We start from the raw sequence: 252,617 nt of genomic DNA, 5'->3' as shown, positions 1-252,617 counted from the left end.
TTAAAGTGTGGTGCCCAGAATTGGACACAATACTGCAGCTGGGGCTTATCCAGTGTTTTATAAAGGTTTAGTATAACTTCCTTGCTTTTGTACCCTATGCCTCTATTTATAAAGCCAAGGATCCCGTATGCTTTTTTAACAGCCTTCTCAACTTGTCCTGCCACCTTCAAAGATTTGTGGATATACACCCCCAGGTCTCTCTGTTCCTGTACCCACTTTAAAATCGTGCCATTTAGTTTATATTGCTTCTCCTCATTCTTCCCACCATAATGTATCACTTCACACTTCTCTGTGTTAAATTTCATCACGTGTCTGCCCATTTCACCAATCTATGTCATCCTGAAGTCCATTTCTATCCTCCTCATTGTTTACTACATTTCTGAGTTTTGTATCATCTGCAAGCTTTCATGTGTCATGTACAACTTGAGACAAGGATGCAGGAAACATTTTTAAGAGTTTTATTTGAATATTTCAATAATCCAAGTTATTGCGATGAGATGTTAAATCAATCACAGTACACAGGTGTTGTTGTACAACAGAATGCAGTACCACGAATACCTATAGGTTTCCTCTGCAGCCCCTCTCTGATGCTCTGTTGACGTGTGGGAAAAAGGTTTACTGCTGAATGCGGCGGAGTGACTGGATCTGGAAGGTCTGGGCATGGGATCCCCACTCTCTCCAGTGCTTGTATTCTCCAGCATGACGATCACATTCCATGATGTACTGGAAGCCACGGTATCCTGGGTACTGGTAGCACACCCATCTAGGGCAGGAAAAGAGCATACTTTGAATCCATGTTAAGTTTCACAAGTATGATTTAAATATTAATGCAGTTCAATGTATTAAATAAAAACACAATATAAATTAGTGCCTGAGTTTTATATGATTGCAAAGGACTGATTAAGTAAGGCTGAAAGGGCGGGTATAAGAACTGGGTCGATGCATTCTCTGTCTGCTAGAGGTGTCATCAGACGTCACTTTAAAGTAAGAGTGTCCAAGCTTTGTGGTTTGCATAGGTGCATACCATGGAGGCACAGGGGCCGTGTATGAAGTTTAAATCCATGCTCCCATAATTTGCATATATCCCAAATTGCTAATAGCAACAGATTGTGGTGTTCTGATTCAGCATTTATCCACCAATGAAGCAACAGTACTAAAAACAACCCTTAAACTTCCAGACTCTCAAAATTCAAACAGGACAAACCAGGGCATATTAAATATTACTGCAAATAGGACCAAGTGCCAGAACTTCCAGGGCTGGATTGGCAGGGCCCAGGGGCCGCACAGGGCCCACAGGCACAGTTTGAACACCCCTGCTTTGGTTACTTTTAAACTAGCTAGAATTGATCAAATAAGATATTTTCTTCAGGCCTAAGATAAACTGTTATTTTAGAAGCAGAAACAACAATCCTGATGTGATTAACATGCCACTAGATGGACAAGTCTTTACTAGATCCAGCTAAGTTTTCTTCCTTAAACTGCAATAACCCGACTTTACTGTTTTTTAAACATGAAAGCACAACTTACGCGCCAGCCTGAATCTTCATGGACCCAACTTCGTTGTTGCACCAGCCCATGGCTTGCAAAGAGGGATAGTCATCACACATCTCCCACTGTCTACCAATGAAGTTTTCCTTCTCAAAAATGATAATTTTGGACTCTTTATGGTGCTAAAGGAAAATGATACATATACATTCTGAGTACATTTGTAGTTGCTGCAATATATTTGCAAGTGGACAAAACAAAATCAACTTTGACGTAGTAATCACGATATATTTTATCTCTTCCATTTAATATCTTGCATATGTCATAAATGTTACCAATCCCTTAACTCCATTTTTAGAATGTAAAACTTAAGCTTCTCTAACCTTTCCTCATAACACACTGCTTTACACTTGAGACCAATCTTGTTGCACCTGTTCTCCTTTTAATGCAATTACATTTTTGAGGCATAATGACTGCATCAAAATACAATATCCCAAGTGCAGTCTGCCAAGTGCACTGTAAAGCTTTAACATAACTGCTGCAGACTTCTGTTCTAGATGTATATTTGAACACTGTTAATTTTCTTAATTGCTTTGCTACTCCAGATATTGATAATGACATTACTCTTCCATTACTACCAGATCCCTTTCTAAGTCTCTTTGTGCTAATACAGTTTCTAAAAACTGGCATAGAAACGAGGTCCCAAAAAGATTAGCTGTGTAAACTTCTGATTAATTCAGTAACATTACCTTATTTTGTAATATATGTTGCACTGTCAATTATGTGCAGTATATGCAGTGTCAGTTTCAGATATTGAATAGTGAACCAACTTACAGCAGAGCAAATGGGGCGGAAGGACATGAGTCTCTCGGTGTGGTAAGCATTGCTGCCACTCCAGGCATCCCAGCGGGGGTACTCTCCTTTTTCCAGGATAAATTGTTGCCCAAAGAAGCTGGAGTGTTCATAACCAGCCCACCTACAAGAAGAAAATTGCTTTCATGTCAATTTCTCAAAAATAAATATATTTAAGCTCTCTCCCTATTTTAAATTTGAGAAACTCAAGTAAGTCTCACATATTATCTATTAGCAATCATTTGCTGATTCACTCATCAGAACAGTCACTGTACCTACACAATAAAGCATATAAGCACTGACCTGAGGGAGCTGTGAAGCAACTGCTGAGGTGCAGTACATCTTGTATTGAGTAATCTTTGCAGCAATAGTTAAAATGAGGTTCCATCTCTTAAACTATCTAGAACCAATTGACTCCCCTTGATAAGCAAGATCTGAAATTGCAGACCTGTTCTCACAATAATTCCTCTGAAAGACTGGAGTATGCAATCTGAGTATGCAATCTGAGTCTTTTAGTCTATTGGCTAGTGCTTCCTGCCATCCAGAATATATGTCACATGCTCCTGCCTCAGTCTGAAACCATTACCCAACTGAGCCCTAAAACTGTAGCTACCGAGTGAGTCTGCCCACTGCTTTGGCAATAAATTATTACTGCACATAGGCTTTCAATTTCCTCCGCATTTGCACTCAGATACACCCATAATCTGTGCGCAAATTACATACCTTTAAAGAATGCAGAATTTTGGGCGTAAGTGAGTCACACTACACTCAAATTTCCTTGATCTTTTACGTCCGTCCATCAAACCCTCCATCCGAACAAATCTCCACCCAACAAAGTAATTTTACTGGCCTTTCAATTGTAATTTTTTGAGCTTTTTTTGAAGAACTTTATCCTCACTGAGATCTGTATTTTCTATTTCTTTTAATGCACTTTTATTACATAAATATAAATCACATTAAAAATTAAAAAGCTTCCCTGATTTGAAGGTTCCTAAACATGCTGAGCCTGATGTGCATGAATGATGGTTAAATGAGTTGAAACTTAAATTTTAAGACTCAAAGAAGAAATATACTGGTGTGGATTCGGCGTTTCCTTGGGTCCCGATTGTTTACGCTGTTTTATGCCCATTTACGGCTATTTTAAGTTTGGGCGTATTCTAATGAGATTGGGAGGATACTTGGGTGTAACTTGACATCAGCAAATTCTGCGCAACATTGGGCGCATTTTCAGGTCTATCTTCCGGGTTACACTCAAGGAGGAAACTCCAAACTGTACTATCCTGAGATTAGGGCATGTGTGCATGCAGTGGGTTCACAGACCAGAGTTATCCTGTCACTTAGCTCTTTTATATTTTTTTGGAATGGGAAAGCCAGTTTCAGGCCCCACGACAAGCACATACCATGAAGGTTGATGTGACCCACACACATTCATGTATGGGATGTGCATGTTGTGCAAACTAGTTTTGAAATCTGATTTACTTCGTAGAGAAGGCACAGAATGCTGGTTTGAATCAAAACATTTGAGGGGAAACAAACCATAAATTGTTTTTATGGGATTCCTGATGTGAGGAAGGAGGAAGTCTCCGAAAGCTTGTGAATTTAAAATAAAATTGCTGGACTATAACTTGGTGTTGTAAAATTGTTTACAATTGTCAACCCCAGTCCATCACCGGCATCTCCACATCATCAAAGCAAAGGTAGCACTGTAACTGCACCCTAAAATGCATTTGTACTAATTTTAGGTAATTAACATATTTGATGCTGATCTAATTCTCTCCTTTGATGTCAGTATCTAAATTAACCAAGAGAGCAAATGAACATCAACAATACTGATTTGTATTAAAGTGTGTAAGGGTGAAAACATTTTTAAAAATGCATTTCTCCGAATTGTTTACTTTGATTTGCAAATGACCGTGGAATTTAAAAAAAATCCACGATTGCATTTCGATTAAGTTTGATAAGGTTTGCTTTGGAATATGTTTGACAGTAACTGTCAGGGCTGGGTTTTTTGTTGCAAAAATATGTAAAGGGTGTTTACTCACGCTCCACAATCGACTTTGAAAGATCGAATATTGTCAAAACCACAATCCATAATATTCTTGCAAGATGCAGTAAATTCCATCCTCTTGCCCTGGAAGTTTTCTTGATCATAAACAGTAATCTGCAATAAAACAATATTTGCTTTTTTTGTGGTATTCAGTAAAAAAAGGACAGTAAACAAAACCAAAAGTTTCAATTCTGATTAAATATTCTAGAAAAATAAACAGTACCTTAAAAAGTCCCGCGGGGTTTGTCTGCGCCATGTTTGTAGTTCGGAGATTTTTATCCTAAAGAAAAAAATCACATGTCTCTCTTCAGAAGGGTGACAGTTTTCAGAAGTTTGTCAAAATTTGATGCATTAAAAATCCGCCAGCGCACCATACAATGTTCCAATTTATGTGACTAAATTGTTACTATGGAGTAATTTACGAAGCAGGAATAAACGTCAAACAGATCGAGGCAAATTAGAGGAGTTTGAAGTTAAAATTGGATAAAATAAAAATGAGGAACACACAACTTACCAGAGCCGAGCTGTACAGGGTAGGTTCCAAAAACGATTCTGTGTTGAGCTTCATCTGTACTATTTATAGTCAACCATTGAATAGAAAGTGAGTGGTGAGCGAGTCTGATTTGTGGTCCAGCGAGCAGCAGATACCGAACGCCAACATCTCATTGTTTGTGGCTGATCCCATGGATTTCTGTTTCAACTCTGTGGTATGAGCAGAAAGATTAAAATCTGCATGTCCAGGATACGCGTGAATAACCCTTGGCTAAAAAAAAGTGAAATAAAACCATGTTTAATACAGTTTATTAACAGAAAATAACTCCGAATACATACAGTTTATTTGAAAACACTGTGACCCTGAAATTATATCGTGGGATGCTAACGAAGGATCGCTAATACATTTGTTTGAAATTCCTCTCTCCGCTATTTCAGTTAACCCATTTAGAATAATTGAGTTATTACTGCTGGTAAAATAGCAGAGAGAGAGAGAAATCTCAGACAAACTTGGTTAGCTTTCGACTGCTATTATCCCACGGCCCATATACTTGAAAGGATTACCGTATAATATTAGATGTTTGGAATTTCACTGACCAGCAAAGGCTGTGTTTATATACAATTTTATATACTTAGAATATTAACATGCACAGAGTCCTGCTCCTGGACAGTATGTTTTCAGAGCACAGGTGAGACGATCCACATTTCTCTTGAGTAAATTGATAAAGTGCCCAGGTAGTTTAAAATACCCCATAGCAATATTTAACCCAGGTTTGCCACTACACTCGAGTTACACTAAAGGTGTAGGTTTAGGATCTGGAACTCTTCAAACACTGAGTTATCAGGGTTATAAAAATGTAAATACTGCAACTTTTATATGCAATCCATTTGTTGTCAGAATGAAGTTAGTAATTTCAGTTCTTCAAACAAAAATAATTTTGTTTTTATAAAAATAGACAATGTTGCATATACAAAGTGAAAATGCAAACTTATTCAAGAACTCGAATAGGTACATATTAGCAGAAACAGTCCAGTTTTAAATCTGTGAATTAAGATGAAGAAATACATTATGCTGTTGTTTCTGGCATCACAGATGGCAAATTTATTTTGCTCTACTCATGTGGATGCCGATAGTGCAGATTATGCCACATGATTCCATTTTAGTTGTTCAAGTTTACTCTCAGGATATGAAGTTGTAATAATTTATTCTGCACCGGAGCTTGGATCCTTCCACCCATGGAACAATGGAAATTGAAAATGAGTTTTGCCTTTGTTCAGTTTCAATGATTTTCAGTGGAAGACTAATTTGGAGAAATGTTCCATTGGGGTGTCAGTCTGGCATGTTACACAGAGCATTTCTTCCCTGCTGTCCCATATTGGCAGCAGCCTCATGTGCACAAGACAATTAGGACCTAAATATCACAGAAGTATAATTTCACACATTTCCCATAACACAAGCTCTAAATTTAAAACATTGACCACTACAATTGGCCGGAGTGCACAAGGCATGGAGTCAGGCATAGAAAAATCTGCCAGCTCCCTCTCTTGATCGCTAACTTGTGACTCCTGCTGGAAAATGAGTATGTGTGGACATAGGAGAGGATTGCACTCACTGGTAATGTCTTCCTTCCATGATTAAATAGCCTGCCAACACACTATCTAGGCTCACACATAAAGAATGGCCATTTAAGTGAAATACCAGAGGATAGCAAGCACTTCTTGAATCATACCCCCAGAATGTCAGTGCCACCAGGAAAGAGGGTTAAAAATTGGAGGGGGCTAATTAACAGCAAACACATCTTGGGGTTGACTGCATGCAATATTTATGTAGCAAGGGGGCCCAATAGCATAACAAACCAGTGACTATTATTTGACCAGTTATTCCCACTAGATAAATGTGTTCAATGGGATCCTGATATATATCCTGCACATATCACACACACGTCATATAATTTATTAATGGCACTTGAAAGCACGTAACTCCATGTTGAAAATCTTTTTTTCGAAGATTCCTTTGTATGGTAGAACTATGAGAGTTTAGATGACTGACTGTACCATATGAGAAAGTCAAGAAAAGACATCCTCAGGCCCTCTAGGCCCCTGCCCAGGGGCCCCAGCCAAATATGGGGCTACTGGTACAACTTACCATAACGCAGAAAAACTGCATACAACCACTGCATCAAAATATTCTATCATTTAAAACTACTGTCAGAAGGGGGGCCGGGGTCGAGGCAGAGTTGGCTGATTTAGTTACAATATAAATACTGACACTTGCTGTTGCAGTTCATGTATGTGTTTTAATAGTTTGGGGGCAGGCGGTTATTGGAGGGTCCCCAAATGTTCTTGTGCCCAGAGAATTCCCAGGAATTTTTAATCCAGCTCTGACCAGGGAGGAGGGTTGATATTCCATTTTCACATTTAAAATACTGGACTGCAGATTAAAATAATTACGGCACTGAAAGAGATGAAGTCTATAAGGTGAAACTTGTTAGTTAGAACAATACATAGTCTCCAAAGCATTGGCTTGTATTTTTGCTAAGCTGAAAACTTTTCATGACACTTGCAGCACAAATTAAACAAAAGCTGTACAAAGCTGTCTACCAGGTCAGCTCTTTGTTCTGGGTTGCACTTGTGTCTGCTGTAGACTTTTGATTTTGCTGATCTGTGGGATGTTGCAAAGTGAAACAAAGCAAAGAGCTAGCATCAGCTTCTGCTGCTTCAGTGCAATGCAGTTTTGTTTTGTTTATCCTTTTATGATCTAACCTGGTTCAAAAGAAGAAAAAAAAGCAATAAGCAAATCCACTGGGTACATAAATAGGATGAGCTGAGGTTTAAACATCACTTTCCATATTTTCTCTTGTCTGGCAAAAGATTGAGCTGTTTTTAGGTGAGCCTTTGGAATACTTGCAAAGGGTTAAATTTATCATCTGATGTAAAAACTTCATAAAATATGCAATTCAGGAAAAAAACAAGTTAATCAAATATGTATGAAATGTATTTAGCATCCAGGCCAAATAAATTTGTCATGTCTTGATTATTATTTTAGCAGTTGCCACAATGTCTCTCAGTGGAACTCAGGGTAGCATTGGAAGCCATTCTGCTTCAAGTCTTCGCAGTAACAGGGTAGGTGTATTGATGTGTATTGATGTGTTTCGGATTTAAATGTTATTAATAACCTATTATTAATATTGATGTTGGTGCAGAGTGCAGATTAGTGCAAATGAGCATTTACCATTAAACAATGGTTCCTAAAGAAAAAATTATAGAAATATCTTAATGTGAGCTAACTTGTGGGTGGTGAATAGAAGGTTTGTTACGATATTTGACACAATGCCAGTCCACATATTGACTGAGTCTACATGACATGCACAATGGGGTCTTGAAATTATTAAAACATTATTAGTGAAGTACTCTATATTGTACTACACCTTATTATTTTGTTTTGCTCAAGAAACATTGTAGTATTCATTTGTCTGAGACAATGTTAGCAGACTTACATTTTCCTGAAAATAATACTAAGTCTGAAAAGGTTATGGGGTAAAATATAATGTTCTGGATATTGTTTTTTGTTCCTCCTTATTTCTTGAGTTTTGGTTGCTCGGGAAAGAGCAACTCGATAGTGTATTGCTCAAATGATCAACCTTCATTGGTGAGCTTAGGCAGTGAGTGTCAGAAGGCTATTTTGCCATGAAGTGCTTTGCAGACAAGACCAATCCTCAATGATGTCCACACATGTGCACTTTCCAGCAGTAGTCATTGGATAGCAACCGGGAGTGGGAACACTGGCTGATTTCTTTCTACTGTCTTGCCCAAGGACTGAGTTCAGCCAACTCAGCACACACTGGCGGTTGAATGTGAGACCTTGCTGGTCTGTATGGCTCAGTGCCATACTAAACAAAGCATTTGCCGAGTGAACCATTATGGTTGCTGTGTATGGTATGCTTTTTTTGACTAATGATACTAAGTTAGGTTTTAAGTCTGTGAATTGCACGTCACCTTCAATGCTTCAATTGTATAATGGTGATTGAGGTTCTTTTTTGCCTCTTTGTTCTTAGATTATCATATATGAGTATGAAAACTTCCAAGGTCGCAGGGTAGACTTAAACACAGAGTGCAGAAACATCTGCGATCGGGGATTCGATAGAGTGGGGTCCATCCGTGTTGAATGTGGACCGTAAGTGCTTTTTATAACAGTCTAATCATGTGTACTGGAGTGCAGCTGTGTGTTAACGATTCTGATGGATGAGAGTTTCCCCTAACTTTTACAGAGTGGAAATAGGCTAAACCAGTCTTTTAAATTGATAGTGGTTCTGACGACTTGTGATTGAGCCCATACATAGTCAGTCAATAGTAAACCATTCCCTTCAGTGTACATTCATGATGCTACAGGTATGGGGATCTACAGCTTCTGCACCTTATGAAGCTCCATCCAATGGTAGAAGTGTACAGCTGCAGGTGTAACTGTGTATCACAGAATGGTGATCCTCAAATAAGGAGTGCACAACATACATAATTATTAAAACATATTATAATTTTGAAGATAAGATCCTCAAATATTTCATTGCATGTACAGGGAGAGAGTTACACATAAATAAACAGGAGTAATACTGAGCATTGAACATTTTTTCTCGTACTACTGCTTTCCTGATTTATACTTTGGTATGGTTGCATAGGGAGCAGTAGTCCTCTGGTATCTTGCCTTAGTGGTTATTTCAGCCTAACCATTGGGTGTCAGCAAGATATTTGTGCCATAGTAATAAAATTATTTAGCTCTGCTTTAAATTTATGGAACAAATCATAACTGCTTTATAATAGCACAGAGATTTTGTGACATTACAGAAGTGATTATGGCCTCATTAAAAAGTGATATCATGTACTCATTAGTTGTAATGTAAAACAAAAATCATCCCATGAAATGATGAAGACATTCAAAGTTGAAGATATAAATGTAGGTCCTTTTGTAACTCCTTGCTTGCTTCATCAGACTCTATTATGCGTATGTGTCATCATTATAGTCTCTCATTCCTGGTATCATCCTAGTAAATCTACACTGAACCTTTTTCATAAATATGATATTCTTTCTATAATGGGATGCCCAAACTGCACACAATAGCATGTACAGGTTCATTATCGCTTCCTTCTATTCAATGCTTGAAACCCAGAATTCTATTTGCCTCGTTTATGGCTTTTTCCATGAGCGTCCTTTTTTCAAAGATTTATGTATCTACATCCCTAAATCTTCCCGTTTTTCTACTCCATTGAAAATGATACCATTTAAGATATATTTCTATTCTTTGTTTCTTTTTCCATAATGTACTACTTCAGAATAACAATTTTTGAACTGTTTCATAGATGTAATCTTCACACATTTTGAAATTGTTTTAAAATGTCATTGTCCAAACTGCAGTGCACTCAATGACCAATGACAAGTTGGATACTTCCAATTTTGCCATATGGAACTTTTAACTTGGAAAACATTATTAAAAAGTGGTATCCTTTTAAAAGCATTCAATCAGTTTTATTTTATTGATTGCAGAGGGCAAATCTGATGTTGTTGCAATTATTTGTTGTGCAGGTGGGTGGGTTATGAACAGCAGAACTTCTGTGGTGAGATGTTCATGTTGGAGAAGGGAGAATATCCTCGTTGGGACTCCTGGTCCAATAGCTATCGCACTGACTGTGTGATGTCTTTCAGACCTGTCAGAATGGTAAGAAGGGATTCACTGCAAGACCTTATATTGTACTTCTGTAATGAATTTTAGACTGTGAGATATAAATGAATTTGAAATGTGTTTACTTATTGCATAAACAATGAGTACAATTTTCTTTATAAATGACATTTTTCAATGTGTAATGGAACATTTATCAAATCTTTACCACATAATTCCTGAGGGAATGAATAGAAATTATAATATAGTATAATAGATAACTTCTATATTCTAGAATTAAAAAGCAGGACCTCGAGGGTGGTAATTGACATGAGGAAAACAGAGCAGGAACGGGACATTGGCACCAGTACCGAGACACGAATGAGGGTACTGCTTGGATGGACTGCATCTGAACCAGACTGAGATCAGGGTCCTCGCAGAGAGGAAAAATAGAAATTAGAAAGGATTTTAAACTAGTAAAGAGAGGGAGGGTTCGTGTGGATATATTAGTAATCTAAAGATGAGAAAAAGGGATGAGAGCAAAGGTCAGAGTACAAAAGGAGATGACATAAATACTCAAGAAACAGAAAAGGTTAAAGAAGTAATAATAAAGTACCTGTTAAAAATCAAGCAGGAGTAATGAAAAATAAGTGCATATTAAATTGCTTGTATAGCCATGTACAGAGCATCAGCAACAAAACCGGGGAATTGGAGACAATAATTAGAAGTGAAGAAATAAATGTAATAGGAATAATGGAAATGGCTGGACAGGATTGGCAGTTAAATATTGCAGGCTATAATGTATTTAGAAATGATAGGGAAAGAAGAAGGGGTGGTAGCTGTGACAGTAGCAAGAAAGGACATAACTAACAAAGAGATAGAAACAGAATCCAAATGGATTGAGATGAAGGATATGAAGGGATTTGTTGCGCTATTAGAGGTATACTACAGATTACCAAATTGTGAAAAGGAAGCGGAGGGAGAAATATGTAGGAAAATATATGAAATGAGTAAAAAAACACAATCATAATCATGGGGGATTTCAACTACCCCAAAATAAACTGGAAGGTAGAGGGAGTAAAAGGGGAGACAGGTAGAGTTTTTACAGGATATACAAGATTTCCGTCTGACCCAATATTTAAGAAGCCCGACAAGGAAGGAAGCACTGCTAGTCCTAGTAATGGGTGATGAACCAGAACAGATAAGCAGTGTTAGCATGGGAGAACATCTAGGGAGTAGTGATCACAATATAATAAGCTTTAAGATATATTTTAAATGAAGCCAGAAAAAAATGCTATCTTTTTTGTAAATACTGCATTGTCCAAATAAAATTGTCAAATCATTATAGGATGGTCAGGACCATAAAATTTGTCTTCATGAATGTGCCAATTTTGATGGAAGAAAAATGGAGATCTGTGATGAGGACATTCCCAGCTTATGGGCCTATGGTTTCCAGGACAGAGTTGCCAGTATTAAAGTCATTGGTGGAACGTAAGTAACAGCCCTCTCCTCATAGAACGGATTTTAAAAATTTGATCTTCTATTTGGCAAATTCGAACAAAAACCAATGTATCTTTAGTGTCTGAAGGAAATCACATTTCAGTATTAATTTTATGCAACAACAACTTGTATTTATATGGCAACCTCATATAGAAAAATAGCTCAGAACACTTTCCAAGGGGGAAGAGGAGGATTCAAAACAGGAGATGGAAAGGATATGAGAAGGAAACAAAGACATGGTCAAAGAGATTTTTGAAGGAAGGGAGAGAAGTTGCAAGCGAAATTGTTGGGAAAGTCTTCAAAAGGGCAGCCACACATAGTGGCTGAAAGATCTGCCTCTGATGGTGGTGAAGGGACTAGTAGATTAATAGCACCCCAGAGTGGAGGTTGTGGGCTGGGACATGTGACTATAGAAGATCACTAGGATAAGGTAGCGTAAGACCTGGAGGGATTTGAAAATGAACACGAAGACCTTTAAGGACAGAGGTGAGGGGGTATAGGACTTTGTGTGAGAGATGACTAAGGCCACTGCGTTCTGGAACAACTGAGGTTTATGGACGGTGGAGGATGGATGCTTGGAAATAATGCTAATATTAATGCAGTAAAACACTTCACTTCCAAATTTGTTTTTTGAAATTACAATACTTGATAAGAAAGCAGGGTTTGATGATGACCATTTTCTAAAAGGTCATGAAATTTTAATTTAAGCAAGAGAAATTATTTGGAATAGTCTCTACAAGTTATCTGCTAGATCATAAGTACAAAATTCATAACATTGTAAAAGTTTATATTTTTTCTTTAGTCTAGATAAAAAAAGTAATTTTTCAAAAAGATTTTTACTTGTTTTATTATTTGAATAAACAGGGATTTTTTTTATATGTCCTGTTACCTTCCCACCTTCACAAAGTTCTCCTCCAGCTGGGAGAATTGGATGGCCTGGGGCATAGTCTTCTCCATGGCCACTGTGCCATTCTTTACCAATCAATAGTTATTGTACATCAATACATCCCATGTAAATCTTAATACCAGCTTGTGTGTTACATTTATATTATATGAAAGCTGTACACCATTTCACAGAAAACATACACTGTTTGTACAGAAAATAGATGCAGTTTATGCAGTTGTTACAATTTGAGAGCTGGCCACATCAATACTGGCTTCTCTATCACCGACAATTTTTCCTAGTACAAAAATCAGTTCCTTTTCGACGCTCAGCTTAGTTTACAGAATACATGTACATATACACAATTGATAAAGTAGCAGACTTGAGTGGTTATATTTTATCCGATGTATACAAGAAGCAGTGGTATTCACTCTATTTACTCGGTACTATAATTGAAGACTTGCCCTTTAATACATTTTTTTTTGTCCTTTTGTACTTTATAGATGGGTTGGCTACGAATATCCAGGCTACAGGGGATATCAGTATGTGCTTGAGTGTGGATCATACAAGCACTGGAACGAATGGGGTGCTCAGCAACCTCTGATTCAGTCCATGCGCCGTGTGAAGGACCAGCAATGGTACAAAAGGGGCTGCTTCGAGCTTGTAAACTAAAATAAAGCATACTTCGAGACAGCCATGGGAATAATTTTATTGTTTTCATATCAGGCATACAGAAATTAAAAATCATCTTTCCAGTAAAATTCATACATCTGAAGTATTGTTATATATCATCACTTCCCGTTGTTAAATTACAATGTAATTTTAATGTCCTTGACATTATTTTCTTTTGAAGACAACAAATTTCAATTATCCAATAGCCATTAAAAAACAATGACATCTAGTTTTAGTCCAGCTTATGTTTCTCAGCTCTCTGTCTTTGGAGTGCATTATGAATACTTATTAATTTGTGGCCCTGAATATGATTTTAGGAAAATGGAGAATGGATGACCCCCTGCAGTGTGGATGACTCTTTATTGTGTCTTACTCAGGGATGCAGACATCTTTAGCAAACCTCGCAGGCATACCACAACATTCAGTTTTTGTCTTTTTTTCATTTCCATTGCTTACAATATTTGTAACTCATGTCATTCCTTTTACCAATAAAAGTAATCTCTGCTGTCTTACAGAGATAATAAAATTATAGCTTCAACTAGCTGGCCACAGTTTGTTAATTTATCACACAACATGGTTGTTGTCATTCAGGAGTCTTGATGAAACTAACAGTTAATAGCACTTATCTGTAAGTTGTCAATCTACAGGAACTTCCATTTCAACACTTATTTTAAAGAAATTAAAATTTAGTGACTTGTAAATTCTGTGACTGACCACATAATCTACCAATTTGGAGAAACATGGAGGTAGTATTTGGGCTTTACTACCTAGGTGTTAAGCATCACCTGGGCGGAGTCCAGCAAGGAAAGTCTGGCAGCGGATTGCACACAGGTAACAGAACCTGCCTCATTTTCCTTCCATTCATTTCAAATGGAAGCAAAGTCAGGACAGTTCTGATGCCTGCATGAGATCCAACCCACCAGTACAATTTTGACGAACACAATTCATAGCAGTTCCAACTAGACTCTTTAAATTAACTTTCTGAAGAATGTAATGTGGGCATTCAACTCCATGGACCCTGTCTCATTGCAACCTTGTGGAAACAGGTATGGAAGCAGGGAAATGGAGCTGCAAGGAAAGCAATCAGAACTTATACGATTCCAAAAAGCATGTTTTGACACACCCGATCAAAAAGAATCTTTCCTAATAGCAGGCAATCATGTTATTAATCAATTTTACCATTCAAATAGATAGGATGTGAACAGTAGATTTCTGGTCATTCGGTGGGTTTCATGTGTTCTTGATACCTGACTTACATATGAAACAATTACCTGCTCTCAAATAAACAGCTTGGCTCTGTGAATAAACTCTGAGACAGGAGTCCACAAGTTTTTATAAATTTAAGACTTCAAAAGCATGAGGTGATTTCTACTGCAATTGGTTTATGAATACAGATATGTAATTCCACTGGTGATATCTCTGATTTTGTATATTGTTCTTTTGTCCCAGAGGGACAAAGGAACCCTATCACAGCCAATTTTGCTTTAACATCATAAGAAAACATACAATAAAGAAACGTTATAGTTTGAAGCATGATGTACTCCACTTCTTTCACAATGGTCTTAGAAAGATTTTGCTGGAAGCTTTTAAAGTAAGAAATAAGACAGAAATTAATTCATAAACACATATTGATTATATTTAATTAATATATTTCAATCAAAAGGGGGGCTGATAAAAATAGGGAAACAAAAGACTCCCATCTGCAGATGCAGCCTTGAATGAAAATCAATCTGAGGGATCCATGCTGAAATTCGCATCTTAAGGAAGAATAAAGAAACGACTTGCATTTCTATAGCACCTTTCACATCCTCAGGATTGCACTTCACAGATAATGAATTATCTTTGAAGTGCAGTCACGGTTGTAATGTAGGGAAATGCAGAAGCCAAGTAGTGCTGAGCAAGGAAACAAAAAGCAATTAGATTAATGAGCAGATAATCTGTTTTAGTGATGCTGATTGAGGGATAAATATTGGTCAGGATACCAGGAGAAATCTGATTTTTTTTTTGAATGGTGCCATGGGTTCTCTTATGTGCACCTGAGAGGGAAGATAGGTTTAATCAATAGTGCAGCACTCCCTCTACTACACTAAAGCATCAGCCTAGATTATATGCTCAAGTCTCTGGTGTTGGGCTTTGGGTGAGATACTGGCATGTCCCCAGTACCCAAGAAACTGTATGCTAATCAATGCCTTCAAGACAGGAAGGGAAGGCCCATAGAATAAGCAAATAAAAGTGACTTTTATCTGATTAGTCTGGGCTACATTGGAGCCTAGATCACAGAGATGAACCTTTCACAACCTTTGTTGCGAAGATTAGTCCATGTACTAAAGGTAAAGTGGCAAAATTGATAGAAAGTGGAGAGTAGTAAATGGATGTTTGGTTGGCAGGAGTAGCTAGTGGTGTGTTCCAGGGATCGGTGTTCGGATTTCTCTTGCTCTTTGTCTACATACAAGATATGTGTATCGAGAAACTATCAAAATTTGCTGATGATATCAAGCTACGAGGCATGGAAAACTATGAGGAAGAATGCAGGAGACTGCAGGAGGGCACAGACAGATTCGGTGAGTGGGCAGATTTGTAACAAATACATAAATATGAAGTGGTACATTTTGCAAGAAAGATAATGAAAGAGATATGAGGAAGCCTGGATTTATACTGCATTCTTTGCAAATACAAACTGTGTCAAACAGCCCCTTGGAGGGATTTCATATTTCATGCCTTTAGTGAGCTTGGTAGTTTCCTGAATTCTATCACCACTTTGCATAGGCACCCTAAGATGTTAACCTTGACATAGTGGTAGCACTCTCAAAGGTACTCTCCACTTTCTATCAATTCTGCCACTTTACCTTTAGTACATGGACTAATCTTCGCAACAAAGGTTGTGAAAGGTTCATCTCTGTGATCTAGGCTCCAATGTAGCCCAGACTAATCAGATAAAAGTCACTTTTATTTGCTTATTCTATGGGCCTTCCCTTCCTGTCTTGAAGGCATTGACTAGCATACAGTTTCTTGGGTACTGGGGACATGCCAGTATCTCACCCAAATAGCCATTATTAATGTTTGACCCTTGACATTGATTGTCGGTAGGTTATTTGACTGTGGGAGGGTACACTGTCAAACCTGATTCCGTCCTTCCCCGACTTCCATATACTCACGTAGCAAAATTCACTAGATAGCAATCGAGCATGAATCACGGCCAGTTTTCCGCTCTCTAACCCAGGGCACTAAGGCCAATTGTAATGTCTCAACTGCTGCCCTGACTGTGATGGACTAATTCAACACAGACTGGGAATCAAACTAGGGCTTTATAGCTCAGCTACTCACTGGTTAAACTCACTGAGCCAATTAAATATTTTACAATTAAACTTAGAAAGTGATATAGTTACATGTAAATCTAAAAATAAAAACAAAAATACCTTTATTGTTAACCATGTGCTTAAATGAGAAATTTCATGAAATTTTGTTTCAAACTTTCCTGGTGATTATTCACTTCCTCAAGAAATTAAATAAGTTGGAGAGGGTCAAAGTAATGAAAATAATATACTGACTGTTTAAAGGATCTATCATATGCTTTAACTGAGGCAATCTAACAGTGCAGTTATACTAAAACTTTTCTGCAGCAACACAAAAGCTGGAGATGGTTCAAGGAAGTATTAAGCTACCAGTGGCAATTCCAGAGAAGGGAACAGAAATAGCAAAAGAGAGAACTTACTAGATGCTTTAATTGGCCTTACTCACCGTGGAGGTATAGGGATGATTTTAACCCACCCCGCCCGGGTGAGTACTTATCGTTCCGCTTCCATTGCTTTCTCACCAATTAACCAAGGTCTCATGAAAGCATGCAACTGGAGTCCTATGACGTCATTAGGACCCCAATGTGATTTTAATGTGAAATCGCAAAAGTCCCGTCAAGTGCCTAACCTTCTGGTAAAAGCTAGTGGGATTGGTAACTCAGGGCCTCTGAAAGTGCTATTTAAAGCGGCACTCAGCTGCAAGTAATTGGATCATAGGGATTTGAGTCCTATTGTGCTGTTTGGAATGCCAGGTGATTTTCCAGCTTCCAGGTTGCTTCTTTCTGAGATGATTTGCCTTACTTACCCTCATCAAGTTCTCACAGGTTATCGTAGGTGTAATTATAGCCACATTGATATGGATGGAGGAAGAGGTGGAACAAGAGGAGCAACAGCAGCAGCCTTAACAACCAGCATGAGCAGGAGGTTTATCTATTAGAAGACAGCAGATAAGGTTGGCTGCTCTTAAGAGGCATTATCCAGCCCACAGTCTCTATAAGCCGAGTCACTTTTCTGGATCTATCTGAGGAGCAGTGTATTAGGAGGCTGTGCTTCTTCAGGCAGACTGTTGCAGACCTCTGCAGCCTTCTGCAACAAGACCTGTTGCCTGCTGGACCAGGAGGCCATGTTTTTGCATAGTGACTGTCAAATTCATCACAGCCTTTAACCTCTTTACCACTGGCTCTTTCCAGGCTGCTACCGGGGACATCACCCGCATATCCGAGTCTAAAGTGCGCAGTTGCATTAAGCGGGTCACCAATGCCCTGTTCACCACGACTAACCAGTACATTGCTTTCTTCATTGACATCAACAGTCAGCAGGAGAGAGCTCAGGGATTTACAGAGTTGCTGATTCCTTCACGTCCAGGGCATGATAGACTGTGCACATGTTGCCATAAGGGCACCAGAAGACCAGCCAGCAATAGCCTTCATAAATAGGAAGGGCTATCACTCAATGTGCAGCTCATCTCTGATCATAAAAACAGGAAAATGCAAGTTTGTGTGTGGATCACAGGCAGCTATCACAATGCTTTTATCCTGTGACACTCAACTATCCCACCCAATATTTGACTCTTCCAGAAACATGACAAGATGGCTGCTGGGGAGGAATACCGCCTACATACATGGCTTATGACACCTTTCTGTAACTCCACCATGCCTGAACAACACAAGTATAATCAGAGCCATGGAAACACCAGGGTCATAATTGAGCACAGTATAGGGCTCCTCAGATAAAGGTTCATGTACCTCAACAGGTCTGGGAGTTCCCTACAATATGCTGCACAACATAGTGGTGTGCTGCATCCTGCACAGCCTTGCCATCCAGAGAGGCACAGCAACAACAGCAGTCCTCACCAAATGAGGAAGACCAGGGTGAAGGTGAGGAAGGAACAGAAAAAGGAGGGCCACCTCAATGTCTTGCAGCCAGGGATGCCAGGGATGAGTTAATTGCAAAGCGATTTCGGTGACTGGCTCTTTCCCCTTCCCTGAAAACTTGAACAAAGACCCTCTGCATCAAAAGTCCTTGTTACCCCCTTGAGAGGAGTTGCTGGTTTTACAAGCGCTATCATGTAAGAAGAGATTGCTGTTAGTTTCTGGTGAGAAGACAGCAAAGGAAGAGGTGAGTGTGTTTGGAATGAGAGAGGTGGTCTAGTGTGCCCTTGTGATTGGTGGCGAAGGATGTGATGGAGGAGATGGATTTATTGAGAGTGCTGGGGGAGGGGGTGAAGGGAATGTTGTCACGTGAGGAGATCCTGAAAATATCGTGACTGAATCCTAGCTACCTATCTACTCAACTTATGACATTTAATGGGAGATTGTATAGGAAAAAGCAGAGTGACATAGTTTTGTGAATACCATTTTGGGTATAAATTCTGCATTTTGAATCTTTGAACAGTGAGTTATGATAAGGCACCCACTAGGTGATGAAATTTTGAAAATATAATGTTAAATCAGGGTCAGGGTCAATTTTAACAATTTACAACAGAACAACCTTTTTCCTCAGGAAAGCTGATTTCATATTATTAGATAGAAACAGTTTTGAGAATAAAAATATTGCCAAGGGTATATTTAAGGTATCAAATTGATTAAATGAAGAATACAGCTTTAAAGGTTAATTTAATTCTCAGGCATTTTCTGGCATCCCTCATTAAATCAACTGACCAATTGTATGCATGGGTTGACTAACATTCCCATCACTATATGTAATCCCTCCTTTCATCACAGCAATTTTGTCAAACAATTGAAAACTCAGACTGGCAGATTGTATACACACGTTTCTGCAGCAACCTCTGATAATTGTTAAAATAAAATAGTTGAGATTCCGGTACAAAACTAAAAAAAGAAAAATACATTTATGACATTGTTTCTTTACCTATTCTCTATTTTTATTCATTACATCTATCTATTTGTGTTTCCTGTAAAGAAGATAAATCCCTGGGAAAATACAAACATGTAAATGGCTTACATGGCTTTCAGTAGAAGTACACAGTAAATAGGATAATATTCAATAGAAAATATGTTCGATATTTTGGGCAGAATAATACATTAGACAAATGCTTTTTACATTATTATCAATCATTTGACTCTGAATATAGACAGAAAATCCTTTGCAGTGAAGAACAAACCCCTCTGGGTTCTTTATTTTAAACTGCTGTCTCATTTTTTGTTTTGAAATAAAATGTAATGTGCTGGAAATATGTAAATTAGTTTGTACATACTGTTTATACAAATGTTTTCATGATTCAATACATTACTGTGGCAAAAAAATTAAGCAAATGACAAAAAAGCCTTCATGTTAATCATGGATGCAAATGACATCGTGTTTTGCAACACTCCAGAGAGCATGTTTGTTGCTTTTATTCATTTCCAGCACATTCTTTGTTTTCAGCTGTGAATAGTTTACAGAGAAGGTGTTCAGTTATACCATTCATCCTGGATTATCTGTAAACACTTCTTTGTCATTTACACTACAATAACGGTTTTAGGGACAGTTTTAGTTTGACCTATGTAATGTCAGCCCAGTCCAATCATCAAAAGCCCAAACTGTACCATCGGGACAACAGTGTTTCTGGCTCTGATATATTGTCATTCCACTTTGCTCTTTTTAACCTCTTTCCAGAATATTGGAGAAGTTAGAGCAAAAATAATTCTCATCCAGGTGAGTAAATTTTGTTAACCTGTAAGTTAGAAAAATGAAAAACTTGGAAGTAGCTTGTAAGAAAAAGAGTTTGTAGATACAGTTTAAAATACAATCTTTCATACTTGTTAAATCCTACTGTAAAAAATTTATTGATTGACAAATAAATTTGGAATTGGCTGTGTTCAGACGATTCAAGTAAAAACTGCATTACTGTTGTGAGCTAAAGTACACATTACACTAGTTTTCTTTTAGCATGCTCCATGTGATGATAATACTTTGTGACTTGCAAGCTATTGATACTAACTATCCAAGCTTTTGTACATGTCATTTCCAATACATTGTAGTAGAGTAACATTTATTTTTGAAATGCATTTCAGTTGTTTGGGCTTTTTTTTAATTTGAAGTTTATTAGGTTGCAAAAAAATATATTCTTCCGAATATATCAAAATGTATTCTTGATTATTAGCAAAGTTTTTATCTTTAATTACTTCTGTAACCTTTGTTTCATATTTATAATGCTGTTGGCTGTCGTGTTTCCTTACATTACAACAGTGACTACACTTCAAAAGTACTTCATTGGCTGTAAAGCACTTTGGGACATCCTGAGGTTGTGAAAGGCACTATATAAATGCAAGTTCTTTCTTTTTAAAAAGTTTTTGGTATGGTCATATCAATGACACTAGGTCTGTTCTAATATTTTTATAAGGGGCTGCTTAGGTTCTTGAGGTTGTATTATCAGTTTTAATCATTTAAATATTGATTTCCCCACCCCATTTTAATTATTCGTTCGCCCAACCAGCCTATCCCAACTGATTGTGGGTAAGCAGCCTACGGGCATGGATCTGCCAAATTCTGCTCTTGAACGTGCAATTTCAACATGTCTAACAAAGGTCTAGATGACTTACTGCACCTCACCACTATTCTGCACTATCTTCTAGATGGCTTGACCGGGAGTGGGGACTTTCTATTTGCAGAATCCAAATAAATACACCAAATAAAAAGAAAAAAAATAGAAATCTGAAATGAAAACCGGAAATACTGAAAATAGACAGCAGGTATTTCAAAATCTGGAAATAGAAAAGACAGGTTAATGTTTTATACCTGAAATGTCAACCTGTCTTTTTTTCTGATGTTGATGGATTTGCTGTGTATTTCCAGCATTTCCTGTTTTTATTTCCCATTAATATACCTATACATTCTCTGCACTGCCATATAAGAAGAATATTTGTAGAACTAGTGTTCACAATTTTTCAAAGCACAATTGTTTATTTTCCTTGGTACCTCACCATAGGAACCCATTGTAAATTGGAACAAAGTCAGGTAGTATTAATGATTGATACTTTGCAGTTGTAGTCACATATTTATATTTGGAGTTATAAAAATTAAATATAATATAAAAATTTTGAAATGTATAAAAATAAATGTACGGAGATAGTGTTCATGAGAAAGCATCAATTTATATTGGTACACCTTATTGAAAAAAATCCAATTTGGAATACTCCAGCCAGAAAAGTTAATGTCTTATATTTTCTATACAAATCATGCAAAGTAATTGTGCTAACTTTATCTGTTGATTTTTGAATCTGCAATTATATGATGAAAACTGGCTTGGTATCACTGGATTGATACTACATCTCATGGACGTCACTAAACCACCTTAGAAAGCTACCATAGCAGCAGTACAAGTAAGACTGCATCATGGGATTGTGCTTTGTGTCTAGGCATGCAAATACATACATGTAAACCTTGATTAAAAAAAATATTTATGGTGAAGCAAAATGGTTGCTTTATAATGAAAGTGCTGACACTATTTATCATTTTACTTGTGTGAATGGCAATCTCTAAAAGCATCTGAAAGCATTAATCATACAATTTATGGACTCAATTGGAAATAATGCACAACTTCATTCCTCCTGTGTGCTGCAGTCATTTCCACCACAATGGCACCAAACCACTAACAATGGGACATTCTATTTTTTTTACCCCTCAAAACTTTGAATTATTTATATTAGTTGAAACTCAAATATCCATGGCATATTATTCTTGTGTTAACGTAGTTACTAACTTAAAGGAGAACCTTGTCAAAGAAAACAGTTATCTCAAGCCACTTGGGTAATATTAGGTTAAGTTAATATTATACCACATTTGGCTGATGTCAATATAATTTCCTTTCTTTTCTACAGATAAAAAATGGGTGATTGGTCATTACTTGGCCGTCTCCTAACTGAAGTTCAGCACCATTCCACAGTGATTGGGAAGATCTGGTTGACAATGTTGCTGATTTTTCGTATTCTGCTGGTCACATTAGTGGGTGATGCAGTATACAGTGATGAGCAGTCCAAATTCACCTGTAACACCCTCCAGCCAGGGTGTAACAATGTTTGCTACAACACCTTTGCACCTATCTCGCACCTGAGATTCTGGGTTTTCCAAATTGTTCTGGTTTCGACACCATCCATTTTCTACATAGTGTATGTCCTGCACAAAATAGCAAAAGATGAAAAATATGAAATGGAAAAAGCACATGAGCTGGAGTTATCAAACAGTCCTATAACTAGTGGACATCTCCCAGAAGATGGCATCTTGAGCCAAAGAACTGATGAGAGCACCTCACAGGAAATTGAATTTGAGTCAAGAGATGGAGAATATGAAGTAGAGCATATTAAAAGTAATAAAAGCAGTGACCCAATCTATCTATCAAATAAGGTTTTAACTGTATATGTTATACATGTAATGCTCAGAGCAGTTATGGAGATAACATTTTTGCTGGGACAGTACTATATGTATGGATTTAATGTTCCTTGTTTGTTTGTCTGTTGGACCTATCCATGTCCAACCACAACAGACTGCTTCGTATCCAGAGCAACAGAAAAGACCATCTTTTTGAACTTTATGTTTTGTGTCAGTCTAGCATGCTTCTTGCTGAACATTGTTGAGCTTCACTATTTGGGCTGGGTCTACATTGCACGTGTGTTATGTACTACTTGCTCACCCTGTTGCAAGAAGAAGAAACAAAGGGAAGCAGTGCATCAGTATTCACAGAAAAACCCTCTTCTCTTGGCACTAAAAGATTCATTTTATGACAATTTAATATTGAAGTCATCGGCACGATTATTGCAGCAGAGACCAGGCTACCTCCCAAGTCAGGCAACAATTTCATTTGAATCTGAATCAGTAGAAAGCATAAAAAATAATCTTGATGACAAGGAATGTGGCAAGTTGAAACGTGGAAGTCTAAATAAGCCTGGAAATAGCAAGAAGGTTTGGCTTTAAAAAAATAAGAGAGGGTTTGCAACAGATTTAGTTACATTTTGAATATAATGTTTACAGGTTCTTTAAATTACAAAACAGTAACAAAATGTTTGCTAGTAAATATAACAGCTTGTCACTGAAAAGTAGAAAATAGTAGTTAAATTGAATAATAAGCCTGGTCTGATACTGGAATACCCCTTTATTGTGTTGCAAAAGGCAGTTCAGCGAATCAGAAATTAGGAAAATAACTTTATTTGAAACTGTAATGGAGAGAACACACTTCTGGAAAGCTAATTGAAATTTCTCATTCTGTGTTAAATTCTCACTTGTCCCAAGGATATAACAACCAACAATACCCTCAAAACCTAAATAGCCACTTTGCCAGACTTTTCTCACCAGGAAAGTTCTAGCTCAAGACTTTCAACCTACTCAGAAGTTGTACGGTTTACAATTTCCCATTGTAAATATTCAGTATACTGTCTCTAGACAGTACCTGAGTCCAACAATGGTGAAATTCCATCCAATAGTACCCCTAACATTTAAAGATAGTAGATGCTTTGCCTCACCATTAAAATGTTCCAGGACACACTTTCCTTCCCTCACTATAGTGCAATCCCGATTGCCAAGTTTCCTTCTCTATGTTTTTAAATCCTATATCTATCAATTGATTTATCAAACAATTGGCCAATTCATAGCAAGATCTAAATTGTTTTTCAAAGCTTGACTGCATTTAGTACAGCGCCAACTACAAATTTTCCATGAAAATCAATAAACATGTTCCATTCAGAGTTTAAATGGACAGGTTCTTCCATGGCATAGCCAATCTTGCTTTTTGGTGACAAATTATAGCAATTTCTTTGTGCCACAGAAAACCATTAAAAACAACCATTTAAAGTTTTGGCTAGTGCATTGTGTAAGCACACTATCCTTTTGCCCTTAGGGACCTGTGCATCAATCTAGCCATTACTGGTAAGGGTCCATGTGAAATTAGTTTGGGGCAGTCTTAACCCATTTCCATATGGTGTGAATCTACAGTACAAGATTGTCTATAATTTGACACTAAATTAACAGTCTTGCTCAGGCAGGCCACAAAGATAGTAGGTGTGAGAAATTAGAATATCTATAATAATGTAGTGGGGAGTAGTGTTTTGAGTAGAGGGTGAAGAATATATGGTGCTTTACTCTACAATTGGTCCTTGCTATACCTGAACTGGGAGGTTTTTATTCTGACAGTTGGCGCCAGAAGTGAAACATTGTTCCATTCTCCATTCCTGACATCCCTCATTTTGATATATACAAAAGTTTAACCAAAAAAATTAATACAAGAGAATAATGACAATTCAAAACACCAATAAGAAATGTAAATATTTGGAAAATAATCTGAATTCAACTGTAAATTTTTCAAACTGAAAATGAATTGGAAAAACAAATCAATATCATCCAGAAAGAAATTAAAGTTATTCGTATCATCTGATACAGTGCAGCTCATTTCTTAGTATTTTTGTATTAAAAATCATCTATAATTTGCATTCAATACTCGCCGAAGGTCCTCAAAAGTTCTGTATAACAAGATTCCAACAAGAAGAAAGAAAGAACTTGCATTTATAAAGCGTCTTTTATGATCACAGGACGTCCCAAAATACTTTACAGCCAATGAAGTACTTTTGAAGCGTAGTCACTGTTATAATGTAGGAAAAGAAGTAAGCAATTTGCACACAGCAGGGTCCCACAAACAGAAATGAGATAAATGACCAGATCATCTGTTTTTTGGCGATGTTGGCTGAGGGATAAATAATGTCCAGGACACCAGGAAAACTCCCCCTGCTCTTCTTCGAATAGTGTTGTGGGAACTTTTACATCCACCTGAGAGTGCAGACAGGTCCTCGGTTTAACAATTCATCTGAACGATGGCACTTCTGACAGTGTAGCACTCCCTCAGTACTGCACTGAAGATCTGTATCCTAGATTACGTGTTCAAGTCTCTAGAATGGTTCTCGAACGCATGAACTGCTGACTCAGAGGTGAGAGTGCTACCACTGAGCCAAGGCTGACATTTAAGAAAGGGATTGCTTTGTTATTCTTTAGGCTACATCAAAAGAATTACTTTTTGGGAATGATCAGACTTATCCTATAGATTATTCAAACTTTTCCTTTATACTTTCCCTATATTTTCTTGGTACTATTTATTCATGTGTACTTTTGGATGAGAACACAGCAAGGAATAATTGAATTATTAAGAAATATTGATGCAAGGTGGAAAATCCAGGGAAAAACTGTGTTGTATTCAGAAAAGTAAGTTACATATTATTTATTACTTTGCTTTCTTTTTGCGTCTTTGGTTTTTAATTTTCTGTTTTCCATTATTTGCTTTTCTCAGTTTGATTTCTCTCTATCTGCATAGCGGAGTGCCTTTTAATTGTTGCTACATTTTCTTCTGAATCTCTTAATGTTCTCCTCTGATTTTCTTGTTTTTTTGGTAACTGCTTTTACTTTTTACTTTCCCTTTGTGTTATTTTGCTGTTTTCTAGTCTTTTACTGATTTTTAACATTTCCAATGTCTCTATTATTCGATCTGATTAAATGGGGTGGGGCAACGCCAGGATGTCAGTGCTTCCCACTGACGCAGACCCACAGTGTCAAATTATAAAACTTATGGCTGTTGAGGTTCACTAAGATTTCCATAGAACTTCAGCAGCCGTTTTGAAAGACAAAAAAAACACAGTAGGCTGTGTAAATGGGAGCAAGAAGCTACAAAAAGGACGTAGACAAATTAAGTGAGTGGGCAAAACTGTGGCAGATGGAGTTCAATGCTGGGAGGTGTGCGGTCATCCACTTTGGATTCAAGAAAGACAAATCTGAATATATTCTTAATGGAGAGAGACTAGGAGCTGTGGAGGATCAAAGGGATTTGAGTGTCCGGGTAAACAAATCACTAAAAGCTAGTGCACAGATACAAAAAGTAATCAAATAGGCTAATGGAATATTAGTCATTATCTCAAGGGGACTGGAATACAAAGGTGAGGAAGCGATGTTTCGGTTATACAGTGCCTTGGTCAGACCTCATCTGGAGTATTGTGTTCAGTTTTGGGCACTGCACTTCAGGAGGATATGTTGGCCTTGGAAGGGTATAGGGCAATTTTGCCAGAATGATACCGGGGCTTAAAAGGGTTAAATTATGAGGACAGGCTGCATAAACCTGACTTGTATTCCCCTGAGTTTAGAAGATTGAGGGATGATCTAATTGAGGTGTTTAAAATGATAAAGGGATTCGATACGGTAGATAAAGAGAAACTATTTTCTCTGGTGGAGGAATCCAGTACAAGCAGAAACAATCTTAAAATGGCTAGGCCATTCACAAGTGAAATCAGGAAGCAATTTTTCACACAAAGGGTAGTAGAAATCTGGAACTCTCTCCCCCAAAAGGCCATGGATGCAGCGTCAACTGGGGGAGAGAGTTCCAGATTCCAGAATGCATTTGGGGAGGGCAAACAAGGCAAGGGAATACACAATAAATGGAAGGATACTGAGAGGTGTAGAGGAACAGAGGGACTTTGGAGTGCATGTCCACAGATCCCTGAAGGTAGCAGGATAGGTAGATAAGGTGGTTAAAAAGGCATACGGGATACTTTCCTTTATTAACCGAGGCATAGAATATAAAGGTTATGGTAGAACTGTATAAAACACTAATTAGGCTACAGCTTGAGCACTGTGTACAGTTCTGGTCACCACATTACAGGAAAGATGTGATTGCACTAGAGAGGGTACAGAGGAGATTTACGAGAATGTTGCCAGGGCTGGAGAATTTTAGCTATGAGGAAAGATTGGATAGGCTGGGGTTGTTTTCATTGGAACAGAGGTGGCTGAGGGGTGATTTAATTGAGGTGTATAAAATTATGAAGGGCCTAGATAGAGTGGATAGGAAGGACCTATTTCCTTTAGCAGAGGGGTCAGTGGCCAGGGGGCGTAGATATAAAGTAATTGGTAGAAGGATTAGAGGTGAGCTGAGGAGAAATTGCTTCACTCAGAGAGTGGTAAGGGTCTGGAACTCACTGCCTGAAAGGGTGGCAGAGGCAGAAACCCTCAACTCATTCAAAAAGTACTTGGATGTGCACTTGAAATGCTGTAACCTACAGGGCTACGGTACAAGTGCTGGAAAGTGGAATTAAGCTGGATAGCTCTTTTTCAGCCAGCACGGACAAGATGGCCGAATGGCCTCTTTCTGTGCCGTAACTTTCTATAATTCTATGAATTGAAATTTTCAAGTCTGAGATGGATAGATTTGGTAAGGGTATCAAGGGATATGGATTAAAGGTGAGCAAATAGTGTTGCGGTACAGATCAGCCACAATCTAATACAATGGTGGAAACAGCTCGAGGTGCTAGATGACCTACTTCTAAAACAGCTTAAAAAAATTCAGTGCAAACCGCCATAAACGGATGGGTGAGTTTTCATACCAATGCAATACTATAAAGTGTGTTTACACTGTGAATTTGTTTATTGGTTACAATTTTACAACACCAAGTTATAGTCCAGCAATTTTATTTTAAATTCACAAGCTTTCGGAGGCTTCCTCCTTCCTCAGGTGAAACAAACATTCCAACAAACGTTCACCTGAGGAAGGAGGAAGCCTCCGAAAGCTTGTGAATTTAAAATAAAATTGCTGGACTATAACTTGGTGTTGTAAAATTGTTTACAATTGTCAACCCCAGTCCATCACCGGCATCTCCACATCACTTTATTGGTTAGTCTAGGCTTTATTTGCTCCAGTCTGAACGTGTCAGTTTAAATAGATCGTGGATGTAGTTAAAGTAGATGTACCAGTTTGAGACTGATACATGTTGAGAGCAATGTGGAGTCAGCAGGTTCAAATTATAGTGTCAGTTCCACATTACTCTCTGGGCAGGGAATGGAGGTCTGTGCATGTTGCACAGAAGTTTAATGTTGCTGAAAAGCCAACAGGATTAAAAATACATTTCAAAAGTTCCCTGCCAAAGTATTGTGAGAGTAGCTCCTTGGGATTATCTCACTTCGCTTGTCTAAATTTGATTTGGATGACTTCACACCCAAGGTACACTACACAGTTTGTGTCAATGCTAAGTTAAAATTGCTTTTTATCAATGAAAAATGTATTATATAATTGGGCTATATGAGGTAGATTCACTTGTAAGTTTTGATATAATGAATAATCAAAATATCCATAGCTGCTTTTTCCTGATATCAGATAATAATATTACTATAAATCAAATTGTAAGCAGCTTCATAGCAGAGAAATACAATATTGATAACCAATTGGCATTCATTAATTATAGATTAATAAAATAGAATAGGATGTTTTGCTTGAAAGAATAGGCAAAACAGTAGCTTATTTTGAAGGTGAGAAGTTTCAAGTTGCTTACAATTGGATTTACAGTGATATCATCACTAGGCAGGAAGAGGTGAGACAGGGATATCTATGATTGTTAAAATTGGATAGCCATGTGGTGAAGGATAGAATACCAGAGCCTGGTATTTAGTTGCTTCCAACCTCTATTCACAGAGATTGCCCTTACACACACACCACACCCTAGCTAAGCTCGCCTATAAAAAGGATACAAGACAGTCCTCAATTGATACCCACCACCTGAATACAATTATCACTAATTGACATAAATCATACAATCAACAATTATCTTTTATATATATATATATATATATATATATATATAAATATATTTAAAGTATAACTGGGTGAACCATCTACATTCTGTGATGCTAAATGTCATATTGGCCAGAACTTGTTCCTTTGATTATTTTAGGCAATTAGAAATAGTTACTTGCCAAGTTAAAACTTATCTTCTACTATGCAATGTTAATCATCACGTAAAAATTAAAAAATTACATAGTCACACACTGTTTGTGCTTTCTTTATATTTTCCTTGCTGTTGAATAACAATTCACCTTGTATGAGATTTCTTAGAAATTTTAAACCATATTCATGTTTTTTGTTAATAACCAGAATTCAAAAACAATGCAAAGCCCAACATTTTTCTATCATATTAGGTTTTCTTGCCATCCTTAAAATAGTTTATATTTACCAATATTTTAATAAAATGATACATTTTTGTGAAAAATATTATGATCATTATCAAATAAATTTACTTCCCAAAGTACAGAAGCTACTATGCTTTACAACAGTTGATAATTACAAACTGTAGAACATAATTGTTTATAAAGCAGTCAGAAGAAAATACAAAATAAGTTTTGTTTTCCAGATGGAGAAAACAAATTGATTATAGTAAGCTAGTTGATTCTCCCATCTTGTAGTTCATTTTGCTCCCTGCCTTTAGACCTTAATGAAAAGAGCATAAAACCAACCTATGCTAAGCACTGTGGTATTATGCCACTGTGCAACTGGGTGCAGGAGAACAGCCAGTGCTGATAGGCTCTCTGATATTCTAACCCATTGGTCCAGTTGAAATTGTGAACTTGCAATGCAGGAAACTGCGGATGTCAATGATGCTGTATCATTGGACAGCTGTTCAAAGGCATTTATTTTTACATTAAAAGATTAAAGATAGGTTTTCACCATCTGTTCTGGAGCCTTGGAGATAGGTATCAGCATCAAGACTGTCTGTCTCATCAAGATTTCTGGATCATCCATAGACCAAGGTGCTTCATGGTATAAAATAGTGGCTTCATAACCAGAGTGCTGTGGATCTAAATCCAAGAGTTAAGAGACAGGTTTAATCTCATCCATCTTGACTGGGTCATCATGGAAGTGCTTCAAGGGTGCACGATATTCCAAATTACAGCATGTTACAGAATACAACTTTCCTCGTTCTTCTTCCCAAAATGCATCACTTCACACTTCTATATACAATATACTAAATAATTGAAATTTTAATGAAAACAAGTACAATGCAAGACATTAAGTCTCAAACTGCAAGCATCTTCCACCAGGGGGTGCTAAGTTTTTCTAATTTTACAGCAACCAGCATTTCAGATTGCAATCAACATTTTAGTGTAATCTATCCTTCATTACGCAATATATCACCTGTTCTGGAGGATTCTAACCTGTAAGTCTTGTTTCCATGCTAACTATGTAAATGACACCAGTTGAGTGAAGTTCTATTTCCTGCAATAACAGACATGTGAGGGGTGATTTTAACTCTCCTCAATCTGCAGGAAAGAAGTGGGGTGGGGGGGCAGTCAAAATGGTGCTGCTCCATTTCCTGCTCCGCTCCCGTTGATCTGCAATTATAACACTGCTGGTTTTGGCAATGGATGAGTACCGCCGGACTCTAGCAGGAGCCTCATTAATAAATGAAAATCGGGGGTCCCATGATGTAACTGGGCCCCCGAAGGAATTTTAACCCGGTCCTGAGCGGGACGCGCACCAAAGCCACCTCTGACTCCCACTCCCATGCGGGATTGCTGTCTGCTCCCGCCGGTGATCCACCGGGAGTTAAAACCGGCCCTCCTTTCTCCAGTCTAAACATTTCTGTAACCTAGCTGAGTAAATAGTCTTTGTTTGCACTAACAGTTTGAGGTCAGAATGGACACAGTGTTTGCCAGTATGAACTCAGTTGATCTTGTATTCTGAATAAATTAAACCAAATACTTGAGGTTAATTTCATGCTAAGACCAATTTGATGGTAAACATTTGCCAGATTTGTTTTCTGCTGAAGGCACTGACTCATCCTGACGTTAGGATCCATGGGCGGTGCTAGCCCTCTAGTACCTTGCTCATGTGGCCATTCTTTATGTGTAAGTGTGGATAATGAGTGTCAGCATGCTATTTGAATGCAGGAGACAACACCTGATTCACACATGTGCACTTTCCAGCAAGGGTCACTAGATAATAATCAGGATAGAGATAAACCCCACTGATTCTTCCCTACATCTCCTGGAATCATTCAGTTGGATGCTACAACGTGGGGGAAGTTTAGGATCTATCTGGATGAATGAATTAAGATGGACCGAATGGCCTTCCTCATAAGTATTTATCTTGTGATTTCATCCAGGGGCACTATGTAATGCCCCTATCACCACTGTGGCTGAGATTAGCGTAGAACAGTGATGGAATTTGGGTCCTTTATGGTCTGAATGGCTCAGGACCATATCAAACGGTGCATTTACTCACCGAGTCATCAGGGAGCCACACTTTCCAGTTCATTCATTGTGAATCACTCGCTGCATCTGTCCTTTTCTGTGAGTTGGACGTGATCTGTTCTCATATTGCTTCTATTCCACTGTTTCCAGTTTTGATGAAGGTCTATACACCCTATATGTCAATAAACTGCCTTTTCTCTTCACAGATGGGGGTAATTTTAACCCCCAAGAACGGGTGGGTTGGGGACGGGTGGGAGGTTAATATAACAGCTTTTTGGAGCGGGACCACATCCCGGCTCCAATGCGTCCACTTCCGGGTTTGACCCAGGCGCGTTTGGTTGCCTGCATACAACAAACACCAGGAAGTCCCGCCCCCACTTCAAGCCAACAGGCCCCTACTTAAAAGAGCAAAGTACCTCATTGAAATAGTTGAGGTACTTAATTCTTTGTGTTTTGCAAAAGTTAAACCCTTACCGATTCTGGCTGACCCCCTTATCGCGATCCCGATTCTGGCTGACCCCCTTATCCCGATCCCGATTCTGGCTGACCACCTCCCCCCCCCCCCCCGCCCCCGATCCCGATGCTGGCTGGATCTGGCGTGTGGGAAACCCTGAAGCACAAATACTCACCTTCAACTGAGTTGTGATCACAGATTGCGGCACACTCATTTGATTTTCAGGTTCCCCACCCAAATATCTAAGGCGAGCTTAGTTCCAAGATAAAATCATATGTATTTCCAGCAGTTTTCTGTTTTTATTCCAGATTTACAGCATTTGCAGTTTTTTTCTTTTTATTTTACTATTATTTCTGTGATCTGTTCTCCTTGCCATTTCAACAAATACGATAGCAAACAAAAAGCTTTGCTTGGACATGTTGGTAATGAAACAAAATTAAAATTATTACATGCATGCCGCTACCCCATTGAGAGTCAGCAGTGTGAATGGAGATCAACCAATACGCATACTGTGCCTGGGTGAAGGCATTGGCACTTAACACAAACAGGATATTTCTGAGAACCAGACACCTCCTCACTATAATATGACAATCTTTTTGTATGGGTACATATGTCTCTAACAAACAGATTGGTAACAGCTGAAATATTTCACCTTCATGGACAAACATGGTGACCTGTATACAATGTTGCAAAAATTTACTTGATATTGTATATGAGGTCACTGTAACCTCAAGAAATAGGAATGAGCAAGAACATTGGATTTGATACTCTGGTTGATGATGCAGTATTACAGCTTTTTGAATGTTTTTTTTCAAAACTGGCCAAAACAGTTTTTATTAAATCAAGAGCTTCATGGCCAATGAAGTACTTTTGAAATGTAATCACTGTTGTAATGTCGGAAAATGCAGCAGCCAATTATACACACCAAGGTCCCATAAACAGCAATGAGATAAATGACCAGATAATCCGTTTTTAGTGGTGTTGGTTGATGGATAAATTTGGCCAGGATTCCAGGAGACCTACCCTGCTGTTTTTCGAATAGTGCCGTGGGATCTTTTACATCCATTTATGGAGCATAAAGTTGCTGCCTTTTGATGAGTTTAAACAGCTCATCAAAAGGCAGCACCTCCAACAGTGCAGCACTTCCCTCATGCTGCACTGAAGTGTCAGTTTAGATTACATGCTCAAATCTCTAGAATGGGGCTTGAATCAATCACTTTCTGACTCAGATGCAAGAGTATAACACTGAGCCAAGGGATTGACACCTTGAGTAAGAAGTGCATCACAATAAGTCACACTTAGTACATGACACTTGTCATATGGCTGTGTACCATTAGTCTTGGAACAAAAAACTTTTACCTAATGTCTAAATGTTATTAAGTAATGGATAAACTCCCTTTGATTCTGCGAACCTTGGTGTATGTTTGTGATAACAAAGTCAGAATATTATACAACAATATTGAGCTGTAATCAACAAGCTAAATGTTAATAACTAACATTAGTTATGTATTGCCTGTACTAGAAAGATCTGTCTTTTTAAAAAATACACAATTTGATATTTCCCAGTGTGTCACTTTTCAGAATGTTTTCACTTCTGCTGTCTGTTCAATTATAACTTAGAAAAATAAAAAAATAAATTAATTAATGCAAAACTGGTTTGTATATTGGTGCCAAAATAACTCCCTTTAACCAAAATGGACACTAAAAAATGAATTGGAACAGGAGCTGGGCTGATAACTTTCAGGGGGATAATACCAGCAGGAGGTGGGATAATGTTTATTGTTATTGTTAATACTTTTTATTGAAGCATTCGATGTATCCCAGATACCACAGTTTGTCTGAAGATTTCAATGACAAAGGCGTCTCAGACATACTATCGAAAAATTCTTCCTAAAGTTTATCAAATCTCCCTCCCACATTACCTTCACCCTTCTGTCTTTTTAATCTTCCTCCCATCTCTTTTTTCCTTTTCTCTTCCCTTCCCTTCGTTCTCTTCCTTTCCCCCCGCCCCCTTCTTCTTTTCCCCCTGGTTTGCAACCCTCTTCTAAACATTGCTCATCTTTATTACCTTCCTTTATTCTGCTAACCTAGAAATACCTTAGCAGTAAGCATGTTACAAAGCATTTGATCAATTATTAAGCTCTAAATTTATTCAGCAAGCAGACATACATTTTATAATTGTAAACAATTTTACAACACCAAGTTATAGTCCAGCAATTTTATTTTAAATTCACAAGCTTTCGGAGGCTTCCCCCTTCGTCAGGTGAACGATGTGAAATCGTTCACCTGACGAAGGGGGAAGCCTCCGAAAGCTTGTGAATTTAAAATAAAATTGCTGGACTATAACTTGGTGTTGTAAAATTGTTTACAATTGTCAACCCCAGTCCATCACCGGCATCTCCACATCATACATTTTATAACACATTGAACACTAACTGCGTTCCTAAAGCTGAACAATTTCTAACTAATTTAAGGATCATGTGGGTTGTTCTAGTCAAAACAACAAAGGAGAAGATTACATATAAATTCACTAAGCAAGTTATTCAGTGGGTGATACTCTGTTATCCCCAAAATTACTTTATTGAAGATTTGTTCTAACAGGTTGGCAGCAACATCCTGCATTTCAAAAGCAAAATTTCCTCAGATGCTGAAAATCTGAAATAAAAACAGAAAATGCTGGGAATACTCAGCAAGTCAGGCAGCAACTGTACAGAAACAGTTAACCTTTCAGGTCCATAACCTGGAAAAAGTTGAGGATTAAACAGTTTTTAAGCAAGTACAGAGCCAGGGAAAGGGGGTGGAGTAAGGGGAGGGGAGGAAAGAACAAAAGGGAAGACCTCTGATAAGGTGGAGGGCAGGAGTGATTAAATGACAAAAGGGATGATGGTGCAAGGCAAGGAAGGTGGTAATGGGACACGAAACAAAAGATGGGTGTAGAGGAGCTGTAAATAGCAACATCAGAATTATTAGCAGCACTTAGTGTCCGAAAAAAGGGGAGCAGTGGTTATGATCTGAAGTTATTGAAATCAATGTTGAGTCTAGAAGGTTGTAAAATGCCTAATCGAAAGATGAGGCTCTGTTATTCAAGCTTCCATTGAGCTTCATCAGAACAGTGTAAGAGGCCAAGGGCAGAGAGGTCACAGTGGGAGTGGGACGGGGAATTAAAATGGCAAGTGACCGGAAGGTCAGGGTAACGCTTGTGGAAGGAGTGGAGGTGTTCAGCAAAGTGGACTAACATCCTGTATTTGTTTAGTGCCATTAATGTAATAAAATGTGCCAAGGCACTCCATGTGGAAAAATTAGGAAAGTTAACCAAATGCACAGTCAAAAAGAAAGGTTTCCAGGAGGTGTTTACGTATTTAAAAGTGGGGAGAGAAGCAGCAAGGTGAGGAGGTTTAGGCAGGGAATTCCAGAAGGTAGGACCAAGATTGCTGAAATTTCTGCCACTGTGAGGAGCACTGAAGCATGGCCGGGAAACCTGAGTTGGAGAATATGTGATTAGCCTGGGAAGTAGGGCTGAAGGAAGTTGCAGGTAGGGTGGAGCAAAGCCATGAAGGGATTTTAATACAAGGATTTTGAATTTGGAGCATTGGGGGACAGGGAGTTAGTGGAAGTCAGTGAGAACAGGACTGTTGGGTGAATGGGACTTAGTGAGGGACAGGATGTGGGTGGTGGAGTTTTAGATGAGTTGGGGTTAGAACCATAAAAGTTTACAGCACATAAAGAGGCCACTCAACCCATCATGGCTATTCTGGAACTTTTCTAGAACAATCCAAAACTAATTCCACTGCACCTCACTCTCCTCCAGCTATTGTATCTATCCAATTTTCTGCTAAACGATGCAATTGCTTCTGCTTCAACCATTCCCCATGGTAAAGCATTCCATGCTCCAACAACCCAATGCGTAAAGAAATTTCTCCTGACCTCTCAGTGACAATTTTAAATTGATGACCTCTCATTACTGAATCCCCAATCAGAGAAAATAGTCATTCCCTATTCACCCTATCAAAACTTTTTGCTAGGTACGGTACTGCAGTGATTATGTCACTGGACTAGTAATCCTGAGATCTTGCCCTAATAATCCAGAGAATGTGAGTTCAAATCCCACCACAGCAGTTTGAGGATTTAAATTCATTTAAAAAAAAAATTTGGAAATAAAAATGTTGGCATCACTAAAAGTGACTATAAAGCTGTCAGGTAGTCATAAAAAAACATTGGGCACAATGAAGGATTATCATATATCACTTAAGCTAAATAGAATGAAATCTTAATATGAAAATACTAAGTGACAAGTACTGAAAGATATTTTAAAAATTCTGATGGGAACATTGCTTGGTACACAGCAGTAAGGTGTCACTTTGTGATTATGCAACTTGCACATTCTTTGCTGTGTGACTAATAGCCCAATTTCACAACTATTGTGAAGTAAAAATCTATGTCATTCAATGCAATGTACTGTGCTAAGGAGTGGTAAGATGTATGTTCATACCCATGATTCCCTACACACCTAAGGTTCACCCAGGCTGTGTAATTGAAAGAAGGCATTGAATGAGGCACAGTCGTTTCCCTGCAGTGAGGAAGAAAAAAATTCAGAGGCCAAGTTATCCCTGGCCATTGGTGACTGGCTCAAGAACAAAACTTAGAGCAGCTGATCTCCCTGAGGTGGAAAAAAAGATTCTTTTTTATTTTTCTCCACTCACTATTTCCAAACAAAGACATTAGCAATGCACACAATTGTAAACTAATGGCTCCAATTACACTCTCCAATGAAGTGTATTGAACATCAAATGGCCCCTGAGATTGCTGTGTGAATCAAAATCCGAATCTTTGATTCTGCATATTATTCTTTGGATTTCTTTCATCTTGTCCTAATTGCGAAATGTATCTTTCTTCCTGTTTGTGTCTCTCTGATATCCCTTTGCTGTGAGGCCAGCTGACAAGTCCTTCTGCCTTGCCACACACCATCCTGAAATTGGGCATTAGGAAGTGCTGAGAGTAGCCCAGGTTGTCTTGTTTTTTTTTTGGTATTCCCTCTCTTCCTGTGGTGGAGCACCAATTCTGTGCTTGCACCTCTTCCCGATAGGGTTTCTAACCCTCCAAGATTGTTTTGAGGGTTCCAGGAATTAAAGATTAATCTGCTGGACGCTGCTGCGAGCAACCCAGGAGAAGAGCCATAAGAGCATTAAAAGAAATTGTGTTTTTTTGAACACTTTCATTTATTAGTTATAAAAATGTTGGAAATGGTTAAAAAAAAGGCAACCCTGCTTTCTGACAGCATATTTCAGAGCAAGAATTTGCCATGTGGGGAACAGAACATGTGAAACTGAAATAATATGAAATCACCAACCAAGGCAAAATCAACAGTGTCATTTGGTGTCATTGCATTGCATTTGTACCAAACATGTAGTATAACTTAAGCATCATTTGGAACAGGCCAATCTGCTGAAAAACACTAAATTTATCACCAGTGGGAAAATTCAAAAAGAATAAAAAATCTAAATATAGAGGCAATTGACCCAGATTCAGTAATAACTTCACAGCTCATCCCTAAAGCCCTTGTCAAATATTACTCGAGTGGATTACCAAGTTTAATTGGAAGAATGCCAATAATTTTAAGCCTGGTTGTGCCTCACTGATCCTAAAATGCGTATTGAGCTCTGGTTTGCTAGCACATCACCTATGAATTCCTTTAATTTGCATTCCTTAACACGGAGTCACTATTGACACCACGTTCTGCAGAACGTGTCTTTTGACAACTACCTTTGGCACTAAATGCGTCCGTTGACAGTTCATAGACATGTCAAGTAATATGATTATCTTTCTACCGCCGCTTGCCTGTTTCCAATACCTCTCTCTGCCGAATATTTTACTGGCAAAGGAGATGACACTTCAGAAATAAGAACCTGACGAGCCTGTTCGGTTTTCTTTAAAATATCCAGAGCAAGGGGCCGTCTCTAGTTGCTTAAACGCCAGTCGTGGTCTCAGCGGAGCAGCTGGGTGGGCGGCGTGTGGCTGGGAGCTGCGTAGTGACGGACGCTCCCTGGCTGGTGTTTGTCCCGGCTCGCGGCTCGCAGCTCCACGGCTCGCGGCTCTTCACGCGAGCACACGCACGCGGCGCCATTTTAACGGTCTGTGTACGCCGGAGCCGGGCGGTAGTAATAGCAGCAGCAGCAGCAGGAGGAGAGAGAGAGAGAGAGAGAGGGAGGAAGGAAGGAAGGCAGGCAGGCAGGCAGGCAGGCTTGGGCTGTCAACGGCTGGATAACAGCAGCAACACCCACAAATAATGCACGCTCTTGCTTCTCTCGGTGAGTATCTCTTTTATTCAGCTTTTTCCATCCCCGTGATCCTATTTTATTCGTAGTTTTTGTTTGTGAAGAGAAAAAAGATCCCGTGAGTTTTGGCAGAATTAACATTCCTGAGTGATATATTTTATGTTGGGCTTTCTTTGTGGTAGAGGGAGGGAGGGAGGGAGGTTCGAGTTTTTTCAGGAAGCGAATGCCAGGCGTTTCCAGGAGGGAAAAAAAGAGACGGACACTGATGAAGCTGTGATCTGTAAGGGAAATTAAAACCCGGGATGGCTGTTTCAGTGAACGACAGATTTGACAAAAAAGATCCTTTTGTGCTGAGTTTCCCTATTGTTTCTGGAAAGTGCCTATTGTGTTGCTAATTTCGATTGTAGGCCAAGCTCAGTACCTACAGCTATGGCCTACCTTACAGCTGGGAATGTGAATTTCGCAAGGTAAGAGGTACAAGTAGGGCTTACCCTTAAAGATACAGTACACTACAGTAGATGAATATTGCACGCAAGTGCGACCGACTTATGTTCAAGCTACATTACTGCAACATGTCAAGACTAAAAATTATGAGCTGCTGCAAAATTGACATATTGATGATACAAACTTAAAATAAAATTGTTTTCGAGCTGTATCAAGGCCCAACAATAATTGTTTTTTTTAATAAAAATCACAAAGATTACTATTTAACCTCCACAGAGTGCTGTTAAAATTACCCTCTGTTCGAGAATACCATTTGTAGTCGAGAAAACATTGGTAATTATGGATCGCTCCTTCAGTTTTTTTTAAACCATGTATCTAACGAGATTATATTTAATGATTTCTCTCAGTACATTGTAGCTGAATAAGCAGTTATGTCAAGTTTCTCATGTATTTCCTTATTAGAAGTGAAGTGTTATGTTTTACCAAACATTTCAGAATTATGCCACTGATTACAATTCATTGTACTATACATTGCATTTGTAGCATATACCTTCCATTAACTTATAGTGATAATAAAACTGAATAATAACTGTTCTGTTCATGAATAGGTTAAGTTTGTATGTTGCTGTTTAGCACCAAGTCTAATAATGCTAAAAAAACATTGAGGCAAGCTTGATCTTGCTTGCAACGTAAATTGATATTAACAACATAATTTAGGTATTGTTTACCCTCCACTTTAGAATTGGTGTTCTCAACTGTTATAATTATTTACACATATAATAGTTTTGAGATTCCATATGCCTATTTATACAGCTATTGCAAAACTGGTGAGCACTAGTTTTCACTGCAGCAAAACACCCTAATGCAACTTGAGGGTGACATTCCTCTTTTATTGAAAAAGGGGGAGTACTTATTTTTCTTAGTAATTAATACCCGCTAACAAAAAAAGGAAAAGTGCAATTTAATTAGTGGATCGTTTATTATGGGAAAGAATGGGCATGCTCCCATTTTTTTTGTTGTTGTGGACTTTTACCCCTTATGTCGTATAGAAAATTTTAGTTGGGTACTTATTTGATTACAATATAGTGACATTTTACTGGCATCCTCAGTAAAACTGATGTTTAGACATATAAATTGTTTTTCTTGCTGTATTACACCAGGATATTAGCAACACAAAACAACTTTTTATCGAGCTAGAGATGTAAATTGGTGTTCATGTCTGTAAGGTTTAAGACTTTGTAAAAAAAAAAATCTTAATGCTCCCTTTTTGAAGTATTGTTATATTACAGCGTTGTGCAGTGACATAACTTGCTTGTTTAAAAGGGGACTTATGTGTAATGTGATGGCGCACAGCATATTGATGTTCCTATATATTGCATTACAAATTAATGTGAGATTCTTGTGACTTCCTTAAACACCGGTTCCAGGTCTTAGTTGTGGAGAAAGTAGAATTCACTGGTGAGTTACTTTTGACTCTTGCACACCTTTTGAGTAGCTGAATCCGGGTTGGGTTGGCAGAGGTAAATGATCAAGGCAACTTATGTGCTGCATCCAAAAGAAACTGTTGTCTGGGAGCATCAAAGTGGGAGAAACATGTATTTTTAAAGGGCTAAGTGGAAAAAAAAAAGGACTTGGAGAATTTTGTGTAGATCATAGAAGCTTTCAATATACTAAGCCATTTACTATTTGAAAGCTTAACAAACACACTCTTTCAAATCCCCAAATAGACTTTAAGACCATGCTGAGAGTAGTCGTGTACCTTTTTTACTGTGAAGGTAAGTAAGCTGGGTAATATGCTACTTTACGGAAACAGTTTGAATAATTGCTGCATTTTGGCATTTCGTTAGCATTTCGTTGTTCCAAACATTTTAATTTGGTGAAGAAGGTCAATGGCATAATTCCAGAAAACACATCCAGAGTATTTGGAAAATGGTTACATTTTGAATGCATTTAAAACAAAACCCAGCTCTAATCTTAAGGATAACAACTAAAAAAAAATTAAAACTTGGGGTTCTCAATAAGAAAAGCTAAGCTCTGGAATGGAGTCAGGCCCAAGCTGTGGGCACCAATAGGTGCTTTTATTCTTGTACAAGGCTTTTGAAGGTAGTACACAGTGAGGGAGCAAATTAAATGATTTGCTTGTTTAAAAAAAATACATTAACGTCAATATACTTCCTGGGACAATTTTATTCAAGTTTCACATGATTTGATATAAAACTTTCTAAGAAAATAATTTTTCTTGCACAGTTTGGGTTTGAAGAATTAATTAGTATTGAGTAGTTAATAATATCTATGTATAGAAATATATTATCAATTTTTGACTAATTTGTATTGTGGAATTTTAAATGTTGTTGCTGCACAACAATGCTCTCATAATTAAAGTAGTAGTTACTTTCATAAGTGAAATAAACTAGTAATTGTAATGAGGTGGGAATAGAGTAATGGTATACACAAAGAAAGGTGCTTGTGGTTCATAAGTGTGGGAGCGTTTAGACGAAAAAACGTGTCCGTTTGGTTCCGTTGGTAATATCCTCACCTCTGTGTCGGAAAGTGGTGGGTTTATATCCCACTCCAGGGCATAAACACATAATTTAAACTGGGACTTCAATGCAGTAGTGAGGGAGCACTGCATTGTTACGGACTGTCCTTCAGATGAAACCATTAAAACTCAGGCCCTGTTCATCTCCTAGTGTTCATGAAAGATCCCATGCCACTATTTGAAGTAGAGCAACAATTTCTCTCTGTGTCCTGCCATGATTTCTCAACCTGCAATGGATTAACTGGTCATGATGATCTTGCTGTCCACAAGTTGGCTACTGATTTCTTTTATATTGGAGAAGAGTGAACAAGGCAGTCTGTTCTAATGTTAGTAAAGAGCTTTGAGATCCAGTGAACTGTCTATGGAAACAGCTCAGAAATATGCGCTGATTTCTGTTGTGCTGAATCTACCACACATGCTGTGGGATGGATTCAGAAGTAATGGGAAACTGCATTAAGCTTTTCAGACGATGTCAATATGACTTAACGTGTAGTTTGTGTAAAGTCACAGTTATAATTTTGCATTTCTGGCCAAGGACTTGCCCCATTGTTGGGGAGGGAGTGTAGAGGCCATCGTTGCTGGTCTATAGGGTGAGTTGACCATATAGCATGCCCATGGGCCGAACCCAAAATGGTGCACCTAATTGACTTTCTGCCACATGTACTGTTTGTTTGTTGGTGGACATTTGGGTTGAAGATAGTTAAGAAAAACCATGTACCATAAAATTGTAACTGCCTCTGATGCAAGAAAGTTAGCTTGTTTATAATGAGAATGCTACTGACAGAGATAACTCTCTGAAGGGGGGGAAAAGAATTATGCAGTTGGTATAAGACCAAAACTGTGAGCATACCTCCTTGATGCCAGTTTGGCTGTAGCTTTGCTTTGAATCTTGCATCTATGTGAAATTGAAACTTGCAGCAATGCAAAATATGAAATGTCATGAGTCTTTTTAATGACTATTAAGGGTCTTAAATGGAGGAATTTGTGCATTAGCCTTTGCAAAATGGGTGCAAGTGTTTGCTATTTCCCTAATAAAATTAGACTAAGGTTATAGCCAAGATTTGTTTTACTCGCAATTTAATAAGGTAAACTGTTGTCTTTTAGGTACCCCCAGAAGTGGTCTTGAATGAAGAATTTCATTTTGTTTGCCGTCTGTGGTGAAGTTATCAATGTATTCTTCATACATGACATCACAATTTTACTGTGAAATAACTAGAAATAGAAATTCCCCACCCCCAGTGTGTAATACTATCATTTATCTTTAAATATTATAAAACTTCCTGCCGGTTTTGTAACTCTCGGGCTAATGATTTACGGCTATCTGCTCCCAATTGTGTTGTACAAATATGATCTGTAATTAGGGAAGTTTGTATGTGGAGCACGGAAGTGGCACTAATTACAACCTGCTATAGTTACACTTGAGTCTTGATTTAGTTTTAAAAATCTATTGTGATGATTTTCAATTATTGTTCCTGAAAGATGACCAGATAATAGGTGAAGTAAACCAAATAATATATTGACAAAAATTGTACTACCAGTTTGGGTGGAGGTGTGGAGGAACCTCTTAGCATCTGGATTATTGTGCCTCAGAATAGGATAATACCCCTAATGAATGTCACCATGAGGACTTTTTTTTAATTTAAATAAAAAAAGTGAATTATATATAAACTTCTGATTAACATTCTTTTGTGTTTTCCATTTTGCTTCATTTTTTTTGTTGATCATGTAATTAGGGTTACTAACTAAGGAGTTGCTGAGCCTTGGAGTGTGAAGGATCTGACACAGGATACATGGTTGATGCTATATCATGTTTGTATTTATTGATGCATCTCAACTGCTATTTATTCATTAATTCTTTTTATGATGAATATTGCCATCAGCAACCATTGCTGTAAACAAAAAATTAAAGCTGACAAATGAACATATTAAAAAAATGAATAATTATCCTGTAATTAATTTTCAAAAGGACAGTGTTACTTTTTTTTTCTCATTTAGTTTTCTCCTATCCTTTTCTGAAGTTTGCTGACTCAGAAGATCACAAGATAATTATGCCTATTATGGAAGGCCATTATGCCTATTTTAGTTCATCAATCCAGAGAGATCCTAATATCCCCCTCCAATATCCCATATGCAATTGTTTATTAAATAATTCCAAGGTTTTTGCCACCATTGTTCTCTCTGAAAGTTTATTCCACACATTGACCACTCTTCGTATAAAGAAGTGTTTACTGATATCTGTCCTAAATTTGCCTTTTAGTAGATTGAATCTATGTCCCCTAGTTCTACTTCACAGTTTAATTTAAAGTTATATTCCAGGTTAACTTTTTCTTTTTAACAGTCCTATATACCTCCTAAGATCATCTCTCAGACACCACTGTCTAATTCCCAACCACTAGGCTGTTGGGAAATATCACAGTCAAGCCCAATCCATTCCTCACTTGGCATCCACATATACACTTTTGCCATCAGGATTTTCTGAGGATGATGGTTGAGGGAAACTTGGCCGTAGCTTACTTCTTCCTCCCCGTTGCTTAGGAACACTGGCTAATTGTAGCAGTTACACCAGTAACTTGGCTGTGATCAGTTAACTCAGCACAGATCAGGAATTGAACTTGGGACCATTCTGGCTTACATGACTCAGTTCTGTACTGACTAGCAAGTTAACTAAATTAGCTATTTGGGAAGTAGAAATACTTTAAAGATATTATGGTGCATCTGGATGCATTTTAATTTTTATTATTTATACTCATACTATCCAAAATTGAGGTGATGTGGATAACCGTAGATATTTCCTATTTGAAATAGTAACTAGGGGAATATAGTTTTTTTTAGAAAAATGGATATTGGAATTGTGTACTTAAGTTTACTGTTATATTTGTATTTCTGTTGTAACTATCATTTTGATGTCATTTCAGATACAGAACGTTACACCTGGTCATACCTGAATAAGAAGAAAAGTGACTTGCCCCTGATTGCAGCTGGACCAATAAAAGATTCTGTCTTTATTAATTATTTTTTCATTCTTTAATAATTTGCACAAAAGTAAAATTTGAAAATGTTTAACTTAATCAAAAAAGACAAAGATAAAAAGGAGAAGAAAGAAAAGAAGGAAAAGAGGGAGAAAATGTCTGTAGCAGAATTGAAAAGTCTTGAGGAAGTTGGTCTACGTCGAGGGCTCTTTAATTTGAGTCGATCTTCAAAGCGGGAATCAAAGACCAAACTGGAAATTTCAGCCCCTATCCCAATAAAAGTAGCTAGTAGTTCAGATCTCAATCTTACTGATATTGATTCAGACACTATTAGTAACAGAGGAAGCATGATTATTGATTCCGAGCAATTGAGTACTGCCAGTTCCAGTGATGATCTCAAAATAGATGAGTGTACTGTGAAGGGATCAGTGCTTCAGCGAGCAGCTCTGTTTGGCTCTCTTGCTAAACAGAATTCAGTCCAACTAGTAAAGAGGTTCTCTTTTTCACAAAAGAGTCGAGAAGAGTCAACATCAGAAGTGTCAACTCCATCAGAAAATTCTGCAACTCCTTCACCACAAGTAGAAATGAGAAATGACGGTCTACTGCTTGAGTACCTAGAAGAAATGCCGAGACATTTGTCAAATACTGTGTTAATGGCAAGTCCTAATATTCAGATTCCAGAAGTTGTGGATAAAAGTTTTGCTGCTGATCTACGGCTGCCTCCTGTAGTACCACCTCTGCCTACGGAACCTAGAGAGCTTGTATTGCAGAGAAGAAATACAGGAGACTTTGGGTTCTCTTTGCGGAGAACAACCATGCTGGACAGAGGACCTGATGGACAAGCATACCGCAGGATGGTTCATTTTGCAGAGCCTGGGGCTGGTACTAAAGATCTAGCATTGGGTCTGGTGCCAGGCGATAGACTGGTGGAAATTAACAGCAGGAATGTTGAAAATAAATCACGGGATGAGATAGTTGAGATGATCCGTCAATCTGGAGACACTGTGAGATTGAAAGTGCAGCCAATTCTTGAGTTGAATGAGCTCAGCCGATCTTGGTTGAGAAACCATAAAGGGATTCGCAGAGATGCCTTTGGTGTAAGTGCTAATTTAATTTTTTTTTTAACTCTCGTTATGATTCTATCCAGTCTTCAGCTTTAAAATTGTAGTCCTGTTGCAGCTCCAAACCACCGGAGGAATTCTACTGTTTGAAACTTATCAAGTCAGAGGTCCTGCTAAATGATAATTCTGAGATCTTTATCGAGCAAGAATCTGACATCCCACAAATAAGACACTTGTTCACTTATTACTGAACTGTAATCTTTTAAGATTTCTCATTGTGCAGTGGGATTATATATCAGTGCATCATAATGCATTTCTTTTTGGTATGGATATTAGAGAATGTGTTGCAAGTGGATTCTATGATTACAATTCTGCATGTTAAAAATGATGTGGTTCCCAAAGCTGTTATACCCTCAGGAGCTTTGCTGGCAAACCCAATTTGTTTTTATTTGCTCTAGTTGTTACCTCTGTGCTGCTGTCTTTAAAATTTCGCAACCTTTCATGTGCCATGTTTAATAGATCATTTGCTTTAGGTGCAGTGAAACGTGAGGATGTGAAATTGGTCAGTGCGCAAAACGGATGATAGCGAATAGTTTTACATAGTGCCCAATTTTTTGGGCACGGTATAAAACTATTGTATTTCTGAATTATCTATATATGTGTGTGTCAAATATATGCACTGTGGCTTTTGCCTATAGCCATTGCTGCAATCCAGTTAACACTCTTTCTCCACAGATGCTGCCTGTCATGCTGAGTATTTCCTGCATTTTCAGTTTTTATTTCAGATTTCCAGCATCCACATATTTTGCTTTTGAGTGAACACTGAATTTCATTGTCAAAACACATAGGGGTGGAATTTCCTGTATATTTGCGCCCAGAGGCACGAGGCAAATACCCAACGTAAAAGATCGAAAAAACTCTGCAGCAATCGTGTTACGTGCGTAATTACCCTACACTTGAATTTCCTCACTCTTTTGCGCTCATCTATTGATCCCTGCACCTGAACACATCTTGGTTCATTAGAATGGTTCCATCCCCCCATCCAGGCTTAAGAGCCGTACACATGAATTTCCTGCAATTACGCTTGTTCAAAAAGGGTGGAAAATTAATCCCAGAATTTTAGACGCAGAAAGCAATGAAGTCATTCTTCTGGTGTTTCGTTGTGATTTTTTTTTTTGAGCAATAGAAAAAATTATCCTCAGATCTGCACTGTATTTCCTGTTTCTCTGAATGCATTTTTATGGCATCAGTATAAGTCATGTTAAAAATTGAAAAGCTTCCGTGATTGCATAGCCTTGAATTTCCTCCGTATTTCTGCCCAGAGACACACGTAACCTGGCCGCAAACCAAATTGGTGGCTTAAAAGATTGCGGGATTTTGGGCGTAAGTGAGTTACGTGCATAACTAAAGTATGCCCATATCTCCTCAGTCCTTTACTGCCGTCTGTTGATCCATCTGCCCGAACACATCTCCACCCATGAAACTGGCCACGCCCCCAGGTTACAGAACCTCGTATACGAGTTTCCTGTAATTGCGCTTGCTCAGAGGCTTTCTTAAAATTATGACCAGATTTTCTATGAAGTTCTATTGAAATTGAGCGTTTTTTAAATTTATCCTCACTTGAGACCAGCACTCTGTCTTCTATTTCTTTTAATGTAATTTTATGGCATGGGTATAAGTCAGGTTAAAAATTGGAAAGCTTCCCTGATTGAAGGTTCGTAAACAAGCTGTACCTAATGTGCATAAGTTATGGTTAAATGAGTTGAAACTAAGTTCAGGTGCATTCTAATGAGATTGGCAGGAAGTTTGTGTGTAATTTGACATCGGCAGAATGGGCGCAGGAATGGGGGTATTTTCGGGTCTTACTTCCTGGTTGCACCCATGGTGAAAATTCCAGGCCAACATCCTGCACTTATTATGCAATGAAATTATCGTTGGATGGCTTGAAACTTGAATTTTCATACTTAAAGAAGGAATAAATGGTTTGAAGTTAGTGCTTTTCTTGGGCCCCGATTGTTTCTGCTGATTTCTGCTTTGTTTACACCCATTTTTACGTTCCGGCATATGTTAATGAGATTGGCAGGAAACGTAGCTGTAAATAGACATCGGCTAAACGGCACATGAATGGGTGTAACTTCTCAATTACGCCCCCACAGAAAATTCCACCCCTATATAACCAACATGTGTGTCCCTTTTCTTTCTAATAAACAAAATATCAAAATAATAAATATAATTCAAGATAATTACAAGCCGAGTAGCAAACACAAGTTTATTTTCTCTTAGGTTATATGTACAGAATTTTCTTAGTGTAAATAAAACTAGTTGTAGGTAAAAGTATTAGATGTGTAAAGGGATGTTGCTACCATCTGTACAGTTATGAGTAACTAATGTAGCAAAACCTAAATCTTTTGCAAATGCGCACAGGCCTTCACGTAATGCTGATGCCATTCAATTCCTGTGGCCAAAGGGACATATTTTATCATTGTGCATGGACCTTTTTCCAGCAGATGGTTTTATTTAATTTTGAATTTCAAAAGTTGTTTGTTCCTGTAAGTCAAATTACAATCATAATTGCAAACACTGCATCTTGACTACAAAAGCTATGATTTTTGTTAATAAATAACAGACAGTGCTGAGTATTGTTTAGGCATGTTTTGCCTGAAAAATTGTGTACACAGGGTTGTTTACTCAAACTGCAATTGTTTATGAATCCTTGCTGAATGGATTAAAAGAAAGACAGACCTTGGTAACATAATTGTGGCAGATTAAAAAGTAGTTAACAGTGTGAATGCAGGCGTTGAAGTCCCCTTAACTCAGTTCTGTGAAAATACAGCTTTGTTGCAATTTTTTTAAAGAATAACTTTCCTTTCTGGTATTTTTGGAATTCTTATTAAAGACAGGTGGTTTTTCAAATTCTACTTGGAGTAGATCTTTTGTTGTTTGAAATTCAGTTATTATACACATTTTCATGGAATCTTGAACAGAAACAAGGCATTGGGTTAATAAAATATTGTGCTGTCTCTGGGCTGCTAGAAGAGTTTGGAAGCTAATTTAAGTAAAGGCTAAACTGCTGATTGTAGAGATGTACTGCACAGGAAGTCAGGCCCTCTTGCAATAGTATGAGTTATATTTAATAGTTATTTCAAAAGCCCTTGGCAGTTCTGCTGTTTGAGCTCCCTTCAGCTTCCGGGAAAGTTTTTGATTAGCTTTTGTAGGTTTTCTAGCTTAGAAATAATGTTTAAGATCCTGTGCAAAGTATGAAACGTATGACATTTCAGAGATATCGGGCTCAATTTTGAAATGGTGGCGGGTTGGCAGCGTTGGGGGGGGGGGGGGGGGTGCGAAGGTGCGCCTGGCAAACCCGAATTTAAAAATAACTTGGGTTTTCGATGCAATTGCAATGTAATTGATGGTGCTTAAAGTTCTTTCCGGGTTTCGCACCTGGCAGCCAGCCTGATTGATGGGTGGGGGGGGAAGATCGGGAGGAAGAGGGGGAGATCGGGGGGATGGGCGGGGGTGGAAAGAGAGTGACCGAGACGTCATCCGCACTGGAACAGAAGATCGGTGTGGGGGGAGAGGGGAAGATCGGGGAGGCGGGGGGAGATGGGTGGTAGTAGAAGGGGAGATTGGAGAGGGAGACATCGGACATCAGAGCAGGGTGGAAAGGTAGGTTGATTTTGTGTTTTAACTTTGTGAAATGGTTTGTTGTTTAATTTTTTTTGTTTCTTTGGCCTGATCCGGCCCTTCACACCTGGTTTCACCAGGCGTGAATCAGAAGTCCTGGGAAAGCCACCCAGGTAAGTTTAAAAATTGATCTAACTACCTAAAACGTCACAAGTAAAGTGCCTTAAGTACCTCAATGAGGTACACTTCTGGATTCAGGACACCTGCGCGCTCACAGGTGCGTCTGTGGGAAACTCAGGAGTCGGTGGGTTGGAGCCGGCTTTCGAACCCACTGTGCATTTCTGCAATTTTCGCAGCCCCCCCCCGCCCCCAACGCACCTGCAATTTAAGTTTAAAATGAGCCCATCAAGTCTGCTTCAAAGTTCTTTGACAAAGAGCAAGATTATAGGTTCATTGCACATTGTATTTTTGTGTTGTTTATATTCGTCATTATAACCCTTCTCCGTTTTATCTTAATTTTTATATTCAGAATGTTTTGTTAGTTTTCTTGATTCATACTTTAATGTTAATTCTCCTGACCAGTGACATAATAAAAATTAAACAGTTTGTGGCTTTTCAAACACAAAAGTCTAGAAATGAATACAGATGATCTGTAACATGTAAATCAAATTGTTGAACAACTCTTCTATATAAATGCAAGCTTTTTCTTCAAAGTGAAAATTAAGATTTTGAAATAATTATTAAATACAATTGTGAATGGCTTATACTTTTTAAAAATACCAAGAAATACCATTTAAGCTATGTACCAGAGTAACAACCAGGAACTAATTGATGCAGAAACTCAATCAATTTGTCTTCTATTTGTCACTAAAAAAACAAAATCCAATGAAGCAAATAAAAATCAACAAACTATCCCATTAGGTGTTAAAAGTTTGTGGGCAGAAGGTCAATATTGACGACTTATTCTCCACTATAAACTCTGGCAGTCTGTATCCTAAGTTGCATTTGAAGGCTTTTTTGTCCCTTGCAGACTTCTTTGGGATCTGTCCCTTGTTTGCATGAATCATCAGTTACTCATGGGGATAATAGTTTTAAAATTGCATACGCATCAACACACTGTAAATTCACATTTAAAAAAAAACTTTTCATATAAACTAGAGACATTTCCTAAGGTAGTTTGCCTCTAATAGCACTGAACAGCCCAAAGTGAAATCGTGAACAGCAATCTCTGTGACTGACCACAATGCATTGTCTCTCCTTGTCATCCTCTACCTTTCTACAGCATTTGACATGGCTGACCACACCATCCTCCTCCAACGCCTTTTCCCCCATACCAGAGCATCTCTAGCAATGGCTCCACTTCCCTACCTGAATAGTCACCTCAGAAATCCTCAAAAGATCCATATTTGGCCCACTCTTCTTTCTTATCCACATGCTACTCCTTGGTGAAATCTGCAGACATGGGGTCAGCTTCCACATATATTCTGATACTGAGCTCTACCGCTCCACCACCTTCCTCGACCCCTACGCTGTCTTTGTGCTGTTCGATTGCTAGTCCGGTATCCAGTCACGGATGATCCACAATTTCACAAAGAAGGGGAATGGTCAATTGAATAGGCTTGTAACATGATTTCAAGCACAAAGACCTGGCAAGGCCTCTGAGTTTGATGTTGCTAGAGAGAAGCCAAGATTGAGTCAATGTTGAAGTTTTTAAATCAGCACATTAAAACTATTATAAACATTGTTTGCCTGTTAGAAGTTATTTTTGTTCCAGCCTCTCATTGTCCAAGGAGAGAAAGTGGACATGTGAGGAAACTCCAATTCCGTACTGAAATGTGTTGACATCCGTATTTAGTCTAACTGATGAGCCTTGTGTGCTAGTTTCCTGATGTGTGTTGCATTTTTGATTTGTAAGAATAAGAATTGATTGCCACTTGTGAAACATTGAATTAAGTCCTGATTCAGCGAAGATTCCTTCAAATTAAGTAACTACTGCTCGATTATTTATTTACCATTTACAAGATACTGTGGAAAAACTCTGGGCTGGATTATCTGTCGACGATAGAAAATCTAGCTCTCTAATATGGTTAGTTCAAAACAAAGTTTTAAATTTTTCTTGTAATGAGAATAGTATTCTTTGGGAGGAAGTGCTTTCAGTCTAGAGTACTCTCCCATTACCCCACTCCAAAAAGTTGCCTGCAAGATAACCTGTCACACTAGGTTTCTTGGCTAGAAGGGGTCTACTTGGCTGATTTTGTATGGTGGACTAAATATTCAGCATTTATTATGTTGAGAAATTTGAGATTCTTCCCAGTCATGGATGGAATAGAGAAGAAAGGAAAATTAGGTGATTGAACCCTGGCACAATCGATATGATGGTTACCGAGCACTTAGTCAGGGAATGATTGTTTATTTGCAGTGTGGTGCATGAGAAGCATGTGTGTATTAACGGACTCTGCATATATAGCATCATATAATTTCAAACTTTTTAAATGAAAATTAATACAAAAACTCCTCAATTATGCATATATTGTTTGAGAAGCTGAAAATGAAACGGCTATTCTTCCTTTTTCTTTTTTATATGTAATTTGTATGGTGAGGATGTGGGTTTGCCATTGTGGTTTCAGATAATGAAATCTGTGCTCTGTTCAGAGTTGCTTGTCCCTTTAGATTCAGATGTGGTTATTAGTTCTCTTTTTGTGGGCTTTTAAAACTATTATGTTTAATTCCTCATTTGTAGCACAGCAACATATTCCTTACTAAAAAAATATGCAAAAATTTTCTTCAGTAAATTTTCAAGATTAGCAGTAATATATACACTTCATTCTGTTTTGCAATTCCAGCATATTGACAATATTTCTATCCTATTTCCAGTTTTCTGAAAAGAGCTTCAGAAAAGCACAAAGCACTGTACTGTACCAGAATGTGTGAATAGGTGGTTCACGGTGTTCAAAAATTTCAGTTACTAGTCAGTATAGTATGCATTTGTACACAGGCTGTCAACTTTCAGTTCATGACAATTTTGTCGGTGATCCAGACCAGCTTTTATGTGAGCAAATATATTTTAATTCCAAGTAATGAATATTGTTTCAAACTATAGTATTTGACAAAAAATTGATTTAATGTCCAGCAATCAAAAAGACCTGTTGAATCACTAATTTTGACAGTCTTAAAATCTTGAAATATATCTTGCTTCACCAGTATTTTACTAATTCACCAATTTTCCCTGAAAGTTGAAATAATCCAAAGTAAAAAATATTAACAGATATGCAGTACTTGATTATCACACTGTGACTATTATAAATTTAAAAATGGTGGGCAATCTCAGAATTCCAGAGGTACTGCACCAGTAGGTGGTGGTAGCAACACAACCTGATGTGACAAATTGAAAACAATGGGACGCCACCTAATGTTAAATATCAGTCCCAAGCGGTACCTTGAATAAGCATCATGGCCCTGAATTTCTTCAGACTTTTGGCCACTGTGCCAGTGCAATTTCGTCAGAAGTGTGACGTAAACGGGGTGTCTGCTGCGCTTCCGCCGAAGTTATCACAGCACGGTGGCAGAAAGTCCGAGGAATTTCAGGGCCCATGTATTTGTCTTTCAAAGTAAGTAGCAATTGTGGACTCCTAAGAACTGCCTTGAGCAGATAATATTGTGATATCAGTAAAGTAGATGTTATTTGAATGTAATCAAAAGCCCAAAGTTTTTGAAAATAACAAGCAGGGAAACCTGAAAGTGAGGCAGAGCAAGAAACTGAGCAAAGATTGAAATCTATGGAAGAAGAAGTACAAAATTTCCCCAAGCAAAATGAACTTTGAGAATCTGAGGCCTGATAGTGGCAAAGGGAGAGAGTTGTCAAGGAACTTTGGTGGCTAAGTTGTAGTATTAGCGCAACAATCCCCCCACCTCTCCTTGCTAAGCAAGTTTGCAGAAGAAGCAAGAAATGCTTGATTTACATAACTCATAAACGGAAACGTAAGAAATAAATAGCAAAGCAGGAAAAGGAGCAACACGCAGAAACTGCAAAATGTAGTAGTGAAAGTTCTCAGAGCAAAGTAAATTATGGTGGCAGTCGAAAGGCTGTGGGGAAAACCAGCATGAATCAACTCCCTGCCCCGACTCCCCCTGAGCAGAGACCCCCCAACTAAGCAGGTCTTCCAAGCCTCCATACATCTTGAACAGAAAATGGAGCAATGTCCAAAATCTGTGAAAGCCGAGGAATATAGCAAAAGAAACCTCGTAACTCTGAGGCCTTGTAGTGGCATGGTATCTTTTCTTTCTTTCTCAATTTTTTTTTTCTCTCTCTCTCTGCTTTGTTCCCCACCTTCTAACAATGCTGGACCTGAATTCTGCCATTGGTCTTGAATACCTGTGTGCGAAGGCACCGGAAATCATCTAATTATTGAAAAGTAATTGCTTATAAGTCATATGTTATTGTATCCTGCTTGTTTGTTTAAATTACAAACTGTTATAATATGCAATTATTGATTAAAAGGCTTCCTCATCTTTTTGATCAAGCTTTGTCATCTCTCAACACTCCAGCCATGTTTTGGAATCCATTACTTTTTCTTTCCTCTGTAAAACACATTTGAGAAGTTTTTGTACATTAAAGGTGCTATATAAATGCAAGTTGTAGACCACTTTCTTTTTTCCTCCTCCTCTTAAAACCACTATCGCCACAACACTCCTTGATTGCTTAATTCTCCTAAGCGCTCCAAGGATCTTGAATGAGTCATTGCCATGCAACAACTCGCTCATTTCCAACTACTTCCGATTTGAGTCTCTCCAGTCTGACTTCTGACTAATTCGCAGCACTAAGACCACTGAACAGCAGACAAAGAATATCGTCTGCTGTGGACAACATGGTGTTGTAGAGTAATTTTCCATGCAGGTTGTATTTGGTTGTAGGAATTGAGCCTGCCTAATGGCTCCCTAATGGCCGCCTTCGAATTTATGGAGGAAATTAACTTCAAAATCTTTTTCACTTTTTAAATGCTGTTATAAAGTTACATGTGTTTGTACAGCCTTTCATATAAATTAATTAAATCTGAACAGCCCCACCCCAATATTCTCTTTTCTCTATCCAGCTTTTTGTCCCCTGATCTTCTGTAAAGCACCTTGGGATGTATGTTACATTAAAGGCACTACATAAGTGTAAATTGCAGCTATTTCCTTACTTTTTTTGTAAAAAGAGGATTGGTAAATGTGGGAAAAAAATTTGTTTCAGATATAGAACAACTGAAAAGATAGTGTTGTGATGAAATGTTTTATTGGAGCCCTCTGTGATCCATAGATCACATTTGCAGGTGAATGTAGTTTCCGAACAAAACTTCCATCAAACTTGGGTTTAAATCACTTTAAACGACTGTTATGTATTGGAGTCTGACGTTCTTAGGAATTTCATGTCTTTTTGGGAGATGGGATGTTGGTTGGATGGGGGTGTGTTGGGAGGCTTGGGGTGAGTCGTTGGGGGAGGGTTGCGACAGGGAGTTGTGGGCGAAAGTGTACAGGGATGCGCTGAAGCATGGGTGCGGGAAGAATTATTGCTGGAGCCACTTTCTGTATTTTTTTAAACGTGTTGTATGATAGCTTTTTTGGGTATATAGAGATGAGGATATCTGGTTTTGTTGGATATTGTTATATCTAGAACTGTGGCTGGGGGGGGGGAGGAGTTATTTTTCTGGCTGAGATATGTGACTGGGGGCAAATTTGGTAATTGATGGAATGTACTGAGATTTTGCATAATATAATTTGAATAATAAAAATAACCAATTAGAAAGGAGAAAAACTCAGATTATATGTGTAGTCAATGGGGAAGAAGAAAAGTGACTTATGTATGCAAGAAATGTTATTAAGATGCATTTTTAATTTTGCTGATTGGCATGGTTGATTGTCCACCACTATTCCAATTCTACCATGATGTGGAGATGCCGGTGATGGACTGGGGTTGACAATTGTAAACAATTTTACAACACCAAGTTATAGTCCAGCAATTTTATTTTAAATTCACAAGCTTTCGGAGACTTCCTCCTTCCTCAGGTAAATGTTCAGGAGCTCCTCGAAGCCTACGCATTTATACATATAGAACAATACATGGTGTTTACAGACTGCCCCTGCAACTGCCCGTTGCCAAGGCAATCACCGTATTCAGACAGAGAGGTGTCACCTGCAGAACCCCCGAATACACATTCAACAAAAAAACAAACAGGAAAAAAAACAGAGAGAGGCAGAAACATCCGGAAGGCAGAGAAAGCCAGCAAATGACCCATTATATTAAAAACAGATAACATTTGTTCGCTGGTGGGGTAACGTGTAGCGTGACATGAACCCAAGATCCCGGTTGAGGCCGTCCTCATGGGTGCGGAACTTGGCTATCAATTTCTGCTCGACGATTTTGCGTTGTCGTGTGTCTCGAAGGCCGCCTTGGAGTACGCTTACCCGAAGGTCGGTGGATGAATGTCCATGACTGCTGAAGTGTTCCCCGACTGGGAGGGAACCCTCCTGTTTGGCGATTGTTGCGTGGTTCATGTCACGCTACACGTTACCCCACCAGCGAACAAATGTTATCTGTTTTTAATATAATGGGTCATTTGCTGGCTTTCTCTGCCTTCCGGATGTTTCTGCCTCTCTTTTTTTTCCTGTTTGTTTTTTTGTTGAATGTGTATTCGGGGGTTCTGCAGGTGACACCTCTCTGTCTGAACACGGTGATTGCCTTGGCAACGGGCAGTTGCAGGGGCATTCTGTAAACACCAATTCTACCAAACTACTATGTATATAAGATTAAATGAAGGATACATGACTATTTGTACTGCAACAATATGTAATACTGTAACATGATGTAAAAGTAACTTTTTATGTAGAATTAATTGCACCATTAAAGCTTATGACTGCAATGGATCATACTAAACAATTTAAAAAGGGACTGATTTGAAATTCCAAGTTATTTTTAATGTGCAGTGGGGACTATACTTGATATTTTTCATGGTTTACAAATGACCCCTTTGTGTACAGCAGCTTTTAATAGAGAAGAGCTATAACTCCTGGTTATTTTGGAAGTGATCTCATCCACACAGGAAATGTAGAGGCCAGCGTGTGCTAGGGCAAGTGAATGGCTTCCTGACCTCCGCTGCTTCCAGGACTGCAGCAGTTTGCTCCTGCTGAGTGTAAAGTTTGCCAGCACTAGCTGTTCAGCTGTTTGGTTGTATGTTTTTCAATGTGAGACCAACAAGTGGGTTAGGGAAATGGTTGTTGAGTTTATGGGAAAACTGTACTTGCTGTGAGGTCTTATTGATTAAGATTTATGCTGCTGTACTCTGAATTCTCTTGATTTGCTTATCTGATCATAAACCTGCAACATGGCTAATTGTAGCACACTGTGATACAGTATGTAACACCTTTTTTAATGTAATCAATAAGATTTTGTGAACTTCCTTGTCCCCTCCACAGTCCTGTCAAAAGTTTGGCCTTTCCTTTTCAGTTTTATTTGGTTTGTAGTCTAGTTGCTACCATATTTTTTGTCCTAGCTAAAAAGGTGGAATGGATTACCTACACGACTGGAATAGATCATCTCTACGTGACACTTGAATGGAGCATACCAGTCAGCAGCATTTCACTGGTGTCCCATTTAGCCACTTGATTGAAAAGCCTCAAAAAACACTTCACAAGATATTTGAGAGACTTGCAGAACTCTGAGATGTGAACTTGAAAATGACCAGTTAAAAGGTGTTTGCATTGAGCTGCCACAAAGTGATCTTTAAATGAAGAACACCATGAAAACAATGGTGTTCAACCACTCAAAAACAAACTTGAAGCTTGGCTGTGGTGTGCTGATAGCTTTCTAAAACTCTGATATAACTAAGATTCTGCAGAAGTGAATTGATTACGTAGTGAGCTTTGGAATGAGTATTGCTTTTGTTAAGATGCTGGTATCCTACTGATACACCTACTGTGTGTGTGCGCACGTGTGTACGATGACGCTCCTGGGGAGAGTTCTAAGCAATATTGCTGATCCATGACTGTCTATCCAATATTAACAAAATATGCTAACAATAAGATCTTATGGTCTTCAAATAATTTAATTTTATCAGGAAGCTAAAATCATAAAACACAGTAAAGACATTTGTGCACTGTTGTGTCCTTATAATGTTTAGGCTGAATAATAGTCCTGTGGGATAAAGTCTTTAAAGAAGCAGCTATACATTTAGACTTGAATAGCAAATTTTGAAATCTTACTCCACCTCCCAAAATGTGGAAGAAGTAACACGTAAAAAGCACAAAACATGAAATGTTCCCTACCTTCCTCTCTCCAACTGCTGAACAACACATTAAAAAGTCTTACATTTTAGATTAATTGTTTTCATTCACATGGATGCATTGTTCTTAGATATGTATTGGCATATTTTCATTTAATTTTACTACTTCAGTCCTTTGTGTAACCATACTTGTTTACTCCAACACTTTGTTTTAAAACATTTGTTTTGGAAAAGCTCTTTGCCAATAACTTAAGAATGGTGGTTATGATTTTGTGAAGTTAGTGAAATATGCTTGTATTTATTTAACTTTGTAAAATAAATACAGTGCACTGTTGAGATAGTTTGAACAAGCTGAGGCAACATTTAGTTCAAGCTTCTGGCTTGTATAATTTTTTTTTAGGAAGAGAGGGTGGATGAACAAAACATCAGTTTTTTTTCAGAGGATGGAAGATCTTTTTTATGTTGACAAAGATCAAAAGTGATTTGTTACACTTTACTTCTAACCAGAAACTTCCCTGCATTGAAAATAACAGCTGAACAAAGGTGTAGTTCCTCATGATGAAGGGAAGTTGTTTTCTTTATAGCAGATCAGTCCAAAAATAATCAATTTGGAATGTACATCGTCAATTATTTAAGCCTTTTGGACGGTACTATTCAGCATAATTACAACCGTAGGAATTGAATTAGAGGTTGAAGTTGCCATCTGGTAGTTGGTCAAATAAAAGTGTCCTTATGGATCTGAAAAGCCTCAGCTATCTGGTAATTAATTTTTGTTTATTGTTGTGGTTTGAATGAAATGAATTAGATGTGTTTGATGTTCTTGGTCATCGGAAAAAGGGGGAGAAAATTTTGAACGCTGCATTCCGCAGGCTCTGACCAGCGTCTTGTTTGCACTGCCTGGATGGAATTCCAATTCTTCTGCGCAGGGGAGAACTCTGTGCATGCATGATGGTATGTATGTGTAAACCATCTCTCCCAACAGTTTTGAAAAAAATTGAAATGTTTGTTGTGTAGGTGGCAGTGACTGCACCCTGGAAACATTTAAATTAACTAGATAGGGACTCCTTCTGCACTTTTTAAACCCATCTTTTGACATTGCACTGGAGCTAAGATTCCATATGGTACCAAACGAAAGCAGGGGGGTCTTGCATCACTTTTCTCTTGAGTCAAGTCAGGCCCTGATTATGGAGTGAGTGAAACTACTAAGATTATAATATAAATTGGCCTTCCTCAGTACTATACTGGAGTGTCAACTAAAGTTGTAATGAAAATGCAGTTTTAGAGTATCAAATCCAACTGTCGGTGGGACAACTAAGAAACAACATTAATTGCATTCATGAAGATGCCTGTAAGCTGGACTTAGCATCCTTTTCTGATCTGAAGGCTGACTTGAATGTGGACTAAGCAGTGGCGGCTAGTAACCTTTTTGACAGATGAGACACACGCTTTACGTGCCTACCGAAGCCACCATGGCATCGTGTACTTCGCGCATGCGTAGTGCATTTTGTTTTCTTGTTGATAGCAGTCTTTCATTAAGAAGAATGCAAGGTCAAAGAATTGAGTAAGAGGGAATCGATAAACAGATGGGTGGAGAGAAAGCCAATAATCACTTTGGCAAAGCCAGCTCCTTTTCTTGAACTAACTCTTTCCGATATTGCCCTTAAAACAAAAAAAAAACCCTGGCCACTATAAAGGAACTCAAAAGTGGAGCGAGGTGGCTCATCATTAACGTAACGCAACAGCAGATCTTTGGCTGCAAACGCCTACTGGAATTAACCAGGTAAACAAAAAAAAGCTATTCCCACAAGCACACCGTGGTAAAACAGGAAAATCACACAATCTCCACTGCCTGTTTGCGATCATTTTAGTTGAGGCCTCACCTGACGAGCCGCCTCCAGGATTGAGAAGGACAAAAAAATTGAAGAGATTACTTAATGTTTTACATAGAATTTACAGCACAGAAACAGACCATCTGGCCCAACAGGTCTATGCTGGTGTTTATGCTCTACACGAGCCTTGTTCCATATGAGCCACTTCCCACCTTACTTCATCTCACCCTATCACCATATCTTTCTTTTCCTTTCTCCCTCGTGTACTCATCTAGCTTCCCCTTAAATGCATCTTTGCTATTCGCCTCAACCACTCCATGTGGTAGTGAATTCCACATTCTTACCACTCCTGAATTCCTTATTGGATTTATTAGTGACTATCTTATATTTATGGCCCCTAGTTTTGGACTCTCCCACAAATGGGAATATGTTCTCTACGTCTACCCTATCGAACCCTGACATAATTTTAAAGACCTGTATCAGGTCACCTCGCAGACTTCTCTTTTGTGAAATACTTATTAAGTATCTTAGATGATTTCCATTTATCCCCCCCTAACTCGCTATCCTCTTCACTCTGGGGTCCCACCTTGCAATTTAACAATTCTCTGTTTACAGATATAATTGAAGCATACCTTATTGTTCTTTTTAATATTTTTAAAAATTTTCTCCTTGTTTTCCTTATCTCTGTATTGCAAATTGAGAACAAATGTACAATGATGTATTGTCTAAAGCAAAATACTGCAAATGCTGGAAATATGAAATAAAAACAGAAAATGCTGTACTGCAAACACTCAGGTCAGGCAGCATCTATGGATAAACAAAGGCTTAACGTTTCAGGTTGATGATCTTTCATCAGACTTGGTTATTTAATAGCTTATTGTCTGTTCTTTTATGGCAGTAGAGTAAGAGCAGATATTCAGAGTATGTTAGTGTTGCTTCAATAACAATTCTTGAATACTAACTGGTGATCCCATGATACATTACATAGTAATTTGTTAGACACTGAAAGACTTGTATTTATATAGTGCCATATCAAATCTCAAACCTCTCAAAAGGCTTCACCTTCAATGAACTTTGAAGTGACTGTTAATGTAGTTAAACACAGCAGCCTATTTACTCAAAGCAAGTGGCAGTGGGATGAATTACTAGTTGATCTGTTTTTGATGGTAATTGAGAGCTGAATATTGACCAGGATATTGGACCACCTCTCTTTGGTTTCCTTTAATGTTGGAACAAGTCAGCCTAGATTATGTGCTTACGTCTTGAAATGAGGCTTGAACCCATAACCTTCTAATTGTAGTCTTATTGAGAGAGAGTTCCGCCAAGTGAGCACAGTTGATTCATCTGGGCTTGCCCAAAAGATTTGTGGTTATTTTCATTATTGTTGAAAGACTAAAATAAAGGACCAATGCACATAATATAGGACGCCACTAAGGTTGAAAAAAGTAAAACACCAGATAAATCAGGCAGTAGAGATTAGTTGATACTAAGCTTTGGTTTTCAAAGCCTAAAGATTGTGGGAGGAAGGAAAAGTTGAGGGAGGTAGGCTGGTGTTTTGAGCTTCTGCATAAAGAATGAACAAACACGGGAGATTGTGTGTGACGGCTACAGAAAAACTATAAATGAGGAAAGCCATTCACCCATCTGGCTCATCCATATAGATAAATCTATGGTGCCTCCATCACAGCATCCAATGCCTCATTAAATGTCTCCCAAGCTTTGACATCCACTGCCATACAGTCTTGATTTCAATACATTGGGATCGATTTTAATCCCTCCATCCCCCTCCCCCCCCCCCCCCCCCCCCCCCCCCCCCACACACACACACACCCGGAGGGCAACAGTGCGTGGAACGGGTTAAAATCTTCAAAGTGCACTTACTGTCACGCGGCTGGGGTAAGAGGAGTGGGGTTGGGATTGAGTGGCAAGAGGACAATGAGAGTGAGACTGCAGGGATACCTGCAACCCCAGGCCAGTGATTTTGAAGTGGAGTGAGGCAGAAAAGATGGGAAGAGTGGTTGCTATTACTAGAATTTAAAAAAAAAACTGGTGTTCCCATCACTATTGTGGTCCATGGGAATCATGTCAAATCTTATTACTAGAAGAGCAATAGGAGCATGTGGCACATGATTCAAAAAGCCCAATCCAATCACTTGAAAGCAAATTGATTAAAAGGGCGTACAGGTAGCTATAAGAGAATGCAAGCACATTGTTTGTTTTTAATAATATTTTTGGGGTTGGGGGAAAGGTGCAATGAATCATGAAGCACTCTTCAATTTTGAGAATTGTGTATTTTTGATGCTGTATTTTGGCAAGTGGTTTTATTTATTCCTTACTGATTCGGTATTGTGCCTGCGGTGATGATTGTATTTTTATTTAAATTAGCTTACTAATGTAGAAATCAGCATACAGCAGCTAACATAAATTCAATGTTGTAATGATGTAAGATATATGTATTATTCGGAACATGCTGTTCCCAGATTTTGGAATCCTTACATGATAGCAATCCAATTTATGCACATGACTGATTATTGAATGTTTAATGGGTTAGAAATGCATACTGTGAACTTGCATAAATCAAAGTAGTGTGAATTTAGGACATACTAATTCATCATACAAGAATGTCTGCAATCTGTTGTCCAGCAGATTTTTGTTTCCTCTTGTTCTAATGCTTTTGACATGCAAACATGCTCACTTTTGAAATAGCCTACAGGATCCATATGATGTCAAAATCAATAAATTGCAAAGACCTGAGGTTGACAGGTTATTAAGAGTGAAAGCTTATTGATGAAATCTGTAGAAAACCATTGATATTGGTAAGCACTTATGTGAAGTGCATTTACACGTGCTGGAATTAGCATGGTTTATTTTGTATAATAGATTTGTACTTTTCATCTTGTGGATGAGCTTTTCAGCCCTTTGAATTTACTGGTAATAAAACAAATGTTAGTTTTGTCTATATTTTTGAAGTTGTTCCATTAGTTGAGAGGAACATTCATGGTCACAAGTTCTGAATGTCAACTTGGTCAATAAGTACATCAAACAACAATTGCACCATTATAAACTGTGCCCGCAGGAGCATTAGGGATGTTGCGTTATATTTTTAGTAGAATAACCAAAGGCAATAAAATGTTTTCCAAAATTTCTGTCCTAATTGTCAGAAAGCTTGGTTAATAATTAAAACTTTCAGTAACTGATCAGTTGACTCTTATTTACAGAATGATTTTGTACAGATCCATCATTATGGTACACCCTTGCCTTCTTAACATCATATTTATTTCAAGCCAGAAATAGTTTCTGAATAGGATTGAAGTCATTATGGACAGGTTAGAGGCACCAAATTAGCTAGTACCTTCTACTTAGTGTCGTGTTGCAATGTATAGGCTGGTTAATAGCGAGGAATATTGTTGTATTTGGCAAGATGCCCTGATCATGATTGATCGGAATATTATATTTGTGGAATGCACTTTTTAACTAGATAATGTTCTAGTTGTAATCTATTTAGTTCACTGTAGAATTAATTCAGATTGAAACCTAGTTTTATTTTAGATTTGCATGTAATTACAAACTTAACATCCTCCCTGTATTTTCCCTTCTGAAAGCATTGATGCATGTTTGAGTTGAGCTCAGCGTGAGTAGGCTAATTGACGTGCTGAGCCTGATCCTGTTTTTCACTCAAATGATCTCACGTGAATTTTCTTGCAGGTAATGGTCACTAGCTTTTTTTCTTCTTCCTACCTATCCCAGGGAGATCCAATTGTAGCAGTGTAATGCTGCCCCAGCTGAGATCCAATTACACTGTATGAACCTTTTCTGTTTGTACGGCACAGTTCCACGCTGGCTTTACCAACTGAGCCATTGGGGAGCACCACAACATTTATTTTTAAATATAGATGTTGTACTAGCTTTGCGAATGAAAAGCATCAGAAAAATGTTCCATTGCAGTACTGAATTCTAGGCCTCAGTTCAGTACTTTACTTTTTTTTTACATACAGTAGCAGTTACTCAGCTGCGATCCATTCTAGCTATGGACTATTCCCTTTTTTTTTGTTGCCGATGTCAGTGAACACTCCTATGCTAAAATAGGCTGTTGCATATGGAGATGTGTAATGATGCTGTTTCCTTCAAAACCATAGCAGAGTGTGGTCTCAGCGTAAGTTATACTTGGGAGTTGTCTGGTAGGGAATGCAAATCTAGCTGTACTTCCAGAAGCATGCCTCATATCCCACAATTAACAGGCAGCTCTCCAGAATTTCATGCTTGGTCTGACCACCTTAAATAATTGTAAATTTTACTCCATTTAAAAAAAAATTTAAACAGATTTCAAGGTTTAAATTTATAAGATGCACTTTTTTCATAACTGTTAGCCTTATTGACCGGGATATTCATTTTGGCTGGGGTCCATTTATGTGTCTGATCCACTCTTTGCTTTTCCCTGTCCTGGGTACGTTTTTGTTCTTACTGTCCTTTTACACGTTCTGTATTACCTATGTCATTGATAACTATTTGGCCAACACTGTATTCCTCTCGGCCCAGCTTTGTGCTGCCTTTCTCTGCTTTCTATGTTCTTAACCATGCTTTGTTTTATTCCCTCCTTAGCCTCCACAACTTTCATTCCAAACTCACTCGGCCACACCGTGCTTCAAAGATTTATGGGTTTATAAAAAATGAATTTGGTTGCCTGAATGCTGAATTTTTAACAGCAGTTAACATGCACCAAATTACCTTTTTAATAGTAACATTCAGAAATGTTTTTGTCTTTTATCTCCCTAGTTTTGTGAGTGAAGTTACTACAACTATTATACTGCTGAAGCTTGCATTTCAGATAATGTGTTGTGGCAGTTAGCAGATGTTCCCTTGATTCATAAATGTTTTATTGACTGATAAAAGTAACTCAGTCATGAGACCATTTGTCAGCAGTACAATGTCATGCAGTTTATTATAACTTTTAACAGCATGAAAACTAATACAAACAGTACCTTTCACCAAATCTACTTGATTTTAGTGAAACTTCTTAATTCAACATGTTAATAGAACCGATGAACTGTGACTTCAGTTTTACTTTCAGCCTTCATCGGGCTTACTGAAGGCAAGGAAAAATGTTCAGGTAAGGAAGCCAATCATGCTGTAGTTGTGTTGGTGCACAATGTGATGGTATTCTGAGAGTTAAAGCTGCTGTAAACTTGTGGGAAAAAGAAACAAATAAATATGTTACGGTTGGGTCCTTTGCGTGTTGAGCTTTCTTATTCTCACTATCAGCATTGCTCAGTGGGTGGCATTCTTGCCTCTCCACCAGAAGGTTGTGGGTTCAAGTCTCATTCCAGGTCTTGAGCACATAGGTGATACTACAGTGCACTAGTGAAAGAGTGCTACATTGTCAGAGGTGCCATCCTACAGATTACATGTTCAGTTGAGGCTCTTTCTCTTAGTGTCCTGGCCAATATTCTTCCCTTAACCAACCCTGCCAGAAAATAAATTAAGTGGTCATTCACCTCATGGATGTTTGTGTGAAAAATAGTTGCATTGTTTGTGTATGTAAGTCATGGCAAAATATATTTGATTGCACATGAAGCACCAGTTCATTTTCTTCAATGTTGGTAATGTTACTGTTAGTAGATTTTAAATATTTGGATTCCATGTCTTCAATGTGCCACTAGATGTTGCAACTTGTGCCACTTTGGGCACGCCTTGGTTAGCCATCATCGATTTAACTTCTTCTCCACCAACTCTACATTCCTGACTTCTATTGACAAAGGCCTATAAAAACTAAGAAAAATATGATTGCAATTTGAAGTTTCACCTTAACTAGATAAAATAAACTGCAAACTTCAGGTTTCATTCATCCGTCCCCTTAATATATTACAGTAAGAGAAGTATCATTTTCCTAAGCAGATATTACTACATGAAACACATATTTGACATCTATTATTGGATGTACTGAGCTACTTTTTAAACTGAGCACTTTCCTTACTTGACCAGTTTCGCTAGTAAATCAAGTCAGAGTAAGTAGGCTAGATGAAATTAAACTGTCCGTTGAATGAACATAGTGCAGGATACAGAGAGAATTTCCAGAGACTTGGTTTCCTCATGCTTGGCCCCTACTCAAGCTTTTTTGCTTGGAAAATGTCCATTGTGAATGTGTATGAAAAAGTTTGTGATGTATAATATAGTGGCTATGTTAACTTTTTTAAAAAAAAATTGACACTGAATTTTTCACCCTTTTCAATTGAAAGAAGCTTCTGTATCTTATCCCTAAAATATGTTTATGTGGGATTATGTAGAAATGGGCCAATAAAATATTCCAACAAATCAGAAAAGAGCAGTGAACAAATTGTATCTGTAGTATTCAAATGTTTTTCTGTATGGGAAACCTCCTAAAAGTATTTGTAGCCCCTTAAAACATCATAAAAGATATGATTCGATGTGATCTGTGACCTGACTCCCACTGTTGCTGAGATTTTTCTTGCTGTTCATTTAAAGAAGTGTTAAATAAAACTATGGGATTGGGCCGGATCTTGCCAGAAAAATAACAGCGTGTTAACGACACATGCCATTATTAATGCGCAAATTGGCCAGCACGTTCAGGTGATTGAGATATGCCGTGAGTTGCGAACCTCCAGAACTTGCTGATCGATTTATGCCACTTCGCCATTTGCTTCAAAGAAACGGCATTTCGCTCTGAGTCTCCGTTATTTTTAAGAACTTGCTGAAGTTGCACAATAATTGCTGATTAAATTCACTGCAGAAAGTTAGGGCTGGAGCTTAATGTGATAATTGCTAATGCAGTGCCAATCAACCTCTCTGGCCCGGAAAGGGAAGAATTTAAATTGTTCGATCTCATTCTTGCATGTAGTAAATTGTTGTTAGAGATCTGGCCTGTTATTTTATAATCATTAATACTTTCACATTTTATAAAATCAACACATTAATTTTGTGTTTCTCTCATAATGTAAATTCAACAAAATTATTCCTATGGTGCTAAAGAAAGCATAATGCCACAGATAAAATTGCCAAAAGTGAATATTTCTGTGCAACTTTTATATTTCTAAGAAAAAAGCATCAAAGTTCACTTCCCACTAATCAAAGACTTAAAGTAGTAAATTAAACTTTCTCTTTATAGATACACAAGTTTGAAGTTTCCTTATTCTTTCTACCTCTTGTCACATTCAAAATATCTAACATCCTGGGTCCCAAAAGTTGTTCCATCTCAGGTTCCCAGTAGCAAATGAAGCAGTACCTATTTAATGATTTGATTATTTTTGTTGCAAGGGCACTATGTATGGTATTAATAGCAGTTTGAGATAGTATAAGCAACAAAAAGTACGTTTACCAGTATAATGGATACAGCAACTACAATTGCATTATAAGGAGGGAGATCTGAGTGGTGGAAATGGCCTTCCATCATAATGTAGCATGTGCACAATGCTAGCAGATTTGGTCCAAATAAGGACCTATTCCAGCTCTGGGTATGGAGTCTGGGAGACAAGTATCCAACTAATGGTGGGAGCCCAACCAGCAACAGTTACAATTATTTAGCAAGATTGTCCAAAGACAAATCACAGTTGCACAATTCAGAATTTTGTGTCTGCTTTCCCCTCTCTCTCTCTTTTCCTCCCTCCCCCCCACACCATCCAACTTAACAGGTTTGTGGAGTCTCCTGTATTGTGATGGAGGACTTTTTGTTCAGCCTGAATTAGGGACATCAGCCTACCTGAAATTATGGAGAGTCCTTCAAATGTTTCTAAAAATCCACTTTGTGATGGCTGCTGGTGCATTTGAGGCAAGACTCTCATTGCTTCTTCCCTTATCTCATTCCATTGCCCTGACTCATGACTCATAACACCTGTCAGTCACTCAGTTCTACTCCTGCATATCCCTAGAAGTTATGACTTTGTGAACATCATGATATTGCAGATCCCCATGTAATCTTTGTGGAACACAGTTTTAAAATAACTGGACTATACCCAAGGTTATACAAGTGTTACTGACATGCCAACATCTTTTTAACTCCAAGTTGACAAGCAGTGTCATCGTGAAGAACAAAAAATGGTTTTGAATAAAACTGTATTAATGTGAAGAACCAGCTAATGTATTCACCACATGTAAATGAACTAGTTGAATTTTCTCTACCGGGGAAGTATTACATTGTGCCATTAACCTACAGTAATGACATAAATGCTCAAAATGGGTATATTGGGCACCTCATTGTGATGACAAACTTTGCCTCATGAAAGAATAATACTGGTCTCTATTGAAGTATCTTGAAATGAACTTTATTCAAGAACTGTATTTATTTTTGGAGGGGATTATTTCTCTCTGCAATAGTTATATTTATAGTTGTGGAAGCTTTTTTGTAGTGTGATTTGGGGATTTTGTTTTAGTCCTAGTGCTAGCATTTTCATGTCACATGACGTGATCCCAGTGAAATCTTTTTCCACACTGCATGAAAATGACTGCAGCGAAGGTAGTGTTTTTTTCTTCTGTATTACTCAAGACCAGTTCAACAAACATACTGATAAGGAAGCACTTCAGTGGGTGGGAGGGGGGAAAAATTATTCGTTCAAGGTGGGGGTGGGGGCGGGAAGAGAGAATGTGAACCACTTCACAAAGTATGGGCTGTGTGTCTCAGCGTGCTATGCCTATCCTGCCTGTCTTCGCTGGGCATTTTGATATGTCTTCAGTTGCAGTTTGCTGCCTCAAGTGGCGAAAGAGGTTTGAATGGGCAATGATTAGATTTAATAATAAACCGAATGGGAAGTGCTCTGCATTATGACAGGGAGGAGTTACAAGAATTTTTTTAACATTCTGATTAATACAAGGGACAGTGATTTATGACTGTTAACTTGCTGTTTGGCACAATCACTTCATGCCCAAGAAAAATACTGTATGAAACAGTCATCTTTGCCAGGTTTAACAAAATGTGGACAGATAGTGGAACAGTGTTTTGTATCAGTCTGAGGCAGTTAGTGATAAAGTATGAGTTCTAGTTTGTAGATCCTGAGCTCTAAATGCAGATTATTGAAGATTGAACTTCAAAGAAGTTGTGTTGCCAAGCTTTAGGTGGTGGAGGGAACTGATCTAAATTAAATGTTGAATCTAGAGCAGTCAATTGAACTATCCAAAAGCAGAGTGAAAGATGTGCAAAATGAGCCAGAGGCCATTGTCAAGTAAGTATTAAGCAATGGAAGCCAGAACAAAAAGACACACAATTTCAAAGCAAGGGGTATTATTTCTGTGATGCTTACAGGAGCGAAGGGAAAATCCTGAAGAGCCTGTAAGAAAATGAATCTCTTTCTGCTGTCTTTTGGTGGAGGTGCAACCAGCAAAAGAATCAGAGAGCTGAGATGAAACCACAGAAGCAGAGCAGTGAAGAAGAGGGCAAAAATTACCAATTAAAAACCAATCACAAGAAATAGCTGTTGGTTGCTCTAAAGAGGAAGTGCTTTTTTCAGTGTAAAAGGGAAAACTGGAGAAAAGATTAACACATCTAGTAAAGATGCAACATTTGTGCTACAGATTGAAGATGCAGCAATGAAAGCAGTGGTCAATTCTGGATGTCTGAGAAAGATTATTCAGAGCGGCTTCAAGGAAATTGAGCAGCTGCTGGTTCAAAGCTAAGACATAGAAATGTTCCTTGAAGCTGTTGCCATAATATGGTTTTGACTCACTTCAGTCATTCTTTGGTAAATTCATAGCAGTGCTGAAGGTAGAGAGGAGACTGAACTGATGGGGGAATTTTGGTGTTCCTGAGCATAAATGATGGAGTCAGTAATGTTACAGAAGGCAGCTTTAGTGATGAAGTATGCAGGGAATTTCCAAAAACCACATGTGGAAAGACATATTAATGAATCCAAGCAGATTGCACAATGACTGGAAATCTCCATCCCCGTTCAAAGGAAATTCAGAGGCTAAATAAGGTAATGGATAATAATGTAATTAACAATGCAGATGATCCTACTACTTGGGTATTGCAAATAAAAACTATAACAAAAGGTAGAAAACCTGATGATTGCAATAAAACAATCAAATGAGAGCGAGATGATGTATATTGCAAGAAAGTTGAGCCTAGTCAGTTTGGGATAAGGATGGATTAGGTGAGTATGAGTGTGGACTCAATAAAATGGAGAAACTATTTCAACTCGTCACATTCCACAGAGGAATAGGATATTTTCTGCATAGTTGAAGGACTAAATGATTAAGAAGTAAGATTGTTTGTCTGTCTGAGATAATGTTTTTCGTTTTTTTTATTCGTTCATGGGATGTGGGCGTCGCTGGCAAAGCCAGCATTTATTGCCCATCCTTAATTGCCCTTGAGAAGGTGGTGGGGAGCTGCCGCCTTGTACAACTGAGTGGCTTGCTAGGCCATTTCATAGATGCAATTAAGAATCAACCACATTGCTCTGGGTCTGGAGTCACATTGGCCAGACCGGGTTAGGATGGCAGGTTTCCTTCCCTAAAGGACATTAGTGAACCAGATGGGTTTTTACGACAATCCAGTAGTTTTATGGCCACCATTACTGATACTAGTTTTTTTTTTATTCCAGATTTTTATTTAATTAATTGAATTAAAATTCCCCAGCTGCCGTGGCGGGACTTGAACTCATGACTCCGGATTATTAGTCCAGGCCTTTGGATTACTAGTCCAGTAGCATAACCACTATGCTACCATATCCCCTACATATATGACATTGTGATTTATATAATTCTCAAATTGTGTAAATGTACTGTTTTGCATATTGTCATAGAGCTCAGTTCTGGGATTGACTTCAGTAAATTTTAATGTGTGCTAAAATCAAGTTATTACCATTATTGTTTACACAGTTCATCCTCAAAAAATTTATGCAAGTTGGGGTCCCATTATGTCAGTAGGACCCTGATTGGATTCTAATTCTGGTCTGAGTGGGGAAGCCACCGTAGCTTTCTCACCAGATGAAGGCAGGGCAGCAGCTGTCGACAGGGCCCTCCATGGTAAGTTGAAATCTTTCCTTTTGTGGGGCCACGAGGAGCAGGAGTGCTCTTTGGACTCCCCACCCCTTACCTGCTTGTCGGCAAGCTTTTCTTTGGTACTGGCCAGCGGCCTCCCGCTGCTCGACATTGCACTCCCGCCCTCCAGCTAGCTGCCGCTTTCCACCCCCGGAGTTAAAATGGGCCCAAGAGCGTGTTTTACACTTGCATTCACACCGCACCCACCCACCCCCCACCCCACCCACCCTGAAACCCGTTGGGAGTTGCAATGGACCCCAGATGTTTAAAATTGTACCTGCGAGTGTGTTTATTAATAGATTCAGTTGATTGCGAACTATCAAAGATTAAATAGGACAGTATGTTTGCCAACTACATTTTTGTCATTTTCAAACATTTAACTTTTGAAGGAAAGGACGGATGCCTTGATTCTACCATGCACTTGCGTATGAAGCCGAGCAATCAATGGAGGTAATGCTATCATTCAATTGGTAAGATTCTGTCCGAGAGACACAGGATAAGGAAGCTGTAGCAAGTGCTGCTGAAATAGTGATATGAATAGCACTCAAGTCAGATACAATGGTGATGTAAAAGGAGTGCTTTTTCCAATTTTATTTGAACCCTATCCCATACCTATGACAATGACTTCAAAGTTGAGAACAGATAGCACTGGGGTTGGAGGATGAAAAAAGACTCAGTGGCATCATCAGAACCACTGGGATCTGCCACATAATTACATTGTAATTGGGAAATCAAACTTTTATGTCATAGAATGTGAAAATGATAAAAGTATTACATGATGAATCATGGGATGTAACTGATGTCCATTCATGGTGCTAACCATAATTTGCTTAAGTTATTGGGTTGGGCCACTCATTGAGTAAATTCTACATTCAGGGGCTTCTCATATCATCCTTATGTTGCAAACATGACTATTGTCCTCTATTTACATTGCAAAGTATGCAAAAATAGAGTCGTGTGGGACATTTTACAGTGGTATGGTAAAGGGCCATAAATATCTGGTACAAGTAAGAAGTGGCTCTGTTGTGCTTTATCTTGTACAGGTAAGATTGCTAACTCTGGTTGTACGTATTTATGGAGGTTTGATCGTGTGACATATGATCACGTAACATGGGCCCCTCTGGCTTCTTCAAAGTTGCTAAGAAGGACACCCAGGAACAAGCAGTGAAGAAGCCAGCAGCCAAGACATCCCTAGCCAAGAATGCAAGAGCCACAAAGGCACTAAAACATAAGGGAATTTCCAACCCAAGACAACAAAAGACAAAAATGGGATACCCAAAAAAGTAAACAAATTATAAATTCTAAAACTCTAAATGCAATGTCTCTTCTCGGAGCCCCACCTCTCTAAAAAGAGTTGATACTGGAATCAATTCCTGTGCTGCAGTCAGGCTCAGGTTTCAAATAGAAATAAACCACGGATTCCTTGTGATTCGCTGACATTTGCTGCTCCCCTATTCCACACCAGCTTTCTATCTCTCATAAAATAATGAGAATAGGATATCTGTCCAAGGCCTCATACTGTAACAGGGGAAGTGTCCGGGGGAGAATTGGAGCGAGTGTCTGATATTGTAACACTGGCAGAGTATCCCCTCAACTGAAACCCCAACATGAGATTCTCCTAATCAGCTGTAAATTCCTGAACCCATCTGGGAGGAGATTTGTGGGGAGATGAAATATAGAAACATAGAAAATAGGAGCAGGAGTAGGCCAAACGGCCCTTCGAGCCTGCTCTGCCATTCAATATGATCGTGGCTGATCCTCTGTCACAATACCATATTCCATCTCTCTCCCCATACCCTTGATGCCTTCTGTGTCTAGAAATCTATCTAGCTCCTTAAATATATTCAGTGACTTGGCCTCCACAGCCTTCTGTGGGAGAGAATTCCACAGGTTCACCACCCTCTGAGTGAAGAAATTTCTCCTCATCTCAGTCCTAAATGTCCTACCCTGTATCCTGAGACTGTGACCCCTCGGTCTGGACACCCCGGCCAGGGGAAACATCCTCCCTGCATCCAGTCTGCCTAGCCCTGTCAGAATTTTATATGTTTCAATGAGATCCCCTCTCATTCATCTAAACTCGAGTGAATACAGGCCTAGTTGACCCAATCTCCCCTCGTACGACAGTCCTGCCATCCAGACTTGGAAATATTCCATTTGGTTCCCTCATCCAAATCATTGATATATATTGTGAATAGCTGGGGCCCAAGCACTGATCCCTGTAGTACCCCACTAGTCACTGCCTGGCACCCTGAAAAAGACCCATTTATTCCTACTCTCCATTTCCTGTCTGTTAACCAATTTTCAATCCATGCCAATATATTACTGCCAATCCCATATGCTTTAATTTTGCACACTAACCTCTTTTATGTGGGACTTTATCAAAGGCCTTCTGAAAATCCAAATATACCACATCCACTGGTTCTCCCTTATCTATTCTACCAGTGACATCCTCAAAAAACTCCAGTAGGTTTGTCAAACATGATTTCCCTTTTTATAAATCCATGTTGACTTTGTCTAATCCCGTTGATATTTTCTAAGTGTCCTGTTATCACATCTTTTATAATAGACTCTAGCATTTTCCCGACTACTGATGTTAGGCTTACCGGTCTATAGTTCCCTGTTTTCACTCCCTTTTTTAAATAGTGGAGTTACATTTGCCACCCTCCAACCTGCAGGAACTGTTCCATAATCGATAGAATTTTGGAAGATGACAACCAATGCATCCACTATTTCCATGGCTACCTCTTTTAGTACTCTGGGATGCAGATTATCAGGCCCTAGGGATTTATTGGCTTTCAGTCCCATTAATTTCTCCAGCACTTTTTTTCACTAATACTAATTTCCTTTAATTCCTCCTTCTCACTAAATCCTTGGTTCCCTAGCATTTCTGGGAAGTTATTTGTGTCCTCTTCCGTGAAGACAGAACCAAAGTGTTTGTTTAATTGCTCTGTCATTTCCTTGTTCCCCATTATAAATTTCTGACTGCAAGGGACCTACATTTGTCTTCACTAATCTTTTTCTTCTTCCATACATGTAGAAGCTTTTACAGTCCACTTTTATGTTCCTTGCAATTTTACTCTCATACACTCTTTTTCCCCTCTTAATCAATCTCTTGATCTTTTTTTGCTGAATTTTAAACTGCTCCCAATCTTCAGGCTTGCTACTTTTTCTGGCAACTTTTGTGACTCCTCTTTGGATCTAATACTGTCCTTAGTTTCTTTTGTTAGCCATGGTTGGGCCGCTTTTCCTTTTGTGTTTTTGCACCAGAAAGGAATGTATAACTGTAGCAATTCATGCATTCATTCCTTAAATGTTAGCCATTGCCTATCCACAGTCATGCCTTCATGAAGCTTCCCAATCTATCAATGCCAACTCGCTTACCTTCGTAGTTTCCTTTGTTTAGATTTAGGACCCTAGTTTTAGATTGGACTACTTCACTTTCCATCTTAATGAAGAATTCTATCATGTTATGGTCACTCTTCCCTGAAGGACCCTGCACAATAAGATTATTAATAAACCCCTTCTCATTGCACAATACCCAATCTGTTCCCTAGTTGGCTCCTCAATGTACTGGTCTAAAAAAAACATCTTGTACACACTCCAGGAATTCATCCATTTCTCTTCCCCTTTCCCCCCAGTATTATTGCTAATTTGGTTTGCCAGTCTATATGTAGATTAAAGTCACCCATGATTACTGTAGTACCTTTGTTACATGCATCTCTAATTTCCTGTTTGATCCCATCCCCTACATTACCACTACTGTTTGAAGGCCTATAGACAACTCCCAACAGTGTTTTCTGCCCCTTGGTGCTTCTTAACTCCACCTAGACTGATTCTACATCTTGATTTTTCTGAGCCAATATCCTTTCTCACTATTGCTCTGATTTCATCCTTTGCTAACAACGCCACCCCGATTTCATCCTTTACTAACAACGCCACCCCACCTCCTTTTCCTTTTTGCCTGTCTTTCCTAAATATCAGATACCCTTGGATATTCAGCTCCCAGCCTTGGTCACCCTGCAGCCATGTCTCCGTAATTGCAATTATATTGTATTCGTTAACATCTTTTTGAGCTGTTAATTCGTCTACCTAATTACGAATGCTTCGTGCATTCCGATACAGTGCCTTTAGACTTGTCTTTTTAACATTTTTAGACATCTTAACAATTTTTGTACTATGGCTCTATTTGTCTTATTACCATTTTTTCTTACCCGGACCCTATTTGTTAGTGCACTCTTTTGTTTGTACGCTCTGTCCCTTCCTGACACAACCTGGTTATCCCTATCCCAATCACTTTCCTGCACTGCTTCCTTGTCTTTTCTCTTTAGCATTCTAGATTTCTCTCCACCGGGACCTTCTTTTCCCCCACCCCCATTAATTATTTTAAAGCCCCATCTACCTCTCTAGTTATTCGATTCACTAGAACTCTGGTCCCAGCATGGTTCAGGTGTAGTCCGTCCCAACGGAACAGCTCTCTCTTTCCCCAGTACTGGTGCCAGTGTCCCACGAATCGAAACCCACTTCTCCCACACCAATCTTTGAGCCACACATTCTTCTCCCTGATCCTATTGACCCTATGCCAATTTGCTCGTGGCTCAGGTAATAATCCAGGATTATTACCTTTTGTGGTTCTGCTTTTTAATTTAGTTCCTAGCAGCTCAAACACACTCAGCAGAAACATTTTCTTAGTCCTACCTATGTCATTGGTACCTACGTGGACCACGACAACTGGATCCTCCCCCTCCCACTCCAAGTTCTGCTCCAGCCCGGAGGAGATGTCCTTAACCCTGGCACCGGGTAGGCAACATAGCCTTTGGGACTCATACTCCTGGCTGAAGAGAACAGTGTCTGTCCCCCTAATTATACTGTCGCCTGCTACAACCACCTTACTTTTTACCCCCCCCCCCACCCACTTGAACGGCTTCCTGTACCACAGTGCTGTGGTCAGTTTGCTTGTCCTCCCCGCAGTCCCTGAACTTGTCCACAAGGGTTGCAAGAACCTCAAATTTATTGGACAAGCGCAAATAGTTTCATATATTTTATTAAGATGGGGAGATTTCCGTAACACTCGGCGCAGAGACACCAGCTACGTTCCTCCACCATCCCATGCACAGGAGTGGACTCCCTGTTTGCACTAACTAAATGAAAAGGCGAGGATACAAAGTCTCTCATTTATCCAGATATAACATTCTCCCCTCACAGTAAAATACTGTTTCACTCCTCATCCTGTTGTGTTTCCTCTCTCTCTGCTCAATGTTCAGTTACTATCATTCATTAAACAATAAGAGGCTGTGAGGGTTCAGTCGTACTGGCACTTCTATAACTACTCAGTGCACCTCATGTAACTGTGTAATTTTGAGGGGGCGGATAGGTCTTCTCACAGTACGCGCTCAGCGGGGAAGGCAGCAAAGCTCTACTTTTCTCCTGGGTTGTTAACAGCAGTGCCCGGGACACTCATCTTCCATTTCGGGAGATTCCCGGACAATCCAGGAGGGTTGACATCCCTGTGTCCGTGTACAGGCCCAAGTTATGCTCCTGTTCACATCATTGGTCAAATAGTGAACTGGGAACATAGTGACTTTAAAAATGTGTGATGTAAACATGAAAGTAATAGATCATATTTCTACAAAACATTATGGTTAATAGTCTAGAAAAACAGTCTTTGTATGCATGAACCTAACCTTTTTGATCTGACTATAACTGAAATGCTGTGGCAGCATTTTTTCGCTGGATATTCTTGCATTCTGTTAATGCTTTCAAGATAATTGGGAACATTAATCTTAATGAATCTAAACAAATGGACTTGTCAGCTTGGAAACAGTGATAGTTTCTGTATACAGTAAAAAAATGTTTTAAATTCATTCTTGGGATGTGGGTGTCACTGGCAAGGCCGGAATTTATTGCCCAACCTTAGTTGCCCTCAAAGTGGTGGGTTGCCTTCTTGAACTGCTATTATTTGTAGCGGTTTGATACAACTGAGTGGCTTGCTAGGCCACTTCAGAGGACATTGAAGCACCAACCGCATTGGTGCTGGACTGGAGTCACATATAGGCCAGACTGGTTAAGGAGGGCAGGTTTGCTTCCCTAAAGGACATTAGTGAAGAGTTCAGTTTTTACGACAATCTGATAGCTTCGTGGTCTCTCGTTTTATTGATGATAGCGTTTTATTATCAGATTTTTTATAACTAAATTCAAATTCTTAAACAGCTATTGTGGGATTAGAGCTCACACTTTCTGGATTATTAATGCAGTAACATAACCACTACACTTCTATACCTATACAGTAAAATGTAATGAGATAAAAGAGCCATGTTATATGAATCTGAAATTAACTATTTTCAGTCATTTTATCAGTTAATGGGACTATGTGTTGATTGACCCTCGTTATCCAACTGATTTTACTTGTTCAGATATTTCTTTTCTGTTTTATGACAGAAAGAAAGACTAGCATTTCTATAGCACCTTTCATGACCTCAGAACATCCCAAAATGTTTTACAGCCAATAAAGCACTTTTGAAGTGTAATCACTGTTGTAATGTAGGAAATGTTATATGAAATCAGTGGTATAGACACAGCAGTTTCACTACATGGTCTTAAAGGATAGACCACCATGCAAACTACTCAGATTAAAACACTAGAAATATTTATGTGATCACCAATTTATTAGTTGCATTACTAATTTTCATCAGCCTTTTCAGATGAAAGATGTAGCATAAATCTTCTTTTGTTCTTAACATGGCAGACATTTAGAGCAATGTGTCCTACAAACTAAAGCCCTGATTTTAACTCTTGGCAAGTTCGGGGCAGGCGGGGCGGGAGCGGAACCCCTGCAGAGAGCTCAGCATGACTCCTCAGCCATTTTAATTCCCGGGCCTCATTTGGAGAAGTTCCACCCTCCCCGCGCCCCCGGTGCAAAGTTAGTGCTGGGAGTGGGGGAGCGGGTGGGTGGAAGGTCTCCAGAGAGCTGCCAGTGGTGGGAGGGAGAGGGTAGGTTGGTGATGGGGAGGCCCAATAATTCTTTGCGGGGCACAGAGGAGCATTTCTGCTGCCCCTGGCCCACAAGGCATTCATGTATTTACCATGGCTTCTTCTGGTCACTGATTCCTCTGGTGGTGGGGGGAGGGAGTTTGGCTACATGCAGGCATCCTGATTTCTGTGTTGGGGTGCCAAAGAAGTCATCAGGCTGCGATTTTTCAATCTAAATTAGACTCCTGCCTGCCTGGGGTAGGCTGCACTCCTGAACAAATTTTCTGGTAAATAAAAATGGCATTGAGTGGGAACACATTGGAAATGTGCTGTTTGAACTACCTGCCCACCTGGTTCACGCCTAGCATGCTTAGTTAAAATCGGTGTATTAATCTACCCAAAAACTACATGTGTGACAGCAGTGCCCCATTACATAGTCTACAGCTTTACATCATTCTGTTCTTGCTAATGTGTTGTTAACGTATCTTGTACTCTGTGCTCCTGCACTTTAACCTTGTTGTTTAGTTTGAAGTTTTAACCTTTATGGAAAACAGAAAATTCATTTTGTTCAGCCTATTTAAAAAGTCTTGCATTCACAAACTGTGGATGTAAAGAGATAGGAGTTTTGTGTTATTCTTGGTAATAGCTCCAGATGTTTTACTTCAAAGGCTAGCTGGTTAGATTTATTTTCAGTAACAGTTGACGTATTTTGAAGGCAGGAGGTACCAGGAACAATTTCAGCCAAAATCAGAATGAGACTCATGAGAAATCTTGCATTGTTCTATTTTGTTAATAATTTGAAGAAGATTGATGCTCAGTTGGTGTTTATTAAGAAAGCTCCTTTAGCACTCAGTGAGAATTTGGAAGACACTTTGATCCCCACTGTCCACTTTTTGTGGACAGTGGGGATTTGCCTGAGGAAGGAGAAAATCTCCGAAAGCTTGTGAATTTAAAATAAAATTGCTGGACTATAACTTGGTGTTGTAAAATTGTTTACTTTTTGTGGATGATAGGATGTTACTGAAAAATTTCCCTTAAATTGTGTATTAATTTAAACCACGTATTTTTATTGACTGGAAATATGTTTCTGGTGTCTTTTTAAATTTCAGACATTTTTACAAACGTCTAGGATAATATAATTTTCATAAGTATCCCTTTGGAGCACATACAGAAAGATTGCATGGTGCAATTAAGCAAATATTTTGTAAAACAGATGTATTTCTTTGTTTTAATCAAACTGTTAATATACTGCAGTGAAGGATGGTGCTATAGATTTTCAAGATTAAACGATTAGTTTGGAGGTCTGTTTGTAAATGAGCAGAAAATATGAGATTGTTTTGAAGCATATGTTGATCTATTGAGCAACAAGGTTGGGTACACAAATGCTAATAGGTTTCCAACACGGGTCGTTAATAGTGTAAATCTTTCCAGTTGTGCAAAGAGCTAGGTATGTAGATTGAGGGAGTTGTCACAAATCTCGTTTAGTTTATTTTACTGCAAAACTAGTGGATTTCCTGCAGTGTTTCTCACGGGTTAGAATGGAGAGAGAATTGTAGAGTGTGTTTTGGTTGCTTTCAACTAAGTCACTGCTGGAGCTGAAAGACAAAATAATATATAGTTATATCCCTGAACATTACGTGATTGTTAATCAACTGAACTCAAGCCCTTTATGTCAATTCTAACTGCAGTCCTTAACATTCACCAAGTAGTGTGGATTCCACTCTTGAGGCCCACTCTGCTTGCCAGCACCTTCTGCTGCTGTACCTCTCTTCCCCCAGCAATAATTACAGTATTGCTGTTGTACCTCATCTCCCCCAGCATTTGTTTAAAAAGCCATCCTTGCTGCTAGGCCACTCTGCTGCTTAACTGCTTTTGCTTGATTGCTTACCTGTCAGGTCTTTCTTAATTAATGTTGCTGATGTGTAAGAGCCCTTACAATTTACGAACCTCACATCTTTATTTTAGCTAATTTTGTCAACTTTCTTTCCAATTTCTTTAATTAATATAACCCCACCATTGCCAACATCCTATATAATTTATTTATTTGGTCCTGTTTTCCCCCCATTCTTTGCATGAATCACTCATCATTTTAATTCATTTTTTGCAGTTCGCTTTCCCCGGTCCTCTTCTCCACTAGCTTCCCTGCATTCCCTTTTCCCTCTTCTTTCCTTAATTCCCCCATCCTCTTCCCCATTTCTCTTCCTCCCTATACTCTACCCCCGCCACAGAGTCATTGGCCCAAATTTTAACCCGGAGCCGGGAAGAGAGGGAGGGGGAATGGGAATTCCTGATGGGAAACCCAGAAGTAAGGGTTTCCCGGATGTCTTTATGATTTTGATGTCAGGACGACTTTTTTTTTTCTGGGTTTGATAAGCTGGCTGTCAGTTGGACGGGAAAAGACCCAGGAAGTGGATACGAGCAGGTAAGTCCTAGATGAGGGGAAGCGGGGGGGCGGTGTCGCTGTAGATAGGCTTGTTGGGCGTGGGGGAAGCACTCCTGCTCGTCCGGGCCCACAAGCAGTGCGATAAAGGCACTGACCTGCTGTTTCGGACCTTCTTGTTTCCTCTCACGTGATGTGAAGCCGAAGGCCCGGGAATCCCAGTCCCCAGGAGTTAAACATTTTTTTTAAAAGTTGTAAAAATGGAGGCCCGCAGCCTTCTTAAAAGCTTTCATTGACCGACCCACCTCCTGAGGGCGGGTTGGTCGCCTGCCCCTCGTCCCGCCTCCATTAAAACCAGAAGTGGGTGGATTGGAGGCGAGTTGGGGTCGGGTTTTAGATTTTTTTTTACAATTTTTACCTTCTCACCCGTCCCCAAACCCCCATTTGTGGGGTTAAAATTTAGGCCCTTGTATCTCTGATTCCAACAATGCAGCCACTTGGTTTTAGCCTCCGACCCTCTGCTGGCTACCTTTTTTTAAATTCTCACCCTCTTTCTCCTCCCCCGCCCCCCCCCCCCCCTGCTCTGCAGATCTCTTAACTTTTCTCTTCTGGCCTCAGTACTGTACCCTGCCCCACTAGAAGACCATAAGAGATAGGAGCAGGAGTAGGCCATTTGGCCCCTTGAGCCAGCTCCGCCATCCAATGAGATCATGGCTGATCTGATTTTTACCTCAACTCCACTTTCCCGCCTTTTCCCCATATCCTTTGACTCCCTTGCTGATCAAAAGTTTGTCTAACTCAACCTTGAATGTATTCAATGACACAGCCTCCACAGCTTTTTGGGGTAAAGAATTCCAAAGAATCACGACCCTCTGGGAGAAGAAATTCCTCTTCATTTCCGTCTTAAACGGGCGACCCCTTATTCTGAGACTATGCCCCCCTAGTTTTAGATTCCCCCATGAGGGGTAACATTCTCCCAGCATCTACCCTATAGAGTCCCCATAGAATCTTGCATGTTTCAATAAGATCTCCTCTCATTCTTCTAAACTCCAATGAGTATAGACCCAACCTGTTCAATCTTTCCTCATAAGGCAACCCTTGCATACCCAGAATCAACCTAGTGAACCTTCTCTGAACTGCCTCCAATGCAAGTATGTCCTCCCTTAAATAAGGGCACCAGAACTGTATGCAATACTCCAGGTGTGGTCTCACCAGCACCCTGTACAGTTGTAGCATGACTTCCCTGCTTTTATACTCCATCCCCCTAGAAATAAAGGCCAATATTCCGTTTGCCTTCCAGATTACCTGCTGCACCTGTGTGTTGACTTTTTGTGTTTCATGTATGAGAACACCCAGATCCCTCTGTACCACAGCATTTTGCAGTATTTCTCCATTCAAATAATACTTTGCTTTTTTATTTTTCTTCCCAAAGTGGATGACTTCACATTTTCCCACATTATATTCCATTTGCCAAATTTTTGCCCATTCACATAACCTGTCAATATCCCTTTGCAGGCACTTTGTGTCCTCATCGTAACTTGCTTTTCCACCAATCTTTGTATCATCAGCAAATTTGGCCACGAGACACTCTGTGTTCCTTCATCCAAGTCATTGATGTGTATTGTAAATAGTTGAGGCCCCAGCACCGAGCCCTGCGGCACCCCACTAGTTACAGATTGCCATTTTGAAAATGACCCTTTTATCCCGACTTTGTTTTCTGTTAGTTAGCCAATCCTCTATCTATGCCAGTATATTACCCCCAACACCATGAGCTCTTATCTTGTGCAGTAATCTTTTATGTGGCACCTTATCGAATTCCTTTTGGAAATCCAAATATACTGCATCCATTGGTTCCCCTTTATCCACCCTGCCTGTTACTTCCTCAAAGAACTCTAATAAATTTGTCAGACACTATTTCCCCTTCATAAAACCATGTTGACTCTCCTTGATTGTATTCTGAGTCTCCAAATGTCCTGCTACTACTTCCTTAATAATGGATTCTAGCATTTTCCCAATAACAGATGTTAGGCTAACTGGTCTATAATTACCTGCTTTCTGTCTCACTCCCTTCTTGAATAGGGGTGTTACGTTCACGGTTTTCCAATCCGCTGGGACCTTTCCAGAATCTAGTGAATTCTGGAAGATTACAACCAATGCATCCCCAATCTTTGTAGCCACTTCCTTTTAAGACCCTCTGATCCAAGCCATCAGGTCCAGGGGACTTGTCAGCCTTTAGACCCATTAGTTTACTTAGTACTTTTTCTCTAGTGAGAGTGATGGTTTTTAGTTCCTCCCTCCCCTTTGCCCCTAGATTTCCTACTATTATTGGTATATTATTAGTGTCTTCTACTGTGAAGACAGATACAAAATATCTGTTCAATTCCTCTGCCATTTCCTTGTTTTCCATTATTATTTCCCCAGTCTCATCTCTAAGGGACCAATGTTTACTTTAGCTACCCTCTTCCTTTTTATATACTTGTAGAAGCTTTTACTGTCAGTTTTTATATTTCTTGCTCGTTTACTCTCATAATTTATTTTCTCCCTCTTTATTATTCTTTTAGTCATCTTTTGCTGGTTTTTAAAGTTTTCCCAATCTTCAGGCTTACCAGTAATCTTTGCCATGTTGTATGCTTTTTCTTTTAACCTGATACTTCCTTTACTTCCGTAGTTCGCCATGGTTGGTTCACCCTTTTTGTGGAGTCTTTCCTCCTAACAGAGATATTTTTTGTTGCGAGTCATAAAATATCATACAATCTATAATTGCCGTTATTTAAGTTTAATACAGTAGTTTCAGACCCAAGGTCCTCGCTCTCAAACTGGATGTGAAATTCTGTCATGTTATGATCACTCTGCTGTACCTTCCCCCTGCTGCCCTATTCTCGCTCCCTATCTTTGTAGTCCTACTTTAGCTCTGGTCCCAATTACTTTCCACTCTGTAACCCTCCTTAAATGGAAGATTGCACTTAATTTTGACTCCCCATGTGAAACGCCACTGGAAATTGACTTTTAAATATTAAGAACAGTGAGTGGTCTAAAGATTCCAAAGGTATTGCACCTGTAAATGATGCTGTAAACATTAGGTGACATAACTAATTGAACACAATGGGGCAGTGCTTAACGTTAATTGATTACTCCAAATAGCGCACCGTAATTCCCACGTAGTCATTAAATTAAAAAAGTTCTGGTTGTGGGCTACCAGGAACTGGCGAAGTAAAAAGGACAAAGTACTAAGCAACCTGTGCAGTAAAAATTAATGAAGATTTGCCTGTAAGCAAGTTGGAGTTGGCCAACTGATACATAATCATTTAGAAGTCCGATGGTGGAAATAGTAAAGATGCAAATTAATATGTCATAAAGTAGTGAAATACTGGGTGGTGGGGAAAATGAGAGCGAAGGTCAACCAATTTGTGCCATGAGAATTGAAGGAATTGCAAATGAATATTGTTGAAAGATGTAGAATACTGAGTGGAATATAAGCAAGTATGCAACAGTATGTGGAAAAAGCTGAAAGAAAAGCTTTAGTGAGTAAACTGAATTAAAGATTCACACAATAAAAGTGCTGGAATGGCACTCGCCAAAAGTTCGCAAAGAACACAAAGACTGCGCTGAATGAGGCCCCCTGCCACCCTCTCTTTCCCTCCCCCCCCCCCCCCCCCAACACCTGCTTAGAACAAATTTGGGCCTATTCTGCCCCCCTTAGCAGTAATTCTTCACAGCCACACCCCACCCACCCACGGAGAAGCAAATTATCTCTCTCTTTCCTCCCCCCCCCCCCCCCCTCCCTCCCACACCCAAGAAGAAGGAAATTCTCTCCTCACACCCAAGGAGACGGAAATTCTCTTCTCCTCCTCCTCCCCCCCCCCCCCCCCCAGCACCCAAGGAGACAGAAATTCTCTTCTCCCCCCACCCACCCACCCTCACACCCAAGGAGGCGGAAATTCCAAGGAGACGGAAATTCTCTTCTTCCCCCCCCCCCCCCCACACCCAAGGAGAAGGAAAACCTCTTTCCCCCCCCACACCTACACCCAAGAAGAAAGAAATTCTCTTTCCCCCCCATACCCAAGGAGAAGGAAATTCTCTTCTCCCCCCCCCCCCCCCCCCCCCCCCCCCCACCCAAGGAGACAGAAATTCTCTTCTCTTCTCTCTTCCCCCCCCCCCCCAACCCAAGGAGACGGAAATTCTCTTCTCCCCCCCCCCCCCCTCCCCCACACCCAAGGAGACGGAAATTCTCTTCCCCCCCCCCCCCCGCCCCCACACCCAAGGAGACGGAAATTCTCTTCCCCCCCCCCCACCACACCCAAGGAGAAGGAAAATCTCTTTCCCCCCCACACCCAAGGAGAAGGAAAATCTCTTTCCCCCCCACACCCAAGGAGAAAGAAATTCTCTCCCCCCCCCCCCCCCCCCCACACCCAAGGAGAAGGAGAAGGAAATTCTCATCCCCCCCCTGACACCCAAGGAGAAGGAAATTCTCTTTTTTTCCCCCCCCCAACCTGAGGAGAAGGAAAATCTCTCTCTCTCTCTTTCCCCCCCCCCCCCCCCCCAGCCCGAGGAGAAGGAAAATCTCTTCCCCCACACCCCCCCCCCCCAAACCCGAGGAGAAGGAAATTCTCTTCCCAACGCCCCCCCCCCCCCCCACCTACCCAAGGAGAAGAAAATTCTCTCTCTTTCCCCCCCCCCCCCCCCCCCCCCATAGCAGGAGAAGCAAACTTCCCCCCACCACTATCTGCTGAGAAACAATTCTAGGCATTTTCAGTCCCTCATTCAGAAGAAAGTCAGCACCACCCCCAACCTCAGCCAAAAACCTACCCACTGTGATGCTCTTCTCTTTTTCCTCCCCCCACTCTCCTCAGAAATAAAATTGAGCTCTGGCTCAGCGCCGCCCCCTCCTATCAATGGGAGGAAAATTGGCACTGGCTCAATGGCACTCAACCCTTCCCCACTATTGCCTCTTTCTCCTCTCCTCCCCTCTAACAGCCTTGTAATTTATTTTTCATACCTCATGTTTACAAGCATTTGAAATTAGTTACACAACACAATCATCCCTCAACATAGTTTAAAAATTAGAATGGCCTACAAAGACTATTGAACATTTGAAACTGCATGCTATCAACAAATTTGGCAAAAAGAGACAATTGAACAACTTCTTACTTAGCCTCATTTCTTTATAATAATGAAGCAATCTTTTACTAGCTTGAACCACTGATAGACCTATACACTGATTTGATTCCCTCAATTTCAGCAGCCAGCTCATTTTAAGATTTCTTTTAAAAATGGTGATCCATGTTATTTTGTATATATATTTTGAAAGAGGGTTACAGGCTGGCTCAGAGATTGATGAATTACTTAAGCATCGCTGTCATGGTTTAGGAAATCATTTGAATCCCACAAATTGGTCTACATCCTTCGTTCTCTCCCATGTATTTTTATTCCTTTAACCTTGTCTAAGATTGTCTATTTGATGCAGGCTGCAAACTCTGTCTGATTTTGCTAAAGCTTAGACAGTGCTTAGGTTTTAAGTGTCCATCTTTTTCCTCCGGAAGTTGCAAAATGTGAACCTGTTTTTTGTGGTAAATTTCATATGATCATTTAAAATTTGGTGTATACAGTAGTACCATAAGAAATTGTGAAGAAAGTGGTATAAGATAGTGATGATATCCAAACTTGGCTTCATTCTTATATTTTAAATCTGTTATTTGAGGGCCAATGCTGTTTCTTGTGGAGATGAAGGAGCAGTGATACGTAGATGGAATACGACTGTGATAACCAACCAAAACTTTTTTATGCTCTTGTCTGGCTAAGAAACAGTTATATAATCACATTGTAAATCACTTAAAAGACAGTAAAGATTTATTTTTATTCAAGTGCTCCTGAGTAGCTGGTTATTAAAGATTCCCATTTTTTGGTGAAGGACTGCTAGTCTTGGATGATTTGGTTGACAACATAACTTTTAGTCGACTGCTTGGAAGGGTGACATTCAGGAATTGGACCATCACTGACTTTGTTTTAAAAGCTTTACAAAAAGTAAGAACATTGAAAAAATATACACATCTTTCAATAATTGAGCTTGGGATCAATACATTTTTTTTTGCGACTTCACTACCAAAGCACTGTGGCGCGGTGGAAGGATATGGGTTTGTACCTGTGATTTCCCCACACAGATTGACTTTCTGATCTTGGAATTGCTGACAAAAGTGCTGAGTAGAGCTTAGACTCTTGCAATGAAGGAGATAGGGCAACCGGGCGAATATCACATACCTCTTAATGATAGTAGGTGGTTTGAAGAGATGTGTTTTAATTGAGATTTATTTCTAAAGATTTCTAATATTCTCATCCTTAAATGAAACATTTACTTCAACATTTTGAATAATGGAAGATAATCTTAAGAAAGTTAGAACCAATGCAAAGATGGAATTTGCTGATGAATTCCAACCTTAGGAATGAATGGGCTGCAGAAGCAAAACCACCTCCCCTTGACATTCAATGACATTGCCATCGCCGAATCCCCCACCATCAACATCCTGGGGGTCACCATTGACCAGAAACTTAACTGGACCAGCCATATAAATACTGTGGCTACGAGAGCAGGTCAGAGGCTGGGTATTCTGCGGCGAGTGACTCACCTCCTGACTCCCCAAAGCCTTTCCACCATCTACAAGGCACAAGTCAGGAGTGTGATGGAATACTCTCCACTTGCCTGGATGAGTGCAGCTCCAACAACACTCAAGAAGCTCGACACCATCCAAGATAAAGCAGCCCGCTTGATTGGCACCCCATCCACCACCCTAAACATTCACTCCCTTCACCACCGGCGCACTGTGGCTGCAGTGTGCACCATCCACAGGATGCACTGCAGCAACTCGCCAAGGCTTCTTCGACAGCACCTCCCAAACCCGCGACCTCTACCACCTAGAAGGACAAGGGCAGCAGGCGCATGGGAACAACACCACCTGCATGTTCCCCTCCAAGTCACACACCATCCCGACTTGGAAATATATCGCCGTTCCTTCGTCGTCGCTGGGTCAAAATCCTGGAACTCCCTTCCTAACAGCACTGTGGGAGAACCTTCACACGGACTGCAGCGGTTCAAGAAGGCAGCTCACTACCACTTTATCAAGGGCAATTAGGGATGGGCAATAAATGCCGGCCTTGCCAGTGACGCCCACATCCCATGTACGAATATTAAAAAAAACCTTTTACTGAGCTTAACATTCATCTTTCCCTAAAGAAAGGGAAACTGAAGTTCTCCAAGTCAGCGACCTACCCTTGAAGATTGAAGCCGAAAGGTCACCTACTGAGCATTGAGAAGATTTACATGTAAAGCAAACAATTTAAGTTCCTTTTGTGTGGTCTTCGTGACTGACAGATTTGCAATAATTTGATCAAAGAAAATTTGACACTACGTGTTCCTCAGCTTATCTCTGCTGTAAATCAGAACCTTAAGAATGTCCTGTTTGTACCCTGTGGGTACTAAATAAAATGTTTTTCCTTCAAGGGTTGGAACGATAGTACAAAAAATAGTGCAAAAATGTTTAAGAACTACATTTTACAGTTCTCTAATGACTCTTATTGGTTTTTTTTTCAGCAGCTTTAGCAAACATTAACAATATTTTTAATCTTGAGAACTACTGGTAGAGATAGAAGATAAAACAATGTGATTTCAGGGTGCTACAGGATTCAACAAACCAGTAATAAGCAGTACTCAAATATCTCCTATTAACTAAGACTTTTTGAACTCCAAGGTTTGAAGGGATAATGACCTAGCTTTGATTGTTGCTAATAAGATTTCTTTGGAAACATAGTTTGTAAACTGTATAGCACTATGCAGAGCTTCTGTTAGTCCAAAAATGGTTAATTATTTGGAACTCATACTCAAGAATCCTATAATATATTCTTTCAATCAAATCTTTTGAATACAATTTTTCTGAAGTATGTTAACAGGTGTCAGCCTTGGCTCAGTGGTAACACTCAAAAGGTCGTGGATTCAAGCCCCACTCTAGAGGCTTAACCGCATAATCTAGGCTGACACTTCAGTGCAGTACTGAGGGAATTCTGCACTGTCGGAGGTGCCGCCTTTCGGATTAGACGTTAAACCAAGGCCCCATCTGTCCCCTCAGGTGGACGTAAAAGATTCCATGCTACTATTCAAAGAAGAGCAGGGGAGTTCTCCCGGAATCCTAGCCAATATTTATTCGTCAACCAACAGCTAAAAACAGGTGATCTGGCCATTTATTTCATTGCTGTTTGTGGGACATTGCTGTGTGCAAATTAGTTGCTGGTTTCCTTCATTACAGCAGTGACGACAATTCAAAAGGACTTCATTAGCTGTAAAGTGTTTTGGGATGTCCTGAAATTTGAGAAGTGCTATATAAATGCAAGTTCTTTGTTTCTACATCAACACTATCAAATAACTCCATCCAGGCCTCTGGTATTTCTCTGTTAGATGAAGTGTAAAAAATTGAGCCAAAATTCAGAAATTCTGGGACATCGCAGAAGTGTTACTTGAAAATGTAGCATTAAGAAACTGGTGCTGGCAACAGAACTAGTTGGGCAAGACTATCAGTAAATGTAGACATGATGCCTATACCAGCTGAAGCATGAGGGCTACGATCAAACAGATTGCCTTAACCCTTAAGTGCACACCGACCCAGAAAATGGATAGCTGCAATATGGAACCAAACTATCAATATTTTCCGCTGCAAGTGCTATGAAATGTAATAAACTGTAAATGGTATGTGTCTGTTTATTTTATAATCCAGAAATAAAATAAAAAATCAAACAGGTGGCTGATCACCTATGACTAGGAGGAAACCTATGTTAGTCATCACTTCTAACATTGCAATATCCTCTTGCGCATTCTCTTTCTTTTAATATACCTGCATTAGTTCAATTAGGTAACATATTGCACTAAGAAAATTAGGTATAAAACTAATGAGCTTGCAACTGAAGTGTGATTTTTATACCTTGTATAGCTTGCACTAAAATGGGAGATCAAGTTGCCTTTTATTAGCTTTGGCTTGTTTCAAGGACAATAGCCATGTCAACAAATTTGATTAGAGATAGTCTCTGAAAGCTTGTGATTTTCAAATAAAACTGTTGGACTATAACCTGGTGTTGTAAGATTCCTTACATTTGTCCACCCCAGTCCATCACCGGCATCTCCACATCATAACAAATTTGATTGCCAGAGCAGGCTATCCAGATGAATAATCCCAAGTGTGTGAACCTCACACACAATTCTTTATCTGTGATTTTGTACGTATTCAATAGATGAAACACTTTCTATCTCCACAGAATGTACACATTTTTTTCTTGGTTACCTTTGACAGTTTATAAGTTCAAAGGATGGCCAGAGTTTTATACCAGCTGTGTTTGATTGTTGTTTATGTTTCGAACTTTGCTGTTGGGACATTACTACTAAAATGCAGTTTTTATGTATTGAATATTCTGATCTATCAAACTGATATATCAGTTGGTCCCAGCCAACTGCATAAAATTGTATTTGAACTTTACTTCAAAATAAAACTTCCAATTTAGCAAAGTAATTTTGTGGTTGCATTCATCTACCCTTGGCCTGGTCAAATTGTAGGATTGGTAGCCAGGTGTTGCAATTTACTGAATGTCATCTTATAGTTCGCATTCTTTATGGATATGGTCAGAGATAAGGAAGAAAAACATCCCCAGAATTTAGTGTTAGCTTTCAAAATTATTCAGTAATTCTAAGTCATGTAGCTGTGTGTCACAGTCATGGTAGGGCCTATTGATGTTGCAAAATTTAGGAAATATGCATTGCATTTTGTTTTTTTAAAGATACTTGTTACAAGCTTTGGGTCTACCTTAAGTATTCCCTCTGGTGCAGCAGTGCTTGCCGTTCCTATAAGTGGCTGAGCAACTTGCATTCAGGACTGTGACGAATATCTAATTATACTCTTTTGAACAATAAGACTTTCATGATCTGAACTGGATATTGTCTTTTGCATGTGTCCTTGTGTACACTTCTCTAACCTTATTGAAGGCGAATTGAAACATTTTCGTGAGTCGAGGCTTGATAAGAATCATTAAGCTGCTTTATTTTTCAAATAACGAATGAATGTACAGAATAACAATTGTAATCAAATCTCACATTTATTTACCTACAAAACTCCTTCAGAACAAGAAAAATAATAAAAGTATGTTACACTATCCATATTAGTGGACTTGCCTTTTTGTGGTCAGCCTTCTGATTGTGACTGCTTCTGGGCTTGAGAAGAGAGTTTCTGTTCACTAGGCCAGACTTCCAGACCTTGCTGGTGGACTTGCTGCCCAAGTATCGCCCTTTCCTTTGCTGTTCGCAGCTAGCGTGAGGGCTGTGTCCCCGACTCCTTCTACCATCAGTAATTTGCCAGTATATCTGTCAATAAATCTTTCCCTCCGCCTTGGGGTGGAGGTTTAAAGAAAACATCTCTTGCTATTCCCAAAATGAATAGGGGCTTAATGGACCTGCAATGTGACAACAGAACCTCATTGCATCAGTTTGAAACAGTGAGTTGCAATAATCCACAAACTGGCTTGTCTAGCCTTAATACACATCTTCAATGCCTGTAGCCTGTGGCCTTTTAAAACCTGTGCAGATTCATTTTATTTCAAACCACAGCACCTAAACATAACACACTTTTAAATGCTTTGTGAAGAAAAAAATCTGTGTGGCGCTGCTCTTAATTCAACAATGCTTAATTTGAATTGCTGTTTAATTCAATTTTTTTCGAGCAAAGCATGACTGTTAACAGAAGACGAAGGTATATTAAAATTGTGGCAATATTTAGATTATTTTTATTGTATAAGCTTGTAAACAAATGCTAGACTTTGATTCTGGGATTTGATGTAGAAGTACTAGGGCAGATTGATTCAAAGTTGGACTTCTAAGTGAATTATGAGCCTACAATTCTGGAAACCTCTCAAAGATGAGTTCACATTTCGAACTCCAAACATAGGACATGCAAATTGGGATGGAACATGTGTCCGGAAACAGATGTCTTCCATCTGATTGAAGGTCAACTTTGTTGTGTTTTTAGTTCAAATTTTTGCATTAATTCCAATGACCATAGAAGAAACGTACGCTTGCGGAGACATTAAACGCATTTAATCTAGGTTCCTTCACTCCAGCTATCAAATAACTACAGAAGAAACTAATACATTTTGCACTGCTAAATTTTACTTGCAATTTGTCATTTACTTAAGTTGCTTTTTCTATACATGCTATCTTGAAATTCCATTGGACACTTATAAAGCAAATGTTATAAAGCAGATTTGATGCTACACTGCCTACACAGACAGCTGCTGTTTTTGTATTTTGAATATTATAAAACAAGATGAATCACTACAAATGACAGCATTACAACGCAGCGAGTTGCAAGCTGGAATAAGGTGGTTGAAGCAGATTCAATAATAACTTTAAAAAGGGAAATCAGATGAATACTTGAAGGGAAAAAATTTAGTGTTATGGGGAAAGAGCAGGAGAATTGGACTAATCGGATTGCTCTTTCAAAGAGCCAACACAGGCATGATGGGCCGAATGGCTGCCCCCTGTGCTGTACCTACTTTGATATTATGGTATTCCCCCCACCACCAACCAGCAATAAAATTCGTATTTTTATGAAATCGTAACCGTATAAATACAAAAGCTGTAGAAAGAGACAAAAAAAATTGGCTCAATATACAGTACCTTTATGTGCCCCAAAACGCACATTGAATTGACAATTAAATTTTTTTGAATGTAAAGGGAGAAATGTTTTAACAATTATTGCCAGTAAGGAATGTACTGTTTTTTTTTCTCCAAAAATCTAAGCATAAGATTAAAAAAGTTGATATTTTAAGTGAAATGTCGCATTAAGAATTCTAAAATGAAAAGGTAGGTCAGTCAGCTTTTTAGAGTAAAGACAAGTTAATGATGTGGGTGTATCCCTTCTGTTTAAATCCCTGCATAGCCATGCTAATCTCTAACCTTCCAGCCCTACCACCTCTCCCCAAATTCTCTGTTACTCTGACTCTGGCTTCTTGTTCATTCTCTTCTCCCCTCCCCCCCATCATTAGCGGCCATGCCTTCATCTACCTCGGTCCCACGCTTTGGATCTCTCTCTCTCGCGCTCTCTCGCGCTCTCGCTCGCTCTCTCGCGCTCTCGCTCGCTCGCTCTCTCGCGCTCTCGCTCGCTCTCTCGCGCTCTCGCTCTCTCTCTCGCGCTCTCGCTCTCTCTCTCGCGCTCTCGCTCTCTCGTGCTCTCGCTCTCGCTCTCTCTCTCTCTCGCGCTCGCGCTCTCGCTCTCGCTCTCTCTCGCGCTCTCGCTCTCTCTCTCTCTCGCGCTCTCGCTCTCTCTCTCGCGCTCTCGCTCTCTCTCTCGCGCTCTCTCTCGCGCTCTCGCTCGCTCTCTCGCGCTCTCGCTCGCTCTCTCGCTCTCTCGCTCTCTCGCGCTCTCGCTCTCTCTCTCTCGCGCTCTCGCTCTCTCGCTCTCTCTCTCGCGCTCTCGCTCTCTCGCTCTCTCTCTCGCGCTCTCGCTCTCTCTCTCGCGCTCTCGCGCTCTCTCGCTCTCTCGCGCTCGCTCTCTCGCGCTCGCTCTCTCGCTCTCGCTCTAAGATCCTCCTTAAAACCCATCTCTTTGACCAAGTTTTTGACTCGGTGTAATAAGCAAGCATTTTAATTTGGTTGGAAAAAGAGAGGGTGGAAAGTGCAGATACTCCAATCGTAGAGAAAGTTAATAGATAGTATACCTATAGATATCTTAATAGAAAACTGTTAATGATGTAAAGGTCATCTCAGTGAGGCAATGGAAAGACATTAAAAGAAGAAAAAAGTGCACAGTTAGGAGGGTTGAGAGACAAGGAAAGATCCGTACAAATTGAGGTAATGGGGTGGGAGAATAAAGAACTGTAAATGCAGGAGATCTGAAATAAAAACAAAAATTGATGGCAAAATGCAATGCGCCTGCCAGTCTGAAAAGAGGGGAAAAAGCACTGGCCAATACCACGTGGCCAAACTGCCTCTTCAGCATTATACACAGCAAGTGGTTAGGATCTGGAATGCACTGCCAGAGGAAGTGGTGGAGGTAGATTCAATCATGGCTTTCAAAAGGGAACTGGATAAGTACTTGAAAGGAAAAAAATTGTAGGGCGGGGGAGTGGGACTTGCTGGATTGCTCTTGCATGTTCCATCTGCTGTAGTTGCATGGGAAAGTGCCAGGGGAATGGCAACTGGAAATGGTGCTGCAAGACTAAACAAAGGTGCCCCAGAAAGAATGGCCCTTGTAGAAAATGTGAAAGGGAGTGGAAAATATGATTGGTGGTGGGATCATGTTTTAGAAGCTGGAAGATGATCTGGCAATGTGCAAGTTGATTGGGTAGTAGACGAGGACGAAGGGGTAATGGTGGTCGTGTTGACTGCTGTTGGGTGAGAATGGAGGCCTGAGGAATGGGCAAGATGTGGTTAAGGGTCTTGTCTACCAAGAAGGGAACCCTTGGCTGACGTTGAGAACATTTCAGAAGCTTTGTTGTGGAAAGTGGAGTCATCAAAGCAAATGTGACGAAGATGGAAAAACTTGGAGAAAGGAATGGTGTTTTTTCAGGAAACAGAATGGAAGAAGCCAGATAGTTGAGAGTCAATGGGATTGTAATGGGTGTCTGGAAAGCCCACTGCTAGATTTTATTTGATCAATAACATTATTGTGTAACTGTGCCATTGATCGAGGTTTTTTTGACATCTTTGCTATTTGGCCATAGAAAACAAAATTGTATGTAACATCTGTACTTATTTAGAGATGATATTCAAACTTTTTTTTTTGATTTTGATCCGTACCATACACCATTCCCAAATGACTTTCTTGAAGGCATTTGCCACTCGAGTTGGTTTAATGAATGTGCGTGAGATCTGTTAAAGTAACTTTTGCACCGGATTTCCCCTCATCCTCTCTGGAGACTTAATGTCTCCTTCCAAATGCACAACCAAAATCATTAACTTGCCATGGGAATACCATTTTGTAAGTTTAATTTTTGAACGGTAACATGCGTTTCACTGACTAGTGTACATACTTCAACAATTAATTGAATTTGTTTTAAACTATCTATATTGTTATGATGAGGAAAAGAATGTTTTTTGACTGAAGGGTCCTGAGGCTCCTGAGAAAAATGTGACACTTGTAGTCGAGAAGCAGCGATACATGACCTGTATTGCTGAACATGCTTGGATGCTGCATACAACACCATAACCTAAGTTTTCCTCTGAATATGCTGGAATCTAGAATTTGGTTCTGAAGTCCCTATCCTGAAAATAATGTACCAGTGTAAATATATGGTTTAAAGTGTAATAGTCAAGCCGGGAATAGTTACTTTAATAGTTTTGGTTGATTCTCTAGGGTAGGGCAGATAATTTTGTTGTTCAAGTTCCTGCATAAAGAGACTGAAAACTGGAAAGTTGTCTTTAATAATGAAATCAGGAAATGTTTTAGTTTATATGTAACCAAGCCCTGGGGAGAGGAGAAGAATTTGTATCGCAAAATTTACTGTTAAAAGGTTCAAGAATTTAAACTTTGGAATTATGTAACGTTTTCCTGTAAAATGGAATGTCTGAAGCTATGGGAGTTGCATTGAAAGTACAGTATAGTTACAGGAAAACTATTACAAAGCTTTGGCTTTTTGACTTGAACTAATAAAATTTAAGTCTTTTACTTAATGTTTTATTTTAACTTGCGTTATCGTGGAGATTTTCTAGTCAAATTAGACTACAGATACTTCTTTCTCTATCATACTGTTTTATTTATTCCCTGTCTGTTAACCAAACTTTCCTCTTGAGGAAGGAGGTGGAAAAAGAGTGAAAAGGGAAGTAAGGAGGGTCATTTTGGGATTGAGTTGACTTCAAGATGATGCTTACTAATGGGCGATTGGAGCCAGGTTGATTCTCTGGCAGATTCAGCTCTTGAGTGGAACCTGGAGGAGTAGATCGGTCCTGGGTCTGAAATTATTCTTATTTGGCTACAGATAATCCTGCTTGCCAACCCCCTAATTGCTATTGTGATCTTTGCTGCACAAACAGTAGGAAACTTACCAGTGTTCTGTGTTGGTAAGCTGTGTTCTTCTAGTTAAGCTCCAGCAGTAACACTCTTGAGAGCAGGGCGAGGTTCCTAATCTGCACCAAAGTTCTTGGGGAAGACACCTACTTACCGAAACCCAATGAGAAGATGGTGTTCACTCCATATCAGACAAAGGAAAACTCTGGCAATGTGACTTTCTCATGGAGCTCTGCATTATAGTTAATCATCTTTTCCAGAGAAAATTGTAAGAGGGAGAAGCAATAAAAGAGTCAGAACACTTTGCAGAGGATTTGTTTATGAGGAAATGATATAATTTTAAAAGTTCAAGTATTTTCTACAGTTGTATCTTTCTTTTCTGAGAGAGAATGAAGCAACAGTTGCTGTGTTCCAATTTGGTGAACTATTCTCCGAACTTAAAGGGTTAATTTTGGCTTATCAGTCATATTGATCATTCTTTGAATTTTTGCACAATGTATCAATGAGGGTTTGCTGCTTGACCTTTTTAAGCCACAATACCAGCTTTATCTGGTTATAAGGAGTCTGTATTTAGACCAACAGTTGTTCTAGATTTATAAAATGTAATTTCCTGAAAAATTTTCGGCTTGTGCATTACTTTGCCGTATATTGTAACCTGTTCCTTTGTGAAATCCGGTCGGTGGATCATTTTCTTAACCTCCCTCTCGCCTTAGAAGGGAAGATGATTTTGTATGATCAGACTGACTATTTTAACTGTTATCGGCTACATCAATTTTGGTGCTAAAGAAGTTTCTTAGAGAAGTTTCAGCAGTCCAGCTTTTGTAACAAATATTGGTGTTATAAAAGGACATTATTAAATGACAGGTGCTGATAAGTGTATTACAGATGTAAGTATAACACAAGAGTGAAAAGATTTTGCCTGACTTTTTGTATTCCAAGCCATAACTTTGGTTATGGAAGATAGAAGTGTTTTGTTTCCCAGAACAAATTTTCTTTTAGTTTCTTGGTACAAGTATCTATCTAGCATTCTGCAACTGTGTTCACCAGTTTAGAGGCCTTGCTAATGAAACCAATGAATATAATGTCTGTTGCTTTGAATACAATGGTAGGTAGACATTCACACTGATTTGACATTGTATCGCATAACACTGGAGAATATTTTTCCTTCAATATTATTCTGGTTACTCCTGCATATTAAACATTTTTACATGCATGTGTTATTTATTTGTTGAAGAATACATAATTGTATGCTATGAGGGAATGGGCATGAATTGTACAACCCTGCAGCTGTTGCCCTCAGTACTGTCTTTGTTTTGCTGATTTGAAACCATTTGACAAGTATTTTCCTACAATGCCACGAGGGGGGAAAAAAAACACAAAATGCTCTATGGCAGTATAACAGAAATTCAAAATACTGTATTGGCATTATCCCCTCACTGGCACATTTTGTTGGTACTGCATTTAAATGAAAGCTGTGATCAATATTGAAGAAAACATTAGATGTTTGTACCAGCTAGTACCCAGTGTCACAGATATGTTTACTCAGTTGAGCATTGCTGGGCTCTGGGGTTTGCTGATAAATGTACTTGTTTAGCAACCCCCTTCCCAGTTTGATGTGTAGAAACTATCAAAGATTGACCTAGCCACAACTATGATATAATTATGTCCATCCAGTCTTCTACAATTTCATTTAGGCCAAAAATGGCTGGTGTGAGAAATGCAAAAAATGACAATGGTGTAACAGGCTATTCTTCCAAAGTTGAAATTAAGCCACATTGGGCATAGCAGAGAGTTAACTCTGCAGCTGGCTGCAGGGCTGCATTAAGAATCCTTGGGGCCTTGGACATTAAGAACATTCGCCTTACCCTTCCACCCCTCCCCAGCACAAAGCCTCCATCCATTCAAACACAAAAGTGTAAGAAAATACCTAAAGATTAAATATCTAACATTGTGAAGAGCTGCAAAGGCTTCTAGAAGTTCTTACAAAACATCTTGCCGCCCTGCTGTGAGGCTCCAACGGCGTCTTCCACTTTTCCTGCCCGCTCTGCTCACCGGCTTCTTCGACCGTGTCTCCCCACTGCTGGGACCATGTGCACAGTGCAGACGTGACCACAGTCAGGTAACTTAAACCCTCCACCTCCCAATGCTCAAATTTCAGTTACTGTCTGCAGTGCATTGCAATTAACGAAACCGTCAGGCAATGCTGTTTAAGTTTATGGTGAGCTGCGTTCATGGGCCACCTGGTGGAGTCCCATATTTGGCCAGGGCCCCGTTGCTATACTTGACGCGGGCATGCTGTTGCTCAAATGTTCCATTCTCCACCACTGACGCTCTTCATATTAATGAGTACAAAATTCTCCTTCCCCAAAAAGGTTTTTTAAGTTGAAAAATTGCTGCAGATTCCCTCTGCTGCAGTATTGACTATTACTAAACACAAAGCTAATAACACTAGCAGGAACCTACAAATACCCAACTACTGGTTTACCATCAACATAATAGCAATAAGGCATTTGTATTAATTGGTCTTTATATTCTAAGTGCAAAGTTCATGTTAGATTATCATTATCTGGTACTGCAGTGTGCATATACATGAGTGTAATCACAGCGTTTGCAGAATTAACTAAAATGTCATTGAGGCATTCTCCTGTTTTCATAAATAACGCAGTGTGTTTCAGAATAAATCTTTACCTCTTAAATATTTTCTGCAAGACATTTTGAGTGTGAAAACTGTATGATTGTGCAACTGGTACCAAAGGGCTAGGCTGTCTTTGGCAGAACTGTGCAATACAAATTTTCTTCAGTTTGGAAGTAACAATGGCCTTAGTGTGTTTCAAGGAAAAAGTAAATCTACTTCAAAAGTCCTGTATTGTGAGAACATCACATTCATTGCCATGCACAACGTTTCAAATCCCATGCAAGTTGCAAAGTTTTCCCTTTTGAGAATTTTTTCCCACACTTGCTGTGAAGGGATTTGGGGCTATAATGATTGGAGAATTCTTGGAAATAATGCACCATTGAATTAAAGGAATAAACTCTAGCATTATTACAGGTATTTATGTACAAGTCTCCCTGAATAAAAATTTGATATTTGAGTTTTGATGCTCAGTTTGAATTGGAGGCTAACTTTACAAATGTGCGGACAAGAGACCAGGAAATACTCAAAATGTTACATGGCATTGGCCACAGTTATGGAGCTAATGTTAATATTGTCTTGTATTCTCTACATGTAGCATTGCTGACCAATTAAAGTGAATAGTGCTGTGTTTATTGATTGGTGCAGCTATGAACCATTTCATGCAGATGGGGTTATTTTTCTTTCCCTGCAGTTGTAAAATGGATATGTTGTTGACTGTAACCATCCCTTATACTTTGGAACTCCAGTGAGGTTTTGGGGCACCTTCTACACTGCATGAACCAAAGTACAGCATAAGATATTTCTGTGATAAGAATTTGTTTCTTTTTATTTTAAACATTTTAACTTGCTAACCATAAGGCCTACATCAAAACACAATCTCACATAAGTTTAGTTAAACTTGATGAGCTAACTGCTTTAAACAGACTGGCATTTGATTGAACAATGGCATTAGGAGTTTGTGATGTACTGTTGTTTTTACCCTGTCCTATTATGGAGACTTGCTGTACTGGTTGCTAAAAACTACACCTGCAATATTTGAATGTCTGGATTTGGATAAGGACCATTAACACTGATTTTCTGTTTTTTTAATCAAATGGAAGCCGAAAGAAGTCAGTAACTTGGCCCTGTTGGATCTGCATACAAATAGGTCATCACTAATCAAAATCTTAAATAGATATCTATAAGATCGCTTTCTTCAGTTTAGTGTAGCCAGAGAAATTACTGACAGCAAATGGAGACATCTGCTGGTAAACTGTGGGTAGTTGTTAATTTACTTTCTTTTGGACTGTGCACTGCCTAGTGTTTAGAATAAGGTATTTCAGTATTTTTATATTAGGGAATCAATCTCCTGTGCACTATCCAGGGCGTGTCTGCTGAAATGCAGTTTTATAAACACACGAGCTTAATACCCTGTGACGCATAATGTGTTCTGCTGCAAAGGTGAAGTTGTTCATTTTATGACCACAGATTCAGTCCCTGGAACATCCTGAGGTCAGTTACAGCCTAATTCCGCTTGGGCATTGTATTGTTTCTCTGTCGATTAATTGGTAGTTGTAACTTCTTGGTTCCTTCCCAACGTCAGAAAAAACAGATGAAAAAATTGGCTTTTTTTTTAGAATTGTTTTTATATATCTGTAACAAGGTGTGACATCTGAAGTATGATGGACTAGAAACTTTTATGTGTAGATTTAGACTAATAGAACTCCTGGGAGATTGCTAATGGGTAATTCTAGACCTGGAGTGTGGTTTTTGATGTTTACAGCAGTCTCACTGCAGCCTACATGTAATGGTAGGTTCTCCCATTGCTGTAATACAACAAATTTACTGACTATATCATTTGCTGGGAAAAATATTACACACCTCTCTGATATTGAAAGATACAAACCTCAAAAAGATTTGTAATCTTATTTACCTATCACTGTACAAAAGTTGCCTTGTCCTCCTTATGTTAAACATTTTGAAACATCTTCTGTACATGTAGGGTGTTATAGAAATACTAGCTAAGTTGCAAAAGTAACTTTGTTCTTCCCTCTCCAAAATTTATATTTCCTAGTCATTTGGATTGGTCCTGCATGGAGGGAAAATAATTTTACAAACACTGTCCTCAGCATTGTTGTCTGGTTTGTAGAACAGTACTTAGGCACAGGATGCCATGGCTAGCACTGGAACTGGTGCAGTGCCTTTCGGTTGTTTTTGCATAGAGGCAACAAGACATCTTTATTGGGTATTTCCCAGGCTGCAGAAAACATGGCAATGTCTATGATCACACCCTTGAGCTGGGAAGCACTTGGGGATTGTACTTTAAGCACCTGGTACTGTCCTTAACACAGACTAGTACCCACTAGTGTGTGTTAAGAAAGGCATCAAGTGTTTTCTGTATAGAGACAATGCATGATACGCTACCATCCCCTACTGGAGTTAAATCCAGAGGAGGGCAGTGCTGGTAGAACCAGTAATACTATACTTAAATCTTAATTGGCTGCATTTATCTTAATACAGGCAAAAAAAATTGTTATTGGAGTCTATCCAGTTTGAAGCTGATTGGAAATTAATCTTCTGTCTGCAGTGACACTTGTTCAATTTTTTTTAAATTCCACCAAGTTTAGCTCCTATGATAATGGATGCTAGGCCAAAACATAGAGAATTGAGCTGCCTAACTGCATGTAAATCTCTAGCAGTACTTTCTACATTACACAGATGAATTATTTCATATTTTGGGTGAGTGCAGTGATTTCAGGATATTGAGCCTTTTTGGATCGTTCAGTATGGAAGATTTCACCTATCTCAAATCGAAGTTCAGAGGATGGTGTATTTTAGAAATATGGATAGCAATGTGCATAAATTTTGCATTTCATAAGCAACGAAAGAAAACTCTGCATCATCTCCTGTTCCATCCATTGTGCCTCTACATTGTATTTGCAATTTTAAAAAATCGGTGGTGGATCACCTGCAGCATTGGGTGTGAGAGATCATTTGGGCACGAGGATTGTGAATGCACAAAAGTTGGCACGTTGCTGAAGGATCCCCTAAAATCCAATGCTCAAGCAGGAAAATAGCACACATCGCAGAAAGATCATGTGTAGTAGCCATAAAAATATCGCAAAAGTAGGCATAAATTAACAATGGGAGCTCTTGGAACACAGCAAAATGCAAGGCCGAGGCCAGAAAGAGAGGAGAGGCCCATTAGAGGATAAAACACAGTAAGGGCTCCTGATGAAATGGGCAGGTAGGTCATATCAAAATTTGCATACCAGGAGTCCAAAAAAGGGCAATAATTTTTTAAATTCATTCTTGGGATGTGAGTTGCTGGCACGGCTGGCATTTATTGTTCATCTCTAGTTGCACTGAGAAGGTAGTGGTGGGCCCTCTTGAATTGGTGAAGTTTGTGTGGAATTCTTTGTAATGGTTTGATACAGCTGAATGGCTTGCCAGGCCACTTCTGAGGGTAGTTAAGAGTCAATGGGTTGCATTTTCAGGCCTCACGCTTGACTGAAATGGATCAATAGAGCCCGCAATGATCATCACTGTGGCTGCGGAAATGGGCCCCTGGATCCACTGTTGGACAGCTGAAGCGGCCCCGTGAATCAGACGGTGGGCCCATTTAAAATGCTAATTGGGGCCCTGTAGCGTATATAGGACCTGAATTTCCATTTTTGGACTGAATTGGGTGGAGCGCGTGCCATGCACGCTCTGACTAATAAGAGTTTGCCACCCGGCGAAGAAGTAAGTTGATCCACAAAGCCAGCTTGGACCGCTGCTGCTCCAGCTACCCCCCTTAGATATCGCCTCACCGTCTCTCCCCCGCCCCCCCCACGCCCATGGACTGACCTTCTTGCGCCATGGAGGCCGATATTACATCGACCTGGAGCCCAGTAGGCTGCCCCAGGGTGCTTGGTCTCTAGTTGCAGCTTGCTGTCCTAGTGTGAATGTGGTCCCAGTGGGCTGCCCCAGCAGGGTACTTGATCTCTAGTTGCAGCTCGCCGTCCTGGTGTGAATATGGCCCGGCCCTCAAAATAGACCAGGCCTCACTCCTGGGTGCGCGTTCCGCTGGCCAGGGGTGATGGGTGAATGGGACTTGATGCGAGTTAGGATATGGGCAGCAGAGTTTTGGATGAGCTCAAGTTTATGGAGAGTGGAAGATGGGAGATCGCCCAGGAGAGCGTCGGCATAGTCTGGTCTAGACTGATAAAGACATAGATGAGGGTATCACAGATGGGCTGAGGCAGGGGCGGAGACTGGCGATTGTTACGGAGGTGGAAGTAGGTGGTCCTTGTGATGGAGAGGATGTGGAGTTGGAAACTCAGCCTGGGGTTGAATAGGGCACCAAGGTTGTGAACAGTCTAGTTAAGCCCAAAACAGTGGCCAGGAATTCATGACAAGGATACAGGGTTTGTTCCGTGGGACGAAAACAATGACTTCAGTTTTCCCAATATTTAGCGGGAAGAAATTGTGGCTCATGTTAAACAAATATTTTGACAGCAACAAGGTGGTAGAATTAGGTGTTGTCAATAGACATGTGGAAGGTGATCCCGTGTCTGCGCATGGGGCAAGGGGCATTATGTAAATCAGGAAGAGGAGGGTGCCGAAGGTAGATCATGGGGGACCCCTGAGGAAATGGTGTATGGGTGAGAAGAGTAGAAATTGCTGGAACCATCGAAACACTGATCTCTTATAAAGTTACAAACCAATGCAGCCAGATCTGGGATGCAATTTCACCCCTTCACCCCAGTGATGTAAAACTTGTGCTCTCCCCTACCCCCTCCGCTCACTGCTGGCAGACCACAAGAATTCACCAGAGAGCCAAACCTGACATTCACACCTGCCAAGTCTGCTAAACTTCAAGTTTCCCTCCACAGTGGTGCCAGACCACAGGACCATTCCTTCCAGAACTGCTAAATATCAAGTGTTTACCCCCAACTGGTACAGCTTGCAAACCATCTTGCTGTGTATCATTCAGTCTTGGCTCAGTGGTAGAACTCCTGCCTCTGATTCAGAAGGTTGTTCAAGCCCCACTCCAGGACTTCAGCAAATAATCTGGGTTGACACTTCTGTGCAGTACCAAGGGAGTGCTGCACTGTCTGAGTACCGTCTTTGTGGCCATAAAGGGACAGCTTCCCTATAACAGCTGAATAATGCATTACGTTGTATGATGCTCCTGCCATTCTAAAACCACATATCAGTCTGCTTACAGTGAGCTGTTGGTATTTTCAAATAGTTACAATGCATTTTGATCCTTTTAATTTTATCTGCTCACTTTGTGATTTTTTTTTAACACTGAAACTCTCTAGGATTAATTATGATCTGGCAGCGTTAATTACCATTTTAATATTGTTAGTTACTAAATGTGGGAAAAAAAAGGTCCTGTGGTGAGCTTTAAAGGGTTAATAGCTATATCTGCAGAAAACATATGCTGCCAATTCTGAACAGGAAAAGGAGGGTTTTTTCCCCTCAGAATGGAAATAGCGTCACCGATTACCACCGTGTTGTTTCCTCCAAAAGGGAATAAAAGCACCAGAAATATGATGTGTAGACAACCAGATGATGGGAGAATTTCTTGGCTTTGTAGCACTTTATACACCCTGCTGTATTTCAGTGACTTCACAAGGGAAGAATAAAGTCAAATAAAGTTACAGTGAAGCCACAACTGTTCGAACTGAGCATACATTCTTTTGTTATTTTTAGAAGGCCTGTAACTACCCAGCTGTCTCGTTGCAGTGTCAGTGAAATGACACTTTGACAGCCTATCACATTTCTCCTTCACTCTGAACGGAAGCTTGCATCAGTGGCTGGGGTACTTCTTCAAAACTGCTCTGTTGGGAGTGTATGTAGTTGACGGCTTGAGTTTTATTTTTAAAGATAGATGCAAGAAAATAGAAACAAGGTATTTGAAATAGTTTATCTTTTTATTTTTTGCTTCCTGTGTTGTTAAATAGTGTAACACAGATTGTACCAACCTTTCTTATCTATAAGTTAGAGTGCTGCCTTGTTTAGGCCAAAGCTGTTGCCTGTGCCTATTTTTAGTGATCTCAGAAAGTGGTGCAGGCATGTCTGGTTCTATTGCTGAATCATTTTGTCCAAAATGGATCTGAGGTTACCTTCAATTTTAAACCTGTTTCTATTTCTTATTACTGCTGTATACAATGAAGTTGATTCTAAGGTTAAGAATAACTTGGATCAAAACAAAGAACAAATGCATATATGCCATTTCAGAGCTGCATGTGTATATATTAGATTTGTTCATTGAAGGAGAGCACTTGTACTTTATGACACGGTATTGTTTTTTCTCATATATGCCCTCATTTACTTTTGGAATTGGGTTACAGAATTAGAATTGGAATCTGTTTTTACAAAAAAAATGTTCAAAAATATTCTATAAAGACTTCAGGCTGAGTTTTGAGCTTTTTTTAACCCTCAAAGTCTAGTTTAGTGTGATGCCTGATTTGGATCCAATGTAAGAAGGTTTGATATGCAGCAGGGTCTTGACTTTTGAACTTTATTGCCATTTATTCACTAAGAAGAAAATTTATTCCTGTCTTTTTTGAGGGTGTGATGTCCCTTCTACTGTGGTGTTGGCTACATTATAGTGTGAATACGTTATATGAAATACTGCTTTGTTAAAAATTCGGTAGTCTAGCACAACTGCTTTGAGATTAAACTATAGTTAAAATGACTGAACTTGAAATTAACTTTTTTTGCTAAAACAAACACTGGCTCCCAATGCATGGATAGGAATTTTGAACCGCTTTATAGCAGACTACCTCTGCCTCAGCCCATCTTTGACTGAAACTCTCTTCCATGCCATAGTCACCTCCAGATTCGACAGTTGAATGTTTTCCTGGCCAGCCTCCCATCGTCCACCCTCTGTAAATTTCAGCTCATTCAAAACTCTGCTGCTTGTATCCTATCCCGCACCAAGTCTTAATCATCCATCACATCTGTCTTCGCTGACCTGCATTGGCTTTCGATTCTCCAACACCTTCAATTTAAAATTCTTATCCTTGTGTTTAAATCCTTTCATAATCTTATCCCTCCCTATCTCTAAACTCCTCCAACTCTACAAACTCGAGCCTTTTGTGCATGCCTTGCTCTCTTTGCTCATCATTGGTGGTTGTGCTTTTAGCCGTTCAGGCCCCATGCTCTGGAATTTCCTCTCTAACCCCCTCCGATTCTCCACCTGCCTCCCCTGTTTTAAGACCCTCCTTAAAACCCATCTCTTTGACCAAGCTTTTGGTCACCCCTCAAAATATTTTTGTCTCTACATCCATTTTTACCTGATGGATGGTTTTCTACGTTAAATATGCTATATAAATGCAAATTGTTTTGTGTGCCTTCATAGTGTGTTTTTCCCAAAGAGACATTTGTCTGAAAAAAAAATCTGTTCATAAAAATCTGTTCAAAAATATCTGTTGAGATATTAAATTGAAGAATTTGGAATTTGTCAAAAAGAGTTATAAAATTAAAGAGCAAACTCCTTTTTGGAGAAATAAATCATTACTGGCTTACAAGGAAGTAAAATTAGAGAAATTAAATCAATAACGAGAACAATAACTATAAATCACACACATTTTGTACTGGGACAAAAAAGAAGAGACTGTTCAAAACAAAATAGAGCCAAATATTTAGGAAGTAAATAGTCATATAATTAATTCTGTGGTTTAAAATATATACATAGTTTGTTGAGTTGGAATTGTGGGCAAGAAAAGGACTGATTCATTTCCCTATCCCCATCCCTTGAAACAAAATCACCTTTGCTTTTGGGAAAATAGAGGTGATTGCGATAAAAGAGCTTTAGGAGCAATATCAATTACACCATCAACAAAAAAAGAGGAAATGTCTGTGCTGCAAGGGCATTTGCTATCCGTAAGAGAAAAGAGTATTAGGGTTAAAGAGAGGAACTCTACTGCAAGAATCAAAGACATTGCAATTACAGCCAAAAGAAATTACTACTCTTCCGCCCCTGCCCCAGCCCCAGTATATACCACTACATTTGGTGAAGTAATACTGGTTTTCAATGAAGCAAAGGAATTAAAGCAATAGTGCACAAAATAGTATATTGAATGGAGGAGCTTAGAGGCTTTTGATTCCTGAGTGTGTGAATTACAGTTAAATTCCAACTATCCAAATGAAATGTTCACAATCGCATCCATGAATTTGTCAGTCCGAGACTGTCTGAATTTGTGCTGCAACTGGGACACACCAGTCTTGAAATGGTGCGAATGTTCTGTCGCAGGTATCTTGTCAAACACAAGTTGATGCAGATGGGACAGATGTGTGGCTTTAGCAAAGACTATGACATTGATAATTAAAGAAAACATTGAATATGGGAAATACATAAAGCACGATGGAGCTCTGTTTGTAACCTCAAATGCAATTACATTGCAAAGATTTAAAGTGACTGCAAAGCATTGATGAAAATTATGACTGACATTCATGATTGACTGTTTGCTGGCCATGCTACAGTTTGTGCTCACCATATGGTACAATAAAGCCGTACCAACAGTCTGTAGTTCCTTGGTGTATCTTGGAACAAAGGCATATTTAATTATTTATGGGAGAATTCAGAGAAATCTACACTCCAAAAATACTCTGGGTTTTGTCCCAAACTTTGGAGGCAATAGACGGTGAGGGATGGATTGTGAGACTTAGTGAAGAAACGACTACCTACACTCACAATTATCACCGTTGTCCGTAGGAGGAGGAATTTTTGCATGAGTGTTTAGATATAGTGCTACAATTGATCCAGAACATAGAAATGATGAATCTTCAGGAGATGCTGCAGAGAACGTTGTGGCTTTAGAGAGAAAGGATACAACTACTGGCATTGGTTACTGCGCTGAAACCACTTAGATACCACACTGGCCAAAGTGAAGGATTTTGCAAAGTTAATATTTTTAGTAACTGTAGGTTTCTTCCTTATTATTTAGGACATTGAAATAATAAAGGTTAAAAGCACACCCGTTTTATGCTATAGATGTATAATGACACATTTTCCTGAGGACTTCATTCTCCCCAGAATAGAGACTGACACTCTACATAGTGCTGACCTATATGCGGGAGCTCACAAAAGCAACACCAACTGTGATTATGACTAATTTGTGATCATTTCCTACATTACAACAGTGACCACACTTCAAAAGTACTTAATTGGCTGTAAAGCACTTTGGGACGTCCTGCGGTTGTGAAAGGCGATATATAAATGCTTTCTTTCTTCCCTTCCTTTCCCTTTTCTTCCCGTTTGAAAGTTTGCCATGGATGCATGTGTATTGCTCATAAAACTGGAACCTTTATTAAGGGATTAATGAATTGACTAAAATATGCCTGAATAGTGCTTTCAACTTGTCATATTCGGAGGCCAGCAGCGCTAACGAAAGCACAAATGTGGATATGGTGGTGCGACAGCTCTCTTGCAGTGAGATAATGGCTTCTCTGCATGCATCTTCTGAAGCTTTATTACCATTAGTTTTGTCACTTGGTGAGTTTCAATCCATACTTGAGAACATGGGCAGTTTGAATTTAATCCAAAGCGAGTACGATAACCTAGTGGTTATGGTATTGGACTGACAACCCAGAATTCATGAGTTCAAATACTCCCATGAAATTCAATATGAAAAAATGTTACGTTGTGACTGGTACCAGAAAGATTACCATGAAAGGTGTTGGATTGTCATAAAAACATAACTGGGTCACTACTGCTTTTCAGGGAGGGACCTGCCACTCCTACCTGGTCTAGCCTACATGCAAATTGAGTCCCACACTCAGGGCAACTGGGGATGGGCAATAAACTCTGCCTTCTCAGTATTTCCCACATCCCAAAACGAATACAAAAAAATACACAAAGAACTATGAGAAAGAAATAGCAATGGAGATTACAACTGCTGATGTTTTGTGTGGGGGAAAAAATTGACAGTGACTAAGTTCCATCCCATAATTTGGTGATTATTATTGGATGCTTGGTGCTTCAATGCACAGTGCCATAATTTCTTGTAAGGGAGACAGCCATTAAAAGCTTGTACATATTACTTTATAAGCAGCTATCTATCGATCAGTGCTGAGTGTTCATTGTGTCCATTCTCTGCTCAGATGGTTGCCCGGGACAAATCAAACCCACGTGTCTTTACTGCATGCATTACTCACATTATCATCGCGCCTCTCTGCCTCACGTTTCCCTGCTGTGGACTCGCATGTCAGTCACAGGGTGTGTGTGGTAACTTCTGCAATTAATGTTTTTTTTTTAAAAAAATGAATCACTAAAAAAATAAATGCATTAATCGCAGTAGTTATCTGCGATTAATTGACACCCCTAATTAATTGTAGTAAAAGGTACTGTACATAGTTCAGCACTTAAAAGTTCTCGATGTTAATGTGCAATGCCGAATTAGCAATAAAATTAATTGCATTTGACCTGTAATTTCAGAAATCAAAGCTGGGCTTTTTCTAAAAGGCAGTGCTTTTGGTTTTTAAAATTATGTAATTGCCCTAGTGTGGTGAACGACATATGATCAAGATTGCTTAATATTAAGTGTCTCAGTATCTCCAGTAATAATTGAATTATAACTTTTAGAAATGTGGTGCGTGCTACAGTAGTAAGTGCAGTAGGCTTGTTGCTGCTGACTTTTGATAATCACAAACATGTAGCAGAATTGGACAGATTTGAGGGGGGGGGTCACCACAATTTTAATAAAATGTACTGGTTAAAAGACTGGGACCTAAAAGCAAATGTTCTCACTGTCCCTGTTCTGTCAAGCAGTATGTGTTTTGGTTTATAATGACTTGATGGATGAATGTTTGTGGAAGGAGAAAATCTCCGAAAGCTTGTGAATTTAAAATAAAATTGCTGGACTATAACTTGGTGTTGTAAAATTGTTTACAATTGATGGATGAAGGTAGCACAGATTAGTTTGTTCTAAATAGTGCATTATTGCTATTTTTAGAACCAGTTTAATTTTAGGTGGCTGAAACTTGCTTACTTAGACCAAGTATAACACATGCAAATTATTAATATATAGCAGGTTATGGATGGAAACCAAAGTTGCACTTTGTTAAATTTGATTATATTTTCCAATGTTGATCATTGTGGGTTGCTGTAGCTTTAATAATTTTTTGTTGGGTACAAGTGACCGTTCTTCATTGAGTTATACTCCCATTTTTATGACTTTTGGCTATATCTTGGTGTATAATCTATACAGTTTGGACAAAATGGAAAGCAAAGAATCACTTCTGTCTGCTATACATTAATTTTAACTATCATGCCATTAAACAGATTGCGAAATGAATTCTTTGGTGTTTTCTGGAGTCATTGACAAGTGAAAGAAATGTTAAAAATGCATTTCTTTCGCATACTGTCGCCTATTCTAATAATTGTTTTATTACATTTCGATGGTTGATGTTTTGGACGTTTCAAGTTTACACTAATACTTTTGAAAGAGGAAACTAACTGAGCAGTAGTTTTGCAGTAGGAAGAAGGCACACTTACAATAGGACCCAAAATGTTTGACTGGGCAACATTTGTTCTTTTTAAGCACAGGGAGAATGGGGAACCATCTATTTGAATGGAATCTAGAATAGGACCTAAAACGAAAAGTTTACTTTGGATTTCGTCAAATTTTTGGGATAATTTTGGTCAGATATGTATATGCAATGTTTTTGCTGTACAGGCACCAACATTCTTTTTCTTTTATGCCTTGCAAATCATTAAAAGATTGTTTTGAGAATTTACCTGACTAGTTGAACTTTCTACAATATCTGCTCTTTTATTTCCATTTTAACTTTTCTTCAGGGGTATAATAACCTTTCCCTGAGTTTCAGTTTTACTGAGAGTAACTGGCCACAGGTTCCTCATGAGGAATGTGATGTTTGAAAGATATTAGGGAGAGAAATTCAACTTGCCTGCAGTATTTTTGTGCAGCCAAAAGGAGGAGTACTGCTCCTCCTCCTGGTTCTACAGGTCTGAAACTATTAAAAAGTTCGCTTACCTTTGGTGGGCGGTTCGGCTGCTGAAGTGCATGCTCTGCCCATTTGCCCACCAATTTTGTATTGGAGTCCTAAAGCCTCAGTCAGGACCCTGATTTGCATATTCGAGGTGCCTAATGGTTATTTCAGACTGATGCAATGAGTACATGGAAGTCGCCGGCTTTCAATTTGGTAGCTGGCAGACTTCTGGGAGAGATTGCAATCCAATATTTGTACCCCAACATTAGTTTTTCACCAGAAAAACAGGAGAAGCTAGGTTGAATTTCTCCCCCAGGACTCTAATCAGATAATTATACTTTCTGTGCAAGCTATCAGCAAAACATTTGTGATAGTCATAGAATCATAGAAAATTTACAGCACAGAAGGAGGCCATTCGGCCCATCGTGTCCGCGCTGGCTGAAAATGAGCCACCCAGCCTAATCCCACTTTCCAGCACTTGGTTCGTAGCCTTGTAGGTCACGGCACTTCAGATACACATCCAGGTACTTTTAAAATGAGTTGAGGGTTTCTGCCTCTACCACTCTTTTAGGCAGTGAGTTCCAGACCCCTACCACCCTCTGGGTAAAAATGTTTTTCCTCAGCTTCCCTCTAATCCTTCTACCAATCACTTCAAATCTATGCCCCCTAGTCATTTGAAGGATGCAGATGTTGCACTCTGAAGTTTTGGAGCTCCGACTAAAAATGTCTACTCAGCACTTGGGTTTTATCTTCCAGTTTTCATTATTTTTATTTAAACAGAAGAAAAGAAGTTGTTAATTTGAAACCAGGCTAACCTCCACCTTGTCCCGAAAGCAATGGCTATTGATTACTTTGCCTTTTGTAAAACTTGCCCACCACGGATTTGCCAGATAATTTGAATCATCATCTAATAATAATCAGATCTTATCTTTTCATTTGTAAACAATTTTACAACACCAAGTTATAGTCCAGCAATTTTATTTTAAATTCACAAGCTTTCGGAGGCTTCCTCCTTCGTCAGGTGAACGATGTGAAAATGAAATCCTCGAGATGAAATCGCATTTATAATTCACATCATATCTTTTCATTGACTGAGAGCTTTCTCTGTTGGCCAAGAGTCTGTCACACAGCTGCTTCACGTTGCCATCTACTCCTTTTCACTTGCCTGCCCCATTTTTGCATCTGCTAAAATAAACTTGACAACTTTTAATGGTCTTCATAGACTGATGAGATTCCCAGTGTTAAGGTCAGCATTTACATTGGTGCTGAGCTAACCTTCCTTGGCCATGAAGTGCCTGAGGAACTTGGTTACTCAAATTTTCTCATGTGGTACAAACCTTTACAGAACCAATCGAAGAACAAAGTAAAGGAATCCTGGGACAGTTTAGACTGTACCCCTTCTCGCCTGACTCTGCAGTCCTTAATAGTGTAGCCCCATTGACAATAGAGTCCTGTTCTTGGCTATCCATTCCGTACATTCGCCGCCTTCTGCTTGAAGTATTTAAATCTACTGTCCTTTCACCCTCTAAGTTTGAGCCTATGCCCTCTTATTGCAGAATCTGTGACTATGTTGAACATATTGATATATAATCTTGTCCACACCCTTGAGTCTTGAATACATCTATAAGATCACCACTGAACTGCTTTTTCTTTAGTGTAAACATTCCCAGTTTTTGCAACCTTTTTCTCATAATTCGGGCACCCAATCCTAGCTATCAATTTAGTTGCCCCTCGCTGCATCCTCCAATGCCTGGATGTCTGTCTTATAATATGGTGGCCAAATTGTAGTCCAGGTGTAACTGGACCAATGCTCTGCACAAACGCCATCATTTCTTGAGGCTTGTGCTCTATTCCTCTGTCGATACAGTTCAAGGGAGCACCTTCACCACATGGACAACAATGGTTCAAGAAGGCAGCCCACTGCCACCTTCCCAAGGGCAACTAGGGATGGACAATAAATGCCAGCCTAGCCAATGATGCTCACATCCTGAGAATGAATAAACCTTTGTGATTGATGAGATGTGGCTGGGCTAGGACTAGGAGTGTTAGTCAGTCTTTAAGTCAGACATTCATCTTTATGCCAGTAATATGAGAGCTGCTGTAGCTGCACCTCAGCATATGGTATTGATTGTAAAAAGTTGACACAAAATGACAGCAGCACATTTTCAGATACCACTTCTGCCTGAGAAGCATTCTGGAGTTCTGTTCATAGCTAACTGGATTTGAATTTCTGCAATCAGTTGCTAAATTAAAATTGTTGGAGCATGCATTCAGTTATGAGAAATTTTTGACTTTTCCAATTGTGTTCCAGCACAATTTTTCCAAGTCTTCCTGTGCTCAGAGCAACCACTAGTTAAATTCAGGAGACTTTTCCCTGTACTATTGGCTGCTTGTTGTTATAGGACTCAATAAACAAGTCAAAGAAACAAATGATTGAAAAAAAAGTTGTTGGGTTTGGGTAATAAGTACTCCAAAGAAGTCCATAGATGTTACAGATCTGGTTTCTAGATCTGCACGATGAAGAAGGACAAATTCTCCAGATGGAAGAGGCTGAAATTTTGTCCAGTTGATTCAAGGATCCTAATTGCTGCCCTAGAGTACAAGGAAATCTTTTGTAGTCCTTTCTTCTGGGGAAAACTGATTATTCATTCTATGCCATACTCCTTGCACAAGGCTGGAAACTGATGCAAAGAAAAAGTAAGATTGTTGAAGGATAATTCTCATAGTGCACTCTGTTTCTGATGACTGTGACCAGCTGGAATCTTCCACCAATCAGAGTAGAAGGGAATGTTTAATTTGAGAGTGTTCATCCATCCTCTTGGATTATGTTAAAGGACTTTATTTCAACTATGAAAAACAATTGAGCATGTACCTTACCAGTTCATACAAAATGTACTTCTGCTCTTGCTACTTCCTTGCCCCGAAGAAGTCAAGAGGATTATGCCATTCTTGACTTGACTGTTCAAAAAATGTGTCCCACAAGTTCTAAAAGACTAAATACTCTAGTTAATACATCTGGATGGAATAGTGTCCATTAATTAAAAAAAACTATAACCGTCAAGAAGAGCCATCATTACCGTTGCCTTTGTAAAAGGTAAGTTGCTCTAATATGACCGCATAACTTGAGTTTAATTGCCGTACAGATATTCAGACAACGCCTAAGCAATGTGCCTCTGACCTTTTTAGGATTCACGTTTTGCCATCTCGATCCTAGTTTTAGCATTTCCCATTCTGAATTTTAACCAGTTTGATATCTATATTTTTCCCCTATTTCCCATTGACAAACTGTCAATTTCCTATTCATGCCCTTGCAAACTCTGGCTCTGTAATCTAGCTATCCTAATCCCAAGAAGTTTTGTTTTATAAATTGAAAGATAGATATACAGAACAGAGATAGCAAGAGCCAGTCAAATATTTTGGCCTAATGATGTTGTCTTCCCTACTGTACTCAGTTCATTCTGCAACACTGTTTTTACTACTTAAAAAAATTCTGCTGGATGAAATTCAGCTTTGCTATTAAATGAAATAACTGTTTCGTTTTGTAACTTTGTGCTTTCCACTTTCTCTGTACTTACAGTGTCCATCACACGTGTGTCCAGTTCACGCTGCATGGTCATTGTCCAGGGCATTCCAATGTGCCCCACCAATTTCAATTACTAGGAAGAACTTGGGCTCCAGGCAAACTTCTATTCTGTAATAGACTTCATCTTTTCATAATCCCACTTATCAATTCACGACCGCAGCATGGCTTTCTCATCACGATTTGCTTTCTGGGAGCAAAAGGAAAGTGTTTTTTTTAAGCTCTAAATCATTCAAATTGCAAATGTCAAATCATTAGTCAGGCCAGCTTTATTATACAAGTTAGATTCAAGGATTTTCTGTACTGCAGTTATAAACAAATAACTTCAACAAACATTACTTTTCCCAAAAATTGGTTTAAATTGTTACTAGTGAAGGCAGAAAGAAGAATTCCAGTTCCAGCAAACTTTTATTGCAAAATCTCACATGCTTGCAGGTGTGAGGAATTCATATGGTTGTACAAAGACCTGTTCTAGATTTGGGCACTTTGGTTACTATTATATCGATTATGATGCTAGTACAGTATTTCACGTAAAGAACAAAAAAAATTCTAGTATTTATATATCCATTTTCTTATTGAAGTTTATAAGTGTAGCAGTATTGCTGTAGGAAATTGGGACACTTTCACTGTAAGGCGGGTAAATGGAGTTAGGGTACAGATCAGCCATGATCTCATTGAATAGTGGAACAGGGGGTTGAATGGCCTACTCCTGTTCCTATGTTCAGGAATTTGTTGATGATACCCAACATGAATACTCCATTATTTCCTCCAATCCAATTCTACTTGCTAGTGATTTGATATAGGAATAAATATTTTATCTTAGTGAGATAACCTGACAGTTTTATGCTCAAGGAAAACAGAATTTATAACTGAGGTTGCCCTACAATTAAACATTTAATTAGGCTTGTCGTATCCTATCTATAATTTTGCTGAATTGTAATGCTGACAGCACTGTTGCATGTATCATTCAGATTTTGGATTGTGATGTTGCATCCTCATCCTGTAAATAATTAGGTTAAAGAGGAAAAGCCTGTTGCAAAGAAACAATCAGTATCAGTTCTCAAATCAGAAAATCCAGATCAAGACCAAGAAGCAGACCTTGAACAATCTGTAAGTTTCTTAATGTAATAGTGACTCCCTTAAAATAATGACTCTCAGTTATGGTCAGTGCAAATTTGTTTTTAGATTCCTCAGGAAAATAATCCGTACTTACATTTTCTAGTGTTTGCATTGGGGTGGCTGGGGGTGGGGGGGGGTCGTCTATAAAATGCTTGCAATGTAGTTGTACTTGGCACAGTTTAATAAAATAGTAACTTGTATAGCAATGGTGAGCAAAAATATACAATTATACAACACTGTAGAAAGCATATTTTCAACCGAGTCACATTAATGGTTTCAGGGCTGTTAAAGGTACTTATTTAAAATGTATACTTCATCTTCTTTGATTAGTACAAACGAGGATTGTATTGGAATTGATGAGAAGATGATTTGGTAATAGACAGCAGAAAACTTACATTTCTGTACTTGCTTTTTTTTTAATGTGCCACAGCAGCGTTGTTGTGGTTGGCCTTCTGTCATTGGAGATGCTGACTGATGCTGCATCAGCAGATGCAGTAGATGTGTTGATTTCATTTGGGCCTGGAAGGCTTTCAAAGATCCTCCTCTAAATCATAGGAATAAAATGAAGGTTAGCCGAATGATTTTTCTGCTGTGCTTTAAATTGAAGAAGCTGTATGCTTGATTTAGGTCACGTTGTGAACAATAATGTGATCTGCATTATGATTTGCCAATACAAAACAATATTCTATGGATAGATGTGTTAGGAAGAGACACGGAGGTGCTGCAGTGTTTCATTCGTCCATGTGAAGTAGCTGTTGGTGAAAATTATGTATTTAGTTTGCTCGTCTGTTGAAACTAAAGCTAGCATAGGAAATCTTGTTAAGCCTGGAGTTTCTGTATAAAAATAATTCTTTAAGTTTAATACTTTATGAAAACATCAGCTAATAGTAATGTTAAAACTGTCTATAAGCAAGCTAATGCAGAATCATTTTTACTTAAAATAGATGTTGACTTATAAGATGATTGTTGGGTGTTTAGTTGTGTTTTACTGATTTTTGGCAGTAGATGAAATGCAGTCAGACACCATTCTGAAAAAAAAACTTATTTTCCTTTTAAAGAAAAGAGCTGAATAACTTGTGGCCTTCATTTATAGAAAGCAGACAAGCCTTGCTGCAGTGCAGCATATTAATGACTCTATCCTATAGGTCTTTTTGGGTTTAATTTATTTCAGCATATTAGCAAAATTGGCTCTAATCTTGAACTCAACCTAATTACTTAGTAAATAACAATAACCATACACCACATTCAGGAAAATTAACAGAATTACATGGAGGTTAAGAGAGTCTTATTTTCTACAGATGTTTTGCTTTGTCTAGTATCTATATAAGCTCTTGATAGTTTGAATTAGCAAACTTAACCTACCTTTTAAAGTACAGCACTTGTACAGCAATATTTGTTGAGGCACAATGTTGTATTTAATTTTCTTTCTGTTTGTGTCATTATTGATTTCAATCATTTAGGACAAGCAGTTTAGGATAGACAAATAATTTATGTTTAAAATTTGACATTAGTTGAAATTTTACAGGAACATTTGATTTTTAACAATTGATTGGGAGAGAAACAACAGTATGGTTGTATTTGCATAATTTCAAATAGTTCCCTATCTTAAAAACAACTTGCACTGGCCTGTCCCATGAGCTGCATGCATATCTCAATTCTTCTTTATAATTTTAATGCCGTTTGTAGTACAACAAAAAGGTGGTGTTTTGAATTTACCTAATCACTTTTAATTTTCTTGGGTTTTTGTGCATTTTGTAGTTTTAACATTTAAAATCAGTATTATAGTGTAAAATATACTATAAATATAGTGTACATGCCACAAGCTTCTTATTTTGTTAGATTAGTAGTACTAACATCAATAGAATTTAGGGGTGCATTTTTTTTAATGTACAAAAATATTCTGTGCATGGGCCCTTGCACTGATGCTAATTTTTGTCCAAGAAAAAAATGTATAGTAGTACTTAAAGTTGTTTCTGCTTTTATACATATATACAAGTATTTACTCTAATCATTTGCTAACTCAAATATGGAATTAAGAAAAAAAGTAATACAGTGATGATCTGGTAGGATCATCCTATTGTGATGCTGTAGGACAGATAATCTTGGTGCAATCGGTACATAAAGCTACTAAGATGGTTGGAGATAAACTGGGACTTTTTGTTACACAAATGACTTATGTTCTTTCTTGATATCAGATCTGCACTGTAATTCTGTTTCTTTTGCTTCACTGCCATCTATATTTTTTTCTGCTATTTTAATTCATGCAACATTTTTTTCTTATGCTACGTAAATATAGTCAGAAAGAGGTGAAAATGATAATTCAATGAAAGACAGGACCGAAGAGATCTGTAGTCCACATCCAGAGATGAACGGAGAAAGTGAATGTTCAACTGGATATTTTGAAAGTGCACTTAATGTACAAGAGGAGGTAAAGCAGAATATGAATACTGCAAATCGGGATGAGGGTGAGGGAGTTCCTAAGAAAAAAGTAGTTAAAATGGTTAGGAAAGTGATACGGAAGGTTTTACCAGGTGATGGTGGAATTGATAAGGAAAAGGTCAAGGAGATGAAGCATAAAGAACAAATGATGGAGAAGATGATGGAGAGCAAAACAGTTTTGGAAACAAAGGCAGCACCTAGAACTGAAAGTGGCAAGAAAACAGTGTTAAAAGTTGAGAAAAAAGTTCCTATTCCCTCCAAAGTAGAAACAGCGATTCCAATAAAGAAAGCAACTAAAGATGATATTTCAGTGGGGTTGACTAGCCTAATGACTAGAGGAAAAACTAAAGATCACAAACCTCGCTTAAGACTTCCAGAGAAGAAGGCGGATGTTTCTGATAGTGGTCCTAATGAAATGTCCACTGCAAGGCTACATTCACCTTCCTTGGAGCACGTGGAAATGCTAAATGAGGCACAAATGCCAGAACCGGTGAAAAGCGAGGTACACTTTTTGTAACTGACTAACCAGAGCATGCATGCCACTAGGACGGAGTAAAAGCATTTCTGTCACTTTCTAATGCACATTTTAAAACCTCACCAAAAAGACTGTCTTGGAACAGTGAAGAGTGTTACAGTGCTTGCTTAAGATTCTCACGATGGCATATTGGCAAATAACTTGTGTGCTGTATGTACACCCTATATTCATTTAATTTGTTGTGGAAAATGTGAATGTGTTTATGGCAAATTCAGAAAATTGTGATTTGGTGCAAGGTAATGAAATTATTGATTGTAATAGTGTCTTATACAACACAACCTTGTTCATTAATCATTTATGCATGAGAAATAATGAATCGAAGTAGCATATTAGTATTTATTGTTTGACATAATTTATATTCTGATTGGAACATAATGCATGGAAATGTGAAAGTTGGAATTCGTGCAGCTATATTAGGAATCGCCATGGAACAATATGAGTGTGGTTGTGCTAAACTAATACTACAATTTCAGATTTTCTTTTTGAAAATAATTGTGATAATCTAAGAGAGACAGATAAATCCAAATGTGATAATCTAGCAGAGACAGAGATTGATGAGGAAGCTCAAAGCATGGTTTAAGTTTCCAAATGATTAATCTTCCATATTGTATATGCACACGCTGTTTCATGTTTGACTTATTTAAAGGGGACTGCACGTTCCAGTGGGCAGCAAATACCTGATCAGGAAAAGTTGTCTTCACTTGTTGTTGAAGAGTTTCCACCAGATGTCATAAAGCAGGTGTGTGGCTGTGAGAAAAATAGTATATGATGATATTGGGGCAAAAAGGGCGCAATGAACAGTGAGAAGGCAACATAATCAGTGAAAATTGTAGGTTGATTGTAACTTTGTGTAAAGTTACAGTATGCCTGCATATTTATGCTTGTATGTACATGGTACACTTGTGTTTGTTTATACACTTGCAGTAACCAGTTTCTAACAACTTGCTAATTGAGCAGTTGATGCTTTTTTTAATTAAAGGAGAAAGAAAGCATTAGGGGAGAATTTTGTTCAAAATACATCCCCATCACCGATTTATATAGAGGACAATTATGATCGTCCCTTAAAATTCCACTGTCCTTGTTGACCGATGACCATTCTAACTACTTGATAGGCCACTCATGATATAGAAAAGCAAATTTTCCAAACAGTAGTGTGCTTTCTTGAGGTTGGGTGGCTTTCAAGCTGGTATGAAGTCATGGCTCCTGCTGTTTGCAATGGATCTGCTCTGGGACGCATAGAGATGTTCTGTGTAATTGAGGCCACCAGAGATGCCTAACAAGGGTCTCCGTGTCGGCAAGAAGTGATTTTTTAAAAAGTCAAGCATTTAAGCTGACACATTTTTGCTTCAAAATATAAAAAAAAATTGGAGAAAAGAAAGAAATACTTACATTTATATAGCGCCTTTGAAAACCTCAGGACATCCCAAACACTTTACAGCCAATGAAGTACTTTTGAAGTGTAGACACTGGTGTAATGTAGGAAATATGGCAGCCAATTTGCGCACAGCAAGGTCCCCGCAAACAGCAATGAGATAATGATCAGACAATCTTTTTTTAGTGATGTTAGTTGAGGGACAAATATATGCCAGGACACCGGGAAAACTCCTCTGCTCATCTTCGAAAAAGTGCCATGGACTCCTCTACATCCACCTGAGAGGTGGATGGTGCCTCTGCTTAACATCTTATCCGAAGGATGACACCTCCATACAATGCAGCCCTCCTTCAGTACTGCACTGGAGTGTCAGCCTAGATTTTGTGCTCAAGTCTCTGGAATGGGACTTGTACCCAAAATCTTCTGACTTAGAGGCGAGTGCTGCCACTGAACCACGGCATTGAAGTCTCATTGAGAACAGTGAACTCTCCCTAGACTTCACTTTTACTTTGTAATTTTAAGTTTTAATACCTTTTTAAACTGATGAAAGGCTGATCCTGTAAATTATTGGAACATTTTAAAAATGTGGTCTGCAGTGGAATTTATTGTCCCAAAACTTAAATCTTCCTGTAGCCACTTAAGTATATGCCATAGATCAGAGAGAAAATCTAGAGTCTATGACATCATCAATAATGGATATTGACTCTTCTCCCTTTGGGTGTAATTAAATGATATTATGATCAAGCTGAAATGCAAGTAACACAGAAATAAAAAGCAACTGCTTTAAATTTAATTCATCAGTATTTTAATTTTAAAATCTGAAATGAGTTATTTTAATTACTAACTGAACTGATTATTTTAAGAATGTTATTTCACTTATAAAATTGAGGTCACAGGCATTTATTTGCATGAGCTGGATGATGTATATAACCTTCAATTAGGTTATCAAAATGAATGTACATTCATTTTTATGAAACTTAAAAAGAATTCACCAAAGGGCATTTTTACCTGAAATGCCAACATAATTGTGGGCCAATAAAAGATGAAGAAAATGAAGTATAAATGATTATTTCTACAATGCTTTGGTTGCACAGTGAAAAGGTAACCTGTTGTGGTTGACCTGAGACCAATTTCATCCTATATATGTTGTGCTGTGAATCCTGAAGTGTAATCTCTCTCTCTCTCTCTCTTCCCCCATACCCCAAACCTTCAATGGCAGCCTGCAACAAAATGCTTGTGTTGGTTATCTAATTGGGTGCTTTTTAAGTTTCTTTCTAGTCATGTCCTTATAGAATCATAGAATGGTTACAGCACAAAAGGAGGCCATTCAGTCCATCGAGCCTGTGTGGGCTCTTTGTAAGAGCAATCCAGTTAGTCCCATTCCCCCGCTCTTTCCCTGTAGCCGTGCAAAATCTTTTCCCTTCATGTATTTATCCAATTCCTTTTTGAAAGCCACAATTGAATCTGCTTCCACCACCTTTTCAGGCAGCGCATTCCAGATCATAACTACTTGCTGTGTAAAAAAAAAAGGTTTTTCCTCACGTCACCATTGATCCTTTTGCCAATCACCTTAAATCTGTGTCCTCTGGTTCTCGACCTTTCTGCCAACGGGAACAGTTTCTCTTTATTTACTTTATCGAAACCCTTCATGATTTTGAACATTTCTTTCAAATCTCCTCTTAACCTTCTCTGATCTAAGGTGAACAACCTCAGCTTCTCCAGTCTGTCCATGTAACTAAAGTCCCTCATCCCTGGAACCATTCTAGTAAACCTTTTCTGCACCCTCTCTAAGGCCTTCACATCTTTCCTAAAGTGTGGTGCCCAGAATTAGACACAATACTCCAGTTGTGACCGAACCAGTGTTTGAAAAGGGTTCATCGTGACTTCCTTGCTTTTGTACTCTATGCCTCTGTTTATAAAGCCCAGGATCCTGTATGCTTTTTTAACTGCTTTCTCAATCTGTCCTGTCTCCTTCAAAGATTTGTGCACATATACCCCAGGTCTCTCTGTTCCTGCACCCCCTTATGGTTTAATGCTACCACTGGTGGGTTTCTAGTCCATGTGACTAGATTTTTAAGTTCATTGGGCTGCAATTGTGAAGTCTTTGGACCAGTACCATATGACTCTCCTGGAATCACTCTGGGGAAATTCAGTTAAAAATGTGCTTTGGCAAGGTATTCTAGTATTCATAAACTAAAAAGTAAAACATTTTTTCCCTGCTTTCTGAGCAATGCACTGCATTTCTCGGTCTAGATACCAAAGGCTCAACCAGATGAGCTACTTGAACAAAATCCCTGTATAATTTTCAGCACTGATATTTGGTACAAATTATATAAATAATTTATAATTATTTTGTACCTTTTGTACAATTACGTACCTTTTGATTATGTATTTTAATTATTTTATGTAAAAATGTACATGTTTCCTGCTGTTTAGCATGATAATTTTATGTACCTGCTCAATGAGGTGAAGAGGGTACAACATGTATAGTGAAAGAAGTGATTAATAATGAGTACAGCAAGCACAACTAGACATTGATACTGGCCTGTTGGACCGAGAGAAGTAAACTTACCAACCTCGATCACAATCTCCAGCAAACCAGTAAAAACATTCTGAAACTACTGAATTCACTACCATTTGCAGAAAGCATTTTTTTGCAAACCTTTTTTACAGTTCACTGTGTAAGCGCTGCATGTATTTTAGGTTTAATGGTCATGTTAGCTAGTGGCCCCCCAGCTTTAATTTCAAGCCCAGTCTAAATAGATAAGAACTGGGAATCAGAAAATTGATTATGTTGTTGGTCATGTGATCTTTAGGCCCAATGGATACCACATCAAATGACTCCCACAGATGAAGCTCAGATGAGGCTGGAGAGAATCTTCAATACTTCAGTTCAGTTTAAAAAAAAATCATGCTTTGAGTGTTGCTTGTGTTGGGCTGTTGGCATGTTCCTACCTTAAAACAGAATCCTGTCTAAACTTTGTTTGTATATGCCAGACATTTCATCTTTAACCCCTTTCTTTCAAGTCAATTAATTGTAATATTCAGTCTGTGATGTGCTACAGCTAGATGTACAATCTAATTTTATATAGTATTTCAAGAACAAAACTCATTTAATTTATGCAAGTGTTTAATATAATAATTGATAGCAAGTTTAAGCGATTGGTTCCATGAGTACAAACTTATCCATGTAAACCTATCTGCTTGGGCTTTAATTCAGGGAAAAAAAGACCATTTGACCCATCCAGGATTATTCCTGTGGTACCTGATGGATGATGTAATTAAATCTCATTATTCTTGTCTTTCACTTTTCTATAATTGCTGTTTTGAATCCATACCACAGCTAAGTTGAACCTAATGTCCAAAGAGAAATCCATTTTCAAATTTGTCATATTGTAGACCAACCTACATGACTTCAATAGTCAAGGGTTCATGTAGTAGATTGACAATACTATTATCCCAAATATAATTAATTGTTTTTCTCTGGGTGGTGGGAGGGAGGGGTGGAGGGATGGTATCATCACTTGGGAAAGTTCAGTATATTAGTTCTTAGAATCATACAGCACAGGAGGCCATTCAGCCCATTGTACCTGTGACAGCTCTTCAAAAGAGCTATCCAATTAGTCCAACTCCCCTGCTCTTTCCCCATAGCCCTGCAATATTTTCCTTTTCAAGTACGTATCCGATTCCCTTTTGAAAGTTACTATTGAATCTGTTTCTACCACCTTGTCATCTCCCCTCTGGTTCTTTTGCCAATTATCTTAAATTTGTGTCCTCTGGTTACTGACCCTCCTGCCATTAGAAACAGTTTCTCCTTATTTACTCTATCAAAACCCTTCAGAGTTTACTATCATTTCTAGAAAGTATTTGTTAAAAATATTAGGGCATTTTCTTTTAGATTTTGACCTGATATGGCATAGGTAATGACCATCTCCAACAAGAGAGAGTCTAACCACCTCCCCTTAACATTCAATGGCATTACCATCACCGAATCCCCCACCATCAACATCTTGGGGGTCACCATTGACCAGAAACTTAACTGGACCAGCCACATAAATACTGTGGCTACAAGAGCAGGTCAGAGGCTGGGTATTCTGCGACGAGTGACTCACCTCCTGACTCCTCAAAGCCTTTCCACCATCTACAAGGCACAGGTCAGAAGTGTGATGGAATACTCTCCACTTGCCTGCATGAGTGCAGCTCCAACAACACTCAAGAAGCTCGACACCATCCAGGACAAAGCAGCCCGCTTGATTGGCACCCCATCAACCACCCTAAACATTCACTCCCTTCACCACCGGCGCACTGTGGCTGCAGTGTGTACCATCCACAGGATGCAGTGCAGCAACTCCCAAATCCGCAACCTGTACCACCTAGAAAGACAAGGACAGCAGGCACATGGGAACAACACCACCTGCACGTTCCCCTCCAAGTCACACACCATCCCGACTTGGAAATATATCTCCGTTCCTTCATCGTCGCTGGGTCAAAATCCTGGAATTCCTTACCTAACAGCACTGTGGAAGAACCTTCACCACACTGACTGCAGCGGTTCAAGAAGGTGGCTCACCACCACTTTCTCGAGGGCAATTAGGAATGGGCAATAAATGCTAGCCTTGCCAGCGACGCCCACGTCCCATGAACGAATTTTTTAAAAAATCTGGCAACACTAAATTTGCATATTTTGAGTTTTATATTTGCATTTACTATAGGAATGTAAAGTATGCTTTTATATCTTTGGTCACATTTTTCATTGGAGCTGTGAAAGGTTTGCAATATTATCTTTCGTTAACATTTGTTATCTGTTTTAAAACTTTGGCATCATTGTTACTTGCTTATACGAAGATAAATAAAATGCAAATTGTGGAGACTCTTCTGTGACATTCAGGGTTTTAGGTACTGTAAAGGCCTAAGAATGAACAGAATAAAGTAACCAAATTGCTCATAATATGTACAAACTCTTTTGAGCGTTCTGTAGTATTAATTCACTAAAATGAACTTCATCTCATTGTTTGATTTTTTTTCTAAAATGAGAAATTTTATTCCATAAATTTCTGCATTTTTAATGCAAATATATTTAAAAATCTTAAGATTTCTGCAGTTTGTTGCACTAAACATAATCCACATTTTGTAAATTTGCAAAGTACAATCAGTGCTCAAGGAGTTACATCACAGATTGCAAATTTGAATGTAGTTCTTTGAAAATTTCAAGTTTTAAAAAGTTGTAAGAGTAAAGTTTTTTTGCACACTTCACTTTATATTTGCTTTAGTTTTGTGCTGTAAGTGGAGGCTTAAACTGTAGTTTATACATATGACAAGTTTGTCAAGAATTCTGCCCACTGGCTTCTCAGAGAGAAGCTAAGTGTATCAACCCCTATCTAGCACATACTAAACACCTCACAATTTGTTTTAAGAAATCTAGCACTCTTAAAGTTTTTAATTTCTATCACTTCAGTTGGAGTAAATGCATTATTAAGACTTGGTTCTCAAAATGTGGCAACATCATCAGGTATCATGTAAAACAAAATTAAGCATAGTCACCTTTCTCATCCATTGATGGTAGCCCTGCATGATGTAGCATTCATGAAAATCCTGTCTGAGATATCTTAGTTCAGTACTAAGTATTAAGATCTTGCCACCACGGAATTAGCATTCCCATTGGTTTTTAAACATTTTTTTTAGAGGCACATAATTTGATTTAGCCTTTATGGCTAAACAACTTCCTCTACAGCCTTCGAAAAACCTGTTTTCATCATGTATTGTACTTTGCTGAAATCTGCAAAATTCTGATGCTGAATGTTATAATTATAGTGAGAAACTACAGAATATGTAGTACTAATCTCTATTGATGGCAAACTGAACAAAATGGAAAATTTTAATCTTGTGATTTTGGATGCTCTGTCTAAAGACTACAGTAGTCCCTAAGCAGCTGTGTTATAATGGTCATTACGTTGTGCTTTTTGGCTGTATTTGTATGTGTGCAGTTATTTGCTTAATGACTTCATCTTTCTCTCTTCATTCTCATGTTTACATCTGGATCTTGTTTCTTTCACATTGCATTGCTGTCACAGCTGGAACCTGTGGTCCCATCTACCCAGAGCCTTGTTCCCTCTCAAGATTTCTCCGCTCGCTCCAACGATCTCGCACAGGCAGGTGTCTGGGCTGGTGTCTGTGCCCGTGTGTCATGCTGGACTGTAAGGCTGCCTTCATGTCTATCCTATGGTGCATTTTCCCCACATCTCTGCTACAGCTCTTTGTTTGCCTTGCTTGTGTTTTTCCTGCTAATGTGTTTCTCCAGTGGTTTACTGTTGAAGTGCACAAAACCCCCATCTAAAATCAGTAATCTGGTTTAAATTAATTAAAGATTGGGAAAGAAATTTGATTTGCAAAATCTGAGGATTTATTTGAAGATAATACTCCCAATCTTCATGTTCTATATTTTCGTGTTAAGTTTAGAATGTCTGATCAGTTGCATTTTGGGATGCTAATTGTTTTCACCCTTTTTCATCTTAGAAGCTTTAATGATATTTATAATCTACAGTAATATATTAAATGTACTGTAACAAGATGTTTAAAACTCCAATAGTATCTTAACAATTTCAGTTAAGCCACTGTTGAGCTTACTGAAGATCTGATCAGAAGGCCCAAGGGCTTGCAAAGAGTGACGTGTTTGTTGTGCAAAAAGAGGGCTGCATTTTACATACTAAAATCATCTGCACCAATGTTTTGAGGCTAATTCAGTTTTGAAGAATGCCTGAACTGAAACATGAGCCCTTCCTTTTCTTCTCCATCCAATGGCATTTCTTGTTTGTTTGAACTGGGATTTAAAAAGGGGGAAAAATTAGAAAATTTCATGTTTTGGTGTCCAAAAATATTGCTGTTAGAAATTAAGCAACATAGACGCTTGCATTAACAGGCCAGATTTTCTGTTTATATTTTTGTTTCAGATTAAGCTAATTACTGCAGCATGTCATTTTAATGTTAAAAAAAGACACTGGGTACAAAACACACTACTTTATTCAAAGAAAATCATAATTCCACATTTGCTAACTGGTGAATTAGTTGATTATATGCTGTATGCTCGCTTATAAGACTAGAACTTCACTGGGGGTGGGGTTGAAAATGGAGCGTAGGTAATTATTGCAGTGAATGATAATGTATATCTTATTTGTGGGAGAGCACACTTGTTTCTCCTATCTGGTCTGGACTCTTCAGGGCCATTTGTCTTTCTATGGTTCCTGATCTCTATCTTGCATCTCCCACTTCCCTATCTGTGGGTTGTGGTGGCAATGCATGGAAAAGCCAGCAAGCATTCAAATCAAATTTCAAATTCTGGGGAAAGGACAGGGATTGTCTTATTTGTGAGTTGCCTTGTATGCGAGTATATGTACTGTACCTTTTTGAACATTTACAGTTCCCGTCAAATCTGGAGTGTAGCTGCTTTTCTATTGAACCAAGACCTAGGCTAGTGATGCTGGGTTTTGCACAGTCGACTGCAACTCAAAAAAAAACTTGCCAGGATTTGCTAAGGCTTGCATCTGGGAGGACCCATTTTTAATGAATCCTGGATAATTTATTTTTGGATTTAACTGATTGCTGGAGATCCAAGTGGCAGGAGCTGGCACCACTAGTATGAGTCTCATGCAATATGAAACCAGCGTATAAATTCTACTTTTATTTTTCAGTTAGGGAATTCACTTTGATGTAAAATTATAGTAATTGAAGAATTATGCTCATAAAATGAACATTATGCTTAAACATTAGATTTTAATTTTTTTTTTAATTTGTTCTCGGAATGTGAGCGCTGGCAAAGCCGCATTTATTGCCCATCCCTGATATGATGGTAGGGGACTGCTACTGTCTTCAACTGCTGCAGGCTTGTAGCGATTGCTTGTAAAACTGAATGGCTTGGTGGATCACTTTAGAGGGCATTAACAGTCAGCCAGGTAGAATTGACTAGTCATGTGTAAACTATATGGGGTAGGATGATAGATTCCTTTCTCTGAAGGGCATTAGTGAACCAATAGGATTTATACATGCTGTAACCAAAAATAATTAGCTACTAATATCAGATATGCAATCTCCCAACCATTAAACAGAAACATTCAGCAGTGCAATCAAAACATTAGACTTGTATAATTGCTAGATTCCTTTTCACATATGATGTTGCTTATGGTGGGGGAGGGGGAATGTTCAATCATTGCTGAGAGTCCAGATTGAAAATGCTTTAAAATATTCTTTTAACTTCTTAAAAATACCACCCTTAATTGTTTTTGCTCACACTTCAATTTTGAGTTTAGTTTTGCAGTAGCAGATGAAATTATAGCATTTGAACATTTTAAGGCTAAAATTTTTTCCCCTCAATTTTCTCCCTTTTATTGTGTCTTCCCATCCCCTACTAAAGACGCTGAGGTATGGTTCCACAGGATGGTCTTCCAGTGTGTCATTTAAGTATCCATTCTTCATGCGAGTCCGGGTATATGTGACAATGTTTTATTTCAAGATATGAAAATGCCATGGTACCTAAAATGCAAAATGGAATTGTATATGTCCGTAAGTTAGAAACTAACATCTTGAATAGAGCACTATGAATAGTGCAGGTGAAAGACACAAAATAATGTTCTTTATATCTTGGTTTGTTTTTCTTTGCTGCGCTTGGCTTATGCTGCTGCTAACCAGAATCAGGTGGAAGAAGTACCAGCAGCTGTGCTACAGTCTTCCTCAGCATCTGCTTCTACTCAGCCCCAGGTTGGCATTTAAATCTCAACACTGCTTTTGAGAAGTTGGTGTTTGTGAAGTACTTGCATGTTGTCTGACAATAAACCTGCCCTCCTTTTTTATTGTCTTAAATATTTATGCTTGTAGAAATAATTAGATGCAAACATTGTTTGGTGCTTTGTAATCCATCCCTATTTGGAAATATCTTGTGTTGCCAGTAGAGAATTGATTTGGTAATGTTTTGAACTTTTGCAATAGCGTTGGCGTTTACACTTTGACAGCATTTTAATAGAATTCCACTAAAATCATTCTTTTTATTTTAATGAGTCAATATTATATATTTTACAAAATTCTAACTTGATTAAAGATGATACTGATTAAAATTGCAGTGCTTTATTTTCCTTTCAGTGCCTTTTACTTTAAATCTATTAATTTGGCTTCTTGTTGTATTAGATACAAACAATAAGTAATGTGTAAAGAATTACAAGATAGCAACTGGTCATGAAAACATAGAAACATAGAAAATAGGAGGAAGAGTAGGTCATTCGGCCCTTCGAGCCTGCTCCGCCATTTAAAATGATCGTGGCTTGAGTAATTTACAAATGTTGTTTTAAACATAGGATGCAAGTTATTGCCGTCACCGTACTCTATATTGTATCTATTTTTACATAATGTTTATTCATTCATTGTCAGTGTATTAACAGTTTTGAATTTGTTACTTAGATGTATGTACATTTGTTGATAGTGTCAGAAAGATGTGTATAAATAATTGATTTATTTTTTGATTTGAAGAACATCACACTAAGTATTGTAGTCCATAACCTTTTTCAGCAGATTACCTGGAAGCAAAAATTCAAATAGCAGTTTATTAAGGGATTATTTTTCAGAAAAATCATTTATAATAAGGGTTGTGAACAAACCAAAATAGTATAATTTTATTTTTGCAAAGGATTAGTTGTGAGCGTGACATTAAATATTTCAGATATAATTTTCAGCTGGTGAAGCCTAAGAAAAGAATATTGCAGTTATATTAATTATATAAGTTTCCAGATGCAGGGATGGATTACTTTAACTTAATCAGTTTTAATCCAAACCAATGTAATATTTAAAGATTGGCACTTTGGGTTCTTATGTCATTTTAATGCCAACACTATTGATAAAAGATTTTAAGTGCATCTGATACGATTTCAAATTAGTGTAGTTTTAAATCTTTGCTTTAATTTTCCTTTTGTGATCTATGTATTGTGCTGTTAAAGGCTTACTAATTGATTTAATCTCCAATGTTGATGAAGTTTGTCAAAGCCAGTACGCAGTATATTTCATCAGTGTGCCACGCAAACCTAAATCTGGAGGCAGCTGATATGTGGCTTTATAATGTGCATTTGAGTAACCATAACATGGTTTACAATTAGCCCATTTCTCAGCCTTGAGGTTAATAGTAGACCATTTCTGGTTTTGTTCATATAAAATGGGTGAGTAGGGCCTAATAGACTGTTTATGTGGGTTTTCAAAGCATTTTGCCATTCTACTTGCACTAAGCTAAGTCTACTTTATAATAGTTGACAGATCACATTCTCATATAGAACACAAATTCTTAGATTAAATGTTTCCAAACAAAGGCTTATAAAAGGACATTCTGCATGGTTAACCTCCTTGCAGTGGGAAACGTTTGGCTGAGGTGAATGATCAAGCCACGAGGCCAGAGGCTTTGTATTGAGCTAACCTTGAGAGGGCTACTTAGACAACACCTGCAGTGCAATTGCTTGGATTGTCTTTGGCTGATAAATCCAGTATTCAATTTTCCAGATTTGTTCTGACTTGGTGTTTTCTCATGACTGAGAGTCCTCTTTCTGTGAACAACTGGGTCAGACTTCTGCAATACTTGGTGATGTGAATGGGGAAGAAGACTGTCCCAACCAACTCTGTGCTCTCTTGGGGATCAGATTGTGTATTATTTCATTGTAATTGGTGATCAAATTCAACTTGGCCCAAAGATTTTCCATCTGCAAGATTGATAACAAAGGTTGTCCCTTTTATTAAGTTCAAAACCAAACAGATGGAACTTATAAATGGACATGGAAACAATTCAAGCGCTATTGACAAAATCCTTCACTGTTTTTAACACCTGTTCAATAATTTATTCTACAGTTTCAATTGCAGCAGTATTCCTCTTTTCTCTAATCAACCTAATCACGCCTATACTGCGTGAACCATGACTATAGCTTGTCCAAACATTCAGCACATCTTTGAACTTTAGTGCTGTGGTGCTATTTGATACATATTCCATTCAACCACTTAGAAATTTCAACACATAATTGAGCTGTACAGCTGAATTATAACATCATGGCAAAGCAATAATAAACATTTTATTCAACCCATTCAAGAGTGTCTTTAATTTCTGCATCAGGTAATTGACATTTCAGCTTCCTTGATAAAATAGTGCCCAAATGTATTTGCAACTCAAATGTTAGTGATGTGTTGCATTGAACTGTTATTCTCTTAGGTTCAACCTATAAAACAAGGTGATATGGACAAAAGCCAGGACAAATACATGAAATCTGGAGTTCTATTGTCTAGTTTACATATAAAAAAAATATTTATGTATAAAAGATCAGCCTGCTGAGAAAAAACAGATGTTCTGGCCAAAAACAAGATAGGTGATAACCCAATAGATAATTGCCTTTGAAAGTGTCTAATACAAAGGTTTGTGTTCCATAAGAGAATATGACAAGTTTTGCCAAATAGACTTACATTTATTGGTGTTTCTGGTCAATTGCTTTATACCTCTTCTAGAGCAAAAATGTTAGGAGCCCTGAAAGATTCCTTTTTTGAGATACAGGAAGAGAGACTCTCATGGTTGCTGACCCTTTATGATGTCACTGGTGTTAAGATTTCATGAAAGGTACTGTGTCCTAGTGATTCTCCTAGTTGACAACTGTGATTGCTGTAGTAGGTGGACAATACTTCACTTCAACTGTGAGGGTGAATCTACAAGCTTTGCGCCTTTGGGATTGCAGTATCAGGACAAGTGACTTGAAAAGTAGGGAGAGTAATTTATTTTAATGCAAACTGGTACAGAGCAGGAATTTTGAAAATATTTTGATCTGCAAGTGCTGCATATACCTGCATATAAGACTAGAAATTTAGGGGGATCATGTTGTTCATGAATCATTGTGGTGGATGGTACCAAAGCTTTAGTGCGGGGGGCACTGTCACCTGCTCCTGGTCTGGTATTTTTCTTCTGCACCCCCCCCCCACCCAAAACTCTTTGTCTTCCATTCCCCTCTCAGCCTACCAATTTCTCTTTGTTTCACTGTCACTCAACCACAATCAGCGCACAAAGGAATGTCATGCTCTGGAGAGCCCTGGTGACTAATTCGAGGGATGGAAGGAGGTCATGCATGGGCCATAGTCTTTTTTTCTGATTTTTTTTTTGGGCTGGAAAGTAGTGTTCGTGGATTGCTTTATATGCAAGTATATACAGTATACATTTCTTGAGGACCAGAAGACATCAGTTTATAATTCAGTCCAACTTTAGTTTTCATTTTTGTTTTTCCAGTAAAAACCTACTTATTTTACCAGTTACTGTAATCTAGGGTAAAATGTTAATACTGCAATAATTTTTATATATATATTCAGGTAGTTACATACCATGTGGTTAGTAGGCCTTTGAACTGTAAATGTGCAGTATCTGTTTCTGATGTGTAAATCCTCGTGTGTAGCTGTGATGCCAATTTTTTTAACTTTGTGTGGTCTTGCAATTTTGTAATGGGTAACCGAGGCGTATCCTTGCCGTCCTCTCTCTTTCAAGTAATTTGACAATCCCTTTTCCACTTCTCCAATTACAGTCGAAGACCGAGGAGCAGATTGCTGCAGAGCAAGCCTGGTACGAGGCAGACAAGGTGTGGCTGGTCCACAAAGATGGCTTTTCATTAGGTAATCCTAAATGGCAATTTTTATTAATTATTGCTTCTGCAGTAAATTTTCATGATTTATGTAACAGTGCTTTATTTTATATATTGTACAACATATTATGCTCTAAACTAAGTCTTGAATTGACGTACTGCTATGATAAATTAGGTTCTAATTTTTAATGTTTTTGAGACTCCATTACAAAACATTCTTGAGTTTCAGTAGGAAAGTGATCCTTACTCAGGAATATTCATTTAAATATTTTGTGAAAAGTATAGCTTCATATTTGTGGAATTACTAGTCGATCTCAGTGATGTTGCAGACAGCGAGTTAAGACCAAGGACAGTATTCATGTAAGCAGGGTTAGAAAATGGGTGCATAATTGGACCAAGATGGGGAAAGGGGTGAGAGAGGAGGGAGGAGGAAGAGGAGGATAGCAGAGTTGATGGGACTGGAAGAGGGGGGAAAGGAGGGGCACAGAATGCATGCTGTTCAGTAAACTTTGGCTCTGTCTGGGAAGTGGTCTTGGTGTGGGAGGAGGGGTGGTTTGTCAGTGAGAATTCAGTCTAGTGGGAGTGGGGATTCAGGCACTGGAAGGCAGCCAGCCGAGGAGGAGGATGGGGATAATGTGATGAGGAAGGGGCATTCAGGTCACTGGGTAACGGGGCATCAAGGCATGGGGAAATCCAGCCAGTAGAGCAGTGTGTGCTGAGAAATGGGAATTCAGATCAGCAAGGGAGGAGGGTGCAATGCCTAGTCAGCAGGGGAGGGAGGGTGCCAAGGCAAAGAAAAGCCAGCTAGCAGAGTTTGGGGGGTGCTTTGGAAGGGGCAATCAGTGGAGTGGGGGGGGGGGGTTGAGGTATGGGTAGGCCAGTCTGCCGGGAAAGGGGTGCCGAGGAAGGGGAATTCAGTTCATTGGAGGAGGAGGCGAAGGTATGGGAAAGGCAACTAGTGGGGATGGAGGAGTGGTGAGAAAGCTGAAATCAGATCAGCAGGGCCGAGGCACAGGAAAGCTCTGCAATGGGTTGGTATGGCTGCTGAGGAATGAGAATTCAGGCTCGCAGGGAAAGGGCTGACGAAGAACAGGATTTCAGGTCTGCAGGAAGCATGGGAAAGTCAGCCAGCAGGGGAGGGGCTGCTGAGGAAGGGGAGTTCAGGTCAGCAGGGCAGGGGGCTGGATTGAGGCATGCAAAAGCCAGTCACTGGGGGAGGGAGGCGTTGCTGAGAATGGGAAATTCAGCCAGCAGGGGTGGAACATGGGATGCATTGAATAGGAATCATTGCCAGTTGCTATGTGGTTATTGTACTTATGCAGTATGGGAACAGGGAGGATTGCATGGTTCTCCTGAGGCTACTGTAAACAAAACTCTTAAAGGGTCACTGTCTGAGATTTTCAACATTTGACAATGGACCTATCCTAGCATGGAGGTGAATAGCATAGATGCATTTAAGGGGAAGTTAGAGAAGTACATGAGGGAGAAAGGAATACAAGGATATATTGATAGGGTGAGATGAAGTAAATTGAGTGGGAAGGGGTTTGTGTGTAGGATAAACACTGCCATAGACCGGCTGGACTGAAAGGCCTGTTTCTGTGCTGTAAATTCTATGTAGGGCATGTGGAAGATATAACTTCAAAAAAAATTACAGGATTGATAATTTAACTTTCTCTAGTTAACATATGACATATCTGAACCATATTCATTTCAAAAAAACAAAAATCTTCTCACCAAATCTACCTTCCTTTAGTTTTCATTGTTCTCTTTTTTTCTCATTCACTCGTCTTTTGTCTTTCGACTTTCTCTTCGTCTTTTTCTTTTTCTACTGTCCCCATCCCCAGTTTTTATTTTCTCTGCCATGCACGATCCCTGGGTCAAATGAGTAACCAAAGAACACACCATATTTGAGTCTGCCTTTCTTCTGGGAAAATGCCAAATGGTACAACCATGATCTGGAAACTGAGGCTGCAAACCTGTGATACCTATCGCTACATATTAATTCATCAAACAGTTTTAGCTGGTTTCTTCATTTGCTACTCTACTAATATCTAATTTGCACAACAGTAATCCTAATGAAGTAGATGGGCCACAGTTGCTATTATTGCTTGCTAAATACCTCAGCTGTTTTTGTTACCTTCAATTCTCAAAATTCTTGGATTTAGTGATAGAGAGTAGAAATGAGTATTATTTATAAATTAATATAAACTTCAGATTTGCTAGACTTCTACAACTCTAATCTCAAACTGAAATTTATGTTAAGCTTCAAAGAAATTAAAATTTTAGTTAAATTTTAATATCTCAATGTATGCAAGTGGAATGGCAGAAATTACAATTGTTCAGTTGAATTAGTAAATAGAAATGATATGTAGAATGATGTTTTTGTACTTTGCATGCAGTGTGCTTAATATTCTGAAGTAATCCATTGTTGTTGCAGCTGCTTATTTAAAGACTGATGCTGGAGCCTCCAACCTTCCAGAAGGTAAAGTGAAAATTAAACTGGATCATGACACAACCATACTGGATGCAGATGAAGATGATGTGGAAAAGGCAAGTATATTTCCCTAATTGACTTCAAGAATTTTTAAATTTTCACTTAATGATATTCTGAAATTAACTTCAACACCCTTGTGTTTCATTTTTAAAAAAAAATCAAAATAATAACAACATACTGGTACAGGGTTATTTGTGACATTTTCTTGCTTCCCTTTGTAGGTAATTTTTTAAGTCTACTGAATATACAGTAATCCTCAATCTATATATCTATAAACGAATTGCAATTAAGTTCTGAATAAAACCATGATTTTCAAACTGGGATCTACAAACCCTTGGAGGTCCACGAGGTCACATTGTTAAATCTGAGTTTTTAATGAGTGTACCTGTAAATCAATATTTTAAGTACAATGTTTCTGATGCCAATACTAATGAGACAATTTTTGCAGTAATAGTATTGTCTGTCTACAAGAACCTTACCAATCCACTGAGTGGTTTTAGCTGAGTTAAGCAGTAGTACTCCTGTGCACTCTTGGGGGTCCCCAAGCCTGGGCTCTGCCAACCTGCACCTAAGCTGTCTGGTCTTATTTAAGTGCGATGTGTCCTAGCAGGCAAATAGCTATATGTGTAGATTTCGCAATAACCTACTTTGGAGACTTTTAAGTGTGGCAATGAATCTCCATGCATGAGGCACTCGCTTTGCTTTTCACTTCCTTCCTTTGAGGAAGGGAAAAGCTCTGATCTTTACTCTGTGATTCCTCAGGGACATAGTCAAGACTGAAACTTGCTATGTGGCTAGTTTACCACTGAAAATCCTCTTTTGCGTACTCTCTAGGCACAGCTCCACTGCTATGCTTTTATTTTAAAAAAAATCAAAATAAAGGCATGTTTTCTTTGCCTAAGTACTTCTCGTTACATTTAACAGGCGAATCCACCAACTTATGACCGAGTGGAAGATCTTGCATCCTTGTTGTATCTTAATGAATCCAGTGTTCTGCACACATTACGCCAACGTTATGGAGGTAACCTAATCCACACATATGCAGGGACAAATATGGTAGTGGTGAATCCCCTCAGCTCTCCTTCAATGTACTCTGAGAAGGTATGTCTTTAGAATATTCCTGTTGGATGTTCTTTAATTAATTGTGGACTATTGAATTGCTGTATCACTTATTGCAGAGGCACCATCAATTAATTTCAGTGATTCTGGCTCAGGTACAAAATAGTATTCATACTTAATATGGGCTAAATAGTGTCCAAATGCTACATGAAAATTATAAGTTCAAAGTTGATTATTGCTTGCAAAAATTTCAACTTACCGAATTAAGCAATTTAAATAAAATGACACAAGATTTTTTTTGCTGGAAAAAATCTAATCAACAATTAAGCAACTTTGAATTAAGTGTACTATACTGTATTTGCATAAAAGTTCAGGCATCTCTTGAACATTAGGTAAGCCATCTAATTGTTCATTGGGAAATGATTAATTTTTTTAAGTAAAAACCCTTCTACATGAAAATATATACTTACATTGTTAATGTTTCACAGATCTAAACCATCTGACAATTTATTCAAATTGTTTTTAATCTCTCAGCCTTTAGGAACTTCAGCATTCCCAATGCTTAGTATTGTGGACATCACTTCACCAGCCCTATGTTTAAAAGAAATACACAAGCCACAAAAACTCCATATTACCTTATAAACTGAGTAAAAATAGTGACATTCTCTATAAGCTGTAGATTACCAGCAGGGAAACTAGTCTTCCTGTGCAGACCATTTTTATGTCATGCTTCAGTGATACCAAAATAAACGGTAATAAAATTACTCAAATTTCAATAACAAACCTAAACTTTATTTTAGTTTTTAACTTTTCTAACTGTATTCATCCTTTTCTAATGCTGTTTCCCTACTGTAAGTTTCAAATATTAAACTTGCCTTCATTCTGTATTTTTCCTTCTAATGTTCACATTAGAGGTGGCAACAATTTTATTAATTGTTTTCATCATCTGAAAAACAGCTTTGAAGACTGGTTTTCTTTGTGGTCTGACATTTTGAATGACTTAGAAACCATATTTATAAAGGAGAATTAATTCTTAAATAGATCCCAAATTTTTTTTAAAAATTGTGTAAACCCAACCAAAAGGTGTACAAAAAATTGACTGGTTTTACACAAATTTAGGAGGTGCGTCACTTTCCAGTGCAGCTAAACAATAACTTTCCAGTGAGACTTGCTGTTTGGAAACTGTATCCATCTTGTGTGTCTATATATGTTGAGGTAAATTTTATCAGCATTTAATTGTATTAGTAAGTTGCTTAACAGTTGGTGATTTGATTCTTCATTTAGCTGCCCTATATTAACTGCTGTTGAAATATCACAGATCAGATCTTTGCTTTGGCAGTAAACTATACTTGCATTGCTCTAGTTACCAATATAAATGAGTTTACAAATTACTGTTAGATTAATTTTATAGAGAGATGGCCAAGAAAATATTTGTGTGCCTTCCAACAGTATCTCGGCAGTTCCTCAAATAAAAAATGTAAACTTAGATGTGCAGGTTATTTATGAATCCCCAAAGGTTGTCTACATATTGATGCACTTGCAACCATGGAATTCTTCTGTACTTATGTTGAGATTACTACAGCTCCTGAAACTGATGAGAATGCTGGCATTGAATGGAGCACTGAATAAAAACAAGATTGACTTGTAAAGAGGGCAATATATTATGCAAACTCATTTTCTGTTCGGGATGATCTAAAATTGTTGGCACTGTTAAGTTGGATACCATAGTTCGCTCCATATTATTTTAGAAAGCATCCAATGGCAACACACAAGCTTGATTTAGGAATAATAAATTGTACAAATATGTTTGTAATTTTTATTTAAAGGCGAAGGAAAGACGTGGTTACAATTTCTATGTTAAGTATTTCTCTCTCCATCCTCACCCCAAGATCTGTCCGGAGAGGAATGAATGTAGGACTAATATGTATGGTGCCGAATAGAAAGTACTGGTGAATTTGTTGCTTAATCGAGACTAGTAGACCTCTCATTTTGGGTTACTCATTTACTCCAAGATATGTGTTACCAAGAGAGCACACGCGTTCTGTTGTGTCTTTATTAACTTCAATGGAGCCCAGGACTTCAGACTGGCTGGAGAGCTACCTGACCCTCCTCTGGAAAGTGTGGCCTAAGCTGAAATCATTACAATTAGACTTTTTGTGTTTAAGAAACTGGCAGCTACAGGATCATAAACAAATTATCTTGAAATTTTATTTCATTTTGAATAGCTCTATGTGAAATTCTATCCATGTAAATGCAGCGAATACGTACATGTTTCTCTTGCTATGAGCATTTTTGCAATTTGCTTAGTAATCTGTACAAAAGCTGATTGTGTGTTCATGTTTCAGGTTATGCACATGTTTAAGGGGTGTCGTAGGGAAGATACTTCTCCACATGTGTATGCTATTGCACAAGCTGCCTACCGAAATTTGCTGACTACCAGGCAGGACCAATCCATTGTTCTTTTGGGCAGAAGTGGCAGTGGGAAAACTACAAACAGTCAACACCTTGTTCAGTATCTGGTCACAATTGCTGGGAGCACAGGAAAAATCGTCACTGGTAGGGGGAGAAACTAATCTGAAAATGTTTGATCTTTATTATGCCTAAAACTTGGCATTGCTTAATATCATAACATGGTAATGTAAAATCTCCCACGCCTTATTTCTGGTTATATGAAGCCCCATGTAACCAAAATTATTGATTCATGTCATACAGCATTTCACACTAGTGAAATATGAAAGATCCACGAGTCACTATTGTTGCAAATAACTTGTAACCAGAACTAAGTTAAAACTGACTATCATACAGGTCATTGTGAATTTTACTCCTAATTATCAATTCCATTTATTACATGGTATTAATGCAACACGAATGTTTGTCGTCACATGGATCTGTTTTGTCACCTTTTTTGAACATACAAAAAAGGAATGGAAAAACCAGTTGGTCCACTGAGCCTTTTAGTTGCAATATGGCACCTGCCTTATTTGACAGACCTGCATGTGCAGTGAGTGTGGTTTAGCTGCAAGCTTTCAAAAGGGAGCTGGACGAGGCCCTGAGTGCAGCCAACATGGCTGCTGCAGAAGATAAGTAGATATAGGAATGTGTCTCCAGCCACCGTGGTCTCCTGGAACTTGTTTGATTATCTTCAAGAGTAAGGGAGGAATTGCTTAGTTTTTTCCCAAATTGGCCTAACGGGTTTTTCTCTGGTTTTTCGCCTCTCCCAGGAGATTGTGTAGCTAGTGGGTGGGTGAGGACGGATGGGAGTAATGGTATATAAAGGTTAAACCATGATATTACAGTATAGGCTCAGTGGACCGACTGGTTTTTCCCAACCTTTTTTGTATGTTCAAAAAAGGTGACAAAACAGATCCATGTGACTACAAACATTAGTCTTGCATTAATACCATGTAAAAAATGGAATTGATAATTAGGAGTAAAATTCACAATTACCTGTATGGTAACCTATAAACAGCAGTCAGTATAAATTTAGGAGGAGGATCTGGCTATCTGACCAACTTCCTTGACTTCTTTTCCCCCCAGACCCCTCACGTGCACTCTGGAAAGCCCTTTGGCATGATGTTCTTTGAATTCCAAAAAGGATACTAGTTGAGCTTAAAGTGATGGAGGTTCAGAATAAAACTTGAGAATGAATAAGAAATTGGCTGAAGGGTGGGAAACAGCAGGTACTTGTTCGGAGCAGTGACTGGGTGGAGGCCAGTTCTGAGTGGGATGTTGCAGGGATTCGTGTTCGGACCCCTATGTTTCTAATTTGCGTTAATGAATTGGCATGAGAAACTGAATGCAAACTGGTCAAATTTACAGATGATGCCAAACTAGAAAGGGCAAGTGAACTTAAGGAGTATATTTAATGTTCAACGTGTTCAATCACCGTGCAGCAGTAGTCAACAAAGCATAATAGAATGCTGGACTAGACAGCTAAATCAGCGGAGTACAAGTCAGAAGAGGTTATATTCAAACTGTATAGTGCTTTGATCAGACGACACCTTGAATATTGTGTGCAGATGTGGTCATCAAGACAAAAGGGAGACATTTAAGCTATGAGAAAAGCAATTAGACTAATTCCTAGCAATTAGACTGATCCCTAGCATTAGAGTACTGAATTTTGAGGAAAAACTGGAGAAACTTGGGCTTTTCAGCATTGAAAGGAGTTAACTGATATTCTAAGTATCGGCCTTGGTTCACTCATAGCATTCTTGTCTCTGAGTCAGAAGTTCATGCGTTTAAGCTTCACTCCAGATACTCGAGCATATAATCTAGGCTGACGCTTCAATGCATTTAGAGGTCCCATCTTTCAGATAAGACATTGAACCAGTTTCCATCTGCCCGTAAAAGATCCCATGACGGTATTCGAAGAAAAGCAGGGGATTTCTCCCTGTCGTATGTCCAACATTTATCCCACAACTAAATTCATTTATCAGATTATCTGATTATTTACCTTTTTACTGTTGTGGGCTGTACTGTCTGCAAATTGGCTGCAGTGTTTGCCTACATTACAGTGAATCTCTTTGGGATGTCATGGAAGATCCCATAAAATGCAAGTTCTTTCTTCCTTAAGATACTAAATGAGATAGAAAAGGTAGATTTAAAACTCTACTTCAAAGTAAACAGAGTGTATGTGCAAAGGGACACAGGTTCACATTAGTAAAAAGTAAAATTAAGACTGATGACAGGAAGTTGTTCATACAAAAAGTGGTCAATGTGTGCAGTGGACTTCTGGGTAGCACAGAGGATGCAAAAACCTTAGAATTATTTAAGAAAAAGTAGATGTTTGGGGAATTGGAGAAGTAGGGCCTTTGTGCATGGATGAACTAAGCTAAGACAAATCGCTTTCCTCATCTGTGCATCTAATGTGATCACTTCCATGAATTATTTACCTTTGCATGAAAACTTAGAATTTTGGATCTTCAGTCAGACCACCACTGGTCTAGTGGTACAAAGGCAGCCTGTTTGTATCCTTTATCAGCTCCATACACTCATGTGGAACTTTGCGCTTGAGAGGCCTGCAGGCTAATGCCAGTTGGGTAAAACTATGTACTCAATCAGTACTAATTTTTCTAGCATGCATGAAAACCTTGTTCATAAGTTGCACAATACAGGCAGTGCTTGGTGTGAAAGGAGACTAGAAATATTGACTTTCTTTGGATCAGGAAATTATTCACTGAACATAAGCTATATCCTGCCAGGTAGCAAATGTACACACATAATTTTGTTAAGTGTTGTATTGAAAGTATTCCTTTTTTTTTAAACTTCCGCTGATCAGTGTCTTTCTGTTATATTTTTCTAACGTATAGTGGAGAAATGGCAGGCTGTGTACTCCGTTTTGGAAGCCTTTGGCAATAGCACCACGAGTATGAACAGCAATGCCACACGCTTTTCACAGATTGTCTCACTTGACTTTGATCAGGCTGGTCAGGTGGCTTCAGCTTCTATACAGGTAAGACATATATTTCTGCCCTATGGTTACCATGTGGAAAAATATCAGAACCTTGTAAATATTGGTCAGTCCAAGATTTTAATAGGTACCACATTTCTTCAGTTGCAAAGTTCTCCAGAAGAAATCGTGGCAGCTGTGAAGCTGAGTTTTTAAGAGAACGATGTGTAAGGAAATTATTCTTTTCTCGCATCCTTCATCTGCCATAAACTCCAATGGGTCCAAAGTGCAACCATCCACATCCTATCCTGCATTAAATCATGCTTGTCTATCACTCCTCTCCTCACTGACCAACAATTGGCTCCCAGTCCTCTTTGCATTAAATTTAAAATCCCTCCACGATGCCACCACACTTAATCTCTACAACCTCCTCCAATCTGTTTTCTCTCATGCACCCTTTGGTCATCCAATTCTGATTTTTTTTTTTTTTAGGCATTCACCCCAACATTAATGACAAACCCTCAGCTACTTCAGCCCTACTGCCTGGAACTTCATCTCTAGATCCTTAAATCTCTCTTCTTCCCTTTTTTTTGGACCAATCTTTTGGTCACCACTCTTAATCTCTCCATCTGTGGCAAGGTGCCATTCCCTTACTTATTCCTTTTTTTTTCTTTCCACCCCCCTTTACAAAGCACCGTTGACTGTTTTCTGCAATAGAAGCATTAAATAATTGCAAGTTTTGCTGCCTTAAAGCATAATAATGCCCTTTTGAATTCAGAATGAAGAGAAGCATGCTTGATGTACACAGTTGGGTACATTTTGCAAGGCTCCATTGTTGGCACGGAGCTTCACTAGATCCCAGTGTGGATTGGAGAATCATGCCTGTGGTATTATAGTCCTACCTCCAACCTGTGCTTGTGTTTAACGAGGCTTTCAGATTTGTCTCAATGTATCCTAGAAAGATGGATACGGTCTGTAAATGGTATTGGATTGATTCAAGAAACTTGTTTATAATATTTATAAAGTGCAGATACTTTAGTATTTTTCCCTTTTTTTATAGACAATGCTTCTGGAGAAACTCAGGGTGTCGAAGCGTCCAGGGAGTGAAGGGACATTCAATGTGTTCTACTACCTGATGGCTGGTGCTGACAATAGTCTCAGGTACAGTAATGCTTTTAAAGCTTGTTGCATCAATTTTGTGGTCGCAGCTGTTTGGGGATGATTATGTTCACATTTTTTCTACTAACTTTTTTTGTATTTGTTCCTAACAAAATGAGTGACATTTATAGGCAAGCAATAACTTTGGCCTCAACTGTGGCTTTGGATACAGCATTGTTTAAAATGTCAAAACTTTAGTATAAGAAACATATAGACTTCGGGGGAAAGATAGTTTCATTACAACCCTGTTCAGAAATAAGTAAAATAATTTTGCCAGTTGTTTTCCTACAACTTAAAGCAATTTTGAATATTTTGGCCTACCAAAGGTGTTTTTTTTATTTCCCGCTGTCCTTGAGCAAAGTAAATTGCTGGAAAGGACCTAATTTTTAATCCTTAACTGAAAGAATGGGCTTTGGTTCAGCATTTTAAAATTGACTTGACTCTTCAGGAATTCAATTTGATTGAAAGTTGTTGACCAGCTTGAAGGTGTTATATAATGGGTTCAATTTCTGCAGCTGGGATGATCTATTAGTATATTTTTAATATTGGTAACTTGAATTAAGCTTGGAGAACAAAAGCAATCTGCTTCATACTCCTAAATAAGACACACCTGGCAAGCTCCTGCATCTTGTGAAAAAAATTTCAAGCCATAAGAAGCCCTCACAAATCCACATATATTCTCAGTGAACTGTAGCTGATGACCTGGACCTGCTGTTGGTACCAACAAGTGTTTTTAAAATGATTCTGTCTGTTGAAAAATCATTTACCAGATCTCTGACTAATTCTTCAACTCTCATGGAATGTGTCTCTCAATCATGTTCCTTGGGTCTCTCTTATTGTAGATGACATTTTGGTTCTCTGTGGGTGCTGTTGATGTGTATGGAATTTCAGTTTGTATTTCTTTTGCACGTATGATGAATAATGTTCATCATTATAAATATAAGTATTGGTGTCAAATAGGTAGTTTTGGCTCCAGTATCAAATGCCCCTGCACCACCAACTGTACTTGGGAGGGGAAGGGGGAGGGGTAAAAATAGAGGAAGGAGGACCAAAGCATGAAATGCTCTGGTTGCTGTGATTCCACAAGTGCCGGCTGCCCTTCAGCACCTTGTCCAAGTTGCTGTTAGTAATGTATGAGCCGTGACTGGGAGTGTCTACAGACTATTTGATCATTTGGTCATGGGAGCTGAGCCTGAGCCTGTCCTTGCCCAACATCCGCATGTCCACTTCTAGCAAAAAAGTGATCAGAAGTGGGTACCTAACTCAGTTTTCCCCTCCTTAACATTGCACTGAAGCCAATTGTAATGTCCCTAAAGCTGCGCCAGCTGAGAGCTGCTAACTGCACTGACTAGGTATCGATCCTGGGACCTTTCTAATCTATATGGCTCACTACTTACTGGGTAAACTTGTTCAACCATCAAGAAGCTAACAAATAACTTCTCTAAACGACAATGTAGCTGAAGTTTCTAAGTGCCTGATGTCATTTCAAATCCTCTTGCTACAATCCTGTGATTTGGAACAACCTATTGAAGCCAAGAGTAGATATCCCGTCTAATTTTGTGTAACTTTAGAAGTAATTCAATTTCCATCTGCTCTTTTTGTGATTGTCTTATACTCCATTGTTGATGGCAATGAGTGCTCCTTTCAATCTAAAGGAACGTTCTTTGGCGTTCTGAAAATTGAAATTTACTTCACTTGCCCAAAGTTGATGCCTGCTAAGGTACGTACTCTGTGGAGGTAATTATAACTTTACATTGAAGTCAATAGAAAGGAAAATCGGGTGGAGTGTATGACATGCGGCCGATGCAATATCGCCCGTTTTACGGTCATCGCTGAAAGTTAAAATTACCTCCTGTGCTGCTAACTTGTTTTCATATTTTTGTTATTTACAGAACTGAACTTCATTTGAATCACTTTGCAGAAAACAATGCTTTTGGAATTGCACCTTTATCAAAGGTAGCTTTTGACATTTAAAGTCTATGACATTTTGGTGTAATCTTCTTTAATGTCTGCAAGCTATATTCTCCGATATTATTTAGTTTAACAAATCCTAATACGATTGTTTTTCAAATCACATGGAATTCATGGGAGGTTCCAGGCTTGTAAGTTCAAATTATGGGTGAAGAAAGGGAATAGTTTGTTCACGGTATGTTTCTGGTGCCATTTTATGCAGTAAGCAGATAAGTAGAGTCCAGATGTGTTCAACATATTAAATGTAACAATAATAAATTGTCTTAGCTCTCAATTTTAAAGATGTAGATACAATCAGATTTCTTATGGAGACTTGGGAGTAGAGTGTGATCAGTCTATAGGCAGGCAAGTAAAGTTTTAATTTCCAAAAATGGACATGGCAGGTGTATTGAGCAGCAAGGATTTATGTGGGTTGAAAGGACTTAATGTAGTCATGCAGAAAGTTGGGGAAAATTGGAACAATAAATGAACCTGTTTCAGACCAAAGACATAAGTTGGAAGGTAAGAAAAGAAATCAGTTTTCCAGATATACATACATAGGATGGAAACTGGAATTCGAAGACAAGGCAACTGAGAGGTGGAACAAAAGACAAAATACTGCAGATGCTGGAAATCTGAAACAACAGAAAATGCTGGAAACACTCTGCAACTCAAGCACAGCCTCTTTGGAGAGAAGTGACAAGTTAACGTTTCAGGCATAACCCTTCATCAGAACTCATCACTTCTCTCCTTGGATGCTGTGCCTCACTTCCTGATTGTTTCCAGCATTTTCTGCAATTGAGCGGTGGATTCAGAAGAATTTAAAATTGTGGCACTACATTGAACTGTCAATGAGGGAAAATACTGTATTGTTTGTAAATGTTTAGAATCTCATATCTTGAAATGTGTTCCAAGATAACAACACTTCATGTTTATGTTTGATCTCACATTTTAATGCATTACCAACCCCTTCATGTGTTATGGTCTTGAAAAACACTCCAGATTGTCTTCTCCAATTACAGTAATGTGAGCTATATTTACTCTGTTCCCTGTAACAATTTAAGCAGTTTTTATTTAAACTCATCTGATTGGAGGTGAAGATACGAAGCACTTTGGCAAATTAACCTGCCACCAAGTAAAGTTGGAGACCAGATTTCTTTTGGGTTTGTAGTTATAAAAGTATAGAAATTAAGAAAAAATGATTTTCTATGTGAGATTATGTCTTAACAAATGGGAGTACTTTATTAATCTTTTCTTAAAATCAGAAGGCTTGGTCCTGCTTTTTCCTGTTAAGTCCTCACCCCACAGACTTGCTGCGCCTCTCCTCAGAGGACAGACAACAGACTGGTTTCTTAGGCTTCATTCATATGACAGGACTAATTGGCTGTGGGTTCATTGCCGTCTTATTTGTTTCTTCGTTTGCCAGATGGCAGTAGCTGAGGTGATACCTCATTGGATAAGCAATCAAACCATCTTTCCTTTCTGTGGTAGAGCACATCAGAATGCTCTTGTGCTCCACTACCAGGGCAATCAATTTATATTTTAATTAGCAATATTATTAGTGGATGAACTGAAAATATGTAGTAATGATTTTGCTCATCATAATATACATATGTTCCATTAGTCAAATATTATTGTTTTAATTGCTTTTGTAGCCCGAAGAGAAGCAAAAGGCAGCTCAGCAATTTAACAAACTTCAAGCCGCTATGAAAGTACTTGGGATTTCAGTTGATGAACAGAAAGCTTTTTGGCACATCTTGAGTGCCATTTACCACTTGGGGGCTGCAGGAGCCACTAAAGGTAGTGTGTAGAATTCAGTAACATTTGATAATGCAGGTCTCATGCAGAACTACACACTAATTCCTTTTATTTGGCAGTATTTTCATTATCATGAATGTATCATGGCTATCGTTTGTTATTTAAACTTGTACATAACTTTTGTGCGGCCAACCCAAGGCCAATCTCTATTTTAGTATTTGATGTAAGTAAACAAAATCAAATACTGGGGGTGAATTTCCACTGGGGTTCTCCCCTTGTCCGCCTTAACTTCGGTGGAAGAGCCATGGAAGCCTAACACACTTTTTCCAGAGCTCTGTGGCTCTTCCACCAAAGTTATGGCAAATAGGTGAGAGAACCTCTGTGGGAATTCATCCCCAGTGTGTTTTAAATCCTAATTTTATAATCCTTTTCAAATTGCAAATCTGAAAATAGCATATATTATATTTTCTTTTAAAATGATTCCACAATCCTGTTGTTGATTGATTTTTTGTTAATTGTTGCAGCACAAGATTTAAAAAACGCATAAGAAATATTTTAGTACATATTAAACATATTTTCTCTCATCCTTTACAATCAGAGACATATGGGGAGAAATTCAACTCATAGCTGTCTGTTTTGTGCCTGAAAATTGGACGACCAGGAGTTGAAAATCAGGGGGAAGGTGGCCGATACCTGCCTGATGCCATATTCAGGTGGGCCTGTACATGGGTGAGCAGCCCGCTTGCCTGAAATAGGCATAAGGCTACTTCACTGTACAAACCATGGTCCTGTGCTGGTTGTAGGAAATCGGATGCAAAATTCAGGCACAAATGGGCGAGCTTGCATCGTGCTAGCATTGCCTAGCTGAACGGTGTCTATGCTGGCCGGAATTCGTCAAGGCTAGACTGCACCGGGAGTTCTGTTTAGCGCCTGTAGCTTCCCTGCTTTCATTCAAATGAGGCCTGATGTCAAATTTGGCTCGAACCTCAAGCAGCAGAGCGATGCGCAGAACAATCACTCTGCCGACAAGCTGCCCGTTTTGAAGCAGATTGAATTTCTCCCCATTAGCGTTTTTTTCCAAAGTTCCAATTAAAACATAACATGGTTATATAAAAACACCTGTGTTTTTCGATAGAGATATGGCTATGATTTTTGCTGGTTATTGCAATCATTTTTCATTTGCAAGTTATAGTAAATTTTAGTGCCTCTGTAATGCATCTGAATTATCCACATACAGTTTTCAACTGGGACATATGGCTGTTTTCTTGGTCTGATCATTCAGTAATAGCATATGTTATCTTCTTATCTGTTGTATATAAAAGACAAAAGCATTTTTTACTTTTTGGCAGATCTTGGGATGTAGTTATGTTGACATCTTTGCAAAGCAGTTTTCACTATGCAGACCCAGAAAAGTGCCATTCAACTGTGTGTTCAGATCGATGATGTCACTCAATAGTACAAACATTGAAGCACGAGGAATTAAACCCGTACATCCCCCCCTTGCAGCTTAGAACAAAATCTTCTCCCTGTAGTCCACTGTCTTTTTATAGAATCATAGAAATTTACGGCACAGAAGGAGGCCATTCGGCCCATCGTGCCTGTGCCGGATTTTGTTAATCTTCTTGTACCACTTTGACTGCCTTTTTGGTATCTGTGTTTCTCTTTTATAAAGTCTGATTCCAGTGTCAGCTTTTAGTCAAAACTGTGGATTGCCTATTTCCCTCACCCCTCCATTGGCGGCCATGCCTTCAGCTGCCTAGGCCCTAAGCTCTGGCATTCCCTCCCTAAATCTCTCCGCCTCTCTACCTCTCTCTCCTCCTTTAACAACAACAACTTGCATTTATATAGTGCCTTAAATGTAGTAAAACACCCCAAAGTGCTTCACAGAAGCGTTATCAAACAAAATTTGACAATGAGCCACAGAAGGAGATATTAGGACAGTTTGATCAAAGAGATAGGTATGGAGCATCTTAAAGGAGGATAGAGGCAGAGAGGTTTAGGGAGGGAATTCCAGAGCTTTGGGCCTAGGCAGCTGAAGGCACGGCCGCCAGTGGTGAAGCGATTAAAATTGGAGTTGCGCAACAGGCCAGAATTGGAGGAGCGCAGAGATCTTGGAGTGTTGTAGAGCTGGAGGAAGTTAGAGATAGGGAGGGAAGACGCTCCTTTAAACCTACCTCTTTGACCAAGCTTTAGGTCACCTGTCCTAATATCTCCTTGCGTGGCTCGGTGTCAAATTTTGTCAATGACGCTCCTGTGAAATGCTTTGGGACGTTTTACTACATTTTTGTTGGACATTTTTATTTAAATGAGGACCAGGCTGCCACTTGCTACGCCAGTCGACTGCCCAAAAGTTAAAATCTCTTCTACAGTTTTATGGTTCCCCCAATCCCCCTTGTGATGAATCCAGATCCCTTTGAATCCAATATATCGACCACACACCAACTTAAAGTTGAATGTGCACTGATAATGTAACTTGAGTGATTTTTTAAAAAAAAACAGATTCATAGAATCTTACAGCATAGGAGGAGGGCATTTGGCCCATCGTGCCTGTGCTGGCTTTTTATCCAATTTAGTCCCACACCCCAGCTATTTCCCCAGAACCCTGCAAATTAGTCCCCTTCAAGTATGTGTCCAACTGCCTTTTGAAGGCTTCAGTGGAATTTGCTTCCACCACCATTTCAAGGAGTGCGTTCCAGATCTTAACAACCCTCTATGTGAAAAAATGTCTCCTCTTTCCCTCTAGATCTTTTGCAAATTATTTTAAATCTGTGACCTCTGGTTACTGACCCACTTGCCAGTGGAAGTAGAGCAGACGGAGAGAAACTATCAAAATCCCTCATTATTTTGAATATCTCTATTAGGTCTCCCCTTAACCTTCTCTGCTCTAAGGAGAACAATCCCAGCTTCTCCATTCTCTCCACATAACTGAAGCCCCTCATCTCTGGTATCATCCTGGTAAACCTCCTCTGTACCCTCTCCAAGGCCTTGATATTCTTTCTAAAGTGTGATGCTCAGAATTGCACACAGTATTCCAGCTGAGGCCCGACCAGTGATTTGTAAGGTTCAGCATGACTTCCTTATTTTTGTATTCAATACCCTTATTTACAAAGCCAAATATCCCATACACTTTCTTAACCACCTTATCAACTTGACCTGCCACCTTCAAAGATTTGTAAATATGACCCACCCAGGGCCCTCTGCTCTTGCACCCTCTCAGAATAGTACCATTTAGATTAAACTGCCTCTCCATGTTGTTCCTCCTAAAGTGCATCACTTTACCCTTATTCAGCCAGTCTATGTCCTCCTGAAGCCTACTACTATCCTCCTCACTATTTACTACGTTGCCAACTTTTGTATCATCTGCAACCTTCAAAATTGTACTCCCTCTACCCAAGTCCAGGTCATTTATATATAACAAGAAAAGCAATCGTCCTTCTACCAATCCCTTCTCTTCAATCAGAAAAACATCCGTTCACCACGACTCTCTGCCTCCAATCCCATAGTCAATTACGTACCCAAGTTACCTCCGTCCCTTTAATCCCATGTGTTTCTATTTTCGGAATAAGTCTGTTATATGATACTTTATCAAATGCCTTTTGAAAGTCCATATATACTTCTATACTACCTTCTTCAACCCTTCTGATACTTCATCAAAGAACTCAGGTTAGTCAGGCACGATTTGCCTTTAACAAATCCATGCTGGCTGTCCCTTATTAACCCATGCTTCTCCAAGTGAGAATTAATTTTGTCCTTGACAGCGATCTCTAGAAGTTTTTCCACCACTGACGTTAGACTGATTGGCCTGTAGTTACCAGGTTTATCTCTCCCCTTTTTTGAACAGAGTTGTAACATTTGCAATTCCCCAGTTCTCTGGCACCACTTCCATATCCAAGGATGATTGAAAGATTGTGGTCAGAGCTTGTGCTATCTCTACCCTAGCTTTCCTCAGCAACCTAAGATGCATCCCATGTGGACAGGGTGACTTATTAACTGAGTGATGCCAACCTATTTAGCACCACCTTTCCATCTATTATTATCCTATCCAATATCGCTACTCCTTCTCCTCTACTGCGACATTAACTTCATCTACTGCTTTTGTGAAGACTGATGCAAAGTGCTCATTCAGTACCTCAGTCATGCTCTCTGCCTCCACAAGAAGATTTCCTTTTTTTGTCTCTAATCGGCCCCACCATTCCTTTAACTATCCTTTTATTTTTTTATGTTTTATAAAAGATTTTTGGGTTCCCTTTTATGTTGCCTGCTAATCTTTTCTCATATTCTCTCTTTGCCCTTCTTACATTCTTTTTCAATTTCTCCCACGTTCTGTTTTCTGCCTGGTTTTCAATTGTATTCTGCACCTGACATTTGACCGCTTGTGTTTTAATTTAACCTCTATTTCCTTTGTCATCCAGGGAGCTCTAGCTTTGGATGCCTCATCTTTCCACCTTATGGGAATATGCTTGGTTTGTACCCGAACTATCTCCGCCTTGAAGGCCTGCCATTGCTCATTTATTGTTTTCTTAGCCAATCTTTGTTTCCACTCCACCTGTACTAGATCCCTTCTCAAATTACTGAAATTGTCTCTCTCCCAGTTGGGTATTTTCACCATTGATTTTCTTTTTGTCTCTTTCCATAACTAATTAATGATATTATGATCACTATTACTCAGATGTTCACCCACTAAAACACACTCCACTTGCCCTACTTCATTCCCTATAACTAGATCCAGCACTGCTTCCTTCCTCGTTGGGCTAGAAACTTACTTTCACCTGACGAAGGGGATAATCTCCGAAAGCTTGTGATTTTAAAATAAATTTGTTGGACTATAACCTGGTGTTGTAAGATTCCTTACATTTGTCCACCCCAGTCCATTACCGGCATCTCCACATCATAGAAACATACTGATTAAGAAAGTTCTCCTGTATACGTTTTAGGAATTCTTCACCCTCCTTGCCCTTTACATTGTTTGTTTTTTTCCCAGTCTATATTAGGGTAATTGAAGTCCCCTATTATTACTGCTCTATTATTTTTACATTTCTCTGAAAATTGCCTATAGATTTGCTCCTCCTTCTCACTATTTGGGGGTCAACAGTAAACACCCAGCAATGTAACAGCTCTCTATCTGTTCCTTAATTCTAACCAAATAGATTCAGTCTTTTGAACCCTCAAGTATATTGTCCCTCTGTCGAACTTTTTTTTTATTCGTTCATGGGATGTGGGCATCGCTGGCAAGGCCAGCATTTATTGCCCATCCCTAATTGCCCTTGAGAAGGTGGTGGTGAGCCGCCGCCTTAAACCGCTGCAGTCCATGTGGTGAAGGTTCTCCCACAGTGCTGTTAGGTAGGGAGTTCCAGGATTTTGATCCAGCGATGATGAAGGAATGGCGATATATTTCCAAGTCGGGATGGTGTGTGACTTGGAGGGGAATGTGCAGGTGGTGGTGTTCCCATGTGCCTGCTGCCCTTGTCCTTCTAGGTGGTAGAGGTCGTGGGTTTGGGAGGTGCTGTCGAAGAAGCCTTGGCGAGTTGCTACAGTGCATCCTGTTGATGGTACACACTGCAGCCATGGTGCGCCGGTGGTGAAGGGAGTGAATGTTTAGGGTGGTGGATGGGGTGCCAATCAAGCAGGCTGCTTTGTCCTGGATGGTGTTGAGCTTCTTGAGTGTTGTTGGAGCTGCACTCATCCAGGCAAGTGGAGAGTATTCCATCACACTCCTGACTTGTGCCTTGTAGATGGTGGAAAGGCTTTGGGGAGTCAGGAGGTGAGTCACTCACCGCAGAATACCCAGCCTCTGACCTGCTCTTGTCGCCACAGTATTTATGTGGTTGGCCCAGTTAAGATTCTGGTCACTGGTGACCCCCAGGATGTTGGTGGGGGTTTCGGCGATGGTAATGCCGTTGAATGTCAAGGGGAGGTGGTGAGACTCTCTCTTGTTGGAGATGGTCATTGCCTGGCACTTGTCTGGCGTGAATGTTACTTGCCACTTATCAGCTGAAGCCTGGATATTGTCCAGGTCTTGCTGCATGCGGGCACGGATTGCTTCATTATTTGAGGGGTTGTAAATGGGACTAAACATTGTACAATTATCAACGAACATCCCCATTTCTGACCTTATGATGGAGGGAAGGTCATTGATGAAAACAGCTGAAGATGGTTGGGCCTTAGACACTGCCCTGAGGAAATACTATCCTTGATCAATACTGCTACCCCCTCCTTTCTTTTTTCCTTCCCTATCCCACCTGATTACATTGTATACAGGAATGTTTAATTCCCATTCCTGCCCATGTTTAAACTAGGTCTCTGTTATAGCCATGATATCATAACCCCATGTTGCAACTTGTGCCTGCAGCTCATCAACCTTATTTGTAACACTCCTTGCATTAACACAAATGCATTCCAGCACCATGCTAATCTGCTTTGCTTTTTTCCTCCTCTTTCCACACCATTCTTTATTCTGTTGCTATTTGTCCCTCCTAGTTTTTTATGAACCTTGTCTCTCCTCGCTGCTGCTACGCCTTGGTTCCCCTCCCCAGCCAAATTAGTTTAAACCCTCCCCCATAGCACTAGTTAATTTCCCCGCGAGGACGTTGGCCTCAGCCCTGTTCAGGTGCATCCTGCTCGACTTGTACAGGTCCCTCCTGCCCCAGAACTGGTCCCAATGCCCCAGTAATCTGAAGAACTCACTCCTGCACCACTTCTCCAGCCATGCATTCACCTGCACTATCTTCCTGTTTCTGTACTCACTAGCACGCGGCACTGGGTGTAATCCTTTGAGGTCATGTTCTTTAATCTTTTTCCTAGCTCCTGAAACTGTCTGAAGGACCTCAACCCTTTTCCTATCTATGTCATTAGTTCCAACATGAATCACGACTTCTGGCTGTTCCCCTTCCCCTCGCAGAATGTCCTGCACCCGTTCAGTGATATCCTTGACCCTGGCATCAGGGAGGCAACACACCATTCGGGACTCATGTCTGCAGTTGCAGAAACGCCTGTCTATCCCCCTGACTATCCAATCCCCTATAGCAACTGCATTTCTACATTTCCTTGTGCCCTTTTGTGCAGCTGAGTCTCCCACTGTGCCATGGATTTGCGTTCCTCTAAGGTGTCATTGCCCTCACTGGTATTCAACACTGAATAATGGTTTGTGAATGCCACACTCCCAGGGGACTCCTGCGCTGCCTGCTGCTTCTCCTAATTGGTCTGGTGGTCACCCACCCCCTCTCCTCCTGATCTCTCTCTAGCTGCGGGATGACCGCCTCCTGAAACGTGCTAGCCACAATACTCTCAGTTTCTCATATGCACTGTAGTGACGCCTGTTGCCCCTGAAGCTCAGAAACTCTGAATTCCAGCTTGAGAAGTTGGTGACACTTCTTGCATATGTGGTTTTCCAGACGCATGAAGTGTTCTAGAGTTCCCACATGGCACAGGATGTGCATGTGACGGACCCCAGCTGTCCTGCCATGTTAGCTAACAGTCATTTAAAACTGTTCAGCTTGAAGGCTATTTAACTGTTTAGCTAACACTCAGACACTAATCTTTACAAACAACCAGTAAAGACACTCACCACTAAAAACAATAACCAATAAACTGAATATTTACACTGACTCAACCCCCTACCCCGGCATTCCTCTTTGTGTTGTGACCTCACTTTTTGATTTTTTTTTTTCCTGTCTGTTTCAGACTTGCCGCTCTTTATGTGACAGCTCCTCGGGCCTCTTGCGATTTTCTGCCACTGCCAGTTCTCCCCCACTCCTCGGGCGCCTCGCGATTTTCTGCCACTGCCAGTTCTCCCCCACTCCTCGGGCCTCTCGCGATTTTCTGCCACTGCCAGTTCTCCCCCACTCCTCGGGCGCCTCGCGATTTTCTGCCACTGCCAGTTCTCCCCCACTCCTCGGGCCTCGTGCGATTTTCTGCCACTGCCAGTTCTCCCCCACTCCTCGGGCCTCGTGCGATTTTCTGCCACTGCCAGTTCTCCCCCACTCCTCGGGCCTCGTGCGATTTTCTGCCACTGCCAGTTCTCCCCCACTCCTCGGGCCTCGTGCGATTTTCTGCCACTGCCAGTTCTCCCCCACTCCTCGGGCCTCGTGCGATTTTCTGCCACTGCCAGTTCTCCCCCACTCCTCGGGCCTCGTGCGATTTTCTGCCACTGCCAGTTCTCCCCCACTTCTCGGGCCTCGTGCGATTTTCTGTCACTGCCAGTTCTCCCCCACTCCTCGGGCCTCACGCAATTTTCTGCCACTGCCAGTTCTCCCCCACTCCTCGGGCCTCACGCAATTTTCTGCCACTGCCAGTTCTCCCCCACTCCTCGGGCCTCACGCAATTTTCTGTCACTGCAGGTTCATTCCCGCTTCTTATGTGGCCGCTCATCAGACCTCTTGCGATGTTCTGCCGCTGCCGGTTCTCCCCCGCTCCTTACGTGGCCGCTCTTCGCATTGATTATCCTTTTGATAATGATAAATCATGCAAATTATTTCCTCCTCCTGCACATGAGGGGAAATAAAACTGAGGAGATAAGTGGCACATTTTGCTTGGACGTAGGTTCTATTTAAATGCCCCAAAATCAATACCTTCAATTTTGTTAAATGGATCCAATAAATAGCAGAAAACTATTCTGTTCCAGTAAAAGAAAATTGATGAAGTGTTTGTAGGGAGTTAGATATTGGTAGTCAAAGTATCAATTTGAATTGTTAATCATTTACACTCATTTTTACATATGGAAGTAGATAACAGCATTTCACATTTTTAAAGTGAATTAAATATTGCTGTTTGGCGTCCTATTAAATTACTCGACAGGGTGCAAATGAAAACTTGAATGCTTTCCATGTAGAATTCCATTAAACATTATAAAGGGCATGTATACTAATTAGCATTTATTGGAGTTGAGAGTCATTTTATAGTGCTACAATTATTTGCAAATATAATTTTTATTATTTTAATGTAATCCTATGATTTACATCACCATGTGACCTATATGTAACTTAGAGTTGAATTTTTTGTGCTTTTAATATTTTCTTTAACAATGATTTGGTTGCTTTCTTAAGTTGCATCTTTTCCTGTGGTTTAAAAGTTGAAGTCAGCAGTTTATAGTTAAAACCCTTCCCAGATGGTTTGGGGTATAAATGGGTTGTGCAGTGTGATGCTTAGCACTGTTCAGCGATCCTTGTTGTGTAGGCTCTCGAGTGAAGAGTGCCTACTTAGACAAGGTACTGAAGGCTGCCAATGCCATGGAGATATATAGGAGAATGAATTGCTGGCTTCAGGAGAGGAGGATAGGGAAAAACAGCTTGAGATGTTGTACTAATCTAAAGTAGCTGCAGTTTTGTAGTCAAGTCTTACTTCACGCTGCTGTTATTTTGTAACTCCTCCACAAGATGGCACTGCAACAGTGTTGTTCAAGGATTTTCACGTAATTCTCAGTTACATTTCTGTGCTATTTGGGGGGAAAACTTTGAAAGCCAGTATATCTTAAGTTGCATTCTCTCTTCCCCCACCCCCAATACAAAAAAAAACAAATCCTAAAATTGACGCTGATGATCCCCTCCCTCAATGTGACTGCTTAGGCTTGACACCATGTGGGGTATCAGCTCCCAGTGCAGTGTCAAACTTCCATAGAAACTTAAGCAGTCTTTTTCAGTGTTTTAAGGATGCAGACATTCCTGCCACATTTACAAAACTTTAAAAACCGATTGGTTGGAAGTGGAGCTGTGCACATACATGTTTACCCTCATGTACAGAGCTCTTCTCTGGCAGCATGACTACAAATCACAAGGCAATGCATGGTAGTATCGTATAATTGCAGCATTTAATGTGTATTTAGTTCACAGCAGTTTTCAATGCAGCAGACTATACACTATGCAAACATTTCTTTTACACATTTGATTTTTAGAACTGCAGCAGAATTAATGTGTGGCCATTTTTGAAATGGTAATGTTAAGTTTATATGGGTTTCTTAAAAACTTTTTTTTAGTGTTAAAGCAATTGGTTCTAGTAACACCATTGTTCGACCAGCCACGTGGTTATCAGAGCCTTGTGTCCCAGTTGATGTTACCAAGCAAGAGTCCACCCAATATACATTTACACTACAATGAGCTACTTGGTAATGCTGAAATAAACATGCTCATTAGAATTTGTTTTCTAAGCTAAGCGGCATCTGTATCTGAAATCCTAGCCTTATTGTGTTCAATTTGAACTCTTGCATGTACTTTTTTGCGTGAGCTAATTGCTGTAAATATGCATTGTTGGTCTAAATGATTAGCATTTACCTGCTTGTTTTGCAGTGTTATAGTTTTTTTTTAAACTGATGAATATTAAAAGTGAAACTGCCTTCTAACACTTTTTTTGTTTGCATGTTGCATGCTGTTCCATTACAACACAGATGGTGATGAAGGTAAAAATTGTTCATCATTATATATGTTTATATTCTTGGTTGCAAAGCAATTTTTCTTTGAAATATCATTAGTTTTCTACAAGGTGTAGGTCTTAATAGAGCTATGATGTGGAGATGCCGGTGATGGACTGGGGTTGACAATTGTAAACAATTTTACAACACCAAGTTATAGTCCAACAAATTTATTTTAAATTCCACAAGCTTTCGGAGGCTTCCTCCTTCCTCAGGTGAACGGTATGGTCAGGTGTCCACACCGTTCACCAGACGAAGGAGGAAGCCTCCGAAAGCTTGTGGAATTTAAAATAAATTTGTTGGACTATAACTTGGTGTTGGAAAATTGTTTACAATTAATAGAGCTAGAGGCTTTTTATACTCGATTTCCTTTCACTTTGAAATGTCAACAATCATTCATCTAATATATTCTATGAAGCTCTACTAATGCATATAGTCATCTAATTTCATTTTATTGCAGATGTAGATTTTCAAATGTTTTATGCAAATTGCCAGCTACTGTTAGTATGGTGGTCTGTCCCCAAGTGATTTATTCAGTATCTCCATTGCAAGAAAGATTATATGATGAGTAGAGCAGCCCATATTTTTTTATTCTCCAATTTCCCTACTGGTTTTCTCCCTTTACCTCTCCTGAAGATGATAACTCATACTGGAATGCATCGGAACATGCAGCCCCTCAAGCCTGCTCCGCCATTCAATTATGGAATCATAGAGATTTACAACACTGAAGGAGGCCATTTGGCCCATCGTGTCTGTGCTAGCCGAAGAAGTGCTATCCAGCCTAAACCCACTTTCCAGCTCTTGTTCCTTAGCCTTGTAGGTTACGGCACTTCGAGTGCATATCCAAGCACTTTTTAAATACGATGAGGATTTCTGCCTCTACGACCTTTTCAGGCAGTGAGTTCCAGACTCCCACCACCCCCTAGGTGAAAAAAATTCTCCTCAACTCCCCTCTAATCCTTCTACCAATTACTTTAAATCTATGCCCCCGGTTATTGACCTCTCTGCTGAGGGAAATAGGTCCTTCCTATCCACTCTATCCAGGCCCCTCATAATTTTATACAGCTCAATTAAATCTCTCCTCCGCCTCCTCCGCTCCAAAGAAAACAACCCCAGCCTGTCCAATCTTTCCTCATAGCTAGAATTCTCCAGTCCTGGCAACATCCTCGTAAATCTCCTCTGTACCCTCTCTAGTGCACTCACATCTTTCCTGTAATGTGGTGACCAGAACTGTCCACAGTACTCTAGCTATGGCCCAACTAATGTTTTAAACAGTTCTAGCCTAACTTCCCTGCTCTTATATTCTGTGCCTCGGTTAATAAAGGAAAGTATCCCACGTGCCTCCTTAACCACCTTATCTACCTGTCCTGCTACCTTCATGGATCATAGCTGATCTGTACCTCAACTCCATTTACCCACCGTAGTTCCATATCCTTTGATACTCTTACCTAACAGAAATCTGTCGGTCTCAGTCTTGTCCCAGCATCCGCAGCCTTTTGGGGGAAAAGAATTCCAGATTTCTACTACCCTTTGAGTGAAAAAGTGCTTCCTGATTTACCTTCTAAATGGCCTAGCTCTAATTTTAATATTATGTCCCCTTCTTCTTAATTCCCACTTTTAACATTTTAAACACCTCAATGAGATCACTCCTCAATCTTCTATACTCAAGGGAATACAAGCCAAGTTTATGCAATATATCCTGATAATCTAACCCTCTAAGCCCTGATATCATTCTGGTGTATTTGCACTGCACCCCCTATAAGGCCAATATATCCTTGCTGACCTGTGATGCCCAAAACTGAATGCAATACTCCAGATGGGGTCTGACCAAGACTGTATACAACTGAAGCATAACTTCCTCCCCTTTGTACTCCAGCCCCCTTGAGATAAAGGCCAACATTGCACTAGCCTTTTTGAATGTTTTTTGTACCTGTCGACTTGCTTTAAACGATTTGTGCACTTGGACTCCCAAACCTCTGCTCCTCTACAGTTCCTAGTTTCTCACCATGTAGAAAATACTCTGATTTATCTTTCTTGGGTCCAAAGTGGATGACCGCACGCTTGCCCACATTAAGCTCCATCTGCCATAGTATTGCCCATTCACTTAATTTGCCTATGTCCTTTTGCAACTTCCTGCTCCCATCTGCGCTACTTACTGTCCCTCCTAATTTAGTACATTTTTGTGTCAGCAGCCTACAGTTCAGGTTATGGCACAGTTTTTGCCAATTCAACAGGCAGTTTGATTGTTGGTGACACTGTCCTTTATTCTCCCAGTGCAGAGAGAGAAGTAGTCGCTCATCCAGAAACCTTTCTGCTGGTTCATCAAACACTTTCATGAAGCAGCAAAGGTGTAGGAGTTGAGAGGTGTCCTTAGTAGCTTATAACTTGGTAGGAGCTGGTCATGTGGCAAATCTTCTCCACTAGAGTATGATACTGTTCCATCAGTGGACTCAATATGAGGAGGTTAACTGCTATGATATTTCAGAAATATAGTTAACCTTGAAAATTGGCCAGTTCACCACAGTTGTAAATGAGAGCCTCCTGGTCTACAAGCCAAGACCACATAGCGTTTTTACTTGGCCTCTTCATACCATGCCAAGGAGGCTCTTGTATGTTTTTCATCCTTTTCCAGAAATGCTCACAGTTATCATCAAAGTTAATGGAGAGGAAGGCAGAATTACTTTAATTAATCCTTAATGGGCACAAAATAATACCTTTTTCTGAGGAACTCTTTTTCTCAAGGAGGCCCAGCTTGATCCCTTCATAAGTTTAGGACTCATTCTTCCAGAAACAGTTCAACATAGTGCTCTAGGTAGGCTTCAAGTGACAGCCTGATAATTTTTAAAAATGTGGACCTAAAGCCTGCCACTCTAGCTGAATAACAACACGTACATGGAAGAGATTTCCATTTGGTAAAGATCAATGGGAAAGATCTCACTGAGCGAAATTGTTAAACCATGTCTGAAGTAGAATCAGTTGGATAGAGTTTAAAACCAAATTTCATCATGGATTTTCCTCTGTGTTGGGAGAAGAGGTATTGCTAATAGATCTTGTGAATGAACCCTGGCTACAATGGAGGAAAATCCATTAGTGAGTGGCCTTGAACACAAGACCATTTCTAAAGCCTTACTTTCAGTGCATCGCATCAATCTAGTTTTGCAAAAGTTTGTGAACCTATGTTTTTGAGCTTAACATGAAGTTTTTGATTTGCAAAACTGGCATTTTTATGATGGCTGTAATGTCAGTTCAGAGGATGTCTTATTCCCCAAATACTCAATTCAGTTTTCTAAAAGGAAAAAGCAGTGCATCAAACTCATTTAAATATTGGGAACAGCAGTGTCTTGGGCTGCCACTTTTGTATTAGTATGAATGGTTTTTCTGCTGTGCTTTGACAATGAAGTGGCAGTATAAGTCAGGAGTTGGGGTCCTAACAAGGCGCCTGAGGGCAGTGATACAAAGTAATTTCAGGAGTTTGTACCTGCTGCGGTACAGAACTAATAATCTTACTTCAATACCAGGTAAAATGATGGAATTTATTATGAAGAGCAAACTTGAGGATTTCTTGTGCAATAATAACCTATCCAGCAGCCAACATGAATTCAGTAAAGGAAGATCCTGTTTGATCAATCAAAGGAAGGAGGAAGTGAAGTCCTAATTAGACTCTTGCATTCCCTATGACGTTATATGCCTAGATTTCCAAAAAAATAATTTGACACATTTCTGCAGGAAAGCTCAAAACAATTGGATTCAGGGATGGATGAAAAATTGGCTAAAGAGTAAATGGCATGAGTTACTTGTTACAGGAATTATGTTGGGGGAGGGAGAGGACGAATTCTGAAAGGGATGTCCCATGGCTGCTTGTCGAGAACCCCGAGTGTTTTTAGTTGAATTGAGAAATTTATCTTCAAATTTAACCAATTTGCACTGATAGGAAGGCTGGTTAATTCTAAGGAGGCAGCACAGGTACGACTAAATGAGTTGGACAAAATATATAAGTGAGTAAAACCATGGCAGATGACATTTAAAATGGGCATGTGTAAAGGACTGTACATAAGATATGGATGACCTACACTTTTTTTTTATTCGTTCATGGGATGTGGGCATTGTTGGCGAGGCCAGCATTTATTGCCCATCACTAATTGCCCTTGAGAAGGTGGTGATGAGCCGCCTTCTTGAACCGCTGCAGTCCGTGTGGTGAAGGTCCTCCCACAGTGCTGTTAGGAAGGGAGTTCCAGGATTTTGACCCAGCGAGGATGAAGGAACGACAATATATTTCCAAGTTGGGATGGTTTGTCACTTGAAGGGGAACGTGCAGGTGGTGTTGTTCCCATGTGCCTGATGCTCTTGTCCTTCTAGGTGGTAGAGGTCACGGGTTTTGGAGGTGCTGTCGAACAAACCTTGGCGAGTTGCTGCAGTGCATCCTGTGGATGGTACACACTGCAGCCACATTGCGCCGGTGGTGAAGGGAGTGAATGTTGAGGGTGGTGGATGGGGTGCCAATCAAACGGGCTGCTTTGTCCTGGATGATGTTGAGCTTCTTGAGTGTTGTTGGAGCTGCACTCATCCAGGCAAGTGGAGAGTATTCCATCACACTCCTGACTTGTGCCTTGTAGATGGTGGAAAGGTTTTTTGGAGTTAGGAGGTGAGTCACTCGCCGCAGAATACCCAGCCTCTGACCTGCTCTTATAGCCACAGTATTTATGTGGCTGGTCCAGTTAAGTTTCTGGTCACTGGTGACCCCCAGGATGTTGATGGTGGGGGATTCGGTGATGGTAATGCCGTTGAATGTCAAGGGAAGGTGGTTAGACTCTCTCTTGTTGGAGACGGTCATTGCCTGGCACTTGTCTGGTGCAAATGTTACTTGCCACTTATCAGCCCAAGCCTGGATGTTGTCCAGGTCTTGCTGCATGCGGGCTCGGTCTGCTTCATTATCTGAGGGGTTGCGAATGGAACTGAACAATGTGTAATCATCAGCGAACATCCCCATTTCTGACCTTATGATGGAGGGAAGGTTATTGATGAAGCAGCTGAAGATGGTTGGGCCTAGGACACTGCCTTGAGGAACTCCTGCAGCAATGTCCTGGGGCTGAGAAGATTGACCTCCAACAACCACTACCATCTTCCTTTGTGCTAGGTATGACTCCAGCCATGGAGAGTTTTTCCCCTGATTCCCATTGACTTCAGTTTGCTAGGGCTCCTTGGTGCCACACTCGGTCAAATGCTGCCTTGATGTCAAGGGCAGTCTCACCTCACCTCTGGAATTCAGCTCTTTTGTCCATATTTGGACCAATGAGGTCTGGAGCCGAGTGGTCCTGGCGGAACCCAAACTGAGCATTGGTGAGTAAATGCCGCTTGATAGCACTGTCGACGACACCTTCCATCACTTTGCTGATGATTGAGAGTAGACTGATGGGGCGGTAATTGGCTGGATTGGATTTGTCCTGCTTTTTGTGGACAGGACATATCTGGGCAATTTTCCACATTGTCGGGTAGATGCCAGTGTTGTAGCTGTACTGGAACAGTTTGGCTAGAGGCGCGGCTAGTTCTGGAGCACATGTCTTCAGCACTACAGCCGGGATGTTGTCGAGGCCCATACCCCTTGCTGTATCCAGTGTGCTCAGCTGTTTCTTGATATCACTTCTGGCTGAAGATGGTTGCAAACGCTTTAGCCTTCCCTTTTGCGCTCACGTGCTGGACTCCGCCATCATTGAGGATGGGGATGTTTACAGAGCCTCCTCCTCCCGTTAGTTGTTTAATTGTCCACCACCATTCACGACTGGATGTGGCAGGACTGCAGAGCTTTGATCTGATCCGTTGGTTGCGGAATCGCTTAGCTCTGTGTATAGCATGTTGCTTCCGCTGTTTAGCATGAATGTAGTCCTGAGTTGTAGCTTCACCAGGTTGGCACCTCATTTTTAGGTACGCCTGGTGCTGCTCCTGGCATGCTCTTCTACACTCCTCATTGAACCAGGGTTGATCCCCTGGCTTGTTGGTAATGGTAGAGTGAGGAATATGCCAGGCCATGAGATTACAGATTGTGCTGGAATACAATTCTGCTGCTGCTGATGGCTCACAGCACCTCATGGATGCCCAGTTTTGAGCTGCTAGATCTGTTCTGAATCTATCCCATTTAGCACGGTGGTAGTGCCACACAACACGTTGGATGGTATCCTCAGTGCGAAGACGGGACTTCGTCTCCACGAGGACTGTGCGGTGGTCACTCCTACAAATACTGTCATGGACAGATGCATTTGCGACAGGTAGATTGGTGAGGACGAGGTCAAGTAAGTTTTTCCCTCGTGTTGGTTCGCTCACCACCTGCCGCAGGCCCAGTCTGGCAGCTGTGTCTTTGAGGACTCGGCCAGCTCGGTCAGTAGTGGTGCTACCGAGCCACTCTGGGTGGAGGACTTCATTCTGTGCCCTTGCTACCCTCAATGCTTCCTCCAAGCGATGTTCAACCTAGAGGAGGACTGATTCATCAGCCGACGGAGGGCGGTAGGTGGTAATCAGCAGGAGGTTTCCTTGCCCATGTTTGACCTGATGCCATGAGATTTCATGGGGTCCAGAGTCAATGTTGAGGACTCCCAGGGCCACCTCCTCCTGACTGTATATCACTGTACCGCCACCTTTGGTTGGTCTGTCGATGGAAGGTGATGGAAGAGTCTGGGATGTTGGCTGAAAGGAATGATTCTGTGAGTATGGCTATGTCAGGCTGTTGCTTGACTAGTCTGTGGGACAGCTCTCCCAATTTTGGCACAAGTCCCCAGATGTTAGTGAGGAGGACTTTACAGGGTCGACTGGGCTTGGTTTGCCTTTGTCGTGTCCGGTGCCTAGTGGTCCGATGCCGGGTGGTCAGTCCGGTTCTATTCTTATGATGACTTTTTTTAGCAAGATTTTACAACTGAGCAGCTTGCTGGGCCATTTCAGAGGGCAATTAAGAATCGACCACATTGCTGTGGGTCTGAAGTCGCATTCAGGTCAGACCGGGTAAGGACAGCAGGTTTCCTTCCCTAAAGGGCATTAGTGAACCAGATGGGTTTTTATGACAATCCGGGAGTTTCATGGCCACCATTACTGATACTAGTATTTACATGACTGGTATTGAAATAGTTAATGATGAATTTGAGATAAATCTGGGTTCTTATTAGACCTGATGCTCAACATAAACAACCTTTGTAGAACAGCAATCAACACGGCAAATAAAACACTGAACTATACAGCCAAAACTGTAGATGACAAGTCAGTTGAAGCTTTGCTGGAACTTTATAATGTTCTGGTCAGACTACATCTTGAGTTCTGTATCCAGTTCTGATCATCAAGACATAAGGGAGCAATTCGGGAAAAAAAGCCATGAGGACTGAAGTATGATGAAAAACCGGACTTCAGCTATCCAACCTTGATCATATAAGAGTTATGTCAGAGTATGGAAAAGGTAAATCCAGAAAATTACCTCAAACTAAAACATGATATTAGAACAAGAAGACACAGATTTCCAACTGGTAAAAGGCAAGTTTAGGATTCATGTCAGGATGTTCTTTACACAATGAGTGATCAACACTCATCAAGTAATGGAAGCAAAAACCCTGGAATCATTTAAGAAACAATTGGTTGCTGTGATGGGGGCAGGGAGGGGGACAGTAGGGTTGTTCTGGATGGATGAACTAAAATGGGCTGAATGGCTTCCCTCATGTATATTTATCTTATGAAAACTCTAGCCTAGTGCAAAGCTACCTTGAACATCCTATGAGCTTTTAAAATTTTTACGCAATTTTTTGAGAAAAGTTAGCTGCTCACATAACACATGTTCAGAAATGCATGTGCAGATTTTATTTGTCTCTGATCTTGTTGCAATCTTATATTTTGCAGCATAAATCCTAGTTTGCTGAAAAATTGTGATGCCTCCTTTTTGTTCTTATCCAATTTAAAACTGAAATAGAATGAACGTATTATTTTATGAGAAGTGCTCTCTGCTATTATGAAGACACAATAAAAAAAATGCTAAAAAAAATCTAATCTGGAAACAAAACTTCAACTTGTCACAAAACAAAATGGCTGATGTTTTAGTTGATTGCGCTGAGTGCTATAAGCTGGTAAGAAAAGATTTACTTGCAGAACATTAGGGGTTAATTTATAGAAATAAGCTTGTGACTTCATTTTCAGCATTGCACTTGAGGACATTTTTCAAAGTAGCCCCAAGTAAACTATTCTCACTTCTTTAGCAAATGTCCTTCCTCTCCCAACAAAAGATTGCTCATTTTTACATTTATTGTGTCTTATTCTTTTTATTTTGGATTTATGTACCTACAATGTCTTCCATATATATCTGGATGTGCATTTGTGTTTTTTTTCATTTGAAATACATTATTATTTTAGATCTTGCTGTTTAAATCTTTTCTCTATAGTGCAGTTTTAAATTAGGTTGTAAGAAATTAGAGTGGAATTCCTATTATAGTTTTCCTCCTTAACCTTACACAGCCTTTTCTGTGTAATATAATTTAAGTGCCTACAAGAGAGTACCCAAATCTGAGTTAACCTAAAATGATAAAGAAAGGGACCCCAGTTGGCTGCGTTTCCCTCCCACTATTAATAATATATATGCAACAAATATACCTGACTGGAAGCATGAATGCAAGTACTAGTCAGGTCTTGGAGTCAAATGCCTGTTCTCAAGTTAACAGTTCAGTAGTCTGGTGCTGTTGGAATGTTGTCCATTTTGCCATTTTGTTCAGTTCAGTTATCTTTTCCATCTAAAATGTATGTTTTTATTGACATTGCAGTGATCTGAGCATCACCATTAAACTGATTGTTCTTTATTATTGCAAATTCAAGCTGGGAGGAGACAGTTTGCCAAACATGAATGGGGCCAGAAAGCAGCCTATCTGTTGGGATGCAATTTAGAAGAATTGTCTACTGCGCTTTTTAAGCATCAGCCAAAGGGTGCACTTCAGAGATCAACTTCCTTCCGGCAAGGACCAGATGAATGTGGACAGGGAGATGGTTCAGGTAAAACCCTAACAATTTGTTTAGTCAAAGCTGCTAATGTTAAAAATGGTTTATTGGATCACTTCAGGAAGTTTTCTAATTTTAAATGACGCTTTTATGCACCTTTTATTTAACATGTCAGCACACTTGATTTTGGTATATTCATGTTTGAGCAGCACAGTCTACTGATTGCCACATAGAAGCACACATTACTATGTTTTGCTGTGCCCCTTACACTCTTGAACTTAGCTAAGCATAATTAAAGGAAAAATAAAGAACTTGCAATTATATAGTGCCTAAGGACATCCCAAAGTGCTTTACAATCATTGGATTATATTTGAAGGGCTGCACTGTTATGTAAGCAAATATTGCAGCCAATTTGCATACAGCAAGGTTCCAAAAACTGCAAATAATCTATTTTCGATGGTATTTGTTGAAGGAGCAATGTTGGCCAGGATACCGGCAGGATTTCCAGATGTGTTTCGATTAGTGTCGGGATCTTTTATGTCTACCTGAGCATGGTCTTGGTTTAACTACTCAGCTGAAAGATGGCACCTCTGATAATCTGGTACTCTTTTAGTACTGCACTGAAATGTCAGCCTAGATTATGTGCTGAAGTCTGGAGTGGGACTGGAAGCCACATCTAGAATGATTCCAGGGATGAGGGACTTTAGTTACGTGGATACACTGGAGAAGCTGGGGTTGTTCTCCTTGGAACAAAGAAGGTTGAGAGGATATTTAATAGAGATATTCAAAATCATGTGGGGTCTAGACAGAGTAGAGAGAGAAACTGTTCCCAATGGCAGAAGGGTCAAAAACCAGAGGACATAGATTTAAGGTGATTGGCAAAAGAATCAAAGGTGACATGAGGAAAAACGTTTTTACACAGCGAGTGGTTAGGATCTGGAATGCACTGCCCGAGGGGGTGGGTGGAGTCAGATTCAATCATGGCTTTCAAAAAGGAACTGGATAAGTACTTGAAAGGAAAAAGTTTGCAGGGCGATGGGATAGGGCGGGGGAGTGGGACTAACTGGATTGCTCTTGCATAGAGCTGGCACGGACTCGATGGGCCGAATGGCCTCCTTCCTTGCTGTAATCTTTCTATGATTCTATTCTATGATCTTTAGACTTAGGTGAAAGTGCTACCAAGTGAGCAAAGCTGAAACTACACTGAGCTGAAATTGCCCTCATTCTTGTCATTTTTGGAATCCATTCTGCTGACATTTCTATTATGTTTAAATCTGTAAACACTCTATCAATTTCAGAATGTCTTCAGTGTTCTAGCATGTTACATTTCTCCATATTGTTCCTGGAGGATCTGCATGAGGCCAGTTTCCCACCCCCGCATCGTTACCTCTGGAGTACTCTCGCCTTGGAGTCAGAAAGTCGTCGGTTCAAGTCCCACTCCAGAGACTTGAGCCCATAATCCAGGCTGACACTCCAGTGCAGTATTGAAGGAGTGCTGCACTGTTGGAGGTGCAGTCTTTCGGGTGAGACGTTAAATGGAGGCCCTGAATGGCCCCTCAGATCGATGTAAAAGATCCCATCGCATTATTTCAAAGAGCAAGGGAGTTCTTCCCAGTGTCCTGACCAATAATTACCCCTCAACCAACACTTAGAGCAGATTATCTGGTCATTATCACGTTTCTGTTTGTGGGACCTTGCTGTGCGCAAATTGGCTGCTGCATTTCCTGTTAGAATAATGACCACGTTTTTTTTTAAGAAGTACTTTTTTGGACGCTTTGGGACGTCCTGAGATTGTGAAATATATAAATACAAGTCTTTTTTCTAAAAAGTCCTGCTTGCCCATCACCCCTGTGCTCACTGACCAACATTGGCTGTCAGTCTACCAAGCCTCCAGTTTAAAATTAAAATTTTCATCCTTGCGTTCAAATCCCTTCATGGCCTCATCCCACCTTATCTGTAACTTCCTCCATCCCTACGACCCTCAGAGCTTTGCATTCCTCCAATTTGGGCCTCTTACACATCCCCCACTTGCGTTGGCCCACCATTGGTTGGCATGCCTTCAGCCGTCTAGGCCCTATGCTCTGGAATTCCCTCCCCAAACCTTCTGCCTCACCACCTCTCCTCAAAATCAACCCCTTTGAGCAAGCTCTTAGTCACCCATTCCTATATCTCATTCTTTGGTTTGGTGTCAATGTTTGTCTGCTTACACTTCTGTGAAGCACCTTGTGGCATTTTCCTATGTTAAAGGCACTATATAAATGCAAGTTGTTGGGGGTAGTGTGAAGTTGTCATCTACTGGTGTAATAAGCCTGCTTTCTTGCCATTTTGTACTGTAAAGCATGCTTACAGAAGTGGTTAATGATGCATGTCTGTGAAATTATTTTACTTGGTAGATTTACACACCGGGCATTCTTGAGTGCTCATCTTATGAATACAGCTGAGCCCCACTGATTTATGAATGACACAATCACATAGATGCATATGGGTTACAAGTTTGGCAAGGAGAGATCGATCATTAAAAGGAAATTATCAGTACAAGCGGTGATCACTAAAACCAAATATATGTGTGTGTGTGTGTGTGTATCTAAATTTACAATTTTTTTGTTATTTCATTTATTAATTACTTTCATTAGTATTATGGAAATAACATTTTATTTATTAAACACACAAGGCAGTACATTAGCATTGTTAAAATTGTGTAAATTGCCAAATTGATATAATAGGTATGCATTCTACATATTGTAACTATCATCAGGAAGTTAGGATATACTTGTATCAAAAAAAGGAACAAGACTGTGCATGGACCCAGGTAACAATGTATAATTTCATTATGTATGTATTTTTAATAGGCCCCAAGATAACAGCCATGGAATGTCTAGAAGGAATGACATCCAGTTTATATGGAGAGCTGTTTATGCTGCTAATCTCGCTCATTAATAGGTGAAACTTTCATTATTCTCACTCCTCAGATTTGCATATAATGTTAGTGTAAATGCAGAGAAGAGTGTGTTAAATAGTCATCTTTGAAAATTCATACAATTGGTAGTTGCTTAATCATTGGAGTACTGAATTTCACTAGTGGCTTTAAGAAGCTGCACATGTACTGTATAATATCTACAAACTCTTATAAGAAGTTACAGCATTTTATCTCTAACCTCCTCCAGCCTCTCAACCTCCCTATTGAACTCTGTTCTTCCGACTCTGGCCTCTTGTGCATTCCCCCTCCCTTCACCCCACCTTTGGCAACTGTGCCTTTGGCCACCTAGGCCCCATGCTCTGGGATTCCCTGCCTATGCCCCTCTGCCTCTTGACCTCCATCTCCTTCTTTAAGAGCTTCCATAAAACCCACCTCCTTGACCAATCTTTTGGTCACCCTTCCTAATATCAACTTCTTTGGCTCGGCATCCACTTCTTTTTCTGATTACACCGTGGGACATTTTTCTATGTTAAAGGCTCAGTATAAATGCAACTTGTTGTAAATGTAAGTTTACAGAAACATCAACTGTGTTTGACATGCATGGAAGCTCATCATCATGTATAAGAGTCTCTAATCAAACTGCTGAGAAATCTACACCTGCAAAGTTTCTGTTGTCCAATATTAAAGATATCCAAATATATAAAGCCAAGAAGTGTATACTGTAATTTTAATACGGTTTGGTTTTTCTGACATTACTCTTCATTCATATTAGGGCTCTTAAATCCACTCAGCATTCACTTTGTTCAATAATGATAGTGGACACCCCTGGATTTCAGAATCCAAAGAACACACCACATGACAGAGCTGCAACTTTTGAGGAACTCTGCCACAATTACGCACAGGAGCGTCTACAGATGCTCTTCTATGAGCGAACATTTTTGAAAGAGCTTGATCGATATAAGGAGGTATTCTGTTTGTCACATGTGCCCTTAACAAATAAAATTAAGCACAATTTACAGTATTATAATAGGCTGTGGTCTATAAAAAGTAAACTAAACATTTTCACCCAGTAAGATCGATGAATTTACATCCAAAGTTTTTGTATTATGTTAAGGCAATCAAGTAGACGCGAGCATTTATTTGGCTTATAATAATAATAATGGTAACCTCTCTAATCTCTGAAATTTAGCAGAGGAGAAATTTGAACACAATTATTTTATTGTTCACGTCTTGCTACATAATTTAGGTAATTATAAGCAATATGTTGTATTTTTCAATAAATCTATACTAATCAACTGGTCAGTTGTCTAGAGTCATAACTGTAATCAGAGTTAGACATACTAATTTGACCTCTATCCTCTCTAGGAAAACATAGAGCTTGAATTAGATGACGTAGAATCCAGTTCTTCTTTCTCTGTAGCTGCCATAGATCAAGCCTCTCATCAGGCACTGGTAAGAAACTGAGGCATCGTGATTTAAAAAACATTATAAATTTGTCATGCTGTTTAATATCAGATGCCCAAAAATATATTACTGTTAAAATGTACTGTTAACATTTATCTTGTTTTCAGGGAGTGTGGAAACCATGTACATTATTGTATGACCAAATAGGCCTATGGGAAAATGTCCAATCCTCCTCTCCAGTTTCTAAGTGGCTGGGGAAGGGAATGGGGTTAGCAAGGCCACAGCACTTGTATTCAGGAGCAAAGACCATGACTTTGATCCTCTAACGTTTAATTGAGGAAATTGTGGCTCATTTAAGACTGGAGGTCCGACAGGCAGTGGAGAGATAGAGTTGGGTGTTATCCGTGTGCATGTGGAAGCTGACCCCATGATAATGTTGCCAAGGGGCAGCATGTAGATTGTGAAGAGGAGAGACGCCAACTATGGATCCTTCGGGGACTCCTGAGGTTACTGTGTGGGGGTGGGAAGAGAATTCATTATAGAAATGTCCTGGCTATCATCAAATAGATAAAAGTGGAACCAAGCGAGGGCAGTCCCCCAGAGTTGGATAATAGAAGAAAGGTGTTTGACCATGTTAAAGGCAGCAACTCAGATGAGGAAGGATAAAAAACCATAGTCACAGATATTGTCATCTGTGACTTGGATTAGGGCAGTTTCAGTTGGAGGGACTCATTAAGAGCATTTTGAGATAGATAGGCAGGAATCTGGGAGGTAATACCATGTTCAAAGACTTTGGAGACGAAAGGGAAGTTTGAGATTGGTTGGTAGTTTGCAAGGACAGAGCAGTGCTGAGGGTGGGTTTTTTGAGGGGAGTTGATGGGAGCTTTGAAAGGGAGAGGAACAGTGTCTGAGGATAGGGATCCATACACTATCAGTTAGCATGGGGGCCAGCAGAAGAAGTTGAGTGGGGAATATCAGACACGGATGGTCTCAATTTTATTGACAAAGAAGCCCATGAGCTCCTTGCAATCATTGAAGCTGAGAGTGGAGGGTGTAGGGGAGAGGGATTTAAGGAGACAGTTGGTAGTGGATTTCCCTTTTATTTGTAGGCAAACTCACTAGGAAGTTCTTTTTTTAAACTTGTAAATGTACAATTGTTTTGAGTTCAAAAAGTAGCTTGCTAACTATTTTTATGAAAGCACTGCATTATAAAAAAATCATGCCCTAACTGCTATTGTCCTTCACATTCTACCATAATGCAAAAGTGAATCAACATTTGGCCTGATAAGCACAAAGAGCTTTTACAGAAGCCAGCCTGGCTATGTAATAATGGAAAGTACAATCAGATTCACTCATCGAAGTGTCTTAAATTGTGTGGTTAAATAATTGATGAATAGCTGCCATTAAGTCTGATGCTATCAAGATTTTTTAAAAAAGAAATTCATGTGCTATTAGTATTACTATTAATACAGTGCATTTTTAAAATACCGGTGTCTGTGTATACATGTCTCTGATGCATTAAAGTGTACTTTGTACTCATCATTGCTCCTAATGAGTCAGAGATTGCTTTTTCTCATCTAGAATTAAGTTTCTCTGCTGTAACATTATTAAATGAATGAAAACCTTGTACAGATTACAAAGCTAAGCAGAATTGTTGCTAGGAGAACACATTTCAGAAGTAATGCATTACTTTGTATTTCTCCTGGTAGGTTCGAACTTTGGCCAGAACAGATGAAGCAAGAGGGTTGCTTTGGCTGCTGGATGAAGAAGCACTACAACCTGATGGAAATGAAGACACGCTTTTAGAACGACTGTTTACATACTATGGTCCACAAGATGGAGATAAGAACGGTGCAGTACTATAAATAAAATAATTAAATTCTCTGCAATGTAGCAGAACAAATAATAATTTAGAATGTGTCCTTTTAAAAGTCTGACCAATGTATACTGCAGTGTAACTTTTCTCTTCGAGTAAAAGATCATCAAAATATATGCATGTCACTTAGCTTTACATATCTGGAGAATAATGATTTGACCTCGATAACTACTTTTCATTGTATGCTGGGTGGGAGTGGAGAAACTGCTAAAACCTTACCTGAATTTGTTTCCTTGTCTTACAGGTCAGAGCCCATTGCTGAAATGTAACAAACCTCATCACTTCATCCTAGGACATTGTTACAATACCAATTGGGTAGAGTATGACACAACAGGCTGGTTGAATCATGCAAAACAGAACCCTGCTTCCCAAAATGCTGCTGTCCTACTACAGGATTCGCAGAAGTAAGCAATAGCCATTTCTGCAAAGTATTTGGTACTGTATTTGTACGATACGAATAATATTGATCCAGTATGTAATTTTAATTCTTTTTGTGCAGATGGTGGCTCAGGTTTTGAATTGTAATGTATTTTTCTGCCTTTTTATTGTTATGTAATTACAGTACAATTGTAATTTATTTTCAGGAAAATCATTAGCAATCTGTTCATGGGCAGAGCTGGGACAGTCACTGTATTGTCTGGTTCAATTGCTGGCCTGGAGGGAGGATCCCAGCTTACCTTGAGAAGAGCCACGAGCATGAGAAAGACTTTCACCACTGGCGTAGCAGCTGTGAAGAAGAAATCGTCTTGCATTCAGATTAAACTCCAAGTGGTTCGTAAATCAATAAACCAGTTTCAACATTTAAATATCATTGTGTTTAAGATTAGGGTGGGTGCATGTTTGCCAGGAAGAAAATTGTACTATAAGTTATCAGTTACAGTGGTCGTATAAAGAATGATTGAATATTTATTCAGTTACTGCTTATCACCATTTTTATTCACTGCAATCGTAATTTGAATTGCTTCATACAACAACACTAGAAGTCTAAAAATCTCAGAAGTGTTACCAAGTTTAATTTTCTTTGAATCCTAAAAGCTTTAGAGATTGTTTTTAAAAAAACTCAAACATCAGTAAGTTATAACTCTATGTAACTGGATTAGATTCCATATATAAATATCCATCTATAATAAATTAAATGCTTTTAATTACAGGGGAAAATAAATATTTGTTCATTTAAATCACAACAGTGATGACCCTTTATCTGTTTTACTGCTAATGTTTTAACAAATCCTACTTCATTTTTAATATTAGATGGATTTGTAGTTTTCTGACTTATCATTTTTAATTTGACTGTCGATCAGTATTTAAGATAAGACCTGCTGCCATGTTGAAGCTGTAGTAATAGCATCAATTTTTTTAATGCTAAAACCTAGAGCCTCAAAATTGTTCCGACTGCATATTAGATACATATTTCCATTGTTTGCTCAACTGCTCTAAGGAATGCATGATCTATATGTTCCATAATTAGCATCATATTCAGTAAAACATTTTCCAGCAATTTTTTTGGTTCAGAGAAAAATTTGCTTTTCATACGCAAGTAGGTCTTTAATGGAAGTATTGGACGATCAAGTCTGTTGTTGCACCCCGCTTTCTCCTTTAGGGTCTTGATTCATTTACTTCTGAAAGAAGGACTGATGATTTCATCTTTCTGATGGTTGTTATGAGTTCTTACTGGTGAATTTGGGCACTTTATCGAAAACCTTCTGAAAATTCATATGCACTGCATTTACTGCATGTGCTTTTTCTATCCAATTGCCAGTTCTTCAAAAAAAAACTCTTAAATTCAAGTCTGATTTGACAGATTTAACAAATCCACGCTGGCTGCACTGATTAACCTGTGCATTTCTAAATGTTCACTAATTTTATCTCAAATTATGGATTCTAAATTTCTATTCTAGATTGAAAATTCTAACGAAGGAAATGCAAAAAAAAAGCATATAAAATGTCCTTGTCTTCGATAAGTTAATAGAAAAATATGTAAGCTATTTTGATACCTGGATTAATTCAGTTTTTTTGTTGCAGGATGCTCTCATTGACACAGTCAAGAAGTCTAAGATCCATTTTATCCACTGTTTGCTGCCAAAAGCTGATGCCTTTACAGAAACAAAGGCATCTCCAACTCCTTCTCTGAAGTCTGGAATCACAGAAGCTGATGCCCAGGCAGAAAACTTTGAAGCGGGTCTGATGCAGCTAGATGTACCACTGCTTCGAGCCCAGATTAGAGGCTGCAAACTTCTTGATGCCCTTAGAATATACAGACAAGGTAGGTTCTGTTCAGTTTAATTTCATATTTATGGATCAGTTTGCAAAGTCTGTATAAGGAAAGTGTCTGTTGATTGTAGTTTCCTAATCACAGAAGTAAGCCCTTAAAAGGTATTGTCTTTGTATCCAATTCATTAACACAGTGCCAAAGTTTAAAACTACTCAAGCCTGATAAGGTCTTGTACGCTTATGTTAGTTTTAAGAACTGCTTACTTGTATAATTATAATTTTAAGATGCTGATTCCTAATTGTTCTTAAAGCTTTTTGATATTGGAGGGTGTCACATGTTAGAAAACTTTTGATTGCTGTTAAATAGGAAGGTTATACTTTGACGTGGTCCTTTTATCTTCAATATAATAAATATTTAACGTTAAGTGTATTGACCATTTTAAATCTATAATCCTGATGACGAATAGAGAAATAAAACAAAGTTAATTCTATCAGAGAAGAATAACAACTGTACAGTAAAATAGAGGATACAGTTCCTCAGTGTTTGAGGATCTGTAATAGGTGGTGGATGCACATTGTATGGCATTTCTACAACTGTAAAGTAAAACCTGGAAGTGAAATTGGCTAGATCTAGCACGCCACTCAGTTGTAAAATCTCGCTAAAAATAGTCACAATAAGAATAAAACCGGACCCACCACCCGGCATCGGACCACTAGGCACCGGACACGACAAAGGCAAACCAAGCCCAGTCGATCCTGCAAAGTCCTCCTCACTAACATCTGGGGACTTGTGCCAAAATTGGGAGAGCTGTCCCACAGGCTAGTCAAGCAACAGCCTGACATAGCCATACTCACAGAATCATACCTTTCAGCCAACGTCCCAGAATCTTCCATCACCATCCCTGGGTATGTCCTCTCCCACCGGCAGGACAGACCTACCAGAGGTGGCGGTAGTGATATGCAGTCAGGAGGAAGTGGCCCTGGGAGTCCTCAACATTGACTCTGGACCCCATGAAATCTCATGGCATCAGGTCAAACATGGGCAAGGAAACCTCCTGCTGATTACCACCTACCGCCCTTCCTCAGCTGATGAATCAGTCCTCCTCCATGTTGAACACCACTTGGAGGAAGCACTGTGAGGTTAGCACGGGCACAGAATGTACTCTGGGTGGGGGACTTCAATGTCCATCACCAAGAGTGGCTCGGTAACACCACTACCGGCCGAGGCCTAAAGGACATAGCTGCCAGACTGGGCCTGCGGCAGGTGGTGAGCGAACCAACACGAGGGAAAAACTTACTTGACCTCGTCCTCACCAATCTACCTGTCGCAAATGCATCTGTCCATGACAGTATTGGTAGGAGTGACCACCTCACAGTCCTCGTGGAGACGAAGTCCCGTCTTCACACTGAGAACACCATCCGACGTGTTGTGTGGCACTACCACCGTGCTAAATGGGATAGATTCAGAACAGATCTAGCAGCTCAAAACTGGGCATCCATGAGGTGCTGTGGGCATCAGCAGCAACAGAATTGTATTCCAGCACAATCTGTGACCTCATGGCCTGGCATATTCCTCACTCTACCATTACCAACAAGCCAGGGGATCAACCCTGGTTCAATGAGGAGTGTAGAAGAGCATGCCAGGAGCAGCACCAGGCATACCTAAAAATGAGGTGCCAACCTGGTGAAGCTATAACTCAGGACTACATGCATGCTAAACAGCGGAAGCAACATGCAATACACAGAGCTAAGCGATTCCGCAACCAACGGATCAGATCAAAGCTCTGCAGTCCTGCCACATCCAGTCGTGAATGGTGGTGGACAATTAAACAACTAACGGGAGGAGGAGGCTCTGTAAACATCCCCATCCTCAATGATGGCGGAGTCCAGCACGTGAGTGCAAAAGACAAGGCTGAAGCATTTGCAACCATCTTCAGCTAGAAATGCCGAGTGGATGTTCCATCTCGGCCTCCTCCCGACATCCCGACCATCACAGAAGCCAGTCTTCAGCCAATTCGATTCACTCCACGTGATATCAAGAAATGGCGGAGTGCACTGGATACAGCAAAGGCTATGGGCGCCGACAACATCCCGGCTGTAGTGCTGAAGATTTATGCTCCAGAACTAGCTGCGCCTCTAGCCAAGCTGTTCCAGTGCAGCTACAACACTGGCATCTACCCGACAATGTGGAAAATTGCCCAGGTATGTCCTGTCCACAAAAAGCAGGACAAATCCAATCCAGCTAATTACCGCCCCATCAGTCTACTCTCAATCATCAGCAAAGTGATGGAAGGTGTCGTCGACAGTGTTATCAAGCGGCATTTACCAATAACCTGCTCACCGATGCTCAGTTTGGGTTCCGCCAGGACCACTCTGCTCCAGACCTCATTACAGCCTTGGTCCAAACATGGACAAAAGAGCTGAATTCCAGAGGTGAGGTGAGAGTGACTGGCCTTGACATCAAGGCAGCATTTGACTGAGTGTGGCACCAAGGAGCCCTAGTAAAATTTGAAGTCAATGGGAATCGGGGAAAACTCTGCAGTGGCTGGAGTCATACCTAGCACAAAGGAAGATGGTAGTGGTTGTTGGAGGCCAATCATCTCAGCCCCAGAACATTGCTGCAGGAGTTCCTCAAGGCAGTGTCCTCGGCCCAACCATCTTCAGCTGCTTCATCAATGACCTTCCCTCCATCATAAGGTCAGAAATGGGGATGTTCGCTGATGGTTGCACAGTGTTCAGTTCCATTCGCAACCCCTCATATAATGAAGCAGTCTGAGCCCACATGCAGCAAGACCTGGACAACATCCAGGCTTGGGCTGATAAGTGGCAAGTAACATTCGCGTCAGACAAGTGCCAGGCAATGACCATCTCCAACAAGAGAGAGTTTAACCACCTCCCCTGACGTTCAACGGCATTACCATCGCCGAATCCCCCACCATCAACATCCTGGGGGTCACCATTGACCAGAAACTGGAGCAGCCACATAAATACTGTGGTTGTAAGAGCAGGTCAGAGGCTGGGTATTCTGCGGCGAGTGACTCACCTCCTGACTCCCCAAAGCCTTTCCACCATCTACAAGGTACAAGTCAGGAGTGTGATGGAATACTCTCCACTTGCCTGGATGAGTGCAGCTCCAACAACACTCAAGAAGCTCACCACCATCCAGGACAAAGCAACCCGCTTGATTGGTACCCCATCCACTACCCTAAACATTCACTCCCTTCACCACCGGCGCAATGTGGCTGCAGTGTGTACCATCCACAGGATGCACTGCAGCAACTCGCCAAGGCTTCTTCGACAGCACCCTCCAAACCCGCGACCTCTACCACCTAGAAGGATAAGAGCAGCAGATACATGGGAACAACACCAGCTGCACGTTCCTCTCCAAGTCACACACCATCCCAACTTGGAAATATATCACCGTTCCTTCATCGTTGCTGGGTCAAAATCCTGGAACTCCCTTCCTAACAGCACTGTGGGAGAACCTTCACCACAGGGACTGCAGCGGTTCAAGAAGGCGGCTCACCACCACCTTCTCAAGGGCGATTAGCGATGGGCAATAAAATGCCGACCTTGCCAGCGATGCCCACATCCCAGGAACGAATTTTTTAAAAATCCATTTCTGGGAAATGGTGCAAGCCTCCTCAAGAAGCCAATCTGACACCACTTTGGTAACAAAGTTTCTATGTAATTATTTCCTCAGTGATTGGAGAGAAGGACTGTAGACTGAAAATGTTGCTTCCCTCCTTTTCATTTTAAACCTTTGCCATCAAAACAAAAGTTTGTATGGCTTTTTGACAAAGTGGAGTGATTAATTTAAAAGAAAAAGTAAGCAGTGCCTTTCTTTCATTGTAATCTGTAGGCTACCCAGATCACATGGTGTTTTCTGAGTTCAGACGACGTTTTGATGTCCTTGCCCCACATCTAACAAAAAAACATGGACGTAACTACATCATTACAGATGAAAAGCGGGTGAGTTAGCTGAGACAATGCATTTTAATTGGCTGGTTTGGTATTTACTGAACTTGAGCAATGGACTTTTGATTAGGAAAGCAGAGGTCGTATTCTATTAATTATAATCGTTTGCCAGTTGTTTTTATCAAAGGGCATCACGATAATGGATTATATATTGTTCATGCTTTTGCAGGAGAACTAAATTTAGCAAAGTTATAAAATCCATACCTATAGTAGAGAGAAGGTAATCTACTAATGTCTGTTTCCTTTATAGACACATTTGATCTGTTTGGGCTTGCCACTTATTCCTGTTTCTATTGCCAAAGAGCCAGAAATATCCAAAGACAGATACGGTGATCTTGTGGCAAGCACTGTGCAGAGTATCCTGCTTTTTCCTCGCACCCTAGGAAATTATATTAATTTTATCCATCTTGGAAGAATGAAAGGTTGAGTGTACCTGCTGAGATTCAAACCTGACTCTAACCCTTAACGCACTGTGCTATGCAAGCTTCCATATTCGCAATACCACCCAGCCAAATCGGTTCACTTGTACAGTCAGTCCAAGAGGAAGTGTCATGTATTATTGCATTTTCTGTTGATTGCTCTGATCTGTTATTTATTTTCTAAAGGTTTATCTGTGAACATGAAATTACAAATCTGTCATCCCTGTTGTTAGCTACAATTCGTAAATTAACCCCAGAAAAAACAATAAAATTAAATACTATCAGAGGAGAATCACTGGTTTATGCAAGGAGTGATAATATTCTACTTTTCCACCTGATTTGCCATCTGGTAATTTCTTCAATCTTGGCTATGCTGCTCTGAAGAGAGGTACATTCAGTGAGTTATTTCGGACTGTGTTTATTACGGACGGAGATGCGTTTGGGCAGAGGGATCGATAGACTATCGTAAAAGATCAAGGAGATTTGGGCATATTATGCTTGCGCGCAAAACACACGCCCAAAATTTTGCAATCTTTTAGACTGCGTATTTAATTTGCACCCAGATTGCATGGGTCACCCGGCAGCTAGCTTCAAAGACTTTGGTAAGGGCCTGGGAAAACGTTACCTGTCAGTAACCTTCATCAGGGAACAAGAGAACAAGGTTGGGGAAATAATTAACATTTATTTTTATTGTTTAACTGAAAAATGTGATTGGAAGAATTAAGAGATGAGAAAATAGGGAAGAATTAAAAAGTCAGCATGAAGATTATTCAAAATAAACTGAAAAATGTAGTTTATATCAGTTATTAGTAACAAAGTTACTCAAGTTGCTAAATTTGCTCAGTTTAAAATTGGCTACAACAGATCTTATTACTTGATGGTCAAATGGAAATATTAGTTGAAAATATGTAGAAAGGGCTGCATTCACCTTTCTTAAAGCACTGTTTTTGAGGTTTACGGCCAAGGTCTCAGTAATTAGTCAAAAAAATAAATGTTGAAGCAAAATGTTGGTCAATAGAGGTCTCAAAATTATGTTGAAAAAATTCATTTCACTAGTATTAAATGTTCTTCCAAAATTATATTCTGTACCAAAATAATTTTCAGCATTAAAAGTCAATAAGAATATCGATTGAACATGCACAGGATGGATTTCTCTGATTTTGTAATGCTGTTGTCGCACTCCGGTTTAACCCAAACTAGTAACTTCTATTTACATGATAGCAAAATTGCATGAAAAGGAATTTTGCAGTAGCAATGTAAGCATTTCTAAGAAAACAAATGGATTAATGGCCTTGAGCAAAATCTTTCTTCCTGCATGGACTGTTGTGAATCTCCTGCTTTATGGTCTCAGACATCAGGCTAGTACAAACAGCTGACCTAAGTGTCCTTTCTATTTCACCTGTAAATCTAAAGTCGAACCATGCGTAGGAAGTTAATTTAATATAGTCAGTTGCATGAGTTTACTTACATCAATACTTCTAGGCATCACATTTAATTTGCCTCATCCTAACCCAAAATGTACAGGATTACTATGGGGCTGAAACTGTAAATGTTCATTTTTTGTTGTTACAGGTGTGCATGTATTTGTGTTATATGACCTGGGGAGAAAAAAAACAAGTACAAAGCTATAACAACTATGTGCATTCAGTAAATAAAATTGTTTTCTATGCAAATTCGGTAAACAGTTGTAAATTGATCGCTGTTGAACTCCGCTACTTGGTTCTGGGTAAAAACTGGACAACTCAATTAACTGTAATTACTGGCTGACTTTTTAAAACTATATTCCACAGCATAAGAGGATTAAATCACAGTGTAATGTTTAATATAGAAGGTGCCAGAAGTCTAGTATCTCACCGCTTTATTTTAAAAAAAATATTTTAATCAAAATTGTTATAAGGGGTGGGATGGGGGGGGTGGGGGGGTCACGGGGTGAAGGGTTGACCAACATTACCCATTCATGTGGTGCGGTATTTATTGACATGTTAACTGCCTGTGGAAGATTGTTTTTGAAACTGCAAGCAAACAATGTCAGTGAAAAATGATATACAAAAGGTATCCTCCATATAAGGCAGTACTTGCTGTGTAGTGAACTGATCGCTGTGGCAACTAATGAACACAAAAGACTCTTTAGTATGCTGTGTTTGGCTCCTCCATTTAAAGTGTAACACTGTAAAACTACCACAAACAACTCATGAGAGGCAAACTAAGTGTGTACAGAAGCTTCAGGCATTCTCACTATTTGATCCAAGCCACTGCAATTGTCTTTTTCACATGGAGGCATTAGAGTTGAAATGTTTCAACTGTAAGCACAAGTTTAACTGTTTATGTTTAAAAGTAATGGAAAATTACGTATTAGCTTAGCTTGATAAATGTGTGTGTGAATGGGCTATTTAAAATGATAATTTAGCAATACTGTCACCGTTCTTACTGAAAACTAGTTCTAATGTATTGGTTCTTACCATTGTGTATTTTGAGTATGTTGTGCAAAGATGTAGGTAACAAAATTAAATGAAACCAAAAAATATAAATATATAATATAAATATTACAATGTACTCTATCCAAAGAATCAGAGAATTATAAAATTGCCAAAGTTGTAATAAATTGCTACGTTCTTAAATAATACTTTAAAGTGGGAATCAAATGGCACAATTTGCTGTTAATATATTCTTGCCCTGTCAAAACTTATTCGGTTCATTTCTGTTTTCGAACTAAATATGCTTGTGGGATTAAACATGATTAACACAAGTTAGTAGTCATATTATAGCTGGTACTGATGAAGAGGTGGGGGTGCAGATGGTAAAGCCCCCAGGAGAATTGGAGGCAGAATAATCCATACTCCACGCTTCTGTATCTCCAAAGTTGAACTGTTTGAGGGCTCTGCAGCCACACTTTTGGTCACAGTTGGTGCGTGACTTGGCAAGAAGTCACATAGCAAAGGTTTTTTTTAAAACCATTTTGTTTATTCATTGTGTCCTTACAGTAAAATTCTGACGTGGAAACAACTACTTTTAGAGAATATACATAACATTAAAAAGGGTAAATTTGGAAAAAAAATGTAACCTAATCTGTACTTGATATTTACAACAAATGTTTCTTTTTCACTTTTAGGCAGTAGAAGAGCTTCTGGAGTCACTGGATTTAGAGAAGAGCAGTTACCACATGGGCCTTAGTCGGGTAAATACTATGATTTTTAAAAGGAGTAGTATGAGCAGATAAGCAAGATAAGTAGCCTACAAGTGTTCCTATTGCTTTTTTGTCTCACAGGAACCAATGGCACTTTTTTAACCCCTGCCTTGCTGAATAGATAGGGTCAACTCTTTATCGCTAATAAAACAAGAGCTATTATTTGGTACTTTAAGAATTGAAATAGAAAATGCTGCAAATACACAGCAGGTCTTTCAGTGTCGAGAGAGAAATTAACATAGGCCTGGAATTTGCGCTGAGCAGCAAACGAATGCGCCCGCTCGTTAGATTTAAATTTACCCACAAACTATCCATGGGCTTCTGGGCGGCACCTTGCTGCAGTGGAGAGCTGAAAAAAGTGCAGCGTCCTCTCCTGGGCATCTGTGAGCTGTGTGAGCGGAGAAAGGAACTGTCTGTCCCCTCAACCAATCAGATTGAAGCATCTTTGACAAGAGTGAGAACCTGGAAGTGCAAGCTACAGCAGTAAATTCAATGTAAAATCCGTTAGATAAAGCCGAGAGTAAGAAATTTTGAATTAAGAGACAAAGAGAAAGTTAAAAAAAAATTTTTAAAGTATATATTTTTTAAATGGCCAACAATAATTAAAATCTGAAGGAATGAGACGCCACATTTTTAAAAGTTAATTTTCAGAGAGAGGTTGTTTGGCAGTCATTAAGACTTACCACGCCGTTAAAAGTTAGCTTAGACCTAAAAAAACTGAGCGTACCTTTTCCATCTGTGCAGGAAAGCAATTTTGCGCTGGTCTATTCATCCCAACTGGGATCCAGCCGGCAATCTATCCTTCCTGCGCAGCTTTCAGATGAGCAGGGCATCTCGTAGAGCAACTTCTGGATTTCTGCATTTGTCTGCGCATCTGCGCTCGCTGGAAGTTGCTCTTCCATTTGCCTTTAAATAACGGTGAGCACTGTTCAGCTCTCTGTTATTTTTGGAGCAAATTCCGGGCCGATGTTTAGGACCCCACCTCAAATCTTAACATCCTTTTTTATGTCTCTTCAAATGCTGACTGATTTACTCTTTTTTTTAAGATTTCCAGCATTTGGAATTTTCTTTTTACCACTTTGAGTTGATATATACTAAAGCATCTCTTAATCAAACATTAAAAGTTTGCAACTGTACAGCTAATGCACTGACTTTGATTATAGTTAAGACTGAAGTTAGTTTTATTTTGTATCTAGCAGGTAGCATTGAATTGTTTTATCATGTAAGTATTTGAAGTCAATTGTTCAGGTTAGGTTTTTGTACAGTTTGAAATTACTGGATTCTTTTAGTGCGGAGTAGAATTGCATAAAAGAGAAATGTTTTTACTCTGGCACAGTCGAGCTTTAATAAAGCAGTTTTACTATTCTCAAGAATCTAGTTCTTGCAGTTTTTTTTAAAAAAAAGTTTATATAGTTCAATAAAGTTTGAATGTCTTAGAAGTTGGTATAATGAACAGTATTGGTTAAAATTGCATGGTTAATCATATGAATTAGAAGAATTAGGTCTGTAGTAGCAATAGATATTAGAGAAAAGCAAGTATTTTATAGAACATTTAGTTACCAATAGCTCTTTGAAACAAGGGATTTGTACAGCCAAAGACAAAGATAATTAATCATTGAAAGAGAAAGAAAGAACGTGAACTTGCATTTATGTAGCACCTTCTCTCACGTCCTGAGGATGTACCAAAGTGCTTCACGCCTAACAAATTAGGTTCCAGTCATATAGCTCTTTACCGCATACACCATTTGGGACCAAAGGTTAAAAGTTTGATTTAGTATATTCCTATAATATTTCCTTAAGGAATCATCTTACCTGTCTGATCGTAGCCTGAGCAACTTGAACAATGGCAAATACTACCCGCGTCATGCTAAACAGGAAAACATTAATTTACCCTAGTCTCTACTTTCTGTCCCCTAGCCATCTGCTTATCCATGTGGCCAGATTCCCTTCAATTCCAGTTATCTTTTATTTTTGCAACAAGCCTACTGTGTGGTACTTTATCAAACACCTTCTGAAAATTTATATACAACATCCATTGCATTCACTTCATCTGTGATTTCCTCAAAAAAATTCAATTGCATTAAACAAGCACAATTTACCTTTTATAAATTCATATTCAGTGCCCCTGATTTGCCCATGCCTTTCCAAGTGTTCACTAATTTTATCCCATATTATAGACTTGAGGGGTGTAACATTACCCTATAGTCCTTTGCCACAATTCCCATTTCAAGAATATTTTTGTAAACTATATGCTCAGTGCCTGTGCTACGTCCTCCCAAGCATGCCTTAATGTTCTAAGATAGATATCTTCTGGGCCTGGTGACTTCTACTTAGCCACATTAACTTTTTCATTACAATTGCCTTTTGAATATTTATCTCCAGTAATGACTCTTCTACATCTTCCTCAGATACAGCTGTTGTCCTATTTTCACCTTCCTCTGTAAAAACAGAGGCAAATTACTTAAGTACCACTGTCATTCCTTCTCATTGGCCTCCTTTGTCAAAGTGGCTCCACCTATTATTTGACTATCCTTTTGTTTTCTTTGTGCTTTTTGCTATTTCTTATGTCATGAATTCCCATGTGGGCTACACACCAGCACTTTTTCTGCTCTCTGCACAAGCCCATCCACAATTTCCTCCATTTCCTCAAGTAGGCATGTTTTTTGTTGATTCCTTGGTATATATTTTTTCCCAATTATAGATTCTATACCCTTTTAAAAAAGCAGCCAGTTCATTAGTTCCTGTTTTACGGCACCAAAGCTTTAGCTTTGAGCATCTGGAATTGCACCAGTTCCTTTTTGGTGACCATAATGCATTTAAGAATTTCTGTGCTTTGGAATGAACAATGTGTCAAAGGAAATAATTACGAGTCTGAATTGGACTGGGAAGAAAGCATGATTCACTGCGCCAGTAAGGAGAAAAAGTAATTAAAAGTCGACTGACTTGGGGCAAAAAAAAACATGGAAAAATAGATGGAGGAATATGTAAGAGACTTACACAGGCAAGGGTTTAACATATTTCTTTATGTAGTTTTCGAAGAAGTATTTGAAACCGGAGTATTTCCAAATGATTAAAAATGTTTTGATATATATGTGATACTATATCCAGAGAAATATCAATAAATGTGTTTGAGAAATAGTCTTCAAAATTTCAAGTTGTTGTTTTAGAAATCGTTTTATACATCTTTCATTTGTTACTAATCATATATAGTGTGCGCCAGATGCTTTTAGGCTAAGATGTCAAAGCCAGTACCCACCTACGACAAGCTATGATCAGATTTTGTTGTATTTGTGGTGGAACAAGTGATACAGCTGAGTTTCAAAAGCTGAGTTTAGCCTGCTTCTGATTACAGAACTTAAACCTAGTTGGTTGTTGATTTTTAAAAAAGAATGCTTGATCATGCTCAAGACAGCAACATCTTAAGTTTTCCTGTCTTTCAAAGTGCTATTGCACATATTGTTGACTTTGTAATATTCTGTGTATGCACAGCTTTGCTTGTGTTTTTCAGTGGGGGATAGGGGAAAATTAATAGTGAACTAGCCAAACCCTGGATTCACTTAGTGGTCACAGACTCATCCTCCATGCAAGCAAAAAAGAGAAACCAAACCAATGAGGGAGGTTGGGGGTGGTGGGGGGAGGGGTGCGGGGGAAATGATATCACAAGAATAATATCTAGTCAAGCATTCCTCAAGCATTACTCAGAACCAGCAATATTCCTGGAAGACCATCCTCTAGGATCAATACCCGAACAACCACTATGATAGAATAGGCACCCTATGCACCAATGGGGTTATCTTCATGCTATTATGGCTTCTGTCCTGTACTTTCCTTGCAGCATAAAAGGTTGTGTGCTAATTTAAGACCAGTAAGTGTCAATTCAAATAGAACCTCTTCTCCATGAAAAATGATGCAAATCAGGTTCCTTTTTTGTTTTGTTTTAAAAGATAACCTTTCTTAAAAAAAAATCAATGGTTTCAATAGCTTGTTTTTGCATGTACAAAATTACAACAAAGACTTTTTTAAACATGTTAAAAGATTCTTTTGTGAGCAAGAAAACTATTGTGGAAAATCATTGTTGAAAGATGCAAGCATGAGAACAGCCAAGCATATCTCTTTAAGTTTGTTAACTTTAACTACAAAACTGAACTTTTTTTATTCTGCAAATTCAAATGTCGAAAAACTAATTGTACTTTCACAGTTAAAGTACAAACATGGAGCCAGATGTATTACAAGTCACAAAACTGCAGTATTGCTATAGTGAAAATATTTAGAGTGCAATTTCAGTAATCCGAAGATTTTTGAAGAAATTCTTGTATATCAGTTTCCCTAAAGTCATTTGTAGGCACATCAATGTAAGATTGAATTAACTGCAGTTTTTAAAATCTGTTTTGTACTTCAATCGATCTAAAAATTTAATGGAAAGCTCACAAATGTTTTTATACATATGTACATATTCATAGAGTTGAAGTGCATATTATAAAAGGAATTATATTACAGAAACTCCACTGCTACTTGAAAAGTTTTGCTTAATGGACTTTTCTGAGCATATTTAGAACAATTCTGACTTAAATTTTAAACCTTGAAATTGCAATATTGTACTAGAAAATATTGAGTTTGTACAGTTGCAATTGAGATTTTATTATATAGCTAACAAAGTTGATTGTGCAAAATTATTAATGTTACACTATGTTGATTTAATATAGGTGATTAGAAATGTAGAAGTCGAAATGTATCTGTTTCTTGAACCACTAAGATGATGTAACATAATTGTAGAATGATAGAAATGAGCATATTTTTTAAAAAACTGACATTGTTAAAATTATAGTATTAAATGCCACATTCTTGTATTTAAAATATCGTATTGCAGATTTTTACTGCAGTGTTTTACAAGCAACACTATTTTAATGTGCATTTATATATTCATGTTTGGTTATTTGCACAATAGTACAAATTGCATTAAGCAAGAAACAGGATGCAAGTAGTTCTATACTTATGATTAACATGCTCTTTATAGTAAGCTGAAATATTTCTCTCACACACACACACACACACACACACACACACACACTCGTTCATTTACTGTTTGTGGGACCTTGTACTGAAATTGGTTGCTGTATTTGCCTACACAAGTGATTGCCCTTCAAAAGTAATTTAACATTGTAAAGCACTTGCACATTCTGAGGATGTGAAAAGCGTTGCTTCTTACTCTCCATGGAGTTGCATTCTACATATGATCTGACAAATAGTGTTGTATAATTTGAATTAAGAGTGCTATTTGGCAAATTTGAGTGAAAACCAGCTCTGTGAGTGGGAGCCATTGTTTCCATGTACAGGTAATATGAGCGATCAAGAGAGATGTTTGAAACCTGTTTTTTTTTCCAATTATAAAGGTTAAGTGGATTATCAGATTGGTTCAAGACTCAGAGTAACTAAGAGCTCAAGAGCTTCAAAGGGAGAACAGTTCCATTTTTACAAAGTATATATACTACAACACAAGTACAATTTTTGACATGATAGCATAACTTAGGTGAATACTATTAAATACTTCTAACTTAGTAAAAATGGAGGTAGGGTTTTGATCTCAAAACTCTTTTTTTCATTTATTCTAATACAACTACTTGGACTTTGGTAACTTGTTTGATCAGATTCCAGATGTGATATGGGAGATATTGAGGCATCCCATCTGGCAGAAGTGGGATGGTGGTGCCCCAAGAATAGTGGGGAATGATTTAACTGCCCCATTCCCACTGACTTTGTAGTCATCCCTATCTTCCCTACGGCCTACCACTGGCTGGCTAATGTGCCAGCCTGAGTCAGGCAGTTGCTCTTTTAATAGTCATAGAACCCTGATTGCCATTTTAGGCAGTGCTGGGCAGAGCAGTGCCATGTATACTCTGCCCAGAATCAGTTGGCAGTCCAGACAAAGAGGAGCACAGCAGTTAAGTTTAATTTTATTTTTGTGGGGCTGGGTGAAGCAAGACTGCTCCTCCATGCTCCACAAAAACAACCTGGGCTGCTGCCACACCGGGTTCTGCCTAGGCCTACCTATCTTTTGGCCCGGAGGCCAGCAGGGCTGATCGATATTGTGGCGACCCAGAGCCAGCGGGCTGTCCCATAGCACTTGTTTTCCACCCACGGCTCAACAGCCCTATGCTAGTGAGGCCCAGCCCTCAAAAGGGACCAGGTCTCCCATCGGGACTGTCAGGTGGCTGGAGGCCGCTCTCCGCTGGCTGGGGTGGGGGGCGGGGGCAGGCAACGGAAGTCTACTCCATTGTGTTATGGCTTAGTAATACATTGGACTTTGTATTGCTTCCATATATTTTACAAGTTTATTGTAGTTTTCAGTTACAGATTTCTTTATATAAAAACACTGCTACTAAAACCACACTACTCATTCAAAATAAATACTGTAGCAGAATCTAAGATATGGGATGTGAAAGGTGGAATATTAGAATCTCCTGAAGTGTCTTTGAACAAAAGTTTATAATGTCATTTGAAGTCATCTTAATTAACAATTTTGTTACAATAAATTTGGGCTTCTTGCTGTCAAACATTCAAATGAATTTAATGCAAATTGTAGCAATTACTGCCAACAATTTTGAGGAGTTTAATTACAGGGTTCCATATTTTGAACTACACAAGGATATGACTACGGCAAATTTGTATTAATAATTACTAGATATCTCAATACCAAAAACCTACAATTTCTACATGCCTCTGGTAAATAACCCTCATTGGCATAGAAGTCTCAGAGACTAATTTATCAAAACCTATATGAAGCACATGTTTAACAGGCCAGTTGTGAAAATAACATAAATCTCCCTTGTTTATGAGTAAACATCTGATGCCTAAAAATCTTGGGTTCCTAGTGGTAGATTAACTAAAAACAGACAGTATTTTAGTATTAAAGTAACCCCCTAGCCATAGTTGATGGTCCTATCCTTTTAAGAGTAATGTTTGCTGTGGGACTTAAAATGTCTCACTTCATTTGGTGGAAAATGTACTCATTCTTTGCTTTTTAATCCATAGTGATTTTTGACCTTTTAAATCCTGCTGATAACAATAGTGCTATTTTACTAGCAATCCCACTCACCTAATTTTAAATGCATAAGTATTTAAGGAGGAAAAACAACATTGCTGCATAAAACCATGGAAAGTCATTCAGTACTGAGTAATGTGAGGATGCAGACAGGAGAGTACATTCATTGGATTTCGTTATAGGAGGTAGATCCTTCTATCCAGAAATTCTGATACGATTAGAAAAGGTGACATGATGGTAACGTTTCTTTACAACTTTTTTGCTGCATTCTGTTATCTCTGAATTTTCAACAATGTAGTCTGAAATCTGTTGAAACCAAATAGTTGAGGATTGTTTTTAATATGCATGTTCTTTAGTTTAGTTATTTTTAATAAGCCGCTCGTGCTACTTTGTTGTCTACAATGCGTAACCTTAACAGTTGAGTGGTCTCAGATTACAATACCAAGCAGTACCTGATGAAGCATGTTGCAGTATTGTATGTTGTTCAGATGATTAGAGACAGTTTTTGAATGACAAAAGCAAGAAAATCAATGGACTAAATCAATGGACTAGTTGAATAAACAGATTTTATTTTCTGTTCAGTGAGGGAAAAGACCTTCCCTGTTCAATAAATTAAAGCATTGCCAGAAAGCTTGTTTTTCCCACAAGTGTCAACCAAATCTATTGTGGATAGCACAATACATGTTGTAACTGTGAACAGTGATATAGGACCATGGGAACATAGACACAGGAGAAGGTCATTCAGCCCCTCGAGCCTAGGGTTCTGTCATTCCATTAGATGATGGCTGATCTGCACCTCAACTCCATTTACCTGATTTTGCTCCATATCCCTTGATATTCTTACCTAACAAAAATCTATCTATTTCAGTCTTGAAAATGTCAATTGACTCAGCATCCACAGCCTTTTGCCACTGGTTATTGTATTAAAATTCTTTATAGTTTACTAATCATTTTTTTAAAAATTGAAAAAGGTAGGGTGGTATGATGCATATGAGCCCCATCATGCTGAGTCATAGATTAGTAGGACAGTGCATTATCATCCATTACTCTACTGTTGGGAGGCATAGGGTGAGAGCTACAGTACTCTCCTAAAACAGGGAGGGAAACCCAGTGGAAAAATCAACATGAGCTACTTTCATGCATGTTTTTAAGAGTGTATTGCAGAAGTCTTGGGAGCAGGTCACTTACGGCCTCAGCTGGGATTTTATGTGATGTGGGGAGAAAGAAAAAAGGGAGGGGAAAATTCTGATAAATGTCTTTTGTTCATCCACTTTCAAAAATACCTTTGAAAAAGGTTTAAATTTAAATCTTTGTGCAGTTTGGGACTGTTTTATTAGGATGCTGCCTGATATGAGGAAATACAATTATGTAAGACCTGAAAATTTGGGCTATTTTTGTTGGAACAAAGGCGATTAAGGGGTGATTTAATAAAGGTTTAAAAATTATGAAGGAATGGGACAGGGTAGATGGAAACAAATCATTTCCAGTGAATGTAGGGATTAGAACAAGGGGACATAGATATAAAATCAAGTGGAGAAGATTTAGGACAGAGAGTAGTTGAACTTTTTTAATACGTAGAGTTGTGAGGCTGTGGAATGAACTACCAGAATTAATATTTGAAGCTGAGACCATGTCAATATTTAAGAGCAAATTGGATAGGAAGTTGAAGAAAAGGGGAATAAAGGGATATGGGATTGGGATGACTGCTTACTTGGAAGATAAAGACCAACACATACTGGTTGGGCCGAAGAGCCTGCTTCCATGTTGTAATTCTATGTAACTTTATGGCTTTTTAAAACCATTTTTTATAAAATTGTAGGGCGTATTAAATGAGTTAATTTTCAACAGCTGGACATGATTACAAAGCACGTTATCTCACAAAGGGGTTGGCGTCTTCTGAGCCTGAAAGTGAAATTAATCTTAAAATAACTCCCATATATTGAAGTTTTTTTAGGGCAATGTATGCTATAGATTTAATAAAAAGTATTGCTCTGTTTGGGTCTGTTTTCTTACATTATTGCAAAACAATGGCCTCCCTCACTTGTATTTTCTTTTGTGATAATTATGACTATTGCTGGAAATGTGCTTTGTGGCGGATGCACTGTATTATTTATGTTTGCACTGAATGATAAATCACTATTTTGTAATTACTGCAAGTTGATTACCAGGAAATAATACCATTACTATATGTAGCAGAGTTTTAAAAATGCTTTACTGAAGATGGTAATTCTTTCCACCTCATTCTTAAGGGAGTGCAAAGTGCATAGGAATATAGAAACAAGAGTAGGCCATTCAGTCCCTCGAATCTGTTCCGCCATTCAATTAGATCATGACTGACCTGTACCTCAATTCCATTTACCTGCCTTTGCTCCATATCCCAGGATACATATCCCTTGATACCCTTTCCTAACAAAAACCTATTGATCTCAGTCTTGAAAGTTTCAATTGACCCAGCATCCACAGCCTTTTGGGAAAGAGAATTCCAGATTTCTGCTACCTTTCATATGAAGAAGGGCTTCCTGATTTAACTCCTGAATGACCTGGCTCTAATTTTAAGATTATGTCCCCTTGTTCTGGATTCTCCCACCAGAGGAAACAGTTTCTCTTTATCTACCCTATCGAATCCTTTTATTATTTTAAACACCTAAATCAGATCACCCCTCATTCTTCTATACTCAAGGGAATACAAGCCCAGTTTATGCAATCTGTCCTCATAATTTAATCCTTTTAGCTCCAGTAACATTTTGACGAATCTGTGCTGCACCCCCTCCAAGGCATATATATCCTTCCTGAGATGCGGTGCCCAGAACTGAACTCAGTACTCCAAGGGGCCTGACCAAGGCTCTGTACAACTGAAGTATAACTTCCTCCCCTTTGTATTCTAACCCCCTTGAGATAAAGGCCAACATTCCATTAGCCTTTTTGATTGCTTTTTGTACCTGTCCACTAGCTTTTAGTGATTTGTGTACATAGACATCCAAATCTCTTTGCTCCTCCATATTTCCTAGTTTCTCACCATTTAGAAAATACTCCAATTTGTCTTTCTTTGGATTGAAAGTGGATGACCTCACACTACCCCACATTGAACTCCATTTGCCACAGTTTGGCCCACTCACTTTATCTATCTGTTCCTTTGTAAGTTCCTGCTCCCATCTGCACCTCCCAACTTAGTGTCATCTGCAAACTTCAATATACAACTCTTGTGTACATGTTGTATCCAGTTGCAGTTATCATTTGATTGCATGATTAGAAAACAATTTTATTGACTCATCCTTGTAGATTATGGAACATTCCAAAAATGTTGGAGAAACAGTACTTTTGCAAAAAGATAATGCATAGATCCAAATACATAGTATACAGAAAGTAAATAATTTGGGGAGAAAAAAAAGCAGGTGCAGGGTGAGTTTGATTAATTTAGGGTAAAGGGATGAAAAAGAAGAGGATATGTCAGGATCAGGTGAACCACGAATGTCATGCAGATACCCCAGAATAAACATTGCCTTCAAAAAGCCATTCAAATAATCTAGACGATAATATGTGGGAAAAGAGAGAAAACTAGGGAAAGGACATTTGTTTGTGTTGCTGTGTTTAGTTTTCTTCCCCTTGCATTTATTTTCTGGAATCTGAGATGAGTAAAATAATAGTAACAATTCATTTTTTAGACTGTGCATGGGGAAGTGGGTAGAGGGGTTGATTGTCAAAAAATAGCAAATAATTGGTATGCATTTATTCTCCAGTGTTCTGGTGACTGATTCTAGGTCAGAAAAAAATTTCCTCCAGTGTTTTTTTTATTTTGTAAGTTGCTGATTCTGCAACTTGCATCATTTTTTTCGCAGCGGTAGAATGAATGATGTGAATGGTTATGCACTCATGACATTTGTGTTAACTGTTCATATGTTAGTGGCACAGTCATGAATCCTTCAAAACAGTGCAATGACGCAAAATAAAATTGCAAATTTAGCATAATTTCACAAGGATAGCTCAGCACAAGGAGGGGACATTTCTCCCTTTTTTTTTGCAAGTTTAGATAATCTGTGTTTGTGAATGTTAGTGAATGTGGGGCTACCTTTTCAGAGCATCTAAGTTTCTATTTTGTGGTCAATGCCCCCTTTGTTGTCCTCTTCATAAAAAGTATTTTTTTTGCCAGAAACTTGGCTATAAAATCTGAACCAGATGAACAATTTTATATAAAATTTGACTAGTATTTTATATATACTGGTGGACCCATGGCAGAGGCCAGGAAATGAAGCATGGGAGGATAACAGTCAGATCGAGGCAGAGAACGGAGCAGTTGGGCGAAGTGAGAGCTGGAATGGGATGCATGGCCCAAGTTCAAGCAGGGATCAAGCGAGTTTGGTTTCTTGTTATCTCGCAACTAGGAATGGCAGTGCCCAGGGCCTGATGTAGGCAGATGTATTCCTGGGACTAAGGACAAGAATGCAGGTATTGTGAGGTTGATGCTGGGATGTATACTAGTGCACACTAAATCAAATCCATTAACAGCGAAGCAACCATCTTCATCTGTTGCAATGAGAGTTTCTTCAAGACAAATTGTGTCAACCTTGCTTTGGATAGCAATAGTGCTCATGATTGAATGCTTCGCCGCTGAGAGACTCTCGACGTTAAGTTGTAGAATTCGCAGCTATGGCCTGAAAGGCACCTGTCTGGCTGGAAGATTCGGCATTATTATTAGCCAATTGACTAGGATCTCAAGATTCTCTGATTTGGTCTGCTGGTTGCATCATTAGTTTCATCAATAATTCGATTACTCGCAGGAGGCGCGACGAGAACGTTGATGCATTGCCCCAACTCATGATCTTTCATAATTGTTGATAGGCTGGTACCTTGATTCGAGAATCATGTTGAACATTTCTTCAGTTTTTTCATTGTGTACAATGTAATCTATAATGGAACTTTTAGGTGGGGACTTCTGTATAGGAAAAGACAATTTTTGAACTTGGCAGTGCTAGCACATTCCTGCTGTCTTCATTGGCAAATTTTTTACCAAAAAGAATGAACTTCTTTCAATTGGACTCAATTCCTAATTTAAAAAAAATGATCAATCACCATTTTGTTAATGTGCTGTTAAAAAGTGGAGAATTAATGTTTTTTTGTAACTTTTTTGAGCAAGAAAATAAAAAAAATCTTTTTAAAAATGACATAAAATGAAAGAATCGAACATGATAGGGCAACACAGGTTACTACTGTCAGAGAAAATACAATGCTGGTTCCAAAATCATTAGGACTGCAGGTTCAATGAATTTTCCCCTGTATGCCATATTTACAATGGGAGATCAAGTTTAATTTGAATATTTCAGCCTAAGCTGCATTAAATAAAATTACCTTTTTTTTGATGGCCTGTATATGCCTTGTGATGCACGAATGTTCTGTACCACAGTGTGTTAACACAAGTTCCCAACATAATTCTGCCCTTGGTGAACCCTCATCTCTGAAGCAAACAGGGAGGTATCAAATGGATGAGGGACAGAAGGGAACAAGTTTCCAAGGACAAGTCGACCCATAATACATCTGTATCTTTCCTGTTGGTCAATTACAGCACTCGTGTTTAAAGTGATTTGAGTACCTAGGGAAGGGGTTGGCAGTGGAAGAAAATATTCTATATGTATATTTATGAAAAAGCTCAGGTTGAAAGGTTAACAAAGATTATAATTATTTCTCAATTAATGCATCTATTCTGGTTAATTACTGTATTATAGTGGAACCTGTTCATGCCAAATGGGTTTTACTATATGCAAAGTTGGCTGGTTTGAATGGTCCTTACTGATATTTTTTGAAATTTTGCAAAATAGGCAGGTTGAGAAGATTTACAGTAAACTGCTTAACTTAAATTTACTGCATTGATTGATTCTCCAGAATTGTACTGGATTTGTACATCTTTAGCTGTGAGTCTAAATTGAAAGTGATTGTTTGTTTTGCAAAAAGGATTATAGTCTTGCATCTAATGGTTTCAAGTAGGTGAATTGGAATGAATACCGTTTAAAAGTACAATTAAGATAATTGATCAGTAAGCTGAGACAACACTTATTACTGGATGTGTTGGTTTCCATTGATAATTAAGCTAAACAAAAGACTAGTGCCCAGATGTTTACTATTAGAGCAGAGTAATTTTGCTTGAGCTGAACTTTTATTCATTTAGTTGCATGGTAAATAAAAGGGGCAATAGAAATTTTCATGATATGAGTTCAGTGTAAGTGAGCATCATTGTATGAAATTGCTTTATAGTAACTACATCTAAGTATTGGATTTATGATTCTTTGAGTCAAACAATCTTACATTTTAGTTTGAATGATGAAGTACATAAATGAAGTCACAGGCAATTATGAAGACGAGGATATAAAATCTAATTTGAATGTCAGGACTACAGAGTAATGGAATTGTAAAGTTTTGATGGTGGCTAAAAAGATAATATTTTTAGTTGCATTTTACTCCTGAATTAAATTTAAACTCAAGCTGGTGAACATTATATTTCCGATCCTATCAATTAATAAAAGAATACAAGTCTTGCGACAGTGTGTTGAATGCAAAGTTATCTAATTGTTTACATTTTCATTTTGTTGATCTTAGGTGTTTTTCAGAGCAGGAACTCTGGTTAAATTGGAAGAACAAAGGGATGAACAGACCAGAAGGAATATCACACTTTTCCAAGCAGCTTGCAGAGGATACCTTGCACGGCAATATTTCAAGAAGAGAAAGGTATAATGTTAGCAAGAGCTTCACAAACCAAATGCGAAGCTAGTTCTAAACAGTTATATTTGTATTCATATTTCACTCTTGAATAACAGCTTGGCACAGTTTAAACTTGGAATTCCCACCTTTATAAAGCTGAAACTCTGTTTAGCATGCTATGGCGTGCTATAATTGGTCCACTTTGTATTGTAATTGCAGAAAGATTTCTACCACTCTTTTAAAGAGTATCTTCTTGAAAGTGTTTAATTAACTGATCTGAAGTTATGTTGATAGCTCAGGAACAATTTGACTAAAGCTAATTTAATGGATTCTCTTTCAGATTCAGGAATTAGCTATTCGCTGCATCCAGAAAAACATTAAAAAGAACAAAGGAGTTAAGAACTGGCCGTGGTGGAAGGTATTCACTACAGTTCGGCCACTAATTGAGGTTCAGTTAACAGAAGAACAAATACGGGGCAAAGATGTAAGTGCTTTAGACTCTCTTTAATTTGACATATTTTAGTTTGGACGAGTCATAGATGACACATACATGAAATGTTGCTGAATTTTTTTTAATAGTTTAAGCTTACACGTACAATGTTAAACAATTTAAATTATCATAAGGATTTGTTTAATGTTATCTGTTATTTAACATTGTGACTATTTGACAGTGAGTGATGGCAGGCATTTTGATCACAGTGAAGCCTGATTCCATTCGCTGTAGGATGGGTGTGTCTATGTATATCTGTATATACCTCACATGCGCACACACACAATATATTTTTCTCTCTCTCCCTCACCCAGCTGGCTTTGATGCATAGTGATCAGGAGTGGGGAACCGAACCAATTTTGTTCTTTTACCCTCCTTCCTCACCGCCTCCCCGCCAGTCTAAGGGTGCTGAGGCCAACTGTACTGTCCCAACAGTCTCATGGCTGGTTTTGTCAGGGGTCAAATATGCAACTTTTGTAGTCTGTGTAGCTCAGCTACTCACTAGATAGACTCACTGTGGCACTGGGAAACAGTGAAAGTTATAGCTTCATTGCAATTCTGTGAAGTTAGTATTAAGATCTCTAATTTTTATTGTCATTTTCTCCCATGACAATACATTCAAAATGAGTTATATGGAAAAGATGTGCTGCTTCAACATATTTGTCAAAATTAATATGTACTCTATGAAAGCAAATGGCAATTTTTCAACTAATGTTTGAAATTTGATTAAAAGTTTCAATTATTGGAAAGATTAATGAGCACAAGACTCACTCATTCATGAAATATAATCCCTGTTGTGTCAACATTTTTTAAATGTAAGCTTTATCATTCTATTTGATTGCATACGTAGATTGTTATGTGCTTCAGTTTTCTCTTACCTGCATTCACCACCTTTCTAGATGGTTTGAAATTGATAAAACTCTATGTACACTGGCATCTCACCACCAAACCCTGCCACCGCTTATGTTGGAGAGATTGAAAATGAAGCTACACGAATTTATTTGAACACTGATTGCCACTAGTTTTAAAGTTTTGCATTAAATTTTCATATATTCAGGTGTAGATGTAAATATAAGTTGGTTTGTAATAGTGTCCATTAAATTTTGCTATGATATGAAAAATATAAAACATTCTAAATTTACTGTAATTTCAGGCCTGATTAACTACCCTGGTACTTTGAACAAAAGTTGTTTAAATTTCCAATTAAAATATCTTAAACTTTTGAAAGTTAAGGTTAAGTTTGCATTTCATTTCAAAACCCAATATATAAGAGCTAACTGGTAAATATGGTGTCTCTCTTTATTAGGAGGAGATTCAGCAGCTACGCAGCAAAGTAGAACGGGTTGAAAAGGAGCGCAATGAGTTACGGCTAACCAGTGATCGTTTAGAAAGCAGGGTAAGATTATACTTGTGACCCTTTCATACATGTGGTATTGCAGTCTGTGCAACAATCATTAATTTGGGATTGTCAGCATAGTTTATTTGATGCAGCACTGCAAATGGTATGTGAAATCAAAACATTAAGCTTTCCCAAATATTATGCCTGTATCTCAGAGCAGGGCCATTATTACACATCAAAGTGACTGAATTGGAGCAGGTAGTAAATATTCAGAAGTGGAAGCCTACTTAAAATTAATTGAAATCCCATTCAGTTAAGATCAACAACTCCAAGCTACTTTGATGTACTTTCATCTAAGATATTAAGGCTGCATTTTATTTTAATTTATTATTGTTTCAATAAATGCAATTAAGAACCAAAATGCAGGTAACTTGAATTGCTTAAGTAATACAAATCAAAGTTGCAAAACACATATGGAGGAAAAAAAAGTAATTTTGTGCAACCTGTGATTTAATCAATGAATAACAAAGTGGTAATCTTTTGTAGATTATAATATGCTAATGAACATTTCAAATGTAATGTTTGGTTAGCTCTGGGGGAAAAACCTTTATCAAGTGTGAGCAGAGAGTTGCCAAATTCTAGAGTATTGTGGGTTTGCATATTGACATTCAGTTTGTTTAGGATCCAGTTGATTCCATTGTTGAGTACAGATTATTTACTTTCTTCCTTAACCTAATGCTTTAGGGGAATGATGAATAAATCACTTTTGTTTTGCAAGAGTAAATACGGTTTTCTTAATGTGTACCAAATAATCTGTAAAAACTATAGTGTAAAGTATAATTTTTAAAAATTGAGAATACAGTACACAGCATAAAGTATTTCTGGATCCAATATAAGGAGACTTAAGAACAACTGTTTACCAGCATTGCGCAAAAATGCTGGTGCATACTTCAAAGGAAAGAAGTTTGGTGCATGTAGTGTACACACTGAGCAGCATAATATCAGTTGGGTACATGCACCAATACTTGAACTCATTCTTGTCTAACAAACATTGTGGAGTTTTCTATCCACTTCCATTTCTGATTTCTTGTTTGCATATTCTGAGTCAAAGTAAAACCAGTTTGACCTGCAAGTTGAAGCATTGTTAATTTGCTGCACATTAATTTGGATCTAAAATCATTTTCAGGTTCAAAATGAGCCTATTTTAAGCAATAGATTACAGACACTCCACCTGCAGATCTATATCAATATCTATATTGATATTTTACAATAATATACATTTTTCCAAATAAAATGTAGTATGGACAGAAGTTTTGATTATTTGATTTCAATAACAGCTTGGAGAACTGTCATCAGAATTAACAGATGAGAGAAACACTGGTGAATCAGCATCTCAACTTCTAGAAACAGAAACTGCAGACAGACTTCGATTAGAGAAAGAAATGAAAGAGTTGCAGGTGGGTTAAATGTTCTGTAATCTTGAAACTCTGGCAGCCATTACAGTATTGTTTTTGATATGTACCAAGGTATGTAATTGAAAAATAAAAAAGATAATGATTTATCTGTGACTTTCAGTGAGGTTTTTTCATTGTAGAACCAGTTTTTAACTCAGCCTCTGTTCAATAGCTGGTTTTTCCCCTGTATAAGACCAGCTTAATTTGTTACCAGGACATGCTTTTACAGTATAAAATTTTAATGTGTACATATGTAAGTATGTGAAGCAATTCCAGTTATTTAATTCACTATATAGATTCTGAGAACGATTATTCATTATTGTAAACATCTTATACTTCAGGCCAAATATGATGGAATGAAGAAGCAAATGGATTCAATGGAAATGGAAGTGATGGAAGCTCGGCTTATCAAAGCAGCAGAGATAAATGGAGAATTGGATGACGACGATTCTGGTTAGTTGCTCAGTTTCATGGAGATTGTTTGACTTTGTTTTAGACACTTCTGTTTTAAAATAAAAACACATGGAAGTCTCTTGAATTTTTCCCCATTCCAATAACCCTGTCGTGAATAGCATGATACTCTCAATTGTGGCTTTCTCAACCATTCAACCATTTCCACTCTGTTTCAGATGCTCAAGAAACAGGATAGATGCAGCTTCAGATTTTTTTGTCACCCAATAATAGTCTTCTACTTTCATTAGCTCTTCAATTACCTGTCCAAGAACCATCATAATTGCATAGTTGAGATTTCCAAGTTGAAATTTAGGCAAGTTTGAATATTCATCAAAGCAGAGATTCAAACCTAGGTCCTCCAGCGCAGGACTGTAGTTTTCTGCCGCTTGAACTGGCCTTTTCATTTAAAAGCATTTCTTCACTTTCATAACGTAAGATCTTATTTCTGCTGATTCTTGGATAATATTTAGATATATATGTGAATTTAAATGACACAAATTCAGCTTATAGCATATCTCTTTTATTTACCTTCCATAGGTGGAGAATGGCGACTGAAGTACGAGCGTGCAATAAGAGAGATAGATTTCACCAAAAAGCGAATGCATCAGGAATTTGAGGACAAACTAGAGGTTGAATTACAGAACAAAAGGCAACTGGAGCGAAAAGTGAGGAAAAAGAATAATAGTGCTTTTAAAGCCATAATCACAGTTTTTGCAGAAATTTATAGTTGGATATTAAAACTCTAGAGGTGGTGCTATGCCTTGGAGCATTGGCACTGGATGCCATGTAGTGAATGAACAAAAGCTTGGATCTACCAGTTTTCTCAATTGCCACTGCTAGGAAACCCCTAAAAACATGTCTTGCAGGAAACTGCATTTAAAATTTGAAATATTCTTCATTCACATAACACTCTTATTTGAAATTTTTATTTTCATAACCAGTATTTAAAACTGGTACCAGACTACTTGCGAATTTCTGGAAAATGATTTTCATCAGTATAGAACAAGTAAAGCACAGTTAGTCACGAAGGTTATTTCTGTACGTGTAGAAGGAATTCATTTTCTTTTCCTGGTAGCTGAAAACATTTGCTCATCTACTTGAAACAAATTTTGGATTCTGGTATTATTTAAATGTCAGTAATGTACTGAGAAAGCTTCTGTTTGCAATTAGAGACGTGGACTCTAAATAATTTATGACAGTGCATTATATTTTCATGAGTGTTCCTTTTTAAAATTTTTTGGTTGAGAAGATTAACCCATATTTTGCTGAATTAATAGTACTGTAAACATAACAATGCCATACGTTAACAGCACAAATTATACAATGGAACTTTAATTATCTAAACTCCTATTATCCACCATCCCGATTCAGGACATTGTGCGACAAAAGCCTCCCTTGAGACATCATCTCACTGTACAGCTTTTATTCCTTATGACTCATCTCATTTTATTGAATAAAACTACTCAATGTTTCTTTTGTTTGTATTATGCTTAGTGTGTTGAGCTTCAAACCTCATATCCTATCCATTATCAAAACCGCTTGCTTCCTTTAAGAGTAATAAGTTCTTGCTGCTATTGTATAGGGCTCTGGTGAGACCACTCCTTGAGTACTGTGTACCGTTTTGGTCTCCTTTTCTAAGGAACGATATACTCGCCTTAGAGGCAGTGCAACAAAGGTTCACCAGATTGATTCCTTGGATGAGAGGGTTGTCCTATGAGGAGAGATTGAGTAAAATGGCCTATATTCTCGAGTTCAGAAGAATGAGAGGTGATCTCATTGAAACATATAAAATTCTTAGAGGGCTTGATAGGGTAGATGCTGAGATGCTGTTTCCCCTGGCTGGAGAGTCTCAAACTAGGGGTCATAGTCTCAGGATAAGGGGTCGGCCATTTAGGACTGAGATGAGGAAAAATGCCTTCACTGAGAGGGTTGTGAATCTTTGGAATTCTCTACCCCGGAGGGCTGTGGATGCTCAATCATTGAGCACATGCAAGATTGAGATTGATAGATTTATGGACGCTAAAGGAATCGAGGGATATGGGGATATGGAGTTGAGGTAGAAGATCAGCCAAGATCTTATTGAATGGTGGAGCAGGCTCGAGGGGCTGTATGGCCTACTTCTGCTCCTATTTCTTATATTCTTATGTACCACCACAGCAACATAACTTGTCTCCATCTCTACCCTATCCTCACTTCCACTCTTAACCACACTTTTGTCACATTCAGACGCTACTTCTTCAGCACCTCCCTTGTTGGCCTAATAAATAAGCAGTGTGGATGCAATTTTTCTATTTTTTAAAGCTGCTTCTTGGAATGATGTGCAGAGAAGCTAGATCAAACGTAAGTCTTATTTCAACCATTTGAAAGGCAACCAGAATAGAGAGAGGAGGGTAGGAAACATAATTTTAGGACATTTGTAATTTAAAAAAATACTTGGGTCTCATTTGTTCTATGTTAACCATGTTTGCTTATTCAGCCTCCATTTATCACTTTTTTTTAAAAAAACTTGGTTAAATCCAAATACTTCAACTTTCTGATGCAAATTTGCATTTAAGGCTGTTGTAGTTTGGCTGCACAATATGCAGATTATTTTCCAAAATAAAATGGAAGCTGAGAATATTACAACTAGTAAACTGGTGCCTTTTTAAAAACAATCAGAACTAGGTCTTGCAGGTCTAATTTTTTTATTATTCGTTCATGGGATGTGGGCGTAGCTGGCAAGGCCAGCATTTATTGCCCATCCCTAATTGCCCTTGAGAAGGTGGTGGTGAGCCGCCGCCTTAAACCGCTGTAATCCACGTGGTGAATGTTCTCCCACAGTGCTGTTAGGTAGGGAGTTCCAGGATTTTGACCCAGAGACGCTGAAGGAACAGCGATATATTTCCAAGTAGGGATGGTATGTAACTTGGAGGGGACATGAAGGTGGTGTAGTTCCTATCTACTTGCTGCCGTTGTCCTTTTTTTAATTAGTCTTGATGTACATACATTAATATCCAAGACCTCAGACTTGCTCTCATGCCTGCAGGTTGCAGATTTGCAAGCTGATAATGAGGAAATGCAACGCAGCGTTCAGCAGCTGAAGAAAAAATCCCAGCGACTAACATCAGAATTGCAAGACACCAAGCTGCACCTTGAAGGTCAACAAGGGCGAAACCATGAATTGGAAAAGAAGCAGCGAAAGTGAGTTAATTCATACAGCCCAAAATGAGAATATATAATCTTTAAAACTAAGTTATAAAAGTCTATTCACCAAAGGCTGAATAACAATCTTGGATACATTTCAAATTAGTACTTACAATTTACTGATAGTAAAGGTAATATAAAAAGCTGAATGTTATCTTATGTACGTAGGTTGAGAAAAGGCCATTAAGGCCTGTATACGCTCGCCCCATTTGTTTTGCTGGATTTATTCCCATATACCTCTCTCCCCCTCTCCCTTCCATGTCCTAAGATGGGCAAAAGACACAGTGACCCAGAGCCAATTCAGGAATCCTGTATCAACATTCCTCTCCCACCCCTCAAAGGCAAACTTCAAGAGGCCCCAAACCCTTCAGTTATTTCCCAGAATAATTTTTGTTACCTTCCTTCTATTTCAATTGTGTTGCTTTCCAAAACTGCATCTACTGCCTTGAAGAACTGCATGAAGTCAGTCCTATCTACCAACTCCAGAATCCTGAGGAAAAGTAATATTTCCAAACATCCAGCCACACTCTCTGATTTCTCAATTTAATTGACTAAAATTTTGGAAATTGTGGAACAAAACCACTGGTCTGAGGGACTGGAGAAAAATAGGCCGGCATTATCTTATTTTAAAAATGGCTTTTGAAAATGTTGCTTTTATGAAATCTCAACTGCTGGTAATGCTGTATCCATGGGGCTGGCACTACTGCATATCATACATTTGTGAAACAATTAAGTAGCATTTCATGATCATGCCTTTTGAAACAATGCAATGGCCTTTCTTATTGCTTTTTTAAAAAAAAGTGTTTTAAGTCATTTGAACCACATTCAGTTTATTCACCCTTCACACTAGTGGAATGTATATTTGCTTAAGTAAATTTTTCAGCATGTAGGGAACAACTTCTGTCTTACGAAGATTTAACTGGAGGAAATTACGGCTCATGCAAGACTTGATATCGACAAACAGTTTGACGTCACAGAGGCAGTGGGGGAGGGGGGGGTTGAGAGAGATGGTGGAGAGATAGAGCAAGATGTCATCAGCATACATGTTTGAAGCTGACCGTTTGCAGATTATGTCACCAAGGGGCAGTATTATAATAGAGGAAGGGCCAAGGATAAAAATTTGGGGTCTTCGGAGGCAACAGTGTGGGTCACAGACAGAAAAGCCATTACTGGATATGCTCAGACTACAAATGGATAGTAAAGAGTGGAACCAAATGAAGGCACTCCTACTGAGCTGGATAATGGAGGCGAGGCATTGGAGAAACATGGCGTGGTTGACAGTGTGAAAGGCTGCAGAGCGATTGAGGAGGGGTAATGCTCCACAGTGATGGTAACTGTGAATGTTGTTCGGAACTTTGCTTAGGATCATTTTGGTGTTGGAGGAGCAGAAACCCTGATTACAGATTTAATTAGGTAGTTGTGGGAGAGATGAGCACAAATTTAGGAGGTGAGAAGGCTCAAGGGCGTTGGAAAGCAAAGGGAGATTGGAGATGGGGCAGTAGTTTGCAAGAATAGAGGGGTGCAGAGTGGGCTTTTTGAGGGAGGTGATGACGGCAATTTTGAAAGGAAGGGAGGACTGTGCCTGAGGAGAGGGAACAATTTACGAAAAGATTGTTTGCACATCCAGGCTTGCAGGTGTAAAACCAGGAGTTAGAGTTCCAGTGGCGTGCACACTTTTTTTTTGTAAAGTAATTTGTACCTGTGACCAGTAAAAATGGAGAAAGAAGTAATTTTTCAATCATTATTTCATAATGTACATGATTTGCATTTTTCTTTAAAACATAGCATAACTATTATTGCTGTAAAATCATGTCATATGTAAAGTCCTAAGTAATTTGTGTCATCAGATTATACCTGATCTGTATTGTTGTAGTTAGAGAGAGTTCAAAAAGATTTCCTGTCCTGTATTTGTCCCCTTTCAACCACACATGCACACATATGTATCAATATACTCTTCAAAATGAAGTATTCCCTATCTAAACCACTGAAATACATTAGAAGAAAATAGATTTTCATAATGCCGTAGCCATATGCTCCAGATGTAACACTCTGTTGCTAACAGCAAGTTAGAATTGTATCTTTTGTTGTCATAATGTTTTCTTTAACTTTTGTGTTCCAGATTTGATGGGGAGTTGTCCCAGGCACAAGATGAAGCTCAAAGAGAGAAGATCCATAAAGAGAAACTGAGCAGAGAAAGAGATGGTTTTATAGCAGAGATATTCAGCCTAAAACAACAACTGGATGTATGTACTACCGTGGTTATAATAAAAGATAACTTCAGTAGCTTGTCAGATCTGAGCAGTATCTGTAAATAAAATATTGTATACATTTGTAACATGATGAGACAAATCTTATAGTATTATAAAATAATTCTGTATACTTGTTATTGCCTATATAGATTTAAGGTAGAAAATTAACTTTATAGCTCACCAAAATGAAAGTTGTAATAAGTCAATAGTTTAGCCACATTTGAAAGACTAACAAGATTTAAGCATCTGCAAATTATTGGAAACCAAGGGCCAGAAGAATTTTTGATCTGTGTAAGCTGGTAGGCAAAATGTATTACTTCATTTTGTTGAGCAAATTTCACAGCGTGCTGACAGACATTTGCTTTTTGTGTTCCAAACTGTATTGACGTTCTTTCTAGCATTTATGAGGCATTTACAGCGCTCGTGCTGTCATTGAACCATACAGCAAAGAAGGCTGCCATTCGGCTCATTGTGCCTGTGCCGGCTCTTTGGAAGGATTATCCAATTAGTCCCATAGCCCTGCAAATTTTTCCTTTTTCAAATATATATCCAATTCCCTTTTGAAAGTTACTATTGAATCTGATTCCACCACCCTTCCAGGCAGTGCATTTCAGATAATAACTACTCGCTGCATAAAATAATTTCTCCTCATCTCCCCTCTGGTTCTTTTGCCAATTATCTTAAATCTGTGTCCCCTGGTTACTGATCCTCCTGCCAGGGGAAACAATTTTTCTTTGTTTACTCTATTAAATCCTTCATGATTTTGAACATCTGTATTAAATCTCCCCTTAACCTTCTCTGCTTTAAGGAGAACAATCCCAGCTTCTCCAATCTCTCCATATAACTGAAGTCCCTCATCCCTGGTATCATTATAGTAAATCTCCTCTGCACCTTCTCCAAGACCTTGACATCCTTCCTAAAGTGTGGTGCCCAGAATTGGACGCAATACTCCAGCTGAGGCTGTCGTTGAAAATGTTTTCTGTACCCAAAATGTTACAAAATATGAAATTTATTCTTTATCAGAAAATTCTGGATCTATTTTTCACATGCACTCAATCTAACTGTTGTTTCTCATCTATTATACTCCAATATTTTCTTAAGATGTGGGAGATCAGTTAACAGCCAGTATATCCCTTCAGCTGGTGATCTCAAAGCAGAATATAAGTTAAGCTCCTATGAACTGCAGGATGGACCAGTTCTGTCTTTTCAGTCTTGTCAAACAAAGCCTGTTTGTTTTATAAAATAATTAATTGAGTTAATTGCTGTGTTCTGAATTTCATTAACCACACAATAAAATGAAATTAGCTATAGTGTCATCTGAATTACCCATTAGATCATAGCCAAATAATTCATTTACAGCTATTGTTTCAAATGTAACTCATAAATTGTTGATTTTTTTTCTCTTTATATTGAATACTAGGACAAGGACTCTGAGATCATCACTGTCACCCAGAAGGTGGAGCGTCTGGATGCAGAACTGCAGGATCTATCCTCTCAAGAATCTAAGGATGAGGCTTCACTTGCTAAAGTGAAGAAGCAGTCGCGTGAGTTGGAGGCCAAAGTCAAGGACCAGGAAGAGGAGCTAGATGAACAAGCTGGGACTATTCAGATGCTAGAGCAGGTACAATCATTTTTTTGCTATAAAGGTTTTGGAATGTATCTGAAAACATGATACATTTGTAGAATTGAATTCTTAGGCATTGGAAACAAAATGCACTCTGCTATCGAGCAATGGATGAAGCTTTGACCTATGATCTCTGACTTTGAAGTTCCCAATCTCAGCTGTACCTTTTTTTTGTAGTCATGTGAAGTGGTCTCTAAGCACCGCTGGATATTATGGAAGGCTCCTTTTGTATGTCTCTCAGCAGGTTTCAGAGCTGTGTTGGCAGAGGAAATCTCGAAACAGATGACCAATTTGTTTGGCCAGTGATTGTGTGTGAAGACACCCAACTTGCAGGAAAGGAAGATAAATGCATTTGTATTGAGGAGGCATGTCACCCCAAAAGTAGAGCTTAACATGCAGAAACATTCTTTATTTCTAATTACTTTTTGTGTTTAATGTCCAACATTTTTGTTTATTTAAAGTGCCTCAGCTGCCCACACCCAATTCCCTCTTTTTTTAAAACTGTTTTATCTCCTCGCAGTAAATATACCTCACTTCTATTTTGTTGATTACTTTCCTCTTTTAGTTTTCTTTTTGATCTTAATTTAGTTTATTATAATGCTGCACAGTTTTTATTTGGAGAATTTTGACGCGAAGACCTCACCATCATAAATATCTTTTTGTTCTGCGACTTGTCAGCCATCTAAAACAGCATTCTTCTTCAATCGCACAGAAGTGAATGCCATGGCCTTGGCGGGGCTGGATCCATTCATTTGGGCTTCTGTCTCGCTCATTCCCATTAGCTGTGACATCCTCCCACACTGCATCAACAATTTCCATATCGGTCAGCAATCCAGATGTTAGGACTTCCTTAGCAACACTGACATTGTCTGCTTGAAGGCTCAACAGAGAACTCATGCTCAAAGAGGCTTGCTGCTTCAGAGATGGCAATTTGTGCCCGTGCAAGATCCTTGACTGAGTTAGGTGCAGCTGCTTCCTCTGCTGGTGGAACGAATTTACAGTGCTGAAAACAGTTGTTAGTGGATTCTTCTTTCAGATTCGGCATTTCATATGAGCTCACAGTTGTGAACTGTTGAGGTGACTTTCTTGCCTTGTGATGCCATGCATCAGGTCAAAGTGACAGCCATTTCTTAAAAAGAGCAACAGTCATCCACGCCTTTTTGTTGCAGGTAGAGTAACAACATGAAAACATCTAGGATTTTTGGAATTCTGAATTACGAGCCGTTTCCTTTTCCCCCCAGTCATGCTAGCACAAACCATGATGGGTAATTCTCCACTTAGCTTTTCTCCCCACCTGAGCAATTTTCATTGAAGAAGGCGAGAACTCTGGTGCAGCTTCCTTTTTAAAAAAAGGATCAGTTTCACCAGCGTTAAGCGTCTTATGGAAATATGAAAAGGACAGCAATAGACCTCTTGGTCCATCGAGCCTGTCCTATCTTGGCATGCTGTAACTTTTACACCCATCTCCTTTCATTCTCCTGGGAAAGGCAAAAGACTAGAGAAAAAAACCTTAGACCAATTTAAAGAAAATAAATTATGAAATTCCATTTCGATCCCCAAAAGTGGCCAAGCAAGCAGCAGTAGACCACAGTGACTGGGCAACAAAACTCCATGACACACCTACCGTCTATATGTTGAAAAGTTTGCCACTCACAGGAATTCATCTAGCTCCCCTTTGACTGCTTGCAACGAATTTTCATTTCACATGCTGGCAACTTATTCCGGAGATAGAAGACTCTCTGCAAAAAAAAGTACACCTAGCATCTAACCTAGTTCTATGTTTTTTGTAACTTATACAGATGGCCCTGGTACTATCTAACCTATTTAGTTCAAGTAGCCTATCCACTTAGAATTATTCTAATCCTTTCATTATTTTAGACCTCAATCGTATCTCCTCAAAGCCTGTGCTTTTCCGTTGTAAAAAGCCTAGCTGTATAAGCTTGTCCTGGTAAGTAAAGGACGTTAAACCTGATATTGTTCTAGTGGACCTCCCCTGAACCTTTTCTAAGTCCTCTGTATTCCCCCATCCTGAGAGGGAAGCAAAACTGGATACCTTATTCTAGATGTGCCTGACCAAGTCCTTGTACAAACAAAGGATAGTTTTTCTTCATATTTAATTGTCCTAGCAATACATTTTAATACCATATTTGCTTTCACAATGATCTTGTGGCACTGGTCATGGACGTTCAATGACTCATGCACTATAACCCCTTGAAATGCACTGCAGCCTTGAGAATGCGACCATGCATGATATGTATATGCTTGGCGTTGCCCCTACCTAAGAGCATCTCACAATATTTGTCTGTTTTAAAAGACATCTGCCAAACACGGGGCTGTTTCCCCCAATTCATCTAGATCCACCTGTCATTATTTTTTTATCATTTAAGATTCTTACACATGCGCACACTGCCTCATAGATGTCCAGTTTTGGGCAGTTGGATCTGTCCTTAGTCTATCCCAATTAGTAGTGATTGTGCCACACTACTCGATGGAGGATGTCCTTATGGTAGAGATGAGACTTTGTCTTCACAAGGACTGTGCAGTGGTCACTTCTACCAATGCGATTATGGACGGCCTTGTACGCGAAAAGTAGATTTGTGAGGACAAGGTCAAGTAGGATAGTTCCTCGTGTTGGTGCCCCTACCACCTGACACAGCCCCAGTTTACAGCTATGTCCTTCAGGTCTTGGCCAGCTCAAGTAGTGGTGGTACTACTGAGCTGCTCTTGCTGGTGGACATTGAATTACGACATTGAGTGCATTCTGTGTCCGTAGTTCCCTCAGAACTTTCTCCAGGTGATGTTCAATATAGAGTAGTATTAATATACCAGTTGAGGGGGGTGGTTTTTGGTTATCAGCCAGAGGTTTCCTTTACCTCATTTGACTTGAAGCCATGAGACTTCATGTGGTCTAGAGTCAATGTTGAGGAATCCTAGGGCCACTCCCATCTGACTGTGCCCCACCTTTGATGGGTCTATCCTGTCCATGGGACAAGTCATACCCAGAGATGGTATGGGAGAAGTCTGGGATATTGGCCGATAGATATGATTCTGTGAGTATGACTATGTCAGGCTGTTAATTGACTAGTCTTTGGGACAGCCTTCCCAGCTTGTGCAGCAGCCCACACATGTTGGTGAGGACTTTGCAGGGTTGACTGGGCTGAACTTGCCTTAGTCTTATCATGATATAATTAACCCCAAATTATGCTGCCTGAGAAGTGCTTGTACATTGAACATGTAAAACAGGCTGTCACAATTTTAAAAGGGAAGTTCAAAATCAGTCATTCTGAAGTTGGATAAGCTAGATGTTCCACAGATAACCTTCAAAGTAACTGTTCTAATTAGGAGGTTGGCAACTATGGAAATTTGTTCCTTGCACATAAGCATCAATGCAACACAGAAAAGCTGTTGTGTTCCAGTTATGAAACTGTCACGTTCCTTTTTAATTTCTGGAATAGGAAGTGAAAAATAAGGCAAGGTTCCCGTGCCTGATTGTTATCCACTGACCTTCACTAGAAAGTTTGGGTGTGTTATCACTGGGTGTGAACAAGATCAAGCTTAGCTGTGATGACTTCACTGTTCAATTACCTTCCAGTGCTCATTGTCTGGGTTCACACTTGGGCAAGGTACTGAAGGGTACCTGACAGCCAAAGAGTAAATACCATGGGGAGAAGAGAGAACATTTTGGAAAATATAACTGTGAACATATTCATGGGCAGTTAGTTGCCAAGGCAATTCATCATTCCCAGAGTATAATGATTTTGTCCAAATTTAGGCCAAGCTTCGGTTGGAAATGGAAATGGAAAGGCACAGACAAACTCAAGCAAAGGAGATTGAGAGCAAAGAGGAGGAGGTGGAAGAAACTAGACAGTCTTGCCAGAAGAAGGTAAGCTTTATTTCTGTAATTGTCATTGACATAGAAATATTTCCATTAAATGAACAGCAATTGAAAATCTAATTTTTGTCTGTACATGTTGCATGCTTGTAGCTGTCACATTACACCCACTCACATTCAGTATTCCATTCAGTGTATTCGACTTGTGTAGCATGAAAATACAGCAAATTAAAAGTAAGATAACTATATGTAGCAGTTAGGTTTTTGTATTTACGGTGAACACCATTTTAAAATCACTGCTAATAACATTAGAGATCCCACTCAAGATTAATTGCATCTTTCCATTAAAAAAAATAGTTTATTACAAAGAGAGATCTTAGTGCTTGTTGCATTATAAATTTATGACAGCTTGCATGAAACTCCTTTCATGCTGATTTAGATAATTCCTCGAAACTACCTCAGTTAAGATCAACTCTAAGATCAAATCTTGTTTATAATTACTTTTTAAAAGCTTCCATGCAAGCAATCCATTAAGCATTTTATGATAGACGTTACAAGATAGTTGGTAGAGGGTGCCAGAAAGTAAATGGATAGTTGGTAGAGGGTGCCAAAAAGTAAGTTGAATATTAGTGTGTTGGCACATGACTGTGTGTCATTCTGGTTTATTGGGTAAAACACCTAATTACTTTCTGACAAGGTGGTATGGCAGCGATAGTCCAGAGTATATGATCTTCTCTGAGCTAGTTCCATAGCATGCATATTCATGCCACCCTTTTAGGGCAAATAAGCTGGAGGCTTCTCAATCAACCAATAGATGGACCACTTAAGACTTTTGGTAGATCAAGGATTTATTGACACGTGTTAAAATCCACTAAGGTGCCCTAAGAATGAGTCATTTTGTCATTTGTCAGCCTTCTGCACCTTGCTGCATGATCAAAAGATGTGACCCATGGAATCTATCCCATCACAACTTCGCCAGTATTCCTGGGGAAAACTTGTGAATCATTGATGTGAAGGATAGTGGGTGAGGTATGTCCAATGGAATATTTTAAGTTGGTCACCTTTCAGATCGTTGGGGTGATCCAAGATACCTGCCTTCCCAATGTCTTTCTCACTATACAGAGATTATAGTGTTTAAGTCTCTATTCCTTGTACCTTAAGCTCGCTAGGTGAATAAGAGGATGGAGCAAAAAGTTATTCTACTGTTGTCACCTGGACTGTGAAAAATACAAGGCACCACCATTGTCAGAGGTCATAGCATTTTGCCTTGATCAGAGAGTCAGAGGTGAAATGTTGCATTTGAAGGCTGTCTAGACTGAACTCTATGATTCAGATTGCTATATTGTCACTTCTTGCCACTGTGACAGGCATTTTAGCAATTATCAAACTAGGAGTATAATCCCCTATCTTTTGCTATGAGGAGGGGGTTAAGCCAGGTTGGAAAGTTTATAGAAGCATTCCAGAGATGTTGAAATAACAGCATAAATAACAACAGACTCCGAGACAAACTTGTACTATGGAAGATTGCAATCTTAGACTATAGCTAATTAAGATAAATTTCCTTGTTGGCTTTCCATACCAGACTCATTCTTTGTTTCTCATATTTTTGTTGCGTTAGTAATAAAACGTAACTACTGTGTTGCTTATTCTTGGGAAGAGCACTGTGAAACCTGATAGCTAGTGTCAAATGCTCGAATCACACTTAATGTTCTTTTGTTGCAGTTTTTATTAACTATGACCGAATGTCTTTTAGCATACTTTGAAATTACTGCACAGAATAAAAGCTAACTAGATAGAGGCTTATGCTATTTTTATTGTTATCATTAAAACTTGGGTAGAATTTGATCTGAACATTGCCTAAAGTTAATATTTTCTATGGCAGATCAAAATTAATCAGAGGGTACAATTTATACTGTTGTTGCAATTACATTAAGCTAGAAATATTTTTTTACAGCAACATTTGATTTTGAATGTGTCTCTCTTATTCACATGTTATTCATGATGTCAGTTTCTTAGTCAACTAGATTAATTAGAAATCTCAAAATATCACCTAATTGTGAAATCACCCTATATCTTCACACATGAAGTGAATACACCTAATGATTTTCACAGCAAACCCTGCTTGATTTAATGACTCCTTTTAGGAATTAGTCAATATTGGTTGACTAATTCCTAAAAAGTGTCTCGACTAGCCTTTTCCATCACATTGCATTATCCAGTAAACTAGGTATTAAAACGAGATCAGTTGACAGTGAATTTGCTGCTCTCAAAACTGCATGCAAATTGGTCAGTGAATGAGTTTTGCCAGCTACTGGGTGTGCTTGTGGACAGAGCACTTTATCACGGCAGAGCCACTATGTAATAAGGGAGGGGAAAAGAAGAGAGAAATGTCGATCTTTGCAGTGTCCTGGACACTGATGTAATATGAAGTAAATGGTTTTTAAAATAGCATTTTCAAAATTTTAAAAAAAATTGTATGTTCATTTTTCTTAATGGGACCATTTTTTTTGCAATAAAATAAATTTAGTTTCATTTTTTTTGATTGGGAATGGTCTGTCTTGACTGTTCATTACGATGAGAGATGCATGATGTAATAACTTTGAACTGAACTGTAAAGATACATCAGAATATTATTCAAATACAGATATTTTCATGTAGCCTTCCTTAATATCCACATATACATTACGCTTTGTGCTGTGGCTATGTATGACTTCGGAGTTGCATGTGGTTTTAATCAACAACAGTTACCTGCATTTAAATAGCGCCTTTAACATAAAGAACATCCCAAGGAGCTTCACAGATTGACATGAAGAAAACATATGCTGAACCAGGAAGGGAGAGGTTAACAGGGTTGACCAAAAGCTTGTTTGAAGAGATGGGTTTTGAAAAGGTTTTTAAAAGAGCAGAGGGAGTCAAGAGTTGCAGAGAGGTTTAGGGAGGAATTTCCAGGGAGTAGGGCCCAGGTGATTGAAGGCTTTGGTGTTGCTGGAGGAAGTTGTGACTCATCCAAGACTGGATGTCGGACAAGCAGTCCTGCGACATGGAGGTGTTGAGGTAGGTGGGTGAAGAGATGGAGCAGAGTGTCATCAGCAAACATGTGAAAGCTGATATTATGCTTGTAGATAATATCACTGATGGGCAATATGTAAATGAGGAAGGGGGAGATCATGGATAGATCCTTGGGGCACTCTGGAGTGACGGTGCAGGGGAGGGTAGAGACGACATTGCTGGAAAGGTGCCAGCTATATTAAGATAGGTAGGAGTGAAACCATGTGAGGGCAGGAGGAGATGTGTTCGAGGAGGATAACATTGTCAACTATGCCAAACGCTATGGATAGTTAGAAGCATAGAAGTTTATAGTACAGAAGTAGGCCATTTGGTCCATTGTGTCTGTGCTGGCTCTGCTACAACAATCCAAATCTAATCCCATTCTCTCATCTGGTTCAAATGTTTATCCAATTTTCCCTTAAATGATCTTATAGTTTCTGCCTCAACCACTCCCTGCAGCAAAGCATTCCATGCTCTGACAACTCACTATGTAAAGAAATTTCTCCTGATCCCTCTCCCCACAATTTAAATTGATCACCCCTTGTCACAGACTCCCCAACCCCTTTACATTACCTATTCATTATCACAATTCTCCATATTTTTAAAAACCTCTATTAAATATCCTCTTTAGTCTTTTCTGCTCCTGTAGAAATGGTCCCAGTATCTCAAGTTTTTCCTCTTAACTAAAGTTTATCATCCCTGGCATCATACTGGTGAATCTATGATGTATTCTCTCTATGGCTTTAATGTCCTTTCCATAACAGGTACCAAAAAACGCACACAGTACTTTTAACTGTGGTTTAACCAATGTTTTGTACAAATTTATCATTACTTTACTCTTGTAACAATTTTTATAAAAACCCACAATACTGTTGACCTTTTTATATCTTTATCAACTTGTACTTGCATTTTCAGGGATTGCTGTATTTGAACCCCTAGATCTCTGTTCATCCACATCCTTCAGCATGTATCTATTGAGTGTATGCCCCATTCCTTGTTTTTCCTCCCAAAATGTATAGCTCATACTCATCCATATTAAATTGCATTTTCCACCTGTTTGCCCATTCTGCTAACCTGTCTGTTTTCCTGAAATCTTTCCCAATCCTTCTTGCTGTTTTCCAAACCCCCATACTTCTGTGTTGTCGTCAAATTTCAAGATTGTCTTCCATATGCTCAAGTCCAAATCATCTGATATACCAAGAACAAAAGTGGTTCCAGCATTAGACACTACTCCCAGCCCTTCTCCAATCTGAGCAACTCGGATTTACCGTAACCTTTCTGTTTCCCGTCCGTCAACCAACTTTCTAACCACGCTGCTCGTGAGAGACCTTATCAGATGCATTCTGAAAATCTATATATACTGCATCTACAACATTCTTTTATCTTTCCAATCAATCACCTCTTCAAAAAAAAAACTCAACTAAATTTGTTAAACACGACTTCCCTTTAAAAAGTTCACGGTGGCTGTCTTTGATTAACATGCATTTCTAAAGGCTCACTAACTGAGTTTGCCTATAACTGATGTTAAACTAGCTGGTCTGTAGTTGCCCAGTTTATCCTTCTCTCTCTTCTTGAGCAAATGTATTACATTGGCTTCTTTTCAGGTCCATGGCCCAACTTGCTATCTCCTCCCTGACTTCTTTCAAAAGCTGATAAGTCATCAGAGCTCTGACTTATCAGCTTTTGAGTTCTGCTAACATTTTTAGAACCAATACCTTTTCTACAGTTATCTTTAACAATTGTTCTATATTCTCTTGTAGTGCACCTACGTTTTCACTTCCACCATCGTTGTATAAGCAGATTTAATATCTCCACTATACCATTATCCTCCATAAACAAGCCATGTCTTTTCATATTCCCTTTTAGCACTTAAAATCTCCCTTTTAACCCCCACTACACTTTCTATATTCCAAGTGATTTTTTAGTATGTCTAGCAATCATTTTATTATATGCCTCCCTTTTAAGTTTGAGTTTAATTTTAATTTCTGTATATCCATGAAATTCTGTTTTGTACCCTATTTCTGCCTCATAGGATTATATATATTTTGTACTCATCTCAGCTTTGAAGATTTCCTACTCTTGATCAGTTAGCTTATTTGATAACTTTTCTGCCCAGTTAATTTGAGCCAGGTCTCCCCTTATCTCACTTTCAGTCCAGCACCCTTATATTTGACGCTTCATTATCCTTTTCTATTTTTACATTGACCCTACCCATGTTGTTGTTGCTATTTCCAAATGGTCTCCTACACTCATCAGTTATTTGCCCTGCTTCGTTTCCAGAACTAACTGAAGCAATGCTTCTTTCCTTGTTAGACTAGAGACATACTGATCTGGCAAGCAGTCCTGGATGCATTCTAAAAATCTTGTCCCACTTTGACTACATGTATTTCCTTTATTCCAGCCTATCGAGAGATAGTTAAAATTGAATTTTGTTTCTTGAGTTGTGAAGTTGATTCATGTTGTTCAAGAGGCAATCATTAGAAAGCTGCACAATGAGGTGATATTTTGCACAAGACGCTATCTCATCAAAATTATAGTGGATAATTGGAGTGCAGGTAACAGATAATGAAGATATTTGAATTTCAGCTCGGTAACCTCTTAGCTTTTGTGCATATTTACAGGCAAGAAATCCGTAAACCAATTTTTTAAAAAAGCTACTTGTTTTCTTGGAAGATGTATTATGAAAATTTGGAATCTGATACTGTTGTGGTTGTTTATTTTTCTCAGTTGAAACAATTTGAGCTGCAGTTAGAAGAGGAGTATGACGATAAACAGAAAATTCTGAGAGAGAAGAGAGATCTGGAGAGCAAACTGTCTGCAGTCAGTGAGCAGGTAACATTTATAAAATCTTAGATGAATAATGTCCTTTAAGAATTGAGCAACTGTATACAGTTTTGAGATTTATTTTTCAATAACCAGTATCAATGTTCAGTATTGGCAATAAGTTGTTAATGAAACCTTTAAGTTATTAGATCTACAAGAATTTAGAAGAGTAAGCTGCTATCCCATGAGAGCCTAAAATCAGTAATGGAGAACAGCAGTCCTTCTAGGTGCTGTTGTAGTGCCTTCACTGCAGAGTTTGGAGAAAGGATACTACTTGGAAAATATAAGTGCCCCCACACCCACCTCCCCACTTGCCTGGGCAGATCCGGCCGGCCAATAGTCCCAGTCCACTTTGAGGGCTGGGCATTGATAGCATAGAGCCTATGGGCTGTGGCGAAAAACAAGCGCTCCAGGACAGGCCACAGGCTCCAGGTCAGCGCAATATCAGATGGCCCAGATGACCTCCGGGTCAGACGTAGGTCCAAAGGGAGGAGAGGGTGAGACCCAGTGTGGCAGTGGTCCACTTTGTTTTTGTGGAGCCCGAACCCACACAAATGGATTAAAACTTACCTGCTGGGCTCCTCTTCCGCTGGACCCTCAGCTGATACTGGGCAGAGTGTACACAGCACATGCTGTCCTAAAATGGCAATCGGGGTCCTATGTATGTCATAGGATCCTGATTTGCATATTAAAAGAGCCTGTGGCCGCCCAGCGGTAGGCCTTGGGGAAGATGGGGATAGCCACACCGTCGGCAGGGACAGTGAGGTTAGTCATTGCACACCATTTTCAGGGCACTACCGCCCTGTTTCTGTCAGGTGGGAGGCCCCAAAATCTCCCCCATAGTGTCATACGTGCCACTTTTGTATAGAGTTTTACTTGGAGTGTGAGAAAGATGGGTTAAACCAGATTATATTTTAGATAAGTTTCAATAGTTAAATAAAGTTTGGAAATGCCAAAAATATGATTGCAGTGTTGACGTGAAACCTATGAGATTTAATAGAGTAGATCATTTTTGAGGAATGTTCAATATTGAATTGGTGAAAACTAAAGAAAGTAGAATATTTAAATTGCTATTTTGCAGTAAAATTGTATTGGTCAATTTGACATTTTTAGGACAACGCAAGAAGTTCAAATCAAGTACAATCCCAATATGTAACCTCTTCCTAGGATTTTGCTAGCTTGATTTTTTTTTAAAACTAGGTCAGTGAACGAGATTTTGAAACTGAAAAGAGGCTGCGCAAGGACCTTCGGCGCACAAAAGCACTTCTGGCTGATGCACAAATAATGCTGGATCACTTCAAGAATAATGCACCTAGCAAACGGGAAATCGCACAGTTGAAAAACCAGGTAACACTTTCTAGTCTTGTTCGTCATTTAAACTATAGTTTCTCAAAGTGATAAAGTACTGTTGATCAATATTACTCTGCTGTCTTGTGGAAGATTAACTACTGGAGATGAATATGCAAAAGCAAACTGTATTTAAAAAGTACAATAGAATTAAAAAATATAAAAGTCGCTACATTCAGATGGTATGTATCCCGGAATACTGAAGGAGATTTTTTACATTTACCAATTGCTTTACAAAGTTTAATCCTGCATTAAACTGGGACTTGTTTTAAGCAAATTAAAGGCTGATGTTTGTGCTATGTTTTTGTCAGAATGATGCAACGTTCCATCCAGTTCTGTGTATAGCTGAATATTTTTACACAAATGCAATCAGGGAAAATGCATCTAAAAGTATTCAAGTCTAGTTAAGCCAAAAAAAAGTGTTTGTTTCTGTGCTGAATACAAGTAGGTTGATTACCTTCACGTTGTAAACAATCTCTCTCAGTTTTTTGGCGATACCTTTTAGGAAGCTGAACATGAAAAACTTTTAACACCCTTCACAGTTTGTTCAGAGAAGATTCTTACGACATCTGCAGACATTAGTGCTCTCTGAAGAAGTCTGTGGAATTGATAATCAGCATTCTCTAAAAGTTGGCATTAAAAACCTTTTCTGCCCACTGTTGGAAGAGATTGTGACTATACACAGCTCTGAGATTGTTACATTTATTCGAATCAGTCAAAAGAAATCTGTGTTTTCAAAGGATGGGGTAAGCAGAAAAGGTCAAAATTAAAATGTGAAAATACTTCTGAGATTGTCTCATTTAGTTACAATATGCTACTCTCAGAGAACAAAACAGTAACATTGGCTTTGGGCTAATGTACAGCTTGGTGTGGTCATTAATTACAAGTAGAGAGCTTGGAGGCCGGTCACATTCAGCAAATGGTCTTTCATTAGAGGGCATTAACAACAGAGAACCTTCCTAGCCAAAATGTTATGGTTGCATAAGAAGGAACTGAAATGGCAGGTTTCACTGTATACACATTAAAAGAACGGTTGTGGGTGACTTGACCTCAGTATTAAGGAGGTCATGCCCATTTTCTTATCGGTGAATTGAGCTTATTCCTGATGGTTAATAAAGTATTTTGGATTTAAGAAGTGGAGAAGACCCGATAGGGCAGGTAATGCGGCTTTCTAATGCATATTTCTTGGAAGAGGGAGAAGAGTGTAAGAATGAGCTTTCACTATGAGAATACTTTTATTTAGGAACAATGGTATTTGCTAATGGATTTTGGATTACTGGTAAATTCATATGGTTCAGAAACTTTATATAGAAATGGTTTATCCTGTAACCACCTACTCAGTCTCATCACTTTTGTTCCGAAATTTCTAAATTGTTACAGTTCACCTTTTAGCTGACCTGATAGAATGTAAAGCTATCTCTTGTAATTATTGTCTATTTTTAGCTTGAAGAGTCAGAGTTCACCTGTGTAGCAGCTGTCAAAGCTCGAAAAGCTATGGAAGTTGAAATGGAAGATCTGCACCTTCAGATTGAAGATATCTCTAAGGCCAAAGTTGCAGTAAGTGCATTTGTTTGCAGCAGATTCAGCTTGCAAAGCTTTAGATTTCCAGATGAATGCATAAAAGTTTACTGACCGGTTGTGTGCTTGCATTAGAATTTCTCTCATCTGCAAATAATGGAATTTTCAAATGCCTGTGGAATGATTACATGTGCTGTGATGCAATCTAAACAAAAATAACATAACATTTTAATAAATGTATATTTTAAACAACATTTGTAAAATGTGGTGCTGGGTGACATATGACATTGGAGAATGACTATTCAATGTGGTGACTTGCAAACTGGATATATAGGGACCATTTTAAAATACATGCTGGTACCAGGAATTCTAGATCCATAGCTGAATTGGAAATTGTTTTCTACATTGAAATGTTATGCTTAGATCAGCATTATAACCCTATCAGCTTTTCTCTTCCCAGAAAATAACAAAAGTAAATTGGTATGTTTAGTTTCAGTTGATTTATACAGTATTCTAATTCTTTCTTAAACAGAGTAAAAGAAAGAACTTGTAGAGGCTTTTGTGACCTCAGGGCATCCTAAACTACTTTACAGCAAATAAAGCACTTTTGAAGTGTAGTCACTGTTGTATTGTAAGGAAATGCAGCAGCCAATTTGCACGCAACATGCTCCCGTAAACAGCAATGAGATAATGACCTATTAGAGACCAAAAAGGTAAACTATGTGTAGAGGCGGAAGATGTGGGCATGGTTCTTAATGAATACTTTGCATCTGTCTTCACAAAGGAGAGGGATGATGCAGGGATTGAAGTTAAGAAGGAGGAGTGTGAAATATTGGATGGGATAAACATAGTGAGAGAGGAAGTAAATTTTCTGATTCTGTAATCTGTTTTAGTGATGTTGGTTGAGGGATAAATATTGGCCAGGACAATACTCTTCTTCAGATAGTGCCATGGGTTCTTTCACACCCACTTGAAAGGCCTAGATTATGTGCTCAAGTTTCTGGAGTAGGGCTTGAACCCACAATCGTTCTGATTCAGAGGCGAGAATGCTACCACTGAGCCCAGAGTTTTAGGGAAATTATATTTTTTGCTGTGCAATTTTCCCTTAACATTTGGGAGCTTACTTTTGAACTTCAAGGCTGTACTAGCTTAGTTTTTCTGTTTTTCTCAGACAGCCAACAACAAAACGAGACCACTGCTGACCTGCAGTGTCAAAGTGTATGAAAGTGTCTTTGAATTAAATTGCTTTTCTAAATGAGGTGTTGGTGGCTGGAGGTCCCCAATGACTATCTGGCCAAAACAGAGGGAATTCCAACTTTGATATAAGTAGTGACCCATAAAAATTTGTCTATGGCAGTTGTATGTTTAAGAAAAGTACCAGTGATGGCAGAAGTATCATAGTGCTGTCAAAGGGACTCCTTCAATTTAAAGGGGCTTCAAAAAGCTGCAGCCTTTCTGAAGGCCCTTTTACACTCACATGGAGTGATGGCTTGTGTGGAAAATGGTGGAATATCACACTGATATATTATGGGTGGAAGAGTTTGGACCTGAGGCAGATTACTAGGTAGAGCAGAGGGAACTTGAAATGATCTGGAAGTGCTTGATGATGACACTGGGTGCCCAAAATAGAATGTTTTGTGTTTCCCAGCATTAGCTTCTCACTTCAATGAGCACAAAATTCACATAAAAGACAAGTTGATGAGCAAAAAAAACACACATTGTACTGATATTCTGAAAAGGGCTGTGTAATTGTAAATATTTTCAAAGAAATCTACTTTTTCATTGGTATGTTAATTAGTTATTGATTTACAGCTATTCAGTAGTGCATTTTACTGTAACAAAACCTATTAAAGTTGTTAGATACACATTGAACTGTTAAGCAAATATGACAAGCCATTTCAGTTCAGCAAGGGGTTAGAAATTCACTCGAATTTTTTTTATATATGGAACAAAGATCAAAAACAGTAGGAAAAATAGACCTTGCATTATAATCCTATTGCTTTTCCTGTTAATTTCAATTCTTGCTTCCACGAGATACCACTGTGCATCCGGGAACTTTGATTAATGTTACCCGAACATCAGTGAAGATTCCTGCAACCTGGTTATCCCTCTACAGGCTACAGCTCAAATAATGTAGTGGAAAGCCTTTTGCTTTTTGAACTGTGTTATAGTAATCAATTCAGATGTTGACCTTTCTTTAAATGAAACACTGCCTCACCACTCTTTGTTGCATAAAGTCCATATTTCTAGATCTCAAAAAGTGCAAGAGCCACTACCACTGTGGCAGTGGGATGTCACAGGCGCATTTTAATTTAATTATATATATATATACATATATGAGAGAGAGAAAGAGAAAAAATGAAAAGTAATTTCAACCCTATCCTATTTTCCACAGAGAAAGAAACATTAAATAAATCTTGAAGGGATCAGACAATACAGCATGTTATTTGGTTTGTGCTTGCTTAGAGATTTGCCTTTTCAGCAATTTAGTAATAAATGTGGAGCTTGGGTATTTTACAGTAACAAAATAAACAAAGAAAACATTTTATCAGTATGTGTGGTTCAGGATTGTTTTTAGTAAAACTGAGCAGGTGTTTGCGCAGTGATAAAGACTTCTCAGCAAATAGTCATCACTTCAATTCTCATGACCTGTTACAATTTTGTAATAAAAATGGAAAATGCAGGAAATATATCTATGAGGTCCATCAATATTTTAGTCAGAACTGGAAACTAGAATATTTTGCTATTGGACAACTGCTTTATGGAATGCTTCATTAGAAAGAATTTCAGTTCAGAGTTCCTCAGTGACTTTATCCAGTCAGTACTTGAGCCATATTGACTAGCAAGATCTCATCCTTAGTCACTGGTTTATGCTGAATATATGATATCAGCTAAGACTGTGATAGAGGTATATGGACTTCGGATGGGGACAGGATTGGTTTCAGCAACCATGTACCCACCCTATTGCTTTCCTATCTCCCCACCCGCCTTTGTTGTCTCGCCTGCAATACTCACTGAGGCCCATGCATGAATAACAGTACCGTGGATAATCGATGCCTGTGGAAGCATACCACTAGAAGAAATTAGCAGCTTGAGAAGGAGAGGATGAGTATCTGACGATAATTGTATCAAAGTGTTTAGGGCAGCTGCTTGCTAGAAGTGCACTGATGATTAGGCTTAACTTTCCTGTCGTGGTACCATTGGGAAATTGATTCAGTGATTCAAAACTGATGGTTTGTGGAAATTAAGTTTGGAATAATAGCTTATGAATTTTTCAACAATGAGATGCACTTCCATGTGATGATACTTAGTGATTGTAGGCTTGAGGGATTTGTTGCCAAATTGTAAAATTTGTGCTCTTTTATTTTAATATATTGCAAGTGCTTGCAGTTTTCTTCCCAAATGAGTGTTTAAAAGGCCATTTTTTTTCCTCTGTAGTGGAAAAGGAGGGAGACAGCAGTTGCTTTTTTCTTGGAATTGTTAGATTAGTCAAGATCTTGTGGAAATACCAGATCATGTTATGTTTTTGCTAATGGAGTTTACGTTGTAAATCGACCCCTGCCATTTAATTTAGAATCGGGAATTGTTTATATTAATTTTGTCATTCCATAATATTCAAACTTAAGTGTATTATCATTTTGTGCTAATAGTGTCTGGCAGGTATGTGTGAGAGGAAACCATTGAGATTTTCTAAATTAACGTAGTGTATCAACAGCATAGGGACTTTGTATTGTATTTTTAAAAAGCATCATAATATGCAGAATTTTGCATCAAGTTTTGTGTGAGATTAGACTACCTGTTCAGGTATTTTCATTAATAACCTCCCTTCAGCCTATCATTGTGGCAAAGCCACATTTTGATCATGATGTGGAGATGCCGGTGATGGACTGGGGTTGACAATTGTAAACAATTTTACAACACCAAGTTATAGTCCAGCAATTTTATTTTAAATTCACAAGCTTTCGGAGATTTTCTCCTTCCTCAGGTAAATGTTTCAAGATCTCCTTGAAGCCTACGCATTTATACATATTGAATAATACATGGTGTTTACAGACTGCCCCTGCAACTGCCCGTTGCCAAGGCAATCACCGTGTTCAGACAGAGAGGTGTCATCTGCAGAACCCCCGAATACACATTCAACAAAAAAACAAACAGGGAAAAAAAAACAGAGAAAAAAAAAACACAGAGAGAGGCAGAAACATCCGGAAGGCAGAGAGAGCCAGCAAATGACCCATTATATTAAAAACAGATAACATTTGTTCGCTGGTGGGGTAACGTGTAGCGTGACATGAACCCAAGATCCCGGTTGAGGCCGTCCTCATGGGTGCCAAGTTCCGCACCCATGAGGACGGCCTCAACCGGGATCTTGGGTTCATGTCACGCTACACGTTACCCCACCAGCGAACAAATGTTATCTGTTTTTAATATAATGGGTCATTTGCTGGCTCTCTCTGCCTTCCGGATGTTTCTGCCTCTCTCTGTTTTTTTTTTCTCTGTTTTTTTTTCCCTGTTTGTTTTTTTGTTGAATGTGTATTCGGGGGTTCTGCAGATGACACCTCTCTGTCTGAACACGGTGATTGCCTTGGCAACGGGCAGTTGCAGGGGCAGTCTGTAAACACCATGTATTATTCAATATGTATAAATGCGTAGGCTTCAAGGAGATCTTGAAACATTTACCTGAGGAAGGAGAAAATCTCCGAAAGCTTGTGAATTTAAAATAAAATTGCTGGACTATAACTTGGTGTTGTAAAATTGTTTACATTTTGATCACACAAATGCAATTACAGATGTTAAACTAGATACTGTATGTTGAAAATATAAAAAGAAACTAATACTAAAAATTGCTTCATTTGAAGGGTTCTAATTATAGAAATCTTTCAGTACAATGTTCTTGTCTTTGTGTTGATCAGGAACAAGATGTTCATTACACCTTCATATTTTTTGTGTTAGAGAATATTAAAAGGAACATATTTAAAGCATTTGGTATCAGCATCGCTCAATTGGTAGCACTGACTCCTTGGGCTCGATTTTAGGGTCGGGTTACCAGCGGGGTGGCCCCGAAAATCCCGACCTCCGGTCACGTGACCGGATCGCGACGAAATCCCGGCCACTTCCGGGTACCGCGCTGACGTGCGGGGCTGCGCGCGCAAGCCCCGCTGGTGGGAATCCCGCAGACAATTAAAGCCAGCGGGGTTCCACTTGAGAGTACTTAACTTGCTCGTTGTGGTCAGTTAATGAGCTGAAGCAGCTGTCAAAAGAGGAAGTGTGGGATTTTAGGTTCAAGGCAGTGAGTTTCCCACACTGGGGGAAACAGACTCCCTCCAACCAGGCGTGTTGCAGCCAGCAGCCTGTGGCAGGTGCCAAGGTGCGCTCCACGGGTGAGAGCCCTCACCCACGCAGGAGGCCACCGCGTCACATAGGGCAACCCCTGCCCTCCACCACCCCCCGCCAAGCCAGAGGACAGACCGACACGAAACCGCAGCCCCAGTCCGAGGAACCACCCACCTACCCTGCACAACCCCTCAGACCAACACCTGCCAGTTGGGTGGTGTGTGGAGACCCTCGGAGGACGAAGAGCATGACCAGCACCAGCAGCCTCTCAGTCCACGCCGTCCGCCGCAGAGACGTGGATCCCCCCAACACGGTGTTGTTGCACGCCCACCTGCACAGCAGGAGGGAGGGCTACCGCAGAGAGAGACGCGTTGCAGAGGGCACTACCCTCGCCACAGGGACCACAGACCGAGGCGCAGCTCCCCGGACCTCTCCGAGCAGCAGTGCACAGGGAGGCGCAGATTCGCTCGACATGTAGTCGTGGAGATCTGCAGCCTCTTTCATGCCGAGCTGCTCCTGGCTGGCCCCAGCACCAACTGCTTACCTGTCGCTGGCAAATTCACCACTGCCCTCCACACCTTCTCCTCCGCATCCTTCCAGGGTGCAGCCGGCTACACCGCCGATGTCTCTCAGTCGTCTGCGCGGACGAGCCCTGCAAATACACCTGCACCTACTCTGCAGTAACACGATGGGTGGCATCAGTGGTGGGTCCTCATAGTGATACCCAGGAGTGGGCATTATTGGACACAACGGACAGGATTCGCGGAGACATGGCAGTGGTGGTGTCAATATAATGTGTGCTGTTTGTTGCTCTGAAATTCAATATGGGTAACACCCATGACAAACCCTCAGACACCCTTGTGCACCCCCTTCATGCTGACGAGACGTTTGCCTTACGCTGCCTACTGCACATATGTGATGCATGCTCTGTGGCTGCAGCACAGGTGGTGGCAGGTTGAGTGAGGCTGGCCGTGAGGGAGATGCACGAGAGGGTGAGTATGGGATGGAGCAATGAGATTGTATGAGGATTGGGTTGCGTGTTAGTGGCAGGATGAGTACTGGCGAAGTGAGTAGGTGGAGGTAAGGTGAGGACGGGGTGTGAGTGGGTATGAAGGGTGATGTGATAGAATAGTGTGGGCGGTGCCGAAGGAGATTTGGGGTGGGGGCAGTGTTGTGGCAGACGGAGTGTAGGGGAAAGACTTCGTGTTCTCACTGTGGCGGACCTACTGCGGTCATTGCAGCGCCTCCTGCACTGTATGCAGGTGGGCGATATGTTGGTGGCGCAGGTGACCCCCTCTGCCACCTCGAGCCAGGCCTTCCTGGTGGCAGAGGCAGGCCGCTTCCTCCCGCCCGCCGGGGGGAAGATCTGTGTCCTCCCCCTCCTCCTCACCCCATCTGATGATACCTGGGGTGAGGCATCATTAAACTGGGAGCAGCCTTCCCCCTGGGCTGCTCCATGCTGCAATTTGTTCTATTGGTTGCAGCATCTGTCAGTGGAGGACTGCCCCTTTAACTAGAGAGCCTCCAGCTGACAGATCGAACTGCGCATGCGCAGCCCGACCGACGCGCAGGCCAGCGCCGTGGACCCCGGAGGAGCAGGTAATTGATTCCTATTAGTGTGTTGCCTGCTACGATCGCGTGGGCAACCCACTAATTTCGCCGTTCGTGTTTTCGACGCTCCCGGAGGACCACCCGCTGGGAACCCGCAGGCCTGCTAAATTCGAGCCCCTTGAGTCAGAAATTTGTGGGTTCAGGGTCCACTACTGATTTGGACACATAATCTAAGCTGACAGATACTCCAATATTGAGGGAATTGGAGGCTGCGCCTTTTGGATGAAACAGTAAAATGAGGCTCTGTTTGCCTGTTCAGATGGATGTAAAAGATCCCATGGCAATATGCGAAGAGGAGCAGGGAGTTCTCATAGCGTCTTAGCCAACATTCCTCTCTCAACCAACGCCACCAAGAATCAGATTATCTAGTCATTTCTCTCATTGCTGTTTGTGGGGTCATGTGGTGTGCTAATTAGTTGCTGGGTTTGCCTAGATAACAGTGGTTACATTTCAAAAGTAATCCATTGGTTGTAAAATACTGTGGGACATGATCAAAAACAATATAAATGCAAGTTCTTTTTCTTTTTTTAAAAAAGAGTCAAGTATGTATGTATATATATATATATATATATATATTTTGAATTCAGTAGGTCCAAGTGGTTTGCATCCATAATTTCCCACTCACCGAGTTCCCAATCTCAATTATTCCATCATGGGCAGTAGTAAACAAACTTTGAGTCTTTCCTATAAGGAAACCAAAATTACAGGGAATATCACCCTGAACTGCTCTCCCTCATCTTCTAAAGGCAGATTTTTGAGTGGCACTGATAGGGGTCCAGGAGCAAATGAAGTGCTACCTTCCATCTGAGCTGTGGATGGTGAGTGATGAAGGGAAAGAAGGTGGAAAAAAACTTCAGTAAGAGAGGGAAGAGCCTTCATAGTTAATAAGTGTAATTTTAAACTGCTTGACACTAATATATCTGACATTTTACTGGACACCAAAATTATGCAGCAAGAATGGTAGCATCATACAAATACGTCAAACATCTTTTGTGTTTGTGTTTCCCTTCTACAGCTGGAAGAGCAGCTGAGTCGTCTGCAACGTGAAAAAAATGAGCTACAGAGCCGTCTTGAGGAGGACCAAGAGGATATGAATGAACTCATGAAGAAGCACAAAGCTGTAGTGGCCCAGGTAGGTAGCGTGTCTGGTAACTACCCAGGTCCCCTCCAAAAAAAAAGTACATGGAACCCACTCCTTTGACACAACTGATGTTTGAACTCGTCATGCAAAGGAGCACAGTTGTGAATCTTTGTTACAAGTTAAATGTAGATTAATTAGCTAGTTTGCACAGTGGAATTTAAAGTGCTCTGAAATAAAGAATGCAGTGCTCTTCAATGAATTTAATTATGAACATGACTAGCATTGTAAAACTATGGCAGTAAGAGATGGCTATTTGGGTTTGTTACCATATGTAGTTTTGATTACGTCATTTAAACCTTTCCAAACTACTAAATGTATTTTGTCTTTGAGCTGAAACAAAATATTTCCTTAGTCATCCAGGGACCTGGCCCAGATCAACGAGCTGCAGTCACAGCTTGATGAAGCCAGTAAAGAAAAACAAGAACTACAAGAAAAGGTTTGTAATTTATTCTCTTGTCATAATTCAATTGTTTACAAGCAACTGTGCTAAACAATAACATAATTGAATATTACATTTCTTCTGGAACAAAGCATTTTTGTAACATCCAATAATAGATAAGGTGATGCAGTGTAACGGATGATGGGGAATGTAATTTTTTTTCTGGATGGATGAGCTAAGGTGGCCTCCCTTATTTATATTGATCTTTAGATTTGATAGTGCACTTTTGAAACCACGTGCCAGAGAAAAGTCACTTAAGTTCGTTTTGGGGGAATAAAACACATTAGAAACTATCAAACAAAAGGAACATTGCAGTTTCTGAAATCACAAAATATTCCTATTGCCAGAAACCTTTATTTGGATGATAGGGGACGGGAGGGAGAAAGAAAAATCACAAAGGTACTTCACTTTGATCAGCCTCGTGGCTCTTCTCTGCATTTCTCTATGACTTGACTGTTTCCTTTGTGTAATCCAAACTGAACACTGTAAAGTACTCTGTACATAGTACTGTTAACAGAACACATAGTGTAATTTCAACATGACATATAATATGGGGCTGATTCTCTATGAGGAGCTGGCCCCTTCAAATTCTGGCTTTGGATTACAATGTAACTGGGGCTGCTATTCTTGATAAATAGAATCACTAGCAATGCACAAAAGGCCTATTTTAAAAAAAAAAGACATACACAAACTTCCCAGCATTTTATTGAAGGGATCGCTCCCCTGTTTAGTATGATGTCGTATGTTTTGTTTTACCACCTGTCACAAAGTACTACTGTCAAAGTTTAGAAAATCTTTTGGAAGAAAGACTGTTTGAGTGTAGCAATAAAGCCACAAAATATTTGCTATATTTCAACTTTTTATTATTCATTTGGGACATGAGTGACGTGGGTGCGGCCACATTTATCCCTAGCTTGTGGTGACTGTATTAGATAGAGAATTCCAAGATTCTGATCCGGTATCAACGAAGGACTGGTGATGTATGTCCAAGTCAGGATGGTGTGTGAGTTGGAGGGGAACTTGGAGGTGACAGTGTTCCCACAGCTGCCCTTGTTCTTCTTGGTGGTGGAAGGCTCAGGGGAGGGAGGTGCTGTCAGAGTAACCTTGGTGAGTTGCTGCAGTGCATCCTGTAGATCGTACATACTGCAGCCGCAGTGCACAATTGTGGAGGGGGTGGATATTGAGTCCACTGGCAGGAGCACTGATTTTATTAATCTTTCTGTTGAATCAGAGAAATATATTTTATACTGTTGTTTTTCCCTCATTTGCAGCATTCAGTTTTAATTAATATGGCTCTTTTTGCATAACTGATTACTATCGTTTCTGTGCAACTTTCTCCAGTTACAAGGACTGCAGAGTCAGCTAGAGTTCACAGAGCAGTCCATGGTGGATAAATCCTTGGTAAGCAGACAAGAAGCCAAGATTCGTGAACTTGAAACCAAACTGGAATTTGAGAGGACCCAGGTCAAACGCCTTGAGGTATGCAGTTGCAGCTTAAAATCTCACTCGAGATTTGTTTGCATTCCATGCTATTGAAAAAGCAAACTTCTTCAGACTGCATATTTTAAGTTTGAAGAGAAATGGTGATGATTAAAAACATGTTCATGCTGTACCTAACCATTGCTCATTAAAAGTTGCATTGAGCACTTCACCTTAATAAATTCTGGTTGCAGAATTTAATTTTTAATTTTCAGGTTAATTGGATATAAAAAAACTACAAATAGAAAATAATTGTGTTTTTTAATTTTTTAATTTTGTTGCAATAATGACAGTGTCTGATGGGAGGGGGAGAACCCCAAGCCAAAGTACACATGTGCAGGTGAGGATATAGACGATTGCATTCTGGATGAGTCATAGTTTGTAGAGGGAGAAAGTGGGATAGCCAGCAAGGATAGCATTGGAGGTGATAAAACTGTGGATTAGGATTTCTGTAATGAGATGGAGAGGTAGGGGCAGAGGCGAGAGGTGTGTCGGAGGTGGAAGAAGGTGGTCTTGATAAAGGATTGGATATGGGGAGGAAACTGAGCTTGGGGTCGAGCAGTACATCAAAGTTCCACACTTCTGGCCTGAGGTGGAAACTGAGGAGTTTGATCGAGCCGAGAGTGGAGGAACCTGAATGTTTATATGAGCTCAAGTTAAATGGCATCAATTTTGCCTATGTTAAACTAAAATAAATTACACCTCATCAAGTCTTAATATCAGAGAGGACTTAATGTTGGTGAGTGCGGCCTACCATTGGGCTTGAAGTGTAAAGATAGAGCTGAGTGTCGTCAGTGTATCTGATCCCATGCTCCTGGATGAAATAAAATTCTAGAAAATTTCAGTAAAGATGAGAACCATTTACATTTCATATCAGAATAGCTTGTTTGTGCCAGTCAGTTGCATAAATAAGTGAGTTTTGATTTTACATACAGTTTATATTACGGCACTATATTGCTGTGTTTTGAGGCAAGCAAAGATGCTAAGTATACCTTTGTCAGTAGTTCATCGTGTTTTAACTGTTCTTGCACAGACCCTGGTTAGTCGACTCAAGGAAAACCTGGAAAAACTGGGAGAAGAGCGAGATCAGAGGGCAGCTGCTGAGAATCGGGAGAAGGAGCAAAATAAGCGACTGCAGCGGCAGCACAGGGATATGAAGGAGGAAATGGGAGAACTTAACAAGAAAGAAGCTGAGGCCAGCCGCAAAAAACATGAGCTGGTAAGTGAACGTTCATTAATCTTCCATGTGATAACTGCTCATTTTCTTTCTTTTTCCTCATTTATTTATTTCTTCATGTTCTTCATTTAATGGTGGAAAGGCATGTAAATAAGCCTGTATTTGTGCTACTGTAGAGGAATAGTCATTGCAGGTGAAGGTTGACTATCATGGGAAATTTTAATATTTTCTATTTTGTACCAAGCAACCATAACTGATAAAATACAGAGCCCCAACACCCACTTCTGAAGTTCGGGTTTAAGCACACTGACAGGAAATATTGGGAGAGTTCCTCAATGAACTTGACCTGTGAAATACCAAACCTAGGAAAGTTTAATGTCACCGATTACAAAATGTACCTAGAGGATATCAGCTAATGATGTTTTATCCATTTATGTTTACTCATGAGATAAAATCCATATTCAGTAGCTTAGTGGAAAGTATCTTATTGTGCCATGAATGTGCTATAAAATTATGTTAAATACTTTATCAACTGTACTTAAATTGAGGCGACAATAAACATAAATGGTTTAATGCTTTCCGTGTATTTCGGCTCTCTCCGCAGGCAGTTGTCCATCTTTTTGAAAATTACATAGGTAGGAATTAAAGTTACAAATTGATAGATACAGTTTTAAGTACCATATATTTTAATAACTTCCACTGAACCTATTTTAAATTTCTTGTTGCTGGATTCACTAGTACATTCTACATTAGAAGAATTTTAAATTTTAAACAGTGCAGCTGTTAAAGTCTTATCATTAAGCAATATTAACAAGTAACAAGGATGAACCTTACTTGAGTTACATTCCTAACTTGCCTTTTCTAAGAGAGAAGGATATGTGTATGCATTCATATAATGTCACATAGCTAGAAGTTCATAAAAGCCCTGCAGCAAAATATTTAAAAAAAACAGTTCTGACAGTTCCCAGATAGTTTTGGGTGACTGGGCATAGTAGAAAATGTTTTGCAGTCACTGAATTATGCAAGTAAAAGTACTGACATTAAATCTATTCAGTGGTTTGTGTATGGACAATATGCAGATATTAATTTTCCTACCATAGTTATTCCTTGTCCTAATGGGCACCAATACACATATTTAAAGAAAAGCATTTGCAGATGTGGAGGAATGGCATTGTGGTGTAGGTGTGAGTGGAATGATGGGGCATGGGTTTGTGTCTGTGATTCCCACAGGTGGGGTACCAGATCTCTGCAATGTTGCCATTGTGCATGCAGTGTTGCTGAGTGAGTCACTCTTGCTGCTGTTGCTCACCTCTATTGATTAGCAGTCGAGCAATATTGACAGAGGCCTGGAAGCAGATTGTCAACCTGCTATTTTTCTCAGGAAGAGGACATGACACAAGGAGACCAGACAGAGCATTTTAAAAATACAGAAACAATCAATAAATGCATGCTGCCTTTTCTACATATATTACTTGTGTTATAATTGGATAGCCATGTGGTAAAAGATAGAATACTAGAGCCTGGCCTTTAGTTGTTTCCAAGCTTTTATTCAGAGATTCCCCTTACACATACACCACACCCTGGATAAACTCTCCTATTTAAAGGATACAAGAGAGTCCCCAATTGATACCCACCACCTGAATACAATTAACACTCATTGATATAAATCATACAATCAACAACTTGATCATTATTGTTTTTAAATATACCTTTCTAAACCCCCCCAAAACTTATTTAAAATTAAAAGCTCATCACTCAATTTCAGAGTAAGAATTTTTTTATTGTGTAATTCAGATGCGTAAAATTAATAATAACACCCCTACCTGATTTTTCTCCCTGTGAAAGAGTGTTAAGTTTGGATGTGATTCTATAGGTGATAGAGATTGTCTAGTACCTCATCCAATTGGCTGATCTTTGTGTGAGCCTAAAGAATGAGTGACATTGGTTGATCCAACCTTGATGGTCATCATAGCTAAGCACTGTCTTGTTCATATGCACTTTGAACAGAGGTTTTTGGATAGTAGAAAGTGACCCAGATGTTGCTGTCAAAATGACGGTAAGGCTAATGGTGCTCACTATTATTTATGTGTAAATGGTACAGCAACTTCAGGCGAGGGGCGGTTAAGCATGGATATCCAAAAGTTGCTGTCGAGTTGTGCTGCACCACCGTTAGCTTCACAAAAACGGCATCTCGCTGTCTGCCTCACCGTTGAAATGCATTGAATGGCGTGAAGTTGCTGGGTATTTGCGCAGTAGATATGAACTAAACTCGCCACAAAGTGTTGTCCATTCCAGTCTAAGTACCCTTCTAATGATGTATTACAACTAATACTAAGTATTACAAACAATCAACTACTCTGACACTAAAAATTAACTATTACAAATGTGGAGTTTCATTCCTTCAGGTTTTAATTGTTGTTGGAGTTTTTAAATTTTACATTTTTTTTACTTTTCCTTTCTGTCTCTTTTCTCTCTCTTCATCCAATCTTTCTTTCCCTCTCATTATTTCTCTTTCTGTATCTGATTTGACATTGAATTCACCCACTCTAATTTACACTTGCCTCTCAGTCCTTGCACTGTTAATTTCACAGTCCTTCAATCTGACTGGTTAAGGAGATACACAGTTGCTTGTCCTATTCACTCAGGTCCCAGATGCCCTTTTTCCCTCGCTGCGCTGTTATTAGCTCGCACTTTCAACAACTTGCCTCGCAAAAAAATTTAAAACCTATACGTTCAAGGGCAAGTGTAATTCATGGCAGACACTGTTAGATGCCCTGCTACAGCAAATTATGACCTAATGAGAATTGGGAGCAATTGCCTTTTGAAGGTATTTTGACAATCCATCGCTTGGGTATGTTTTATAGGAAATGGACATTGAGAGCCTTGAAGCCGCAAATCAGAGCCTACAGACTGACCTTAAACTAGCTTTTAAAAGAATTGGAGATCTGCAAGCAGCAATTGAAGATGAAATGGAAAGTGATGAAAATGAAGATCTTATCAACAGGTATATTGTATATGTCAGGCATGATTTCAATTTTAATTTTTTTTACACAAGATATGTTGATGCCTATCCAACCAAAGGCTGTTTCAAAGTGCAAAGATGTACAAACAGTATAAAAGATATCACCATCCTATAAATTAACTACTAAGTGATTTTAGGAATCAAAACTACATAAACTTTGTTTTTAATGCTTGTATGATTGACATCAGCTACAGAATAACATTGTGGACGACCCTTCAAATCACGCTTGCTGCATTATAAAGCATCATTCATATGCACAAGCTCTGAGGCAACATTCTAGCTTGTATTTTCAGAAGCAGTGATATGTTGTGCAGCATTATTGTATGGTGTTGCTGCATGAAGCTCAGGAAATAGCTTTCAAAGGAGTAAATGGAAGATTCTAATTCTTTTAAAGTCAATATATAGAAAATGTGCATAGAAATTCACGGTGTATCTCTCTATAGCAAAAAGGTAGTTGGCTAGTTTGAAGACTTTTAAATTAATTTGAGTTTCAAACATTAGGTGTGTATCAAAGCACTTTCATTAAGACAAGGAGAGATTTCATTTGATTTGCAGTGTATGTTTGTCTTAATTTTCTTCACCTTTTTATATTTGTGTCTCACTTTATTTGCAATAGCATATTCTTATGTATGTTTATGTATCTCAATTCATATCCCCCCACCCCAAGCTGGTGTTTATTTTGGGGCTTTTTTGTGTTTACTTTTATCTTATTTACAGTTTGCAAGATATGGTGACAAAGTATCAGAGAAGAAAGAATAAAACGTGAGAACCCTATCGGAATGACTTTAAACATGTATCCAATCTAACCTAAGCATGTCCTTTAACTTTGTTCAGTTTCTACCTGCATGGCATCACTTTTAAAGCAGAAGAATGCATGCTCGTATGAAGCAAAATAACTCTACCAAACGAGATCCCTGCTTTTCTCAAGAGGAAGTTATTTTTTTCATTGTATCATATAGGCTAATTCATCTAGGACATGCAATGGAATAATTGTATTAGTTTCAAGGACATCAGTTTGCAAACAAGTTGTATCAACTGAAGATGAATGAACTTCTGTCTAATAGTGATACACAGCCATAAGATTATTGCACCATGCGCAATATTAATGTCTGCTAGTAAAAACCCTTTGTATACCTTACTGTCATTCTGTAGTGTTAAACTAATGGGTTGCCACCAAGGGCATTAATTGAGTTTGACACCAGTTGTAATTTAGTTTTCCCAACAGCGCTAGCAACTAACAGTTTTAAGCCGCAGTGAAGTGACAGGAATGCCAGTGCCATTATGCATAGTGCACATTGAGGTTTGAAAAAAGTACATATTCACCACCAATAAGCCATGCTTGTGTAGTAGATGAATTATTATGAATGGTATCACTATGGAACTATTGATTTCAATGTTTAATTTGTTTGCTAAACGTAGTGTCATTTTTAAGAGAAATTCAATTAACTACAAAGACTCTTAAAAAATATTTGTATTGCATTTTTAACACTCAAACATGATAGTTCAACAGAAATCAGCTCACATCTTATTGCATGCCTTTTAAAAATGGAGTGGGGGAACTAGGTGGTGCAGCAGACTAGACACTGGCTTTTCGCATCCTGTGACCTTAGTTCAAATACAGCCCATGCTAATGTGATGAAAGTTTCCCCTGTCTGCTGCCTGTAAGTATCATATGTGAAATGAGTTTAGACAGTTTCAATCAAGTTCCTAGTGGGCATGAGCATATAGCACAAAACATTCCCTAATTCAGCACCTAATGGTTAATCTGAGTGGCCACAGGATGAATGTTGTGGGAAATGGGGAAAAATTGTCACTATGATGCAGTAAGCTGATCTGTGCTATACCTGACTTGGGAGTGCTTGACACTGACACTAGGGGGTCAATTTTTGGATGGCCGAGTGGGTGCGTTCGTGGCGGGGGGGGGCAGGGGCTCCTAAAATTGGGGATTCCCGGAGCGGGTCCGGAGCCCGGCTCAAACCTGCCCACTTCCGGGTTCCCCAATGACGCGAATCGGTGCGCACGCAGCCCCCACATGCAGGACTCCCATCGGCAATCAAAGCCGGCGGGATCCCACTTAAGATCATTAATGGGTACATGAGGTCGTTTACAGACCTCATTAGTTGGAGAGATTTGGATTTTGGACTACCCAGAGTGTGTTTCCCATGCTGGGGGAAACGCTCCCTGTTTAAACTGACGTAAAACAGCCAGTGGCAGCTGCAAAGGTCCATTTAACAGGTGCGGGCTAAACCCTCATTCATTGCAGCAGGGCACTCTGTCACCTCAGACAAAGTTTTGCCTGCCACACCGTTGTCTCCACACTCCAAATTATTAAATCATACCCTAAACTCTGCTGTCCAAACACATTTACCTACTTTGTGGACCCCCTCACACTCTCACCGTCAGGATGTGGTGGTGGGGGGGGGGGGTCCATTGCTGCATTCATCATTCCATTGGAGGATGAGCAACATCACCAGCCTCGCCAGGCACGCCGTCCACCTCCGCCATGTGGAGCTACACAACACAATGCTGCGTAACAGGCACCTGCACAAAGTAGTCATGCAACTACATGTACACCCACTGTAGGGTGACCCAATGGGTGGCATCAAGGGTGTCCATGGAGAACCTCATGAAAGGGCCTTATTGCACAAGCCAGTCAAGAATGGCCAAGACGTGGCAGTAGTGGTGACAATATAATATGTAATGTGAGTTGATTAGAAATCAAATATAAGTAAAAACCATAACAAACCCTCAAACACCCTTGTGCATCCCCTTCATGCTCACGACGTGTTTGCCTTATGCTTCCTACTGCACATATGTGATGCATGCCCTGTGGCTACAGCATGGGTAGTGGCAGGTGGGGTGAGGCTGACCGTGAAAGAGATGCATGAGAGGGTGAGTATGAGATAGAGCCATGAGATTGTATGAGGATTGGGTTGAGTGGTAGTGGTGGGATGAGTACTGGCGAGGTGAGTAAGTGCAGGTAAGATGAGGATGAGCTTTGAGTGGGTGTGAGGAGTGATGTGCTGGAGTAGTGTTGGCAGTGCAGAAGGAGATGTGGGGTGGGGGTGATGTGATGTGGCAGACGGAGTGTACGGGAATGAGTAAGTGCACTCACTTCGGCTGACCTACTTAGGCCATTGAAGCGCCTCCTGTACTGTATGGAGGTGCGCGATATGTTGGTGGTGCAGGTGACCTTCTCGAGACAGGCCTTCTTTGTGGCAAAGGCAGGCCACTTCCCGCCCGCCCACCAGGGGGAAGATCTCTGTCTTCCCCCTCCTCCTCACCCCATCCAATAAGACCTGGAGTGAGGCATCATTAAACCTGGGAGCAGCCTTCCCCCTGGGCTGCTCCATGCTGTAATTTTGGCTCCTTTCTGCAGCATCGGTCAGTGGAGGACTGCCCTTTTAAATAGGGCTCCTCCAGCTGATAGCCTATGATGCGGGTTCGCAGTCTGCCCACTGCGCAGCTTTCCAGCGCGAAACCCGGAAGCCAAGGTAAGTGGCTTCAGTTTACTTGCGATTGCGTGGGGAACCCACCGATTTTTACTGGGCGGGTTACCCGCGCGCCCAGTCGACCCTCCACTGGCAACCCGCCTCCCTCCTAATATCGGGCCCTTGATGCCTAAAATGGGAAGCGCTCCACTCCCCAATATGAGCACCCCTCACCTTGAGCACAAGAAAATGCTTAAAAATGAGCAGCTTACTTTTGAAGGTCAATAAAAATCGGTTTACAACTGTTTTTTTTATCCAGAAGGCTGGGGCAATTATTACCCACTTAACACAATACTGCATTAAGGTATGAATGAAATCGCTGTTGGATTTTGTTCATAGAACTTGAAGCGCAGAACGAGACGAGGCATTTTGGCCCATCTGCAACAACATGCATATATATAGTTCCTTTAACATGTAATAAAAAGCCCATTCCTTCCAAAGAGCATCTAACCTATCATGGACTGTACTCCACCTTCTTATTTGACCGTGGGATGTGGGCGACACTGGCAAAGCTGCATTTTCATTGCCCGTCCGTGGTTGCCCTGAAAAAGGTAGCCTACCAATTTAATAGTACGCTGAAGAAGTTCTTCTACCCTATTTCAGAGATTTGTACTGCAGTTGGAGCATAATGTAGTGATATTATTTAACAAATAATCAGTTCGGGTGTATAGCCTATGAACCTCAACCCATATGTAAATACAAAAGTGCAGTAGTGAGAGGCACCAGGCAAAGCAAGAAAATAGTGGGTTAGAAAGTAGAACTTAATTACTGGTGTATCTTGTTAAGTAAGAAGAGTGTGCAGTCATATTTAAAGGTTGTTTCTTACCGCAACTATATACTCATCAATAAGATACAAATGCACCAGTTTAACAGTTACCTGATCTTAGTAGTTTATCTCTCACCTTTGTTGTGCCCACTTTGTTTTTGCACATGATTTGTGAGCATTCTATTTTAGAATGCATTGCCTTAAAGGTGATCCTTCAGTTGAACTCATAAATAATTACTTGGAAATGGTGATAGTCACTGAGGGTAACCAAGTGATTATTCACAGCTGTTACAGTTCTGATTCTGCCAGCAATCTCAAGGCAAGGGAGATAAAAAAACTGTATCTCTTTAACAAGGCTATATATTTTAAAATCATAAATTTCATTGCAGTTAAGCATATTATCAGAAATGTTATGTAAAAATATCACATATATAGCTTCCTTGATGGTTTTGCAGATTTACACAGTAAGTATCTGATCTATTCAGAGTAGAATTATCCCATGTTTGATCCTTGGTCTGCACTGCATTAGCTGGTACAATTGGCCCCTGGATTAGAGAGGGCACTGTCAACCAGGGTGCCTGTTTCTCATAAATGTCCAGCAGGGGTCACTGGGCAACTAAGTGTGGACATCAGGTTGCGGACAGAATGGGGCTCAGCAATCATGCCCCAGTACATAAATGGCCTGCCAACACTATTGTTAAGGCTCACATGTGAATGATGGCTACTTGGATAAGGTTTCAGGAGGGGAGAGGGAACAACTCATTAAAAGAAAATTGGGGTATACCTTCTTATTATAACACCACTGAAAACCGTACAAAATATAGTGGTGGTTCATATGGTTCCTTTGTTAGTAGGGAAACATAATCTGTTGATATCAGAATTGTGATCTGATAAATGTTTATAGTGATAGAATTATAGTTTTAAGTAGAATTACAGATGGGTCTGTTACTTATACTAACTGCACTTGTGACTAAAAAGTACAAATCAGAATGTGTGTGAAATAATATGGAATACTACTAACAGCTACAGAGTGCTGGTAAACAACATATATGATATTTATTTAATCTGCTCAACTTGCTCCTGCGTGAGTGTTCTGTTCTCCCTTTCCCGTAACCTGAATACATTATCATTCCTTGAAGAGAGAGATTCATAAACATTAAAACATGTCTTTTCAATGCATGTCTTGGAACAGTGAAGGTGATTCAGACACAGACTCTGAAGTCGAAGAACGTGTGGATGGTGTCAAATCCTGGCTGTCAAAGAACAAAGGCTCAGCCAAAACACACTCAGATGATGGAAGTCTAAAAAGCTCAAGGTTAGTAGAAAATCTGAATTAATTCAACACTGTTTGAATAAATTGCTTAAACTGCAAATGGTTTCAATTCTAAAATTTACATAACTATATTCTAACCAGTGTTATCTTAGTAGAAGACTATCAAATTGAATATTACTTTTACGTATATTAATAAAATGCAAAAGTAAGATAGCTTGCCAATATTTTCCTAGTAATTATGCATTTGTCAAATAAGCAGTCCACACTCGTTTTACGAATAATGAAATAAAGTTTATACAACGATTGATACAAGAAGCAATAAAATTAGCATTCTTAAAACAAAACCTTTTCTATACATTTGCCTCCCATTTGTCACAGATAAATTGAACCGATCACAAGCATCTACTTCAAAAACTATTTTTGTGTGCCTTTGCTTTTTCTTTTCCTCTTATTGTCCTTTACTGCCGTTGGTGTTTTATTTTGTTTAATGCATTCCATTTTATAATTAATTTATCTTGATTTTCTTTCTCTTTGTTTCATGTCTGTCGGTTAACCAGATTTTCTATTAGTTTGGACCTGAAAGAGGGGAAGGAAGGGAAAGAATTAAAGGAAGGGAAAGAAGTGGAGGACAGTAGACCAGTTTCTGTAATGAGTTCTCTCAGCTATCGTAAACGAGGGAATATGAAGGATTCGCTCGGTGGTCAAAGCAACAATGACCCCCTTCTGTCAGCACTTAGTAAAGAACGTTCGGTGTCACCAGATAGGTCGTTCCGAAGAGCAAATAAGACCACCAGTGCAGATAATTTAAATGACAGCTTATCTGTTATTTCTTGGAAAAAATCCCAAGGAGCTGATGACTTAGATGATAGGGGATCTGTTATTTCCCAGGCATATTCAGAAGCCACAAGTAGAGCCAGAAAAGGGTTAGACAGGAGATGGGCCCTGACCAGTCCTGACTTGGACAAAGCTTCTACTGTATCAGTTCCTGTAAGTCGTGTTTCCACAAGGCGAGGCTTGGAAGCCGACGATGATGCCAAATCATCTGTGAGTTTTGCTATAACCAGTCCTCCGTCTAGCTTGAGACGAAGCCTTTCACGACTTGATGACAATCATAGTGACTTGTTCAGTCCAGTAAGCCCTTCGCTCAACCGTAGATCAGAATTAGGATTGCAAAGCCCCACACTTAGCACTCGTACAGATTCAAGATTGTCCTTTTCAAGGAGTAGATTGGGTGAGTTGGATGATGATGATGATGCTGCTATCAGTGTAGCGCTAAGTGAAAGATCATCGTATACTCAGCATTCCGTGGGGCGCAGTTTCAGTGTTCCTCCCAGACCTAGATCATCTGTCTCAGATGATGTGCAGCCGGATAGTTCTGATGTCAAGCCTGTGGGTCACAGGAATTATTTGGATCCAGATTTAGAAGCTGCGATTAATGAAGTCCTGAACTATAAACCAATTACATTTAAAAGAAAAAGTGTAGACCCAGATTCTGAAGAGGATGAGGAAGAAGTAAATGAACAACAATCCAACCTCCGGAGATCCTCCTCTGCTCTAGACTTCAGAAAGTCACAAAGTAAGAAAAACAAAAGCAAGAAAAGTAAAGGTTCAGATTCTGAGTCATCTGAATCAGAGAAAGAGCAGAGAAAGAAAGGCTCCAAGAAGCACTCTAAGAAGTCTAAGAAGAAATCCAAAAAGAAGGAAAGTGACTTGGAGTCATCAGAATCATCTTCCAGTTCCTCCTCTTCAGGCTCCACAGTTTCGTATCGCAGTATCAACAGTGTCAAACGAGGTGCAAAAAAGAAAGACTCTAATTCAGAAGGTGAAGGTGGTAAAGAAAACAAAACTGATGAAAAATCTGGAAAGAAAACAAAGAAAGACGACAAGAAGAGAAAGAAGCAAGTAGACAGTGTAATGATGAAGTACTTATACAGACCGGAAAGTGACTAGTAAAGTAGGTTTATCTGAATCTTTGTGTGGAATGGAGCATAAAGATGCATGATTATTTTTTAGTTCACTTCCCCTAACTGAAACTTACTAAAGTTGAAAATAAATTGGTTTATGCAGTAAGCAGTGTGTTCTATAACAATAATAACATAGCGCAGAACAGAACTGGGTTGCACATTGAGTTAGATACGAGCTTGGATACAAACCCAGCCCTGACTGATGGGATGAAAGTCTTCTCTTTCTGCTGGCTGTGAGGACCCCATGTCAAATGAGTTTGGGAAGTCTCGATCAGTTTCCAATGGGCATGGGTCTACAGCACAAAACTGCCGACAATTCTGCTCCAATTGGTAATCTCACTCGGAGGTACTGAATAGCTCGTGTGGGAAATGGAAAAAATGTCGCACTGGTACACTAGGGGGTGCTCTTCTGAGGTAAGGGCAGACTAGAGGGAGCTTTACTCTGCATCTGACTGTGCTGATACTGGAGTGCTTGATGTTGACACTGGGTAGGGGGTAATTTTAACCTAACCTGTCAGGCAGGAAACAGGCGGGTTCCGGTTGGCCGCTCGTATTATACCCTGCCTGATTTTAGTCTCCATTGCTGTCACAGGAGAGTAAAATCGACTGGGGTGTAAAACCCACCCATTTTCTGCCTGGCAGGTTAGGTTAAAATTACCCACTGGGCATCTGAAATGGGAAGCATTCCATTCCCTAGCACTAATATTCCTCAACTTAATGAATACATTAAAAAAAAATGCATGCTTTTTTCCCCTTCTGAGACAACTTTAAACTCCAGTCACCAGCATTAACATCCCTCACCTTCAGTACTAAATGTATTCACTTTTTAAAAAAAAAAGTGTGCTGAACATTTTCTCCTATTTCCCTGATGTGAAAGCCACTGCATCTTTGTTCCCCAATTTTCTTTTCCCATACTCTGGCTTTCATATTTGCTATCAACCCCATGTATTTTTACTTGCAAAAGAGGAAAGTAGCAGTACATAGACTCGCTATTTATGATGCCATTGCCCCAAAGATGAGCTGTTGCTCTTTTCTGGCTCTTAAAAAAAAAACCAGCAGGCTGGTGTGCAACATGAATTCCATTGCATGTCGGGTGAATTTGTTTTCAGCCAGCACTGAACCTGTATTCCATTATATAACATGCATTATCTTAATCAGTGTTTACCATATCACATTAACAGTTTTTATGAAAAAACATATGTAATGACAACTTTGCCTAATATGTCATGAAAATGGAATTACTAATAGCTGGTACCTAGAATCACAAAATGTCTTGTAGTTGCCTAACTTCCTTGCCTCTGGTAAGTGAATTTTGTCAGTTCTTGAGCATGATGCCGGATGGAGTTCACTGCATGGTCAATATGCTCCAATTTGGAGAAGAGAAAAAACTGAATTCAACTATTTTTAAATATTTGAAGCATGATTGAGCTTTTGATCACAGGTGACCCTCAATAGATAGTTGATAATCTCTAACATTATATTCTCTGCATCCATGATTTTGAGAGAGGAGTTAATGGAAACTAACCTAACAACTGCTACTGACATTTCTTCCATGAATTGTTATAAAGCAACAAAATTACTTCTACTTTGTCATATTACTACTCCTGAAAAAACTATTAGGTATATGCTGATTGCTGTAACTTGAACATATATGACTATTTTAAGGCTGAATTTACACTACAGTTGTAGTGTCAGTGCAAAGTGAACCTGGAGAAGGTTGCTCTGGAGTCAGGCCAGACCCTAGCTCCAGTTTTTAATACTACAACTTCTTGGTGTTCCTGCAAAGCAAAACCATTTTGCACCAATGCTACAGTTAAAAATGCAGCAAAAAATTGTAATTCTCAAGTGTATGAATGGGTTTATAATATTACTTTTTCTGGCCATTCATTTCACAGCCCTCCTTTGTATCGTCGGCACATCTCCACTATTAACTCTGATGATGAGATGGGCATTATGGAAGACACCCTCAAGTCCAGGTTGTCAAGTAGACGACCGCTAAGCAACAGCGACAGTGACACCAAAATTGTGGAATCAAATGCATAGCAGCAATTGTGGCTCTTATAGGCAGGTTCATACTAACTGAAAAAGCTTAGCAAGTGAGATTTGAATTTCTTGGGATATTACTGCAGTGTTAGGCCACAATAATGATAAAAATGGGAACAGGATAAATGAAATATGAGGTTCTTGATATTTTATCATCTTGGTAATGGGTTTGCATGATATTGAAAGACTGCATTTACTTGGAATTTAAATTAACTTCTAAGCGTACTATGATTGGTATTTCTTACAAGTATGGATGCTGCTGCTCTCAACTGAATAATTTGAAACCCTGAAATATAGAGGTTTGTTTTTGTTTTTCTATTGCTATGGCTGAATTTTCTTACCAGTGCCTGCTTTCAAATTCTAATTTAAACTTGTCATCTCTGGTTGGGGTTAAGGGTGCCACTGTGCTTTTCATGTAATTATTTTTACCTGAGCCAAAGATTAGTTTTTTATTTAGCTGTTGTAGACTGGAAACATGAACTAAAATAATAGCAAAATAACAGAACTCTTTGGCTTCAAACTTTTTTTCTCCTATCAGGTGTGTGTGCATATGTTAATACTTTTTGCAAAGAAATGAATTTGGTGTTAGTAGTTTGCTGATACCTATATTCTTACACATTCTGTTTATCTTGTATTTTGAAGCTCAAAACAGTAAGATACAGTTAATACCACACCTCTTACAACACACACAGAAACAAATACAGTTAATAACCAGTTGTATATTTAATCTTCAGTAGTCAAGATTTATATTCCAAAGGGACAGAAAGTAATTGAGAAGGGAGGGTATTGGGAAAAGATATGCCTTTGAAAGTAATTGTTGAGTTCCATTAATGTATAGACTTGCTATTTATGTTCTGTTGTTTTTCTCCTCTATCCTAATTGCTTATACACAGGGAAAAGTGATGCACAATGTCATAAATTACAAAGAATCTGGTGTCTTTTAATCTTGATTAAATCATAGTGTAAATCAGAACAAATACGAAGGATTATTATGTCTGCAAATGATGAAGGCTTGGGAAGAAACAGATGCTATAAATTCAAATGGCTGTGGTTCTTAAATACCTATACACTTTGTCTATAAAGGATGGCAGATCACTCCTTCACAATTGTTGTCTTTAGTTTTGGGTATGTTGTACATAAAATCAATCCTTGTAGTATTATTGTTCATCAATCCAATTTAGTGACCATTGAAATCAAGGCTGGAGCTTCAATGAATTTGATAAAGCAACCACCATCTTTATATATTATCTACAGCCTCACTTTTCATAAAGTTGCATGGATTGTTTAAATGACTGTCTGGAATATTAAGACATTTCTATATAAAGCCAACTGCAAATACTGTTCTGATAGTTTTCCTTGAATGCCCAGTGACTCATTATGCCATAAGTGTTGGATATGAAGTTTGAATGAAGATCTATTCTTCAGTATATAACTGTGCACTTTTCAAGAATGTGGACTATGTATGCCTTTAGTCAGTACAGATAATAGCAAACAGGTTGCAGTGCTGCAAGGTTTCTTAATATTTGTACTGTAATGTTATTAAGATGGTACTGTTTTATTCATTTAGTCATAATGTAGCACTGATGTATAAAGTCCTGTTCTACAGTTAATTTGCAAATTGAATTATTGTGATATCAAGAGTTCTATAGCTCTAGCTTCAAAGATTTCTCTTATAGTTTAAAAGAAACAAATTTACCAGATGAGCAAATGTGTAAGATGAGGATGGATTTAAATTGCTTTGGAAGTTAGAAAACTTGGGAAAACCATATTGTCCTCCATTATGTGTATTTTTTTGGTGACTATTTATGTGACAAAATAAACTTTTTGGTTGTCTTAGAAGTTCCAAGACTATTTTCTTCATTATTCTGAGCTATGGTATTCATAAACAAAGGAAAATAACTTCAATGTAATTTTTATTTATTGTACAGATGTATTTTCCTCCTTATTTACATTGTTCTTTTCATGTTGTCTTTCTCATGTTTGCCTAATTTATGGACCTTGCCAGAAGAAGCAGTAACTCCTCATTTGTTACTTGTTAAATACAGCTTGTATTTACAGTGAGTTGTGTTAAAAGTGTGAATCTGAATTTGTTGCTGAAGATCAATTGATTTATAGTGTAAAAGAGCTACTCATCGAATGTGTGATGGTCAAACCTTTTTTTCAATAAGTTGTTATTTTAAGATTGAACAACTTGCTTTATGAATTTTCATGAAACCACAAAGAAAACACATTTTTGAAAATATTTTTATTAAATATATAAATCCTTTTTAGAAAGGGCACAAAATTCTAGATCTACAAATTTATGAATGTCCTGGTTTACTTTAATAATGGCTGTAAAAAAAAAGCATACCCAGTAAAATATACATTAAAAGCTTACCTGTATCTCCAAACAAAATAATTAGCTTGATAGGGTTTTAAGTTGTTGATTAGAACTGTCTTTTAAAATTTGACAGACATTGCACGATTGTAGCCATTAGGAAATAATTGATATTCCTTATCATTGCAGGGACTTCTATTAAAAGAACAATTAATAGAAGATACATACTGGGGAATAATGGGTTGTCGTCTGTACTTAATAGTAATGAGTGTGGTCAATGGAAATCTGAAGAGGATTTTTTTTGTGAAATAGGAATGATCGTTTTCGTAACAGTTTTTCCTGGTAACTTCAATCTACCATATGTCAAAAAAAGCAAATGAGAGAAGTGAAAATAACACTAGGTTACTGAACAAGGAGCAAATTCATGAACCATAACTTTACATATCTTAATTTGGTGCAATAAGTTTTTGTATTATTAAATTCCATCAATATTTACTGTTGCCTTTTGTCAATCTTTTACAATTAGGAACAGCTGGAGCAGAAATGAGACATTTCCCCACCAAACAAAAAGTAAAACTGAAAAATAATTCAATAAAGGCTACCTTTATGACTAGCATTAATCCATTAGCAGGTTAGTTGCCTATCCTCTCAGATGAGGAATGGTGTGATGGCAATGTGGCGAGGGGGGATAGCAGTGAAATTGGAATAAGGAGCATTCATCAAATTATCAACAACTAATCAGTTGTGATTACCAACAGCCAAATTGTCTTAATCAAGGTGGTTTTTTGGGCCTTTGAAGTGTTGTTCTCAGCGTGGGACCGCAGTCTGAAATGCAAGCGCCTGCTCTTAGGATTCCGATTTCTTGTAGATTTTTGGATTTCTAGTACAATATTTCCCTTCAACGAAAATTGTTTGCAAAAAGAAAGATGTGCATTCATAAGCACCTTATTGAATCTCTCCACAACATTCCAGTATTTCATATGAATTGCTTTGAAGTGCAAGCTCTATTAATAAGAAATAGGAGCAGGAGTAGGCCATATGGCCCCTTGAACCTGCTCCGCCATTCAATAAGATCATAGCTGATCTTCTACCTTAACTCCACTTTCCTGCCCTAAGGGAAGACACTGATTTCCTTAGTGTCCAAACATCTATCGATCTCTGTCTTGGATATACTCAACGACTGAGCATCTACAGCCCTCTGGGTTAAAGAATTCCATAGATTCACAACCCTCTGAGTGAAGAAATTTTTTGCCTCATATCCGTCCTAAATGGCAGACCCCTTATCTTGAAACTATGACACCTAGTTCTAGACTCTCCAGTTAGGGGAAACAGCCTCTCAGTGTCTATCCTGTCAAGCTCTTTAAGAATTTTATACGTTTCAGTGAGATCACCTCTCATTCATCTAAATTCCAGAGAACAAAGGCCTATTCTACTCAATCTCCCCTCATTGGACAACCCTCTCATCCCAGGAATCAATCTAATGAACCTTCATTGCACCCCCTCTAAGCCAAGTATATCCTTCCTTGCGTAAGGAGACCAAAACTATACACAGTAGTCCAGGTGTGGTCTCACCAGAGCCCTATATAATTGCAGCAAGACCTCCTTACTCTTATATTCCAACCCCCTTGCAATAAAGGCTAACATACCATTTGCCTTCCTAATTACTTGCTGTACCTGCATGTTAACTTTCTGTGATTCATGTACAAGGACACCCAAATCCCTCTGAATACCAACATTTCTTAGTCTCTCACCTTTTTAAAAAAAAAAATCTGCTTTTCTGTTCTTCCTACCAAAGTGGATAATTTCACATTTCCCCAATTATACTCCATCTGCCACCTTCTCACCCATTCACTTAACCTATCTATATCCCTTTGTAGCCTCTTTGCGTCCTCACAGCTTACTTTCCCACCTAGCTTTGGATACATTACACTCTGTTCCCTCATCTAAGTCATTGATATATATTGTAAATAGCTGAGGCCCAAACACTGATCCTTGCGGCACCCTACTAGTTACAACCTGCCAACCCGAAAATGACCTGCTTACTCCTACTCTCTGTTTTCTGTCCGTTATCGAATACTCAATCCATGCTAATATATTACCCCCAATCTCATGTGCCCTAATCTTGTGTAACAACCTCTTGTGTGGCACCTTATCGAATTTGCTTATTGTTCTGTAAGCAAATGTAGCCATTGTGTGCCCAGCAACATCCCAGAAATAGCATTGACTTAATTTTGTTTCCTGAGCTAGGATGTTGGCCAGAGCACTAGGAGAACTCCCTGCTATTCTTACAAATATGCCACAGGACCTTTAGTATCCACTTGAACTAGCCTTCATTTAACATCTGATCTAAATGACAGCACCTCCAACAATCCAGCACTCCTTCAGTGTTGCCCGAGAATATGTGCTTATGTCCTGCTTGACCAGCAAAACCTCAAGGCCTCTTTTACTCTTTTCAAATTTGTGATATCTCCTCTGTGGGCCTTACATTTCACCTTGATTTGCCAATAAAAAAAGAAACCAATGGCAGGCTGGATAGATGAATTCCTTGTAAATTGATCAACTGCCCATCTGGTGAGCCCATGCAAGGTTCCTTTCTGAACTACAGACTCCTATTTCCCAAGGTTCATATCATTTAGACAAGTAAAGAATTGTGGGGGGTAGGAGGAAGAGCTTTATATAGTGGCTTCTTAATTGATCCTGAACAGCGGTGACAAAATTCTGTTTCTAGAGCAGTGGGACCTTATAACTGGTATGCACACAAGGCAATCCTGAGACAGTTACCCTATCCACATTTCATCCTTTGAGAGATGGCTATGTTGTCAGATAAGTGATAAAGCACAGATGAAAATACACATTCGTGTAGTGCAGTATTTATGAGCAATCAAATGACTATATTTTTGTTTGTTTTAGATAGAATAGATGTAAATATTCAATTAGGTAACTTTATTTTTACAAATGTGCTGACCAGCTAAGATGTTCAAAGATACAAATATTCTGGGTAATGCCTTTATGTACCCAGGATAGGTCTACAATACAGTGGTAAGATCTAGAATACATTGCAAGAAAATGTTGAGAAGAAATAATTTTACAAGTTGTAAGTCTCCATAGCAGGGCACAACAGGAACTTAGGAAGCAAACCACTGAAATATACGATCTTAAAATAATTCTTGTTGAATGTGAGTGGGTGGTCCTATTGTAACAACCAGATCTTTGTTTGAAAATGTAAACCATGAAGGTAAAGCACATTCTTTACTAACAGGGAATGGAGCAGCTGGATAAATTCACTATTGTGCAATTTACACATAGCAAAGGGCAAATGACCACTTAGCTTAAAGTACCCAAGTATTTCTATCTGCCCTTGTGCCATCATATATGAAAATGTCCTTCTTAATCTGCATGTCAGAATTAATTTATATTCTGTGTGTCTGAAACTTAAAATGAGCGCAAGCTTCAATTTCCCTTGTGGTGAATCTTAATGCTCCAGCAGCAGTCCTGTCAAAAATGATTCTTTGTACTGTCGTTTTTAAGATTGCATAATTTACATCTGTCATATTCCATTAGTGTGTAAAGTCCCAAATATCTATATATTACTCTTGCTTGGTGTGAGTCAGGCAGATTTAGGCTTTAGCTGAAATAGATTCTTTCGAAAGGTTGAAAATGTGATTCTTGTGTTTTCGTATTGTATGTACAACCCATTTTTGACTTTATTGCCTAGAAAAAAACACAGGTCAAAATCACCGTGGGTTTTTATTGCAAGTGATTACACACAGAAAAACACACAGGTCAAATATTTCCATGGGTTTTACTGCATTTGACCAAATTCAATGACATTAAAATGCCGTGATAAAGGGATGAAAAGATAAGTTTCATTATAAAAATGTGGCAAAATTCTCATTTCCCACTTTAATTGCTTACGTTTTACATTGGATGCTGTTACGTGTTACATTTTTTATAAGTAATTTTTATCTGAGCAGTATTAGAATTTGTTGCACCTTTTTATCACACATGTAACATACTAAACACACATCCTAATATTTTTTATAGTAAATCTGATCTGGCACTTTAAGTCAAAATCAGATATGAAATGTTACAAACTGATGCATATTTTAGAGAGACATGAACAAGCACTGACAGTACTTTGCATTGTAAATATCTACTAATATGTATTTAACCAGGTTTAATTGAATTTGGAATTGTAACAACAATGATCAGTTAGAAAGACAAAAATGTAATCACCAGGGTTGTAACACTGTAGTAATTATTTGGAAGTACATACTCTTTTTAATCTACTGTTTTCTCTGTCTATGCACCTCCAAGGCTGAGAGGAAGGAGAGATGTTCTGTTCTCATGCTACTGCCAAAGATGCTGCAAGCCAGCCAGCAGCACATTTGAGAGTGACCTGGTAGAGATGCTCCATCCAATTTTCTCTCTGCTTTGTGGGAGGATGCCTGGACACTGCTAGGCAGATTCCTGTACTGCAAAGCTGAGATCAGGTCGTCAGCAGAATGGAGGCTTGAACCTGCCTCCCTCCCTTTGATGCACACTATTGCTCAAATATGCACTACTACATCAGTTATAACATCATAAAGTTCTGGTAACATCTGGTTCACAATTAGCTGTTTATTCAAATAGAATCATGAAGCTGTGTTTCATGTGCAGAAATTATTACTCCGACTCTAAGTGTATAAGATTCAATTTTGATGAAAAGTCATATTTTTACTTGGAATCACAGAAAGGTGACAGCATGGAAGGAGGCCATTTGGCCCATCGAGTCCATGCCAGCTGTATGCAAGAGCAATCCAGCTAGTCCCACTCCCTATACCTATCCCTATCCCTGTAGCCCTGCAATCTTTTTCCTTTCAAGTACTTATCCAGTTCCCTTTTGAAAGCCATGATTGAATCTGCCTCCACCACCCCCTCGGGGAGTGCATTCCAGATGCTAACCACTCTCTATGTAAAAAAGTTTTTCCTCATATCACCTGTGGTTCTTTTGCCAATCACTTGAAATCTGTGCCTTCTGGTTCTTGATCCTTCTGCCATTGGAAACAGTTTCTCTCTATGTATTCTGCTAAACCCTTTATGATTTTGAATACCTCTATCCTCAACCTTCTCTGTTCCAAAGAGATCAACCCCAGCTCCTGTGGTCAATCCACGTAACTAAGGTCCCTCATCCCCGGAATCATTCTAGTAAATCTTTTCTGCAATCTTTCAAAGGCCTTCACATCTTTCAGTGCGACACAATACTCCAGTTGTGGCCGAACCAGTGTTTTATAAAGGTTCATCGTGACTTCCTTGCTTTAGTACTCAATGCCTCTATTTATAAAGCCCAGGATTCCGGATACTTTTTTAACTGCTTTCTCAACCTGCCCTGCCACCTTCAATGATTTGTGTATATATATCCCCAGATCTCTCTGTTCTTGTACCCCTTTTAGAATTGTGCCCTTTTGTTTATATTGCCTCTCCTCATTCTTCCTACCAAAATGTATGACCTCACATTTTTCTTGTGGTTTACAAATGAAAATGTTACTTTTCCTTATTCTGAGCAGGAATTTTCAGATGATTCCTTCAATAAGATACTGAGAGAACAACACTCATTAAAAATCTAGAACCAATACTTGCAAAAAGATTTCAGTAAGTGTTTTGTGTGGGTGGGGGGGGGGGGTGGCGGAGAGAGGAATGATGCTTATTTATCATAGACTCCGAATACTGGCATTGAATATCAATACAATGTTGGAAAATGTGAGGTTATGCACTTTGGCATGAAAAATCGGAGAGCAAGTTATTATCTCAATGGCGAGAAACTGGAAAGTACTGCAGTACAAAGGGATCTGGGGGTCCTAGTGCAAGAAAATCAAAAGGTTAGTATGCAGGTGCAGCAGGTGATCAAGAAGGCCAACGGAATGTTGGCTTTTATTGCTAGGGGGATAGAATATAAAAATAGGGAGGTATTGCTGCAGTTATATAAGGTATTAGTGAGACCGCACCTGGAATACTGCATACAGTTTTGATGTCCATACTTAAGAAAAGACATACTTGCTCTCGAGGCAGTACAAAGAAGGTTCACTCGGTTAATCCCGGGAATGAGGGGGCGGACATATGAGGAGAGGTTGAGTAGATTGGGACTCTACTCATTGGAGTTCAGAAGAATGAGAGGCGATCTTATTGAAACATATAAGATTGTGAAGGGGCTTGATCGGGTGGATGCGGTAAGGATGTTCCCAAGGATGGGTGAAACTAGAACGAGGGGGCATAATCTTAGAATAAGGGGCTGCTCTTTCAAAACTGAGATGAGGAGAAACTTCTTCACTCAGAGGGTAGTAGGTCTGTGGAATTTGCTGCCCCAGGAAGCTGTGGAAGCTACATCATTAAATAAATTTAAAACAGAAATAGACAGTTTCCGAGAAGTAAAGGGAATTAGGGGTTACGGGGAGCGGGCAGGAAATTGGACATGATTTTAGATTTGAGGTTAGGACCAGATCAGCCATGATCTTATTGAATGGCGGAGCAGGCTCGAGGGGCCGATTGGCCTACTCCTGCTCCTATTTCTTATGTTCTTATAAATACCACCATTGTCACATGTGTGAGACACCACTGTTGTGACAAATGTTTCCAGCTGTACTCTAGTAATTTGGCATCAAATATGCAAAAAAGATTTGCATTAAACATTAAATATTTGAGGTAGGAATGAGTATTTTGCAGTCAGTGCCTTAGTTGATTAATGCTTTGTCAGCATTTTATGTTCATTAAAGGCTTACTGTAAGCTTGACAGGTGGTAGGTCAGTAAGGGACTTGAGACAATACAAGGATTTAATAAATTAGTTTCAAATAGTTCTTATTTCCATATATCACCAGCATTCCCAAGTGTGATTAAGTCACTGTATAGTGGCATTACTAGTTTGTAATTGCCAGTTATAAACCTGTGACTTACAGATATAATTGTGCTTTTTGAAGCTCTGTGATTTAAGTTTTTAATCCATCTGTGTTATCTAGGGCTATGAAAAGATTTGTCAAAAATAATGAATATTTGGGAAATGTGTTAAAAGAAAGTATTAAAAAGGTCATCGACAGCAAGTTGCATCCTAAAATTAGAAGGAACATTTTTATTTGTAAATGTTTGAGAATTTTTTTTAAAAGGTGAATTTTGTGATCATCATGGAGAAAGTTGTCTGCTAGGAAGTTAAATGTTTTTTTTTACATCCAACATCGGCAGTAAGCACTACCAAATCAGCATAGCTCACATCAGATGCAGAGTAAATGTGTATGAGCTTTACCGTCACAATGTGCCTAAACTCCATCCTCATTATTACACTTGTGTACAATTCCATTTTGCAATCCAGGCATCCTGGCACTTAGTACCAAATCATCTGTATTTTGGTACTGGGTTCTTGTACCAAATCGGAACTGGAACAAAACTTCTCAAACTTTGGGATTCTTGCAGCCAAGGAAGAGGAAACTTGTATGCTATCAAGGCAAATCCCATAGGTGCGCTGTTATTTTGTTTGAATCCAATGAGGGGATTAAAATGGCAAAATGTGCTTTTGACATCCTACCACAACCCTCATTGAGCAAATTTTAGGCATGCTGGAATGTCTCAAAATTCTGCAGAATACCACTTGAATGCAATCTTTTGGGATATAGACCAGAGCAGACAACACAACTGATGAGAATTCTGCCTTCTGTCCAGGACGGCCAAAGTATATTGCTGGACTAAAGATAATTTGAGTCCCTGCTCTTTCTCCCAAAGGTAATCGCTGTGCATTCCAAGGTGGTTTGATTTACCCAACCAATTCTTAAGAAAGTGAAGAGTCTGGATTCATGGAGGCACTGATCAGTCTTAGTAAGCACCGTTGAAATGTACATTGGCTATTGCTAGGCAAAAGTATGTGATGAATTAAGCAATATGATATTCAGTTTGTGAGTGAGATTGGCAGTGTTGGGTTACAAGATCCAAATATTAGTAAATATGACAAATAATGGTATTACGGGCCAATTAACTTTTAATATATATTTAACCAAGGTAGTTCATTGAGGTTACACACCTTGTTCACATTGTGGTACCTTGGGAAAGGGTTCTCTTGGGTGATCATTAGCAAAACCAGAAGAGGATTATATGTATAATCTCCTGTCTAGTGGCATGAAATCTGTCATTTAACATAGAAGGTAGACGCTTTGTGTAACCCTTAATCCAGGGGCTGATACCTAAAAACAGTGCAGAGCCCACTTATCAATTATCTGAGGTGGAACTGTATTGAGTTTGAGCTCCAATATGCTTGGGGGGACCCAAAGCTAATTCCAAATCCGTACTCATATTTTATCCCATGAAACCAAATAAAATGTAAAAAAAAATCATTGTGAGACAGGTCAGTTTCAGAAGAGGGGAAAAAATTGGGGAAATACTAACCTCTCCTGGATGAACACCCCTCTCAAAGATAATATTTTGGGTAGTGAAGGTACCAAAAATGGACAGCAGCTATAAGCCACTACTTAGGCATCAATGGAGCAGCAGAATTTTTGTGAAAATCTATTGAAATCTTGCATAGGGCATGCAAATTCTTTTCACAAATCTGACTTCCACTTGTCATGATTTTAGTCACATTTCTGTGTCAACATTGTAAATTGCTATGTCAGTATATCCCAAAAAATTCTGCTATGATGTAGTTGAAAGAACTTGCATTTATATAGCACCTTTCATGCCCTCAGGATGTCCCAATTCACTTCACAGCTAATGAAATACTTTTGAAGTGTAGTCACTGTTGTAATGTAATGCCTCGCCAGCGACGCCCACATCCCATGAATGAATAATAAAAAAAAAATACAGCAAGGTCCCAAAAACAACAATGAGATAAATGACCAGATAATCCATGTTGGCTGCGGGATAAATATCAGCCAGGGCAGCAGAACTTACTTTTTCTTCTTCAAATCATGTCATGAAATTTTTTTATGCCCCGCTGAGAGGCCAGACAGGGCTTTGGTTTAACAGCTCAACCAAAAGCCAGCACCTCTGACAGTGCAGTATTCTACTGATGTGTCAGTCTGGATTATGTGCTGAAGTCTTCGGCGTGAGCTTGAAACCACGACCATCTGACTCAGACGAGAGTGCTACCACTGAGCCGAGGCTGACACCCTCCGGTAGCTACTAGACCGTTCCATGGAGTGAACTTATGAAGTTTCTCTCCTAATTCCATTACCATCTTGAATACAAGTTCTTTTTTAAATACATCAATTGACCAAAGTACATCAACAACAATAACTTGCATTTATATAGCACTTTAATGTAGTAAAACGCCCCAAGGTGCTTCACAGGAGCATTATCAAACAAAATTTGACACCGAGCGACATGAGATATTATGACAGGTGACCAAGAGCCTGGTCAAAGAGGTAGGTGTTAAGGAGTGTCTTAAAGTAGGAGAGCGAGGTGGAGAGATTTAGGGAGGGAATTTGGAAC

General features: G+C 39.1%; 4 protein-coding genes across 9 annotated transcripts; 3 read left to right on the top strand and 1 right to left on the bottom strand.

The window, feature by feature from the left end:
* Positions 1 to 442: 442 nt before the first annotated feature.
* cryba1a (crystallin, beta A1a) lies at positions 443 to 4,659 on the bottom strand. The gene is made up of 5 exons (XM_068008259.1): positions 4,608 to 4,659; positions 4,380 to 4,498; positions 2,320 to 2,461; positions 1,528 to 1,670; positions 443 to 763 (listed from the first exon to the last, which is right to left on the bottom strand). The coding sequence occupies exons 1-5, from the start codon at positions 4,638 to 4,640 to the stop codon at positions 616 to 618; spliced, it is 585 nt and encodes a 194-aa protein (XP_067864360.1). The 5' UTR covers positions 4,641 to 4,659; the 3' UTR covers positions 443 to 615.
* A 3,274-nt stretch (positions 4,660 to 7,933) lies between these two features.
* Positions 7,934 to 13,647, top strand: crybb1l3 (crystallin, beta B1, like 3). The gene is made up of 5 exons (XM_068008260.1): positions 7,934 to 7,999; positions 8,932 to 9,050; positions 10,452 to 10,584; positions 11,873 to 12,015; positions 13,411 to 13,647. The coding sequence occupies exons 1-5, from the start codon at positions 7,934 to 7,936 to the stop codon at positions 13,577 to 13,579; spliced, it is 630 nt and encodes a 209-aa protein (XP_067864361.1). The 3' UTR covers positions 13,580 to 13,647.
* A 9,054-nt stretch (positions 13,648 to 22,701) lies between these two features.
* Positions 22,702 to 23,784, top strand: LOC137299272 (gap junction delta-2 protein). Its single transcript, XM_067967937.1, has one exon. The coding sequence runs from the start codon at positions 22,702 to 22,704 to the stop codon at positions 23,782 to 23,784; it is 1,083 nt and encodes a 360-aa protein (XP_067824038.1).
* A 14,670-nt stretch (positions 23,785 to 38,454) lies between these two features.
* Positions 38,455 to 242,694, top strand: myo18ab (myosin XVIIIA b). Of its 6 annotated transcripts, XM_068008244.1 has the most exons (44): positions 113,826 to 113,909; positions 116,215 to 116,859; positions 117,539 to 117,631; positions 126,944 to 127,012; positions 130,831 to 130,918; positions 133,325 to 133,437; positions 134,306 to 134,482; positions 136,786 to 136,996; positions 139,750 to 139,892; positions 140,890 to 140,990; positions 142,880 to 142,943; positions 144,593 to 144,737; positions 163,924 to 164,097; positions 166,893 to 166,983; positions 167,733 to 167,925; positions 168,326 to 168,412; positions 170,074 to 170,215; positions 170,485 to 170,644; positions 170,825 to 171,011; positions 172,263 to 172,503; positions 176,314 to 176,423; positions 179,958 to 180,023; positions 193,657 to 193,785; positions 194,099 to 194,242; positions 195,555 to 195,644; positions 196,925 to 197,044; positions 197,383 to 197,494; positions 198,032 to 198,159; positions 200,520 to 200,674; positions 202,797 to 202,920; positions 204,347 to 204,547; positions 208,323 to 208,433; positions 214,158 to 214,262; positions 215,454 to 215,600; positions 217,044 to 217,157; positions 225,076 to 225,192; positions 225,554 to 225,637; positions 226,982 to 227,119; positions 228,153 to 228,338; positions 231,161 to 231,300; positions 232,036 to 232,080; positions 236,768 to 236,890; positions 237,406 to 238,802; positions 240,708 to 240,798. In XM_068008244.1, exons 2-43 carry the CDS (start codon positions 116,242 to 116,244, stop codon positions 238,796 to 238,798), a joined length of 7,179 nt encoding a protein of 2,392 aa, XP_067864345.1. In that variant the 5' UTR covers positions 113,826 to 113,909; positions 116,215 to 116,241; the 3' UTR covers positions 238,799 to 238,802; positions 240,708 to 240,798. The 6 variants fall into 6 exon arrangements, with proteins under 6 accessions (XP_067864343.1, XP_067864344.1, XP_067864347.1 ...); XM_068008242.1 differs by lacking the exons at positions 113,826 to 113,909; positions 116,215 to 116,859; positions 117,539 to 117,631; positions 126,944 to 127,012 and adding exons at positions 38,455 to 38,613; positions 44,479 to 45,629; XM_068008243.1 differs by lacking the exons at positions 113,826 to 113,909; positions 116,215 to 116,859; positions 117,539 to 117,631; positions 126,944 to 127,012; positions 232,036 to 232,080 and adding exons at positions 38,455 to 38,613; positions 44,479 to 45,629.
* The last annotated feature ends 9,923 nt before the right edge of the window (positions 242,695 to 252,617 follow it).

Source organism: Heptranchias perlo, chromosome 28 (assembly GCF_035084215.1).
Source record: "Heptranchias perlo isolate sHepPer1 chromosome 28, sHepPer1.hap1, whole genome shotgun sequence".
In the NCBI taxonomy this organism is placed as follows: Eukaryota; Metazoa; Chordata; class Chondrichthyes; order Hexanchiformes; family Hexanchidae; genus Heptranchias; species Heptranchias perlo.
Note: the sequence above shows the minus strand (reverse complement) of the source record. Positions and strands in the feature narration are given on the sequence as shown.

Excerpts from the sequence above, each read along its gene's own strand:
- LOC137299272 (XM_067967937.1), top strand. The coding sequence starts at position 22,702 with ATGGGTGATTGGTCATTACTTGGCCGTCTCCTAACTGAAGTTCAGCAC.
- myo18ab (XM_068008242.1), top strand. The coding sequence starts at position 44,619 with ATGTTTAACTTAATCAAAAAAGACAAAGATAAAAAGGAGAAGAAAGAA. Across the intron at positions 180,024-193,656 it reads ACCACATGGGCCTTAGTCGG|GTGTTTTTCAGAGCAGGAAC; the intron begins GTAAATACTATG and ends TGTTGATCTTAG. Across the intron at positions 236,891-237,405 it reads GGAAGTCTAAAAAGCTCAAG|ATTTTCTATTAGTTTGGACC; the intron begins GTTAGTAGAAAA and ends TCGGTTAACCAG.
- crybb1l3 (XM_068008260.1), top strand. The coding sequence starts at position 7,934 with ATGTCTCTCAGTGGAACTCAGGGTAGCATTGGAAGCCATTCTGCTTCA. Across the intron at positions 8,000-8,931 it reads CAAGTCTTCGCAGTAACAGG|ATTATCATATATGAGTATGA; the intron begins GTAGGTGTATTG and ends CTTTGTTCTTAG. Across the intron at positions 12,016-13,410 it reads ATTAAAGTCATTGGTGGAAC|ATGGGTTGGCTACGAATATC; the intron begins GTAAGTAACAGC and ends TGTACTTTATAG.
- cryba1a (XM_068008259.1), bottom strand. The coding sequence starts at position 4,640 with ATGGCGCAGACAAACCCCGCGGGACTTTTTAAG. Across the intron at positions 2,462-4,379 it reads TTCAAAGTCGATTGTGGAGC|GTGGGCTGGTTATGAACACT; the intron begins GTGAGTAAACAC and ends TTCTTCTTGTAG. Across the intron at positions 1,671-2,319 it reads TCCGCCCCATTTGCTCTGCT|CACCATAAAGAGTCCAAAAT; the intron begins GTAAGTTGGTTC and ends ATTTTCCTTTAG.